Raw genomic sequence first — 286944 nt, forward strand, 5'->3', positions numbered from 1 at the left:
ATTGTTGCAAGAGAGAGGAATATGAATATTAATTCATACTGTCGAATGAGTTTAACTTAGCGGTAGAAGACTTTACGTTCTATTTTGATTTTGGCTTTAATGATTTGTCACCTAAATTGGAAACATTTCAAACAATAGTAATTAATATCTAACTTCATAGTATAAAAAAAGGGTTTTATGGATTTAATTGAATTGTATTATTCCTATAATTATGAATTATATGAATTAAATAAAAATAAAGACTGCGTTTTTCTTAAAGTGTCTAGATCGTTTAAGAACTTTTTGGGGAGGAATCTCTTAGAGATAGTTTAACAAATATGTGACTTTGTTTTAAACATTTTGCAACACGCATTTCGATATCATTTGATTTTCACAACTATTAATTTCACGTTGTTCAGCATTCCCACAACTTTGATGCATTTGGAAAATTAGCCTAAACTCTTTGACAGTTTTGCCCTAAGGAAACCTCATATTAATTCCCTAACTTTATACCGCCCGCTGTCAACTTATCACATTCAAGTTTATTGACTTTTGAACACAAGTATTTGGCTGATGTTTCTTTTTTTCTTGTTCTTTATTATTTTTGCTGTTTTGTTGTTGTTATTGTTGTTGTTGTTTAGCTGCTGGCAGTGTAAACGGCGCCAGATTTCGAGACAGTCACCAATTCCGAGCCTGTCCAGTCATGTACACAAGTCATTATTATTTGATAGGGTCAAGTGTCGGACAGTAGAAAAGCAAATCCAACAGCAACAACAAGAACAACAACAACAACAACAACAACAAACAACAAAAATAGCAAATTACACACATGAATATAAATAAATGTCTAAGACGTCGAAAGAACAAAAACAAAGAAAACAATGACAAATCGTTGGGTCAAGGCATTTGTTGAATAGCGTAGAACCTTCTAATTGATGGCATCTGTCCAATATTAGTTAGCTATCAAAATGCTAAGAGATGCAAAGAGCAGATGCAGAGCTGATTATTAGATTAGCTGGAAAAAAAGTTTAGAAAAAGATATTGGGTTGAGCTACATTAAGTTGTTTTCTCGAATACTATAGCAAGAGCAATTTAAGCTTTCAACCTAGTATAAAAGGAAGAACAGATTAGTTTATTGAAATGAATTTTTATATAATCTTTTACTCCACTATGAGAATTGCTCTTTGTATTTCTGGCCTAATAATGAATTTGCGAATATTTATCATACAAAACTGATTTATTGTTTTTCATAGTATACTCTAGCCAGATTTATATACTTTTGAATACACTCAAAGCAATTGTCGAAACACTTTTTCAACTCTGATTGAGGCACCTCCTAAACATGGTTTTTGAACATATTCGAACATATGTAATGTCTCTAAAAACTTCTAATTCGCTTGATTTATTTGACAAATGCCCCGAAGTAGTGGAGAAAGTACCCACATATCGTGTAAAATTCCTCAAATTTTTGGAGATAAAACTTTCGAATACCGTTAGCAGCTTGGACAGCAAATGCCACTGTTATTACCGATTTCAGTGTCGAATCCAATTCGTGGTTCCATACCAAGTCATCGTTTAGATTTAGCGATTACACTTGTTTAATGAGCTGCTCTTGCTCCCCTTGCCACCAAAAATGAGGACAGACGTCCAACAGCTCATCACCACGATGGAGACTCATCATCATGAGTGTCCAAAGGGTCGTGGCACGTGTAAACGACACCCAAATTAGAGACAGATTATTTTATTATACCCGATGTGGCATAGGCAAAAGTGTTTCTATCTCAGATGGCTGGCTGCCTTCCAAGAAATGAGTTAAGCTCTAGAGTTTTTTGTTTTTTTTTTGTTTTTTGTGGAGTATGGAGTGTCAGCTACCTTCTCGGTTGGCTGGTCATTTGATAAGCAGACGCGCCCTTATCACAAACCAAATCGCAATCTCAAGAGAACGATTGAGATAGAGGGAGTCCGAGTGTGGTGAGCGTGGAAGGGGGGGCGAAATAGGGTAGAGAGACATTGTCATGTAAATGTCGCGCTGCTAGCCAAAATCAATTTGAAACTTGGCGCCAGTTTAATGAGGCACAAGCCAAAAGCGCAGCATGCGCCACAGTCTCCGACTCCGTCTCCGATCTCAGTTGGGCCCCAGAGAGCTCAGTTAATTAAGTTATAAAAATTATATTTTATGCATACGATTTGCATTTTTATTAGCGTCAAATGTAACATGCGGTGCATTGATTTATTGGCCCCCCACCCTTCCTCTCTCTTCCTCTCTGATATCATTCTGTGGGCGATACTGAAAACTATGAAAAACTGACAAATGATCAGGTGTGACTTATGACATATTCAAACACGTCGATCTATGTGTGATATGGGATTCCATTATTTATTTGAATTTGCTCTTTTTTTTTTGGAGACTGCAACTAGCAAATCATCTCACACATCTACAATTTCAATAAAAAAGCATTCTTATTCTCATTCATTTTGTCACTTTTCCGTTGAGATTCACGATTCCTTTCTTGAGGTGCTGCAAAACCATAAAAACCGCAAGATCAGCAACGTATCAACCTGGCAACACTGCAAAAAAAAACAACAGCAAAACAGAAATACATTTTTTTATGTAGAAAATATCACAAAATTCGCAGACTCAGAGACTTAAGATGATACTCTGCAGTTTCAGTTAATTGTGACACAAATAGAAAATAATTCTAAAATGGAAGTAACTCTACGAAATGTTATTACAATTAAAGAAAATAAATAAAATATATGATTCTTGTTACTTTCCAAATTTAAAATATTTCATTTAATCCCAATTTTATTTAATTTATAGCACAGAAAGAAATCTTTAATCTCAATCTAATCTTAATTGCTAACACCAGTTGCAAACATCTTGGTGTAGTGGCAATTTTGTATATTGTATTACAATAATTTTTTTGAAACAAGTTTTTTGTGTCTATCGTAATGATTTATTCATTACAACATTTAAAGATTTAAAAGATATTTAATAATCAATCACTTTAGGCAAATTTATTTAAAAGTTACATTCCAAAAATAATTAAAAGATGAGTTTACTTTAAAGAAGCTTCTTTAATGCTTAACAAAATACGCTTCATTTAAATGCAGTTTGCAAGAAATCTTGAATCCCAATCTCATCTTAATTGCTAACACCAGTTGCAAACATCTTGGCTTAGTGTTAGTGCCCCAATCTGTGGCAGGGCCACAGGTATAGCAACAACTGTCATCGACTGCTCGACTGGTTTGTCGACGCTCGCAAAGCGTCACAAAAGTGTTTTTCTTTTTCATTTTTTTTTTATATCATTTTAATATATCTTCTTCTTTGTTGCTGTTGTAGTTGTTGTTGTTGTTGCTCTCGCTAGATTTCTTTATAATTCTTCTTTATTTGTTGCATGTTTTGACATTTTTATAGCTTCAGCAACGAGCGTTGACGACATTGCGCATTTCTGCTTTAATGCTTTGCTGCACAGCGCGAAAATGCGAAACATCACAAGCGCTGTGTGTGCGAAAGAGATGGCGCACACAGCTTTCAAAATGGCGACGTGCTGTTGCTAAAACACAACAAGAACAACAATAACAACTTTTGACATGCATATGTCAAAATTGATGGCACGAAACGAGATGACTTGGCCATCGCCTGCTCGTGCCTTGCGTGCTTATCGGGCCAACACGTTTTGTATTTAAACGTTTCGCAGCTTCCCATTTTAGGGGATCCTGATGCTGATGCTGCTGCTGTTGGCCGGGCTGGAACACCCATTTAACAAGTCAGTTGCGACGGACAAAACCATAAATATTGCCAATTTAACAGAGTCAACAGTATGGCACTCGACGCCAACAGTCGAGCAGCAAAGCAGCAACAGCAACAGAGACTTCGACTTCGACTTGGACTTGGACTGCGAACCGGGTCCATAATACACCTTGTCGTACACGATGCTTATCTCTTGGAATTTCTTGTGCGTGTCGCCGTGCCAAAAAACAAAAGCAACACCAAAGACTTTGCCTAAAAACTTATCGAACAAAATAATACTCTAAGCGGAAATTTGTATATTTCGTAAAGCTTATAATTTAGCTTATAACTTTTTAATCGTTTTAGCTTATAATCACATAATTTCTTAGCAAATATTTCGTATACATATTTATCAAAGAAATTAATATTTTGATAAAAATTAAAATAATAATATATAATAATATAATAATAATTTCTCTGAATTCTTTTGTTAAATACGTTAGCACTTTGCATGGGGAAACTTATTTCTCTTATCACCATCAACTAATTTGTTTTAAATAGATTAGTAGTTGCTTGTCCTAATATTTTAAAACAAATATATAATGTTTACTTAAAATAATAATAATTCTATTAAGCTATTAATTTTATTATCACTGTGAAATATGGTACCAATATATCATATGCATACAGAGAAAAATGATCTAATTTCTCTGAAATTATTAAATTTAAATTTGAACAAGAACAATCTTCGCACAATTCCAAAGATGCTTAGAAATATTATTTTAGAAAACTACAAGACTCGAGGACCCTTTATAAAAATAAAAGTTGTTAAGAGGGCGGTCAAAATTATGTTTATAGAATAAACGGACAACTATAATTTGTAACTCACAAAATGAGCTACTCAAATTTTGCTAAGCTATTTATCGAAATAAATACGTTTTCCTATACCTTTTAAACAAAATGTTGATATTTGTTACATGTTGAATTTAATTTTTGTTACGACAGAGTAATAATTTAAAATATCATTTTCAGTAAAGCGTATCGATTGCATTTACTGAAGCTAAAAAAACGTATTTTTTTATTTGATGTGTCGAGTTGTCTGCCACTCTTAATACACCCCTTCAACCATGATTGTTGTGCAGGGTATTTAAATGCTGAAGCGCTGGCCAGGAGCTGTCGCTCGCTGTCCGTTCCTTGGCGACGCGGAAGGGTAACGGGCTTGGAACGTGCGTGAAAAATTAGCCGTGGAAATGCATGTTGTGCTCGTTGTAGTTGTTGTTGTTGGTGTTGCTGTTGCTGGTGTTGTTGTTGGTGTTGTTGGTGTTGTGGCCTGTCGCCATTTCTCGTGCTGCAGCTAATAAGCGCAACATGCTCATAAAATTTCGAAAGCTGCCACAGTCTGATTTTATTTCATTTTAAATTGTACACGCGCTTTAAATATTTCCATTTTTTTTGTTGTTGAGGGGAGTTTAACTGTAACATCAACTTCAACATTGAGTTGCAGAGTCAACGCTTGTTGCATGCTTTGCATTTACATGCATCATTAGAGCGTGTTGTACAACGCAACCTTATGACAAATTATCAACAATGACAAAAGCATAAAAGACAAGCTTTCTATTTCAATAATGGTGGCATCTTCCAAATCTTCCCATAACCATGAAATAACAACAATAACAATAAAAGACGACAACGAAGCGTGCCAGACAGAGAGCGAAAAAATGAGACGCAGAGAGACAATCGCAGGTCAACAGTTTAAGCTTAACCCTCAGGTGAGCGTTTCTGCTAAAAGTTTTCAAGCGATAAACTAAACTTAAAGACAACTTTAATATAGTTCGAGTTTAGCTCAAATAACAGCACAATTAAATCTCTTGTACTTTAAATGAATTTCAAGAATAATTTCAGCTTAAAATTGTGCACAGTTATTATCAGCTGATTTATCAACAAAATGTAATTTTTATTATTTCTCAAAGTTTTTCCTCCATTTCCAAAGTACTCAACCTGAACCTCTCAGTGATCCTACTTTTAGCATATAATTTAATTCTAAGTTAAAAATAACTTTAAGTAAAATTATTCTCATACACTTTAACGGTAAGCTAAATATAATATTTAATACTTTTTAATCTCGAATTAATGACTTACAGTTATTTGAAGAAGTTACTAAATATTAATACTCTTTATTTAACACAAATTTTATTATTATACTTTAGATATTAATATTTAATTTAGTAAAACATTCGGCTTCAAGAAAAATTAAAAATAAAAGACCCTAAATAAAAGAGTAAAGAATTAAAATTCTTATTTAAAAACTCAAGCAATTTGCATTCAGATTTTTATATTAATTAAAATTAATTCTGTTAGTTTTAAATAACTACTAAATATCTATAAAATTTATTGACTATTTAACGTTAAATAGTTTGACATCAAAAAAAAACTTTTCCCATATTTCTACCCATAAAACACACAAGGGTTATGCTTATAAAATCTCTTAGCTCTAATATTCCAACTCTAAACCTTTTACCTGTTAATTGATTGTTACATTCTTCTCCCCCACTCCACTAGCTAAGTCTGCTAGTATGTGTGTGTTACACTATCTCTTTCGCTCCTGTGTTAGAGTGTGCGATGCAGACGTGTTGTTTTTTATGCTGTCCATTTTTTTGACAATGAAAATTATTGTGATGTCGCACGTTTTGGTCGTGTAATTTAATTAAAACGATGTCGCCAGAGACCCGCATCAACGACTAGCGACCATCGACCATCGACCACCGACCAACTCAGCTCAACTCGACTCGACGGCACGCTTTCCATGAGGGTTTTCCCGGAATTTTCAGGGCAGGTGACAAATGCACGATGTTTGGTATAAATTATGATGTGGTTAATGTAACGAGTGGGTGGCAGAAGGGGGTTGGATGACAAAGGATGATGAAGTGAGAGGTGAGGAGCGGGGAGCGAAGTGAACAATCACAGCTGCTAAAAGGATGCCACTAAAAGTCAAACAAACCTCTTGACTTTGATGATATTTGCACGGCGACACAAAGAGGACAACGTGACGGAAAGTAAGGAGAGGACGAGGACGAGACAGGACTGCGCAGGGCGGAAGTGCAGCAGCAACAAAAACAACAACAAACACAGCTGTTGTTGGTTTTGCTTAGTAAAGAAAACTGGGAAATGAAGTTCGGTTTTTTTCTCTCTCTATTTTGTTTGAAGAGCAAGAAACGGCAAATAGCGAGGTGATGGAGAACGAGGAGGAGGAGGTGAAGTTGCTGAAGAAGAAATGGAGAGGGGGGGGAAAGAAAACTTGTGCGGCTTCTGTTGAGCCTGTGAACCTGTTTGGCTTACTGAAACCATGAATGAACCGACGAAGTTGTGGACGCGGACGTCGAAGTCGATGTCGATGTGGATGTGGATGTGAATGTGGACAGCATTGTCACTGTCAATATAGAAATGCACTCAAGGTAACTTCCTACTTGCCACAGATCGTATTTCAACATAACCTCTTTTACTTTTTACTTGCAGATTATTGCCCCCCACACACTACACACACACACACTCATACACAGCTACGCTGCCATCCCTAGCGACATTTAGCGGTCAACAGCGCACACAAAATGGCGACAGCTGTCCAAGTCAGAAGCAACTGTTGTGGGAATTTTCAATATTGATTGATTGACCAGAGTCAAAGAGATAGTAGAGAGAGAGAGAAATAGAGAGTGCATGCAGTGTGAGAGACAAAGATGGAGTGCTTTGAACTATCCATTATTTATTATAGTAAATGGAAAGTTTTCTAAACTGTTTCCATATACTTAAGTCGAATATATTTTTCGCACTTAAATTAAACTTAAAAAGACCCTCATTATTAAGTCTTTATTTAGGAAATCATTTACACAAATAAAATTATTTTTCAAGGAAGTAAATACATACATCAATCCTAACATATTTTTTAAATATTTTCTAAAAATAAAAGATTTTTATTAAGTTAATTTTGCATCTGCTAGACTCATAAAATGTTATATTTTGTACTTGATTTATAATTCTAAAAAATAATCTTAATTTTACTTCAATAAACTATGCATACATTTTTTAATATTTAATATTATTGATTAAAATATATGTTGAGAGTTCGAAACTACAACTTTCTAATATACAATTTAATTAAACACTATTCGAAGAACTATGAATCCATTACTATCTATAATTAAAAATAAAAAAAATCTATATGTGCATTTATGTAAAACATTTTCATACTAAATTGTAAATTTTGTGCAATTTGCAGATTGGGGGATTTAAATTTTTAACGTCAAATAAATATTTCAATGAATTTAAAATTTCTACATTAATTTTTATTGAGTTAATTTTGCATCTGCTAGACTTATAAAATATTATATATTTTGTACTTGATTTCTAATTCTAAAATATAATCTTAATCTTACTTCAATAAACTATGCATATATTTTGTAATATTTAATATTATTGATTCAAACATATGTTGAAAGTTCGAAACTACAACTTTCTAATATACAATTTAATTAAACACTATCCGAAGAGCTATGAATCCATTACTATCTATAATTAAAAATAAAAAAAATCTATATGCGCATTTATGTAAAACATTTTCATACTAAATTGTACATTTTGTGCAATTTGCAGATTTGGGGATTTAAATTTTTAACGTCAAACATTTCAATGAATTTCAAATTTCTACATTAAAGTCAAGATCAGCAGCCAACAGCTGCAGCTGCTTTTAAGCTCCAGAGAATTCAGGTTAAACAGTTGTTTCCTTAAATGTTTCTCCTCTCTTTTGCACACTTCTCTACCTAAAGTGAGCGATAAAATTAAGAAGAAATTTACTGGCGTCAGTTGTTCGAATTTTTACAGGATATTCGACGCAGGCTGTTCTTGTTTTTTTAATTTGTATTTCTTTTTTAATGTTACAACTCTCTGGGGTATCGAGCTGCGATTGATGACAGCATTTGTTGTGACAAGCATTAACTAGCGGTTTCACACTCCATCTCCACTCAGCTCCCCTCGACCCCAAAATACATACCCCAAAAGATCCTACACAATTAGTCGCCCCTAGAAATGAGAAACAAATCGACAACATCCAAACCGAAGCATCCCCAAGAGAGATGAGATGTGTTTGTTGTCCCTCCTTGGGAGTAGGGAGAAATATTAATAAAATTAAATAATTGTGTGAAACGCATTTAAAAGTCAACAATTTTTTGGCCATAAATGTTCGTGTGCATATAGCTTTACTTCCCACAGGTTTTATGTTACCAACCAAATTTTATGCACCTTCTGTGTAATTGAAGTAAAGTTTTTTAACAAATTCTAGTTTGGACGTAGGGAGTCAAGCGTCGAGAGAATGCCGGCCATGTTTGAATACGAGTCGGCAACATGTTTACATAAAACGGACTTGGTTTACAATTAGCTCAAAAACCGTATAAATTTGCTGATTTCGCCAAAAAAAAAAACAAAAAAAAATCCAAGAAGGAATAATTATTTTGGATATGCCAAAGATTTGATACTCTTAAACTGTAGCATAACTAATAATTAATAATAGCAAAACTAATAATTGTTTCAATTGTTATGATTATTATATAAAAGTGAAACCTTAACAGACATTTTAACTTAAGACAAGAAAATTCATACCCTTATACAATTTTTAAAATTTAGTATAATTTTTCATCATTTTTTTTTATTGTACTCAAATTGAAATTTTCTTTTAAAGATTGAAATCTTTTTTTTTTTGTATATTGCTAGAATACTGTAATTATTATCATGATAAGTTCATAGATCTTCATAGAACTTTTCATCACATAAAATAAATTGCTTTTATTTTCATTTTAATTTATTTTTTTGAATTTCTCCATTTTTAACTGTCATTTAAAAATAAGAAATTTATAGATAGTTTCTAGTTTTAAGTAGTTTACAAAGATACAAAGTTTCCTTGTATCAAGATTACTATAGGCAGATTGAATCCAGATGCATATTAAATGACAAATCAAACATTCATGGCAGAAGAATCGAGTTCTTTATCCATTAGAGGCGCAACAAACTGCTCTACAAATGGAATGTACCTAGTGTGAAGGTTTGCAGAAATAGTGAATTGAAAACTTGGAATGCGCCGCGCTGGCTGGTAATTGGATCAGCTGTTGTCTAGTCCTCGGCATAGGGCTTGTAGCTGGTTATCTGACGCGCCACAATATTGAGTATTTCGCGAGCTGGCAGATCTTGCTGATCCCTGACAATTGCCGTAATGCGCGCACACTCCTTCACATAGTTCTCCAGCTCGCGGAGATTCAAGCCACGTCTCGCCGGCTCCTTGGACTGCATCGCCTGCAGACATTGACCCGTCAAATGCGCCAGCTGCGAGCGAGCCGGACTGAAGGTCTCGTCCAGATCGTAGAGCTCCAGCGGTGGAGCGGGTGGCTCACTGAAAATGGGTGGAAAGGTAGCCAATTGCAGCGGTGGCAATGGGATCTCGAATTGTGGTTTGATAATCTTCAGTGGTTCGTAATTCACATGCAACTGCTCGTAGGTATCGATGACATCCTTGAGCAAACGATTGCTGAGCGAACACAGAGACATGTCGAACATTTGCTTGAAATCCGCCGGCATCTCGGTGCCAATTGTGTCCACCAAGCAAGCCTTGGGCATGTCAGCGAGAAAAGCCAGATCCGTGAAATGTTTATTATCATTTAACTGTCGAGTTTGAATAGTTAATAACATTTCAACAGTCTATCGGAAGAGCAATTTACCTCCACATCATTAAAGTCCAGATGGGTGTAGCTAATTTCACTTGAGCCCAGCAGCTGCAGCACATACTCGAGCATGGCATCATTAGTCTTGTCCTGCAGGTACTTGTCATGCCAAATGTAGCCCGATCCCAAGGCCAATATCTTGCCACCCTTCACATTGCTATAGTAACCAGCCAGCGGTCTATTAAAGGGATAGACAACCGGCCCCGTTGTCAACAGCACATTTGCAGGCTCAGAGACATTTAAGGTGGCACCGTATGGATACTGAAAATGTATCTTGTACTTCTCATCGCTGAAATCATAATCCACCTTCTCAATGTCCAGTTTGAGCAGGTGACGCCACATCGCTTCGCAGACAACGCCGCCACCCACAATGCATTCTTTGGGATGGAAATTCTTATAGTAATGCGGTCGCACCACGTTGTCGTTGTTTATATAGATGCCATATTGTTCCAGAAAGAAGTTGACATTAGTGTTAAACTCCTGTTCGCCGCCCTCACCCAACAACACTAACAAACTGCCTCCCCATTGATCCACATACTCCTTAAGAACCTCGAACTCATCCTCGGTGAAACGATCTTGGGGACCGGCTAATACAAAGATTTTGGTGCGCATTAAGCGCTCCTGATTCAGCTCAACATCGCTTCTGCAACATTAATAAGAGTATTAAATAGTTTTTCTTGTATATTTTCCGGCTAAACTTACTGCTCCACTGTCCAGTGTGCCTTGAGTTTGCGATGCAGCATCTTGTAGTTATCCGTTATTTGAAATCGCTCATTTTTAGATATATCAAAGCAAATTATTGGTTTATTGCTCATGTTGGAAATGTGTTATTTTACTTTTTATTTTCTTTTATTTATTTTATTTTACTTTTCTTTATTTTTTGTAGCAGTGACGCGTTTTGGTTGTCAGGGAAACCTACAACCAAAACAAAGCGAGCGAGAGCTTATGTATTTTTGCCGATTATCATTCATTTATAAACTCTCAATTATTTTCAAATTATTGAGAATGTTCAAATTGTTAAAACAAATGAATTTCAATAAATGTTTAGGGTAAAGTTTTTTGAATAAAGCGCCGATACTTTTGTATTGAATACTCTATATTGAAGCATCGATAATAACATTTTCTGTCATCGATACTACATAGTAGTGTGACCACAAATCGTAGATAATATACCATATAATTGAACTTGTTGAGCATTCGGAATTTCATTGTGCAGTCCTACTTCAGCTGTTGCTCAATTGCAGAACCGATTTTTCTAAATAAAAGATCAACATAATAATTTAGGTGATAGTAAATAAAAGTTAATTGACTTGAAAAAAACTGCCGTTTGTCGCAATTAAAAATCGATGTTTAATCAATCGCAAAAATATCGATGCTACATCGATAGATAGTCTCATCGATGTGTGGCCACCTCTAAAACTCTCACACAGATTCATCCACATTTACATAGTATGTTTATTATTTTTATTGCAAAACGATTAAAAAATAACAAGTAGCCAGTAACGGCACAACAACTGCGAGCGCCAATTCATGTTCACATTAACAATTAGCTTATACACTGCACAATGATAACTTGCTGTTATCACTAACGATTCAGTTTTGTTATTTAAATTTCCGATTTCTATTGACTGTGAGAGTGATTTTTATGAATATTGAACTTCGACTTTGAAGCGAACTTTGTCTAGCTGAAGTATATGTATGTATATATGTTAAATAGTGAGTGTGAATCAATAGCAAAGAGCACTGCCAATAAACAAATAAAAAGTTACAGCGTCATTTCGTGTGTCTGCAATTGCACAAGATAATTAGGTAATTTGTAATCTGCTTGCGACAGCATCAACAAATGACGTTCACCATGATTATCATTAATAGAGCGGAGGGAGGGGGCGGAGTCACGATGGATTAAAGAGCTCTATACATTGATAATTTTTGGACTTTAACTACCGCGTATCTAATCGATAGTAATTTATGTTGATTGCTTATTCTAATGTTAATTCCAGTTCGATGGCCGGCATTGAGGAACGTTTCCAGGCGGCTGTCAACGTGATCAAAGGACTGCCTAAGAATGGTCCTTATCAGCCCAGCACGAGCATGATGCTCAAGTTCTACGGCCTCTTCAAGCAGGCCTCCGAGGGCAGTTGCAGCCAAAAGAAGCCCGCCTTCTGGGATGTCGTCGGACGTGCCAAATGGGATGCCTGGAACAATAATAGTCAGCTAAGCAAGGAGCAGGCCATGCAACGTTATGTTGAGAGTCTGCAGGAGATCATCGAGACGATGTCGTTTACAGAGAATGTCCAGAACTTTGTGGGCAGTCTCGATGGGCTGGGCAACATCAATCTGGATGAACTAGAGCTGGTGTCGCCGGGCATGCGGGAGCTCGCTGAATCGCATCCCAATTCACCGTTTCATTCGCGCACCAATAGTCCACAGCATGGCTCGAGCTCCAATGAGGATATCACGGCAACGGAGACGCCAGTGGCGTCCACAAATGGACATGCCACGCCCCTCAGCAATGGCTATGCTTCGAAGTTGAGCAATGGCTATGGGGAGCCAACGACGACGACGAGTCACAATTATACGCACAATAGCAGCGTAGCCATTGTGGATCCATCGGACGATGAGTACGATGATCCATATGATACAATGCTGCCACAGGAACTAACTCAAGCAATCACACACAACACGGATATGTTGCGACAAATTCAGAGCACAATTGCGAGCATGAACAATGATATGGCTGCAGTGCAGCAACGTGTGCGCGGCATGGAGCAAACGCTGCTCGAGTTGCGCAAGGTGACATCGGCGACGTCAAGTAGACGACAACAACCGGCGTGGTGGCCATTTAAGGATATATCGCCGCTGTGGTTTGCGGTGCTGGTGCTGTGGCCATTCTTGGTGCGACGTGTGGCACGTTTGGTGGAGAGCAAACGCCGCTGACGACGACGACGCCGAGTGCATTTTGAGCTTTAGCTTTAGCTTAATTGGTATGGTAGTTAAATTGTAAGTAAAACTAATTTATCTAATCGTTAAAGCATCTTATTGAACTTCTATTCAACTGACTTTCAGATACACTTTTGGTTATGGTCATTGGGTCAATGAGCTTCGTCTGGCTTCGCTTCACTACGCGTCATTCAACTATTTTTTCTTCATGTACAGAGTTGGCCTTATTTAGTTTCCTACGATTATCCAGTTGCAATATATACTAAATATCTACATCCTATCTAAATGTATATGTATATTTATGTTGTATGTTTTTGTAGTCACCACGCATAACACATTCCTCCCCTGCTATCCCCACAAAATGCATACATGCAATACAAATTTTGTTTAGTTGGTAAGAAACGAAAGTTTTGTCTTGGCCCTGGGAACGCTTTTGCCTTGGTCCAAAGCGTCATCCACTTTTGCAAATGCTGCAAACGGTTGTAAAACAATTCATTTGTTGTTAATTATATTTTTTTGTAATAAAACTTGTGTAAAATGAATACAAATCACATTTGTCTGTATGGAATCATTTGTGCTTTTCTTTAGTCTTTTGGCTGTGCAGTTATGCGTAAATAGCTCTTGCCTGATGGCACCTCGATGGTCTGAACTCCCTGCGGAAACAGTTTGGGCACATCCTCGGCCTTCACCGTGGGCAACACCATGCACTGGCCACCTTGCTTCCAGTCGGCAGGAGTGGCCACGCTCTTCGTTTGAGTTAGCTGCAGCGAGTCGATAACACGCAGAATTTCACTGCAATAACAACAGAAAAAGAAATTAATGTGTGACTAATATTACACTTCAATTTAGAATTAAAATTACCACTGTAGTTTTGTTTAATTCAATTCTGCTAAATTTTGAGTATAGGGGTACCATTTCCTGACTATTTTACAACGTAGTTTAAAAGCAATTATTATTAGGTTGAATCATATTTACCAAAAGCAGTTTAGCACAAATTATTTAAAACAAAACATCATTCCCATAAATTTTAATTTGCTGGAAATAGTGTTTGCTGGAAAATGTTTGAAAATTACAGAAATAAAATACTTTATCGCTTAGTTTAGAGACCGTTAACGTGTGTTATGCTACATTAAATTATAACCTCTTAAGCAGAGCTATTACCTTGAAGTATATGGTGGCAAAAACAATTACTATTAGCTTAAGTGCATTACTTTAACATTTGTACTTTTTTTTAATTATATGCTGTAGTCAATATTGTAATATGATAAAGGTTGTGGAAGCTGATAAAGGTTGTGAGAGAACTTAGTTTTGCAATAATTATCCTTGAAATAAAAAAGTTGTGTTGATTCGAATTAAATTCCTGACTATATTCCTCATACAAGTAAGTTCCATTTTATTTAATAAATTCTTAATTTAAAGTCAGGCTACGAGTAGATATTGATTTCCCTTTTAAAATATAGAATATCACAAAATTAGAAACACAAAAATAATCTCTTTAAATCATAAACTAATCAAATATTTATGAATCTTCCTTTTATATCTATATAATTATAATATAGCGTTTATCTACGATCAACTATAGAAGCAATAGATTTGAATAACAAATCGCTTAGCTATTTAATAGGATAGATGGCTTTACTCTGCAATGGAATCTTAGCTATTGCATTTAGATTAATAAATACAAATATAGACATTTCGACTATAAAATATCAGTTATCCCTTATAAGAAAAACATCACTCACAAATTGAGCGAATTGTGCTCCTATAATTTCGTGTCAATAGAACAACAGTCTTTCGATGACTGGACCACATCCCATGAATTGATCGGCTAACATAAATACTACATCAATGAAACTTACTCGAAATTGCGACCAGTTGTTGCTGGATACAAGATGGAGAGACGCAGCTTCTTTTTGTCGTCCACAACAAAGACGGCACGACAGGTTAATGGAATTCCCTCAGCACTCAGTTCGTCCTTATCTAGCATATTCAACTTCAAAGCCAATTCACGCTTGTTATCCGCAATGATCGGATAATCGAAGCTTGGCAGCTCTACAAGACAAACAGAAATGTTAAGCGCCACAGATAAACTAGTTATAAAATGAAGTAACTCACTGGCATAACTCTTGATATCCTCGATCCAACCCTTGTGAGATTCTGCGGTGTCGCAAGACAAGGCAATCGGCTTGACGCCACGCTTATTAAACTCCGGTATCAATTGTGCAACACGAGAAAGCTCTGTGGTGCACACTGGAGTGAAATCTGCCGGGTGCGAGAAAAGTATGGCCCATTTGTCAGTCATCCATTCGTAAAAGTCAATATTTCCCTCATTGGTCTGAGCCTGGAAATTTGGAAACTGATCACCAATGTTAAGAGCTTTGCCCGACATGATGGAATATTTGGGAAGTGAATGTGACTTGAAATACAAATATCAAAAAACAGGCGACAGCCAGAGCAATGTGACCGAATTGATAAATTTCGATACCAGTCAGTACATCACTATTACACTTCGATACCAATATAGTATAATTGGTATATTTCAATCTACAGCCTACGGTCACATAAAGTCAATAGCAAAACAAAATAAAGTTGGGGCAAGTTTTATATAAAGTAGTGAATAAAAAACTAGCCGAGCCATGTCCGAGCTTAGCATCAGTGGCAGTCAAGTGCAACTGCAACCGCCGCCGCAAGTGCAGCCGCAAACAGCATCACCGGTTGTCGAACCCTTTAGAATAACAACAAATGCACCACAGATGAGTGATGTCAACTTGACACCAGGACGTCGAAAGCTTCAAAAGTGGTTAGGACGCGTCCTTCGCATTGTGATAACCGATGGCCGAGTTTTGGTCGGTTTCTTCAACTGCACGGATCGGGATGCTAATATTGTCCTCTCCATGTGCGCCGAGTATCTGGTGGAGGGTCAAGAACCCCGTTTACTGGGAAACGTGATGGTGGCCAAGAAGCACATTGTATCATTAAATATTGACGAGCCGACGCCGTCATCGAGTCTGCTTGCTCAGTAAATAAGGATTTGCTAAATGTATTTAAATTAATACTTGTAAACAAGATCCATCTTCGGAACAGTGAGCGAGAAATGTTTGCATACACATGAGATATTTATCATAGTCATTGTAAGAATAAAAGTTTTAGAAAATGTTCGAAATGCGTAATCCTCTCTTAAAAAATTGTTTTTTTCAGTCAAAAAACTAAACATTATCTTTATTTGGAACCTTAATCCAGTTCAATCGCATTGCCAACTACTTTCAAAGAAGTAACTGCCTTTTTGTAAAGTAAAAAATTACATATGTATAATATTTAAATTATTGTTTATATAGACAGCTATTCGGTATTTGGTCGGTCAATAAATAACTAATGTTCGATAGTCAACTATTAATCATAATTCCAAACACGCCCAGATATTTGAAGTATAACCAAATCGCGTTGCCAACTATTTTTGAAAATAATGTAACTGACGCTCACGGAAAAGAAAATAAATTTCTTAAATAATTAATGTGCTCATTAGTCAAATGACAACTAAATATGATTAATAAAATATTAAATATTTTAATTTGTTGTTAATAAATGGAATTACAGCTAGAGTAAATAATTTTATAAAACAGCTGCTCGCTTTTGGTATTTTTAGGGCTCAAGATTATTTAGTGGTTTTTTACGCCGCAACACAGGAATTAATAATAATGTCAACTCAGCAGCAGCAACAGCAATAGTTAAACCACAATCAATTAATTGCTAAGAATCGTCAAAAACAACACTCGTTCTCAATTGAACACAATCAACGCAATGGATTTCACGACCTTCGTGAAGCCTTCAAATGGCGGCGCCTCAAACAACGAAAATGAAACGGAACCAGCAAAGAAATTGCAATTCTGGAAACATGTCGAGTACATTGAGAATCATGGTAAACAGGAGGATGACTTCGAGTATTGTATGACCGAGTTTCTGCGCATGTCCGGCATCTATTGGGGCGTCACAGCACTGGACATTATGGGCCAGCTGGATCGTTTGGATCGAAAGTCTATCATTGAGTTCGTCAAGCGTTGTCAGTGCCCCACGAGCGGTGGCTTCTCACCCTGCGAAGGTCACGATCCACACATGCTTTATACGTTGTCTGCGGTGCAAATCCTTTGCACCTATGATGCTCTCAACGAGATCGATTGTGACGCTGTGGTTCGTTATGTGGTGGGGCTACAGCAGCCCGATGGCAGCTTCTTTGGTGACAAGTGGGGCGAAGTCGATACAAGATTCAGTTTTTGTGCCGTGGCCACAATGACACTACTGCAGCGACTGGAGCAGAGTGTGGATGTCGAGAAGGCGGTTAAGTTTGTGATGTCGTGTTGCAATCAAACTGATGGAGGCTTCGGCTCCAAACCCGGTGCTGAGTCACATGCCGGTGAGTCACATTTTTATGCTTATTTTTTGAATGCTTAAAAATTGTCCTGACTGCCTGACTAACTAAACTAAAAACGGACAGTCCTGGTGAGACCTAAGATCTAGTTTTTATAAGGTACAATTTCAAACATTCGAATTGTAACTACTTAAAAATCTTGGATTACATTTTGTCAAAATATGAAGTATGTATTCCTCAGATAGCTTAAAATACAATCCATATCATGTATTTTCACCAGTGCTTATCGAAGAGATAACCCACTTGCACCACTACAGATTGTTAATTGGATTTTCTCATCTTGTTTGCAGGCCTTACCTATTGCTGCGTGGGTTTATTATCGTTGACACAGCGTTTGCATCTTCTGGACGTGGACAAACTAGGCTGGTGGCTCTGCGAGCGTCAGTTGCCTTCGGGTGGACTTAATGGACGACCAGAGAAGCTGCCCGATGTCTGCTATTCGTGGTGGGTGCTTTCATCGTTAACCATTATGGGTCGATTGCATTGGATTAGCTCGGAGAAGCTGCAGCAATTCATATTGTCATGCCAGGATTTGGAAACGGGAGGTTTCTCTGATCGCACTGGCAACATGCCTGATATATTCCATACGCTGTTTGGCATTGGCGGCCTCTCGTTGCTGGGCCATCCAGATCTGAAACTCATCAATCCCACGCTATGCATGCCACAGTACATCATCGATAGATTGGGCATCAAGCCGCAACGTCTGACGCTGGCGTAGACACAACACGATATTAGTACGAAAGCTAAAGCCAATGTTAAATATGATTAAAATATTTTAAAGAGCAGGCGCCTTTCCCAAAAACATCCTTTGTAATCTTCTCTTCTATATACTGCACATTTTTTGTTTGTTATGCATTTATAAAACTCGTATTAGCAATATGATAAATTCATATATTTATACATAACATATTAATAGAGCCTCTCTAAGTAAAGCGTGTACAATATTTCTTGTATTATGTAGAGAAAAAATGAAATAAAGACACTATTTTATTATTGCATGCGGATCAAAAGAATAAATATTCTACTGAGTTTCAATGGTTTATTTATTATTATTATTTTAGTTTTATTTTGAGTCGACAACATATTTGAATATTGCAAAAATAATTTAATTAAATGTTATAACAATTCCAGAGTTACATACAAAATTTAAAAGAAATTTAAACAAAAACGAAGAGTTTGTCTTCGACAAGCCGAAGTTAAAATATCTGACAGCATAGTTTAATAAATTTGTATTCCTTGATAACTTATAAACAAAATTGAATTCGTTTAGTTAATTATGCTTGAATTGGAAAAATATTCACTATTCTGATATTCAAATTAGATATGCTTGTATATATAGTGTATATATATCTTCTTGCACATATTTATATACATTAGGAAAGTATGGAGCATAAGACTAAGGATACAATATCGTGAATGAATTACATACAATAAACGAATCACACAAAAATTACATTGGAATTACGAACTAGAAACATCAGTGTTTAGAGTAAATTGTGTCTTTGTGTTTTGGTGTAGTCACAGTGCGTCCTCGGTTCAACAGACTAAATGAATTCGTATCAATTAATGGCAATTGAAATGAATTTATAGCGCATAAAAATCTATCAATTCTACGATTAAAGTGTGTGTATGTGACTGTGAGTGAGTGTGTGTGTGTGTGTAGTATACTTCGATGCACGTCTAAGGCACTCTAGAAACAATTTCAGCTATGATTTTCGTCTACAGTCTATTTAAACGAAGCACTAGGAATTATTGAATTTCTCATCGCTGGTCAGCACGTTGTAGGCACAGCCCAAGGCCCACGAGATTTCATGACCATCGATCTTCTTGTAAAGCTGCAATTTTAAAAAAGAGAAAACATCATTAGCATTCGTATTGACCGATTAAAGTACTACATAACATAGATTGCTCATTAATTTACTAAGAATTAAAATACTTATAAATTGCTTTGTTCTAAGCAAAACTTCAAAATATTAATTTTATATGAAAGTTAAATTTATCATTTTCTTATTGAGTGAAGCGAGTGACAAATAACCCACATAAATTACTTCTTGCCGAAATCTGTACAACTTTCCAGTGGAAAATTCAGCTGCCACGTCACAATCTGATTAATTTAAAGAGCAACCTGTCTATCGGACTTACCTTAATTTTCTTGTTGTCATTAAGGCCAAATCCTTCACGTAACAGCACCGAGATAAACGTCAAGTCGAAGCACATGAATGGCTGCTCATCATTGGGTATGGCACAGATCTCCTGAGCCTTCTTGCGATACGCCTCCACGGTGGTCTCGCCACCAGCTGTCGGATCCACCAAACCCGATTCGATGGCACGTTCAAAGTAATAACTAAATGCGGCGACAGCGTGTTGCTTAAGCGTAAATGGTTTCGGCTTCACCAGCGGCATAACTTTGCTCTTCACCAGCTCCAGGCAGGAATCAAAATCAACAACAGGCTGTTCAGCCGATGATTTGGCATTCTCTTTTCCACTGACTTGATACTTCACATTGCCATAAGTCCACGTACGATTGGCAATAATGGGATTGACACAGACGCTCTCCACCACAGTGTCCTCCGCACTGTAGCCCTTGGTAAAGACGGCGTGACGAGCGGCCATCAGGCCAAGACCCAAATAGCTGTGTGTGAACACATTGATCTTTTTGCTGGAGGTGACCACCTCATGCATATACTTGTCATACACGGGCACCTGTTCCGGATCTGTGGGCGAGAAAGTGACCTGCGTGCTGCCACCACCCAAATCCAAGGCAGCAGCCTGATTGGTTTTGGACAGACGACCCAAGAGGAAGTTGACGGTGAACCAACTGAAGATGCCCTCGTCGGTGCCATCCATAATCTCCACAGCATCGATGTCCACACTGAACTCCGACTTGGCGAACAAATCACGCACAGCATTCAGCAGATTCTCAGCCTTGCTCTGGGGCAGCAACCGCAATCCAGCTGTGGCTTTCAACACCAACGGCGTCGATGACCAATGTTCTTTTGGTATGAAGGCACGTGCCTCGTCCAACAGCAGTTTAATCGAATGCGCGCCATCCGCGGGATTGTCGGCAAACGAGCTGAGACCCGGTTTACGTTCACGGAAGAGTTCCTCGTATAGCACCAGTTTGTTGTCAATGAAGCTGCGATTGAACTTGTAGGCCAAGACACGACTACCCGTGGAGCCGGCATCAATGATGGCCGCATATTGCACCTTGCTGTAGCCCAGCTTGGAGGCAAGACGCGCTAGATAAGGACTCGCATTGTCCGAGACGAAGCCTGCATCAGATTGTTGTTGTCGTTGTGGCGGTTTCATTGTGTTGCGTGGGGCAGCAGTATGGGTATGATGGGGCGGTGCATGAAATGAAACAGTAACAGTGGCAAAATCAGTTAATTTTGTGGATTTAGTCACGCTTGGGGGAGAGACTTCTTCAACATAATACATTTGATACACACCAAAGACAAAGAGCAGCAGCACCACAGATATGATCAAACATAAAAATGATAATTTTAAGCCGCTGGTCACACCGCCACGTCCATTTCCATTGCCGTTGGTTCGTCGATTGCCGCCTCCCTGTGACGGTTTGTCATCGCTGGCCAGCTGCAGGATAAAATTAAAAGGATAATGATAAGTATTGTAAATAATGTTATTGGCAATTAGTTTTTATGGGTGGTTGGGTTGAACTCGACACTCTACCAACTTGTACTCGTATCTCATTTTCGTCTATAAATAACCAGCATACTCTTTAAAACACATGTTGGCACTTGCGTCGATTGTTTGCTCTCTCTTGTCTCCACACTCTTCTTCTGCTTCCTCACTAAATTCTAACAACGTAAACGCAGAATGTTGATTTTGTTATCTACATATATTTTCTGCTTTTAGTAGTCAATTGTATTCTAGGTTGCGTGACCGCAAAGCTAGAGGTGCAGAAACTTCGATAACTTTGAGCGATGTATCGATTTTTCCTCTGTTTGGCTTTAGTAAACATCGAAGTTTATCTAGCAGCCAACAGTACAGTAAAGCTCATAACGTCACGAAATAAAGATGTACACATAAATAAGAATCGTTTGAAAATATTACAATTTGCTGAAAACTACCATTTCTTGTTTTAGCATATCCTTACATATCTATTTATGACTAATCTAAAAGCTATTAGTAAATTTTCAAAATGTAACAAAAAGTAAACGTCGGACTATTATGAAAGTAAATTTGCATATTTGCAAGTATAACATAATTGAATTGAGTTATCTCTCTTGACGTGATTAATTCACAAATAGTAAACAAAAGACGCCCTTACAATGAGCTAATTATAGAAAAGAACACTCATGTGCGAATTTTACACATAAAATGCGTACATAATACATCTAGTACATGATGTAATGAATTATAATAAGCGATAATGTCTGGGTAGCAATTTAAATGCTGGTGGAACGCTATCAATAGTGACAAGTCATGCTAAGTAACACTTTTTTTGCGCTACGTAATGAGGATCGACACAAAATTATTTTGAAGGTTATCGCAACGTTAGACCCTATTGTTATGATAAGATACAACATTTAGACCATTTTGCCGGTCTGCATTTTTTTATTTTTGCTTTTAAGTGAACGGGTCTTTTAGCTTGATTAAATATTGTCGTTGAAACTGCAAACACAATTGACGAAATTCCCATTATTTAAACAAATGTTTCATCAGCACAAATAAACTAAACGTTAAACTATTTGCGACGAACTTTTTGCCAGCGGTAATTGTTTATATACAGTTTATACCTTACAGACAGTACTTAATTAGCATGTCAAACCCCATTGTAAACGCATTGAAGAAAAATCTGTTCATATTTTACGCTCGTGAGAATTTCAACAGCTGTTCTCAGTTGTTGGGCGGGCGCCTCATTTATCGATCGAACATTAATTCATTTGATAATTGAGACGTGCGTCCTTCCCAAAAAAATAAATACGTTGATAAGCTCGCTGAGTAACAGACACAATGGGGTTTCGTTTGGTGTTGGTTATCACTATATTTAACGAAATAAAATAGCTACTGGCTGAGTATTTCATCAGATTTACACAAACGCGTGCTTATCGTTATCGGTATGCAAATATCAGTCACCATTGAGGGTTAAGAAAACACGTTCCGACCTACGTTTAACCTGTTTTGCCCACACCGCATGTTACACTGACTCTGAAGAGAATACAATTGTATCTATCTAGTTAAACTCGTCGGCCAGACAATTGTCTAACAAAAAACAAAAAACAACTCGATTGCCAGAAATTTAATGACCTTGTTGTTTAGCCACAGAAAAAAACAGGGGAAACTGTTGCATTTGATGAAGATCTCAATGGCGGATACACATCTAAAAATTAAACCGGCCGGTCACACAATTGAATAATGTACAACAAGAATTTTCAATGAACTTTATGAACAAAATGGTTTGGTTTTCCGACTCTCTCCTACGTATACTTAATTTGCTTCTGTCAATTTAACTAAATCGAATGCTGATCCTTCCTCTGTAATCGATAATTTGTATCCTTCAATCCTGTTCATCTCTAGCTGATGAGTACAAAAGTCAAACGCGGGAAAACAATAACAACGCTTTCTGTTCTGTCGAATGCATTGAATCAATCAAGGCATGTAATTGAGCATTTAAATAAACTTGGCACATTAATTAATAGCATTGCAATTAATTTCCGCATTAAAGCAACAATTGTGTAGACGCCCGTGTGCCAAAATTAGCATTACAAAAGGTATTTGGTTTTGTCATTAGCCTTTAACCTTTTTATTTTTTTCCTACCTTTCTCTTTCGCACATCACTGGTGGACATTGTTAATACGTTTTTCTATGAATTACGCGTATACTCTACGAACTTTGAACTGTATGCACTAACACATTCGTATATGCATGAGTGTGTGTTTGGCAATCACTGAATGTTCATTTAAACGAAATAGTTAATTTATACGCTTTAAAACTAGACGCAACTGACCACGTCGCGCACGAAATGGCGTACTAAATTCAACTACCGATTGGCGAACAGCTGTTGCTGTTTTGAACTGACACCAGAGTTGTCAATGCACAATTAATAACATATGGTCACCCTATCAGTTGTGGTAGTTTTTGTCTAAATTATTTTTTGCCTGCTCCTTAAAGTTTAATAATAAAATTATATTATAGAAATTGGCACACATATTTAATTTAATTCAATTATTTACTATTTATGAAGATATACAAATTAATATTTTTAAGTGCTTGTGATTGCAGTATTTTAAACTAGACCTGGTCTCTTTACATATTTTTCTTGTTTTCTTTTCACATATTCTTCGATAGAACGAGAGGGATTTTCAGCTTACCCATCACGGTCACACTACAGTTAGTACCAAAACAAATGCCGATCGGAGAAGTCGCGCGCGTGTCTTTGTAGCGCCGCGAGCGTAGTAGAAAAAATAAATACTTGTAATTTTTCGTTTTATTGCGCAAAACCTGCTAAATAATCAAACAAACAACTACAGAGTCATTCACTTCAATTTATATATTAAATATAACAAATAGTTTCATTTTTCAACATATTAACAAGACGACGTGCCCAACAACAACAACAAATTATACGTGTATGTTTTTGCTACCAAAAAACGGCCGTCGCTCGAATGAGTGTGTGTTTGTGTAAGAGTGTAAGTGTAAAACGTAGTGGAAATTCAACAGAAAGAAATGCCAGCAATTGCATTTAAAATAAGCGTAAATGCATAAATTAAGTTCAAGCTGCACAAGAACTGAACCAAAGGCAAATGTTAATTCACGCAGCGTAAAAACAACAAAAGTTGTAAAGCCAACAACGTATGTGGGGCCGTATGTGTTAAGTGTACGTGTGTTATGTGTGTGTGTAACGACGGCGACGAGAGCGCAATAAGATAAAATTGAAGGTTATTCTCTACAAAAAAAAAACAAGTGTTTGTGTGTGTGAGCACCAGAGTGTATGTGAATGAGAGCGAGTGAGAGAAAGAGAGAGAGAGCACAATAGGGAGAGCGCACGCTCACTCAAAGAAAGCAGCGCACAAAAGCAAATGCTGAAAATGTCAATAAACTCTGCAAAGGTGAGGAAAAACGCAACGCAAGAGTAGCTGAGCAGAGCCAAAAGCAGTGGCAGCGACGTAGGCAGCGCTGCTTCTTTACTTCTGCTCTGCTGCCGTGTAAAATGAAACCCAGAGCAGCAAAAGCAACAGCGGCGGCAAAGAAAGCAGCCAACACAAGCAAGTGCAAAAAAGAACAACTCACACACACACACACACACACATGCAATTGCATACATAAAGAAAGCGCACGTACATGTGATTCTTATTGGATGTTGGAAATATATATATTTCTGGTTTTTTGCTTGCAGCTTCCGCGTTTGGCTGCGCGTTGCAACTTCTCTCAACAGTTGCCGTTTTGCAGGCATTTTGTTTATTTACTTTTTGTCAATTTGCTGCTTCGTCGCTCGTTAACCCACACACACACACACACGCATACACATAGACGCATACACATAGACGCATACACGCACACAAATTCGCGCAGACAACGACACTGAATGATTAATTTACCGTTAATAATTCACAGGTGGAAAAAAATTCAAAAGTTGCGGCATTCACATTGTGCAATAATAATATTATCGTAATCGTTATCGTTATGTGCAAATATTTTACACAAAAAAATAATTTACAACAACAAAAAGTCACCAAAACAAAATTAACAAAATAAATGAAAATCAATTCACAATTTTTTCAAAATAATAATTAAGTTAATAAACAATTTAAAAATCATATGCCAATAATTTTATAATCAATTAAATAAACACATTAAAAGAAAAACGTAAACACATCGCCACTGAGAATTTTGGACTTAGGGAATATCAAACGAAATCTTATTAGACTGAATACAAGGACAATTGGAATATTAATTTTAAGATTTTGAATGGTAAGTCAACTTTTTATAAATATGTATTATAGAAAGAATTTAAAAGCATAAAAACAATTTTAGTGATACTTCGGAGTGTCTAAAATTTAGACTCTAAATAATAATGTAAATAATAATTCGGAAAAGAAAATAATACAAAATAGAAAATATACTAACTGTAGATCCAAAGTAATAGAAAATAGAAAAATAAACGATCATTTTACAGAAGGTTTGTGGAAGGTAAAATTGTGGTTCTTTTTTGGATAAGAATATACAACCAATTTAAAATAGGAAAAATACAAAAGACAATCTATTAAAAAATAAAATAAATAAACATTATGTCATAGAAAAGATATTTTATTTCCTTGCAAAGGTTTCTTTATATATTTATAGAGGCGGCACCTATTAAAAATATGAACCTTTTCTGCAATTTAGGAAGTATAAATATGTTTGATCCAATCATATTGTACTTAAAAGAAGAAGGAATTAAAGTTAGATGTATATACACATATTATAGTTCAGACAAATGTAAATCTCATTGCCTCGATCTTGAACTTTACTGTGGCCCTTAACCAAGTTTCCGCCCACTTAGCGCACTCGGCGATAGCTCTTTGGCTACACCCACTTGAGTATTAACCACAAAAGCCTCTCCAGCAACCAAATCAAAACAATTTAATTAACGCCCAATTGCGAGGGAAATAATGTGCGCTAAAGAAGGAGGAGAAAAAAAATAAAATAAAATCAGAGCTAACTCAGGGCTACATCAGAGCATTATAGTGGAGCCACTTCACTTGAAGCAGTGAAATGTAACGGCGCCATTGGTCACTTGAACTACTTTCATATGGCGTTGGTTCTTTTTTTTTTGGTTTTTTGTTTTTGTTTGCGGCTGACTCATGGCCATGGACTCTGGAGCTGGGATTGGGATTGGGACCGAAACGGAGACGGAGATGGAGACTGGGAATGGGTAACTGCAATTGTGCAGCGGTTGTTGGGCCCGGAGGTCACCGGAAATTGTTTCCACAAAAGGGGGAGATGAAGTGCAGCAGTTAAGAGAAGCTTTTAACGATGCGGCCGGGGCACGTTTTGAACTCTACCACACATTTCTTCTTCTGGCTGGTAGTTGTTGGTTGTTGGTTTGTCGCACGGCTTTCGTTCGCGTCTTTCGCGTGTAGCTTGACCCAGAAAAGCAAAATCGAAGAGCGAAAGACCAAAAAGACGACGCAGCCCGATGTCTTTGGGTCTGGGTCTGGGTCTCGGCCGTGGGCCGTAGGTGTATTGTAATGATAATGTTAATGACGATCGCCATAATGATCATAATGCTGATAATGATGATGATGACGCTGCCATCTCATAAACCATTTTAAATGTTGGCTCATTATTATTTTGACTACGTCGGCGTGCGGTTTTTGTGTTTATTGGCTGCCTGTTGCACTTTTGCCGTTCGCTTATTATACCCTCTAGTATTTTAAGATGTTCAATGGGGTATAATAAAACGGAGAAAGAGATCAACTTATTTATGAAATTGCATTTTCTTTTGTTAAAATCTACTTGAAAATTTGTTGTTAATGAAAAAAAAAAATAAAACAATTCCCGTCTATAGAAAAATATAATTGTTCTCAATTAAGTTTCATTATAAAAATATTTTCTAGCTAATTAAGATAGACATTTATATACATATATTCTTGATTAGCTCAATAAGTTCGACAAGTTAACAAGATGTTTTAAACTATTTTATAGACACTGAAGTATTGAAAGTCATGAGGATATCAAATTGCTTTTTAATGCAATTTACATATATCCGAAAACTTTAAAATATTCGTTAAATATTCACAATTATTTAAATTTACTTTTGCTGACATTAGGCACAATAATCTTTGTTTCTGTATAATGTAGGGTATCCGCTAGTCGTGCAGAGTTTTTTTGCTTGTACATTTTTACTTGTTCGTAACTGGGTTTATGTGCGGTCTTTGCTTTTATCAGTCAGCAGCAGCTTCCTCCCTCAACCGCTGCTCACCGAAGGTTGTCGGCGAGTTTTGTAAGTTGATTGGCTCTGGTAAATGGTTGTTGTTATTTTATTTTTCTTTTTGGTTTACCCCATTGGACACGTCCATTGCTTTGTTTATGTTCTTGAACTCTTTTTAAATGTGTGGCTAAATGCGGCCTCAAATGTTAATTTACAGCTTTTGTTGTCATAACTTAAGCAGAAGCCAAAAGGGCAGCAGGTAAACGACGATGATTGCAGTTGGGATTATAACTTTTTTGGTGGACTACAGACTGCAGGGTGTAAAGTGGAAGGTTAACGATTTAGCTATCGATATATTGCTACAAACATGGAGAACAACTTTAAAGTTATCGATAGTAAAATTACAAAACAATCGATAGTAATTTAAACTATAAACCTGCTTTAACAATGTTTAACCATAAATTTAGTTTAGCATGTGTTCTATCCTCGTTGTTGAAGGTTAACAATTTAGCCTTCGATATATTGCTAAACATGGAGAACAACATTAAAGTTATCGATAGTAAAATTACAAAACAATCGATAGTAATTTAAACTATAAACCTGCTTTAACAATGTTTAGCCATAAATTAAGTTTAAGTAGCATGTGTTCTCTCATCGTTATCGATATATTGCTACAATTATGGAGAGCAACATTAAAACTATCGATAGTAAAATTACAAAACAATCGATAGTAATTTAAACTATAAACCTGCTTTAATAATGTTTAACCGTTTATTAAGTTTTAATCGCATGTGTTCTCTCATTATTATCGAAGGCAAACGATTTAGGTATCGATATATTGCTACAAACATAGAGAGCAACAAACTATCGATAGTAGAATTACAAAACAATCGATAGTAATTTAAACTATAAACCTGCTTTAACAATGTTTAACCATAAATTAAGTTTAGCATGTGTTCTCTCATCGTTATCGATATATTGCTACAAACATGGAGAGCAACATTAAAGTTATCGATAGTAAAATTACAAAACAATCGACTGTAATTTAAACTATAAACCTGCTTTAACAATGTTTAACCATAAATTAAGTTTAGCATGTGTTCTCTCATCGTTATCGATGCATTCTAAACACCAAGTGAAACTAATGCTAATTAAAATTTGTCTATGGATGCCATGTCAAATCACTAAATCGCCTGCTGCAACAACAAAAACAAGCAACTGTTGCTGGCGTAGCTAGCAGCAACATCTCTGGTAGAGTTTTTTTTTTTGTTTTGTTTTTTGTTGCTTCGCTCGCCCATCTGTTGTTAACCGGTTCTCGATATGTCCGCGAGCCACATATCGATTGTTACATGCTCTTTGGGCGCTCTGTGACTGCTAATTAGCAGTTAACAATTGCAACATTGACCTCCTCCCATAATTCTTGCCGCTGCTGTTGTTGCTGTTGTTGTTGTTGTCTTACGAGCAACAGCAACAACTTTTCGCTTTGTTCTATTGTCTGAGGCGAGAGATCAAAGCACAGATACAATAACATGGCAGCAGGTTTACCTTGTTGTAACCTCACCGACCAGAAGACGATCAAGACGCAGACGAAGACGAGGCAGAAGATGAAGATGAAGAAGCAGAAACTTGACTGAGTTGTTGCTGCTGCTGCTGGCTCAACATTCGCTTCAGTGTTGGCAACATTGTTGTTGAGCTGTTGTTGCTGCTGCTGCTGCTGCTGCCATTTGGCTGCAACAGTTGTGTTGCTGCTGTTGACTTTTGGCCAACATTGAATGGCTTTTTATCGTTTGTTGCCTGCCTTTTTGTTTGTGGCTTTTTGTTTGATTTTTGCAACTGCAACTGCAACTTTGGCAATTGCCATAACTGTTGCCGTTGTTGCTGCTGCTCAACGGCGCCGTGTCTATGGCCTATGTGTCTATATAAACATGATCGTTTTGGCCAATTTTTGTGCTACAACAACTGCTGCTGCCGTTCAGTTCTGCAGTTGCCCGTTAACAACTGCCAGTTGCTGTTGCAGTTGGCCAAATGCAATACTAGCAGCCTAAGAAAATGTTGTTGCTGTTGCTTCAGTTGCTGCTGCCGTGTTGTGTAACAATTGCGAGCAACTACAAAACTGCAACTGCAGCTGAACTTAGGCCTGCTGTAAGCTGCCTCGATCGAGGAAGTATAAAACAAAATTATTCATAAACTAGAGCAAATTTCCTGAATCGTCTCCTCTTATGATAGCACTCAATTGTGGAACAAATTACTTGGTCTAGGATTAAATTCTTATACTTGCATATAATGGTAATAGTTTTCCTCATTTTCTTCGTAAATAGTACAATAAATTACTTCGATAAAAACTATTTTTGACATAAATATAAACTTCATTTAATTTAGTATCTATATTTAAAAAGATTTCTGTTCAAGTGCCAGGTTAGATTTTACATTATTATTTAGAATTTATAATAACATTCACATAATTAAATTTACATTTTATGTCACATAAGAATTTTGCCAATTCTGTATTATTTTTATAGCGATTCTTAGGTTCATTGTTCATCCAAATAAAGAGCTTACAACATGTTATAAAATATCATATTTGACCTTTCAATTCAGTTCATAGAAAATCCAATATTATATATATATTGTTTGCCCATATTTACAACAGCTTTACAAGCACGCTTTCAAACTGTTGATAACATTTCAACAACTTAGAACAATTAATCGAAAATTGAATTTCGCAAATAACATTTTATCGTTTGATCTTTTGTTGAAGATCACAGCTAACAATATTTAGTAAGCTATGAACATTTTATTGTTTGTTCGCAGAACAAAAATTAAGCTCATTCTTTGTTCTTTTTATATCTGTGGGTTTTGTTGTAAGTTCATTTATTTTGAGCGCTGAAGGTCAGCTAATAAATCGCAGCAAATTTAAAGAAGGAGCCACAGCAACAACAAGAACTAAATTTATGGCCATTAGCCATTTAATTTATGCAAAAAAATATATATAAATATAAAGTAAAGGAAAGGGAAAAAAGATGGCAAGCGCAAAAGCATCGTTGCGGCGGTAGAACAACAAGAAATCGATAAAAATCTCATCAAATTAAGGCAAAACGATAAAAATTGATTGGCCCACGGTGCTGCTGTTGCTGTTGCTGTTGCTGCTCATGTTGCTGCAGACAAAAGACAACAACAATAACAACAACAAGAACTTACAGAAACTAGTTGAAAGTCGTTGCTCGCTAAAATACAACAAAAAAGAAGAACAAAAAAACGAGTCAATAAAAGCTTTTTTATTAGAAACTATTCTAATGCCCCAACAAAAGTTTTTGGAGTTACGAGTTAAAAGTTGTAAATTTCTGCCTGAAGTTTAGGGAAACTCTCGAACGCTTCGCAGACAGTGACACTCCCTCTCCCTCTCTCTGGCTCTCTCTCTCTCTCTCAATCTGTGTCTCTCTCTCTCTCTCTGTGGGTTCGCTCTAGTCTGTTGCTTCGTCTGATGACTAATCACTTGAAAATTGCCGCCAGGCCAACGAGTTGAGAGAGTTGGGACTACAGAGTTTGTTTGGCTTTTGTGATTTGGATTTTGCTTTTTTGCCTTTGCTTTGGTCCTCTTTTGCTTGCTGCTTTGCTTGATTGGTTCCACTCCCGCCCCAGCACACACACACACAAACACACACACACACTTGTAGCGAGCGAGCTGGCAAGAAGAAACGTGTTTCTTCCTGGTTTCCTTTCAGGTTTCTTTTGGGCTCTCAGTTTGAGTGACGCTTCACATGACGCATGGCTCCATCATGTTTGGCGCTTAGCTTTAACTATCGCTCAAGCCCAAACTGAAGTCGAAGCTCAAGCCCAAGCCTAATGTAGAAGAGAGCCGTTGCAATAGACCCATGACCAGCAGAAATGTATTTCGTACTTTAAATTACCAAAGCAAACACTTTCCACTCACTGATTTATGGCTCGTGCACTTCACTGAATTGCAGTTGGCAGTAGCTGCAATCTAAAGCAATAAACATAAATAATTTGAAATAACAGACTGACATTTTTCGTTGTCGATATCTGTAGCACAGTTAGCTGTGACAGCAGCAACCGTTATATGTTAATCAACAGCAGTTTGATCTACATTTAATTAACAGCTTTTGTTTAGAAAAACTGTTTCATCTATTATAATTAACATTCTTTTTAGTAATGTTTTAATTGTTGTTTCTTAATTTTTTTTTCAAAATTGAACTATAATTAATATAAAAATATAAAAACATGAATTCTATTTTAAAATTTCTTTATGTATTTAAGATAAGTTTTGTTTGCACTTCAACTGATAATAGATAGATTGATTATTAATTAATTTGAATACATATGTAATCTTAATATTAAAATAAAAATCAAATGACAGAAAAGTTTAAAAAATCCTTTTTTTCCAGTCATTTTAAAGTCTAAATTAATGATAATTTATTATCTAATTTCATTAATACTGCGGAAAAAACCATTTTAATTAAATATATAAGAGCATCGTTAAATTTCAAAAGAAATAAAAAGAAAGTTTTAATGGAAATATTCTTCTATAACTTTTGGATATAGAAGATATACATTTATATATAAATTAATAATATTTTATTATCCAATTTCATTAATACTCTATGCTTTATCAGCATATAACATTTCAATTATATATAAGAGCATCGTCAAGTTTCAAAAGAAATACGAAAAACTTTTAATGGAAATATTCTTATTTCGGTCTTCTTCGTTCTTCTATAACTCTTGGATATCACAGTTTAAGAAACTTTTCGCTCAGTGTATATTTATGCAAAGACACCTTTGAGGTATCGCTAAATTAATCTATGGTTCACAAAGCATCACTTACAATATTTACAATGTTCATTTGCTTGTCTAGCGTATTGGTTTTTGTCCAATTGTGAAGAGTCACTTGCTATTTATCTTATATAAACTAAGCCCACACAACACACAACAGGTGTTTATCAAATGCTGCTGTTGCTGCTGTTGACTTATCTGCCAAATATTTGGCCGATTAATTTTGTTTTGTGGCATATTCGCTGGCAGCCTTTTTCACAGCCAATTAGCGGGTACCAATGTTGGCTCTGTATCGCCCATCGGTCCCCATCACGCGACCGTTTCGCTACAGTCCGTACGTACATAAAGATAAATCGACCAGAATTATACCTATACATTATAATATATATTATATTATATACAAAACTATACAGAATGCTGCTGTCATGATTCATTTGTTAAACTCATTTGGCCAAAACGTGGCGAAATTTTTCATCAACTCAATCTGTATAAGTTATGCATCTACAGTTGATCATCAGGAAGTTAAAACGATTTATGCATCAAACAATTGTGGTATCTAAAGAATGTCATTGCAATTACCGACAATAAATCAAACGAATACTATCGATATTATTATCGATTGCATGTGAGAAGTGCCCATAAATTATACTATGATTGCACTTTGAGCTGACTATATCGAGGCTCTACCGTATTTGTCTGAGCATACAGTGCCCCGTCTGTCTATATGTATAATTACGTGTGTATACTTCAAATATCGCCTCAAGGTCGTTGCTTGGCTTTCTATAGAACCGCACACTCACACACACAGATAAACACACTGATAGAACGTTCTTCTGTGCTTGATTATTTCATGTATGTGTATTTCCTGTTTGAAATGTGCTAATTTATTTTATGTACATTATTATTATTATTATTATTTTGCTCGTTCGTTTCTTCTCCTTTTCGAAAGCGATATTCTATAGTATATACTATATAGATAGAGACAACATTGGAGTGGCCTGGTCAGATATGCATGCTAAAATACTCGTACATAGTATATAATAGATAGAGACCGGCATTGTCAACCTGTCGCTTGATTTGAATTGACAAATTGCCTTCCATATGGATGGATTTAACAAGAGTTGAAGTAGGTCAATTGCCCGTCTCTGGCACTCATTATGTTCTTATCTATTGAGGGCAGAATATGATGAAGCCGATCTCGGTTTGTTGCAGATGTGGGTAGGGCTATTCAAGGTCAACGAAGGTTGCTCCGAAGTTCAAAGAGAAACGAGTACAAAGCACTTTTATGTTTTATTCATAATTTGTTTTGTATAATCAGTCAAAAAAACAAACGAAAATAAAGTAGAATACAGTCCACACGTGCCATTAAATTTCAGATTGTTTTCTAGTTTTCTCTGTTGTCTGATTGTGACTCATAATAAGCTTATAATAAATGTATTCTGCTGATTATCAGCTAAACAATGTGAATGCTCTGAGGAAACGCATTAAAATTTTCGAATGAATATTGCGTGTGATTCGTACCGAATGTTAGAAATCATAAAAAATGGGGGAGGAGAGCTTTGAGATGAGTCGATGAGTATGAATAGTATGAATGTGCCGAATTTTCGGGCAATTATGAATTTTGAATTAATGAATTTCTTCGTTGCCCATCTTTAGGGCTATCCTTTAATTAAGTTATTCATATTCACAAAAACTACTTACTAAGCGTATATCAAGGTTATGCAATAATCGTATATTTTTAATAATCACTAAATTCGATAATTTATTTAAATTTTTTAATATTATTATACAGTTTGTATAATCTGTGATTTATGTATGTGAAGAGTAGAGTTATAATATTTTGAATCCTTTCCGAAAATGTCAAAGTATATTTAAATTTAATTAAATGTTAAATCTTTTAAGGAGTTATATAATCAGTGATTTATCGAAGAGTTTAATTGTAATTTGTATTCATTTCGATAATATCGAAATCTATTTACGTTTACAATTTATTTACTATTATTAATCTCAACTCATTACATTTAATGATATTTCATCACCGACCTTCAAAGATATTTCCTTCAGTCTGTAAAGCTTTATTTATCGAGAACCCTTGGCAAGTGTGCGAATAATGAAATCGATTCTAGTTGAAGATCGACCGCTTTCAGTTGCTCTTGAAGAAGGAATAAAAAAACAACAAAGATGCGCAGTCATAATAAGCAACGCCTGGAAATATATGTTTTCTCAGGTCCTAAATTAAACGAATGTCCTTCAAAACGGGGGCACTACATCACATTGGAAGCGACAAAAGACAAAAAAATAAAGAGAAGAAGGTGAAGAACAAAAAAAAAAAAAAAAAAAAACAACAAAACGCATTTTGGGGCTGCTTTAATCAAAACAAATCAAGTTTGCGGGGTATGGAAAGGGGTCTGCAGAACGAAACGTGGTCATAAAAGGGGCAACGAAAATATTTGTACAAAAGTGTGGCAACACACGACGAAGACGCAACTTAAGCAACGCTTCGAACATAATTTCAAGGATTTATGTCTTATTCAGCGGCTTTAAAGGAGGCAAATCCCAACGAATGGGACAAGTCGAACTTAAAGCGTCTTTAATGCGGGTTGTTTTGATGTTTTCGTATATATACGAATATATATCCCAGGTATCTGATTTCTACTTTGAGACGAGAACGTTTATTAAGCACTTTAATGAGCTATGTTAAAGTTAATGGGAGCTAAGAAACTGCTAAAAACTGAATGAAGAAGAGCGATATTTAGTTGTATAAGATTTTATTGGGGAACAACAAAATGGTAATGATGAAATAAGATATCTTCATTGTTTAAAAGTCTGTGCATTTAAAACCAAGTTTAGTTTTAACGACTAACTATCGTATTTTTATAGACTGAAATTCAATAGTCAATATATTTATTTTACTTTTTATTGCTATTGTTTTTCCAAGAAAATAACTTCGATGAATCCAATATAAAACATTTTCTTTTTGATAGTTTTCTAAACACATTTCCATTTTATAAAAAGAAATTTACGTTAAAAGACCAACTCAAAAAAAAAAAAGAAAAATTCGTGCATTTATTGAATATAGTGAATCTTTGTTTGCAGTTGATATTTATTATACGAATAATAATTACAGATAGTTTTAACTTTATCGTTGTATAGAAAATATTAATTTTCGACGCATCTTTATTTTATCATTTATTCCTAATTCTTTTCAAAAAATCTGTTAAAATGTTGGTACTTTTACCAAGCAAATATTATTTTGTATCTGGTTTAAAATTCGATTATTGATCATCGTAAAAATGAATATCCATAAATGTACCTGTAAAGCTGAGAGAGTTGTCAAAGGCTGCAAAGTGCCACTGGCGGCAACAATGACAACAACACTGACAGACAACAATTTATAGAGACACCATCATCATCGACAGTGGCACTTGAGGCCTTTTCGCCCGCAAGGAGGCTGAAAGAACGTGCAGCAACAAAACAAATGGCAATAAAATAAGTATAAAAAATAAAAAGATCATTGGACACATTTGCAAGAAGACAGACAATGGCAGACAAAGTAACTAACAACGAACTGAAAAACGAAACAGAAACAGAAGAAGACACCACAAAAAGCTAAACATAAAACAGAAATACGGCCAGACAAAAGAAAGGCCAAATACGTTCAAACATTGTCAGCACAAGTCGAAGTCGAAGCCAAAGCAGCGACGTCGATAGCGGCAGCGACAGCGACGTTAACTGAGACAGCAAACAGCAACGACTTGTTGCCAAGACATAAAAATACAAACAAAGCGACAGCGACAGCGACTGCGAAGAAGAGGAAACACAAGCAAAACTATGAAAAAAGAAATGCGAGGAAGAGAGCACACAGAACAACAAGAATAAAAGTAACACGTCATCATGAATGCCCCTTCAACGGCCGCCTCAGTCTCAGTCACAGTCGCAGTCGACGTCGCAGCAATGCCAAGAACAAGTTGTAAATGAGGCGGCTGGCAGAAGCAGGCAGGCACCAAGAACAAGCAAAGCAGAAGAAGAGGCACTAGCAAAAGCAACAGAAGACTGGCCAGAAGAAGAGGAAGAGGTCATTGGCGGCCATTGACTTTGTCTCGTTGATGACCTTGCCCCGAAAAATGGCGTAGCAAAGCAACCGACAACAACAGCAACAACATCAACAACAAAAAAAAAGAGAAAAAACCAAATGAAGAAGAAGCTGAAAAAAAAACTAAAGAACGAAGCAGCTGAAAGTTGAGCACTCTGTGGAAATGCACTCGCAAAGACACAAAAACTCATGCAGACAACGAGAGAGTTAGAGTTATAGCTGCAGAGAGTGCGAGAGGGAGCACCAGAGAGCTGATGGGGCGAGAGACAAAGATGAAACTTGACTGGTGAGGGAAGAAGAGGAGAGAGAGGCCCGATTTGGAGGTGCGCGCGTGCAGCTGGTGACACTGCTGACTGCAGTTGTGCCCTTTTACGATGGATAAACTAAAACGGAACAAAGGACGTACACCAACGAGCACAGCAGACGGACAGAAGAGGACAGACAGACAGACAGACTGAAAGTGGACTGTTGTGAGTGTGTATGAGTTCGTTGGGCACAGGGCCAAGGCAAATGGAGCAATGACATTGGATGGGCAGCTCACTACATGCGTCTCTGTCTGCACGGTAAATGTAAATGCTCATGTATGCATGTGTGCGTGTAAATGTAAATGCACGCATTTCTGTTCTTGTTGTACACACAATGAATCAAGAAAGTGTTTTGCTATCATTTGAAATGTGTTCAGCTCTTATCTTTTATTCTTACTAATTTTCAATCTATAACACACTTAAGAAATGTTATTAAAATTATTATCCAAAAATAAAATTAATACTAAAAAAATGATTATAATTGAGTAATATGCAGTTACTTTAAAAATTTTATTTGTTAAATTCGGTTTAAATAAAATTGAGAACTTTTTGTGACTAGTGCCAAGAAGTTTTAGGATAAAAATGAATAAAAGTTTAAGGAAATTGGTACTAGAAATTAGATTTAAAAAATAATTGCTTCTTTAAATTAAGGAGTAATTTTTTTTATGGTCTCCAATAATTGCTAACGTGCGATTACTTCTTATATGCCACCTCAATTTGTTTTAAATTGCGAACATGAAGTCAAAACAACTTATTACTGCAATAAAAGACAAGGAGCAGAAATTCTTTAAGCTTTCTACTCTTTTTCGCCCATAGCAATTTTTCTTGTTCACGCTTAATAGCATTTAAAAAAATAAATATAACAAAAAAAAAACTCGATTTTCGCCATTGTTGCAAGACATCTTTTGTGGCGCGAACAACAATTACGAAGCCAATTCATGTAATAAAAATGATAATAAAATAAAAATAAAAGCATTTTAAGTACTCGCATTGTCATCAAAATGAGGGCTTAAACCGCAAAAACGAGCCAAATAGCAAAAGGGTTAAAACATTCACTGGCTTTGGCTTCGGCTTTCCCATGACGAGCTGCACTAACTTGGCCAACTGATTGACTGACTGACGGCTGAACAAATGGACGAACGCGTTGTTGCACTCACCACGCATAAAGGAGGCAGCTTAAACAAAGTCATTAAGCGATAGACTGCCAAACAACTGCGACTGCAAGTGCCCAACGACGCATGCAAAGCAACGACAGTAGACAGTGGGTGCAAAAAGTTATATTTTACGTAAAAAAGTCGCAGATTTATATACGTATTTCTGTATAAATTATGAATTTACCATAATGACAATAAGACTTTGATAACAAAAACGAAAAATATATCTAAATTTTTACAAGTTCGAAAAGTTATTTCAAACTTCTGATGAATATAAATTATAAAATATAATATATAGAAAAAAATTAAAATCTTGTTAACTCCAACACTATTCAAATAGCTAAACTACATGAAAAGTTTTACTGTTGCAAATTTTATTTTTAATCCTAAATTTATGTGCTAGAAGTTTACAAAAATATATTTAATGTTAAAGCGAATATAAATTAGAAAATCTATCGATAAGATGTCATCAATTTTCTTTTTAATATTATGTGAATGCAGAAAGTGCAAACGTATTAAAAGTAACTTTGAATAAAAATTAGAAAACAACTAAAAAAAAATATAAAAAAAATACAAATATGATGATGATGATTTGAATAACTAAATTACTAAAAAAAAATGTATGTGGAAGACTAAAAGAAAATAATATTTATCTGAAATTTGTATAAATTCGTAGAAGTGTACAAATAATTATATAGCCGCTGTGTATCCAAAGCATAATCAAAGCCTTATACTTTCAGTGGCTTTAATTATTTTAATTACAATATTTGCTGAAATGAAAAGAACCAACCAAACGATCGCAGTTCTCATGCCACTTTTGAAGCTAATCTTCGGCCATTTGGCTGTGGTTTTGATTAGTGTGCTTTGTCTGAAATTAATTTCAGTTTTCAGCTGGGAGGCAGGCAGTAACTCGATTGTTAAGTGGACGGTTTCCCAGTTGAGGCCGCCCACCATCGACGCACTGCAGCCGTTGACTTCTTTTTTCTAAGCCAATGCGAAACGCTTTGGTTTTTTCTTGTTCTCTTGGAACTTGTTTCCTCAACGCTGGGTGGGCAGCAGCTTGCAGCTTGCAGCTTGCAACTTGCAGTTGCAGTTGCTGCTTTGGCTTCGACTTTGGCTTCGGCTCTCTGTGTGGACTGTGTTGAGGCAGTTGCAGTTGCCGCTGGCTGTTTGGAGCTTTTGCGTGCGTTTAATTAATATCAAGTCAAGTTGGTATAGACACAAATACACACACACATTCGCACACAGTTGCACATGTATTTATTTATGTACACAAGTTATAAAAAGGAAAAACGAATTACTCGCAAGTTGTTTTGGGACAAGGTTGTTGGCGTATCGCGTTCTGCTCTGAGTTTCTTGTTGTCGATGTCTTTGCCGCGCTTGTTGTTGCTGTTTGTTGGTTGCTGCATTTGGCTTAAGTGCAACTTTTAATGCAGCGTAGCGAGTGCGTGCTGGCATTCTTGATACCTCGTACCACTTGCGACTGCAACTGCAACTGTTAAGCAGCGAGTTAGTGAAACTGTTTGGCAGGTTGCACACTAAATTGTGTAATCGATAAACTGGAACGTTGTGTCATTGAAGCAGCCACACACACATCAAATTCGCGGTGCAAGCAAAAAGCCCCCCTATCATAGACATTTTAATTGATATTCACAAGAGCTCTTCGAAATTAAACTTGGAATGTTGTTACAAGACAAAACATAAGATTAGCAATAGCAAATGAAATTGGAAATTTCTGAAATTTAAATAAATAATATAATCTCCAATAATAAATCTAAAATAATTAAAAAGAAGAATAATAAGAATAATAATTAAATTAAAAAGAAGAATAATAGAATAACAAATTGCAAAGTGAAAACAAAACAAATTAAAAGAAATTCAATAAATGGCTAATTTAAAATTAAGAACAAATAAGTTATTACTATGGTTATTTATATTAAAACTAATGCATAGATATGATTAAAAATAAATAAACAACTTTGATTGCTGTATGTTTTAAAATATCAAAACTAACTGAAAGGAAAACAATTAAATTTAATTAAATTGTTGTTAATACAAAAAAAAATTATGTGCTTTATATTTACAAACATTTCTGCGCAGTAGTTATTAAACATAAATAAAAGGAATACGCTTTAATATACCCTATCAAATCAAAAAACCAAAATAATAAATTATAATAAGTAGAATAAATGACCCATAATAATGGGTGCGTAAGCTTTACTACACACAATTTATTTAAAAATAAGTAAAACAAGTTCTATAAAATTAAATAAAATAACCGAAGAAGCCCGAACATTTGATAGAATCGATGAGATATTGACATAAAGAAAGTCAGCAATTATTGATAGTGAAATAAAAAGGGGGAATTTCACTGAAAAAGTGATAATGAATGAATGACAAGATAATAAATTACGCAGAACATATAATAATGTATAATTAGAAATGTTTTTATTTTTGGAATAATTGAGTGATAACTACAAAATTATCGAAAGCAACCTTCAAACATACAATCGAAGTTGGAATAAACTAAATATAATTATAAAATCAAATATATCCATTTTCAAAACTTCCATAAAACGTTTTCAGTCTAAAATCGAATGATCTAGCAAAGTAATTAAATTAAGATTTCTAGTCTTTTGGATTAATTATATATATCATCGCTGAGGAGAAACGTCAATTGATTGATGTTTTTGTCGGCCGTTAGAAGTTTTATCTTTTATCTTTGAATATTTATACGAATTTGGCGTATTTTCTCTTTTGGTTTATTGCATTTATCACAAATTAGCTTTGCTTTAAAATTCAGCATATACAATAAAAAAAAAACCTGTATCTTAGCTCATTTAAATAAAACATAAATATTTGACAAAGAATTTTGGAAATTTTAAGGAAATCAAATGAATTCGAATTCTAAGGCACTGTAATCAAAATATTGAATGCAATAATTTATACATTTATTGTGTGTGTATGCGTTTCTTTAAACGATATAATTAATTTAATTAAAATTGAAACAAGTTTATTTTGGACAACAACAGAACAAAACTTTAAACCGACTGTCGAGGGAAAATGGAAGAGGAGTCGGGGAGACGGGGAGAAACGGCAACCGGGTCTTGTGTTGTGTGTTTTTGTTGTTATATAAAGCGCGAACGCACGATGTCGTTTTATTTATTTATAAAGAACATTCGGACGACCTTGAGCCGAAGACTTGTCAACAACAACAGCGACTGTCGCATTCTCATTCGCAGTCGCAGTCGCAGTGAAAGCGTCGAGTTAAAGTTGAAATAAATTATAAATAAAATCGCCATAGAGCTCTGAAACTGTGGTGGACGGTGGGGAATGGAGTATTCAACAACTGATAGCGAGCTTCAGTCTGCGACTCTCGACACGACTCGGTTATCTTTTGTTGATATTGATAGCGTCGTTTTGCTCTAAGAGAGAAGGGTGAAGGAAATGCCGGGAGGGGGGGGGGGGGGGGGGGGGGGGGGGGGGGGGGCAAAACTTGATAAAGAAAGCCAATGCCATTAACAATTTAGTCGAGAAAGCTATCTAGCTATCTTCACTGATTCCACAGGTTCTACTGTTTTGAGGCACTTTTTTGAGGGAGTGCCAAGTGTCGAGTGCAACTCTTCATCAACTCATAAAAAATGCAAAACGGCGCAAGAGCGTAACATTTCCTGTTTTTCTGTCTTACGGTAAATTGTAATTGTTATGCAGACGCGGCTGGCAGAACTCTTTACAATGCTACAACTCTGCAACAACATTGCAACGCCCCGAAAAAAATGCGGGTTCTTAAAGACCCCCAACTATCCCCACTTTTCTTAGGCCTCGCAGCAATTGTGACGCGTCTCTGCTGAGGCTTTAATTTGCACCACGATTCGCAACGTTGACAACGTTTTGCCGCATGAACTTTGTGGCAACAGTTGTTCAAGTCTGCGCCACAAACTGCGAGAAATTCTACCATAATTTCTGGTTATAAATAACTATTGATCATGATGAACAGTTTTCCACTCGAAATCTTTTAATACGGAGTAAAGAAAAACAAATTTCAGCAAAAACAGGAAATTCTAATTTATGGCAAACACTTTACAACTTAAAGATAAGCAAATTTTATAAAACAAGGTAAATCGTTTAAAGTGTTCTGCAATAGAGATGGAGAACTATCGATAGTCTGCGCCATCGATAGTTATTGATAGTTTCCATAAACTATCGACTATTGACGATAGCAAGGAAAATCTATCGTCGATAGTTGCCGATAGTGCAGTAAAAGAAAATAATTATAATTAGTTTTTAAAATAATCCATATTTGTTTAAAGTATGAGAGTTTGAAATTGGTTTTCCTATATTTATCTAAAATTAATAACAAATTATTTTTCAAATAATATGATTTTTTATTTAGTAAAAATTCAAGATAACTTCAGAAAGATGGTGATGACACCAACAAAATGAGGAGTCAAACTATGATTGTGCAAAAATATTGAATTTCAGTGTTAACAAAATTTACGAAGGGGAATTTCTACAAATAAATAGAAAATATTCCATCTATTTTATTATAAATAAATGCCTAAAACTTTTCCCTAATCATTTTATAAATCATTAACCTAAGAGCAAGACTATTCAAAAAATTAGAAAGCCATATTTTAGATATTTTAGTGTTATAATAATATTTATATATTTCAGATTTTTGGACTTTTCTGAATTGAATAATATACTTACATGGTTTTTTGTTTAATATGTTTTTTATTTTAAACACTCTCATAACCTTATTTTCATATTGTTTTAATAAAAACATTTTTTTCATCTTTATACTTATCATCGAAGTTGTTGCGTATATTTTAAAGAAACAAAAAAAAAAAAAACATTTAAATGTATCAACTTAGTCTTTTTTCTCAGTGCAGTTCTTACATTCGTACGGGTTTTTCTTGAGCTATTGCAAATCGTGGCCATAGCACTATCCATGTCGATAGTGTCGACTAGACGACGACGCACCTGTTGAAAATCAAGTTCTGCAGACGTCGCGTCGATTCGCATAGAAGTGTTTGGCTAACACACACACACATACATACACACGCAGACATAGTTGAATTTCTATAGCAAATGCTTTTGCAAATGGCAATAGGAAATTCTATGGACGACCACGCAGTATTCAATCGGACAAAACTGAACTCTTGTCTCAAGTCAAAGCGAGTCGAGTCTTGAGTCTTGAGTATGGGGATATTATATGGCCATGTTGCGCTTTGGCTTGTCTAACCTGTTGGCTTTAACTTACGTACATATATTTTGTGTGTGTGAGTGTGTGCTGTTTGTCTATTGCCTTTTTGCAATTTGTTTGCCATTTTCCATAGACAACTTCTGTTGCACATTATGCTAATGACGTGCTAGCCTGCAATGCTTGCGATTCGTAAAGCAAGCCGATCCGTAAAAACTGAAACAGAAACAGAAACACTTCATGGCATAGCACAGCTGCATGCTCCGATGATTAATCAAAAGCCAACACACACACACACAGTGAAAAATGTGGCCCGTTGCCAGGCAATGTAATTGCAATTTGCAATTGTTGCATGGCTCTTGGGTCTGGTCCGGACCCGAGTCTCGTTCGGGTTCGGGCTTTTGGCCTAAGCCTGTGCCTTTTGTTTGCCATTGGCGAAAGGTGTTGGAGGTATGCAACCGTATGTGTGTGTATCCATGGGGGGGCCTGCGATGTGTTAAAATACTAGACAACCACATTGCAATGCCACTCGCAATTGCACTTTTTGGCCAAAAGTTATGTAAGCTTTTGCCTCTGCCATGGATTATGATGCCACCTGACAGCCGGCAATTGCCTGGCTATCACATTGTATAATAATCCTTTTGATGTTTGAGCCTCCTTCTAATTGACATGTCAACGCAGATTGATGCCAGGCATTTGCAATTCCACTCTCAAAAGGTTGTCCGGAAAAGAGATTAACATAGAGCAAAAGATGCAAAACAAAATTTTAAAACTGTTCTCATGATATTTATCTGTGAACTGTTTTTTTGTCCAAGTAGGAATAGAAACAAAACCGAAAACAACGGATAAATTATTATAGTATTTATGCTAGGGATCTTTTGTTTATTTGTTATTCTACATATAATCTATTAAACGCTTTAATCTGTTTAAGCAAAAAGGTGAAAAAGGTCTCATTTTAAAATGATCCCAGTTGTCGAATAAAGTTATTCAAAAAAAAAAGGATTACCCTGTTTTCTAAAATTCTATTCTATATTTGTAGAATCAGTCTGTGACAAGTGAAATAGCTAAATAACTAATGAATTAGTTCATTAGTTAATGTAAAGAATTAAAACTAGAGCCAGAAGAAGAAGTAACACCATAGCTTAGATCATATTCCAAGCTAAAACCAAGTTTATATTTTGTTTCCTATTACGTTGTCGAATAAATTCCCCTCAACTCTTCCTCATCCATTAGATGATAACATTATCAACTTCCCTCGCCACCCATTATGTGTCATACCAGCATAAACAGCACTCTCTTCCTCGCATTCTACGCGTTTGCTCGCCCATTGTTTCAACCCTAAACAATTGCGCTATTTACTTTTGGGGAGCAGTAAGGAAAAGGGTCGCTTTCCCCAATTAGAACACCCTCTCCTACACCCTGGTCACGAATCAGGAACCCCCTAAAATCGCTTTACGCTTTCATGTTACGCATAATTGAAACCAACTTCCCATTCAGTGGGCACAGCTCCAGCGTAGAACCCAGGCCCAAGAATCCTCCAATAAACCTGAAAACAACAAAAAAAAGGAATACAAGTTGAATGAGCAACCACCACCAACAAAGTTTGCAGCTCCAACCCCCTAAGAACAGGGCGAAAAGCTGTGGGCTTTTTGGCCCACAAAGCATGTCAATGTCATGAATATTATTGACATGGATTTACCACAAAAAGAAAGGAAGAACGAACGACAAAAAAAAAAAAACGCAACGAAGAAGGGAAACGACACGACAACGTCGCCATTTTGTTAGGCTACGACATTTCCGGAGGGGGCAAAGCTCCGAGCGCTGAAATGTGAAGGTCAACCCCTTTTTTTTTTTTTTTTGCTGTCTGGGTGTCAGGAGTTGTTGTTGTTGCACAGTTGGAAGTTGAACGCTGCCAGTTGCAAGTTGCGCTGTTTCTCTTAGCCTGTCAAAGTCAAAAGCATTTTGTGATGATAAAAATCGATAAACGGCAGACAAGACAAGGCACCCGCAGCCTGTAGCTCAGGGGCAAACGTCAATCGTGGAGCGTAGACCAACCCGATTCTCGGTCAAAAGCAGCAGCTCCACTTCAATTCCCCCCTCCCCCCATTCATAATACATATCTACACATTCAAGCTGACTTTGGTATGCCATTTTGGCTTACAGTTTCATTCCAGGGGCTTGTCAAATTGTAAAAAGAAAAAAAAATAATGATTAAAAGTGAACAAGAACTCTTGGTATGCAGTTTTATGGTCGGTTTGAGAACTAGTACTATCAGCTTTGTTGCTGTCTAATTGCTATGCATTTTCAGTGTTGGATAATGACACGTATTTAATAAGCGTCATTAGATCATAGACTGAAAATATTCGACTGCAGCAGTTTGAAAGGTAGACAGAGACTGCCCCTTGGGGGCGTTTAACTGTACGAGGTGTGGAGCATAAAATTTGACCTCTATGCACATGTAATTGAATTGCTGGAATTTGGATTTAAAGATTACGGTAGAATGTGCTCAAAATGATGTAGAAATACTCGATTTTAAACTGCATATAAATATACATACATTATTTTATAATATTGTTTTAAATTCAGTACAAATTAAAGATATTAAAATCTTTTTTTTTTTTAAGAAAAATGTACAATTAAAACTCAAAGTTTGAAAACTTAAAAGTGAAACAGAAAAATTTCAATTGAATTCGAATTTCTACGGGTTTGTTGAGCATTATTAATGTTCCTCATAAATATAGAAATTTTAGTGAATTGAATAATATAATACTGCGCTGAAAATAATAAGAGGTAAAAAATAAATATTTTTTTTATCATTATTATTGAAAGAAGAGAGAACGAGAATTCTATTGCATTTGGTAATATTACAAATTTCTGTGCCCCCTATCAGATGTTTACCATTGATGTCTTTGTTCATAAGCATTGGATTATCTCATGTCTATCAATATGTACCTAATATGATTAATACATTATTAAATTCACCTCGTTGTGAATTCATATTCAGTCGCAAAGATCAACAAACCTTTAAGCAAAACACTTCCGCCTAATCGATGGCCTCTTCCCATAACAAGGTACAGTTCTATCAGAGAGCATGTACATACATACATACATGGAGACGTATAAACAACAACAAACCATCATCACATCGCTTGGCTGCATTTGTCGGCTCCACAGTATATTCATTCCTATACGAAATACTTACACACGAGCGTACCATACATACATATGCATAGTACGAGTATTTTTCCCTAAAAACTACATAAGAACATACGGACTTTATGCTGTTGACCAGTTCAAGCAATGCTCCCTTCGCTCTCTCTCTCTCTGGCTATCTGGTTGTGAGAAGCTCTCTCTGCTTGGTCAGCCCGCTCTCTGTGACCTCTCGTCACCCACACAACTTTACACAATGGAAATTATTCTTGATTGCCTACGCTGCTGCTCTCGCTGTCGCGCAACTCGCGAAGCAAATGCGATGCGACGCTTCGCTCTTGATATCAAACTTTTTGTTTATTTTCTTTTGTGCTGCTTACGGACGCACATACACACATATGTGCACATGTATGTATGAGCGGACAACACACCCCCGTCTGCTTTTGCTGCCTATGAATTATACGTTTTTTTTTGTTCTTTCTTTCGTCGCTTTTGCTTTGCGCTCTCACTGCTCGCGCATGTGTTGCGTCTTTTGTGTGAGTGCTGAGAGTGTGTGCGAGTGCGAGCAGTACGGCTGCCCTGCTTCGTTTTTGCTGCTTTCGTCGCCGACGACGTCGTTGCTGCGTCTTCTTCGTGGCTGCTTCGTTGTCTCGCGTTGTTGTTGTATGCAAGGTCGTTTGCGTACAAATTTCAACATTATTTGAAGGTCGTCCTTTGCCCATTCTGCGTTCGCGCTCGCTCTCTCGCTCTTGCTTGTGCGCTCGCGCTCTCTTTTAATTTAGTTGCCGGTTGGCGTCTTAGCCTCTGCTGCTGCTACTACTGATGCGCCTGGGTTGTTGTACCGGCTAAACTGAAGATGATTAGAGAGGGAGTGCGAGAGAGAGGAAGCGACAATTTATTGCAATTGCACTTAGCAAGCAGCTTGCCAAAAAGTGAAACGCATTTTGTAATTCATGTGCTTTCTCCCACTCCCCACGCCTGCCCCCTACAACAAACTATAATCAGCCACTGCCAATGCCCTTTGTGACGCTTGACGCGCCCTTCTCCAATAACGCTAAGCATTTTCAGCATGCGTTTTGGGTTAATGTACCTTAAATTTTATTATAATATTCCACATTGGGTTTTGCGCTTCTTTCGTTCTTTCTCATGCGCTCGGGTCGTTGACATTTTTCGTTGCTCGCGCTATTGTTGTATTGTTGTTTTAAGCTATTGTTCGTCGTGTGCTTCGCTTGCTGATAACAAGAAGTATTCGGAGTCGACGTTTCTCTCACTGGACAGTGTAATGGTTGCCAATGTATGTGTGTGTTCATGTGTGTCTGTGTGTGTGTGTGTGTAGGACACATGTTGGCACTCAATTAGCATAACTCGCCTCGTCTTTGTCGTGCTGAGGCCAAGGTCGTTGGCTTTGGTGAATATTGTAGGGGGCGTCTGTGGGGAGGGACAGCTGGGTAATATCTTATTAAATTATTGTTGCCAGGGGTAGCATTTTAACGGTTAAGTGTTTGCTTTATAAATTCGCACGCTGCGCGAATTGCTATTTTATTAATTTGTTTATTATGTACAAATGAAAATAATAGGAACATAAATTAATGAAGTTTAAAGTCATAATAATACGACCTGTCAAAATTTTTTAGAATCCATTATACTTACATACATATATATAATTAGTTGGAGATTTTAGCGTCCCAATAAAATATTTTCCGTCATAGTTTGAAGGTCATTGTGACTCAACAACATTTTTTTTATAGACTAAGAGCTAAAGGTTTCAATTTAAATAAACTTAATATGCTTAATATGGAAAAGCCTGATTTAACGTAGAAATAAATTTTCTATTACTCAAAAAAAATTTAAAGTTTAAAAGTTATTGCTTATCATGGTGAAAATTGCATTAAGTTAGAATAAAGCTGGAGGTACATCTTCAAGAAGTTATTTTCTTTAGAGTATAAACAATAAACACAAGATTTTAATCGCGCTTATTACAAGGGTCTCATTCAGTCTATGGTAACCATTTACTTTTATTTTTTAAGGTAAATATCATTAATATAGGAAAATATGGTTATTTGGAAGATTAAAGAAGGAGAAACAAAAATAGAATTCAGAGATTAATGGAAACTATTAATGACTGGATAAGATTGTAGCAGTACAATTAATATAATAATTACAAAATATATACATTTATAAAAAATGATACTTAAAATATTGTATCTTTTCATTAAATATAGGAAATTAAATTTAAGTTTGTGTATAATCAATTTGCTATAAGTACTTTTTAAAATATAAAAATAATACGCATTAATTAATGGTAATAACAAACAATACTGATCAATATGTATCTTCTTGTTCACTTCCAGATTTACAACACAAAATGGAACTGCATCAACGACATCTCTCCAACTTTTACAAATTGCACAAATAAATGTTAGACGAAATTGCAATAACTTGAGAACACATTGCATTGTGATTGCAATCGATTAATCCGATAGCGCGAGCGAGATTAATCATTAAGAAAGACACAAAAGCAAGATGCCCAACATGTCAAGCATCAAGACGGAGCAAAGTGTGTCGCCAGGTGCCAGCGGAGGTAGCTACCAGCTGCCCGTGAACATGTCCTCCACGTCATCCTCTTCCACCCGCCACAATGTCTCGGTGACGAACATCAAGTGCGAGCTGGACGAGCTGCCGACACCGAATGGCAATCTGGTGCCCGTTATAGCCAACTACAATAATCACAACAATCACAGCATCAATCACAGCATCAACAATCACAATCATGGCGGCAGTCTGCGCATTCCGCTCGGCCTGCAGTCGACCAAGGAGGATGAATCCGACTCCGAGCCGGAGCTGGCGAACATTGAGAATCTGCAAAAGGTGCGTCGTCGGGCAGCCGACAAAAATGGTCCGCGACCCATGTCCTGGGAGGGAGAGCTCAGTGAGCCGGAGACGGGTGCCGACGAGGAGCTGATGGAAACGGAAACGGTCATCAAAAGCGAATCGAGTGGCGGCCAAGTTGCAGCGATGATGCAGCCCATCAAAACAGAGCTGGAGCACATAGCTGGCGAGCTGCAGCTGCAGCAGCAGCAGCAACATCAACTGCAGCAGGAGCAACATCATCTGCATCATCATCAGCAACATCATCTGCTGCAACATCAACAGCAGCAACATCATCAACAGCATCTGCAGCCCATCAAGCAAAACTTTGGCCAACAGCAGCCCAACAAATTGAAGCTGGCACCCACGCAAAGCGATCCCATCAATCTGAAGTACGAGCCAACGACATCATCCTCGACATCGTCGCTCTGCGATCGCAGCAAGTCCAGCAGCGGCGGCCATCTGCCGCTGTTGCCTGCCAATCCCAGTCCAGACTCTGCCATACATTCCGTCTACACGCACAGCAGCCCATCGCAGTCGCCGCTGACGTCGCGCCACGCCCCCTACACGCCCTCGCTGAGTCGCAACAACAGCGACGCCTCACACAGCAGCTGCTACAGCTACAGCTCCGAGTTCAGTCCCACCCATTCACCCATCCAGGCGCGTCATGCGCCACCCGGAGGCGCCTCGCTGCTGCCCGCCGCCACGGCAAGCAGTTATGCCAATGGAGGAGGGGGAGGCGGAGGTGCTGCTGCTGCACTGCATCATCATAGCGTGCTGTATCGTCCGCTCAACGTGGAGCCAACGAACGCAGGCAACTCAGCAGAAGCACAAAATCTCAGCATGGATGCCACATTGGACGCCACGGCTGCGTTGCCTGCCTCGCCGGCGGGCATCTCACGGCAGCAGCTGATCAATTCGCCGTGTCCGATATGCGGCGACAAGATCAGCGGCTTCCACTACGGCATCTTCTCCTGCGAGTCATGCAAGGGCTTCTTCAAGCGCACCGTTCAGAATCGCAAGAACTACGTGTGTGTGCGTGGCGGTCCCTGCCAGGTGAGCATCTCGACGCGAAAAAAGTGTCCCGCCTGCCGGTTCGAGAAGTGCCTGCAGAAGGGCATGAAGCTGGAGGCCATACGCGAGGATCGCACACGCGGCGGTCGCTCCACTTATCAATGCTCCTACACGTTGCCCAACTCGATGCTCAGTCCGCTGCTCAGTCCAGATCAGGCAGCTGCCGCTGCAGCAGCGGCCGCCGTTGTCAACCAGCAACAGCAACATCAACAGCAGCACCAGCAGCAACATCACCAGCGTTTGCATCAGCAACAGCAGCAGCAGCAGACGGCACAGCAGCAGCACGGACCACTCAACGGGTTTGGCGGTGGTGCAGGAGGCGGTGGCTGCAGCGGTGGCAGCAGCGTTGGCTCCAACTCCCTCCCCGCCAGCCCCAGCCTGGGCACTTCCATCAAGACGGAGCAAACGGAGCCGCTTAATCATCATGCGACGCGAGCCTCAAGCATTCCATCCCTCTTGCAGGTAAGATAGCAACACAAAGTAAACAGTCCATAGTTCCTTTTTGTGACAGGAATTTCTTTTAAAATACAACCATAGAAATCTTAGGGAGGTTTTGGATTGCTTGAATTGTCCTTAAGGAATGTTAGGTTTCCGTATGAACAAAACTATATTTTTAGCAACGAAAAGTAATTTGTTTAGTCAGATCCACAATAATTCATATTTAATAAATTGGAAAATATTAGAAAAATTTTTTTTTTTTTTTTTTTTATTAAGTATTCATAAATTGGGTAGTTACAATATCTAATAGATTGGAAATATTAGGAAAATGTTGTATATTTTTTTATTTTTTGCTACTATGAATTATTCATAAATTAGATAGTAATAATTCGGTTCGATGGTTAAGATTTTCCATTTACAATTTTACATTTACATTTTGTTTACTTTCTTTTCAATTAACAAACATTATTTTTTTACAATTTTTGTTTTTTTTTTTGAACACTTAATATCTTGAGTCAACGGACATAACTAATTACTTAATTCAAATAAACTTAAAAACAAATAAATAAGTTGAAAGTTTGAAGTTTTGCTCCCTTATTGTATTGTCAACTTTTATTAAAGATTTTGCATTTCATATTCTTTAAAAATAAGTATTTCCTAATGACAAGATCTTTCGTTTGTCGTTTACTTGAAGTTAATTCTCACAACAGCATCCAACAAGCTCCAATTTACATTTATTATAGAGTTAAATGCTGCATATTATTCTAGGGTTCAAATTTCTAACAATAATTTATAATTAATATTAAAATTAGTTTATATTTGTGTCCTTAGAGAACAAGAAACTCTTTAATTCTAAATAATATGTATATTACAAATTTATCACTTTGTCATATTACCAATCATAACTTTTTGTTAATTGTACGTTTCAGGAAATCATGGATGTTGAACATCTCTGGCAATACACCGATGCTGAATTGGCACGCATCAATCAGCCGCTGTCTTCGTTCGCATCTGGCGGATCTTCGTCGAGCTCTGGCGGCGGATCGGGCACAGGCGGACATCACACTGCCAATGCACAACAGATGACCAATCCACTGCTGGCCAGTGCTGGTCTCTCATCCAATGGCGAGAACGCCAATCCCGATCTAATCGCCCATCTCTGCAATGTTGCCGATCATCGCCTCTACAAGATTGTCAAATGGTGCAAGAGTCTGCCGCTCTTCAAGAACATCTCGGTGCGTAATCAATCAATCAATCAATCATTGAGTTCATCTTAATTAATTGACATCTCTTTTGTGTAGATTGACGATCAGATCTGCCTGCTAATCAATTCGTGGTGCGAGCTTCTGCTCTTCTCCTGCTGCTTTCGGTCCATTGATACGCCCGGCGAGATCAAGATGTCACAGGGCAGAAAGATAACGCTGGCACAGGCAAAAACCAATGGCTTACAGGTGAGTCTACGAACAATGTAGAATAAAACTGTGTTAATAATGAATTGGATTAATAACTCGACAAAATACTTTTTTATGTTATTTAGCGATGATACCTGTAAAATATTTTTGTTTGCTTTGGTTTAGTTAATGTACTTAAAATTCAATCATAAATTCACATTTTATTTTTATTAAAACCGTAAAACAATTATACACTTTTGTAAAGAATTATTTTGTCACAAAATATGTATTACCTTTTTTTATAGATTTAACAATAACGTTATAAAATGTATAAATAGTTCCATACATCATTACTTTTTCACTTTTTAACTGGAACATTTTTGCTTATTTAATTCATCGGATTTTATATTTATATATTTTTAATTCTTGTATTAAAATTTTGTATTATATTTGTTTACAGGCTTGCATTGAGCGCATGTTGAATCTGACGGATCATTTGCGACGTCTACGCGTTGATCGCTATGAATATGTTGCCATGAAGGTAATCGTGCTGCTGCAGTCCGGTAAGTATAGAAATTACTTTACTCTTCTCATTTAAAACATTTTAAATTAATGTTATACATATTTTACAGATACCACGGAGCTGCATGAGGCGGTCAAGGTGCGCGAGTGCCAGGAGAAGGCGCTTCAAGGACTGCAGGCATATACGCTGGCCCATTATCCCGATACGCCGTCCAAATTTGGGGAGCTATTGCTGCGCATTCCCGATCTACAGCGCACATGTCAGGTGAGTGTAGAGTCTAAAGTATCTTACAAATACACAAACGAAGATAGTTTCAATGCGAATGACAATAAAGAGCTAAATAATAAGAGTAAAGTGTTAAATAAATCAATAAATTATATCGTTGATTTGATATTTACTGGTTAATTTTATTATTAAATAATAAAAAAGAAATTAAATTTACTAATTAAATTTACGTACAATACAAAGTAAGATCTATTAGTCTTAGTAAAAATGCACTTACGAGACTACATTCCGTTATTTACGTTTAAAGTTATCAATCCGAAAAATGTTTTATGTTTTTTAGTTGAATACATTTTTGCCTATTAAATTCTCAAAATAATAAATTGTAATTTTTTAAATTCGGTCTGAATGTAAGACATTTAATTGTACAGTAAAATATGGGATTAAAGTATTATTAATAATAATAATAAACCTTTCGGTAATGTTTATCCAGAAAATATTGTAATTGCCTTCAATAGTTGGCTTCCTCTTTGTGTTATTAATGCTCATTTACAACTAGAGCCAGAGCAACATCTTCTGTCTTTAAAACTTATTTTAAACGTAATCAGATTTACTAATATTTGTATTTTCCCTTCAATAGTTGGGCAAGGAGATGCTGACGATCAAGACCCGCGATGGTGCCGACTTCAACTTGTTGATGGAACTGCTGCGGGGAGAACATTGACAAATGGAAGGCAATCGTCGCCGTGCCAGGGGCTAAGGCGTACAAGTTTTATATGCTTAGTATTAGTATATCTATGCTTAGGGTTAAGTACTCGATGTGTAAGCTCTGAAAACATGTGCCTAAAAAATGGACCCACGTCCGCAGAAACAGCAGCAACAACTTCAACAACAAACAAGAACAATTGCCAACAGCAGCAGCAACGAAACTCGAGAACAAAACTGATAGCACTTAAAAAACGAAGATGGAGAATTTTTTTGAAAGCGCAAAAATTGCCAAATTTATACAAAAACCTAAAACGTAATACATCAATTGAAATGTATGTTCAATATGCTGTGAGAGCATTTTGTAGTTGTTGCTGTTGTTATGCGGATCGAGGAGTTTGTTTAAATTATATAAAGTTTTTGCTATGTATACATATACAGTATATACATTTATAGGGTATACATATATGTATATGTATATAGTAACTAAAGCACACATGGAAAATGAAAAGACTAAGAAATTTATTTAACTTTAATAATATTATAAATTACAAATTACAAATTGCAAAATCAAATTCTTATTTTTAGTTCAAACAAAAACATAAAAAAGGAGGAAGCGAAAATGAGCAGATTATGTTTTTTATATGCATATATACACATCTAGGATATATGAATAATATCAAACAAAACAAAACAGAACATTTAAGAATATATTTTAATGAAATGCCAAAACCGAAATTGGTTTAAATGAGAGCTGCTAGAATTTTCGAACTAATCATATAGAATATATATATGTATGTACATCATATGAGAAATCCATTTTTAAATGTTGTAGCATTTAGTTTTAGTGCAATTTCACATATGTCTACTTATCCGATAGATATAGTACTGCGTGTGTATATATCTGCAAATTATACAAGTAAAACAAGAAAAGAAAAGACCACTCGATTGAATTTGTGCCGCCTCTTAGTGGCGTGGGCGTGGCAACAACCTATTCCAGTGATGCTATTTGTTGCATATAAAACCATTAACAAATACAAACTACATAAATCAAATTTATTCTTTTGTCATTACACATTAAACATAAACAAAAAAAAAAACAATAAAATCATCAATCAATCAAACAACAACAAGAACAGATCGATCAGACCAGCATATGTAACTGTATTCGTATTCGTATTTGAATTGTATTTTTTAATTAATGTTATGCATATATATATTTATGTATATATATACATATATATATGGTAATTAAATAATAGATATATATTTTGTTTTATTGTAATTTTACTTAATAGCTGAAGCAAATCCTGTAACAGGATTTAAAACATTAAAATTACATACATTTATATTTTTTGTCAACGCATAAATCAACCTAGATCTACATACTATATATATACATATATGTCTATATATATCCGTGTATGTTAACTGTAAAACTTCCAGCCCCACCAGCAACACAAACGAAACAAACAAAAAACAATTTGTAATTCCAATAATTTAAAAAACAAAACGAAATACACAATAACAAAATACTTACTCCGCAAGTTGGCCAGCAAAAGAATAGAAAAGATTGACAGACAATTGATCTGGGCCGACGAGAAGTGCGATAAAAATAGTTGAATGTTAATTTAATAAATGCGCTAACTAAATATCAATATATATATCACAATTACCATAGTTAAATGCAATTGTAAAATGAAAATCAAAATTAATTTATAGTTTCTCCATAACAAAAATGATGAAAGTAGTAACTAAATTCGCAATTGCAGCAAGCAAATCAACAATTTGTTTTCACACATTTTTAACTTTTTAGCTTATTAGAACATATATTTGCAAATGGTGCGGATATTTTTCTACTTAAGTAATTAGCTTAAATAGTTTAAAGTTGCGCAACAAAATTGTATTCTTTCAAAATTTCCAAATTGATGCAATCTAAGTGCTTGCTGCGATTTGATTAGTGCTACTTTGTTATCATCTACTCATCCATAGAAAATATATAATTTCATTTTTTATGATAATTGTAATAACTGAAATTCAAATGAAACAATTAAACAATTAATTGTCAATGCAATATTTTGTAATAAACATTTTTCAAAAAAAAAAAAAACATTACATATATAATAATTTGTTCATTTTATTTTTTAATTTACTGGGAGAATTATTTCAGCCACAACGTTTTAAAAATTTTTTTTTCATCAAATTTTAAATGGTATTTTAAACCTTCACTTGACTCCTTTTTAGAAAAAGTCTTTCTCAACTTGTTCGGATTATATATTTTTCACATTTTTATCCCCAATCTAAATTTTCTGTCAGCTGTCTCCAAATAAAGCATTCTCATTCAGGCAAAATTTATGTTCGTGGGCAATAAAATGACAGCATAAAGTAGCCAAATCAAAGTTGAACGCGCCAAATAATTCAATAAAATCAGCATAAATTTATCCAAGAGATGCCCAAGATGCTTTTCCTTTTTATTGTTCTCAGCTGCATGAATTGAAAGAACCGGAAATGAGCAAGGATTCCATGTATGTTCATCTGCATCTGTCAGCGTCAATGAATTCCATTTGTCACGACTTGATTTATGGTTTTGCTCCACTAAAAAATACATTTTGCAAAGTAAGTTCTCTAATAAAATATTCTATTGATAATAATTTTGAGATTGATTTTATTCGAGCTACGAAAAATGTTTATTTTTTTGTTCTTAACCAAACAGAGTTAGTTCTCTAATAAAATTTTAATTTTAATTTTTAAAAATTTTATTACCTAAAGTGTTTTTTCAAAAGTGAGTATACTCAAAAATTCTCTTATCCGATATATGAAATATTATACTTTTTTTTATAAGTAACTAAGCAGTATAATATTCTCAAACATAAGAATTTGTAGATTGCTTCTGTTTTATATTAAGAATTTGTGGATTCATTGATTCGACTGATAAAATATTTATATTTATTGAATATTTAGTGGGTTTTCTGAAAATATTTTATTTCTGTTCAATTTTTTACACTCATCAAAGTTACAAAATAACTATATATATTTGTTTTTTCTATGCGACTTATGTTTTTAGGGATTTAAAGCTATGATACAGCTGCAAAGAGAATTTGTGAGATATAAGTGGAAACTTTAAAGGCTGAGTTTACTGTACTTACAGCCACACTGGGTTAGATTGCAGCTGGTTGCCTGTGATGTGCGTCCACAGCAGGAATCTGAAGCTGGCATCTCGCAAGGCATGGGACAGCTGGAGACGCAGGCGTCCGATTGGCTGCCAGGACATGGCGCCGAGCAGGGCGGTGCACAAGGCGGTGGACAGTCGGAGAGATAGGGCACGGAGCAGGGAGCAAGGCAGGGATGACAGCAAGTGGCTGGATAAGGCGCTGGGCATGGACATGGCATCGTGTACGTTGGTTGACAGCAACCACTTATTGGCATCTCACAGGGACAACAGCCTGCCTGCGGTTGAATATTGAAACCTCCTGCTGGCGGTCTGCAAGGTGGAGGACAGCTGAGCAGTTGATTGGATTAAAAGAAGATCAAAAACAGTTGCAAATGATGAACTTACCAGCCGCAGGAATTGGGAAAGTGATTGAAGCAGTTGCCAGGTCCACAGAATGGTCGATAATCCGCAGTGTAAACAGTGTGTGCTTGGATTCTATCATCGGGACAGCAATTTGCTATCGAGGCATAGTTCTGCTGTTGCTGCTGTTGTCGCATCTTCTGCAGGAAGCACTCAATATCGAGTCCGTTGCCAGAGCAAGCGCAGCACTCGGGCGTCGGCGAACAGCAGGCAGATTGTGGGCACGGCAGTGGACCGCAGGGCATGGGACAGCAGCCCGGCGGAGCTGGGCAGCAGCTAGGTGGAGCTGGACAGCAGTTAGGTGGACTGGGACAAGGAGCTGGGCAGCAGATAGGCGGGGCTAAGCATGGAGCTGGGCAGCAGGTAGGCGGGGCTAAGCATGAAGATGGACAGCAAGGTGGCGGTGGCAAGGGCGTACAACAGGGCATGACACTGCCGCATGGTGTCAATGGGCAATTGGGCGGTGGCATGCCGCAGCACTTTTTGCGGCAGGGATTGATGTCCAAGAAGTTGAACCTGCTTGCTGCTGGACCGCTTTGGCAACGTCCAACGCGGCACTGCGGAGAATTTCCCATACAATCGGGCATATCGAAGCTGCCGCCCGTGTCATAGCACGGTGGTGGAATTTCGTCAATCTCCGGACAAGGTCTTGATGGCATGGAACAGCAATTGTCGGCGCAAGCATCGGAGGGGTAACGTGGCGATGGTCTTGCACAACACTCCATGGAGTGCTTCGACTTTGCTTTGCTAGGAATGCAACAAACGCTTTCGCTGCTTCGCTCTGGCTGCTCGCAACTGGTGGATTCATCGCTGCTGCAAGGGTTGTCACAATCACAAGGCCTCCTTGTAATACCGCCGCCTTCCATGTTCGGGTATAGACTGTATTGATTAGAGTGTATTCCCGGCGATTGCCTTGATACGTTTCCCTGCATGCCTTGCATACCTTGCATTCCTTGCATCCCCAGCATTCCCTGCATACCCAGCATTCCCTGAATACCCTCCATTCCCTGCATTCCCGGCATTCCCTGATACTGTCCGAAACTATGCACGTTCTGCAGATGCTGTTGCAACTGCGCATAGTTGAAGTAATCCTCCGGCGATAGATAAAGACCCGGAATTCCTGGCTGAAACTGCGGCTGACCGCAACCTCCATAGCACGCCATTGGATTCGACATCTGCATAGCCATTTGCTGGGCATAGTAATCGCTGGCGGTCATCTCTTGTTGACCATTTTCGGGTTGCATAAACTGCTTATCATCTGTCGTTTCGTTAGGAGGCATTTTGCAAGTACCTAAGAAGAGATGATACAAGAGGATCATGAGGAGGCATGAAAACTAAAACGAATTCATTACAGGGAATGAATTTTCCCTAAATAACATTAGATGGGATCTTCATTACTCCTCTGACTTAAGTGTTATCTAAAACTGAAGTTGCTGAACTTTTCTTCAAGGAACTGAACTTCTTTGAAAGAGGAGTGTAAAAAAAGTAAAAGTGTAGAAGAGTTTTTTTCTTTCTTAAACTTACATTCCGCCTCCGTAGTATTATTAAGTTGATCCTCCTCAACGTTCTGCGGCGTTTCTTCTACCTCACCGGAAGCAATGCGCATTTGAGTGCTGTAAAGAGTTCAGTTTAGTTAGTGAAATCGCAACGATTAATAAAACTCACGCTTCCTCTTTATAAGAATCTGTGAAATGGTTTTCTTTTAACATTTCAATTGTAGCCTTGGGGTGCGAAGGACGATCAGGGCGAGGAGGAGGACGCGGAGGTGGACGTGGAGGAATAGCTTTGGTTTTAAGCTGCACATCATCAGCAGTTTCAACTTCAGATAGATTTGTTTTAGCAAGAGATTCTTGGAGATCATTGCATTCGACACTTTCTCCATTAGATGCATCTCCTTTCAGCGTCGTCGAACTGGACGATTCAAACCAGGTGATTTTTGGCGAGATCGGTTTATAGGTCTTATAGACATCATCGAGGCTTTCGATGGAATCCAAATTTCGTTCATTTTCTTCACGCTCTTCCTCAGTGAGCGAATCAATGTCATCTCTCGATGAGATGTTGAAAAACGCCATCGTGATGAGTTGAATTTGTGGCTTGAGAAATCAACCGAACCCGTTGATCTTTAGCTTACCCATAACATAACCTGAAATTTTGATGGTTTTGGTTGTAAAAGTAACATTGACGTTTTTTTTTCAATTATTTCATGTTAGTTTTGAAATTTACTAAAATTTCAAAAGCTTGCTAAGTACTTATACAATTTAATACACAAATTTATTTTCTTCTTTTCACATTTACTTAAAATTCGTTTTAAGAAAGCTTGTATTTCATCCAGCTTTATTGGTAAGGTAAAGAACGCAGTGTTGTGTAACGACATACGGAAATTCCATTTTTACGCACATTACCAAGGCCGGTAAATCTTCTGAAGTGACCAAAAGAGCAGAATGAAATTTAATTTCCGTTTCGACATAATACAATATGTCGCCTGTTCGTGTGGGGGTTGAATGTGAATGTGAATTGTCCGTGTGTCATTTCCTTACGATTTCTTTCAACTGTAAAACTGTTGCCTACTTTTAGGCGCTGCTTCTAAAAATAAACTCCTGCCTTCGAATTCTCTTGCTCAAGAACAGAAGAGCAAGAAAGAATCAAAGGAAGAGAGGTTGCATCTTTGGCAATCTGATTTTGAAGATACTCTTCATAAACAAGTTTATTTAATTTTAATTCATATTTTTAAAATGTAAATTTCAAATACTTATTACTTAAAAAAATGGAAATTAAAATATTACAAATTATATATTATTACATATATAATATATTTAAAATTCTATATTTACATTAATTATTTGCAATAGGTTAGGAATACAAATGAATTCAATTCAAAACAAATTTGTTTTAGACTCTTAACTTGTTGAATTAAAATCTTTTTAATTGAAAATACAGAAAATTAATTGAATTTCACTCAAATAATGCACAGCTTTATTTTGCAGCTCAATTTGTAATTTGTCAGTGAAGTAGGTCTTCGGCATGCCCTAAGCCAATTTTCCATCTTTGTTTTTTTTTTTTTTGTGTTGTTCCTCTGCTGGGCTTATTAATTGCCAGCAGGTGTCTGGAAATGCCAGGCAGAAAATGCCTTTAATTGAATTTCCGGAGCGTTTTTTGGTACTTGGAACCTTCTGGCGCTTAACACCAGATAATTGTTGTGTGCAATTGAAAACAATTGTTTTGCCATCAAGTCGAAGTCATATAAATTACCTAAGCTATCTTATTAGGCAACTGAACTCTTGCATTATGATCGGCCTGAAAGATGCTGACTAAATGGGACAAAAATATCTTAAAGTAGAAGCTTCTTGTCCAGCTGCAGATGCTATTAAATATGCATATCCACTTCCATCGCCATATCAATTTCGTTTTATGTGTTTCGATGTCTCGCTTTTCTGGCACTTTGCTAAACAGAACCAGTCATCATTATCGTCACCAGCTCTCACATCTTGGCATGAAATTTGCATGCCAGCAGCAGAAGCAACATTGGCATGCGATTGAAATGTTAAGTTGGAAAAAAGTTTGTTGAGCGATTGATTGATTGATTGATGGCTGGCTTGCAGGACGGACTGACCACAAAGGCGGTCGACTAATGATGCAAACATCAACATGAACTTGTAATCGAAATTAGAGTTGCAGTCTGCTGGTTAACTTGGCAACTTGGCCGTTTTGCCGCTGTTATTATGTTCAATTAGACTGTGTGGAATTTAAGGCCATTTGATTGATGTTATAATTGTTGGGTTAAGCATGGTATTTTATTCCTATTTTGCTGAATGAAGAAAACAAGTTGCTAAACTGTGAAGCATCTTTGGCAACCAGCTGTGGCAGTTAAGTCATTAAACATGTGTGTTTCATGATATGATTTGCATGCGGGTTAATTTAAATAAATTAAAACAAATTCAAATAACACATTGTGTGAATGGCAATTAGAAACAGAAAGGTGGCAACACTGCTGTTGCTCTTGACTTCACCCGGCATTTAAATTGGAATTTAAGCATGCATATTTGCCTAAATTATATACAACTTAAATGAAAGCTATAGTATTTTCTTTATCACTATAGAATTTAATAATAAAATCTGTTGTTTATAACAAGTTTGTGCGCTGCTTGGGTAGTCAGCTGTTAAGCTTGCTGGCTGTACGTTAACTAACAGAGGCACTAAAAAATACCAAAATACTGCACTGTTATTGGCATCAGCAGCTCTGTTAATGCAAAATGCGCTTGCTAACAGTTTGCTGTTAGCAGTCTATGAAGAAATTTCCAACCGTGCGGGTGGCTTGCGCGCGTGCCAATTAGACAAGTTCCAACTAGAAATTGGAAACCAACAATGAAATATTCGCAAAATAACACATAAAAGCATAATAAACCATAAGAAAGTGTGCCAAGCAGTGTCCAGTGCAAGGTGTGTGTAAACCTTTTAATTCCAAGAGGAAATTTGTAATTGTGCTGCCCACACAGAGTCAAACAAAAAATGCATAAGGCAAATCGCAATCACAGTAATAAAAACAAGTGTAACATTCGAGGCGTGCGGCCAGCCTATTGAACGTGTGTGTGTGAGTGTGCTTGTTGGTGTTTGCATGTGTGTTGCGTGCTTTTCGTTTGTATGTGTGCGCGTCACCTAAATAAAACAACAATTCTAAGTTGAGAGGCAGAAAGCAAGAAGCATTTTTTCGTACTGGCTGCCAAAAATCAGCTGTCTCTGCCCTGCATTTGTGTTAGCGCATATGAGTGAGCGTAAACATGCTGTGTGTGTGTGTTTTTGAGTGTAGCATTTGTTGTTGTTTTCCTATAGGCCCGTTTTAGCATTTTAGTGTTAAAATTGTAAAGCCTAAAACTTCGTTTCTTTTTCATTCGCCTACATTCTGCGCTTATCTATTTTTTTTTCAAAGCCAAAGCCACAAAACTCGTTTCGTTACGAAGTAGTTGTTGCTGTTGTCATTGTTGTTGTTGTTTTTGTTGCTGTACAACGCATCACGCCTTTTGTGTTTTTAATCGCGCAATTCATTCATGAGGCCCGCAGCAGCCTACAATAAAAACAACAACACTAACAACAACAGTAACAACAACAATAACAATAACAGTAGCGACAACGATCGTCTGCTCAATTTGGGCCGCGCGTTTTCTACACCGAATTTCTTTTATTTTCACCCAAAAAAAAAAACGAAAATAAGAAAAAAAGAAGAGGCACACACAAAATAAAAAGAAGGAAGCAAAATATCAAACAAAAGCAAAATCAAAAGAAATCAAATTTCAAGCTGCAGCAATAGCAACAACAACAACAACAACACGAAATATACTGTTACAGCAGCCGCTGCCAAATTGCATTCCCTGTTGTTGTTGCCTTCGATTGCCGCTGTTGTTGTCGCTGCTGCTGTTATTTTTGTAGTGAATGTGAATTGTGAATTGTCAATTGTGAATGTGATGTAAGTTTTATATATTTTGAAAGTATTTTAAACGTACTTTTTCATCGCATTAACGCGGCCATTTGTTAAGCTTGGCGTTGTTGTTGTTGTTGTTTGTGTTCGTAATTTGCGTCTTTCTTTTGATATTAATTTCCTTTTCATTTTTTTGCCCGTTGGCCGGCTTTTTATCGATATCCATTGCTGTGCGTGTGTGTGTGTGTGTTTGTGTATAAGTACTTACAGCAATAATAAGAGCAGCAGCAATTTAATTTACGGTTTTTGCCCACGCTATTGGTATTGGATTTAGGTTTGAAATACCCTTCACATTAAAAGTAGGCATAAAGTGGGTATATTGATTCCAATATATTGGAGTTGATTTGAATTGTTTCTGTTTTATGATAATTAATTATTACCGAATAATAGAAGAAAAACAATGAAATAATAATTAAAATACCCTGTATAAATACAGGTATACTAAGTGGGTATATTGATCAAAAGATTTGAATCGCTTAACAATGGTATTTAAAAGACGATTCTTATCTTGGCAATCAAATGAGATTTATACATCGCTAAAATTGGTTTTTCTGGTCTTATCAAATTCTGTATAAATTATAGATTTTTCAATTAAAAGAATTGATTTGGTAGTCACCATTTATTATCTTAACAACTAAACCTTGTTAATAAAAAGAGCAAAAACCAATTTTAATTCAAAAAAAAAAAGAAACCAAAAACTCCAATAATAATGTTAGATTAAGTTTTTTAATAGGCTATATAACTTGGTGAAAGTTCAAGGAATAATGTTATCCTGAGATATGTAGATTCTTGTTAATAAAATGAAACTTTTTGAATTGCTTAAATTTGATTTTTTGGGCTTATTATACCCTCAATAATGTTTATTTTGTAATATCCTAAAATGGATGTAGTGATTTCAATAGTTTAAAATTGATTAGAAGAATTTAAATAAGATTCCTTTTGTTGCAGAACAATCTTTACTTGAAATAGAATAATGAATTCTGAATATTGAATTTTTCCTTTTTTTTTTTAAATTTCAATAGTTCAAATCGATAAGGAAAGTAACAATCTTATTTAAACGAAATTTAACATAAATTAATTTGATACGAAATAGATTCATGTTAATAAAATGAGATCAATGAATTAAAAATTACCAACACTATTGACATTGACTTTGATCTTATCATGTTTGAATGTTCGAATTGATTAGAATAGCCACAAAGTTATTTAAATAAACACTTCAAAGAATGGAGTGTTTTTTAAAGAGATTCATTTTTATAAAATGAGATTAAGAGATCGAAGATCTTTTAAATGAAAGCGACGTTCGATTTGTATTGTTTGCAAATATATTATTGATTCCTATCGATCACATGCGACTGATAGTCTTTTATTCAAGAGCATTCACCCAGAAAAAGTCGGTAAAATGACCTTGCATATATTTTTTATTTTATTGCGTTAATCTAATCTCAATAATGATAAACAGTTTTTATGCTAGCATATTTATGATTCATTCAAAAATATGACGTGGTGTGAAATCAGCAGCTGCATAACATACATAAATAATTTATCACTACGCTGAATGAATTTTTGATTGCAATAACGTAGTTTTACTCAACTGCATACAATACAATTAGAATTTTCCTGTTTTCTGCAATCGATAGCACGCTGTGCTATGAACGTGGTCGTTATTATTAAGTTGTTTACGATAAACAACGCTGATTGAGAATATATGTAATAGCATCATAGACAAATTTTTTTGCACTTCTCCCATCGCCTTGTTTACTGCAGCGTTAACAAGTTCTTTACAATGGATTTTCTATGCTCGTAATCCAACTCCTGCTGGGTGGAAAACTCGTTGCGTTGATTAACATGGAAACGCAGCGCTTGCAAAAATTAAGCCGGCAACTTGGTAGCTTAACAATGATTATAAATTTCACAGTTTTTGTGCATAATATAATATATTTTCTAAGGCGCTAAAGCTTTTAATATCTATTCAATTTTACTTAAAATTAGATTGAGTTTGTTTTATATAGAGAATATTAGATTATAAACTAGCTTTGCTACATTTTGAATATAAAAAATTTATCTGTTTTTAATTATTCTGAATTATTGCTATTTTAATTCACTATTAGCACCCCCGAAATTGAATATTTTCCAATTCATATTTAATAGCCACTTATTTGTCGTTTTCGCCCATTTGTTAACAGATTGATTCGTATTTAATAAGTTGATTAATACCCATAAAGAAAACAACATAAAATTCGTATGTCAAACATTTAAAATTGTCAACAAAAATATTCGTCGCTTAGCTATAATTTAATTTTATGCGTGGGCACTTAAAAATAGAAACTGATGCTTGACGAAAGAAACAGAAAAATTTGAAATACAAATTTGTGTATGAAAAAAAAAACCATGTGTCAACATTTCAGCGTCGAAAAGAATGTTTATTTCTTGATGTTCGATTGTTTTAGCAATTTGTTTAGCAAGTAGTGTTAAAAGTATTTTTAAACTTTTAATTATCGCAATAGAAAGGCTATTTACTATGCTTATCATTTCTTGAAACCGTTAGCAAACCTGTTAATCACTTTGTATTCACCAAGGTATTAGCAAAAAGAATTATGCAGTTTTTTGTCTATCTCGAGGAACAGACACAATAATTAAAATTACTTAATGCATACGAATTATACATTTAGTGTGTTTGCTGAGTACGTAATAGATGCCGCCAATTGTATAATTGTTTTATCATGTATCTGCAACGACATGAAAATATTTGCGTTGCATGTGAATCTCAACGAGATGCGTCTCCACAGAGAAAAAGGCTCAACTGATAAGCTCAATCTCTGAATGGACAGTGGAGAAGGGATCGGGCGGAAGCTGGGGAAGGGCCGACTGCAGTGCGGTCGATAAGCCTGACATAATTCCACAGTTTGTTTGCTGATAAAAATGCAGCGAGTGGCCAACGGAAGCCAGCATTTAATAAAACCATGACGACGACGAGCATATGACTAAATATATATGTATTTAGTTGTAGTTATGAATAAAATTTTTGTGGCAAAAGTTTTGTGAAGCGTGTCACTTTGTTTCCGAAAAAAACTTTTAAATTCTTTGAGTTGTACAAAAGTTGAATACACATGCAAATTAGTCAGATCTAAAGTCTAAAAATAATATGGAATAAAGCTTTCGTTATGATATATTTAATATGAGTAGCTTACAAGTATTACAAAATAATTGTATAGGAGAATTAAAATTTTTCTTCTTATAAATTCGATCATATTATAGATCGAAAGAATGAAATAAAATAGATTTGAAGAGGTCCAAAATTTATGAAACTCATATTATTATATAATTTGGTTTGTAATTTCTTTGTTTCGTTATTTATTCTGCTTGAGTTTCGTTTGTTCTGTTATTTGCTGTATAACAATGAATATTGCGTATTTAAATATTTGTTGAATACTTGTATAGTTTATTTGCTCGATTTAATAGCACTAATTGTGAAGCAATTGTCTTTTTGTCGTCGTAACTGACTTGTTGTTTATCAGCGTCAAGTTAGAGGTGCGAATGAGATGGCAAATAAAAATGATTGTATTTAATATTCGAGAGGCAAGCATTCTCTGAGTGAATCAACGCTTTGCATAGTTTATTTAAATTAATTTGTTCAACTGCAAATGGCAAACGCGTTAGCGCTGCAATTAATTAAACAGACAGACGATCCATAGAGAGAAAACAAAAACGATTCTCCTGCCTGACCCAAAGACCAAAAGTTGCCTGGTTACTTTTGAAGGCAGACAGACAAATAGACAAACATTATTCTACATACTGAATATATATGTATGTATATATGTGTGCAACATATATACATAATTTGTTTGTGAAAAGGCGTCATGGCAACAACAAAAACAACATCTACTACTTTGCCGGCAAGTATCCAAAGGGGGACGCGTGCCATGTCAGGGTTCAGCAGGTCAAATGCTGAGTAACTTTTTTTTTTTTTTTTTTTACTCTTTTTCCCCTCCAGCTGTCTGAAAATTTTAACTGCCGCATTAATTTCAATTTTTTTTTATTTCAAGTTTTGCGTTGTCTGATGTCATGCTTTTTAACTTAGAAGGGTTTTTTTTTTTTTTATGTAACAGGTGGAAGGAGGCATCTCCGACCCTATAAAGTATATATATTCTTGATCTCTTTTTCTGTCCGTCCAGCTGTCTGAAAATTTTAACTGCCGCATTAATTTCAACTTTTTTTTAGTTGCGAATTTCAAGTTTTGCGTTGTCTGATGTTTTTTTCCGTCATTCTTTTTTTTACGAACGCTTTTGCAATGTTTGGAATTTGAAGCGGCTTATACAAAAAAAAAAAAGGTTCGTTTAAAAGAGTTTAAGCAATTAAAGAACTTTTGAAATTTACATTTGCATTATGCTGTGATTTCAAGTGCGTAAAAGTTCAAAGGTATTACTTGGAAGACCAAAGGAACTAAACATGTGTCTTCTGATGAGTTTTGATATCTCAGCTATTATTTACAGGGTATATTGGCATGTCATCTCACTAATTATGCTAAACGCCTCGTGAGCTAATTGGGCGTCAACTTTTCATTTCTTTAACAAATTTTCACTAGCTGCAAAACTTATGCCCTTTGATAATGAACTTCACTTTCAAACCAAACCAAACTCAAACTCAAACTCAAAATCAAAATCAAACGACATATAAAGCCTGCAATGTAATTAACGAGCCCAGGCACGTTCATCGATCAAAGTCGTGGCAAAATCCCAACCCACATAGTCAAGCCCAAAACTCAAAAACTGAAACCATCAATGGGAACTTAACCTTGGCACAATTAATTACCAGTTAAAAAATTCGGGAATTTAAAGCAAAAACGATACTACAATGCAATTTACACTTGAATTAATCAGTTTGTGACGTTGACCTCAAATGTAAACCAAGTCAGCTTCAAGAAGTTTTAAATCAGCTGTCAGCAAGGGTTGACAAACCCTCGCTCCCCCGATCCACCTTCTGCTATATACATAACATATATAGTATACCGCAAGTGCCTTCCTGCTGTTGGCCTTATGACAACAAGCTTCTGGCTTCGTCTGGTATTAGTTTACAGTTTTGTGGTTAACCGCAAATAAGCATTTTGTGCATTTTGTTTTTCTTTTCGTTACGTTACGTTTCGTCTCGATTCGTTTGGTTTCATTTCCTTTCCTTACACTTTCCTAACTCAAACTCGGCCATTTGTAAAAGTTAAACTCGGACAGCACTTTCCTTCTACGCTGTGTGTGTGTGTGTGTGTGTATTGTATAAATTGGGGTTGGAGTTGGGGGTTGTGGCTTATGGAAATGGCTGCTTAGCTGCTTCGATGGTCCTGCTTGGTCAGTCATCAATACAATTTATGTTGCCTTTTTCGCTTTTTTTCTATATTAAAAATATAAAATTATGTATACATACAGATATATATTTTTACACTTGCTGGCTTCTTAAGGCATTTCAAATGGATTTTATTTACTTACGTTTCAATGCGCAGAAATTGCGTTCAGATTTTTCTCAAGTTGAAGCTAAATGTATTTATTGCTTACTTTTTGACAAGCTCTTTAATATAAATAAAAATACGGGTGGTTTATTTATGGTAAATTCACACAAATTATTACGTGACAAATATCACAAAATCGTGATAAATTTGACAAGCACTTAAAAGTTTTTATTAAAACAATATTTTTGTATAGATTCTATACAATGTGTAGAATATGTTGAAAACTTTGTTTAGCAAACCTTGTTATCTTTATAGATAAGTTCCATAAATATATAGGATTAAGGCCGGAAAATTACTTATATTTTACCTATGCAAATAATAAACAGTATGAGATGGAGTTTTCTATTAGACGATGATTTAATCATGCATAAAAGATTAATAATTGACAGTGAAAACACATAAGCAAAACAAAGTTATAATTAAAGTTATTCACATTTTTTCAGCATTAATTAAATCCTTGTGTACGCAATTTGATATTTGAGCAATCTGATTTGTTCAAGAAATCTAAGTAAAATTTCTTTAGTAATAAAATCAAGTCTAAAACTATTTAAGGATTATAGAAAGTCTTAAGAAGTTTAAAAGTGCGCAACGCAATTTCAAATGTATCACTTCAAGTCAGCTGTTCTGTGGCGTTGCAAGATTTATCAACTTGTATTTAATTTGCTTAACATTATTTATTTTACCCAAAGGACTTTTAAGTCACACAAGCTTGGTTTGCGTTTGCCGTCTGTGGAACACCATCGTTGCCTTATGAGTGAGTTCTCTGGCCGGGTCTCGAAGTCGGCAACTGTCATGGTAACCACAAGGCAGGCAAAAATGTTTTCTTGTTGTCTAACAATTAGGCACGCAACCGTCCGTGGGTCGGGTCGTCACAGGTGGGTCGCAAGCTGGCAACGCTGGCAACGCGTGCGATGTGCTGACACCTTGCGGAGGGGGCGTGGTTATGAGGTGGCAAGTCCATGTTGTCCGCATGACAAGCACCTGAGGCGAGGGCTCCTGTTTATGGTTGATTGAATTGAAATGGGAAGCTTGTGAGAACACCAAGCTAGAGCCAGACTTAGAGAGGGTGTTTGTTTGTGTTCTAGGGTGATTCATATGGAGCGTTATGTGTGCACTTCAACGTTTCAACGGCGCATTAAAGCGACAACATTTTCGTCTATGTCTGACCTAATAATTATGCGGAACTCACCTCTTAAAGTTTGTTTTTGTCCTCTGGTTTTACTTCGTGACTGTTTGTATTCTATCAGATTCGGGAACGTTCTATACAAACTGAATAAATTTATTTCCACTTCAGGAAGAAATTCTGTAATTAATGAATATTTAAATGCCATTCGTTTTGAATAGGCTTAAAGCATAATATGAATATTTATCATGAGGAAACATCGATTTTTCAACTTTTCGCCACTGTTTTAAACTCAATGATTTATCTCATTTCTGGTGATTTCAAATGTCTTCTTAAATTTGACTAGACACGTTCTTGTGATAAACAAATCCTTCATTTGTCAGCTCTTCGTAAGCTTTCTATAAATAACGGCTTAGCTGCCGTAAATTCATCTGAATCTTGTCTTAAACTTCTGTCCATCGATTTTATGCCTCAAAATTAGCATAAATGAGTCGAATAAGTTATGTAGCTTGTACCTTTTGAATTCACGATCTTCAAAGCACACATCAAATGCCAATTCTTCTTAACTGTTCGTTTTCCCCGCTCTGTGTGTTTGTGTGGTTCAATAACCCAAGCGTATCGTCAATTAATGAAATCATGTTAAATATTCCCCACGCCGACTAATTTTTCTGAAATTTAAAAGCCACTTCCATTGTTCGAACCGCTTAACGATTTTTATCTGCCCTCTGGGGCATCGAGTTATTATTTAATACCCTGCGTTCTTTTTATATTTTTCGTTCGTTTTTCGTTCCTTTTTATTGTTATTACCCCGTCGGCTACTGTAAAAGCGCAACAGCAACAAATGCGTATTGTGAATACATATAATAATACGCTATAGATAAATCTGCTTTCATTTGCTCATTAGAACAATCGCCGGGGTATCGTTTGGTTCCGCTCAGCGCTTTCTGCATTTAAATTCCTAAATTCGTAAATTATAATGCCGCCTTCTATTGTGCTGTTAAGTTGCTGTCCAACAATGTTATTTGTAATATTGTTAACTAAATTGCGATATATTGTTAGATGTGTAACTAGATTTTGCATCTAATTTAATTATACCCGCTACACATAGGATAGAAGGGTATTATAGCTTTGTGGCTGCGATATAGACATGTCCTTCGGTCTGAATTAACACATAGATTTCAAGGACTATGAGATATATATTTATATAATTTTTCGACAGCACTTGAAATGTTTGAACGCAGATCGAGTTTATTTTTCAAATTTTTCCCACTCCCACTTCATCGCCAGCAAATTGAAAAAAAAAACAAATAACAATATTGTAAATCTTGTACTCTATGGTATATTAAGAATATACAATATCGATATACCAAAAACAGCCTTTCGGTATATTTTAGTATTTTTCAGTAAATTAAGTTGGAATATTTTAAGAATAAAATCGCAATGATTTGCTTTACTTCAAAGTGGGTAACAAATATCTAACAGTCGAGCACACCCGACTGTAGCTTTCTCACTTGTTTATATTAAGCAATTGTCGTGCTACACTTATTTTAGGAATATGTACATTATTTCATTATAGGCAACTGTTATCGTTTTATTGTTAATAAGTTTATGAGCGAAATAATTTTCAAATTTGGAGATAGTTTACGTAATTAGACCTTTGTGGGGTGACAGCTTAATTCATTGACCACATGGGAGAGAATTGTCATGCTAATTAGAAATTATGCAAAGGCTGACTGATATAATTGGAATATTTGAACAGACTAATATACGAAATATAAATGAAATATTTATACCAATTTATTTCATTCTACTATTCTTACTACAGTTGGCTAGTCTAAAGACTTAAATTATCTTATTGTGTAACTACTTATTTTCTAACATAATTATTTTTTTTTCAAAGCTTAAGCCAAAAAGTTCTCAGAGCTGTGAAAAATAATTGAAGTGTCTAAAATTTTTATTTTAACACTTTGGAGCAACGCGTCATACACCTTTTTCTACTTATCTGTCTCCATCTCTCTATTCTCTCTTGTTTTTTCTCTTCACTGTTTGCCAACTCATAACATCCTTCAAAGCTCATTCTAAATTGCAATATTCACACAAAAATCAACGAAACATACAAATTGACTTCCGTTGTCTTGCCTAGAGTTGGTTTTGGCTTTGGCCAGCTTACCAGTTTTGCCGGATTGCACTTGTTCTGCATCAGTTACTTGGCTCCACACAGTTTCACAGTTTCCCCCAGTTTAGTTTGAGTTCCTCCCACATCGACAGACCTTGCTAATTATGTTTATGGAGAATTCGTCGATAAAGTTTTCTATGTCACGTAGTTTGTTCAAAAGTCATTACGCTAATGGCAACAGAATATGCGGGTTTTCTTCTTCCTTCCTTCTTTTATTTTATTTTTGGGAGGAGGACTTAGCAACTTGGCTAATAGGCAATGCTTTCGTTTGTCGTACAAGTTGCGGTATTATGTTAATTACAATAGTTTCGCTCATCTCAAATTGAAAGCGAAATATAAAAAATGTCTACAAATTGTTTTTTGGGTAGTAGATTGAATTAGTTAAGTCTTTTGGGATTAAGGATTTTGAGAACAAAAAATGTAAAAGTGCTAATTTGAAAAAATTTACATAATATTCTCTAATAAAATGCAGCTTACTGGCTTTTATAGTTTTATCTGCTCTGTGAAATGATAACTAGTCTTACATTCCCTTAAGTTGTCACAACGTTTCTTCCTCAATTGAAAACGCTTCAGATTAAGCTTTGAGTTAAAGTTGATTGTGCATTTGAAGCTCTTGAATTCGATTGAATAAAGCAATTTGCCCAAGCGACGTTTACGCAAATGTCAATAGACATTTGCGAGAAATTTGTATTTTCTTTTATCATTCAATGTCTAAAATAATTCTTCTTTTTTATATATTGCAGACAAGGCTATAAAAGCAGACTAGCGAGGCCCATTGCATTACATTTTGGATAAGGTAAGCAAACTATTTGTTATACGAATTTATTATTATTATTTTATTTGTTATCAAATACAATTGTTGTTTATGGCGTAGCTTTGATAAATAGCGCAATTCTTTTGAATATTTATTATATATAATATAAAGAACTGAAGTGATAACAATATTTTACAGCCAAAATGGTTTCAGCGGAGTGTTAGTCACTATTTAAAAAATGTTTAAATATATTGCTAGGTGGTTTTAGGGATTTTCTGATAAACGAACCACAACCAGTCATGCAAAATGCAAAAAGTTAATTTAGCTTAACAACCAGAAAATGAGACAATTGTTTCTAATTTTCCCACGAAGTAAATATACGGCATAAAAAATATCGTTTCAATACATTGTATTGTATTATTGAGATAAAAACGTTATTAGTTTTAATAATTCATTCGCAAATCTGTCAATGAATAGCTTTTGATAACTAATTAAATCAATGAATTTTTATACAATACTTTGTTGAACAATGTAAAATAGTTGATATAGAAAACGGATGCAAGTTAATTGATAGAATTTTAAAGTATTTAAATGGGTTGCTGGTTAGCACTCGTTTAACGAAGCATATTATGGGCTCACTAATTGAACAATTTATCTTAGCCGCTATCAATCGACGTGTCAATCTATGTAGTCATCAATCTATGCCTACCTTGAGGACTGCGAAACAAGTCTTAAATTGCGAATTAGCAGTTAGTTAATTGAGCAACGTATTTTTCATGTGATGCATGCTCATCTGCCTATAGATTGAATCATTTATCTTACTTGTTATCTATCCATCTATCTAACTGTCCATGTAGCCTATTATCTAAGTATCTATCAATCTATGTGATAATTTGCAGCCACTCATTGGCATATTGATTAGCCACAAGCTGTCATTGATTACCGCATAGCCCGATTATAACAAAGCCAAAGCCAATTCGATGGCAGTCAACAAGCTGCTAGGCGAAACACTTAGCGAATGTCCTACACACACACACACACACACAGTACAGAAAAAGCGTAGTCTACTTTTAGGATTCGCGAGACACAATTAATCTTGCTGGCACTCACTCGGCTGGCTATAACAACAACAAGGCGAGCGAAAACAGCAAGAACAACAATGGCGTGCTTTGTTGTAATTAATATGTAAATGAACAAGTCGGAGACGGGACTTGAATGGTTAACTCACACAAAGCGCAGTGCCGACGTCAAAAGCATTTGCACAAATCATCGGTTAAAGTGTCTAAGAGAGTTAGGGAGCTCAGTCTCAGTCTCAGTCTCAGGTTCAGTCTCAGACTCAAGTGGCTAATTGTTATGCAAACGGGCAGACTCAGAATTTCCAGACGGTCATTTGTACACTTGTTGTTGTTGTTGTTGCTGCTATTGTAATTGCATTTCAACTTTGAAGACGGTCTAAAGTCCAGGCTCGTACTTATATAGGCCGAGTTGAGCTGAGCAAATTTAATTATAAATCGTTAGCTGCATTGGCCCAAAGCACGTGCTACTTGCTACTTGCCACGCTCACTACTGTTTTTGGCATCTATCCAACATCAATGCAGTCTCAGTCTCTCAGAGTATCTGGCCAAGAGGCACAGATGAGCAGCAGCAGCAGCAACACTAACAGACGCTCAAACTTGACATCGGCTCAGGCCGCTCAAACTATGGATGAGAAGAATGAGAGAGAGTGAGGAGGGACGGGGCGGGGCAGGGCGAGGCGAGGCTGGGCAGCCTCGACTGAGTGCTTCGTATGCTGAGGCGCAAGGCCAAGAAGCAAAGCCACAAGCAGCACTAGAGTAGCACACACTTGTTCTCTTACTCTGACAGGCTCTCTGTCACACACAAACACATACATGGACACACACACACGTACACTCTTAAACACATACATGTAACAGATGATTGCCTTGGCCAAGTTTGAGGCTAAGGCTGAGCATCCTTTTAAATGAATTAGTGCAAAATACATTATAATTTTCAGCTGCATGCGCGTTTTTCAGTTTGTTGATTACTTAAAAGCTTTTTACTTACATACACACAGCCATACACACACACATACACAATAGAGCACTCTCTAGATATTTATCGATAGGAACTGAGTGAGGTTTTTGTGGCTATTCAAATCGATAGTTCAGCCTGTGGCTTTGAACCGGATTGTGGCTTTTATTGATGAGTCTGTAAATTGCAATGCAATTTCTTAAGACTTGCTAGAAATATCCCCAGCTGTGGCCCATGAAATACTTGAGTTTACTAATTTGATAAACACTATGTGGCAGCATATTATTTATGCATAATTTAGACTAAATTAAATTGCAATCAAAATGAAATTCTTTGCAAATCGATTTCGTCGTGCAATAAGACTTATTTTGTCAAAATGCCAAATACAAATGCGTAAAATTCAAAATAATGTGCATATAAACAAGTAAGAAAGTTAGAGTTGTATGTACTGTGAGATACCCACTAACCATTTTTAATATAAGCAACTAAATGTGACATTGTCATTTAAATATAGTATATTAAATTAACATGGTGAAATGTACAAAAATGTAACAAATATATCAAAATACACATTTGGTATAATGCCAAGAAAAGAAAAACAAAATTTAACTCTAAGATATATTTATTTATCTGAGATATTATTTATTGATTTTGAATAATATGAAAAATATTTAAACGGAATTTTTAAAGTAAAATTCACTTGATTTGTATTGCAATTGCTCTGCTTTAGATTAAGTTCATAGATATTTTAAGGCCTACAAAAGAAATTGAAACGGTTTTTACGAAAAGTGCCTCGGAATTGGATTGCAGTCGTGATTTAACGAATTTTTTTGTTGGAATTAAGCATTTGTTTTCGAGTTGCAACTTCTTTACAGCGTTCCCATTCGCAAGGCTTTTTGTCGTATACATTTTGGTCAAGGACTCTCAGCCTGCTGCATGCTAATCCTTTTAAGCAGCTTTAGCAGCACCTACAATGCATATATGAAACAGTTTGTAGGTCTGTGGCTGTCGCCGTCGCCGTCGCCTGGCATCCTCTCTCATGGGCATAAATTAAAACAAGAACAACGAGGCGCGGCAACAACAACAACAGACTGGAGAATAAGTTTTTGCGCGCAGCTGAAAAGTTTTTCGTTTTTTTTTTTTTGTTTTGTTTATGGAGATGTTTTTGTTGTTTTCGCTGGGCACTGCAGTTTTCTTAACGATTCTCGTCGCGCAGGAAACAAAAGCTAGAACCAACTCATAACTTACACATGCACATTTATTTTCATTTCCGCATTGTCGACGAGTTTTCGAGCGTCTTTCACTTTCCGCTTTTCACTTTTCCCGTCCACTTCTTTTCATTTCGCTGAGTTTTGTTTTTGGTTTTTGTACCGCATTTTTAATTTGCTGTCATATTGTATCTATCCAAATCGCAGTAACTGCAGCATATGCTGAGGCGTACCAAAAATATGAATATACATATAACCATCAGAATATCCAGCGTTGCTTTGGGAACATTCTGGCTGACTTCGACTGCCCGCACACATGTGTCGACATCATTTGGGAGAGCGGAGAAGCTTTGTTCAACTTTTAATGAGTTTGCCAAAAGTGGCCAACGCATAATGAAAAGCGGTAGCTATGAGAACGATAACTACCAGAGATACGTCCACACTTTTTCACTACTTAGTGCGCCTCAACTAACTTAAAAATGCTGGCACATTTTACGAGTATATTGTACTCTCAAAAAAAAAAGAAAAACCATTGAGACCAATTCTAAAGCACGCACTTCCATCGACTTATCTACTTAGATTCTATTTTTATACCCGCTACCCATAGGGTAGAAGGGTATTATAACTTTGTGCCGACAGGAAATGTATGTAACAGGTAGAAGGAGGCATCTCCGACCCTATAAAGTATATATATTCTTGATCAGCGTCAACAGCCGAGACGATATAGCCATGTCCGTCTGTCCGTCTGTGTGTCTGTCCGTCTGTCCGTCCGTCCGTATGAACACCTAGATCTCAGAGACTATAAGAGATAGAGCTATAATTTTTTTTCGTAAGCATTTGTTATGTTTGCACGCAGATCAAGTTTGTTTCAAATTTTTGCCACGCCCACTTCCGCCCCCGCAAATCAAAAAAATCGAAAACCAAGCGTAATTTTAAAGATAAAGCTGCGAATTATAGTATATACAATAATTACCATAGTAGTTATGATTCCTGAAAATTTGGTTGCGATTAGATAAAAATTGTGGAAGTTATTAAAGAAATACTTTTGTATGGGCAAAAACGCCCACTTACTAGGGGTCTGAGTTGCTTTGGCCGACAATCTAGCAAATTGTGCCTTTTATGGTATATTTTGAATGGTGTACTATATCGATATACCAAACATACCATTTGGTATATTCTTAGTATTTTTTAGTATATAATATTTGCAGTATATTCGGTATATTTTGAGAATAATACCGCAAAATATATTGCTTTTAATCAAATTGGGTAGCGGGTATCTCACAGTCGTGTACACTCGACTGTAGCTTTCTTACTTGTTTATTTTGTTTAGCTTAAAAATAAACTTTTCGTTGGCTTCTTTGCCATTTAACTTTGTTCTATTTTATGCAGAGCAGCAGAGTATGAGCAATTGCTCTTTGGCTTAAATTAGATTGTGAAATATATTTTCATAAAATGCAGAAATACCAACAGACATTTTTAAATGAAAATATAGCTAAAATAAGTGTGTGGAAATAAATGTTAAAGAAAGAAAAAAATTAATAGATCACATGCGTGTTTAAATAGCCGAAGGAATTTAACAAACTCTTAGCAACTACTTTGACAAAAAAAACTTGAAGCTCTTTCTCGAATGCTGCTTAATTGAAATGTCCTTTAGTTTGACAATTCTATGAGGATTTGCACAAGCTTTTCTTTATCCCAACTTAGCTTCCACATTATCCTGCAACTCGCATTGTGTTGCTGCTGTTATTGTGGCTGCCTCTTAATCATTTCGTCCTTTTTGCGTGTTTGACTTCCCAGTTGTTCGGTTGTGTTGTATTTGTTTCTGGTCAAGTCATTTGGCCGAGGCTTTCATGAGCATGTTTCTTGTTTTGGTCCAAGCGTATTGTATTCTTTGGTTGTCCATTGTTATGCTTGTAGTTTTGTTGGGTTAGGTTTTTTCTTGATTTGATCCAGCTTTTCAGTTGCTTTCAACATTTTAGTAATCGACCGATTTTCTCTTGCTGTTGCTTCCTGTCGTTATTTTTTCCCTTTTCATTTTTGAGGTTTTTCGTCTTCTGCTTTTCAATAGTAATGATTGGAAATTGGTTGAAAGCAAATGCGGATTATTGTGTTTTGAAATGACTTGTGTATGAATTTATTGTTGCCGAAAAATGAAATAGAAATGGGGGAAAAACAGATACATGTATAAATTGATAAAAAGGGAGAAAAATTGCGAACAAATCCAATTATTGTATTTGTACACTTAAATTAATGTTTAAAATAGACAAACATTTGTACAAAAAGTGCAAATATAAATAAAATAAATATTGCCGAATTATTAAATACAATGAATACACTAATAAAATATGTATATAGTTATTTTCAGAACAATATTAATATTTTATTAGCTTTGTGTTGAATTTTATTGTGTAAATTTCATTGTAAAAAATGTTTGCTTAAAATTTAAGTATTACAAGTACAGCTGCTAATATATTCCAAAGTTGTGCGAGCATCATAGATTTATGGTCGTAGTTATTTATAACATCTTTGGAACATGCTTCATTATCAGATGTGTAAACACACACACACACACACAATGCCTCCAATTTAGCTAGAAACATATGCGCATATATTTTTGTTGGTGTATTTATACCTGGTGTCAGCTACTGCAAAATATTTACGAGCTCAAGCCCAACCGTAAATCAGTGCCCAGTCTGCAGCTGCTTAACACCATCCTCGTCTCTTTATCACGCAAAAGAAGAGAATCAAGTGGTGGGAGGACGGAGGCAGAGAGTGCAAAAGCTGCACATAATATCATTAAAAACAAATTGAGCACATTAATAAATATGAATTATGATTGTTAATAAAAAATGATGGCCATGGCATCGTAGGGCGTGACCGAAAACGATACCAACAAATTCCGACTCGGAAATGAGAGAGAAATTTCAGGTTCAGGAAGTTGACACATCCACTTGCCGCGTTGCATTTCACGCTGCTCGCCTTTGGGATGGGCCACGCCCACTGCGGGTCGGTCGCTTGGATGGTTGGTTGGTTGGTTGAAAATATGACAACATTTGCGGCCACTTGCCACACAATTTTGCAGCAGGCGACGGCAGCGGCAAAACATTTTCCCTTCGTTTTGTTGCATAACTTTTGGCGCTTAAAAATGCGGCAGACATCATAAATCAATTTATTGCTTCGGCACTCAGACAGCAGAGCCAGATAGAGAATGAGATTGCGAAACAGAGACAGAACGACAAAAAAAATCAAAGCAAGATGGGGAATAGACAAAACGATTTAATATGCTGCTATCTCATCTCTACACTGGATTATGGCCAGACAATTTGAGTGGTTTCTGTTGTTCGTCGGGGTGCCGTTGACAACAGTTACAGAAACAGAAATACAACTTCATATGTGGCTGCTACCATTTATTTTAAGGCCAGACAATGCAAAATTCATGCAGGTGCACAAAGGCGAGAAGTGATCCAAAGAGCATTCCCATTACACGCCTTTCCTCTTATAGTCAAGCGACCCTTTTATCTTGCCTGCATATAAAGTTTTTGGGTTGGGACTTCAAGTTTTCCATTTCATTGGGCAAGGCTTTTTGAATACTTTTCAAAGTTAGGCATAAACTTTGAGAGATTTTTATTAAAGAACTTCGAACTAATTAACTCAGCTCAATTGCGTAACATGAGATATTAACCAAGAATATTTGTTAAGAGATTGAGTTTAAAATTTAAAATTTTTCTTAAGATAACGAAAGAGATATTCTGTGTAAATATTTAAGCACTAAAATTAGCATTTTTTTACTACTACAGATTAAGAGCAGTAATTTCGGGCATCATTTTAAACAAATATACTGAAAGATACCTAATTTAAATAGATTTAATAAAACTGTCTTGAGGCCTGTCTGGTTTGTCAGTTTTATTAACAAGCGAGAACATTGCTTCAACAACAATGCACGTAAGAAGCCATCAGTTTTAACGCTAATCTGACATCGCGACGCCATTTTGTTTTTGTTTTTATATTAATTTTGCTATTTACCAACATTGTGTCGGCAATGTGACGACAATAATAAAAAACTGCTGTCTGTTGGCTTCGAAGGTTGTTTGCGTTACGCCCACTGTCGCAGATTAGCTGCAGATAAAAAAAAATTAGCGAAGAAACTCCCACGAAGGCGGAGCCACCCACTCAAATGTTATGTATACGACCCATATATAAAATAAAAATATATTTTCTCTTTTTTTTTTTGACTCATTTGCACTCGATTGCGCGCAGTGATAGCGTCAGCTTGTAATATTTCATACATTTTTTATAGGGGATACCCAATGTGAGTTCGACAAATTTGAGCCAAGCTGACTCACATTTTGATATATTTCACTGTGTGTGAAATGATTGAATTTCAGATATTTCCATTTAGTAACATTGTATTATAAAATATTGATGATGGAATCTAGTAAAGTTATTTGCAGGGTAACTCTACGTCGATTGCTCTGCATTGAATTGCTATTCTCCCCTGTGCTTTTCGAAGGAAAGTTGTTTTTCTCGGCTATTCTAAAGCGTATCCGAAGTCATCAATAAGCATTTTTTACGAAAGTGGGGGCACAATTGGAGGCTGCATCTGAGCGGAGCGAATCAACTCATCTCCATCTTCAATCCCAGGCCATTCCTTAAAGATTGTTCACATTTCTGCGTAGTCATTTTTTGACAGTTTGTAATTCGAGTTTCAAGTTGTGTGCGTGTGTGTGTGTGTGTCACCTTTGTATCATGGTTTTCTTTAGATGCTTCCTCATCATCAGTTTGTCATTATCATCATCATTGTCTATCGTTTTCCTTTTCATTGCGTTTGACATAACTCACAAGTGTCTTTGGCATTTCTTTGCTAACGTTTTTACTCTACTTTCATTGACTTTTTGTATTTTCTTTATTCTCTTCAATGGATCAATGTTTATGTGTGTGCGTTTGCATGGGCGATAGGTTTCAATCTTTTGATAAGACTTAATGTGCTTAACGTGACGTAAAATGTAGTTAATTAAGTGCTAAACACACACAGGTAGCTTCACCGATATAACATACATTTATGTAGCGTGTCTAGGAAAGTCGATAGACTTTGCAGCTTCACAGACGAAGCCGCAAGCAACATCTGTGGATGTTGTGAGGGGGAAATGAGCCTGAAAGTAGATGTGAAAATGCAACTACCGATTGATGCATGATACTCTAATTAAACAGCTGCTGCTGTAATTCGTGATGCCGACAGCTTTAATATATTCGACAACATATTTACACGAAATTTAACTTTCACTGAAAGCACTTTTAATTAATTTAACTTGACTGTGTATTAATTCTTGTCTGGCTGACTAAATTCTCACTGAATATTAATGTCGCAGTCAGTAGAAAATTCTCCAATTAAAAAAGATTGCCATTTCCCAGCATTCTTAGGTATCTAATTTTACTCGTTGCTTTGGCTATCTTTAGTGATTTGCCCATTTAGTGTCTTGCCTTTAATTAAAAATTCAGCCAAGTAATTTATGCAAAAATCTGAAAAACGTTTTTACCAGATACTTGGCTTATTTTTGGTCTTTGGCGAAATTATATGCTAATGAAATTGATAAAATTAGCTTTTTTTTGTATGTACGATATTTGAGAGACGTATGCAAATGATGATGCTACCCTCTTTGCTCATAGGTGAATAAATTTATGCATATCTTCGTAGATACTTGAGCGCCTACTTAAGGCGGTGTTTCCTTTGTATTCGTACTCAATTTGTCAAACAAAATGCTGGGCTGTGCCGTGCTATACATCAGTCTGTCTGTCTGTCTGACTGACTGACTGATTGTAAGTCTTTCCGTCTGTCTGTCATATTTATGGCCCTGTACTCGTTCGCTCGTTCGTTGAGGTTGTGTCTGTCGGCTTGTTGATCTTTGCCTCAGTAACTGTAAATGCTGTCGCCTTTGACTGATTGACGCCTCGGGCGCGTGCGTGAGTGCAATTTGTTTTGTCATTTAGTCAAATTTGCATACTTATACTTACGAGCCATAAGCGCGTATTATTTTTATTTTTCTATACCCTGTGATAAAAAATAGATAATTAGGATATATAAGATCATCTGTGAATTGTAAGCCATATATTAAGTACAATTATTTGATTTTAGTATCAATTAATCAAGCTAAAAATATATTATTATATCAAGCTAAACATAACAGAACTGATTTGCTGGAATTAAATTCAATTAATTCAGACCAATATTGCAGTTGTGTAATTAAAAATAGTGTCAGTTTTATATTTTTACTTTTTTTGTTGATTATAAAACTAACAATTTTTTTGTCAAATATTTATTTTTGTTATACTAGTATTATATATAATTTAGTTATTTTTTCATGTGGTATAATGAGATGTGAATATTAGGCTGATTTTTAATTTAATTTTCTTAGGACAAGAATCTTAAAATTTGCTTCAATTTTCTGTTTTGGTTTTGTATAACAATTTTTTGTAACTATATTTATATTTGAGCTTGAAAACTGTGCTCTTAATCTAATACTTCTCTTTACTTTTAGTTAAATATATTCCAAAATTGTATTAAAATAAAGAGTATATCTGCTAGTCGTTTACTGCACTCAAAAGGCAATCTTAGGTCGCTTTTACGAGTATTTACTTTCTTGTTGTTGCCATTATTTGCCAGTCATTCGATGCCTTTGCATGAATTACTCAGTGTGAGTTCTAACAATTCACTGAATCTCCGCTGAGAGCTGCACTTGAATACTCAAGTATTCATTTGACATATGTATCTTAACCTTTTTTGAGTACGTATGCTGTCGTTGTTTAACAACTTTATGCAGCATTCACATCGTGAATTTGTGCAAACAAAAAACTCTTTGCAATCATTTCACGCCAAATACTTGTCAATACAGTAGACACCAAATTAACTGCCAGCTAGAGAGAAGATCAAATTTGCAGTAAATCAGGTGTTTATAATCTATTATTAGTTTTAGTTTATTCATTACTGCGAATGACTACAAATATTTGAAAATCATGCATTGGATTTTGAGAGTATTTAAACGAGCTTCCACTGTAATTTATTTTATGCTGCTGCTGCTTTTTCGCTCTTGTTTGGAGTGCGCTCGTGCACTCCATAATTATAGCCAAGGTTATGAAGCTCAAACACAAACACACAGCAAATACCTAACTCACTTTATAAATATGCAATTCCACAAATGCATGAGACTGTTGCCAAAAATAGAGAATTAAATATAAATAAGCGCCAACAATAAATAACTATTAATAATTGCATACATATTTATAAATGAATATTTATTCATGCTTATCGAATTTTATAAAACAAATTTGATATCGAGCAAATTTATTATCATTGTCTGGCTTCTATTTATCAGCAGTGTAGCATAATCAAATATTGTTCTTCTGTTGACCCAGAAATTCGCGGGGTTTTCTATGGGAGCATTACCACATCGTTTGTCGTCTGTCTAATACTCTACTATATTATGGCATTGTTCGAGCAGTTGCTAGACTCATTGTGAGTCGGATTATTGTTATTATTTATAGCCGTTACTCTTATTTTTATTTTGTTGCAATTTTGTGTGCTTCGTTACGTTTTGCTCAACAAGGTGTCGCGTTATTTTGTATTATTCGTGACTTTTGTGCAAAGGTTTGTCTCTCTTTTCTTCGCTTGGATTTTAATTAAATATTTGTATGACAAGCGCGTTTGTTTTCGTTATTATTTACATTGGGAATCCATCTGCCGATACTTAGCCTGCAATGCTCAATGCGGGAAGTTGATTTAAACTTAAAAATAAACAGTCAATGTTGATAAATGTCATTATCAAATGAATGACCTCAAAAGGGAACTGTGAATCACAATAACGACTATCGTCATTATCTTAAGCCCATAAAATATATCTATATAAAGGGGCCACGTGAATGTTAATTGAAACTGTTGTGCTCCGGGTTTTCTCATTGCGTTTGGTTTTGTTTGTTTTTTTTTTATGACAGACATTGAGAACGCATTGTAGGAGCTATAAATCAAATGCCAGCCGAGTTACAAATGCGCTTTCACTGGCAAGGCGCATCTGTAAGATACATTGCGACACTGGCAATATTGGCTTAAATGTTGCTCGGCTTCATCTGGAAAATCGCCATGCTATGATTAATGCGAGCAATCATTTGATATGAATCACCTTTTCAGAACGTTTATCTCACATAGCAAGAGAGAATTTTAGCATGTTGTGGAAATCTACTCTAGTAATTTACTCTAGTAATTAAGTTCTAAACTTTAGTAGTACTTCTAATCTATGCAATATTTGCTTGTCTAGCTATGTTTTCGAATACACAAAGAAGTCGTAAAGTTAATCTCACATTGTGGAACAACAAGGAATTCTTAGAACACGCTACGGGAGATCTAAAGAACATTGTAACTGTTTAAGTGCAGTCAACTTAAGAACTTAACGCCATTCACAATCCCCACACAATTCCACGCACCTTCTATTGTAATTATAGCACTTTTCTGCTACGTTTTATCGACAGCACGCTGATACACAATTGTGCGGTCATTATCAGACAGCAGACATGATTATTACGCGACAATTCCCTACATTGCTATTATTTGCTACTTGCCACTTGAGAAGTTTCACTTTTCATTGAGCTGATTGTGCTTATAAGCTACTCAGATACTTATTTAATACTTAATCTATTACTCGATTCGTTATCAATGCTCGACAAACCTGTCAATTAAATGTCTACTGATTCATTTCTACCTATTGATAACGAGCACTCGAATAGCTTGCTTGAAACAATTGTTCAAAATTTGTTAACAACTTGTAGATGACAATCCGCTTCAGTCTTAATTGGTGCTTGGGGAAAATGTCAAAATGTCAGCATTTTAATTTAAAAACTGTAAGATACTTTCATTCATATTATCATTCACGAATTTTGGGGTATAAGAACGCGTGAGCTCTTTTTGGCTAAAAACAATGTCGTGTTGATGATTCGGAGAAGTGTTTGAAGTTGAGTTTTTGCACCGATGAAGGCTACGGCGTATGAATTTTGGGATGCACAAGGAATAACTTACCCTGAATAAGAAAGGTTTAAGGACCATCAACATCGACTTATACATAACGTCATTGGACCATTTTAAAAACGAAATCATCGAAAAAAAAGATCTGATTGCCAGTTCTCAGAACACTTGATGGAAAGAGATTTTAGTTAGGTGACTTACTTGCTTTTTTATTTATAACCTTTTTAAAGTTTAGTTTTTTATTTATAACTTATTTCAAGTTTACATTTTTTAATTTCTTAAAAAAAAATCACACACTGCTCATTGGATTTTCCGTCACGCTGTCTGGTTTTTCTTTGAAAAAGTGATTAATACAAAATGAGTGTCCGAAAAATTCCACTCAATTATTGTTTTGTTTGGCTAATGGTCTGCTTAATTTGTGAATTTCATTGTGCAAGGTTAGTTTGATATGAGGCGGAAATTTACGATTAGCGATTGATTGATAAGATTATTCAGTTCACTTTCGATTCTGATAAGGCCGTACAAATTGTATTCGTATCGTTTTTATGTAAGGGAATTCGTTTGAATTCTTTCCTCGTTTACATTTATACCTTTCACATAATGTGACCACTTGGATGCCAGCAGCGACAACTGCAATTAAAAATGCCACGCCCTGTGCCAAGGCCTCAACAAGCCACTTAATGAGTCGCTCAAATTGTCCTCAATTTCTTGCCAAGCTCCACCCAGCAGGAGCTTTTATTCCCTCCACTTCCATAGCTTCCCCCAAACGTACCAATATACGAACTCTTTTTCTCTTTTATGTGCACTTGGATTGCAGTGAAAAGTGAAACTTTTAATACTCTTAAAAAACAGTCATAAAGCACATTGACATGCCAAGAGTGACCTTAAATTCGTAGCATATTAAATGGTTAAATGATTTCACAACTCTGATTTTATATATGCATTTTTTAAAACAGTTTAAAATGAACAGTCAAGAAGTTATGACGGCGATCTTAATTAAAGCGGATATATAAACCTGAGCTAAATTAATTATTTCTATCTTTTTGTTTTATCCTTATGAATATGTGAATTGTGCGATTTGATTATTATTACATAATTATCTTTTATTATATTTAGTTGTATGTATTTATTTATCTACTTCTAATATACTTATCACGGAATCTCACAGCATCTAGAAGGTTACATTTAAGGATAATTCAATTGAATCGATGATTTTAAACCGTAGTCTAGTAGTTGGCAAATACTTTTTTAATTTAGTCTTCAAACAGAATTAATTTAACAATTAATTCCGAGCTTAAATCATCTTCTATGTTTTCAAGTATAGAGCATTTACTATAGTTCCTTTTAATATTTGTAGGGTATTCAGCTGACTAATGATTTTTTTCTCCTTAGCTTTTATTCACACATTAAACGTGTATCATGAACATGTTGATTGCATTGTGTGAAATCGCACGAAGCTTGAGCTCCCTGGAAGGAGTTTCAGAGTGTGATTGCTTCCTGCTGCGCTGCATTTTCTTCACAGTGTGAGGCTGTTTTTCCTATACTCTCCCTCTCACACACACACACACACACACTTAAACACATACACGCACACCCAGAGAGGATCTTATTAATATTGCAGCTGGCGTTGTCGTTGTGAGTCGCCTAGAGCCCGCTGGTTGAAAATTCAATTAATTTCAAATGCAATTTTAAGTGTACTTTTGTAAAGCGTTTCACTTAGTAGGCACTTCCGCTTTGGTGGCTTTCGGCTTCCGTTCAGCTCTGTTTTGATTCTCGTTTCTCAACTTTTTTTCTGTTTTTTTTTTTTTTTTTTGCCGACTCCCTCCCGAAAAAGTTGATTAATTATGCAAATTTTAATTAGCCCGGCCTGTTGCAAGTGGCGAGTGGCAAGCGGCAAGCGGTTGACCAGACAGTCAACCTCATTTGACAATTCAATTTCCTTTGGCGTTTTGCGTAAATGGAAGTTTATTTGCCCAAGTTATTTGTCCAATCGAGGCGTGGCATTATCTATGAGAGTCTCTGAGTGTGAGTTTCATTCAATTAGTTGAGCATACGCAGTGTTGGCCAGCCCGAGGGAACACTTTTGCTCGGTTTTGTGTGCTGTTGCCCAGATGGTGATTTATTGACGTATTTAATTAAAATGATGGTGTTATTTGCATTTGATCGAAGGCCACACACAAAAGCAGGCATTCATCAGACATGTACAAACATTGAATAAAAAAAGGATACCTTTTCATGTTTAAGCTATAAAAAGAATATTTTAGACATAGTTTATGCCATTTCTAAGCTGTAGACATTGTAATAAAATCACCATGATTTCCATTTTACTGCGAATTTCAAACTAAATATTTATCTACTTTCATTTTATTGCAGGTAAGCTGCTTGCCATCGAGCACCTGCAAATAAGTTTGTGCGTTCAACATCCTGTGAGTAATAAGCAAACACATCTGCCATGTGATGAGAATAGTTTGCCTAATCGATAGAGTACACAGTTTTGAAAGTTTGGGATCTGAAAAGTCTTTTTAATTAAGGTCGCAAACAATGTGGCATGAATTAGTTGAAATTGTGGCAAGGCTTTTACGCTCCACAGTAGCTGGCCACAGATCGTTTTGGTTTTATTGCCAACTGCTACTGCTGCTGTTGCAGTTGCAGTTGCCAAAACATAAGAGAAACCAACAAAAAAAAAAAAGAAAAAAAAAGAAAAGAGCTTGGAATGGCCGCGAGGTAAACAGTTGCATTGCGGTCGGTCTGGCATTTAAAGATACGAGAACGAGAATTGGACTCTTCGCTATCTGGCCACACAATGCTCTGCTCAATATATGCATGCTCAAATCTAGGCTGCCGTTTCTTTTTTATTGGGCTCAAGTCGTGCCACAATGCAACAAAAAAGTAGGCAACAGAATTGCGATTTGCCTGCAGTTGTTGGCTCTGTTTTGTTGTTGTTGTTGTTGTAGTTGTTGTTGCAGTTGTTATTGCTGTATGTTGCTCTCGCCCTTTTGCCAAAAACTAATAAATTTTGCATTGTGCACGGCGCTCACTTGAGCGCCACATTTACTATTTTACCTGTATTGCCTTTGGGGCATGCCACGTGCCCGAGCTGCAACGGCAACGGCAACGACAAGAGCGAGTGTCTGGGTTGCTATTCTCTACATGCACGTTATTTTATGCCAAATATTTTATGTGTTATTGGCAGCTACTGTCGATGTTGTCCACATAGCGATGCGCTAGTTTAAAGGTCCATGCTAAAATCCTTAAACTTGGCACTAAACATAACATCAGCTATTTAACTTAAATACCAAAGTTCACTCAAAGGTTTTACTACAGGAAATACTTTTAATTTGAGTTGGGTTTACTATTTTGTTATGTTTTATACCTTCCGTGTTTGCTGCTTAAAATCGTATTAAGGACAAATCCCTTATTTTCACACTGGGTTCATATTTTCTAATCAAAACCTTTTATGAGCAGTCGCACCTTCTTGTTGTGCTGCTGCTGTTGCTGCTGCTTCTTCTTCGACTTCCGCATCGTCTTACCGGATATTCGTATATTTATTCTCATGTACTTTACGTGTTTTTCATAAAGAGAAGCCGTGGGACAAAAGGAAATTGCGGAGAAGAAACTTTAAGGATTTACACATGATTACACCTGAATTTATTTAGACGTCGGGTTGATTTAGTTGTTGTTCGTTCAGTTCCCTTTGTTGGAGGTGTTATTGGCCGTGCTGTCTGAACAACTGTCGCACATAGTTCCTTTTTATGACACGACAACAAACTTTGTTAGTTCGACTTGTTTAGGGATGCAAAAAAATAAATAGTTACGACAGCAACAGCAACAACTATGCACAATAACAATAACGAAAGATGCTGAAAGTTTTGCTAACCAAAGGAGAAACAACAATTACCATAAAACTAACAACAACATCAGCAGCTGTCATAAACATCTTAAAGCTGACGGAAAACAAAATGAAAGGGAGAGATTTGAATGGAAAAAATGTAAAAAGCATGATGACAAGGGTTAGATAGATTGATGAGAAACAGAGAGTGAGAGAAAGAGAGATGACTTTCCATTCTAGCTACAAGCAACATTTAATAATTCAACACATTTTCTATGCTTTTCACATCCTTTTGTCAATTGCATTTTCCATTCTTTTTCACAGTTTGTTTTTCCCAATTTTTATGCATGTCAAAATAAATTGTTTATTTTTAATATTTTGTGTATGCTCTCTGGATATGAAATGCTGAATGCTGACAGCAAGCCAGAGTTTCAATTTTTATGGTAATTGGCACAGCTGTCGGTAGAAACTATATTTTTAGTTGATTTTCATTTTCATTCAGCCAACTAAAAGTGAAACAGATTAAAATGTGCAAAGTGAAAGTATGAAGTATTAAAATCTGTCAACTGACAAAGGATCAAAAGTAAATTGAGTATCTGTGCTTATTTGCTTTAGGCTACATAAATTTAACTATGGAAGGTTTAAATGATAAAATATAATGCCAATAAAATTAATGTTGCGAGCGACACACATATCATAGAAAGAGGGTAGAATGAAAAGTTACATAAAGATGAATATATTCTTTTAAAAACATAATCGATATTGAAAATGCGTTTAGTTTGAGGCAACCCACGTTTTGCAAATTCTTCTACGACAGTTTCAATAAATTTTGTGCACAATCCAAGTGGGAAACTGCAGGACAAGCAACTGGATACGCATATAAAGGAAATGTGATATAGTCGAAAGACCTCATTGAGTTTATATAAGAATGCATTCGAGTTTAAAAAGAATTTCATTGATAAATTCTATTATACTTTGAGCCTTCTTTAATAACACAACAAAAATAACTTTTTAATGTATAAGTTGTTGCAAACGTTCTTGCAACATTTCAAACATTGCTTAAACATTTAAAGACTGGTTAGAAGGGGAACGATATTACGGCTTGTTTTGGTTTGTAATTTATATTCCTGATTTATTATTGGACTGCCCTTTTCAAACATTTATACATATTTACCTAGAAATTTATGTCTTTGGCTCGCTCGACACAATACAAAACTCACCCATTTCAAAAATGCAACCCATGGGAACAGCTTGAAATATTCATGTAATTTCATGTTAAATATTTGTACAATGAAAACGAATAAACGTGAAACTAAATGAAAAGCAGGCCGAAGTGACAAAAGCAACAGAAACTGAAACTGAAGCTGAAGCTGAACTGACAGAGCATTCCATTCCATTACATATGTCCTGTCAGTTGCTGTGAATGTCCTTCAATTTGTCTTGTGTGTGTCACATTTCCTTCCCCTCTCTCATCTTGTTGACTTCGTTTTGGTCGCAATATACAAGACCGTTGATTGTTTGGCCTTTGGATTTATGCTTGTTTGCCCCGCTTGTAATTACATATTATTTTTAGTTTAATTGCCATGCATAAATTATAACTTGCAGCTTTCACAGTTGAGAGCTCTGCATGTTCTCCTCATAAATTTTAAATGTCAACGGATTGGATAATTAAATCGGCATATCTGCAATTTAATGAGTTCAGTATGCGAGCAAATTTAATTGATTTTTATTCTGGGTTTGAGTAGTTAAATTTGGTGAAAACCAAAAATTTAAATAAATTCACAGAAATATTTATTATTTTGAAAACAGAATTTTAGAAATTTTTATAAATTATTGCTGTAACCATTTTTAATTAAATATACCGAACAAGTACTAAGTACAATATAGTACGACACACTTGAAATATACCACAGAGTTAAAAATATATCAGATTGTCGTTTTTTGCCATATAAAATAATTTCTTAAACAACTTTTACAATTTTAAACTGATTTAAATTCAAATTTAAAATTATATAATGACTAGTTATTGTAGATTGCTATTCGAAGCACAAAGTTATAATGCCTTTTTACCTATGGGTAGCGGATATAAAAATTCTTTGTTATTACAAAGCATTTTGTTAAATGCCAGCGGGGACTATTTTAATTTCCTTTATTTTTTTTAAAATGTTTTTAAATTTATTAGTTAGACATATATGCTTTGCAGGCATTTTAAATGTAATTATATCAGTGGAGCCACAGAAAACACTTCCAGTAGAATTTCAATTGCACTTTTGGGCGTCGCAGACCCCGTTTTTAATGATTTGGAAATACCGACTATTTTGTCAGTATTATAAAACCTTACTTCAATATATAAAAAGCTAAAATCAGTGCTCACTTTATAATTAAACTTGTAAAATTAAATATTCGTAAAATCAGTTGCTAGAATTTTTAAGCAGATTTGATTTTTTTTTTTGTGTAAATTCAAAGTACAAGTTTCTAAAAAAAAAAAAAACTAATATGTACTGAATGTTTATTATTTTCGAAAATATGATTTCCAGTATCTATTGTGTATTTTGTCTTGTTTTGTTTAGACTCTGTGGCAGTCTAAAATGTGAAAAATAAAATGACAAGAAGCAATCGAGAGAATAATAATAACAACTCGAGCATCAGAAAAGATTTTGTTGACGCCATAATTGTAGTAGACGAAAATATAATAATTCAAATTTATGACTGTAGATATTAAATAAAACCTTAATTTGCTTGAAACTATTTCAATGCCTAACATGTTTAACATTGTCGCGCGAGAATTATAATATTTGTTTGTTCAGAAAGTACAAATTTGTTGCTCAATAATTATTATTGAATAATTTTGCTGGGGATAGTTCCAACTCAGCTGTTTTATACAAATATTATTGCGTTCCTGCTGTGCAATTTATGCGCTTTCAATTAGAATACATTTACTAATTAATTGGAAAGCCAAATAACAACGTCATTAGCTTGAGTATCAATTTTAGAATCAATAATGCTAATTGACTGGGCTCTGCAGGTCAATGAAATGAAATGCAAGCGATATTTGATATTTCAATTGTAATGCTGAAAATTCTTTAAGCACATTTAAGGCTTAACATTTTCGTTGTTGTTGTGCTGTCTTTAATTACGACATAAGGTTTACTTTGCAGCTGCTCGCAATTTCATTAGGTTCGGTAAGACGCAAATTCTGATAAAATTTAAGCACCACAGGACACGGAACCGGAAATGCTGCAAATGACTTTGTAAGCGCCCTCATGTTGGGCTCACACGTCGTATGAATAACATTTAATATCATTTACTTCAAACATTTGCCTCGTTTTACGCAGCAGCAAGAGCAACATCATGAACAGCTTGTGGCATTTCGAAACGTTGCTTGTATGCAGAACAAACAGAACAGAAACAGTCAACGTAATATGACACCACCCACACTCTCCTCCTCCTCCCTATCCATTTAATATGTAAGCCCTACCCAGACTTCCCTTTCCACTTGGCATTCGCATTCGCCAATGCCAATGGCAACGTCGTCGTGATGATGGCAATGCCAATCAACATTCCACAACCATTTAGATGTACTTTTAATTACGTTTTATTGACAGCATTTAAATGACAATCAACTTTATTAATAATTTCATAATTATACGCTCGTTTAGTTGCTAATATCCATGTCAAATTTAACAATCACTTTGGCAGGCTCTCAATTCAATTGCCCAATGCTTATTGCATATTAAATTAATCTCAAGACTTAATGATTTATCGAGAATCGTTCGACATTCTGCCACTGCAAATTCTATTCTACTTGGATTTGAATGCTCCTCAAAATGCATTTTCTCCCAAATGCATTTTCCTTGTTTCAAAGATAATCGCAAGTGTTTTAGCAAAAGCATATTTCACTCTCTGGTGGATTGAATTGACATTCACAACACACTTGCATATTTCACTTGGAAAATTGAGTCGGCATGGAGAATGCTGTGCACACATTTCATTTGACACCGAGTTGAGTTTGCTGTGAACCTGTGAACTACACAGACAGCAACGAATATCCCACAAAACTCGTTCGCTTAGCTCCCCATTTTGTTTGTAGAGTGTAGCACACATTTTGGGGGGACGACAAATGACAAATTTTGCCACCCACAGCTTGTTTGTTGCATGACATAACCGACAAACGCAAAATACTTTCAATGAGCACTTCCTGCAACCAAACTCGATTCATGTCGCACACTTCCTTGGCAAGTTCTTGCTGTACTTGCTGCTGTGTTGCTAATAGACGTCGAGGGCTTTGCCAAATTTTTAACAACATTTCGCGCCACACACATTCGTCGCTCTCATCTCTCTCTCTCTCTCTCTCTCTGTGGCCGCAAAGGAAGAGGAAGCACAAACCCCTTTCAAGTTTTGTTGCCGAAAACAAATACCGTGGCCATTAATTTAGTTTAGTCCTAATTAAATTGCATACGTTACCATAAACACCTCCCCATCCACTCTCGCACACACGCTCACACACTCACTGAGCACTGAGAGAGACACTGGCTCATTTATAAGCAGCTGACAGCCGAGCCACGCCCATTTGGGGGCGAGCGGCAGTCCTTGAGGCCTTTTTGTTGCTTAAAATTCCATGGCATGCACACAAAACTTCCTTTCTGGCCAAATGCAAACTTTTCTTTTTCGTTTTTGTTTTTTTTTTAGCTTTTCACTTTTTTCCCTGCTTTTGCTTTTCGCTTTTCCACACTCTCTTTGAATGTATGTGTTGGTTTATTTTTTGTTTTCATTTTTTTTTTGGGAGGAGGAAGGCTACGTGTTTTGTGAGCCGCTTGTTTTTGGCGGTACAAGAGTTTTAAATATTTAATGAGCTCGCCCATCAGCATGAATTTCTGGTGTGTGTGTGTGTTGAAGGTTGTTGCAGTTGTTTTTCTTATTATTGCAAAGCATTTGTTGGTGTGTTATTTGTGTTTGTCTGTCACATTTGGCATTCGTCTTCGGTCTCTGAGATACTTGTCCTTTGGGTGAACTAAATCCTGAAAGTTGAGTAATGTACACAGCATTTTAAAATTGCACCTATGAAAAAGTTTGTGGATATCACGTGGATTACGTTGAGTGCAGTTTACAAACAAAACTTGTATGACCAATGACACTTTTACCAAACAACTTTCCATCAAATATTGTTTCTTGTTTTGCATATTTGCAAAAGTTATGGATGACATTGGGAATTCCCTTCAAATATGCACTATTTTCTAACACAAGTAAGACTGATATTTAAATCCTAGACAACATTTTACTTCATTTGCAATAAATTCTTAATAAATTATATAATTTCGAGGGCTTACTCATAAGTTATGAGGCCATAAGCGCCTTGCGAAATTTGCTCTTGCATTAGGTGCAAAAACTACAAGTTGGCAGCACATTTTTATAGTGATTTTCCCACTGCATTTGTTGTGCTTAAGCACACAATGCTGTCACGCCCACTCTCACACACAAACGAACATATACACACACACATACACTACTTTGGCTGCTGTCACTCCGGCAGAATCTTATTATTCAACGTTATTGCTCTTGACCCTATAGAGCGCTCCTTGCTCCACACCCAGCCAAGTCCTGCCATATCCAAAACAAATGATTTTGTTTGCTTTTGCCAGGCACACACCTCGTGCCTCTTGCTTCCTGCCTCGTGCCCCGTGCTGTGGCACTTGAAAAGTCAAGTGGTAGCCAGGCCAGAGCAACTGCTGCCAAACTGTGCCGCCATCGTCGACGAATCGAGGGAGCTTTCCCTCCGGCTTCGGCTAAGGACTTCAACTTGTGTGTGTGTGTGTGCACAGTTTTTCAGTTGTTGTAGAGAAGAAAATGCTCATGAATGAATGAAATTGCTGCACAATTTAAAAACTTCCGCATCAAGCGGCAACAACAATAACCACAGCTAAAACAGCAACAACAACCAAATATAATAATGTGCTCCCCATCTGACATCGTGGGGTTTTCTCGATGCGCAGGTTGCCATTCCGTTTAGTATATATAGTTTGTACACACAAAGTTATTTTTGTTTTCTGCTCTTTTCTTGCTTGCGCAGTTTTTCCTTAATTCTTTTCCTCGTTTTCCTTCACATGCATTTGGCGTAGTTTTTCGGGTTGCGGATGTGTTTAGTACGCGCTTTATTTATATTGACAGCCACGGACAATTTGAAGTTTTGCGCTGCCGCACATAAAACGAAAAGTAAATTGATTGTAAGAAACAAAGATTTATACCAAATGCTACAGTTTATCTGTAAGTAATCTTTGCAGCTGCAATCCTTGATGAATGATTATGTTTCAGGCGAGAGGATGTCATAAAAACAGATAATAACTGGCAGCTCAGAAAATCTTATTGTGTTTGCTTCCAACTTTAGTTGTTGTCAATGAGAGGAAACTGTGTATTTTGTTATTTGATATCTACATTAATATTGAAGTGCTATACAAACAATCGTATCGCATTTTTAGAGAATGTGCTTTTGATGTGCTTTTTCATTTAGTTGAATTTATCCACGCACAAGTTTAAATGTTTTGGAAATTTGAATATTCTCTGCAAATGTGTATTTGCCTTAAATAATTTAAATTTCTTAATGCTGAGCAGTGCAATTGGTTGGAAAATTTGAATGCATTCTCTGTAATTCTAGATGAAAAATTCGGCATAACTGTGTAAAGGATAAACATATATTTTGCCATGCTTTTTAGCTCTTACGAATTCCTGCTCGGACTTTCTTTTGTACTCGACTCATTTGCTCGCCTTTGGCAAACTAGTATATATAGCCTACATTTTGCGAATGCAGCACAAAATTCTCTCTTTTTGCTATGCGTGTAGACGAGAAGGCGATGCGGGTAGAAGAGTGCAAGAGTAAGTAACACTAGGGGCATGTCCTGTGGGCATCATTTATGCAGGCACTCATCTCATCGCGAGTTTTTTTTTGTACTCTACTTTGCTTAGCTCTTCACGGGCTTTACGTTTCTTTTAGCGCATTAATTTTTGAATAGTGCAAATGCTGCTAAAAGAACGTTCACTCTGAAGTTGGGCTTTAGCGCACTTTCTACAATGTGCAATATGCGTGAATTGTGGCAGTCGTTGCTTATAGCATTTTATGGCATGTTTCGCATTCGCAATGTCAGAGTTGCAACAGTGGCAACAGCTGCTGCCAGCACTTGATAAGAAATGCTAAAGAGATTGTCATGATTTTAGCTTGATTCTTTATTAAAAAAGATTTTTCAAAAAGATTTTTTAAATAAATGTATAAGATACAAATGCTGAGAAAGCTTAAGATAAACCATTCGAATTTCTAGTTTGAAATTGAAATATCTCAATTGGAATTTTTAATAAATTTCCGTAAGTTTCTTTTAATAAAAAACTTTTTCTCTTTTAATCTCTTGCAGCAATTTGCTAATCAAATCAGGTAAGCTAATGACGACTCTATTTGGAATTCTGCAAAGCTAAACGGAAATATTCATCCTTCCCTTGAATGGCAAATATCTAATTGTCTTCAGCGATGCCTGACTCCTTCTGCTTTTGAATGTGCTCTAATTAGGCGTTGCAGCATTATTTAATTTTTGCCGGAAACTTCAAAGACAGACTTCTTCTTCTCTTTGACTCGCTTAGTTTGCACAACTTTCCCCCAATTGGCGCAGAAGGTAAATGACTCATTTAGTGCTGACAATGCGAGGCGCTTTGATTTATGAGAAGAGACAGACAGTGGCAAATGGAAGGAGTTGTGAGCTGAGAGCGGGTAGAGGGGGCTGCTGTGCGTGTAAAACTTCAGGCGCCGACAGTTTGACAGGCAACATGTGGTAAAGTCAACTGTCAGCGTCAACTCCTCATGCACCATCCCCGTTCTCCTCCCGCTGCTTCCTCAACTATGCAAATAAAACAACGCCGCAAAAGGCAACTTAAGTTAAGCCCACTAACACAAACACTAACATGTAAACATGTATTTGGTTATACAATTAGCTGATATGTTTAGCTAGTTAGTTGTTTGGCCAAATCCCGTCAGTTGCCGTTTTTGGTTTGGTTTTGTTTTGTTGGGGCTTTAGCAATATGTGTGCTGTGTGTGAGGCTCTGCTTGATGTCCTCGTTAATCTCTGTCTCGCGGGCATCGCATCGCTTGCACTTTATGACAATTCATTTTGTTGTTGTCATTTTGATTAACCTTAATTATCGTGCCGTTGACATTCGTTTCGTTTGCGCAAATGAATGAAAATGCCCCATGCAGCTGACCGAGAGTCGCGACTGTCCATTGTTGCCCCCAAGACTGCTTCACTGCTTTTCACCATTGCAGTTTGCAGTTTGCTGTTTGCCATTCTCCACTTGCCACTCGCCTCAATGCTGTTTAAATGAGAGTGACATTATGTGGCACACGTTTTCCAGTGGCTCTATCAGCGTATTGGACTGTAAACCTGACTATGTTGCTTATTGCCAACACCGACAATAACCCCCCGCCTCCTACAATCACCCTCTGGGCAAACTGCACATTGCCAAACTTGCCAACACGCATCCCTTCAGCTTGTTGGTGTCAATTGCAAATGAGTTTCTGCTGCACCAACCGAGTTCAAGATATAACCGATGAAATGGGTTCGTCATAGTCGAATTTAAAATGCTGTTCTCTATAAAAATATTACATAGCATTTAACATTGTTTAAATTTTCTAATATACATACATAGATAGAACTGTTTGTCCTTACCTATTGCGCAAATGGTAAGAGCTCGGAGGCTGTAAATTTCTACACAAGATAGTTTACCAATTTTGATAGTGCAATTAGGCTGGGTTAATAAAGTTTTAAGGGTAAGAGCTAACAGGGTTACATTTTTTATTTAATAGTACAACATTTAATCGTGATCCGTTGTTTTTTGTTTCTCTATATTTTCAATCAAACTATCTTAACTCAAGCACAAACCTTTCTCAGCAAATGTATACTGAAAAAACTATGACAATGATTACGTCTTACAAATATCGTTGCAAAAATTACATTGTGTTGCACCACAAAATAATAAAATAAAATGCAGTGCCAGAGAATTCGCAGAACTAGCTCGCAAAAAAATCAATAAGATTGCCTGTTAATGACACATTTGCAAAAAAATTAATGTGTAAAGAAGATAATTTTAAAAGATAACGTGTCAACCGAGATATAAACTTATTGCTTCACCTTCTATAGTCGCATATGCCCAACCGTAGGGCATGTGTGTGCTGAGCAAAGAGAAAGAGAGGCAGAGAGAGAGTGAGAGAGATACCAGAGCACAAACACTTTGACATGCAAAAACCAATTGCAGTTTTAGTTTGAAGCATTGCCAGAGTCTTCTCACACATTGCCTCTTTTTTTGCTGTCCTCCACTTCTCTTTTCTCTCTCTATATCTATCTTTCGTTTGCTCTCTTTGTGCAGTGCGTTTGCCTGTGGTAAGTGTACATTAATTATGCTCAATGTAAGCTGAACGTCAGCTTTATGAGTCTACAATTTATTTGTTGCTGTTTGCTTTGCTCTATTTACTTGCCAATGACAGTGACTGCGAAAAGTGTGTCGACCTCTCAGCTCTCTGCCCACACGAGCAAAAGCAAAACTAGTTCGCATTACTGAGCTAGGCGATTCACTTGACTTTGATCTCAATAAGTGCTAATTACTTGGTTTCGATTTTGCAACCGAACGTTGCACGTTACATGGCGTTCACAGTCAGTCAGACAGACAGACAGACAGACGAAGAGTAAAGTCAGTGTTGGGTGAGATCGAATGTCCACTTCGTCTGGGCAGTTGTGCAAAACTTTCACGTAGCTCATTTGTCAATGCAAAAATATTTTTCGTTTTTTTTTTTTTTTTTTTTGTCATCATGGATTGGTTGTCACTGCTGTTGTTGTTGTTTTTGTTGGGACTAGCCTAGCTTGCTGCCTGTCACGTTTTCAGTTTGTTTTGTTTTATTTGCTTTCCTCGGCTTCCTACATGGGCTCGGGTTTGACTGCGATATTGGGCTTTGGTTTGGCTTGGCTTGGGTTCCCTTCAACTTCAAGTTCTACTGCTGTTGCTGTTACTGCTGTTGCTGCTACTGCTGTTCTCTTGTTTTATTGTGTAAACTTTTTGCCAGCATTACGTTTTGTTTGCCAGTCAGCTTGAGGCTTGTCAATAAAGTTCTTGACACCTTTACTTCATTTGCCCAGATTTCTCTCGACATGACTTTAACTTTGCTTTCTGTCCGGGGCTTTTCCTTCTTTCGATTTTTTTTTTATTTTTTTGTATTACTTCTCTCTTAGCACATGCTATGCAAATTTCTTTTCTTTCCTTTTATGTTTATTTATTTTGTTTATTGAATGACTCTTTTTTTATGCTCTTGCGCTGATGGGTATCTGAATTTGAATAGCACATTTGGCAGAGTGCTAAAAGCTGATGTCGTTAATTGATTGCGATTGTAGATTAATTGTATTTTAATTGTACACATGCTAAGTAAGGGAAGTAAATTTGGTTGCTTTGAATTGAAATTGCATTTAAAGTGTATCTCAGCTTCGTTGTATGCGGTTTCACCAAGCTGTCTTTTGTTTTTCCTGTATAACTTTTTTTTTATCAAGTATACGTCATGCCAAAATTAAGAGCTGCCTGTGGGCGTGAACGTGGTAAACGCCCACATTTTTGCATAATGTCCATTCATTTCAAGTAGCAGCCGCAATCTTCAAGAACGCGCCAAAAAAAAGTAATGAAATATAAAGAAACCATGATTGCCACCAACATGTGTGGTAATTAAAGTCGTGATGTTGCTCTTTTTTTACACAGTTACTTATATGAGTGGTGAGCTTTTTTTTTTTTGGAAATTATTGTTGAAGATGTTATTAAAAAGATAATGGCCTAAAAGCTGCCAAGGTGCTGTCATAACCTTGAAAGATCAAAAGTTCAACCCAGCCATGACAAGGAAGCGGCGAAAAAAAAGTAACAAAAAACCAACAATTCAACAAGCCAAGCCAACGAGCCGACCGACCAGGTAACAGGCAAAACACGGCTAAAAGCAATTAACCGTATAACTATTATAACCAAAGAATCCAACGAGTTGTATAAATGGGCAGCTTGGCAGCTCAGCAGCTCGAAAGCCAGAGATGGCACTGGCCGACTTTTGTTTGCACAATTAAATTTCTGTATATTGCAGGGGAAATAGACACAAGACTGAAGAAGAAAATACAAGAGTCACAAAAAATAACGAAACTGAAATAAAAATAAGAAAATTAAAAAAGATTTTCGTTGTAAAGGTCGTTGCTGCTGCTTCTGCTTCTGCTACTGATGTTGCCTTTTGTTTGGCTAGGCATTTGCAATTAGTTGCAACAAATTGACGGCAATGATTTTTTTACCATTGTTATTTGTATTGTGCCTTTTTCTTTTGTGCGTCTGCAACTTATGTAACAATTACGAATATTAAATAATTTCAGTGGCCTTTGTCTTGATTGTCATTGAATTGGAATAAGAAATGCAGAAAAAAGAGTTTCTGCGACAAATTAAGAAATTCAAGTTAATGGAGTAGAAATGAGTTTCAATGAATTGCGGATTCAAATGAACCAGGTTTTTATTAACTTTCAAGTCAAATGGGATATTCTTAAGTGACATATAAAACAGACGAGTGTGCTCGACTGTGAGGTACCCGCGAATAAAAGCAAAACAGGACGATATTAATTTTAAAATATACCAAATATATACCGTCAAAATACAAAAAATACTACATTCAATATATATAGAGTGCAAAATTTACCAGATTGTCAGTTAAAGCAACTATGGTAAGACCTTCTCCCTGTTACATACATTTCCTGCTTTCCCTCAGGCACAAAGTTATAATACCTTCCTAGACTATGTGTAGTGGGTATAAAAATCTATATTGTTGGACCAACATTTAGTTCATTATTGATTTCTATAGATTTGTTTTATAATATTAATGACAAGAGTGTTGGAAAATAAATTGAATATAAATATTGAATGTAGCTTTGAATTACATATTTTGAATATAGAATATAAAAAATATATTTTACAATCGAGTCTTTTAATTGTGCGTCTGTAAGAACACTTAATTGAATACAGATGAAACTTTTACTTGTATGCATATTGAACGAAACTAATTCAATTTCAGTAGACCGAAATTCAATTTGCCGCCGGTTTCATCTCAGTAGTTTGCCGCATGCTTGCATATCAAGGATGTCGTGTCTTTCTCTCACAGTCTGTCTGTCTGTCTGTTTGCCCGTTGTATCTGCAAAGCTATATAGACTGTAGTAAATATATTTCTTGTTCTTTACGCTTCGCTCTGCTGAATGCTTCTATTGTCCCCAGTGACGTGCACTTATTTGCTGTTAAATCTCGTCTACCACAACGTGATGTTACACTTTTCAAACAAAAACTAAGCCAAAAATCTGTCTAAAAATAGCTCGCAATATCAAAATTGAAATGGAATTTCCTTTGCATTTGCTATGCTATATGTATTTATATTTATTTATTTGATACAAAACGATACGAAACGAAACGAAACGAAACGAGTAAAAGATCTCACAATCGCACACAAAGAAAAAACCACAAGAATGAAAGGCAAATAAAATGCTTTAAAGTGAATGAAATATTTGACAAGACATTTCGCAAATTACTTGATATAAATATAAACAATAAAGAAACGATATCACGGCATGAGTAAGAAATCATCAGACACACCCGTTGTGTGTAGTTTCTTTTCTTTAGCTTTTCAATGTTAATTGCAGTGAATTATTTTTTCTTTGGCTCTCTAGCAGTTTACAAATTGTGTGCTACTGGCTACTTGCGAGGCTCGTTTGCGGGACTCTATGGACGTCAAGAAAGGAATAGGAGAAGCCAAGAAGCCACCAAAAAAACTCGTTTGGTTTAGCTGTACATACATATATTTAAACCTCTTTTGTGGGCCACCAAGCGGCGCCATTAATGACAGCCTTGCCGAGTGACCCCCTTGGTCCGTCCGTCCAATGGATTTTCATTGTACTCATACCTGGCTATTTATAAGTATTTTTGCCCATGCCAGAGAGAGAGAGCACAGGGACGAAAACCAGGCCTGATCAAGCCACAGCTGGACAGCCTAATGAGTGTCCATTTAGGGTGTGCATTTTAAAAATACTTTTGCAGTCGACTGCTATCTGTTTGGTAATCGATAGCATTGCAACGCCTGTCACGCGCGACAATTTCATCAGATAATATGCCGCATTGCTGGCCAGCTATCCAGCCAGCCATCCAGCTAGCTAGCTCTGGCTGTGTTTAATCTATCATACTTTCCGTACCATCTAAATGTCGAATATCATCGCAAGAGATGCTACATTTTTGGCCTAAGTGGCCTTTTGCGTGTCGAAGCGAAGTGCCTATCTAAACGATCTTTAATATCGCAAGCTCCTTCATTGCCAACATCTGCGACTATCTTGCAACTCTTTCGCTCCTCACCTTGCAGATGTGACCCAAACCGCCTCTTTGCTGTTTAGCACACTTGACTGCCAGGCTCCGCCTGTTTGCCTTCTGCTCTTCTTCTGTATTATACCCCGTGGTATGTGCTGGGACAGTAGTTCAGTTATAGTGATTACTTGCTACACAAAAGTGTTTAAATTGCTTTATAATTTATATTAAAGATAATTACTAAATTATCATGTGGGTAAATATCACAAAATTGTCAAAGTACAAAGGGTATCTGAGCTTCGATCACTTGAAGTTATGTACACTTTTAATGCTCGTAAAAAGAGACGCGACTAAAGATGTATTTTCGCTGAAATGTGACAATTTCTGTGTTCGTTGCTTTCTCATTAAAGTTTATACTCATGTCACTTTATAAGCCCATTTTGGTGCGCTTATCTATCGCCGTAATGTACTTGCATGTTGCCTGTTGCCTAGACGTTGTGTTGCACCTTCTCCTCCCGTCTGTTTGAACACATTCTTAAGTTTGAGTGCGCCATATGTTTAACATGATTTGAACGCGTCTCGTGTCTATTTGACTGGCTGCCTGCCTGCTGGCAAGGTCTTTGCATTTGCGCCTCAATAAATCAAATTGCTGATATGAGAAATAATGTTTGGTGGCGTTCATCTATACTTAAGTACTTCTGGGAAATGCTTTTGGCATTAAAAACAAAGTTTTGAGGTCTGTTCTGCAGGTGTTCCCGGCTGCCGCGATGTGCTTTTATGACCATCAAATTGAGCACTGATTCATCTCTTCAACTTGATTGCGACTAATCGGGGAAAAAAGCACAGCTACACAGAATACGAAATTATATTAAATGTACATTTAATGGTTGCACTTCGTGATTCATTTTTATGGACTTTAATGAAATTAAAAGTTCTCTTTTAATTTATCGGAGAGCAAAGCACACTTAATAAAAAATATCGTAATAATGTTTTCAATACTATTTATATGATCCCTTGTAACTTATTCTGTACCTCAACCTCATTTATTGGGCTATTTCATAATTAGTTCTTTATAGTTTCCTTTAATTAACATTACGACAGTTTTTAGCGTACTTCTCAGTTTCCTTGTGTACTTTTTGATTAGCCCCACCTCAAAAGAATTTTACAACGCGCAATTAAATCTCAGGTGGCTCCACGTTCTCTGCGCACTTCAACTTGAACCCAACTATTTATGGCGCTAACATAACTCGCCTCGTACTCGTTGCTGTTTCAAGAGAGACAACAAGAAAAACGAAAAAAAAAAGAAAAACAACAAATAGCAATAACAACATCTACACAACATTACATTACACCAACCTTGGCTCTGGCTCTCTTTTGACATTGCGTGCTGCGCATGCGCATTGCGTTCAAGCTTTTTTCGTTTTTTTTTTCTGTCTTTTTCGATATTTTTGTTCAGTGTCGACGTCTGCGCCGCCGGCTGCTAATGTTGCCCACTTCAATTTGCCATATTTATTTTACCTTTTGCGTGTACGCTTATTGAAAATACTGTCGGAATGAATGACTGCCTACCTGACTCACTGACTGACTGACTGGCTGACCACTTGTTGCCCCCCTTTGACCAGCCAGCTAAGCAACTGTGCTTTGTTTGGCTTTCTTAATTGAAGTTTGGATCTCTTCACTTTACCATTAGGTTTGATACTTTGTAAAGTATTTAATTTATTATTTTGAATTTATTTTTTCTTTTTTTTTGTGGTTAGCCTTTGAATATTTTCTTAATTATATTTGAAGTAATTTTTTGATCTATTCAAATAAATAAATTTTATAGTCTCCAAGTTAGGGTATTTAAAATTTGTTTAACATGCATTAGTGTAAAGCTTTTCTTAGTTTTTTTTTATAATTTATGACTTGTGCGATTACTTATTTTAGGCAAATGGTTAATTTAGTTAGTGAGCCTTGAAGGTCTTTTTGGGGTCTTCGGTTAATGACAGCTTTGCAAGAGGAAGCCTCCTCAGTGCGACCTTCGGTTGATAAACTGTTGAACGGTTCGTTAATTGTTAATGCTCATTGAGAACTTTGGCTGCTCATTTGTTCAGTGTTTGTCATTATGCAAATCAGCTTCAACTTACATTTAGCTGCATGATGCAATTGGAAAATCATTTGGCCGATGTAATTTATGATAAATAAAATAAATAAAATATTGCCAGCGCCAGCGGTGTGTTAATCGTTTAATAGTACGGCAAACAATTGTTGGGCTCCATGCTTAATTGCAATGAAGTGTCATCTTCTTCTTCTTCTTTGACGCTTTGTTCTCAACCAGTTTTATGCTGTCTTAGCCCCTCCCTCCTATTACTTCTCTGTCTTCCCTTTTGCATGTGGCCCTCTACGTTAATTTATGCTCGTCGCTGTAGCATAAAACTAATTAAAAAGCCTTGCCGTTTCAATATTAAGAAAAAAGTATAAAAGAGTTAATCATTAAAATTTGATAAATTGTTTTCGGTTTTGTGTTTTTGTTTTTTTTTTTTGCGCGTGCGTCATAAATTCAGCAGTTGTTCTATAATCCAAAAGCGGCATAAGTATTGTTAATTAACTTAAAATTTATTGCCCATAAAGCTTTACAGTTTTATCTTAAAGCGTTTCTTAACAACTTGAACGACTACGTACTTTAATGAATTTTCTATTCTCAGCTTAAAATCCAATTGCAATTCTATCGTTCACTCTGACGGCATTTAAATAAAGTTCACTATTCAACTGCAGCATATGAGACTGGCGAAGACTATTTCATTAGCACAATTGACCAGTTGGCGGCATACGAGCTTGTACAACAAAGGCAACTGAATTGAAGTGGTGCCACAATTTGAGGTCTTATCACAGTTGCAACTCGCACATTTCACTTGGGGGAAATAGGCAAACACAATGCCAACTTATAAATGTTGGAAGGCAGCGGAGCTGATGCACTCGGCTGTGAAATGAAAGTTGCTGCTAGCTAGAAAAGGCAGACAGTCTGACTAACTGACTGGCTGACTGACTGAATGTCGGCAGCCTGAGTGAGAGACAGATAGACAGAAAACAATGCCATGAAGGCTGCGAGTCGAAAGTCAAGAAGTCTGCGGTTTATCATTGAATTCCATGCTGCAGAGTTAGACGGAGAGAAAGAGAATAGAACAGCAGCAGAGAAAAGAGTAGCAACGTGACGCGAAATGTTTTCAACAAATTTCAATTTAGAGAATTTCACTATCACATTTCCTGTTACACAGCTGCCTCTTTTGTCTAGAAATTTATTGCAACAAGTTAATTGTTTATTGTACTTACTTATGTAATTGCAAAAATGGCCAAAGAAACAGCCGCCGCATCGTCGGTTGTGTTTTTGCCTCAGGTTTCAAGGCGAAAGGCATCAGAACAAAAGGCTGCAGAAGGTGGAGTCGTCTACGTTAATGTCCGTGTTGGTTTTGTTTTTGTTTTCGGTGCTGGTGTCGGAGTCAAAGTCGGAAAGAGCCTACTAGACTAGCCACTCTCCTTGACTACAGTCTGATGCACACGCGGATTAGATGACAGATTAGTTAAATGCGCATGAAATGAGCAACCGTCTCGCCGTTGCTTCCTACTTGCTTTTATGGCCATATATAGGAGCACAGTGTTACACAGCTAAAGCAGGAGGTAGAGCTGGAGTTGGTGCTGAAGCTGAAGCTGGAGCGGTTCTCTCAAGGCGTTGCCATAATGTCTTCATTTAATAATCAGGCGCAGCAATTACTCTGCCCCAAGTGAGATGATGGCTTAAATACTTTTTAAACACGCGCAAATTGCTTCTATTAATAGGCGTTGTAATTGTCAGTTGCATGCAGCTGATTAGCTGCTGTCTATCTTCATGAGGTCAACTCTTAAACGGAGGTCACATCTGCATTTCCACATAATGAATCCACATCAAATAATTGCCTATGCCCATAAAACAAGCACTTTAATAATAACATTTCGCAGAAAAATGAAAATGTTAATTATTCTCGTTAATCTAATTAGATATTCCACAGAGAAACCGACTATTTACTGCCAGCATTTCGAGTACTATTTACTCCACTATATAACATATATGCTTACATATTTATTCATAGCCAACTTGGTATGAACTCGTTAAGAACTCTTTCCCATCTTTATTGTGCCACTCTTCTTAATGAGTTAATTTAGTCAACTCACTTTATGGCCATTAATTTAGGCACTTGCTTAAAGCACATTCTGTACATGTTGCAGTTCTTTAAGAGAAACCAAGCACACTAAAATTTAATCATCTGGGATTTTGTCTATTCAAGTCAAATGCATTCTACCGATAATTATTTTTAGAGCTTGAGACTTAGATTTTAGAAGTTTATTTAGGAAAGAATGCTAAATGGTAAAAGAATACTGCAGCTTTTGTTGACAATCGTTATATTCTATAGTATATTTTGAATGTAAAGGTATATCGATAGGTATATTTTATGTATTTTAAATTTGTAGATCGTAATTGGTGTAAAATGAGTAGCAGATAGCTTTGTGACTTGACTCTTTATAAATATTTCTTCAAAAATTTCAAACAATAAAAACTTTTTTGTGTAAGATTTCTAATTTATTTCAAAATACGTGGGCTAAGCCGAGGGAATAATGGAAATTCATTCACTATTCTCATAGAGAACTTGGTACGTACTCGTTAAAACTCTTTCCCATCTTTATTATGCCACTCTTAATGAGTTAATTTAGTCCAATCACTTTATAGCCATCGATTTAGGCAGTTGCCTTAATCACATGTTGGACATGTTTCCGTTCTTTTATATCAAGCATACACATTAAAAATTTAACCATCTGAGATTTTTATCTAATCAATTCAAATTACTTTTACTGATATCACATTGATTTGAGAAGTCTTTTATAGTTGCACAAAGTATTTAAAAAAGAATTATCAGCACTTTTATTTAAGGCGTGCAAAGTGTAATCAGAAAAATTGCACTACTTAAAACAATTTGACAAATCATTTGTAATACGTTGGCAATATTTTCTGAGGCACCACGGAATCGATTAATACTTAATCGTTTTTTATAAATTTGAAATATCTTGAGAGTGCTTATTATAATGACGCAACTATTATTGGTCAACTCGTTTTCACACTGCACCCACACTTTGAAGCAAGGCTGGAGTGTTTCGAGTAGACTTCTTCCGCATGAGGAAACTGTAAAGAACGCAGCTATGGGAAACCTGTGAAAGGCTAAAATTATAGGGAAAAATGCTCCAACTACCGCAATGTTTGTGAAACTGATCGAAGTGGCAATTTTGCTTCACGTTCCTCTTGCTGTTTACCAACTCGTACTTGGCCGAAGATGTTGCAAATGGAAGTGGCAACGAGATGCCATTATTTGCCACACAATCTCTGAATTCCCCGATGCATCTGATGAGGCTCACGCTTGGTCAGCGCCTTGGTATGATGATTGCGATGCTTGTAAATGAGATCTGTCTGATGATATTGGAGATCTGCTGCCTGCCATCATTATTGGCCTTAGTTATGAGCTACCCTATTACTGTAAATAGCAATTGCTGCGTGTGGTGTGGAAGCTGAACCTGTGGCAGCTTTGTTGCCCCACTTCAATTATTTATGTGCCTCTGTCGGATTCACAACTTGCCGTTACACTTCTTTTCTTTTCAATTGCCATTCGATAGGTTCATGTAATTCTCATCGTCGTGAGTTGGCAATTAAGGTCTCGATAATAGTAATTTAACTGAAGTTGATAGAGAGCTTGCATACGTATTAATGTGGTATGTAATTTATAAAATAATAAATCTGTGAAGTGCCCATAAATAGCTACGAAATAATTTATAATGAATGAGTGTTAATCCAAAAATGAATCTATTAGTCGTCTCTTTTGGCATTCAGTGAATCATCACTGAGATATAAGCGGCATAAAACTGGAAATTATGAATCCCAATTGACAGTATTTGGCAGTGAATACTCACATGGCAGGCAGCATCTTGTGTAATGCGATTCGTTAACATTTCATTGGGCTTAAGTGAATACAATAGAAGAAGCAAGAATGCGCATTCAAACAAATATTTATAGACATATTTGTATAACTCTTAGGTTGGTCTTGGCACTCTCTTCCACTTCATTGGGTTTTGCTACTATTTGTACCAATTTTATCTTTTCGCACAGTCAGATACGAACGCAATCCTTGCTGATAGGATTAACAACCCACACAAAAATACACAAATACACACACACACACACACATAGAAACATTTGAACACAATGGCATCACAAACCAAAACAAGATATGTCAAAAGAAAAGATAAATGAGAAACAAAAACAGAAACAAACCAATGCCAAAATACATAAAACTTGCCGCATTTGCTTTTTGCATGTTCCTTGTTATTCTGATTCTGTGTGTTTGTGGGTAGCACTCGAATTCACCGAACCGTTTCGTTCAAAAACCCTACACAACATAAGGATAAACAATGTGCACAAAATGTTGTACAAATATTGTACAACAATGCTCTTACACGAGAATGTGTTTTACTTACGACTGTATTTAGTTTTGTTCTCGCATTGATAAATACCAAATGTGTAGTACATATTTTTGGATCTGCTTTACTATAGTTTTTGATGGGCAACAGGATTAGATGCGGTGTTTGAGTGGCTGAAATGTAAACCTGGTTGAAATGCTTATATTTAATCATTCTATTTCAAATATGTGAAGAGATTAACAACAGGTAAAATTATGCGACAAATTAGATCTGATATGTCTTGATTATTACTGCGCACTTTAGTTTAAATAATTCTCATCTAGCAGACGAAAAGAAAAAGAATTTTCCTTTTTCTTTTGCAACCCAAATGCAATAAAAGCTTTGCTCTTTCCTTTGAATAATGAAATGCTTGTCGGCACATAAAATAATTCTTAAACATTGTTTTTACTTTGCTGTTGCCTTTCTCCTTTTTATTATTTATTTATTAGCCTTTTGAGGCAACCAACTGCTGTTAGGCAAAAGTTAACAGCTTGTAACGTGCATTGTCAATTGAGAAGTAGTCGAAAGTAATCGAATATTCATAAGCTATTCATTTGTACAGCATATTTCAAAGTAATTTTCCCTGTTTTTCATTACATTGAGCGTGTGGTGAAAAAGCGATTTTTCCTTCTGACCAACAAGTGATATTGAATGCGCTCGTTAAATGAAACGGTTGTTTGAACTGCCGTTTTATGCTCTGACGGTTAAAGCCAACTGCAGTCAGACTGACAGGATATATATACAAACATATACAAAGAGCATCAGCAAGGAAACTCTGAAGGAAGTTTGGCAAACGGCGAAATTTTGCGCGCATTTTGCACGTGTTGTTGCCATTTGCCTTTTGCATAAATAAATAAGTATAACTGCGTTGTCTGTAGTTATGTATGTGTGTGTGTGTGTGTTAAGGTGTGTGAGCTTGCGTGTCTGTGTGTTGTGTAGCATGTTGAGTGCTCGACGCTGTTAACTTTTAGCGCGTTTTCTTGTCTTTTGTTGCCTACCTGAAGGCGTTCTGCCATTCTCTTTTACTTCGTTCGCCTCGTCATCCCGGTGCAAACGCACTCAATTTATCTCTCATATTATATTCACATTGCGTGTGCGTACCTCAAATTGTTTTCAGCACTTTAAGAAAGTATTTTGGGGTAAACGTGCTCTAAGTCTTATTTAATGTCGATTGTTGAAGATATTGAAAGAAAAAACACAGTTTGTGATTGCCTTTGTGAGTTCCTTTCCAACGCTATAGGTTTGGGGAATCAACTGGTAGCGTCGAGTTTTTAATAGACTTTAATGTAGAAATGATTTTATTTATAAAGTTTACCGAGGAATAGTAAAGTTTATTTTGAAGACTACACTTAAAGTTATTCGTTTTTACTTTGTGAGTGATTTATAAATATTTGATGTGGTGTATAGTTTCGTGAGTTCAATCAAATGAATTAATAAGTACATAGCCAAACTTTTTTTCTGGATTGTAGAAACTAACATTGCATCTTAATATTTATCATAACATTCTCAATCATAAAGTTTAATACAAAATTTAAAGCAGATGGTAGATCACAATTAGTACCAACTTTATTTTACAAAGTTTTACAACTTTTAATGATCAATAATAAAAAGTAATTTTATGACTGACGTCACAATTTGTAATTGTATTATTATTATTATTGCTATTATTATTACCAATGAAGCATACTAACTGTTTTACTTCTCTTTTGCTCTCTTTCCTGTATTGCAGGTATGTAGACCGAGACCTTGACCAACGGCTTTGTAATTGACTACCTACCAGTAACTTGTATGTAAGTCAACACACGCGCGACAAATTTTCATTAGGCCGAAGTGTAACTTAAGTGCACGGGAAATGTTTATATTATGTATTGACATTCAGCGTTTATTGTCTGTTGTGCATTTGCATTCGCGTATCGATTGCGTCATTTGTAACGCTCCTCCCAAAGAGCTAACCAATCAATTAATGGCCAAATCACATAATGCATGTAAACGATAATGAAAATGACATTTGCGAGAGCAACACGCAAAACAACAACGTTGTCAACATTGCGCTGTCGTCGTTTGCCACAGATGCAGATACATTCTGCTCTTGGGTTGGAAAGCGAAAAAAACTTAATTAATGAAATTAAGCTCGCAAATTGCGAGTCAGCGTGGGTATGTGAGTTTTAAATTTGTCTCTCTGTAGGGTATACATATGTATATATATCTGAGTGTAGGGTATCTGCGTATTTGGAACGCATTTTCAGGTATCTGGGTTCTCTTCAGTTTCTGTTTCTGTCTGGTTGCGGTTGGTGTGCATGCTTATGGCACAAGATAATCGATTATAATCGCACCTGCTCTCCCCCTAGACGCCTTTCATTTGGCGCAGTGGGCGTGTCGCCTATGTACTATTCTATCATGTTGGTCGCGTCGGTCGACGACTGCCGCTCATTATGCGCATTAATGTCGCATTTTTGCCTTTAACGTGGCCCAGCTATCGCAAAGGGCTGGTTTTGTCCCCCCACACGTCCCACGTTGGGCGCCACGGTATCCAAATCATGCAATGCTCAGCCGTGAATTAGTCGTTAAATAACGTATACAAGTTGTACAAGCACAAAAAACGCCATTTGTTACTTTGGCTTTAGTTTATTTTTATCGTTATCGATATGTACTACTATTAGCAGCCCCACGTTGGGCGCATTTAACTAGTATTTGGGTTACTTTTGGTGGAGTCAGCGCTCCTGTGCTCATTTACCCCAAAAATTCATTCCAACTTTTGCTATATAGTAGTACTATCTGTGGGCTTTAATCATTTTGCTTTCCCTTTTTTTCCATGGGTGCTGTGCAAAATTTATTGGTTTTCGCGGGTATTACTTCATTTTGTTATTCGCTGCTACTGGGCTTAGTTCGCGTGTTACATTCGCCTGTAAATAGGCAGCAAATGCGAAAAAAATATACACCAAAAAAAAAAAAAAGAAAAAGAACAAGACGAGAGAATAAAATTAAAGCTGTCTGCCTGCTTTTGGCTCTGGGACTGGGAATAAACTAGACACCTACGACGACATCGACAACGACATGGCGTGTTTGTTTGCTTTTCGCTTTTGCCTTCTGGCGTGTTGTTTCGTTTCAGTTTCTCTCGCGTTTTCTCGTGTTTTTCTTTTCTTTTTTTTTATTTTGTGCTTCATTAGTGGCAATGCACCCGGCGGAGAATCAAGAATTGAGAAGCGAGAATTGAGAATCGCGAATACACAATACTATAGAGAATTGTTGGCCGACAGTCGCCTAATGCCCCAGCGCTCTAAATGTGTGCTATGCCCCTATGAGGTCAAAAACAATCGATTTTCATTTCATTTTCTTTTGTGACTTTTTCTTTTCTTTGGCCCGCTTCGCTTCGCTTTTTGGCTCACGTGCTGCAGCTAAGAACGAGTACGGGTAAAAAAGTTATGAGCATTTATGAAACCATTGCGAGCATTTTAAAAATATGCTTGTCACACGCTGCGTATGCTTGACTCTCGGTCTCTCTCTTTTGGGATTTTCTAATCAGACGCAATTCTAATTAGTTTTATGTTTTGATGCCCCATCCACTGCGACTGTGTTTTGACAACATAATTTTGACGATACCGTAAGAAAGTATATACAACGAATTGTGTAGACTCTTCACAAATTTTCAAATTATACTTTATTATGTTTAAGTATATTTAATTTTGGTCTCAACAACTTCAAGTTTCAAGTCAAATAACAAAATTTTTACAAAAACTTTACAACTTTTATTTGATTGCCAACCGTTGCGTTGTTTAGCATACCTCCCCATCAACAAGATGAAAACTTTGAATATTACATTTTTGTTGTTAGGTTTCTCTGGAGCTTGTTTTAATTTATGCAAAGGCAATTTTTAAACATTTCGCACACGTGCGTGTCACAAACTAAACATCAGAATATTTAAATAATAACCAAGTTTTGTCAGTGTTTCAAGCTCAAAGTGTAGAGAAGCTTCTTGTAGACTCTCTTAAAGCAAAAAAATCTATATTATACATAAAGCATAGACACGGACAACTTAATTCGATAATTCCGTGACGAATGTAATTATTTTTGTGGTCACAATAATTGCGATACTGTTTGGGCCCTGCTTTTAATATGAGCAAGTACGAGCTATGTATGTATTTTTGTGTCTGTGTGTCGTGTAAATATGCATATCTATGGCAAATAATTATAATTATAATAAAAATAAAAGTTAGTTTATTCAACTTCCTGGACTTCTGTCGCTAGCAGATAAATTATGAAAAGTTCTCATGGGATTAGACGAAAATCTGCTTAAAACGAATATGTTTTTGATATTAAAATAGCATTAGTTATTTATGTATACATTAGTAACAGCTTTAATTCAAACTGTTTTACTTAAATGTGTCTTGCTTTTTGAGTGTCCTTTAATGTTGCGTGTTGGGTCAACTTGCCCCAATTTCACGTTCTTGCCTTAAAATTAGTTTTCCCTGCATTATACATGTACATCATTGAACAATTCAATTGTGCGCGTTCTTTTTTTATATTCTTTGCTGCCCCAGTGAGTCATATTTACTGGTCACGTATTTACTTTAGCCCTCAATTACCCCAGTGAGTTACTTCTTTCCTAATCAGTCAGACAATTCTTTCATTTAAATATAAGCATGTCTGTTTAGTCCACTTTACCAACATGTCTTGCCGTATTTACCTTCGTTTGCGAGTCATTCTTTGATATTTAGGTATTATATTTTTGTGTAGCTTTCGGTCTTTAATTAAGGAAATGTAGTGCATACGACATTTTTTCGGCTTTTCTTTCTCAATCGAAAGTATGTTTAATAATTTCCCAAGTCATTCCGTTAAGTCTATATGAAATGCTCCTATATGAATACAATCTGACATTATAGCGGGTTATGGAAAATAAAAAATTTGCTTATAAACTTTTTTCGAAGAATTTTCTTATACCACTTATCAATCACCAAATTGCCTGACGCCTACCTCATTAATTTTGTAATTTGATATTACGCAGTCTTCAGAAAAGCAGTTAGCAGTAAAATGTGTAGAGAGGTTATAACATTTATAGATATCTGCACAGAATATCAATAAACTATTTTGTGGAAGTTTTACTACAGTTTTATTACTACTTAAAAGTTAAAAGTTTACAAATCATGTTGAAGATACATATAAAGCAAAAACTTTTTCGCTACGGGTCTTTCTATACATACTTTAGATACTTTTATTGGTATGTGAATTCGTGTTTGTTATACAGAGTGCTAAAGTATATTAGAGTATAGGTTTTAGAATAATATGTTCTTAATAAACATCACCAAAAAAAAGGCAATTAAGCTCTTTTTATTCCAATAATAATTAAAACAACAAAGTGCACCACAGATATGTCTACTAAGTATCTCGTAGTCGAGATTGAACGATGTTAAGTATCTAAACTTTGTATTCAGTTTGAAAATCAAGAACACTTTAACCACAATTTTGCGGTGGATATTTGGTTTTGGGTTTTTAGAGATGGAGACTGTTGCGGCCAGGTGAAGGAGTTTGGCGCAGACAGCGGTTAAGTCAATAGGTGAGTGCCGTTAACTGGCATAAATGGCAAGGAAAGGTGAACCCAGTTCTGGCCAGGATGGTATCGAATAAATAAAACTTTTATGATGCGGCATAAATCTTCCGGGCAGACATGTCAGGCCACCTCTGAAGCGACGAACTGTGACCACACCCATTCCCATTCTTATTCCCATTCCCTGTGGCAGCCCATTAAACAGTTGTAACTCATGTTGCTGCCATTTCCGCTGTCTAACCAAATGAACCAATATAAATTCAATATTTTATGAGTATGTTTTTCCGTTCAGGTTCAGGTTGTTCTACTTACTATTCGTTTGTTTTTTCCTTTAGCACACAACGCACACAATAGGCAAACAATGGACATTCATCAATTACTCTGTTGCCTTTTTGCTTTGAGCCATTAGTTGTTAGAAATGTGTCGCTAATGTGTCTATAAGGTGTCCAGTAACAGCGCCAACTCTAACACTCTCTCTCTCTCTCTTTTACCCCGTCTCCCGCCCGTCATCTCGCAGTCGGCCTATTTATAAAGGCCATTAGATGGCCAACGTGCTTAAGTATCATCATTAAAGGCACATAACGTGTCTCTGGTATCTTTCGTTGCCGCACGATTTGCGGTCATGTTGATATTTATTAATGTTCAATTATCGATAATTATCTGTTTATCTATTTAATATTGTCTGCCTGCAACGCAGCTTCGATCAAATAGTGTAATGTCTTGTTGTAGTAGTAGTTTACGTTTGTCGGAATATAAAAGGAAGCACTCCAAATCGCTTTATTTCTAAAATTTCAATTTACAACACAATAATTATGTCCAAGGACATGAACGTGTCGGAACAGGTTTGCAGTAACAGTTTTCCATGTAGTTATGAGATTCCAGATACGATTTAATGTCAGACAAGAAGTCTGGCATATACATCTCCGAATATCTATTTTGCAATGATTTGCCTAAACCTGTATTTTGAAGAGCTTTCCACTTTTTTATCTTCTCCATCATTTCACGGCAGAACATGCTCTGGTTATCGGGAAAACTATGCTCTGAAAATCTTCCCTTAACTATAGATGGCATAGGTAGAAAATAAATTCAGTAAATACGATCAATTTATCTCTCACCCTTCTCAATTGACTTTCGTTTGGTCTTATGAATCTTGTTGTTAGCTTCCAGAATACATTTCACCAAACCAATATCCTTAAAGTCCTCTGTGGAGGGTCCCATGTCAATGTAATGCATCGACGGATCACAGCTAATACCCATATAGGGCACCAAAGTATATAGCTGCGATTTTTTCCACATCTCCAAATCTTCCTTAAGACGAAATTGGCTCTCAACTGGCGTCTAGCTACAACTTCATTGTACATTCTATATGACAATGTCGAAAGCAGATTCTGCACTTTATCCATGCATCTAGTAATAATAATGTTATTAATAAAATAATTAAAAAATTTAATAGAATAATATAAAGACAGTGCAGAATGAACAGAAGATTTATAAAAAAAATAGTAAGAAAATTAAATGCAGAAAAAGAAAGCAACTGGTACTCACTCCTGATTATAAAATGTCGATATTCCTGGCAGCACGTTAGATCTTTTCATTGTGTGAAGGCTGCCTATCATTTCATATAAAATATACTGGACAGCATTTAATTGAAGAGTATGCAGATAGCTTGTATTATTCACATGCTTGCGTGTCCACCAACCACGAAATGAGGCTTGTATCTTGATAGAGCTCGAGTTGAACAAAATCACCATCGATTGCTGTACCTTTTCTTCTGCGATCATCTGGAGATTACGCCCCACAAGATATCGTCGCCACACTCTCTGAATAATTTCAGCTGCATTGCTTTGCTTTACCATGTGATTACGCACTCGCCAGCCCCGAAAAGTCTTTTGGATAATTCGAGCCGCTTTAAATTGCTTGTAATCGAGTAGAAGCAGTTGGGTGCTAAGCCATAGAATGTGATTAGCCATATTCTCGCTTTTTAATAACGGTAAAACCTTACCGCAGTGCATTGTTCAGATATGTCGAGGGTAATCCCTTGGACTCAGTAGTCTCGCTTTCATACTCGTCAGTACTTTTGAAATCATTTGAAATACTGGCCAACGTGTTGCGATATGTGAAAGTCCAATAGTTATTGGTCCACATGATTAATAGAAATCTATTTTGTGTAATGCTCTTTTGAATATTAGAATGTTTATGTATTTCTCAATTTAATGTGATTGTTTAGATTGATATATTGTTATTATGATATATATATATCAAAGGTAACCAGATGTGAGAACACTTCGACTTTTGAATCAAAGTATTTTTCATTAAGTATGTATATTTTATTGAAGTATATACAACTTGTGAATGTGAATGCAATTTTCAATAGTAAATTCAAAAAGCTATATTTTGTTTATTATTTAAATGTTTCTTCCCCTCAGGGATTAGTTTCATTAGATAAACATAACAACCAATCATTTGGCGTCTAAACAAATCAATTTTTACACAATGGCATAAAAGGCTTGTAGTTGATACTATCGACAGGCTTTAATTAAGTTGAATTGTTTATGGCGAAACTACTAATAGTTTGCTTTTGAAACTCGAGTTTAGCATCTTAACATTTTAATTAAGTCAAAACAAGGCTTTGTTATCCAATCTGAACAATTGAATAGATTGCTTTGCTACTAAATGAATTAATAGCAGCTACTGCTATTGTGGTTAATTTATTTCTATTTATAGCCAAAGTTACATTTTCATTTAGAATGCAATATTTTTGTCTGTCCGCCTATAGATTTATCTCTATACAAATACATGTGTGTGTGGACGTCTTGCTAGAAACTGAGTTGCATTGGTCAAGAGTTGGCTTGCTCCTTTTGCTGAGCTCAAAGTCATTTAGTATTGTGCAAACAATTTGCTGCGTTTCATGTTACGACTTTTCCAAGCTAACAACTAGTACAAGCCAGAAAAAGCAGAAAGCAGATGATGATGGCCACGACGAGAGATGACGTTGTGGCCGCAACTACAACAGCGACTTCGACTAAGGCTGTCCAAGAAAAATTCATCGAAGAAATGCCAAACTGCAATTGACTTGCATGACCATAAAAATTAAGTTATATACACCAAGCAGCCATAGAGCTATAGGGCGGCGACGGAGGATGCCAAAGGCAGGCAGGAGACGGGAGGCAGCAGTGGGAGCGAGTCGAAGTCGAAGTCGAAGGCACAGCTAAAGCGCAAAAATAAAGTCGAGTGAAATTGCTGCTGTAATATATTTTAATAGCGTAGAGCTAGCTCTAACGGAGGCCGGAAAAGCTCTGTGATCGAGGTTGCCTTTTGTTGTTGACTGTTGACTGTTCGCTGGTCGCTGGTCAGTGCTAGAGCCAACAAGCGAACTGTGCAAACTCAGTTGGTAACAGCGAAGAGCAAACATCTAACCGGCCAACAAGCCAAACAGCCAAACAACCAAGCAACAAAACAGCAAACGGCAAACAAATAGTTGACCAAACCAGACCTTTTGGCCAGCGAAATTTTCGACTCAACTCGCGCAGTCTTTGCTTGGCTGCCTGCTCTTTGCCTTATTATGTCTAATTAGATTGCGCTGTAGTTGTTGCTCGTTTTACGGAATGCTTTATTGTTACTTTGTCGATTTGATGTTTCGTTTCTGGATTGAGTTGGCCAGCTAAAATCGATGCTCAGCGTAGGGGTTAATTGATGTTGGCTCTGCGAAATAATCCCCTTCCTACCTAGATTTGGGGTTTGCTATGCCTAATTTTACGACACAATTCAATTATGAAACTTAAGATACCATTTAAACAAAAGTATTTATTTAATAACTTCCACAATTTTTATCTGTTTCCTTCATATGAACTCGTGGATGTTTTCACCATTTGCCCTGAAGACACAGTTAACCTGTTTTCATAAGCAGCCTCATTATAGATTCATGTTTCAATTGGACAAAAAAAAAAATAAAAACACATTCTAAACCCATTCCTCATCAGTCATTCTCTCTGTTGCTAGCCACATTTTTGACACACAACAAAATTGCGACACACTCGAGACAGAGAAAGAGAGGGAGAAGCAAAAAAAAAATAAATTAAAAAGAAATCATGGCAAACGTGTGTGTCGCACTTCAGGGGCAACTTTGGTCTGGGGCAATTGGCAAATTGAAATCTCATAAAAATTCTCACGTTTTGCTCCAAATTTTATTTTGTGAAGCGCGCTTTTGTGTTTTGCATAATCACCTGAGCCAAGTTGCGTAGGCTGAGCGTTGAGTGAGAGAGAGAGAGAGAGGGAAGGGGAAGGCAAGCATAAATGTGACGCCAGCTCTTAGAACCCGCCAAGCAACCCACTGAACGGACACTAGAAGTGCCCAGCCATTGAACTCTGCACACGATTATTATGATGGCAAATGTGACCATAAAAGAGACGAACTCAAACTTATACTGAAACCTCCAACTCCAATTCTAACTTCGACTTCAACTTCCAACTCGCAAATCCATCCCGAACTCGAAGTTGAAGTCGAAACAAACGAGTCGACTTGTTGCGCAAAAGATTTTTATCAAATTGGCCGTCGGGTTATACGAAGCTTGACGAGATTCTCATTCTCATTTCGATGTGGATTTCGATTGGATGGCGAGGAGAGTGCTATAGAGAGTCGCGAGTTTGAATCACAGATGCTGATTTCTTCTTCTTGTTGGTTTCCTGTGCGTGTGGCACTGTGTAGATTACTTGGGGCGATCTCTTGACTTCAATTGCCCGCTGGCTATGCAAATTTATCAGCACACTCCCAATCCCAGTCTCAGTCTTAGTCTCAGTCCATACAGAGAGCTCCGTGTCCCAGAAACACACAAAAACCGGTGGCACTTTTTTGCTGTTTTCGTTGTTGTTAAGTTGCCAAGAAGTTGTGCGATAAAAATCGCTTATACCCCTTGCCCTCCCACCACACTCTCCACAGACCACGGAGCGCCATTAGTCAAGCTGCTGGTGCATTGAACTTGAAACATCTCGCAGTTTTCACTTCAATCCATCAAACGACTCGACGGTGTTGGCGTTGGCGTCGGCGTCAACGTCGGAGGCGACCGCGAAATCTCTGTCGACGTCGACGGAAACGGGAGAGATTCCAATGACGCGTGTAAAATGATTGTACGCGTGTGCCCCCCAGGGGAGCTCCTAATGAATGGAGCAGCTCTTAAACTGAAAAGCAACTGTAGAATTTGTATTCCCCGTTCTTGCTTGCGTGGTTTGTGTTTCTGATGCTGATTCCGATTCTGACTCTGATTTGTATCTGCCCTCTAATGAGTACATAATAATAAATAAATAATGATTCATTTTAGTTCAGTCATGTGTACTATAGTTGATTCTCAATGCAATCTCATTAAATGTGCTCTCAGTACGTTTTCGAAAGTGGCGAAACTGTTTTGCAAATTTATGTGGTGTCATTTTTTCGAATGATTTATATTTCTGACACAGTTTCGTGTCGGATGAAGCTGTTGAAGTTTTGACAACAACTAAAGTGTCATGAGGAATTTTTAAGATAAAAATTGATGACATTTCTAGCTATGCTTCAGAGCTAGTAAAACGTATTCATAAAAATACTTTTTATCTTAAGCACTTGTTACTGCTGCTAAAGGTTGTATCTTATTTAAAACTGACAACTTATGGCTTACTTCTATTGTTTACCTTACAATTCTTATTTTATTTGCCAACACATTAAAATCCATGGTCATTTTATTTGCACAATTGTTGTCATGCAACCAAAACAAATTTGCCAGCTAATTAGATTCGAGTATTCTACTCACGTTCGCATGGTCAGCAGCCCAGCATTGTTTGCACTTCCCCAAACCTAATATAGTTGCTTACGGATATTGATGAATTCATTATCAGTAAACGTAATATTATTTATCATTTGCAAATTGTTATTCATTATGATTTTAATATCCTGATAAAAGAGACCACATTGTTGTGATAATATTGTAATGAGAACAAAAGTTGTTACACTAATTGCAAAACTTTGTCATTAGCAACATTGTAAAAAATTAAACACAAACATGTAATTAAATGTTGTCCTCCATTAAGTTTTAAAAAACAGCCGACGCCTTAAGGGGCCAAGAGTCCACAAGGGCGTTGCGTAATTTATGTGGGAAACCTAACTAATTGTGGCTGTTGATAATTAAATTTTCGCCGTCACTCTTAGCAAAAAAAAAAAAAACACAAAAAAGAATTTAAAACAAAAAATAATAGCAAGAGCAATAACAGGTAACTGCTAATTTCGCGCTTCCTGTTCTCTTAAATTCTTTTCGTCTTTCACACTGTGACTAATGTTAATGACATCTCATATCGTCAGTTCATTTCGACCTTAAAAGTCGTTGCACTCTCCATTTTGGGGACATAAACAAAACAAAACAATACCAGAATGCAAAACTCGTTTCGTACTTGACATGAAGCTCACTTTTTTTGGACTGTTCCAAATTGCGAAATCGTGCGAATTATTACAAGTTTAAGATTAACTAGAAATCAATATCTAATCTTCGACAAAACGCTTATCCGCTTGGCTGTTGAGAACGTAATAACAAAATTCATAGGCAGTTGTTTTAAATACGTAGAAACTAATTCAACTGTCGGAAGTTGATAAGCTATGCTAACACAAGGAGCCATTTTAATTGCCGGAGACAGCAACAAGTAGCGCAGTTCTCATGACGCACGATAAGGGAAAACAAGCGTCAGTTGAAAATACCGCAGCGTAGCCGACGCCAAAACATAAAGCAGCAGTTACTTTCCAGATAAAAAACAGTCTGAGAACGCCCATGCCAAGCATCGGTTGCCGCCTGAAGCAGGGTCTAACAATGGAAACGTCAAAGGGGCAAGTTCATGTGATAAAATAAATACAAATCCAGAAAACTAACGCATGGCATCGCTATTATTAATCATATCTGCAAAAAACTATTGTGCTTATCATGACTATAAGCTGAGAGAAGTTTATTCTAAATTATGTGAACAAATTTATTTGCTCTGGCTTAAAAATTGTTCACTTTTATGTTTGTTTAAATTAATATCAACTTGTGCTGTGCTAAAAATATTTAAAAAAATAATATGAAAATGATTCAACCTCGTGATAACATAGAAAATACAAATTCACAACGTATTTATATAAAATCAATGCAATGATTGAAATTCTATGAACATTTCATTAATATCAACTTGTGAATTATTAAATTAACAAAAACTAAGGCAAGTTTGTGATAAATAATGAAAGTAAACTTTCCCCTATAATATATGTGTATACATGAAATCAATCCTCTGAGGATTGCTGTTAGTATCTGAGTTCCAAGAAATTAAAAGACCTTCGCGCTTATCTTTTAAAAACAAGTCTGCAGGGTGGTTTAATTTTTATTGTAAACAAATTAAGAATTCGCCATGTTTACTCTCAGTCTGGAAAAGAATTTTTACTAACAACTTGTGTTGCGACAAAGAATTATGAAAACTATACAAAATTGAGGCAAGTTCGCTGTGTATTAAATTAACTACTCCATAAAGATTTAAATATGTATAGTGCCAAGAAAATATAATATTACAATTAAGTAACACAGGAAACAACTTAGAGATAAATAATAAAATTCAAATGAGTCCTCGACTCATTGATATTAAACTGCTGCTATGAACTTACTGTTACTATCTTAGTTTCACAGTTCCTAGAAATTATGAAGATTTTGTTCGTATTTAAAAACAAGTATGAAAGTCGCTTTGTTAATATTGTTAACAATTTTACAACTGTCTATGTGTGTTTTTCCCCTGGTTTACTACATTAACAATACTAGAAATATGTAATTGGGGACAAAGAAAATGAAGTGTAATCGAGCAACAATAATTTGAATAATTATAAAAAGTGTTTGCAATTTCAAATTTGGCTTATTCTAAGCGAGAAAATAATAGTAATACTAATACAAATCCACAAATCCGACTCGATCACTTTTTGGTAAAGAAGCTACTGATGTTGGATTGCTTTGTTTTAGGCGTCTCCTTTGCCATTTTACCAGCTTTACTCGCTGCTGCTGGCGGCGATTTTTTCTTTGTAGTAGGCGAAGTCTTTTTCTTGGCCGCTGTCGCCGCCTGCGCTTGTTTCTTGGGCCTTACAGTTATAACAAAGCCATCATCATCTAGAAATGTTTCGTTTGTGGCCACAGCAGCATCCACATCGATCGCTTCTTCCACCTCCGCCTCCTTCTTTGACTGTGACTCTGTTGACTTCTTTTGCGGCTGCTCTTCGTCCTCAGAGTCCGAAATGCGACGACGTTTGCTAGTTTTTGGCTTGCTGCCCGCGTCGTCGTCATCTGACTCATCGCCAGAGCCAACTACCTTGCGTCGCAGCTTATCCAATTTCTCCTCCTCGTCGGAGGAGGCTTCTTCTTCTTCATCAAACAGCTGCACGGAGGTGTTGGTTGCCGTTAATTCTTTTTTCACGCTTTCCGTGGGCGATTTCTTCGATTCGCTGGACGTGGACGTGGGTTGCTTCTTGAAGAAGTTGTCCATGCTGCCGCTGGCTGCTTTGCTGCCTGCCGCTGATTTCGTTTCCTTGGGCGGCTGCGCGGCTTTGGCCGCAGGAGCTGCACTAAAGAAGCTGTTAATGCTGCCCTTTTTCGATGGAGCTGCTGCTGCTTTGCCTTTGCCTTTCTGTGCGCTTGGTGGCGATTTCTTCTGTTCCTCTTTGCTTGCTGCTGCCTCCACCTTGCTGCCAGTTGCCTTTGTCGGCTCCACTTTGCTGCTTGTTGTCTTTGTTGGCTCCACCTTGACACTAGCGGGCTTAGCGGTCACTCCATTACCGTTCAAGGGCTTGTGGTCAGTACCGTTGGTCACTGGCTTACTTGTAGCTGCTCCTGCACGCTCCTCCAACTTGGCTAGTTTTACTTCGACATGCTGCATAGGCTTGAAAATGGGGGCAGCACTCTTGGAGCCGCCAGCAATCTCCACGGAATACAGATGCGATTGTGAGTTTTGCAATTTGCCCAGCCATTCCTTTAACTTGTCTTCACCTTGCACAATCGTATACAGCTCGCCGTCGCCATTCGCTTTCATGCCATGTACGAGAAAGCGTTTCTCGAACTTGTTGTTGGCGCGTTCCTGTTGTTTAATGTGCGCCTCGAGGGTTTCGTGAGCTTCTTTATACGTTAATTTGTACTTTTCTAGCAAATCAGTGACCAGCACTCGTCTATCAAAGTCAATTAGACAATCATCGAGTGCTTCTTGCAGCGACATCTTGTGCGCACACGTGAAAACAAGAGTTTTTCGTGAAATATAATTTGATAATAACACGACAACACAACGCGAAAATACGCAATGCGCAACAAAAAGGCGCTGAAATGCCGGCGCAAAACAGCTGGGCAATTATAGAGATGGGCGATAAGTATGCATTCGCATTAACATTATCGTATTGACTGTTATCGACTTAGCAGAGAGTTAACATGTTGCTGTAAAGTGGCAACGCTTCAAATGTGAATGGCAAAACAACTTATTGCGCAATTAAAAGCATAGATGGCGCTTTAAAGCAACAGTGCTGTTATTCCCGCGCTGTTAAGATTTTGAAATGTAACGTATTTTAACTAACAATTAATCTTGTATTTTGATTGCAGCTACAACATGCGCTTTGAGCCGCTGGGTCAGAAAATGTTCACACGCCGCAACTGGCTGCTGCGCTGCAGCATACTCATCAACGTGGCTGTGCTGCTCTATATTGGCAGCCATGTGATGATTGGTGGCGGCAACAATTTCACTAGCGGCGGCGGATTCCTGCTGCAGGAGCAACAACAACAACAGCCGGCGGCATCCGCCTTACAGGCTTCCTCCCTTTTGCCACAACAACAACAACCCACGCCCAAAAATGTAAGATTTCATTAATATTAATTATATTTTTAATACGAATAACTCTTTTATTTTTATTTTATGGCAGTCGGAGGCGTCTTTTGCGGAAGAGAAGCTGGTGGTGGCAGGCAGTGGGAATGCGAATTCGGAGCCAGCAGCAGCTGCGGCGCCACCATCGGCAACCATCGGCGACAGCGGAGGAGGCAATCTGCCTGAAGCTGGCCAAGTGGTGGGCAACATTGGCGTTGTCGGCAGCAGCAGTTCAGCCACAGAGCTGAATAACACACAGTCCGATGGCTACATAGTCACTGGCGATGAAAAGGAACTGGATGAACGAGTGCGCAGCCTACTTAATTGCTACGAACGCGATTATGACCAACAGACGCTACAGCGTGGCGACTTTTGGGTGCTGCAGAACTATGTGAGAGCGGAGCATGGTGAGCTCAAGTGCCACGAGTCCATCACATACACAACGCATGCGGATTACACATTTTTAGACAATCTAGTGCCGTTGCTGGAACGGTAAGCGAGAGTTTCCATCTTTTATACTTTTTACTAATTTTTTAAATCCATCAGCTGGAATGCACCTATTAGCATAGCAATGCATGCTCCAGGTACGGATTTCCAGCCTACACTGGACTCTATCAAGTATCTGCGAGACTGTGTGCCTGGAAACCAGCTGGTACGCTCATTTGCCACCTTCCACATCTACTTTGGCACCAAGCACATACCCAAGTCAGTCCCCAAGGCACAGGATGCCCTCAAGACGGGCTACAATTGTTCGCTGCCAGCGCCGTATTTCAATGTCAGCTCCGGACATTTGTATAAAGCGCAAAAGAAGCTGTTGTATCCAGTGAATGTGGGTCGCAACATCGCACGCGATTCGGCGCTCACTCACTTTATACTCGCCTCGGACATTGAACTGTATCCCAATCCGGGACTGGTTAAGAAATTTCTCGAGATGATAGCGCGCAACGAACAGTATCTGCGGCGGAAGGCGCCAAGGTGAGTCATCTAAAAAGTCCAAATTACAAATTTCACATATTTTCGTCTTAATTATAATTAGGATAAAGATAGAAGCTGTCGTTATCAAGTTTTAGATTATAAAATAACATCATTTAAAAAGAGTAAATAATGCGGTAAATTATAATTAATAGATTTGTAGATGGTTATAAGTAGAGATTGTTATTTTTATTCAAATATTTTTCAAAGATTGTCATTTCAAGCAGATTATTTTTTTGTATTAAATATTATAGGCGAAACATGTTTAACGAATAATAAGTTTAAATATATAGTATTTATTAATAGTAAGAAAGTAAGAAGTCGAAATCTCTTTGGGTATTTTGGAGACACGGTTGCCACTTTTAGTACAAATGTACCAAAACTGGTATTTTTATGCATTGGTACATTGGATCACTTTTTTTTCATTTTGGTACATTTTCAATATGCCTGGTCTAGAATTTAAATTTTTCATAAAATTTTATGTTCACACATATTATTTTAACAAATGGCTCTGTTCCACCAGACACAAATTTTGTATCAGTTAGAAATTGAACCATGTCTAACACTGGAAAATATCGCATACAGTCGATTTGCGACGAATTGTGACAATTGAGAAAATATATTTGCGCTATTCTAAGGTCTATCACTACGTAAACAGTTATATATTGTGAATCACAATTTATGAAATACAAAAAATCTTTCGTGAAAAAATTTGTGGTACATTTTTGCTAAAATTGGTACATTTTTTCAAAATTTTGGTACAACAATTTTTTTTGGAATGGCAACCGTGGTTGGAGACTTATTTTTAAATTATGCCAACAGTAGACAAGCTGAGAAAGCAAATAGGATTTCTTTATGATAGTATATTGACATATCATATTGTATATAGTATATGTATTTATGAGATGTCGAATAAAAGGAAAAGCTCTGCACATTTAAACAATGTTAAATGCTAGCAATCTAATGCCTATTTATCTATTCCGCAGGGTTTTCCCACTCAGTATTTTTGAGGTGGACGAGAATTCGCCAGTGCCGCACGACAAAACCGAGCTGCAGGAGTTTCTGCGGAATGGCAAAGCCATACCCTTCCATAAACGGGTGTGTGCAAGTTGTCATGGTGTGCCCAAGTCCAAGGAGTGGATGGCGGCCAATGAGACGGACGAGCTGAGTGTGTTTCACATAGGCAAACGCACTGGCTACTATGTGCACTGGGAGCCCATCTATATTGGCACCCATGCGGATCCCCACTACGACGAGCGGCTCAGCTGGGAAGGCAAGAGCGACAAGATGACGCAGGTAAGTAAATGCATATAATATTCAAATTACCTTAACTGAAATGTGTCTTCAATATTGAAGGGTTACTCACTGTGTGTGCTGGACTACGAGTTCCACATACTGGACAATGCGTTTCTGGTACACAAGCCGGGCATCAAAGTGCTGAAAAAGGACAATCGGCGAGCGATGCTGGCGGGCAAAACGAACCAGCTGATACGTAAGATCATCTATCCGGAATTGAAGATCATGTACGGCATGCGCAAGGGCTGCGCAATATAGTAACTAATTCTGCAGCGCAGCAGTTGAGCATCGACTTTGAGCGAGGCGTTTGTGAAAAGACTACGACAACAACCAGCCACTCTAATACTATTTGCAATGTTATAGAATCCGGATGCATCGGATGCCTAAACGCCCTGCCCCAAAATACCAATTAACAATTAATAGTAACCAATTACCAATTACGAACTACCAACTACCAATAACCAATATTATGCTAGAACCTTCCTTATGGCATTCGCTGCGCACTGGAAGTGTGTGGTGTTTTACGGTTAGTTAGCATTAGTTTAGTTAGTTAGCCTAGGATTAGGATCATTACTTAGGGTATACATAGAACGGACGGACGTTCAGAGCGGGTGTTTTTTCTACTCTACGCATAAGCAAAGCCTTAGGAGCACGGCTTAAGTACGTTAAACGTAGTTAGTTGTTGGTTTCCTCTTCGTTTTTCTGTGTCTATTATAATGCTGAATTATACATAGATTGTTAGCCAGGAGCTGCCATAAAAATAGATCAGAACAGACTAGATGATATAAATCCAGATTCACTTTTGTAAGGCAGCACAACAGCTATGAAATATCCATTGAGTCCTATTTGGAATTGACGATTAGTTGCATTGTTTTTGTATATTCATAGGCAAGTCATTAATCAATTATGATTTAGTTAGAGTCATGAACATCAATTTTTAATTTAAGCCATTTAATTTATGTCATTAAGTTAGCACCACATTCACAAAAGTACTTCATGTGGAATACTCAAAACTCCAAACATTTTGCCCTAAAACATACCAACTTTTGTATACCAAGAGCCATTGAAAATGGCTGATTGATTGATAGAGAGATTCCTAGAGAGACAGACACAGATACAGACACACAGAAGTCTTACCATTTTGAGTCTGCACTTGCCTAGTTTGTAGATAGAGAGTGGGCAACAAATAGGTTTAAAGTGGTTAAAACTCATTGAAACTAATGATAATATTATTATTAGACAGCAACAATTCAAAACTTAAACTAAACTATACAGCTAAAGCCGCTATAAAGTAAAACGTTTAAATGTTAGACTTGGGAAATTACATAATTAGAATGCTGAACACAATTGACAAGATGCATAAATACATACATATAAACTTTAGATAAACAAAAAATCGAGGAAAATAATTAAATAGCAATTACAATTATACACACCTTGAGGATGAAGTTCAAGTTAATGCCTAAAATTAAACAATTAATTGAAAATTACGTTTTTAATCGTAATGCGTAAATGCAAACCGTGATATTTGTACTAGTAAAGGCGAAGTTTGAAGCTGAGTTTGAGCATTAATTGTAATTGTAAAACTTAAGCTCTAAGTGGAATGAGAGGAAACAAATTAAAGATATGAGAATGATTAACAGAAACATAACTCTAAAATCAAATCATATGCATTCAACTAGTTTTGTATATGCTTTTTTTTTAGTGTTGAACTTAAAGTCAAACTTGTGCACATATAAATGTTTAAAACATAACGAAAATAATTCTTAAGGTACAAACACGTGCTATCAAAGAGCCGTGTTCAGCCTTGAGTTGTAGTGAGAAGAGAAAAGAATTGAAATTGAAATTTATATGGCGCTTTTTTCGAGCTAGAATTTGTTGGAATTGTTGTAAAATGTAGCTAGAGGACGATGATTCGAGAATTGTCTAGCTTAGTACGAGTATGTTGTTAAATCTAGGGTTTAAATGCAATTTCTAATTAGAGAGTGTCTTGGGAACAACATGCAACAATTGGTGTTTTGTATTTATTGTACTTGTCTATCTATAAGTCTACAACTCAAACTTTTCAATTCGCTAAAAAAGATAACAAACAAATTTAATTTCAAATCCAATTTCAATTAGCCAGACTAAAGATACACTCGGTAATTAAACAATATCATTAAAAACTAATAAACTGTTGAGGACTAAACAAAGCTAAAAATAGATCCAAAAAAAGAGTTATAAAGATATATATATTTAAACATAAAAGAAAGTAAAACACTTATTAATAATGTATTGAAGTGCCTTAGAAAATTATATAAAAAAAAAAATTAACAAAATATGAAAAATACCACAAATGGAATAAGAAATTTTTGTGTTTCAGTTTTTACATTTATAAACAATTCTCAGACACCTTTTGTTGTGTTGGCTTAGCGGCATTTTGTTTAGGCCAAATTGAATAAGAGAAATCATTATTTTTGTATGTAAATAATAAATAATATGCATACGATATGTGTATTGTGTAAAACAAATGTATTAAACTATTTGTATATGTATATATGAACGAGTATTTAAACAAATTATTTACTGATTTACTTAAACTAAACGTTTTTATATAGTTTTCACAACTGCAGTTAGTCGAAGTCATATCCTATTGAATGAGTCTTCTTATAGCTAGCCTGCCAATTTTATGTTTACATACTATTATTCTTATTATTATTAATATTACACCATAGTTACAATTACAATGTATTAATGTTTACCTTGTTTAGGCCATAAATATCATAAAAAACTACTCTAAGCTAAGGCCTCTTTAAGTTCATTTGAGCGCAGCATTTGATCTTTCCTTTATACTCCATAATTTACTGCGCAATAATTGCTGAGCAAGGACTATTAGCTGAAACAAATGGATGAGAAATATATCTATGCATAAGAATTGTAAAAATAAAGACAACAATTTCAAATGGAATAAAAATTCAATGTGTACTCTTTTCAGAGGATTTATATTTCCAAGAGAATGGATTAAAATTCACTTCAAATTTATTTTATACATCATGGTAAGTACTGTCAATATGCCAAAAATATTCAAATTTTTTCTTGTGTGTCTCGAGATATCCAGCAAATTGAAATTTCTTTTTCATTTAAACAGTGAATCTAAAAATTACAAGTGTTAGATTCATAGATAGCCCAATATCTTTTTTGATGCAGATCGATAGAGTTGATCCCTACTATCTTAGCTCTATGTGTTCTTTAAATGTGTAGCTAGATCCGTAAAGATAAAAAAGATATATTTCTTGGGAAGCGTATAGTAGAAGCATAACAGCATTAACTTCTTAGGCTCAATCTGATTTTTTGATCTTCTTCCTTTTGTTGATGACTCATTTTTTATGACAAATAATATTTTTTATCTTGAAGTAAAATATTTAAATTCCATTCTTATACAAAATAATATTAATAATTTACAATGAATTAAGGAACGTATAAAAAAAAATGTCTCTCCATTACTTTTAAATTCAACTCAATACAAATTTTCCTTACAGAGTTATTTGAGTTTCATTTAAATTTTGTATTTCTAATGGTTCAAGCGAAATCTTTAACATAATTGAAGCTATGACGACATAGTTCTAATAAAAAGACGATACAAATTTCGATTAATAGTCGTGCTCAACTTGTCTTTTATCTGATTGTGTAACATGATATTAATTTTGTGTGGTTTTTCTGTGAATTATGGTATGTCGAAGACAAAAATGCCTGTATGTTTGTATAAGCAGACTAGTTGTCTGAAATCGATGAAAAATCCCCAAATGCTGCTGACGCTGAGAGCTGATCGGCTTCAAGACCAGATCAGCCAAGAAGACGCAAGCAAGAGAAGACCGGAGCAGGTCGGAGACAATGGTGTAGCCCCGCACTTGGCACAGCCTTAGGCCTGTGCATGGGCGCAGCTTGTCCCCGTCCTTGACTTTAAGTTAAGTGAAGTTGTCTTAGCTGCTTTTCTGGTTTTTTGGAACGAAAATAAAAGTGCCAAAAATGATAATTCAATGGATGGCATTTTAGCATTTGTTTAACATAAATTAAGAAAAAACACATATAGATTTTTGATTAATACTAAGACAGTTGCTAGCCCAAAAAAAATAACTTGTTGTGCTCCAAAAAAATTGACTCATCTCATCTCGTCTTAACCCTGCTGCCAATGCTGCCTCAATCACTTACTAGAAGCTGCCAGTTCCCTCAGTCACTCGTTTACCTGCTGCTATCATTTGTTGGTGTTGTTATGGGATTTGGTTATTTATTAACATGTTTGCTTTTTATTGCAACAGCGCAAGTCGCGTCGCGTCAAGTCGACAAAAGCTGTAGCTGTCTCACACACATTCATATGTATGTACGTAACAAAAGTAGAAGAAGATCAGAGTGTAGTTGCGTCGCAGCGTCAGAGTCAGCTCTAGCAAACAGCTTCAGCTTCAGCCTCGGCTCAATGCTCATCAGTTGCTGTTGACGTCGTCGCTTGCCATTTTACCAGTTAAGATCTGCGTTTCGTTTCTATCGCAAAACAGTCAAAATTGTCAGCTCGTTGCATGCACATCGCGTTCGCTGCTCGCATCTGAACGCCATTCATACAGTGCCTAAAGGACTTATTGTGAAGGATTATTATCCTCCGACACTCACACACACACACACACACATCCATACGAAATGGCAAAAATAATAATCAGTGCTTTGTTGTGTCTAGCCATGTTTGGCTCATTGGGTTAGTAAATACAAAATATTTCATACATCTATAAAAACAAATGCAAATTTCATACAAAAAAATAACGAAAGACTTAGGCAACGAACTTGTGCATATTTGAAAATATTCAAATTGGTTGTGGGTACAGTTTAAGCGCATTCCGTACTCGTTCTGCTCATCACACAACAAACGCGTTGTACTTGTTTCTTATTTCCGAACCAGTGCAATTAAAATAAAATAGAAATAAGTGTCAGCATTTTGCTTGTTAAAAAAAACCAAAAGTAATAAGAAGCAAAAATAATGATTTCTGTTGGAATTTTTTTATTTTTGCAAATATTTCCGTTTAAGCAAATTATAATTTAAAATTGGTTTCCTCTTTATGATGTTATATAATTTTTAAGAACTTTTTAATTCTTTTAAGACACCTACTATTTTTTTAAATAAAAATGTGTGATAATATTTTTCTGTGAAGTAAAATATTTTGAAATTGAGTAATTAAATGAAATAACCTGAAATAAACCACTTTTTGTCATTAATAAATTAGGTATTATCTAGTTAATAATTAAACAAATTTGCAAATATTTCAAAAATTTACTTCTCAACAATTTTGATTTAATTAGCAAGTGCTATACGAAAAAAATTCTATTAGCAGACCTTCCGCAACCAGTCTTGAGTAAACGTTTAACTTAATTTCGATCCCACGATCTTTCAAACACGGCACAATAGTAATTACATCAATTAGTGGCGCCACAATTAAAATTTCAAGCTTAGTGCGCCCCAGTCTCAAGCAGTGTTGCCAGATTCTTCGGAGTAAAAGTTGCTAGATTTGAGAAAAAAAGTTGCTAAAAATTGCTAAAACTTATAAAAAAAATTGCCAAAAAAGTTGCTAAATCTTTTCAAGGTTAGTTTTGATAGATTATATTCATTTTATATTAATGTAGGAATAAAATATTGAAATTAGAAATAAATAATTAAAATAAATAGGATTTCGTATCTTCTTGTGTTAACACCTATTACAAAAATATCAGAGTACTTTTCATTTTAGTAAGTACTCATAGAGAAGTACATACAACAACAACATTTTCCATGCTTATGTAGTCCATACCTGTTTATATAAATATATAAAAATAATTTTTAATTTGTTTTATTTATATTAAAAATATTTAAATTCCAAACTAACCTTATAAATGTTGTTTATATACTTTTGTTATCTTCATTTAATTTAAAACAAATAATAATAAAACAAGTAAAAAAGCTACAGTCGATTGTGCTTAACTGTGAGATACCCTCTACCCTCTTTTGAATAAAAGCAAAATATTGGGGTTTTATTTTCAAAAAATTCCGAAAATTCTACAACATTCTAAAAATATACCAATTTGTATATTTGGTATATCGATATAGTACCACATTCAAAATATACCATAGGCAGCTCAGTATATCAGATTGTCAGCCAAAGCAACTAAGACCCCTAGTAAGTAGGCGTTTTTGGTCATACAAAATATTTTGCAACCAACTTTTCAGGAATCACTATTGTTATTATTGTCTTAACCAAAATTCGCAGCTGTAGCTTTAAAATTACGCTTTTTATTCTATTTTATTGATTTGCGAGGGCGGAAGTGGGTGTGGCAACAAATGCTGTCGAAAAAAATTATAGCTCTATCTCTTATAGTCTATGAGATCCAGTGTTTCATACGGACAGACGGTCAGACAGACAGACATGGCTGGATCGTCTCGGCTGTTGACACTGATTAAGAATACATATACTTTAGCATTCAGTTAAATAAAAATATCGATTTCATAGTGAACTATTAATCGCAACTTTTGCAGTGAATGGCAAAAATACAAAATAAAAAGGCTTTAAGTAAAATATAAATATAAAATTGCTAAAATAGCTAACAAAAAATAAAAAGTTGCTAGATTTGTAGCTAATAGCATTTTCAAAAAAAAAGTTGCAAATATTTTGAAAAGTTGCTAGATCTAGCAACTAAATTGCTAAACTGGCAACACTGGTCTCAAGTGCCAACTCTTAAGTCGCCAAGAGACCGCGACACCAGCAAATATTTCCCCATCGCCTGAATAGCTCCCGAAGATAATACAGTTGATAGAGCAGCGTCATCGCGCAATTAGGCAAGCGAGTGGAGGGACTCTGCAAGATATAAAAGATTTCCCAAACAATACCAGGAAATTGCACGACAAGCGAAAACTGAAAGAAAAGTGCAACTAATCAGCATAAATTTTTGAGCAAGAAATTTCCCTTTTGATTTCCTCATGGCAAAAATAAACTGCGGTTTAACGCTCACAACATTGGCGTGAATTCAGCGAGTATCTTCATTTTTCAAGGTCGAAGCGCTGCTCTTTCAAAATTAATTCACACATAAATTAATACTCCAAAATCAATATTACATAACACATGAGCGGCTGCCGTTGTCGTTGCCGCTACTTGGTTGTTGTTTATTGATATGCCAAGAAACTGAAAACTTGTTTTAAACTGGCCAACTGTCTATCCGATCCGATCCGTCTCTGGCTCAATCTTAGTCTCAATCTCGATGCGTGCCCAGCCGGTTAGTGTGACCTTTGAGCGCTTTTGCATTCAGCATCATGTTGCTTGGTTTTGTTTCTACTTTATTTATTTTTTGTCTACCTCATTTAATACGATGATAATGTCCATTTGTGGTGCACTTAAATGAAGGGGTAAATACTCGAAATCAAAATCGTACAAGCAGACTGAAGTGAATGTGAACTCAAATGTGTGGGAAAATTTAGCAAAAGGATTTTGGATCGTTGCTCAAATTTACAAAGAGTCACTTTCAGTTTCATTTTTAAAGTAAATAAAACATTTGACATATTATTTTCACATTTCTTTTGAGATTTCTAAAGAAATGCTTGAGTAACAACTGAAGTGATTTATTAAATCATTCGTCAATTAGCTAAAGTTCGCTTTGTTGTCTTTTTTTCTTGTGATGTTTGATAATTGAAATTCCAAGACACAATGAAAGCCCCCACGCGGGTTCAACAAACGGGGTGTGTATCCACACACGTAATAGCCATAAACTCATTAAAATTTCAAAGCATCGCAATGGTGCCGTTAAGTAGATAACATCCGCAGATGTTGTACATGCAAGCACCTCGACATAATTATAAGCAAAACAAGTATTGTCAATTAAACAATGCGGTTTGGGCTAGTTGTAATTTGTCGTCTCACACACGTAGTTTTTTGTACGTTTTGAATAAGAGTTTTAAGATTTTTGAAAAGCTTTGATTTTGAAATTATATTAAAAACGATTTACCACAAAGTTAGCTATTTATTATAACTTCAATAAATTTGTTTGTTGAATGAGAAATGTTGCACAATTGATAACTTGTATTTTAGTTTGAATATCTTTTAAATATATTTTGATTTATGTATATATTTATATTATTTTTGCATATTTAACATTCAAGATATTAGATCGTAGCCTTTTTTTATTTATGTTTTCAATTTGTTTATATCAACATATAAGATAAGATGCAAGTCGAGTTTTTGGCTGCTTATAATCTCTTGACCATAACGTTCACATGTGTGTGTGGTGCTGGTGGCTGAAAAACCACTTCACCCTGCTCATCTTTGTAGTCCGCGTAAGCAAAAGAGTAAGCACATTCCATGCCCAAGGCCTCCATCTGACGAGCTGCGTAGAAACTTGTGCAGTCGGCTATCAGCAGGGAAAACCCTTTGCCACGTGCCCTTTCTATTAACACATTTGTTAGGCGTGTGCCCAACCCGTTTCCTCTCATGTGAGAGGATACACAGACTATAAACAAATAAAGCGCCTTAGTTACTTTGTAGCGCTCAAAGATGTTCGCCTCGGTTTCGATTGCTGAGAGGAACTTAGTTATTTGTCCCGAGTTTTTGGCTCTTTGACGATTTTCTTCCACATCACTGGGCTCTTGATTGCAGGATAAGATGATGCCAACAATGCAATTTGAATTGCGCTCATCGATAGCAACAAAACAATTGCCTTCTTCAATCATTGTTATCAGGTGATCATCGTGTTTCTTTAAGTGACCTATTTGTTGTTTCTTCTGTAAACACAAACTCAATGGCTCTGCGGTGTAGAAACTGTCGAATAAAAGTTTCCTCACTTCCTCGTAGTCTTCCACTTTCATGTCACGAATGACGATTCCATCCGCTGATGCGCACGCCATAGCTAAACAATCACAACTAACTCGCTTATCGTTTTACGATTCGCTTTTGGTTTGCTTATCAGACTTTCATATCAACAAAAAGCTTTTGATAAGCTAGCTGGGCAAACATTGTAGAGTACGAAAAGATAGCTAATACACTTTACTACAAAGAGTAGTGTAATATTAAATGAAATCTAATTACTCTTCGTAAGAGAAAGTTCTTATAAAATACTATTTTAAGAAGTCTTAAGTAAATATTATTGACAAATAAATTTAAAATAATTGATAGTTTTTCTTTGTTAATAACGTGGTCTAAAACTAGTTTCTAAGCGTTTGTTTTTAACCTAAAGTTGAAATCATTATTGCATTCTCATTATTTTTATAAAAATTTGTATTCCATAAATTGGAATCAATTCAACGTTTTGTTGAATATTTTGGTGTTTAGTTAAATCATTTTGTTAAAAGTTTCGAGGCAAAGAAAACCGCGAGCATCAGTTCCCATCATAAATCATTAGAGGTAAGCGCGAATTATACCCAGTCCTTGCCCTATTAACCCCAACCTATCCGCCCTCTCTTGCAGCTCAAGCAGCTGGCCCTAGTCCCTGCCGTGAAGCCAATGGCACTGCACCAGTCTCTGGCTCCTGCGATGCCTACATCGAGTGCAGGAACGGCGTGGCCGAGGAGAAACTCTGCCCCGATGGTCTGCTGTACAACGAGAAGTCCACTGGCTACCCATGTGGCTATCCCATCGATGTGGAGTGCACACAGAAATCAGCGCGCCTGCAGGCTGCTCAGCCCACAGACGACTGTCCTCATCAGTTCGGCTACTACCGCATAGGTGACTCCTCGAGCTGTGGCCAGTTCATGAACTGCGCAGCGGGTCGCGGCTTTGTCTTTGACTGCCCTGAAGGATTGGCCTGGAATCCTGCCACATACAAATGCGACTGGCCCGATCAGGTTGAGGATTGCGATGCCGAGAAATTCTTGGGCTTCCGTTGTCCAGCTCCCGCACACAAATCGGAACTGTTGGGCGAGCAAGAGGAGGACTACACATTCCATCCATCGTCGGATAACTGCCAGGTGTACTTCATCTGCATTGAGGGACGTCCACGTCGCATTGGTTGTGGCGAGGATCAGGCCTTCAACCAGGAGTTGAAGCAGTGCGACGATATCGACAACGTGCCCAACTGCAGCGCCGATATCCAGGCCAAGGGTGCCGAGATTAAGGCAGCACGCGCCAAGGCAGCTGCTGCTCGCCCCAAGGCAACTGCACCTCGTTCCAAGTACTAAGAAAATTGGGTGAATTCTGATGAAGTTTACTGGGAAGATTTTGTATATGCAAAGCAGGCCAAGAGCTGCTCGAGTTTTCTAGTCTGTAGTTAAAAGGGTGCCAATTGATGTGCCAATCTAATGTATAATTTTTCCCTCTCACAATAAAAAAAAAATAATGACAACAAAAATTCAAGTTTGTGTCCTAAGTCTTTCGTTTTCAACAGATAAATTACGACTGTTTCCGATTATTAATACCTCTTTACGATTTGTGCTTACAGCTCTCGCTTCTCCTGAGTGTTTGATACCCAATGGACGTTTCGCAGTTGGCGATCAGTGCGATGCCTACATCGAGTGCCAGGACGACGTGCCCGTGCACAAGCTCTGCCCAGATGGTAAACATCAACTTAATCTAACTCTATTTTGAATGTATTAAGAGTTTTAATTTCTCTTTTAGGTCTGCTCTTCCATCAGCGCACCAAGGCAACAGGTGAGTGCACCTATGCCCCTTATGCCACCTGCAAGGAGCGCACTCTCCTCCAGCCTGCCAATGGCACCGATGAGTGTCCACGTCAGTTCGGTTTCTATCTGAATGGCGACTCGACCAAGTGCGGAGTCTATCGCAACTGTGCCCACGGAGTTGCAAGCTTGACCAAGTGCCCCGAAGGATTGGCCTTCAACGAGGAGACCTATCAGTGCGATTGGCCCGATCTTGTGGAGAGCTGCAATGCCGAGGCTTATCTGGGCTTTAACTGCCCTGAACCCGAACCCCTCGAGGGTGCTGCCCCCTCGGTCGATGCCAGTCCAGAAGGAGAGCTGCGCTATTACCGTCATCCCCAGACCTGCAAGAAATACTTCGTCTGCGTCAATGGACATCCACGTCTCTACAACTGCGGCAGGTATCTGGCCTTCAATGCTGAGACAAAGTTGTGCGACTTCTACAACAAGGTGCCCGAGTGCTATGCCCTGCTCAAGGAGAAGCAGAAGCTGAAGGCTGAGCGTAATAACTTGCCAACTCTGGAGAAGGCCCTCGAGTAAGTTCTGCGACTTTCGGGTTGAGCATTATCATAGAGGCTGGCCCAAAGCGGCTTTCCAATTGTGCAATTTGTTTTTGTAAATACCTAAGTATATGTGTATTCTGTAATAAATAAAGTTACTTAAATAAAAGAATATTTTATTGATGAATTGAAATTGAAAGATGTGTTTGTTCTGCTGTAGAAATCGTAAGAAAGAAAATCCCTGCTTTAGGTTTGCAAGATTTAAATTTTATTTTTTTTTATCATCTGTCCATTTTGGTTTATTAGTTAGTTTATATTTGTTGCTTACTCATATTATTATTATTTGTTAATAGTAGATTAATTAGAATTATATCAATTTTACATGTGACTGCCAACCGTTTCCACACATTAAACATTAAACCTGCTGTTCTATACAACGACTTTATCATCTTTTTCTTTCTTCTTCATTTCTTTTTGCACATTTTGTTTAAACAATTCCAGTTTACAGAACTTATGCGAAATTAATTTTTATTAGTGTGTTTTTTATTGTTTATCATTTTTATATGTTTAGCTTTTCTTTTCGAAATAAATGTAAGCTCGAATTTTTTTGTTAAAAACATTTCTCTGTTATCACTAAGTAACCAATTGATTTGATTTTTTCTTTTGTATTAAATTTATTGGAGTTGCTTAAACTAAACGATCCAAAGATCCCAGCTATTCCTCTTACTTCCCTCGCTTAGTATCGTTTTTTATTTGTTTTCATTTCATTTTCTTTTTTGGCTATAAAAATTAAGTTACATTTTTAGGTTTTCTTTTTGAACTTTTGCACTATTTTTCTGCATGTGTGTGTAGGTGTGAGTGTGTGTGTTTTTGGTTAAAGTTACAACAAATAATGAATATTTACGTTAAAGTATTTGCGTTTTTGTTTTTTTTTTTTTTTTTTTTTCGTTTTGTATGTTTATTATTTAGAGTTTGTTTTATTTGGTTTTACAAATTTTTGTTTACTTTTCTTTTCGTTTCGATTTGTTTGTGGTGCTTGGCTAAGGCGACTTTTGTTTGGTTGTTTCACTTTGTTTGTTTACTTTGTGTTTTACATTTGCAATATATTCAACATTTGTTGCTTTGTCTGTTGTCCATTGTCTGTTTGTCTATATCTTGTATCTTGTTACTTTCCTCTTGATTTTTTTTCTTGTTTTTCCCCATTTACAAAAACGAATAATTTGTATTTAAATACAAAGGAGAACATAAAAAGTTGAACAGAACAAATTGCAAAACTAAATGATAATCGTACACATTTAAATACTTCAAAGAATAATTTCATTTTTAGTGTTTAAAATTTGTGCTAGAAATTCGGCTATTAAAATTATTTAAGTTCATACCACGCCTCAAATTTTAGCTTGAGAAAAGTTTTACATATTCTGTTTCCGTATTCGTATGTTTTTTTTTTTTTTTTTGATTTAACATATTCAGTCTTTCAGCTTTTAACGTAAATAAATTAATTAAATTAATTTATTTAATTTGCATTACAAAATGTTCAAATATTCATTGCTGTTTGCTGCCTGTAAATAATTTCGTGTTCTATTGCATTTATGTGGTAATTTCCATTGTCTGCCTTACGTTGCTTGGTTGTATTCCATTTCATGTTTTGTTTTAAAGTTTATAGCCAAAAATTTGTTTTATCTCAAACGACGACGCGAATCGTGATTGATGAAAATTTGGAAAAAATTTTTATCCTTAGTCAAAGTTGGTTGTAAAAGCCAAAAGTTTGCTTGCTCCATTTTATAATAGTCATTATTTATGTACTTAACTTAACGCTAGATTCTTGGGTTTATCATTTATACATTTAATAGTAATAATTATGCATGCTCACACTACATATGAATGTAGTATTTGTCTTCTCCTCCCTCAATCGTACTTCGACTTCTCCTCCATTTCTTCGTCTCTTCATAAACTGCGTAGTTTCTTTTTGTTTTTGAAATTTTTGTTTTGGTTAAATTTAAAAACTTTTCAAGTGGACGTACAATTCAATCCTTTCGCTTTCCTTTTTGGTATATTCAAAATTGTTTGCTTAAATTTAGTTAATCATTATATAGTATAGTAAATATATAAAATTTTGTGTCTAAATTCAGTTGTTTTTAGGAGTTTCTTTTTTGCTTTCTTTTTGGCAAGTAAAACAAGATACGGCCGGAAACATAAAACTCTCCAGAGTTCCCATCAAAATGTGTGTTTCTTGTTTTTCTTTTCTTTTCCATTTCATATTTGTTCCGTTTTTGTTTTTTTTTAGTTTTTTATTTTTTTTTTTTTGGGTGGGGCTTACGTTTATCATATGCTATATATAATTTCTTGATCCTTCAATGCCAACATAAAAATTTGTTGTCAAATTACGTTCGTTTCGTTTTATTTTTTCCTTTTTTAAGGTTTGAATTGTTTTTCATTTTTCTTACTGTAAGTATAACCGGTCTCTTGTATCTTTTGATAAGGCAACTGCTTTTGTTACTGAATTTGTAATATTTTCTGTTGATTTATATATTTAGTTTTAATTTTGTGTTTTTGGTTTTATTTTTGAATTTATACATGGTGATTTGGAACTGCATTTTGAGTTTTGAATTTTGCTATTTCAACCGAAAATATGGCAATTTCTTAAAGCATATCATAAGCAGCCAGAATTTTTTCTCATTTTTGTTTAGACTCCTAAAAACAACGAAACATTTTACCTTTTGCTGTGCCTTAAATGTTAGTTTAATTTGAAATTTTGTTTATCAATACACTAGACAGTTTTCTTTTGTTTTGCTTTTGATTTATTTCATTTCATTTCTCATCCATAATACGTATAATTTTGAATTTACTTTTGTTTCTTTCCTTTGCCATTAAATTTTGCAATTTCTTAATTTAGTTTTGGTTTTTAGTCGTTAGTCGAAAGGAAATTATTATAATTAGAGCTTAATTTTGTGGCCTAAAGTTAATGCAGTTTACAATGCGTAAAATACATGACTTTCATATATTATTATTATTTGTTTTATATATTTTTATTTTACGCGTAGTTTTGGCATGTTGTTGTTGCCATCTTTAAGGGTTAATAATAAAAATATTAGTATTTTTATTCTTGCTGTAACAATAAATCGAATAAAATCAAATAACATAAAAGTAAATTTGTAAAATAGTAAAAAATTTATTGGATTTTCAGCTACAAATCTGAAGAAACTTAACCAACTCAGTAATAATTATGAAAATGTAATAAATTGAATAGAAAACATAATGGGAAAGTAAACTAGTTGTACGCACAATAATAATTGAAAATGTGATAAAGCAAGTGGAAAACTGAGATATCAACTAATTTGCTTGGCTTCCATTATTAATGGAACTTTCGCTTTTTGCCGCCACGTTTCTTTCCCTTGCCACGCGACTTGGCCAATTTGCGTTTTTTGCTAGCGCCATCACCACGCAGCGTCGATTCGCGGCTAATCTCGCCAAGAATTTCATCACCCAGAGTGCCTGTGAGAGGTTTAGAATTAGCACCTTGTATTGCCAATAAATTGAGTCAAGGACTTACCCAATGTGGTGAGCTTGCGCTGACGATGTTTCTCCGCCTTAGTGACTGGCAGACGCATCAAGTAGTCCTCCTCGTATTCCTGTTTCTCCTTCTGTGCCTGGGAGAGCAGTTGCTGAGCCCTTGAGCCCGACGACAGCTCAGTTGGCGCATCCAAGTACTCTTCCTTCAGATCTTGCAGCATCGATGAACTAAAGCAGCAGTTAAAACATTTATTAGAAAATGAAAGGAATGCTATTGCACATTTAACTCACGTGATGGCGCGCTTCTTGGCACGATCCAAAGCCTTCTTCTCCTTGTCTGCGTCACGCTCATCGCCATCGTAGTAGACAGGTTTAATGCGCGGTGGCACGTAAACTCCCGATTTGCCAGCTGTGGCTGCTTTGCGCGGCTTTTTCGCAGCTCCAGCCTCATCATTCTCATCCTCATCCTCATCCGCATCACTGTCACTGCCTGCCTCGGCATCATCGTCCTCTTCATTGTCAGCGCCTGCTGCACTCAGCATATCCTCCGGATTCGGCTTATAGAGTATGGGATCTGTGCTGCTTGAGACCCCTGTGGTGGCTGTCTTGACCAGCTTGTCAATCTGATAGCGCAACTTATAGTCTATGGGTCGTATCTTCTCCAGCACCGTGCGTATCTCAATCAGACGCTCAATTGATGGATCACCCTCAATGGTCTCGCCGGAGCATTTGCGCAGCACCACGTATGTCAGATTGATCAAGTAGTCGAGCAGCATGTGATACTTGACCTCCAGAAAGCTGAGGCCATACTCTGTGCTTAGTTCGCCGCGCTTCACACGCTGCAGCATCCCCTCGACGAGATCTGTCACCTGCTTCACATTGCTGTTCATCTCGCCCAGCAGCTGAATGGCCTGAGGTATGTCCTGCTGACCCTGAACCTCACAGTCGTAGTCGAGTGCCTGCCATAAAGAAAAATTTGGCATTCATAAGTAATTACATCAATGATTAAGTGTGCTTAGTTTAACATTATTATCAGTTAAGGTGAACAAACACTGTATTAAATATTATGTATACATTTTTAAGATATTTGCGCTTAATGATTATAGGAAATTGAAAATACATAAGTGACTTCAAAGTAAAAGACTGTTCAATTCTAGAATGCCGTAAAAAAGCTTGGCAAGATAAATGTTTTGGCATTCATTAGGAAATACATTCATATCAGGTTTAAGTTTGTTCAGCATTATTATTCTTTTGCAGCTAAAGAAATTTAGACAGCTCTCCTCACTAACACTGAAACTATTCCGTCTTACATTCACCAATACAATCTCACTTTATAGCCTTTGACAACTTTGTAAAAGTCGAAACACTTATACGCTTTAAATAAAGATCAATCCATAACTATCATAAACCTCAACCTCAACAAAAGCACATTTTCTCACTATTTTTTGAACACAACGATTATCACTCAGGGGGTAAATGGTATTTCATTTTATAATTCACTCATACCATAATTCACTCACTAAACGACCATAGTCATGATATAACTTAAGAAAATAGATTACAGCTTAAATCTAAAACGTCGAAAAATTAAGTTTCTTTATATTTATATTATGTTTACTTTGCCATATTTAAGTTTACACATTACTGAGTTTAATAAAATTCGATTTATAAGTATTTTAAATTATGTTTTTATATTGTTTGCAGTTAAAGAATTTATTGTTAAACTTGTAGATTGTAAACTCTTCAATTTCTATTTTAAGATTGTTTCTACTTGAATAATTCTGTATAAGTTTTTAGTCCGCCGCACCTGAGCAATCAGTCTCATTTTAAGCTGACTCTGCTAATAAATGGCGTGACATCAATTCGATACTTTCAGCAAATGCTGACCTTCCATGTAGGCTATATACGCGCTGTACTATGCCAATAATGAATACCATATACAATATGCTTTAGCCGCTGTACATAGGTCTACTATAGAATGGATATATTCTAGTTTGTGTGTGTGTAGTTGTGACCACAACTAATTATGCTGGCGTTTTCAAAACCAAAACTAAACAGTTAGCCAATAGCCAACATGTATACATATGGCATGCTGTCTCGCTCTCTCGCTCTCTTTGTTGTTGTTATTATATTGACCATCATCACCGTCATATTTAACAAATTCGCTGCAGAGGAAATTAAATTTGCTACGAAAATACACAAATAAGTTGTTTAGTATATGAAATGCCATAAACAGACAACCGAGTACAGTGGATGTTCCCTACAGCTGCCCCATCTGCCATCTCCCTCGCAAATGTCCAGCCGCAATTCTATATGCATCCCAGCCTATGTCATCCATTCTGCATCCTGCTGCACCCTCTGTGTGTGTGTGTGTGTGTGTTTCATGTGTGTGCGCGACACCGCACAACTCATTTACATATTTTATTGGTTGCCATTTAATTATTTGCATTTTACAGAATTTTCGGCCACGACCAAAACCAGCTACGCCTCCCACCTCCCCTCGCCCTTTCCCTTCGCTGTTACCCACACAACTCAGTTGACTGCCTTTTGACCGCCGCAGCTTATGCTGCATTTATTTTCAATTAATATTAATAAAGCAATGCACAGACAGCGGCAAATTGGGGGAAAAGAGAAGTTGGAGTAGGTAGTTTTCATGTATTTTTTTCTAGGATTAATTGCAAATTGTAAATTACATAGATACAATTTTTCTGGTTATTATTATTATATTCGCTATAATGGTTTGTTTGTTGTCAATTTTTTTGGTATGCACTGTGGATTCGAAACAGCAAAGTTCAGTGACTACTTCATTTCGTTTTAGGGAAGTGCAAATTATTATAAAATAAATGCATTTTGCATAATTTATATATGTATAATGCAAATTTTAGTGACTTTTTCACCCACTGTGCACAAGCACGTATTTTGCAATTTACAAAGCAATTTATCCAAATAATTATTTTGATAACAATTTTTAGAGTGCTTTTGTTTTGTTTCGACCACGTTAATTTTATGCATTTTTGGCAAATTTGCATATTATTATTGGAAAATTAATTTAATTGCATTTTGCGGCCAGACACGGAATAACAAAGTGCTTCGAAAGTTTGGCCAACATGGGGGAAATCGATCTAATTGAACTATTTGACATGTTGCCGGAATAAAATTAATTAAAATGCGTATAACATTGTCATTTCGCAAAATATTATAATGCAACAAAATTTTTTTTTCTATACATAAAATTACAGTACTATTTTGTGATTAAGGGAATTAACATTTGACAATGTCGTTTTTAGAGAAGTGTTGAAAATGTATCTGAGCTCACTACTATTAATCTATAATTCAAAAAAATATTTGAGCAAAATGAATTTACACTATTTTTCTAAGGTATTACAAGTGAGAAAGAATTTATAAGAAGATATATTTGCAATCAACATTAATATTCGTTTAAATTTATTGGTAGTTACTGTCTTAAAGCTATTGCTGTCTAGAATCTCATTCATGTATAACTGTTTAAAAACAAATCATTGCTAATTAAACCAATTGCTTTCAGAACTTGTTCTCAGTATTTAATAGCTATTGAACTGTTTTGCAGGTGTAAAGAAGCAACGCGTCAAATGAATAGCAAAAGCTAAAGAGCTTGCGTAATGTTGATGCGAAAATAGCTTATAAAGTATATTGTGTATCATAGTTCGATTGGAATGTCATTGACGCGTTATAAGCCGGGCAATATGAGTTTTGCAATTAAGCCTCTGACACGCACTTGACTAGCCAAGCGTTAAGTGCCATGGCCCAAGAGCGAGTCAAGGGTTGGGGGCAAAAAACGCGTTAAATAAAATGCGCGCATATTTTAGGCGACAGCCAATGCAAGAACTGGCAGCTCTTGGTAACAGCAAAATAAACAACAAAGGGAATAACAACAAGAACAACAACGATGGCTGCAATAAACATGCACATACACATGAACATGCAACATATGATGGCAGAGCTTTTGCAACTCGCCCCAAAACGAAACCGCAATGCCGCCTGCATGCGTATAACGAGGGCCGATTATAAATGTTGACTCGTTACAGCAGCAAAAAACATCAACAGCAACAACAACAACAGTCATCAGTACATGCAGCTGCCAAAGGCAATTTACAACAAAATGGCAAACTAACCAGTGCATACACATAAGAGACACATACGCGCATACACATGCAACCACACCCACTTTACAGGCTGCGTCCCGTCATTTAAAATTCGTGGGGTTTTTTGTTTAATTTTCAAATGCAACGACTGCAGCAATAACAACAACAAGAACAACAACATCCACAACAAGAACAAGAGTTGTTTCCATGATTGTTGTACAGTGTCGCTGCATTTGCATTAACCGTTATTTGGCAATGCATTTTATGTGCAACTCCCTCCCGGAGTCTGTGACCGCGCCCGTAAGTAGGCAACGAATTCAATTCAATTCAATGCAATGTTTTACCCGCCTCTTTCTATCCTCCTACCCACCTCCAACCCCTTTCACATTGGTCATTGCTATCGCTAGCTGTTTGTCTCGTTCTCGCTCTGTTTTAGTTTTGCCTGCAAATAAAATATAAATTGCAATTTCTGTTTGTCTGCAACGCAGGTTATGAAAATTGTTCACCAACCGCCCCGAACCCCGTCTCACCAACTTTTACCATCACCTCCCTCACGTATAGCTAAATTTAATGACAGCATTTGATGCTACTTCACAGTTCCATTTGCCTCCCTCAACGCGAATGCGAATGCGACTGCGGTCTGCAACATTTTCGCAGCATATCTGCAATTGCATTTATCATCAGTTGAAAATTTCAAATTTCGGTTTTTTCTTTTGATTTCCCCGGGATTTAACTACATAAATAAATACTGTGCAGCTCTGCGATAATTGCACAAAATACATTGCATATTTATAGAGGTTTCACATTTGATTTTATATACAACGCACAAACGCTGTCGAATGCATATTGCATGTTGTACATACACGGAAAGCAGCTAAAAATGGGCAAAATGTTAAACTGCCTCTAACTTTGGCAGCAGCTAACTTTTCCAATGTGTATTTAAATGTATGTTTAAATGTATTTATGATTTTAAGATATAACAAACAACTAAGAAAACTACAATCGATTTTGCGACTGTGAGATACCTGCTACCCATGTTCAATGAAAGCACAACACTGTTTGTTATTTTGTTATTTATTTGGTATATTTATGTAAATCTACGACATATAATGCAATATACATCATCCAATTAACTTCAAGGGTTTGTTATCAAAAATAAGATGTATATTTCATGCTTTTCGAAAATAATATTATTTTTTCAACAATTCCAAAATGTTTTTAGTTTTCTACCTTTACCATGGGATTTCAAAATATAATACTAACATTTGCAATTCGAAAGACTGATATTTGCTTCAAATATTAAATATATATATTGTTTGAACTGACTTTCAATTGTTTCAACGCTTTATTTTCTAAGTATTTATCTTTTTTCAAAATAACTTTTTTGGTATATTATATTATTATGGTATCATATGAGTAAAAGGAAAGAAACAAAAGAATTTATTATAATTTAACATCCAAGATTAGTTGTTCTAATTAATTAATAACCAAAATAATCATTCAATCAGCTTCAGTTGCAATCTAAGTTGCACTTAGTAGCTATAATTGAATGAAAAACTTAACAACTAATTTTTAAAATTCATCTAATTTTATCTTTTGTCTGTTTGAGCCTTTAGAAGATTAATCGGCTAATTCATATGTTAGAAAGAGACTTACGAATTGTTTTAGGCCAGCAAATTAGTTCGTTAGCTAACTGCCAGAGTAAATATGAACTAATACGGCGGGGGAGAGGTGGGTGGAAATGACAGCTCACTTTGATTTGCTACTGATATGGAAGGGAATATATCAAAGCAGTCAGTAGTCCGTTAGTCGATCGGTAATCCGAGTTACACTGTAAAACGTTTCACTTTTCCGGGCTGTCAAAGAGGCAGCATGCAGCGACCCAAAGGGACCACTTGTTTCAATTATAAAACTACAAATTGTGCGCCATTTGAGGGCAACTTGCTGTCGCAACCACAGCAATGCACATCAAGCAAAGCAAAGCAAAGCAGAGCAAAACAGAGCAGAGTGAGGAGGAGTCGTCAAAAGGATAAATTGGAGCTGGGGGTCTCACACAACAGCTACGCGACGCCCATTAGAAATCGATTGACATAACTCAAAAATTGTGCAAATTAACGTAAAACCAGCGAACCAGCGACAATATGGGCGGGGCAATTGTCGAGGATGGGGCACAGAGGGTGAAGTATAGCCGACAGCCTGTAAATAACGAGGCAACATCCCGCCAGAGTCCGAAATATGACCTGGCAACAGTTCGGTCGGTCTCTCTGCATGAGGAGAAGCAGAAGTGGGAGGCATGGCTACGCTGCATACATATGTAACTATGCAAAAGTGCGAGTGAGTGCGTGTGCAGCAGTGAGAGGAGGAACGAAGGGAAGGGAAGCCAACAACAAGCTACGACAATGTTTGGCGGCCGCGTCTCGTTCAGCGCCTGATGAAGAAATACGCGTGAATGTTGCAAACCGCAGCCAGACCAACTGTCCCACCCTCCGACCCCTTTTACCATCCGTTGAAAGCCTCCACAACTTCATCCACTTCAAAGTGAACCTCAAATTTATGCAGCGTTTCGTGCAACGTGTCGTTGTCTTCTCTGCTCCTCCTCGTTGTAGTTGTAGTTGTAGTTGTAGTTGTAAATGCAGTGCAGCTGGAGTTGCTGCTGCATTGCCAATAACCGAAATATTGATTAGAGTTTATAGGCAGCAGCAGCAACCAAACCGCCACAACGATGTTGACTCTGTAATAAAACGACACCACAGCCCAGCAAACAAGTGCTGCACTCAATTCTACAAACTGATTTCTTACCAAATTCTCTATAAATTTGTAGATAAGAATTTACAAGCTGGATTTATTTTCAATTCAAAGAATAAATATTTATATCGTACAAAAGTGCTCAAATATTTCAGTAAAATTATTAAAACATGTTGGGGAATTTATAATTTATGTTAAAGAATACATTTTTGTAGTATTTCAAAAGATTTCGAATATTGTCGAATATTTTATGATTATATTATATTAATATTTTGATGTGATTTGAATACAAATATAAAAATAAATCATTTTTCTTCAAAATTTGGTATGGATATATGTATATATGTAAATATTTGTATTTAAGGAATTTAACTTGTGAACATGATTTTCACAAATATAAATATTTATTAAAATATGCAAATATAATAATGTATTATACATAATGTATTACTATTTCATATTGATATTATGATATGGTATTGATAAGAATCAAAGTTTTTTTTTAAATATTATGATACCGTATAGATATAATATATATAATATCAATTCGAATTAATTAAACTTGGGAAACATTAAAAAACCTGATACAAATTTATATAAATAAATAATTATTCTGTCGTACCTAAAAATTCTATAAATATTGATTCATAATTATCAAAAGTACATTTCACGCAATTATTTATTGCAGCCTCCTTGCCCAGTCAGCAATGCAATTGACAAACTCAAAGCGATTCAAATTACTGGAATGTGTTTGCCACCAAACACCTCCCATAATTATAACTCCTCGTCGCTGTGGCAGCTGACAGAAATTGTTGACATTTGGCGCTGTTTATGTCATATTATTTGTTGTATTTGCTGTGTTGTCGAGGGGGTTTTTGTGTTGGCGGCGATCTTTTTTGGTGGTGTTTTTAGGTGCGCTGCAAACGGAAATGAAACTTTTGCGGTGCCGCGAAATGCAAATGGTAAAGAGAGGCGGCGGAGAGAGAGGGAAAGTTGGGGGGATATCCAATATTGTAGTACATATGTATTGGGGATTAAATTGAATATGCATGTGTTATTTGTCTATGTATTGTTGAGCACATAGAATTGCTTATGTAGAAGTTGCAAATATAATTGCATATTTCATGCAGCATTGCACAGAGCAAACATCGTACTTTCCCGCCTCAATGGGCATTTGGCATTTGGCAATTTTCAATTCGATGGTGAAGCGACTTTTTTGTTTGCTGAGTGTGTTGTTGCTGTTGTATTTTAGGTGTCCTCAAACTCAGTCCAACAAATGTGGAGCCAGCCGTCGTCCATTATTTATTTAAATAATTGGCTTACCATAAAAAATAATTATAAAATACCAAAAATTGTTCGGGCAGATAAAAGCGCATGTACAATGAAGGGATGAATAAAACGTTATGCGCGGCTGCGGGGAATGAGAATTGGCAGGTTGCAGAAATGGATTTGAATAAATGAATAGCGAATGCGGGCATATTGAGAGATTAGAACCGCAGTTCTATTCAAAAAGGCGCCGCTCAAAACGAACAAAAATAAAAACACTTTGCAATATTTATTATCATCTGTATAAAATAGAATCTAAAAATAACAATTCTAATATACAAATGTTATCTTGTTTTAAGATTTTTGAACATAAAAATCTTGTTTCAAGATTTTTTTAAGATCAAAAAATTCTTAAATCAAGATTTGCAATCTTGAGTCTATAATAAAACATTCTTAAAGCAAGATTTAAATTTTAAAATAATATGTTCTTAATCCTAAAATGAAAATTGAACATAAAAATAATGAATTGAGATTTTTTTAAACTAAAAAACTTATTTCAAGATTTCTTATTAAGATTAAAAACATCTTAAATCAAGATTTCCAAGATACTTCTTTAATCTAGATTTCTTTTAATAAAATCAACCAAAGATTAATTAATAGACATGATCTACACGTCTTTTAGTTCAATTTTAATAATTCAACGATTTTAAATATAAATTAAATTCCGTGACATTTATTTAGATATTGAAGATATTAAACATTCATAAATATCGAGATAAAACTTGCCCAATTGCCCAATATGCATTTAGAAAAAATTTGTTTATTCAATATATAAAAATATATTGACAATTTAAAGATTGCTGGATTTAATGTGCAAATAATATTGTCCACTAAATTTCAGAAAATCAATTAGTAATTTAAAATTAAATTCATTTTTAAAGGAAGTGTTGGATTCAAAGGTAAATTTATAAAATTCTTTTCAGATATTGAATAGTCATAAACCTTTAGCGAAAATTTTTAAATATTTCCCCCAAATTGCCTGAAACCAATTTTGAAAATAAGTTGCTAAGATTAATTTTTAAAGATATTGACAATCAAAAACAATATATTTTGAAATAAATTGCAGAAAATAAATATTTAGAAAGGCTCAGAAAAAATTAAAAAGATTTAAAAATGCATAAATTATTAGTAAATAATTACAAATAATAATTTCAATTAATTTTCAGGAAATTAATTTGAAAAGGTTGTTTGGTGAATAATACATATTAATAAATTGCAATTGACTAGCGGTACTTTTTATTAATTTGCCTGAAATCAATTGAAAAATGTTATGAATATGCGATTCGACTGAAGCACCGAAAATCTAATCATATTTTTTGAGCTATAGCGAATTTTGAAAAGCCCTTCTGCCTCCCTCTACTCAAGAGTTGATGGGCGAGCAAACAAACAGTCAAGTTTAGCAAACATATAGTAACAACAACAACGCTAGAACAAAAAAAAAAAAAAAAAAAAGAGATGAGACATACATGAAACATACAAAGTGAACGTCGCTAGAAAAAAATGAAGGAAAAAGGATATAGTAAAGTTGTGGAAGCATGGGAAACGAGTCGAGGAATGAAAATATTGTGCATGGCGAAAAATGAGAAGAGAAGACGAATTCGTCGGCAGACCAGCAGATAAAGTGACAGAGCGACAGTTATTCCGTTAGACACACACAAACACACATACACTCTTGCCAACACTTTGCAATTGTTTATACATATGGGTATGCAACGCTTTGGGTTGAGTGGTTGCGCATACGCCGCGTAGTCGCTGTTATTTTTTTTCTCCGCTCCCCTTTTTATTTATTCCGCTACAAAGCAGCTAACAACAACAGCAACATGAACAAAGTGTCAAAGCGACGCACATATTTGTAGGCGTCAACGGGCGTCGCTTTTGTAAAAGCAATTTTCATTAACAAAAGAGGCGCGGTTGAGTGGTGGGCGTCAACGGGTTAAGGACGTGTGAATACAAATGAAAAGAGCAAGTGAATGTTACGAATCAAAGCTTGCAAAAAACGTGAATCCTAAATAAGTACAATTTCATAAGCAAATTGAATAAAGCAAGCGACAGATTTTTAATGGAATTTCAATAATTTCATTTCGTCATAATTTGATCAAACAATATTTTGTATGTTTTCATATATTTACTTAGCTGTAAATTCTGTTAAAATGTATTTTCCCACAACAAACATTTTTTTATATACACAACCGTTCTTTTACCATCATTTTTATTTTGACGCCCATTTTTTTTGATGCACATTGAAATATATTTTTTCAATGTGCTGCCATGCACAAACATGTTTTTTTTCATTATTGTGCATACAATTTTTTCATTTATTAAAAATACTTCTGTTTGTGAAGCGGATATAATGACGGCGTATATTTTAAGTGTTTTCCAATGTATTTCAAGCTGGGATTTAATTGGCAATTTACTTTAATTTAAAGTAAAAAAATGGCTTAAAATTTGTAGTTCGTTGATCTCAATTGCTTAAAAAATTATAACAAGAAATTTATTTTTTCAATAGACTCGTAAAATCTGAAAGGGTTCAGCTAACAAGTAAATGCGGCTTTCAAGTCTGGTTTAAAACAAAAGCTGGATTGAAAATAGTAATTCCAATAGAGTTTTCGATTAGAATGTCAACGAAAAATCGATGAAAAGGAAAAACTCATCAAATCTACAGACAGTTCGATACCACTGGATGTCTTTCTCTTCTGTTTTCGTATATGTCAGAGTTCTGTAATATTTAAAAATGCAAACGGGCCACACACTCGTCAACTAACAACAAACAAACAAGCACAAAAAATCAGATACATATCGCCTCTGTACCCCTTCAAAGAGATACTCAAAAAACAGAAAAAGAAAAGAATACAAAAGAGAAGAGCAGAGCAGAGAAGAGAAGAGAGTAGAAAAACACATCGGTATGAAATATTGCCAATCAGAAATGAAACCGAAAATAAATCGATTGTTTCAACAAAACGCACAGAGAACAGAACAGAGCTGAAAAACACGAGCCACGGCGACAGAGTTGCAGCCAAAATAACAGCAACAAGGATAACGAGGACATGGACATTGCCACGATGATGATGTTGTTGCTGTAGTGGGAAAGAGCTAGCCAGATGCGATGGAGTTGGATTTGGCCAGGACTCGGCTCGGTTCGCCGAAAATGTTGCGTTACGCGAAAAAAGAGGCGAGCGATGAACGCGGCAACCGGCGGCAATTGGGGATAGCGAGCGGATGGTGGGCCAGCGGATAGGCGTGGCAGAGCAGGACATGAGGACGATTTGGTTGAGTCTCTGGATTCAGGGAGGGGGCTGGGTGGCTTGTTGCACGCTGAGTGATTGCCTGCGTCTGTGTGGGTGCAAAATTGAAACAGAGTTGAGAGTCGAGAGCTGAGCCTAGTTGACCAGACCAAAGCAGAGCAGTCGAGACGAGAGCAGACCAGACCAGACCAGAGCAGAGCAGTTCAGTTCATGGCAGGCCTTCTCGTGTCGCATTGCCGCTGCTGGCAGGCCTCGCGGGCACAACAAGCGCGCTGAGTGGTTGCCAGGGGGATGCAGACACTGGAGCTTGTAAGGGAGGCTGGCAGCAGGCAGCAGCCACCAGGCACACACACGGCGAGCGAATACACGTTGCATTTGCATGTGCGGGGCATAATTGGACAGTGCCCAGTATGTCGCCCTGTGTATATGTATGTTATGTGGAGCTGCATGTGTGTGTGTGTGTGTGTGTGCGGCATCTCCAGCAGTCGCATTGAATGGCAGCTACAATTCCGGTTTCCTCTTTTTTTTCTCCACATTTTTTTGTTGCTCCTCGTGTGGAGGCCTTTGCATATTGATGACGATGATGACGATGTGCTTCTCTGTCTATCCTTACCTGTCTCTGTTTGTCTCTTTCATTTTCTCTTTCCCTTTTAGACCTCTTCTCCTGGCTCTCAACCTCCCCCCTTCCTACACCGATTTTACTAGTTATTGTTAAGCCTTGCCTGGTTTCTGGCTCAGTCAAAGGTGCCATGAGAAATGTGTATGCCAATGATGTAAACGGCGCTTTAATGCTTCGACCATGGAACTGGGGCACATCGAGAAGACAATAGAGCTCAGCTTTAAGTAGCTATACACACACACATATATAATTGACTAAGTTGAGTTCGTTTTCTATGGGAGAAACAATCCTAAAAACTCCCTCGACATATACATCTTATTTTAAAGCATACTTTTGGGCGCAAAATAGGATGACATTGTTTCAAAGCTATCTAAATGGTAAAAAAGAGTATAAACACCTAGTTAGTCAGGTTGCTTTTGTTCCCAAGCAATTAATTTGTGAATTAAGAACATTTAAAAGATGTGAAGTGAAGAACAATTTAAACAAGATTGAAAACTACAGTCGAATGTGCTAGACTGTCAGAAAACCATTTTTAATAAAAGCAAAACAGTATACCAAATTAATATACTGATAAAATACTAGAATATACCGTAGGCTATATTTGGTATATTGATATACTATTACATTTACGAAATGCATAAAATAGAAGAGTAATACTCTTCTCTTCAACGTAGATTTTTTTTATAACTATATCACTCTAAATTCTTCCTTCATCCCACATTCAATAAAGACAATCTCTATGATTACTGATATTTGTTAAATGTTATTTTTCGCATAATGAGTTTTTGTCGCATAAATGAATAATTAAGTTATAATTGCAAAGCAAATTAATTTGTGTTTCTTTTATGTTAAAGTATACATAATACATTAATATGCAGATTATGCAACGAATCGTTTTATTTTTGTATTTATATTAGTCCGCTTTGTTATATACAATAGTACATAGGTGTGTTTATATACATACAGATATGCAAATGCACCTGGAGCAACAAAACAGTACAATTGGTATCTAAAAACAATTCACATATCCAATTACTCAACAGTTGTGCGCAGTTGTCTAACTCAAACTCTAGGACTACACAACGCGACTTTTCCTCTTCGTTATCCTTGTTGTTGCTGCTATTGTTGATTGTTGTTGGTTGTTTGTTGTTGTTCTATTTTGCTGTTGTTTTGCGGGAAGGCTCAATAGCAAATTGTATTTAAAATTTATATAAAATGCTCGTCGTCGCATTTGTTGCTTTTGTGACAATGTGTCTGCTCCAACGCGATGGTGGCACATGCCTCATACTCAACCCCTTCTCTCCCCCGTTCAGCCACCCACACTCAACTGGCTGCAACAACAAACAGCCACCAAACGCGGTTATTTTTGCCATACAATCAACGCGGCCAACGTGAAAAATTCGCGCGATTTATGCATGCATGAAGTACCAATGTGTCTGAGCGTATGAGTCTGTGTGTGTGCGAGTTTATGTGTGTGAGTGTGTCTGTCCCTGACTCTGGCAAACTCCACATCCAATGCAAGCCCTCAGTTATGTGTCCTGCCTCGTTGTTTGGCATTTCAACTGGCGAGTCACCAAAAACTCGACGCTTGTTTATTTTATTGGCACGTAAATTTATGTGGAGCTCTCTTTCTCCCTCTCTTTTCTGTACTCTCCATCTCCTTCGCTCGCGTATCTCTTTCCCGCTTCCACTTATTGTTGAACAGGTTTTTCATTTTTGCATTTATTGTATTGTATATATATTGTGTTTTTCTGTGTATTTTATAAATAATTTTTGAACACGGCAAAATGGACACACCCAAAATGCAAAGGGGAAAAAATATCAGCGGGTCGGTCAGTTATTCAGATATATGTATGTATAAATTCAGACAGAAAATAGTCCAGGGTTGGGCCAACCGATATCATCGCGAAATGGAGTTGATAGCGACAGCAGCACAGAAAGGGTTTAAAGGTTGGTCAGAGGGGAGTGGAGGAGGGAAGCTTGTAGGCAGGTGAACTGTCGCGGCAATAGATGTGAATAGCGAGTGGCAACTGAATCTGATGGGCACTTCATTTGGATTATGGAAAAACGAAGTACAGAAAGCGACACATTCAGGTATAATAAAAAATATGGCCACGCGGAACCGGAAATTCTACTCGTATCGAATAGTTTGCTGACAGGCTGAAGAGCATTTTCAAATTTTTAGCTTGACTTTTTCTATCTCTAGACAGTTTTGAATTGCGACATTTTATTATTATTTTCTACATACATTTTAATTTAATTCAGGCAATTCATTTCTGAACTCTACTTAAAAAACGAATTTGTTTTTGAATTTTGATTGGTAACTGTTATGGAAAAAATATGAAATTTTACATAAAGCTATGAACACCATCTTAAAACGAGTAAAAATAAGAAAGCGAAGAAACAAATGAACTTAATTCGAAGACGATATTTAATATTTTAAAATAAAACAAGTAAGAAAGCTACAGTCGAGTGTGCTCGACTGTGAGATACCCGCTACCCATTTTAAATAAAAGCAAAATATTGCGGTATCATTTTTAAAATATACCGAATATACTGCAAAAATACTAAAAATATACCAAATGGTATATTTGGTATATCGATATAGTTCACCATTCAAAATATACCATAGACGGCACAATGTACCAGATTGTCGGCCAAAGCAACTCAGACCCTAGTAAGTAGGCGCTTTTGCCCATACAAAAGTATTTCTTTAATAACTTCCACAATTTTTATCTGATCGTAACCAAATTTTCAGGAATCATAACTACTATAGTTATTATTGTATATACCAAAATTCGCAGCTCTAGCTCTAAAGTTACGCTTGTTATTCGATTTTTTTGATTTGCAGGGGCGGAAGTGGGCGTGGCAAAAATTTGAAACAAACTTGATCTGCGTGCAAACATAAGAAATGCTATCGAAAAAAAATTATAGCTCTATCTCTTATAGTCTCTGAGATCCAGTGTTTCATACGGACAGACGGACAGACACACAGACATACAGACACACAGACACACAGACACACAGACGGACAGACGGACATGGCTAGATCGTCTCGGCTATTGATGCTGATCAAGAATATATATACTTTATAGGGTCGGAGATGCCTCCTTCTACCTGTTACATACATTTCCTGCCGGCACAAAGTTATAATACCCTTCTACCCTATGGGTAGCGGGTATAAAAAAAATTATTTTAATTTGAACTAATAATATTTATTTCAGTCGATTGAAAATTTATTTTCTGAGAATTGTTATCCTAATCAAATAACATTTTGAAATGTATTTTTTTCTAATTTGTTGGTTGATTTTAATTGCTAGTAACACAACATCCTTTGAGACATCAACTGATTAGTACATTTGCAGTTAATTAAAATATTGTATCTGGCATGAGTTTAGCGTTAGCACAATCTATCAACGTTTAACCCTCTTCACAGCACATCAATCAGACATCTGCAACATGTTAAATGTTGCGTAAAACCACTCAGGCATGCAAAGTCTAAGCCCTTATTATGAAGTGCCCATTCATAAGGCATTTTCCCCATACAGGACATTTCTCAGACCATTCAAAGTGGCGACGCGTCTAATCTATTAAAAGCCACATGAGGAAAATTAAGCAAAAAAAACCTAGATGAAAACAATGGTTAACCAAAGAGATGGAGAAATACTCCGCACAACTTTCGTTTATTAGTGATGAATGCATTTGAACATTTCTACATATCCACACTTTCACAAAAGGAATAATGCGGACCGTAAACGCCTCGATGCGAGCCGCAGATAAATTTCATAAATTAAATAGACGGGTCCTTGGCCATATTACCGTAAAATTGCAGACAAAACCCTTTGCAGCTGAAATCTCATTACAATTTCAACGCGATCAGACAAAGCAGCAGCTCATGAGGATGATAATGATGATGGAGAAGAAGAAGAAGACGGCAAACGGAAACCCCACTGATGAAATGGATTTTTATCCAAAAACAGGACACAGCGAACAAGCAGAGACAGCGACTCACAAAACCAAGCAGAGCGAGAAATATAGAGAAACTGAGAGATAGAGCGAGCGAATGGAGAATTATGAAAAGAATAAAAAAAAAAACAGGAAAACCCGTAGCAAAAGCGTCAACAGCCCAAAAAAAAAGAAAGGAAAAATGAAATGGGAAGTAGCAAAAAAAATCACAACATCAGCAAAAGTGGATTCCCTTCCCCCACTTCACCTCGCCTTGGATGAGGGTGACGGTCCACGGCGCGTAAAAAATGCAAATCCCAAGTCAAAGCTTAGAGCCGTAGCCCTGCACGTGGCAACCAGGCAACATACGAGCCAACTGCTTCCCCCTCAATCCCCCCAATCCCTTCCACCCAACCAACCATCAGCCATACATATATGAGTAATGGTAAAAAAAGAATAAAAGGAGAGAAAAAGAAAAGACAAAAAAAAATCTACGCAGGAATGGAATTTGAAAACGTATGTCCCGGCATAATGCAACGAGCCCCGGCTAGGAACCAGTTGGCCTGGTCAGTTGTGTGTTGGCAGGAGGTAAATTCAATAAAAACCACGCTGAAGCAGCACGAGATAGACACGACTCTCTCTCTTTCTCGCTCGTTCACTCTAGCGTTAGAAAAAATGCTGCAATTGGGGTTTGAGCTGAGTCGAGTGAGTGTGTGTTTGCATGCGTGAATGTGTGTGTGTGTGTGTGTGTGTGGGCAACAGCGGATCAATGACGAAAGTGCGTTGAAGTGTAGTGCAAACAATGGCAAAAAGGCATAAGCAAATGGAAATACATATGTGGAACATATTTGAAATCTGTATAGCACTACTCATACTCCTATTGCTATTCCTATTCCTATTCCTATTCCGATTCCGACTCTTTCGTTTCATCTGCATATCTGCTGTCGTTTCTACTGCCATTCCAATTTATTCGCATGAATGCATTCAACATTCTGCAGAATTCTAAAAAACTTTAGAGCTGCTGTTTTTCAGAATTTTTCTACATACACGTTTTCAATTTGAAACGTAATCATGTTAGAAACGGAATAAAATCTAAATTGAATTGAAATATTAGACATTTTAGATTGATAAAATGTATATTAAATTGTTGTATTCATTTTGGCATTGTACAAATGCCAATATTATAAGCAAAAATATTTTAAATTATGACTCATACATAAGTAATTCAGAGATTAAAAGAATTTTAATAGGCTGCTTTTAAAATAAACTTTTAATTTCTTCTGCTATTAGGCTTTCAATCTTGCTCTTAGTTCAGTTCTTCTGTCGCCTCACTTTAATTGCAATTAAATAATGAAATTATTTATCTTGCAACCTAAAACTGTCCTCGTTAAATCTAGCAAGTGATAGGGCTACTGTCGAGTGTTTTCGACTAAGAAATGAAATGAATATACCGAAAAATACTAGAATATACAGAAGGCTATTTTTAGTATATAAATATAGTACTACATTCTAAATATACCATAGAGCACAAAATATAATATACCATATTTTCTCCTTCAGTAGCGGGTATAAAACCTCTACTCGAAGTTAATTAACGATATTGTCCAAGATTATGCCAACTTATTAGTAACAAGCTCCCATTAGAATGCACTATGAGTACTCATACATAGTCATGCACTCACATTGTGAGGCAATTGAGTGTATTGCTGGAGTGAGCTGATACCTATAGCAGATGTCAGCTTTCATTGCCATTACTGGCTGATTAAAAGACGCTGTCTTCCCTCGTGGCGTGGGGTTTTGGTCTCATAACGCCGAGCAGCGACGGCAGCACCTGCAATTGGATGCACGGATGCTGGGGAATCACTCGAGTGGCCACTAAAAACGACAACGACAAGAACAACACGTAGCCATTAGCCTTAGTGACGGGGCAAAAGCAAAAGGTTCGTACCAGTTAAAGTAGTAGGAGCAGCAGAAGGAGGAGCCGCAGGAGCTGAACCAACAGCAGCAGAAGCAGAAGCAGCTGCAAGGACCACTAAACAGCCGTCAAAATCATTGCCATTAAGCTGGGAATGGGCAACAGGCGACACCAGCAACAGCAGCAGCAGCAACAACAACAATGGAAAGACGACACAGAGTCATCGTCTCCTGTCCAACTGTGGTGGTCAACTGTCCGCCTTAACCCGTCAACCACATAGCCAGAGAGTTGAGCGCGGAAAAAAGAAACCGTTGTTGTCGTCGTCGTCGTTGTTGCTGTTGTTGTTGTTACAGCCTGGGAATGACTGTTGGAGAGTGCCTGACGCTGAGCTCAAGTAGCTTGTGTGCCATTTTTAGTATTTTTCTCTTGTTTTTTTTTTTTGTTTTGTTCAGTCTCCTCCCTGCTCGTTTTCAGTGTTGTCTTTTGTACGTTGGTCGCCTGGTGAAACTTTGCTCTATTTCCGCCATCGTCTGGCTGATGTTTTAGCGGTTCGTTAGCGGCGGGTGGGAAATGGAGATGGAGCTGGAGCTGAAGCTGGCGAAGCCGGATCAGATGATGGCCAAGAGAGAAGCCACCGATTGCGAGTGCGGTTGTCAGTTGCTTTATGCGAATCGCGCCCGCCATCCTGTGCGCCTTTGTGCCCGGCATTTTGCATGCAGAGCGAAAATGTTGTCGCTGTTTAATGTCAAACGTTGACTTTTTCTTCTACGCTTTTTTGCTCTCTTGTTCTTGTTGTCGTTGTTGTTGTTGGCGACCAAGCACCATTGTTGATGACCCGCGGACCCGGACACGGACTTGGACGCTAACTTCCAGTTGACTACTTTCCTTGTTTGCCAGCTAACTGCAGACATTTTCATGCCCATTGCGTATTGGCCATTTCCACGCCAACATTTCTCCTCCTCATCCTCCTCCATCCCCCCTCTCCCCACTTTGCAGTGTCTGTCTCAGTTGATGCGCTGTCTTGATGGATTTGTCTAGCTAAGTGTCGGTTCGTTGGCTTACGGCAATTGCTCCGAGTGTGGGATTCGCAGTCTTAACTGGCGCGGAAATTCTGAGTTTCACACAAGAAGGCAGCGAAATCTCACTGACACTTGAATTAGGATTGTTTGAGCAATACATATGGCTGATTTTAATAGGCAAGAGATAGCGATACTAAATGTCAATCAGCATACCAAATCGTATTTTAGTATACTAGGTGTATAAGTAGTTATTCAGTATTTGATTACGAAATTTCGATTTTTGCATTACACATATTTAATGAAGCTGGAATTATTACATTTTTATTAGGAATTTGGTGGTTTTGAAGTAGAATTTAAGATGTACATATATTTTAATAATATGATCAACCTAGAACGTGAGCAAAATCTCTAAGAATTGTGAAGTTTTAAACTGAAAGTTTTATAGAATGCTTCCATTTATTTTTTTTAACCAAAATCTGCACATCGGTTCATTTGTATTTAGTTTTGAATATGTGATTGTATTAAGTATTTAGGTTTACTTATAGTATATTGTAAACTATTTTAAAACTTGTGGTATAAATAAATGTATGGTATGGTAATATATATAATATATGTATGGATGAAACATGAAGTTTTAAAGTGATTGATAGATGTGTATTCTGTATTCAATGATGTCTGTTCGGCTTCTATTCTGCATATTATTTTATTGTAATCTAAAGCGGGTAGTTGAAGGGTTTTAGCCAAAGTCTACCATAGTCGATGGCTACACGCTCCCATTGTTACCCTCTGAAGCATATATTTGGCAAACTGTGAGGGTCGCTGGCAGTGAAATGAAAAAAGGAAAGAAAAAAGTAGAAAAAAGCTTGGTACAAATGACAAGCTCAAATGGCTCAAATGTTTTTGTTTGCAATCATATTATATTTATGCAATGTTTGCCTCGCATTCTGCTCTGTTTCATCAGCTTCCTCTCTCTCTCGCACCAAAATCTGAGCCCGTCTGTATGCTGCGATATTTTCGCATCGTCCCCCAATTTTCATCTGCAATTTTTCTTCTCGTTTTTTTTTTTTTGCTAACTACGCAAACAAAGCGAGGGGTATTTTTATGGGGGGCTGTAGATGGAATTTGTGACCACTCTTGGCGGTACTAATGCTCGTTTGGGTTAATCAAGGCTCGAGATTTTAAATTTTATTTATCATTTGGGGTTTTGCCACCTCTTCTCTTCTCTTCTCTTCTCTACTTTCCCACTCCCACTATACAATTTTCTCACTCTCGCGATGCAAATGGCGTTTGACTGTTTATTTGGTTTATTTACTTTGCTTCGCAATATATTGCATATTTTGCAACGGGACACTTTTTCTTTTTCCGTTGTTTTCTGCAAATGTTTAAATATGTAATATATATAGAGAGGTGTGTGAGTGAGTGTTTCATATACACACACATATACTATATCAACCAGGGTCCGGCCCCATTCTCAGCCAAGCGCTTCAACTTTATTATTACATTTTTTTTATTTATTTTGTTTTCGTTTCTTTTTCATTTTTTTGGCGGGCAAGGGTTTAAAAGCTTGTCAGAGTATGTGTGTGTGCGAGTGAGTGTGTATATGTTACGCCCTTTTTTCGGACAGTGCATTTTTAATATAATTTTTACAGCCCCTGCCCACACACTTGCAGCTGCCTCAGCTGCTGCGGCCGCAATTTTTTCAGATTTTTTATTTTGGTTGCGTTGCTTTTTGCCCGTCCCACATTCGCCACCCACCCACAATACAACCTTGTTTGCAATGGGCGTGTATATATGTTTTCTTTTTTTTTACCATATATGCAAAGTCCTGGGGGTTGGTCGCCGCCCATTGGCAACTGTCCGGTTTGCAGGTGGCCTCGTCGCTCGTTGCATATGCGAAATGCTGCTCTCAACGCTTTGTTTTTATTTTCCTGGCTGGGCGTGAGGTTAAATGGGGCAGCTGCGGAGCATGGGCGTAATAAGCGGGCGGCATTGTCACGCGTACGTACAAGTCGCAATGATGATGGGTCGGGTTCGGTTGAGTTCCGCAACAAACAGGAAAAATACTTTCTGCCATATAAGCAAAAAGTATTTTTAATGAATTTTTATGCTGGGCGGAGTATTGTTTTTTAGTGTTTTTTAATTAATTAAAAATATATTTAAAATTGCATAATATTTTAATTGAAATGGAGTAGTCCGAGGACAGGTAAGAGTGGCAGAACACTAAGAGCGCTTACAGAAGATAAGTCTGCGAATACTGGACAACAAACAAGTAAGCCCGTTTAATCAGATGCAGCATTTCACAGTTGCCAGGCAACTAACATATTATGTTCAGTAATGGCTTCGAGTACTTTCATGATTACGATTTAAAGTAGCGAAATCATTTCAACATTTCTTTAGTAAGCCTTAGTAGTCAGAAAAGAATTTATGAAGAGAACAATTGTACGGTATTTATATAATTCTGATAAAGTGAAGGCTGATGACAATAATAACTACATTATAAAGATTTGGTTGGAATCAGATGAAACTTGTAAAAGTTATTTAAGAAATAATATTAAAAAAAAAATAATCTAATATATTTTGTAGCGTATGCTGTATTTAGAAAGTAATATTATATCATTATATATACCTTTGGTATAATTAGGTATTCTTTATGGTATATTTTGAGAATTTTATTGAAAATGGATAGTCAAAACCACTCGCCATGTAACTTTCTTAGTTGTATTATAGTTGTATTATTTATTTAATTACTTTTATTAATATAAGATCTAACTATTATTACTAATTACATCGATTTATAATTTACAATAATTACTTTCTGAAGCATGTATGTTTTTGTTTACAGAACTAAGAAAGCTAATAGGTAACATGTATTTAATTGTTATATTTCTGGCAAGCAGAAAAGCATAAATCACAATAAAGCACCTTCGAAACAAATGATTAAACTAATTTTACAACTCAGCTGGGACGAACCACAAGGAAGGGCTGCTCTTCGGTGGGACAACGAAACTGCTGAAAGGGTTTAGGAAAAACATTCGGTCTTGGCTTTAGCTCATCCGGCAGAAGCATGCTGTTCCACAGCTGATTCGATACCATTGCGTGGGTGCGTTGACTAAAGTGAAAGCAATCGTGGGAGAACAGACGCCAATCTGTGCTGCCATCGGGCATCAGAGGAGTCGTCATATTGCTGACAATGGGATGAGCAATGATTGCGAAATCCTTGCGCTGAAATTCAGGCAGACGAGCAACAGCTAAATCCACTTGCTGCCAGCGTTGAATTGTCTCCTGACGTTGCTTTCGTTGAGCCGCTGTGATGCGATCGCTCATCAGGCAATTGCAGGCGATGCGATGCACTATGAAGCACTGCGTGGGAACTCCCGAGATGTGACGCATACTCTGCTGAATGTTGGGCACAACAATCAGATTGATAAGCAGACGTGGCACATTGTCGCGCAGCAAGCGAAACGCTTTGAGCAAATCACGTTCATGCTGATCGACCGCCAACAGCGGATCCCTCCAAAAGCAAATGTCCGAGCAGAGATCGTTGTTGCCCACAAAGACGGTGACGAGTTTCCAGTGTCGCTGCATATCCACATGTGGATCACGTTGCAGCAGATCAATGAGCACTCGCGCCTGATAGAAGAGATCGCGTGACATGATCATGGGCTCCGCGATGCTCAGATGCGAGGTGCGGTGATCCACTACCAAACTGTTGCCCGTCGCATAGCCATAGAGCTGAGGATTGAATACCTTTAGTATATTGGGCAGAGTCAAGAAGGTGCGCCAATCCTCGAGACCGCCTCCCGAGAAGGCAAGTCCCCGAAACTCGTTGAGCATGTCGAAGGCATTCTTCGATATTATCCCATTGCCAGCTGAGAGTGAATCACCAATGGCGGCAATCACATCGATATCTCCTGGACGCAGTCTTTCAATCGATGTGGGCGTTATGGCTGATCGCGTGTTATTCAATGGACACGGAAATGGCACTCGACTAGGAATCACTGTTTGCATTTTTCCCTCTCTTACATTTAGGGCATGGAGCGATTCGATATTCTGCAGCGCCCAATTCAGAGTTGTGCCACGAGTGTTGAGCAGAATTTGCCGCAGATCGCGATCTATATTCGTGTACAGTGGACTATCGTGTGTGTTGATCTGCCTCGCGTGGTAAGGATGTGGTTTGACACCTAGGCTGGCCAGAAAACAATTCGAGCGGTTCTTCTCGGGAATAATGCGACGTGTAGCAGCATCGGCAGATGCAAAAAGCATCGCCACAAACAATGCAAATAAGCTAAGCGGCATATTTGATATTGTGGCTGTTGTTAATTTGCAATCTGCGCATCACATTTAAATACGTGGAAAGTCAGTTATTTCTTTTTTAGTTTGAATCACTCGCGCACTTCCAACGACTTCTTAACGCGTTCTCATTCGAATGGCAAATGAGTTGATCGCTTAAATGTCGCTATGAATGGAACCTCAAACATCACACAATTTGTTGTCGGAGCTTCGCAATGAGCACTCTCATAACCACTCATTCCTTCCATTAAAATCAACAACAACGACAACAACACTAAACCGGCAGTATTCTACAGAACTTGACTCAATTGCGTTGACCGAGACATTAACTATCACGAAATAACAAACTCGACAGACTGACAAAATGACAAGCCATGCCCTGCTTGGACCCAAAACATGACTGTGGATATACACAAGTGGTGTTGGGTTCAAAGATATTTTCGAAAACTCAAACACTACAATATTAGCAGAAACCCAAAACAAAATAATTACCTTGGAGCGACCGCAAAAAAAAAAAAACATTGATGCTACTGCAACATGTCAGACTACGCATAATGCTTTTTTATATATAAATAAAAACAATGTACTTATAAATAAATTGGAGCTACAGTGGCGTAGACTTTGTACAAACTTAATTGAGTTAAAAGCAAAAACATTATTTTAAGGGGCACTTTGAAGTGTGATTCAAATTTTTATAGGGGGATTCCAGTTTTACATTATACGAAACAATTTTTAGCTGTTTAAATTTAACAATGAAATGATTACAATTGTTATTTATCAACAATATCAACAAATGCTTAATTAATAATGGGAATTTGATTGTAATTGTTAAATCACTAAAACAAAACCAGTTTGCATTTTTCGCAGAGCAAAGTCTATAAAGTTATGCAATAAAGTTAGTCAAGAGTGCGAAAATGAGTTCCTAATCTTTAGAACCAGGAAACTAGCAAAAATTGTTTTCTTAATTTAATGGAGCACTTTAAGTGCTAAAGTCGAGAAGAAAAAGGAGCAAATAAGACTTTCAAAATGTAATTTACAAAAAAAAAAATCTCAATTCGTTTACCCCATTTAGCATTACGTTCCGACGCCCCTGTCGATAGGTTACTGGAGCTTAGATCTCATTCAGAGAGTTTCGTCTAATTGTCAGGCTGAGAGCACAGCGACAACGGATCAACAAATAGTTGCACATTAAGCTCAAGTGAGTTTGCTTTGAGTTGTTTTGAGCCACTTGAAATGTTAATAGCTAATTGTTTGCTCGGTTATTTGTTAAAGGAATTGAAATCTTTAGACCTAAAGTGGATAGATATGCAAAAAGTGCAAAAAAAAAAAAAAAAAAAAAAAAAATTGTTTTATTTTCAGTTTGAATTTATTGCTATTCGTTTTGTACTTGACGCCGGTTGTTGCCCACAAAATGATATTATATATAAAATATTTTCAATAATACAAAGTGAAGTTATCTAAAAATACGTCAAGTTGACTCACAACACAGGTGTGTCACGAAGGTTGCCAAGAGGCTGGAACTGAAGCTGGATGCTTAAGCTGGGCTTTGCGTTAATTCATTGAGCCTACATGTCCCCAGTGTTTGACTTCCGCTTTACTGATTTATTGAAATAAACTGTGATCACTGGGCAGATTCACAGGAAAGATTCCCGCTAACCACGTGCTTGCCCCATTTATAATCAAACAAGGCGTTTTGAATTTTTTTCTATTTCTATTTTAAAGTTTATTTTGCCGCGGTAGCTTAAAGGGGCGTCGAATAAATATTTTTCGTTTAATCTACGACACTTCTCTATGTACGTAATAATTTTAAGTTTGCCGAAAATATTAAAATAAACGTTATTCATTTTCGTTTTCAAATTTATTCCCTTTTTTATTACTATTACTATTTCATGTATTTAATTCATATTTAAATTAAATATTAAAGAGTCTTTATTGACAAATAAATTTTTGAATAATATCTTTCTTTGTCTTTAGTTGTATATTTATATTTCTTATAAACAAATATAACAATGTAAAAACTGCAATAATATCCGTAGTCTAAGAACTGAGTTAACTTTTTCAGTTTTTTAACATTATAATCCAATTAATATTGATCACCTTTTGTTCTCAGAAACAGATTCTCTGCATTGGGACACAAAAAATGCTCAAAGGGATGACTCCAAGCTTCTGTAAATCTAAAATCAGTTGGCGCAAACATGCTATTCCACAATAGTTTGGCCAACACCGCTTGACCCTTCTGACTGAAGTGTATACAATCGTTGGCCATAAAAGTATGGTCGAGTACCCCATTCTTTGACCAAAAATCGCTAATATTCCTGAGAATGCCATGATTCACAATGGCAAAGTCATCGCGTTGAAACTCGGGCATCGAAGCAATTTCCTTCTGCATTCTCACAAATCGTTCAGCAGCATTGTAAAAATGCGAATTGTCATATTTGGGGTAACAGTGGCAGAAGAAAATGGCTTTTCCCTTACAGTCCTGTGGCATTTTGTGTATTGTATTGAGCATATCATGAATCTCCGGTTGTATTACAAAGTTAATCAGCAGCCTCGGCACATTGTCTCTGAGCACTCGAAAGGTTTCGTACATCACACTTTTCGCCGTGCGCAGAAAGGCCTCCAAGTCATCTCTGTGGCATAGCTCGGCGCACACGTCATTGGGACCCACATGAATGTTGATCATTTTCCAATGCTTCGCCATATCCACCTTAGGATCCTTCCGCAGGCGATCGATAAGAACGTGCGCTTGAAATGGCAAATCCAACAAGTACAACGCTGGTTCAGCAACATTGAATCGTGAATTGGGATCGACAGCCAGACAATGAGCCACGGCATAGCCATAAAGATTCGGATTGTATAGCTTCAGTATGTTGGGCACGGTGAGCACAGTGCGCCAGGATTCAATGCCGCCGCCTCCATATGAGAAGCCCCGATATTCTGTCATCAAATCACGCCATCCCAAAGCCAAGATGCCAGTACCAGCATGGGTAGAATCCCCAAAGGCAGCTACAATATCGATATCACCGGGACGCAATCGAGTTATATGACTTGGCGGTTCAGGAGATCTTCCTTTGCTCAAGTCGCATGGAAAACTATAATCTTCTGCGACCGGCTGCTGAAGTCTGCCAATCTTGACATTATGTTCCAGCAGAGAATCGATCTTGGAGAGCACCGTCACTTGTGTCCGATTGCGAACATCGAGCAGGATTTGACGTAGCCTGTCATCTAGCTTTGTGTAGTAGACGCCTTCGTTGTAGGGCTTAAGTCGAAAGGGCAATTGCTTGAAGCCACTTTGATCGAGAAGCTGCGTCGATAAATTCACAATTTCCACACCAGACTCAGGCCTGCTCCTGGTCGAAGACAATAATGTAAGTATCAGCAACAGAAGCATGTTGCTTAAATATTTGTTTAACAGTCTATTGTCTAGTTGACTCTGATGTTGTTTTGTTACTGCGCTACGATTTTTAAAAACTTTAACTCTTTTTATTCTATGTAATTGTACCAGGTTAATTGCTGGGGGTCTTGAGCTTTAGGCGATTCCGCATAAAGCAAACTATCATTCTTTATATGGTACTTCCCACTGTTTCAAAGATTTATATATTTTGTATACAGACTGAAAGCCGTCCAAAAAAAAATTCTTTAAAATTATGTTCATTTAGACATTTGCTTATAATAATTCAGTAGTTTTATATTAATGACATAAAACATTTCCAAGTTCCATTGGTTTTATTAAAAATACAAAACTGTATACAATTTTATTACTATCCAAAAAAAAGTACATATCATATACACATATGATCACTGTATAGGCCGGAGAATGGTAAAAAAAATTATATTAATAGGCTTTGTTAATTTAATGGTCAATGGAAACAAATCAAGTTTTTATTATAACATTTTTGAAGAATGAATTCTTGTTTCGATGTTTATATAGCATATTTTTAGGATGTGCAAATAAAGCAATTTAGAGGGTTTGTTATAGTCAATAAAATGATTTACATTTTAAAATCTTCTTTCAATCATTTTTTGTGTTAAAACCTATTGCAGTAATTTTAATTTTTTAATTTAACTTTTTTCAGGGTCAAGGCAGGTCAGTTTCGAGAATGAAATACATCTAAAACATTTCCCATCACATTCCTAATACTCGTAGTTTGCCGCTAAATGAAACTCAATTAAATAAACGATTTTGCAGATGAAGTTGTTGCTGCTGTGTCTGCAAACTCTATAAAATACCACAGCTTCATTTCATTTAAACTAATTGAAGCTCATTAAGTTGTGGAGTCACATACAGTTTTTTACTGTCAACTTTGTTGCCAAGTTTTGGCTGCAAAGCTTTTTGAGAAATGTTGCCGCATCGATTAACGCAACATGCTCCAGTCCAATTGGAATTTACATGTGTACTCTAATTGAATTTTATTAGCTGCGACCTGTTGCTAGGCTAGCTTAAGAGAGTTTGTAAACAAACTGTAACTTGGAGAGATGAAAACTTACTTCAAGCTGAGCTTTGAGATATGAGAGAAGTAAATAAAAGAAGAGTCAGTAAAAAGCTCGTAAAGCCGAAAATAAATAAAGCTTCTATAGGGTTGTCAAGATGTTGATTTTTAATAAAAATGCTTTGTTTGACAATCGATTAAAGGTGTGAATATAGTTTTTGCTAATAAATTAGCAGATAGGCAAATATGATAATGCATCTTAATTTGCAGAAAATGTTAATTGATTTGAAGGGTGAAGCCTTGTCGTTTATCTCAAATGGGAGTGTTGAGTGTTAATATTCGAATGTCAATATATTGAGTTTATTGTCAATACGTTTAATTGCTCACTCTTAAAACACTATCAACAAATTTGCACAAAAATATGTTAGACCCTCCATATAAAGATAATAAAAAGACATCACTCGAAACGGCTATTAAAATGTTATTTCGCAACCAATTATAATTGCCGTTTAATTATATTATTCATATCAATTGCAAAACAAGGTAAAAAAGACACGAAAAGAATCTGTCCAGCAAATTTGATAAGTAAACAGAGATAGGAAAAAATTCCATTGAAACATGAACGTATTGTTTTACAATAGTACTTAAAATAAAACATGTTCGTATTTTCTAAATACTAGATGGCAAATTAAAAGTCTGCGACAGCACAATAAACCCATCAACTATTACAAAACTTCATAACCTCGCAGCAATTGCTGAGAGAGTGAGCCCAATAAAGAGCACAAGGGAACGATTAGTTCAAAGAGCGCGTGAGAGGAGAGGGAGAGAGACAGAGAGAGACTCTATTGATGTTGGAGAGCGCAGAGCACAAAGCACAGTTGCATTTTCATTAGTTCATATTTTGTTTATGCTTATATTTCAGCAATTTAACATGAATGAAAATCTGAGAAAAAGCTTGTGGACGATAAAATACTCTGCAAAAGAATTACCTTAAACTTAGTTGATAATTTTTTTATATTTTAGAAATCAGAATTGGAAATAAATTGTTTTTATTTGTTATTACAAATAGTAAATCTTGAACTTTAATTCTGACATGACATGACATTATTATTATTATTATTATTTATTTATTTTTATTATATTTAGTTATTATATGTAACTGCCAATAGCAACCAAGAGTATGATAAGGCGAAAGTATATCAGGGCAAGGGCATTGAAGAGACCCTAAAGAGCGCGAGAGTCGCGCAAAGGCGGGCTAGTTAATCATTGCACAACTCGCAACAACAGCAACAACAAGAAAATAATAATAAAAAAATATATATGTATGTATGTATATACTTTGCGACATTTCTGTTTTCGGCGCCTAACCAAAAATTACAAGTCCGTCAGTCTAAACGTTACTATTTGCTGGGCTGCTGATCAATAAGACAGACAAACAGTCGGTTGAGCCGACGCGTTCAACAGACTTTAAGTGGGTTAACCGGGTTGTTGTTGCTGCTTCTGCTGCCGTCGGCAGCGTTGTTGTTGGCACTCTGATAACAGCGTGCAAACTTAAGCAGCGATGCGAGAGCGACGCGGCACTCGACAAGCTAAACACAACAGCTAAATGGCTGAACGTTGACGCTTGCGCAGTCGCAAGTAAGCGCGTCAAGGTCGACGCTATTGTAAAAGAAAGCGCCAGCGTTGGCCTTGAACACGAAACAATATGTTGAAGCGAAGCTGCAGATAAAGATGACGATGAAGACGTCGAAGAAGAAGAAACTGAAGCTGAACACATGCGCCGTTTAAGAAATGAATGCAGAAATCATTCGACTCTTCAGCTCGGCGAGTGTAGCTCTCTTTTTCTGTGCTTTTTTTTGTTGTGGTCGTCTCTAAGTGTTTTGCCTCGTTTTGCATAGAAATTAATGTTTAAACTATCGCAACAATCGGGCTTCAACATGTCATAAACTTTATGCTTGAGTAAGACAATGAGCTCGGGCGAAATATATCCATCTGTTTTCAGTTGTCTGTCTGTGTGTGTTTCTTCGAACCAATTTATTTTGCACACTTGTGCAACAAATGAAAAAAGAAAGAAAGAAACAAGCCGAAGCCGAAGCAAGAGGGACGGACAGAAAGGCTACTCGACGGACTGACAAAATAGCCGCAAGCATCTCGAAATGTTTGCAAACAAAATATAAAAAAGAGTAAAAATATCACAAAAAAGAAGGCGAATTCAAAGCGAACAAAGTTGTGAAAAATTGGGGTTAAATGGAAAACAAATGGGTTAATTGAGATGCGCATATGAAACACGAAAGCAAATTGGGGCAAAGTGCAACCGAGAGTGTGACATCAAGAGTGTGTCTCAGGTGACTTGGTCAATAAAGAGAATGCCGATGAACGTCAAGTAAATAAATTCAAATGCAAATTCAGGCGGCAGTTACATATGAGAAAACAAAATATGTATACTGATAATATAGAAGTCAGATCAAAGGTGACGTACTTCATAACGAAATAAATATATTATAAATTATTAGCAAGTGTAAGTCAAAATCTTTAATAAACCAAAGTAGCAACTTATTTCATATTGCCGAATAACATTAATGTTCAGTATGTAAAATACACAAAATATTTTCACTTAGTGAATATGAATAACAAATTCTATAACAATTCCTACAAATTACCAGGTAAATTTGGAATTTATAACTCAAACCCACTCGGAATCTACACACTTGAAAACATTCAAAGATTGCTGAGGGCAAAACCTCAAGTTAAAATTGCTCAATGGGGCTTATTATACTGCGATATTTAAATGACAATTAGCAATTCGTGGAATAACTTTGCCTAATTATAGTAAAAGCAATTATGACTACACTTCTAACTAAAGTGATCCTTAACATTTAAGGGGGATCATTAAACTAATTTGGAGTAGAAAAGTCAATGTTAGGTGAAACTACTGGCGTCTCTCTAATATCAAATTTTTGAAATCTCTAATAAATTGTTTTCAAGACAAAGTTTTTTGCATGCTAATAATTGAAATGAAAATAGTAGGGACAATTTATTTAATAGATATTGCGTGACATTTCAATTTAATAAACGGTAATCTCATATAATGAGAACTATTTCCTTCCGGAGTTCCTTGCGTTTGCTTGGGTGTTTGGCTGTCGTGCTTACCCTGTTGAACATAGAGTTCAATTAAGAAGTACAATAAAACAATTGTCTATGCCTGACTTCCATATACAAGTTATGCGAATGATATCAATTGATGATTATTCTGTTTGGGGCTTGTTACCCCAGCAATGAGTCCTTATTTATTCAGCTTAATGCGCACTTAAGCCGTCAATCAATCAAACACTCACCATAGAATAATAATTGTTATAAAGCGTTTACATACCTGCAAAGAAATAGATTGAAAAGTTTGATCAGTAAAATACGTGCACAAATTTAAGGGCATTATGTGACTTGATATTCAATGCTTCTAATTGTATAATTTAATGAAAAACATATGCTTAATCACAAGCATGTGAAATTAAATATTGTTGTCTACAATTTTCTTAACAATTTATCTAAATTAGCTTGCACGTGTTATTTTTAAATATTTTTATTAAGCTATTTGACGTTTATGCCAAAAATAAAGACCCACATTATGCTTGACACGAGAGATTACAACTTGAACATTTCTACGTACAAATTGTTGTCCAAATCGAGTGAGGAAAAAAGTCAAATTTAGCTAAACGAAGTAGAAAAAGTTTGACATGTGTCGAGTGCGACGGCATAAAAAAAAAAACAAACAAAATTTGCTGTGTTGTAGCGCATTAATAATTTTTATATATATTACGATCTATCTTGTAGGTTTTTTCTCTTTATTTTTGGTTTAAAAGGAAGCAACAAAAAATTCGCATTTTAATGAACTTTTCGTTTTTCGTGTGTGTGAGTATTCGCTGCAAAAGCGTCGTCAAAGCGCTGCGAAAGCTGTGCGGCCACAAGTCGAAGTCGAATGTGAAGTTGCTTTACTTTGTCCGATCGACGAGCCCCGGCGAGCTTGCGAGCGGGCCAGCGTCGCTTTTGAGTGTTCAGTCGACAAACGTAGCTTGGCCGCGACACTTGGGGTAAGCGGAACGGTTGAGAGATAGCTGAAAAACGGTGCGCGGAGCCGCCAAACTTGGTAGTCAGTCGCTAGTCGGCGAAAAGCAAAGAAAAATACAAGTAAAAAAAGCAAAGGAAAATTGCAACACACTACCAAGCGCTCGCTCTCAAGGAGAAGTTGTTTAGAAGAGCCGTTGAATGGTACGAAACAAACTACAACAGTAATTATAATAACTAAGCAAAGTGTGAAAAGCAAAAACTATCATGAAATGAGTGTACTATATAAAAGTGAATTGAAGCCACTTGAAAAGTGATTTGACAGTGTAAAATAAAAAAAAATGCATGATACAAAAAAAGTAGATTTAGGTTATAAACAAATTTCCGCCTTTTCAAAATTAGTCAGCGGTTTTTCATTGGACAAAACAAATGCTTTTCTTTTGGAAGCTAAAAATAAAAATATGTATAAAAAAACGAAAGACTTAAGACACAAACTTGTGCGGGCTGGCGCGTGTGCGCAAATGCATGAAGCAGATGTAGCATGTGAAGTATGTGAATGTATGCGAGTGTGTGCATATGTGTATATGTGTTTTATTGACCAAAACAAATAAAGAAACGCAAGTAAAGACAATCACAAAGACAGCACGAAAGAAGCTACCAAAAATAAAGTTATTCGAAAATGTTTCGTTTTCGTTTCGGTTTGTTATATGCTTGGAAAAAAAAAAACAAGAAAATAGTGCAATAAAAACACATAGTAAGCCAAAGACAAATAAAAGCTGAACTTCATAAGCGAGCAGCAGCCACAACAACAACAACAACAGCGACCAACATTCATATCCAAAACAACGACAACAACTCTTTCGGGTGCCCCTGCTACTGTTAACTGTCTTCTGTCGACTGTTAACTGTCTTTCTGTTTGTTTTTCCTCATAATATTTCGAAAAAAGAGCGTACAGCACAAGTAGTAGTATACATATGCATGTATGTATGGGAAATGGCATGTTGGAGGTGCCCAAGCCAAGCAGCCAGCAGAGGGGATTGGGCAATGCAAAATATTGCAACAGACAATGACTGCCATATATAAATTTCGTGTTGAGCTTCAACTACTGCGATAGCTGGGATCCCAGAAATTCATGTGTAGCCAATTGAATTGATTCAGATCGCTTAAGAGGAGATCAATTAAAATGCCGGTCGGGTCCATGGGGGGGGAAAAACCCATGTAGCTCTCATGTAAATGAAAATATCTGTCATAAATAATCGAGTTTTCTTAGCTAATCGCTTCCCATTGCACATTTTTCTTGCGTCGCGTCGCGTAGCGTTGCCTTATGGTACACTCACAATTTGAAAGTGTTTGGTGTAACCCACTTTAGCAACACAGTAAGATGATCATCATCCAGCTAGCTACCCACAAATCTTTTGCATTGTCATTTACCTCACCTCTTATACTCGTACTCATGCATACATAAGTACTTTTGTCTGCAAAAAGTAAATGGGGTAAAAAGTGTGCAAAATTGTTACATGTTCATAATGCACTGGTGCGAAATGACACAGAAAAAACAAAACACAGCAAAGCGAATAGTCGCTATAATAATAATAGTTTAAAGGAAAGATAATGGAATAAACGAAATCAAACAGATATTCGAATAACATAAATAAAACATTGGCGAAAATCAAAGAAAGAAAATAACATGTTCATAGTCAAAATAAGTTAAAAGAAATGGATAAGCTTCAACATTCCAAATCATTTACAGTGGAATTAGAAATGTGTATTAATTGATAATTCATTAACATGAAGTAGGCAAATATTCGAGAAAGTTCAAATCATTAATAGTGTAATAATAAAAGCAAATGATTTAATTAGGATCTTGGACTAAATTTAAAAATTTCATTGCAAAAAATAAAAATTTAATTACGAGGAAAGAAGGGAAGTTAATTTGGTGAACTATTCGTGATTTTCCTTGGATATAATTTATTGAATATATTTATTATTTTTATAATCAACCTATTATAATTGGAGAAATTCGTTAGAGTTCTATTGGGACTAGTTTTTAATTATAACTGATTTTATTTGTTGTAATAAATAAAATAAATATTATATTACGAAATAAAGGAGAAAAGTTTTGCGAAATATTCCTGAATTTAATTTGGGTTTATTTATTTAATTACATTTATTATTCCCATGGTTTACTATAAATTATTTTGAAAATTTAGCTAAGCTTTTTAAGTGTGGCAAGTGGCACTTTGAAAAGTTAAATGCGGCATTTGTATTAAATGTAAATGATGTAAACAGTGCACACAACTAACTCAGACAGCTGTTGCTGTTGCTGATTGCTGTGGCGGTTGTTGCTGTTGCTGTTACTGCTGCTGTTGTTGTTGCTGATGTTGCAGCTTGGCCGAAATGATTGTTGCTGGATTATATAAGAAGTGGCCATGCCACAAAACCGAAACTGCAGTCAGAGCGAGAGAAAAGTGCGGCCAGTTGGCAACGCTCAACTCAACTCAACTGTTTGCAACTTGCAACTGGCTACAGGCAACGGGCAACGGGCAGCTGGTGACAAGCGAGAAGGAAGCAACTGTCGAGCAATTGAACAATCCACGATCTTTGCTGCAGCATTGGCTGTAGCCTTAACTGTGACTGTTGTTGCTGCTGCATGTTGCACGAACTAAATACCCACTAACACTGCAGCCAAGCAAAGCAAACTTGTAGTTGCTTTAGACTTGATGAAAAGCCGTTCAACTGCATCAAGGTGGCAATTTTTTGGCTGGGGGGCGTGTCAGTGTCTTTAATGATATAACCAAGTTCTTGCTGCTGAGAAAGCAAGTGCGTGGAGGGAAGCAGAGGGGGGTTCTAGCTGTGTGTGTGCTGCTCAGGGCCTCTCTCGACCTCAGTGCAAGCATTGCAAAAGATTTGCAAATGTGCAAATTAAATTCGTTGCATATGAACAACAACAACAACAACAGCAGTAATAACAACATTAATACACACATAGCTTAGACCAAACAAAAATTTTGGAACAACCGCGACGGCAATTGACGTTACGACGTTTACGTTTAAGTTGGCTGCGACGTCGAAGTCGAAGTCGACTGCGACTGCGACTGCGGCTGCTAACCAGTTGGCAACCTTGGCGTTGTTTTGTTTTTGGCGCTGCGCTTTACGTTTTTTTGTTTTAGTTTTTTTTTGTTGATTATTTGGGTTTTTTTTTTTTTTAATTTTGTCTTTACACTTGCATGGGGTATAATCAGTTTGGCATGCAGTTTGAGGTGCACAATATGTCACAAGTTGCACCTAATAATAATAAATTTAACTATCAATCGAATCGGTAGCAAATGTAGCTTTGATGTCGTGTTTCATTTATCTTAGTAAATCTTTGATTTTACGAAATTGCTAGCTTGAAGGCTAGCTTCAAGCTTTTAAATTGTAATGCCATCACAAGAGGAATAACCTGATTATAAAATTGGCAAACCTATTTAAGATTATAACTCATTAATTATGCAAATTTCTTTAAAATGCTTTCTTTATGCTTTCCTAATTTGCATAAGAACCGCAAAAGATTGAACACGCGCAAGTAATTAACATGTTTTTTTTTAGTATTTCAACTGTAAGCGTTAATAGGATTTAAAAAAAATGCAACAAAATAAAGTAGAACAGATCCCTAATTAAAATGTTCGTTTTAATTTTAACTTCATTATTTAACAGGGTATTAAAAAAGGCGACTACACAAAGTCCAATAGATCCTTCTTGCTTCTATTTGCTTGGAACTCAGAAAATTCCCAAGATTTTGTTTTACATCTGACTCACATGCTTTACAAACTTAATGCTTAAGCAATGCAATGAAATTCCACACAAAAGAGGTGCAACTTTTTTTTTTGCGCACCTGTCTTTTGGGTTAAAAACATATCAAGTCTGAAATTGTTGTCCTTTGCGTCATCTGGCGTAATGTTAAGCAAACAACAAAAGCAGCAACGCGATAATAATAACAGCAGATACGTCAATTTATGACCACGAATTCATGTTACTAACCTTACTCAAGTTTTTTTGGGTAAGCTTTTATTTTTTATGTTTTTTTTTTCGAGTTTGACTTTCGAACGCTTTTATGGTCTTTTTTGTGTATGCGTTGTTGTTATTATTACTGTGGTTGTTGTGATTGTTGTTTTTTCTAGTTAGCCGGCTCATTTGATTATGTATCTAAGAGATGCCAAGATACGAGGGAGCCAGCTCTACGTCTCCGTCTCGGTCTCCGTCTCCGGCACATGTGCAGTGTGATTGTCTGTCTGTGTGTGTGTGTGAGTTTACGGATTTCAAACTGAACATGAGCTGGCAACGTAAGTGGGTCAAAGTCTGTGCGACGAGGTCATTGATTTTTAAACAGGAGTTGCCAATAGACTTGACACAACAGCAAATTAAAATTAATTGCACAGCAGCAAGGATGTCAAAAATAATGATTACTGGGCTTGCCACTCAAGGAAAAACCTAATCCATTTGAACTTCATCTCTCAGGCATTTCGCAATTGTCGTGAAGTTAGCAACACTAAATTTAAATATTGCAATTAGAAGGTAGAGATGAGCTTAGGTCATTTAAATAGCCAATTCATTTGCGCCATTTTATTGGGTAATTTATAATAACAGTCTCTAAAATATGCATGGGATAGTAAAATATTTTATCTACTGATTGCCTGCTAATGATTCATATGCCAGGCATACAAATGAGTAAGCGAATATCTCGAAATATTTCTACGTATTTCGATTATAGTTTTCTTCAACTAAACTTCGAGTACACTTTATTTTATTAATTGAGAGTAATTCGCAAGTGTCACAAAATTCCATTAGTCTTAAAGCCTTTTACTTCCATCGGAATAATTTGGAATCTTTGTTCTCTTTACCTGTGACGCCTTTCACAGTTCATTTCACACACGCGACACATTTTGTTTGCTTATTCTGAATGCATTTTCTGAACGCTGAAATATTACATTTACATATATAGATATATTTGTATGTCTGTATTCGTGTATTGTTATTCAAGACGCTTTGTCTTTTCTCATTTGATTTTTCCGTGTTGTCATTGCCCGAGTGGCCCACGTTCTGAGTGCTTTTGTAATTTGCATTTACAGACATGCATAAATAATGTAAGTAAAGTGAAATTCAGTTGTTCAACAAAACAACTTTGCCCACATTGCCCACACAGAAAATATCTGTAACTTTTGTCAATATTTGCTGTATCAGTGCGACTTTGAGTTTTAAGTTTTGTCATATCGTTAATTTTACATTTGTTCAGCACAATTTCAATGACCCAACACGCCAGAAGGTTCTTCTGAGAAATCTAGTGTTGTGTTGTGTTGTTTATTTCACGATTTTAACAGCTAATTCTTATTGGTAAACATTGCAATACTAAAAACAAGACCTTCTACCTCGCTATTCAGGTTAACAATTAGCCAAGAACGTATACTATAAATATTTATATTGTTCCATAATAAGCATTTCAATCGCTATAAACGTCATTACATTGGTTTATTATACAGGTTTTTTTTTTTAAATCCAAACAAATATGCTCTTTAATTTAAATACAAATATTAAACATTCAATCGATGTCATCTGCTGATTGCGATAATGTTTTTGTTTAAACAGTTATTAAACTTCCTCATGTTTACCTCATAATTATGCTCGTAATTGTATTTCTCCCTAACCAAAGCGGGTGCAAAGCTCTTCATAAAATTCTATAGAAATATTTGAATGATGAATGTAAAACTCTTAAGTGAAGTGCGGTTTAAATTGCAAAGAGGATCATGAAATCACTCAACCTAATGACTTCTGTCAGCCATTCGATTCCATTAATTAAAAAGCAACCGCCCTTTTCATCATCGTCAGTCACGGAACATCAAGTGTAAGTTCTTAATTGACAGATCAGCTTAAAATGCAATTAAATGTACAAAACCAAAGGTTAATGAAACGCTCAACACTTGCGATTATAAGCAATTACATAAAACTTAAGAGTGACTATTGAGTAATGTGATTGACAGTTGATAAAATTGAAATTGTATGCTGTTGTAGTGACATGGCAAAGTAGGTGACCTAATGCGTGGCATTTTTGAGAAGTGAAGGGCCAGTGAACTCTGCTGCGGATTTAACAAGTTGTTAGATTAATTTTCACTTTCCGAAAAAAACGCAACTTGTGAATGGAAGCTAAGCGAATGCCTAGAATTCACGACAAGCATAAAGCATCGATTTATTCATATAAATATATTTTTTATCAGTTTTTTTTTGGCATCTTTGAGGCTTTGTGTGCCTTGGCACGTGTCTGTCATAAAGCAGCGCCAATCAATAAAATACATAACCGTATAAAGATTTATTGACGCAAGTGATTACTCGATACTCATCATATTCTTCTTTCGATCGCACACAGCACATTAGCAACGTCAGACAGAACGAGAGAGCGGAGCTTTAAAGAGAGCGAACACACACACACGTACACGCACACGCACACACATATCTAGCAAGATGGCGGCCGTTGAAGTGCGCAATGGTTATAAGTATTATGGCTCCAAATCGAATCCCAAGATTGTGCTCAACCAGCTCAATATGAACGTCATGCGTGGCTCCATGTGAGTTGCATTCATAATGAGCCTTCGATCAATTGAATGATCAATCGATTCTCCCTCCTCTAGCTACGGCCTGTTGGGTGCCTCGGGCTGCGGCAAGACCACGTTGCTCTCCTGCATTGTTGGCCAGCGGCGCCTAAATGGCGGCGAAGTCTCGGTGCTTGGCGTGAAACCAGGCGAACCTGGGAGCGGAGTGCCTGGGAGTCGAGTGGGTTTCATGCCACAGGAAATTGCACTGGTCGAGGAGATGACGGTGAAGGAAACGATCTTTTACTTTGGTCGCATCTATGGACTCACAGATGAGAAAATACGCGAAAAGTATAAGCTGCTCAAGGAACTGCTTCAGTTGCCGCCACCTCGACAAATGATCAAGGAATGCAGCGGAGGACAACAGCGACGTTTGTCCTTCGCCTGCGCCATGATCCACGATCCCGAGCTGTTGATCCTCGACGAACCAACTGTCGGACTCGATCCCATGTTGCGTGAAAAGTAAGTAAATTATTTTATTAGAAATTTAAATAATTTATTAACGTACTCTTCATAGAATCTGGGACTTTCTGGTCGAGACAACTAGAAATAGCAAATTGGCTGTGATTATTACCACACATTACATTGAGGAGGCCAAGCAGGCGAATTGCGTGAGTAAATTTGAAAGAATAAGTTAGTCAAAATATATTATTTACATTTATGTAAGAATAAAATAATACATCCAATGTTCGTGGTAACTAAGTTTTGTAAAATTTAACTTAAATTACATTTTTGAAATTAAAGATATTAACCTAATCAATCAATCAACCTAATCAATATTTTCAGAAGATCTAAATAGATCTATACTCAAACGTAATTAGCTTGCAATAATATTTTTAAGACATCAAGTTGGAAGTACAATTTAAATTACTACAAATATATATTGAGATAGTAATTCAAATTGAAATGTAAAAGATTATAATTAAATTTTTGAAGATCTTGGAATATAAATCATGATATAAGAATTCATTTTTGAATTTTTTTACAATTATATTTTTTTGAAAATATGAATTGGAAACAAACCATTAATTATTCACTACATGTAGATATTTTTGATAATTATCTAAATTTTAAAATCGAAGTAAAATATTACTTATATAATTATGTAATCATAATATTTTCAAACTGTATGGTAATGCTACATCCTCTTTTTCTAGATTGGACTTATGCGCAATGGTGTTCTGCTGGCCGAGGACACGCCCACCAATATTATGATCAAATTCGGCACACAGTCCATTGAGGACGCCTTTCTCATACTCAGCCAGCGGCAGGGCAACGAGGATGAGCTGCCACAGCTAATGGACATCAATAGGAATCAAGCAGTGCCCACAGCAATGCTTCCCACTGAAGTCATCGATTCGCATGAACCAACAGCGGCTGAGAAGTCCCCGATACCATTCGAGGAGCCAATGAACGAGAATCGCAAAAAGGTTTTCTTTACGACCAAAGGACGCATAAAGGCGCTGATGACAAAGAATTTTGTGCAATTGTTTAGGCAACCCTCGTGAGTGCAAGTTTCGCATAAGCTATTAGCAAAATAACGACCAAGAATATCTACTTCATTATTTCAGTGGCATCATTTTCATGTTGCTGTTTCCCATCATTCAACTGACCTGTTTTTATTTGGCCATTGGCAAGACACCCAGAAATCTCGGCCTGGGCGTCTACTCGGGTGAAGTGGACAGCTATGCTGAGTGTTTCGATGACAATCTAAGGACACTTTATCAAGCCAATGATACCTGCCATTTCAATAAGCTCTCCTGTCGCTACATAAGAGAACTTGGCGATGATATTGCTATACGAAAATATTACGACACTGAAGACGCTGCCTTGGCGGATGCTAAGCGCACTGTCACCGTGGGCTACATTCATTTTGCAAAGAACTTCAGCGAATCTGTGTCCGAACTAATTGAGGATGGCATCCATGCCAGCGACGGATCGGTGGATAATGCCGAGCTAACTGTGCACATCGATATGACGGGTAAATTTATTGATAAACTACATTTTGACACTTTTCTTTATATTTGCATAACTTTGATTGCAGATCAACAAGTTGCCTACTTTATGCAGCGCAAGTTGCGCGATAAATTCAGCAGCTTCATGAATAAAGTCGTCGAGGAATGCAATGTGAGTGCAGCTTTGGTTCGATTGCCTGTTCAGTTCCAGGATCCCATCTATGGCAGCACAGAAATTGAGTTTCAGCAGTATTGCGCACCAGGCGTTGTAATGACGTGAGTATCGCGTGTATATCGATAGCTATCGATAGTATTTATGATTGCCTACTCCCTCGCAGCATGGTCTTCTTCTTGGCCACTTTGATGACCGCTGCTGTGTTCATCTCGGAGCGCATGGATGGCATTTGGGATCGTACTTTGTTGGCGGGTGTTTCAGCCACCGAAATGCTCTGGGCTCATCTCTTAACCCAATTGATTATCATGTCACTGCAATCGTTTGAGGTCATCATGTACATTGGTCTCGTCTTCGATACGTACAACAATGGAGATACGACAACATTGATTGGTTTACTAACGCTTACAGCCTTCTGTGGCATGTTGTTTGGTAAAACAACTGAGTAGCATTTTTTGGCAAATGCATAAATTACAATTTATTTACTCCTTAAACAGGTCTCTTCATCTCAGTTTTCTGCAAATCCCACACGGAAGCAAACTTTGTGGCAACGGGCGCATTCTACCCCATGATTATACTCTGCGGTAAGTCATCGAGAAGCATAAGAACTGCACCCTACGATTTTTACTGCTCTCTCTTGCAGGTCTGCTGTGGCCCCTCGAGAGCATGCCAGGATTCCTGCAGGATCTGGTCATGGTTCTGCCCTTCACCATACCCTCCATATCGGCGCGAAATGTCATCGAGAAGGGCTGGAGCATTACCAACGAGAAGGTCTACAACGGATTCCTCGTGATGAGCGCCTGGACCATAATCTTCTTTGTGCTATGTCTGATAGGCATTAGGCGCAAGTCGTAGTGATCTTCACATCAGCAGATTACTAGGAATCGTAGTGTATTAGAATTTCCCAATAGGCGATTTTATCTATGTATATTTGTCATAGTATCTATATAATTTAATTATTATCGGAAGCATATCACTCGCATGTCGCAGACTCTCTCATCAATCGCATCAATACATTATGTTAGCCAGACTGCATTCAGTTGATATCCGCGTGATCCTTAACAGGTTGTAATAAAATGTCCTCGGTTCTCAACTTGATGTTAGGCTGCACTAAAAATCACATAAGGTCTAAAGGGTGTCTCACAGATATTTATAATACACACAGCAATAAGCATTCGCATTCATCGAACGATAAACAATTCGTTTAAATTTTAAATTTACATAATAAAGACTTTCCCAGATCGTGTACTATATTACCTAGTGCATTTTATATTTCTAATGACATTCAGAACCCATGTAAATAGCCCAACATAAAATAAAAACAAAAACGATTGAGTGTTGTTATAAAACGTTTGTTTAAGAATATAATGTGCTAAACTGTTGTTCTAAAATACAAATACTTGTAACACAAAAAATTTGAAATCAACCAAAAACAATCTAAATAAATGTCTTTTATGGAGTATCGAAATAAAAGCAAGTGTTTTGTATACAAGCTACCCATAGGGTAAAAGTGTATTACAACTTTGTGTCTACAGGAAATGTATGTAACAGGCAGAAGGACGCATTTCCTAGGCATTTATAGAAAATATTTTAAGTAAAAAACAATGTTGAAGATAGTAAATACAATTTATGTTACAGATTATAACGCACTTTCAATTTAACAAATTGGAACTAAATAAATTTTGAAGTACAGTAAAGAGAAACGCTATTCTATTGCAAGTCATGTTGAAAGTTAGTCATGAGCTTTTCTGCTGCAGTTTAATAAATGGCAACGAAAATATCTTTAACGAGAAAAGTGAAACGATGAAAGCTAATCAAAAGTAAACAAAATTTAAATAACTGTCAACAAAGTTTTGCCTGCTCTCGACTTAATATAAAATGCAAACCAGCGCAAAACTAAAGCGAAAGTTGTTGCCTCCAACTCGCCTCCCTTCTAGCCACCACGAATGTATATAAATATCTGAGAGTGTGTGCGTGAGTGGGGGCCAAGGACAAGGACACGTTCACGACGATGATGACGACGATGAAGAGGAAGTCGAGGACGCTGCAAAGTTGCTGACACACTTCGGGCTTGAAATAGCTAGACAGAATGTCTGCCCGGTTGGTTACCCCAAACCCCCTCATCCTCATCACCATCCTCGTCCTCCCCCTGCTCCGTTAAGCTGCCTTGCCGGGCTTGCTGGCTGGCAGACAGTCTGCCGGTGTCTACCAACAGACATTTTTATTACAAAACTTTATCTTTGCCAAATACGAAAACGACGACGACGACGCCGACGATGACGAAGAGAGAAATACAAAAAGGCCAACGCTCGGCACTTGTGGGTGGAAAAGGGGCGACCCTAGAGCAACAGTGAGTAGGTTGCCAGGCCAGCCAAGCCATTGCAGTCTAAAGTGTCGCTTGCCATTTATATAAGTTGCATAAAATGTGCAAAAAAAAAAAATAATGGAAAAGGAAAAGAAAAGTTTTCCACTGAATCTGTGACTAGAGTGTATGTTTGTGTGTGTCAGAATTGCTTTGGAACTTGTTGCTTGTGGCACGTAGGAAAATGGGAAAAAACATTGTCACTGTTGAATAATCTTAAAGAAAGAAAATGAATGAATTTGAAATGGACAAAAGTATCTTAAAGTCATCAGACTAGTTAAGTTTGCAATGTTGGAAATAAAATGAATCGAAAAAGTTGTTGGAAGAGTTAGTTGAGGTAAACAACGAAATTTAAGTATTTCATTATATGTATTTGCTTACTTTAAAGAACTAAATTCTCCACTTTCTTAAGAAAAAGTTAAAATAAACCTTTCAACAAATATTTCATTTCAATGCTATATAAATTTATGATTTATTTTGAAACTTAAAATTTCGTTTAGTCCACGATTTTTAGACGTTGGTTTCAAAGAAAAGTAATTTTATAAGGAACTAATTGTAGGTCTTCATAAAAAGTAAAATAAATACGCAACTAAAGACAGATTTTGCATCTACATCAGCTCAAATTGTTCACTTAAATAATACTGATTTTTCATTCATTCTTCTTCACAATTGTTGAATATTTGCTAGTAAATTGAACTTGAAATATGTTATGCAATACTCAATTTAAATAAATTGCTAACGCTTAGTTGCACAACACATATTCCAAGACACACCCACATATGTACATCACAACAAAAAGTAGTCACATTATTCGTATTCAACACAGAAATATTGCACATACGCCTAGTTGACCAGAGTCTGAGTAGGAAATGCTTTTGTTGAGCAGTGTGAAATTTAAATCGAGTAAAAAACAAAAAATATTATTCACATCAACAAACAAATTCACACACCCAGGCAGAAAAACACTCGTACCGAAAGTTGAGAGTAGGTCAAGTCGCCTGGGTGTAGGCCACAAAAGTTTTTGAGTGTCTACAATAAAAACACTTTTCAACCGGTCGGTCTCGTGTCCTTCACACCCAACGCTCTGCTTCCTTCCCCACACACTCGATGTGTGTGTGTGTGTCTCGCATGGCTGTGGGCAAAGTTTTGTTACAACTTTTGGTCCATTTAATATACACATAGTATAGTATAAAATGTTATCCAGGGTGCTCTCAAATTGCACAGTTTGACCTTCAAAACAATTGCGAAAACCAAAAAACAAACTCGCACACTCAGAAATTATGCACACACTCACACACACACACACACATGTGCTCAAGTATAGGTATTTGAAGAGCAGGTCTTATATTTATATGTAAATTTAATGAAGGTAAAACTGTTTTGTTTACGTTTCGTCTTTACTTTGCGGTCGAGATTGCTGCCAGAGTTTGCATGTGTGTGTGTGTATCTATGTCTGTGTTTGCATGTGTGTGTTTGTCTGTGTATTCCTGTGTGTATCCGTTGCCTATTTTGCAGCCTTATTGTTTGCCATTGCCATGTCTGGTTGCTGCCACTTTTTGGGGCAGCTTTAAGTAAATTCTGTCGAGTAAAGTTCATGAGACTAAAGCTGTGTGCCTCAGACAAAGGCATGTCAGGAAGTTAGTCAAACTTGGAACAATCGAAACAAAGGCAAACAAAATATGTTGTCTTTCATTGAATGGTAGCATTTAAGCAGCAAGCGAGCAAGTGAGCAAGGGATTTGTTCTTTAAGAAATGACAAGCGTCTATTGTGACTGCAATAATCTGGGTTCTAAGAAAAAAAATGAGTCACATAAGACTTTTTTAACAGCATCATTTCCATGTACTAATCAACATAAAACATAATTTCCAATTCTATCTTATCGGTTGACCGATGTCTGCAATGAATACAGTTAACTGCTAATATCTTTATTCAACTTCATCAAACAGCATCCATAAATTTTACTTGTAGCACAGTAAAAATCGAATGAAATGCCCTCGATTAACAACCTTGCTCAACACATTGGTAACAGAACAGAGAATATGTGAAATGAAATGAAATGTGCCCACAGCTGAACAGGTCAATAAAGCGGCAGCAACTGTCGAATGACCAACAGCAAATATATTTTGGCAACTAAATCAAAACCAATATAAGAGCATAGGCTTCCCAAGGAATGCCGCAATAAATATGAGCAAAACTGGGTCCAGGGCAAAAAAAAAAAAAACTAAATTGAGAAGAAACAAAACGAGAATTGATTTGAAAGGAGCTCATCCAAAACGGCCAAGCAATCAATGAAGGACGAGGATATGGACTCGAACCCGGATTGAATTGCGGGGTATGAGAATCGAACTCGGACATGCACACAGGCATGGATGAGAAGCGGGCATAGCTTTTGCATTTCATTGACCCTTTAAATGGCAAAGATGGACACACACACAAACACATACATAGAAACACATACACATAAAGCCAGCCACTCATACATACATACTCTTACGTAGAAGAACAAGCAGTTGGCTGTCATGTCAGTTGAGCAAAAGTGGTGAAAAATTTGATTTGGGGGTTTATTCAATTTGCTGCTGGTTTGCATGTGTGTGTGTATGAGCCTTTGCTTGTGTTGTTGCAGCATGTAGCTCAAAGGGGGTCCAAGCATTTAAGTGCATGTTCTGCAGCAAGAGTGACAGAGAGAGAGAGAGAGAGAGTCGGAACAAAGTAGGCTGAGATGGAGAGACTCCTCTTCCAATATAATACAATCAACATTGGACTTCGACTCGATACGCATTCAATGCGTTTGCGTTTGCATTTGAGGTGAAGCCGAAGCAGCAAACGACAGCAGCATCAGCTACCGTTAGCATACACGTACACACGCACACACACTCGCACACGCAGAGAGATGGTTACTCATACAGCTGCATTTGGTTTTCTACTCATATGCAGCGCCATTTTATGTATAGGCTCGTCATTCACTCATTCTCTCTTGCGCTTCCCATCCTGCTCGCTCACTCTGCTGCTGCACATATCTCTGTTCTCTTCGCTCTCCGTTGCTATGTACAGTGAACAACATGCAATCCATGTGTCTGTGTATGCGTGCGGTGGGGGAGAGCAAGGAGGCGGGAGGCTAGCTGACAGGGTCGACTGAGCACACATGCGTTTGGCCTTTTGCCTGGCACACATAACTACCGACTGCGCCAGTTGCGACTGCGACTGCAGCGACAGCAACGGCATCGGCAACAGCGGCAGAGTCGCGTTTCGTTCGCTTATGCTGATTGGACTCGCACAGTGGACTAAAATAGATTTCTTACTCAGACTTAAAAAAATAAAAAATTATCATTTGAGACAAAAATTAATAAAATAAAATAATATTGATATAGGTATTAGAAAATCAATTAAAATTTTAATTTAAATTTATTATAAATAACTTTCAATTTGTATTTAAAAAAAATTGCGCTTTTTGCTTTTATAAATAAATATTATAATTTAGTTGGTGCTTCACAATTTATTTAAGTAATAAGTTACTTTGTTACTACAAAATAATTGGTAAACAATTTTTATAAAAATACAACCATATAAATTTACATCCCCTCAATAATGTGTATTAGAAAATTAGTTACCTCAACCTTATTAATATAATCATTAGTTAGGATTATACTTTTCTGTCACTTTTCGAATCCAAATCAAACATAAACTATTAAATATATTTGTGAAATTAAAATATTTGAAGAACGATACAATAACTGTCAAGTGTCAGTGCTTCGATTAAATATTATTTTTCACTTAGCCATGAAAATAATAACCTATATAGACAAAATGAGTTCCTCTTCATAAACAACTAAACAAAGAATTATACAATTAAACAAGTAAGAAAGCTACAGTCGAGTGTACTCGACTGTGAGATACCCGCTACCCAATTTGATTAAAAGCAATATATTTTGCGGTATTATTCTCAAAATATACCGAATATACTGCAAATATACTAAAAAAATACTAAGAATATACCAAATGGTATGTTTGGTATATCGATATAGTACACCATTCAAAATATACCATAGACGGCACAATGTACCAGATTGTCGGCCAAAGCAACTCAGACCCTAGGAAGTAGGCGTTTTTGCCCATACGAAAGTATTTCTTTAATAACTTCCACAATTTTTATTTGATCGCAACCAAATTTTCAGGAATCATAACTACTATAGTAATTATTGTATATACCAAAATTCGCAGCTTTAGCTTTAAAATTACGCTTGTTATTAGATTTTTTTGATTTGCGGGGGCGGAAGTGGGCGTGGCAAAAATTTGAAACAAACTTGATCTGCGTGCAAACATAACAAATGCTGTAAAAAAATTATAGCTCTATCTCTTATATTCTCTGAGATCTAGGTGTTCATACGGACGGACGGACAGACGGACAGACACACAGACGGACAGACGGACATGGCTAGATCGTCTCGGCTGTTGACGCTGATCAAGAATATATATACTTTATAGGGTCGGAGATGCCTCCTTCTACCTGTTACATACATTTCCTGTCGGCACAAAGTTATAATACCCTTCTACCCTATGGGTAGCGGGTATAAAAATACATGTAGTCAATTAAGAATATTCAGTGCTCATAACCAATTTTATTCCAATTAGCATTTTTATTATTTAATTTTTTTGACTACCATTTTTCGACACATTGCGCCACTGTGCACAAAAGCAATGCAAAAATTGCGCCTCCAATGCAGCAGCCGAAAAACAACAACAGAAATAAGAGCAACAACAACAGCAACAATCAAAACAGGAGAGGCGTGGGTCAGTCGCTGCTTTGCTGCGTGTTGGAAGAGTCGCGACGACTACGTGGAAAAAAGCCGTGGCAGAGACAGAGGCCGCCGAGGAGAGAGGGAAACATAGAGAGAGAGGTCCACGCAATGCATGTGTGAGCCACGCACAATATGCGGTACATGGGGGATACATGCACTGTATGGGGTGGGCAATCGTTGCTAGGGGAATTGGGAGAATTGTGAGGTTGCGAGGAGAGAGTGGGAGACGAACCTCCCCAAAAACAATGGACAGGCACTAAAATGCAGCCAGAATGAAATGTGCCCAACACATACACGCAGGCATACACAAACGCACACACGTACACAGGCATACAGGCACACGAATACGAGGCTCTATGTACGAGAATCGGAAGACCCATGTATTGCCATTGACCAGGCACCTCTTAATGCTCTCTCCCCACAGTATTCGCTTGCTCTGTCTCGCTCTCGCACTCTGGCTGTGTCTGATGCTCGCATGCAAATGGCAGCTGTCCTTGTCGGCCACATATGGGAGGCCTCTGGGCCAACGCTGCGCTCCTCTCCTCTGGCCTAGCCTTGCATTGCTTGTTTACCAATTTATTTTGCGCACAAAACGAAACACGGAAAATGCATGAGGCCCAAAAAGAGCGTGGAGAAAAGCAAAGCAAGCAACGACGCAATGGATAGCCACAGTCACAGGATAGTCACAGGACCCAGGCACAGCCATAACTACATGCAACAACAACAACTACAACAACAAGCACAACTACAAACAACAGCAACGGCAACAGCAAAAAAAAATTGCACAAATTTCAGTTCGATTTTTGGTCCATAACGCCGAAAAGGCTGCAGCACATTTCAGTTGCTATCTGCTGCTGCCTCTCGCTCCCACACTCTGCCTCATTCGTTCTCTCTCTTGCTCACACTATGCAACTCTCTCTATCTGTAGCTTGCGCTCTCTTTCTCTCTCTCGCTCTCTCTCTGTTTATCTGTTATTCGTTCGTTTTCATTTTGCGGCTGTTGCAGTTGTTTTTTCTTCCTGTTTTGCCACTTTGTGCGTAAATTTTCTTTTGCCTTGCCTCTTATTTTTTCACAGTTTTCTCTTCAATCTTTTTTTTTTGTATTATCGCGACTTGCGCTTTGATAGAATGACCGGGAAATTCATCTTCTTTTTCTTTCTCTTCTCTTTCAACTCTTTTTTAGTTAGCCCTGACTTGTAGTCGAAATTGATGAGAAGTGCAGCAAGGGAAGGGGAAGAGGAAGTTTCGTAGTACTACGCTAGACACATTGTTAGTCAAGTTTCGTAGTATGCAGCTGAAAAAAGACAGCATGGAATGAAGCACCTACGAATTCAGCGTAAAAATGTGGCACAAAGGACATGCGATGTCCAAAAGCCAACAAGGAAACAGTGTGAAGAGCAAAATTGAGAAAACGAATACACTCGCCGAAATAGTCTTCTTCTCTAGTTTAAAGTCCAAGGAAAATATATATCACCGGTTACCTGATCTATATATAAAAGAATTTCGAAGAGTTTGAGTTCTGAATATTCATTATTACAATAACAGATATAAAAAAATAATTGGTTTTATAAGAATCTTAAGATTGATTTCCAGAATTTCCTGAAAATCTGTCAATTATGATGTATAGAATGAATGATACTGAAATCAAAATACATTATTACAGATCTATAGGCATTAATAGCTGTATAGTAATTGAAAAAAAAAAAGAGATCAATTTCAGTATCTATATTATCAGAACATATTTATAGAAATGAATTCAAGAACTCAATTGAAGTTCAAACAACTTAATTGTCATGCAAATTAATTGTCTTTCAATTTTTTGTTTGAATAATAATGTGCAAACAGAGCAAACTCAATTATTTGCAAAATGTTTCTCCGATGGACAAAAATGTGGCACAATTTGCGTTTCTAGTTGGTTTTTGTGAGACGCACGCCTAAAAGACGACTACAAAATGCAAACTCCGACTACATTTGGATTGCATTTTATATCGGAGTGTGTACAAAGAGTTGGTTTTCATTGAGGTAAGAGAAACTCAGCTGCTTTGCAGAACAGGTTGATTACCCTTTAAATAAGGTGAAAGAATATTATTTATTCAATCAAAATGTATTACGAATTGATTTTTGAAATGATATTCCCAGTTTCCATATAGTTTTCTATCCAATTGAGTTGCCTTTGACTATGTTCGAGAGATTCAAACCTCGAAAAATTCAAGAGCTATATAAATATTTGAAGCGAATCGAATAGTATATAAAATAGTATTGCTTAAATTACTAACTCAAATAATATGTTGAAACTAATTGTCTTACAGTTGCTGCTGGCAAGCTGCAGCCTTGGATTATTCCACGATCAACCCATTGAGCAAATGGTCATCTATCTGCAACCTGATGAAATTCACGTTCAGGATGCACTCTCGATGATCCAATCGATCTATACCAAAAATGGTGTGCATATTTATTGTCACAACGAGGATTCCTTGAAGATTGGCAACATCTTTCAGACCATAATTTTGCAGCTGATAACAAAGGAGCCTAATGCCAAGTACGCGCAATACAAGGCTGCCACGCCTCTGGGCGTACGCCAAGCTCATCTCGAGGGTCGCGAATGTCACGAGGGGAAATTAATGTCTGGCAGAACAAAGACTGTGCATTACATCGGTCTGCCAGCCCATGCTGCCGCCTGCTATGGCATCTACACCGATGAGGCATACAACCTGACCATGTTGAAGTATCCCGACGATGGCGAACGTTCCACTTGGTTCGTGCTAGGTTTGATGCTCTGGCTCTCGGCATCGCTGATGGGACAAAGCTTCAGCTCTTGCTATGTCGTTGCTGTCGCTTTGGGATTGCATTTCACTGGCTGGGGCATCGTTTGTGGGGCACTGATCTTGGCTGGAGATTATGGCATGAAGAGCCTGCAACCTGTGAGCACCAATTTCAAATTAGTGCTGGAGCGCTACCCAACATCGGTGGCACTAATTTTGGTCTTTGCCGCCTGGCTAATGTACAGACTGTGTGAGGCACATCAATCGCTTTGGCGTTTTAAATATGTGCAGCAAGCGTATTTCCGACTGCTGCGTGGCATCGCTATTACCTCATTTTGAATGCTTCGGATCACAAGTATTTCGGCTGGATTTGTGTGGCAATGTTGCTGCCTCAGCCAGAGCTTTACAGGTTCGTGAAACGGCTGCGGGACGAGACCATTAGAGCCAGACGCACCTGGTTTCCGCCCCGAGCGCGAACATTGCTTACCGAAGAAGAGTTCGAGGCTCAGACGCGCCTGGAGACCAGGCGAGCGCTGTCACAACTCCGTCAGCAGGTGCACGAAACTTCGCCGAGTTGGGAGCAAATGGCACATTTGCAAACCCCTTGTCGCTTTGTGCGCTTCATGGGCAGTGGCGATCAACGGCCTGATGAGAATACTGTGAACGAGGAGATGCCAGAGAACTGCAGGACAACGCAACCAAATGTTGAACTGCTGGAGCATCTAACAACGGCTATTAACAACAGTTGCTCCACTCCATCCGTCTCCTCAACTGGTGCACACAACCAAAATCGACACTACTCGAGAACGATGCGCAGCCTCCGGGCGGAGCCACGCTAAAACTATATGCATTTGATAATTGAAACCCAATGCGAGCAACGTGACATTTAAGGAAGCGACAAAGGCAGAGAAAGAGTCACACACAATATGAGGGAAATTGCCTTGAGGCCAACAACACGAAAAACGAATTCGATTTGCTGCAGCAACAAACGAAACGTGACACGACACACACAATTGAAGGAGGCCTAATAGTTAAGTCCACACTGCCTCACAAGGAAGCCGAGCGAAACACTTTCTCTAATCAAAACAATTATTACAGTTTCAATATTTTTGTTAGTTCTAAGAGTTAAATTCAATTGTTTGAAAATAAATGTTTTACACTTACACCTACAATTTAAGGAGTTTATTTATTATTACTGAAAAGCTTCATAAATCGATTAAATCGGACAATAATTTATTTCACGCCTTTAGGATAATTTATTAAGTATTTTCATTTCTGTTCGAAGAAAAATAATTCTACATGTTTACCTAAAATTTAAAGAGAATTTAGTACTCAGCATTTACAAGAACACAATACTCTATTAAATCCTTAAAATCTTAATTTACTTTTGAAAAATTCATTTCACTCCACTTCCATTCCAATTTCATTTTTGAAGTTCACGATATTTCAATAATATTGTTTGCTATTGCACTGTTACCTACTATTTATGACTCTAGATTTTTTTTAAGTTTAAGACGAATTTAATTATTTATTATGTACTTTCTAACCTTCTAAATTTATTAGTTGTTTAAGAATAAGATTCTTTAAGTTTATTTGGTGACATAATTAAAATATATCTATCTACCAAGCTAATAAAAAATACTTCTCAACACTCAATTGAGAAATGTTCAACATTGTCGTAAATATTTAATAGCGACACTTTCAAACCTGAAGCGAGTTCATTGTTAATGGTAACTTTGTTGTTGACTTAAGAGTAGCTTCTTTTGCGTAAATGCAGCAGGAGCAATCAAATTATGGTCCTATTAACTTAGCCCAGCCATAACTCAGATAATAATGGCAAAGTTCCTTTGCCTTGCTGGCACAGGAAACTGGTTAGAAGTGCGTGAACAGCGTAACAAATAAGGGACTCGAACATAGGCAGCTACAGCTATAGCTACAGCTGTGTTGCAGGACTCGCATCGAGAACTGACTCACACACACACATATGCACATACATATATATAGAGGACCCTGCAATCGCACACACATACTGCATATGAGGGTCGCCATTAACAACATTCAGCAATAGCAACAAAGTTCAGTCAAACATCAGTAACGTTCGAGAGCAGCCGCATTGCTAGCTCCCCTCCCACCCTCCCCTCTTCCACTACTCCCCTGATAAGGCCGGCCTAGCCAAAATGCAAATGTGGAAAATGTGCTTTGACATAACTGTATACGTGTGTGCGTGTGTGTGTGCGTATGCGAATGTGTGTGTCTGTGTATGTGGACAGTTGCAAAACGCATTTCAAATCGAAAAGTGTAACTTCAATCATTTGGCGGGGCAGGTAGACGATTTGACAGTCTTTTAGTTTTTTTAATACCCTGTACACAATGGCTTGAGGGGTTTATAGAATCTTTCAAGTAGTTGCAGTTCAGTGGTAAATTATATTTACCACTATAGAAGATGATCTCTTTAAACTGCAATTATTATTTGTTATATTGAAATACACAATTTGTACTACAATTTCAGAAAATATTCAAAAAGTTTTCGATTCACACTCTGTGGTGGCAGCCTAACTGTGGATCATATACTTGATGCCTGTCCAAATTTAAAGAGCATCCTTCAAATGATAATATAATGCAAATGTACAATTTTATAATGAAAACTAAACTTAAGGTATAATAAGTAAAGATACTTTTTTCGAGTCGAAGGCCTCAGCAGCCAGTACTCTCTTTTCTTTTAAATGTAGTATTAAATATAACAAAATTAAAATAAAAAATAAATATAAGAACATTCTTAGCTTTCTGTTCATTATAAAATAATGATTTCCTTTTCTCTTATTCTTCTTATGCAGTTTTTAGTTCTTTAAATTAATTTATAACTTCCAAATAATAAATCATTCAAATATGGTGAAGTTTTCAAAAGAAGATTTGATAAAAGGAGATCCAACTTTTTAAATTTCAATATTTCGACTTCTCCTAAACGTGATATTAAGAAATATTTGATGTCAAGGGTATTTATATGGTATATCCCGTTTCGAGTTCAACGATTTGATTCATTTTTTGCTGGCTGCAGTTTGCAGCTCAATGATGGTGGTTGGAAAATTGACTAAATGCAACGTTCAACGTCGAGTTCATTACGGGGGGAAGCTCTCTCTTTGAATTTCCCGCTCTCGTACTCTCGAAACAGGGCGAAGGCGACTCGGCCAAATGGGCCAATTTTCCCAGTCCCAGTTGTCAGTTGAAATGCGATGTCCTGCTGTATACTATGTCGAACCGTCGAATGTTTCCAATTGGGTTTTTCTATGCGAACCAATTTTTTGGTGTCGCTGCCTCGTCGAAACTTTGCTTTGGTGGTAGTTGTTGTTGTTGTAGATTCCCGTTTGGGACACTCGAGCAGGAGGGGAAAGGATATGAAAGGACAGCGGGGTGGTTGCCCAGAAACTGCATAGGCAGTACATTTTTCTATTTTTCTTGTTTTCTCGGCTCTTTTTTTTTTGATGTTGATGTCCCGCGCAAGGATTTTTCACTGTGGGGTTGCAAGTTGTTGTTGTTGTTGTGTTGCACAAAGTTACGTCAAAGGTCAGGAAACGGGCCTACTTTGTTTTTTCGTAGCGGGGTGGAAAAAGTGAAAAGTTTTCAAGTCTGATTGTGAACGAAGAGTTTGCTTTTTGTTGTTGTCTTCTTCTGCTTGACTTTTGAGGGTTTTATAGCGCATATCCTTTATCCCAATTTAGCAGGTTTAGCTCAGCAAAGTAATGCTTTAAAACTTAGCTTTGATTCTTGAGACTATCATATGTTGGGTTTTGTTAAGATTTAATTTTCTTAACAGTCTTTCAATCAGCATAAAACTACTGTTTTAGAGTTTACCTCTTTTAATTATTGATTTTCATTATGGGAACGTTTATTAGATTTATTTTAAAATCTCTTAAATTGCTCGGAATTTTTCAAATCTTTCAAAAGAATTTTCTAAATTTTCATATATTATTTGAAAGTGAATGTGTCAATAATTTTAGGTATATAAAATTCTAATAGACTCATTTCAAGATTAATGAAAGGAAATACAATCGTCTTCTAATAATTTTCTAAAATTCTCAAGTGATAAACGTTATTAAATTTAATATTAAATATCATATATCTTGTATCCGCTTAATTAATATTCTACATCTCTCGAGAACTCCATATTTTTTAGCATTTGGAGATAAAAATTAAAGAAACTAATAGATATAAATTATCTCATAATAATTTCTCTAATATTGGAAAATTTCTAATACATCTAGATATTAAATAATTGGAAATAAATATTAAATATAATCGATTTTAATCCTCAATAATAAACTTTACTACGTATGTCAAGTATTTAAGATGCCCTAGCTTACCAAGGCAATATTATAATTCATCTAGAATCACTAACAATGAATTCAAGATGTATCAAAATATGAAATATAAAATAATAATTTAAAATAATTACTGACCTGCACCATTTTTGTATTTAGTTTATTGTTCTGGTTATTGTTGTTGTTAATCCAAAGGCGAGCAAATACTTAAGATGCCGGCAGCGACGTTGCAGCGGTAGCTGAGACTCAAAACAAAAAGTAAAAGCAGCTGCAACAACAAATTTACAAGAGTCGAATGCGAATGCGAATCAGAAAAAGAGAAGCCAACAACGAAGAGCGATTTTTTTTATGTTTTTTGAACGCACGTGTTTTAATTTCACTTTTTTGTTTTGTGCTTTGGTTTTATTTACGATTGTGTTTCTTTCAATTCATTCGGCAGCCGGAGATTTGCATTTATTTATGCAATTTGTGTTGAATATTTAAATTTCCAAATGCAGTTCACAGAAACAACAAGAAAAGCAACGAAGAAACGCGAGCGGTGGGCGGCGCAATTGTTATTGTTGTTGCAGTTGTATTAATATTGGTTTGCTTTGCTTTACTGGGTGTGCACTTAAGGTTGTTTTAATTTGTGCGTGGGACGCGTTGTTGTTAGAATTTCCATCCGCAATTACCGAACAGTGAACCGCACGCAACAAGAACATCGAGAACAATGTTATGTTATCGCTATCTGGCGATGCACGTGTATGCCTAGCTCTAGGGTGACCAAAACGAACACAAAAATGTACTAAAAATAGCCATAAACTAGCAACTGATTTGAAAGAACGAACTAATAGATCGTAACATGCGCGCATTTGTTTGAATTTGCATACCAAATTGTGTATTTTATATTACTTTAGTTCTCACTGTGATATATAATATTCACTTTCGTTTTAAAAACTATCTTTCTAAGAGTACTGTTTGTGCAATATCGAAGAAAATCCTTAGCAGTCAGCAGCAGCTGTTCTGTTAAACTCAGATTGGCACTGTAAGCAGCTATAAAGGGTACTCACACAGTATATATTTTAGGTAACTTGAGTAACAGTTTTAAAGTTTTTTTCATTTTATTTTTATTAAATTGATTAAATTATTTTACTTACCTTTTGTGAAGTAAATAAATTGGCCAACGTACTTCTGCAGTTTGAAATACCGCTGTTAAGCAGCAGTTACTGTTAACATAACTTTTTGGTTTGTTTTACAACACTTCCGTAAAACGTTCCCAAACGTTTTGTTTACTTACAAAAGTTGTGTTTTAATTTATTTTTATGGCAGTTAAAAATGTCGGATAATGAATACGAACGCTTCGAAATCACTGACTATGATCTGGACAATGAGTTCAACATAAATCGACCTCGCCGACGCACCACGAAGCATCAGCAAATCTATGGTAAGATCAATTGTACTGCAAATTATAAACAAATTAAATTATCGAATTTTTTAGGTATTTGGGCGGATGACAGTGACAATGAAAGCGAGGGGGAAGCAGGCGGACGACGAGGACGACGCGGCCTCGGAGGCGGCTCAACTGGCAAGTCAAAAGATTACACGGCACCCGTAAGTTTTGTTGCTGGCGGAATTCAACAGTCCGGCAAAAAGCAAAAGAAGAAACCGGAAGAGAAGGGGTCGGAAGAGGCGGAGAACGATGGCGAGGGTGAAGAAAGTGAAGGGGAGGAAGTACGTCCATCATTCGGACGCCAGCTCAGTGATGACAACAGCAACAACAGCTCAACAGACGAGGATGAGAAGTCGCGCCAAGCGGCTAGGAATTCATCGAAGAATTCAATCGCAGGAATGCGGCATAACTCGCATCTGCCCAGCAGTCGCAATGTGGGTGCCTGGGAGCAGCATACACGCGGCATTGGCGCCAAGCTGCTGCTGCAGATGGGATACGAGCCGGGCAAAGGATTGGGCAAGGATTTGCAGGGTATTTCGCAGCCAGTGCAAGCCCATGTCCGCAAAGGACGCGGCGCCATTGGCGCCTATGGACCCGAGGTGGCAGCCAGCATTGGCGGCCAAGGTCCAGGGAAACAAGGAAGAATCGAAGATGAAGCCAGAGAGTCAAAGGAGTCTAAGGAACAGCAAAACAAGTGGAGGAAAGGCGGCGGTGAGACGCGCGAGAAGCACGGAAAGCGTTACTACTACAAGTCCGTGGAGGAAGTGATAGCCAAGGGCAAGAAATCCGATCATCTGCTTGGCGAGAAGCTGAGCAAGCGTCTCGGCAATGTGCCCGTGATTGATATGACGGGACCAGAGCGTCGTGTGCTGAGCGGTTATCACGCCTTGGCCCAGAACAAGATCACGCCCGAGGAGACGCTTTACGAGGCACAAGAGGGCGAGCAGAAGAGCGCTCCAGCTTCGGTGTTTAGCATGCCCGAGTTGACGCACAACGTTCAGCTGTTGGTGAGTCAATGCGAGCAGGAAATCATTGCCATAGACAAGACGGAGCGCGAGTGCGCCGACCGACAGGCTGCATTGCAGCACGAACAGTTTCAGCTGCAGGAGCTGGTGCAGTTGGAGCGCAATCACATGACAACATTGCAGGAAGCTTTGGCGCGACTCGATCAACTTAGTGAGAATCCCGAGTTGAGCTTGGTGCAGGCGGAGCAGCTGTTTCTGGAGCTGCAGCAGGATTATGCGGCAGAGTACAAGGAGTTTGGCATGGCGGATCTGGCAGCGGGAGTCATTGCGCCGCTACTGAAACGAGAGCTGAGCGATTGGCAACCGTTGGAGCAGCCCACGCAGCCGCTGCAGCTGATCAAGCGTTGGCGCGGCATTCTGCAGCGTGGCGAAAGCGAGGAGCTATCACGTAATGTCTTCGATCCGTACTCTTCGCTCATCTGGGCAGGAGTAATGCCCTCGTTTCGCTCATGCGCCGCCAGCTGGCAGCCCAAGGAGCATGCACCGATGGCCGCGCTGCTCGATGCTTGGGCACCACTGTTGCCCACCTGGGTGCTTGACTCGGTATTAGAGCAGCTAGTGTTGCCGCGTCTAACACTCGGCGTGCAGGAATGGGATCCTCTGACCGACACGGTGCCCATACACAGCTGGATTCTCCCCTGGCATGGCATCCTGGGCAGCAAGTTGGCCGAGTCGATTTATCCGCAGATTCGCAGCAAGTTGGGTGTCGCCTTACAGGCCTGGTCACCGCAGGATCGCTCGGCACGCGCTATGCTCACGCCTTGGCGAGAAGCCTTTGCTCCCGATGAACAGCTGCTGCAGTTTCTGCTGCGCCACATCATACCCAAGTTGCAGGCGGTGCTGGCAGAGTTTGTCATCAATCCGCTGCAGCAGAACTTGGAGCTGTGGCATCAGGTCTGGGAGTGGCATGAACTCATTCCAGCTCCGCACATGGCGCAGTTGCTGGACAAGCATTTCTTTCCACGCTGGATGCAGGTGTTGGTCATGTGGCTCAATCAATCACCCGACTACGCTGAGATCTCGCGTTGGTATGCGGGCTGGAAAAATATGTTCAGCGAAGACATCTTACGGGAGCCTTGCATCAAGGAGCACCTACGTCGCGCCCTCGAGATGCTGCATCGTGCCACGGATGCGGTGCTTCAGACCACTTCGGCTCCTCCGCCTCCCATGCCACCTGCTCCCGCTCCTGTGCTGCTCACTCCTGTTATGCTCGTGGATGTAGTTCAGCCTGCGCAGCTGGAGTTCAAGGAGCTCGTCTCGCAGAAATGCGCCGAGATGGGCATCATCTTTGCCCCGCTTCCGGGCAGAAGAGAACTTGGCAAGCAGGTGAGTCTCCGTAAGGACATAATTCTTATTATTGCCTATAACAATTACTTTGCAAATCGTTATGATAATTGTAGAGTTTGGAGTTATAGTTTATCTCACTTTATATCAGGGTATGGATTTTTGGTTAACAAACTTACGTCCAAATTAAAACTATAGAGTTGCTAAATATTTTCGAAACTAGTTTGTATTAACTAGTTGGCAATATTTATTTCACACCAATATTTTTGATACATATATCTATATCATAACTAACATATTTTTAATATTTTCTTTAAAATTGTATTATAAAAGTTCTTAAAATTAAAATTCGAACAGTAACTAGATTTGTAAATTTTAAATTTTCAAAATGAATAGTACCATATTATCATTATTTCTTCAAACAAATATATATACATGTATTTTATGCACTTATTCACTGTGCAACAGTTAATAGAATTGGTCAAAGTCTTTATGTAGACTATTAATTTTTCATATTTTAAAATCTATTTATTTCAATTTTAAAACGTTAGCATTATAATAACGACATTCTTCTTTAAAACAAGTATTGAGCAATTCAATTATATTATATTTTGAGCCATAATTTTTTACTTATTATCCATCATTAGATTTTTTTAAATAGTTGTCACATGTCTGTATATACAGCTCAAATCAACCATACCTACGCGATTAATTAATATAATCTTTCATTTAATTTCTTCTTGTCTTCTTTCTTTTAATCACGTAAAAGACCCAACAAGTTATATTCAATTACCTTACTTAATGATGCTTTGTCAAAGTCACCATTTGTCATTTTGAACTTGAACTTAATACATTGTCACTTATTTGCCTTGTTCTCCATTTTTAAAAGCATTTTATATCACAGATGGGTTCTTTAAATCTGCTCTTTAATAAACGATATCTTTTTTCTTCTTTCCAGATCTATCGCGTGGGCAAACTCTTCTGCTATATTGATCGTAACGTCTGCATGCTAAGCGACAGCAGCTTTACAAACTGGCAACCCGTGGGACTTACTCAATTATTGGAACGAGCACAGACTGGCATTATTTAGAGAAATACTAATTATACTCAAAAAAAAAAAAGTAATATCTATAATACCAAAATAAATTAAAAATTTACATTAAAAAAAACCCAGAAACAAAATATAAATAAAGTTAAACTTATGATCCTAACTTGGAAATATAAAAGCATCGTTGTTGGGTATGAAATAGTTCGCCAAACTTTTCTATTTTTCTATTTCTGTAATAAGTAACAATATTTTATCGACATTTTCGTGGCTTATGTTAATTTATGGTTGGTTTGTCTGACACGCTGAATGCTGATAATAATATATAAAATTATGCTTCGTTTATGTGTTCACATGGTATACAAAAATATGAGTGGTAATGTGATAAGGCAATTTTTTGGAATTTATCAGCTCAACAGGAAGCTCAGACGTGATGCTGAAGTTCAGTTTTAACAATGGATCAAAATAAAAATTTAAAATATTAAAATTAAAAGACTTATAAACATTTTCGTCAGTGGATAATCTCTGGACACAATACGCACGTCATCGAATTTATTGGGTTTCCCTAGATAAGTGCTTTTAAGTTAATAACTTCACAACAAATAAATGTAATATAGGAAATAAAATAATCGTTGTTGATTAAAAATATGTTGGTCAAGATCGTTTGGATTGAATATCGAACCTTATCAGTTAACCAAAAAACTTTCCAAATTATATGCAAATATTAAATATATATAAGAGAAAAATAACATAATCATTATTCGCCCGAAATAATAATAATATCTTAGTTTATTTCATGATTTACGGCATTGTCGCAATCAAACAAAAGGAAGCTTATCTGATTCTGTTAGCTTATCAAGGGAGTTTTATTTTATAGCCACTGTGTGGATCGACGCATGGACTATCCCAAGTTCTCATATCACCATCTCTCGCTGACAGCTTATCACCAAAAAAAGGGAATTTCTGCGCTCTCTTTGGCGTGGAGTGTTTTGTTTCGAGCTCTTCAGTTGGTCACCATCATTTGTCGACTGCGGTTAGGTTGTCGAACGGAATTTTCGAGTATTTGTGGACTAAACAATAGGCGCAATAAACAAAGCATCTGTCGATAAGATAATTAAGAAAATTGTCTGGATTGCGTAAAAATGAAGTATACAAGTAGTTATGAGAAGTGAATGTCAAGAATTGCGAGGCAATTGATAGTGAAATTTGAAGTGAATACCAAGAATTGGAAAGTGTTTTTTGTTATCTTCCAAGTGCTGCAATCGGAAATAATTTGAGCAATTATAACGAATGAATTTGACTTAAATTTCTCATACATTTCTCATTGAAAATTCTCTGTATTTAAAAGTAATCTAATCACACAAAACAATCTGATTTTAATCTAAACACTACGCACTTTAGTATTGCCAAAAAATTAATGTGAAAAGTTTTGTTGACCGATGGACCCATGACGATAAATTGACCTCATAACGAAATTGTGACAATGGTCAACACGTAATTAGGATAGTTTTACTCGTGCAATTGGATAGCATTTTCATTCGAACTTATCATCGAGAGCAACATTATGTTAATAGTGTCATAACAGCTGAGAACTGAGAACATTTATATTGACTTTTTTGTTGGTCAAAACTCAGAGTTCCATTGGCAGTTTGACGCTCGGATCGAATAGAATTAACTGCAATGGCTGCAAAGTTCAATATTCGTAACTTGCGCGTATTTTTGCTACTTTTGCTGATGACTATAGCCGCTTTCCTGCTGCTCTCAAATGTGGAGCAAGTGCATCAATTGGCAGTCACTCAACCGCCACACCGCATCGAGAAGATCGAACTGGAATCTTTGGAGCTAGTGGAAGACACTTACGAAGATATTCCACTCGAACATAAGATGACCACAGAATCGCCCAGATTAGTCACCCAACGAACTTTAGAACTGAAAAAGCTTCTCAAGTGCCGCGATCGCCAATTGAAACTTGAGAAAGTTCAACATGGCGATTACTGGGTAATCAAGAACTTGGTCATTGGCAGAGAAAGTCAACGCATGGGGTGCGCAGAGTCCATTACATATACCACAAACGGAGACTTCACGTTCTTCGACAATCTCGAGACGGTGGCACAACGGTAAGTTACAAATAATATATTGAATAGTCTTAATAACTTGTTAGGTGTTTGGTTGTTGAAGGAACGTTTATTTCGTTAATAGCAATGAACTTTATCTAAAACATACCAAACTACAAAATAAGTTTTCAAATAGATTTCTGTTTTTACTAATTTTGAGACCAGTATAAATTAATTCTCTTTCTCGATTTAAGTATTAAAATAATGAAGTAAGGTAAATATTATTTTGCAGAAATTATAAGGGTTCATTTGAAAATGATTTTTTTCTGTTTTGCAAAGTGTTAGGGGAATTATATAGCTCGTCTATGACGGATACGATAAGAGAGGACCATAAATGGAAGTAATATAAAACCCAATGATTGCCCAAAATGATGTGGTTTGCAATTCCAAGAAATGTTGATAGCATTTAGCTAGCTAAAGTTGATAAATTTACAGTCATAAACAAAACAAGTAAGAAAGTTACAGTCGAGTGCGCTCGACTGTAAGATACCCGCTACCCATTTTGAATAAAGGCAAAATATTGCGGTATCATATTGAAAAAATACCGAAAATACTAAAAATATAACAAATGGTATGTTTGGTATATCGATATAGTACACCATTCAAAATATACCATAGACGGCACAATGTACCAGATTGTCGGCCAAAACAACTCAGACCCTAGTAAGTAGGCGCTTTTGCCCATACAAAAGTATTTCATTAATAACTTCCACAATTTTTATCTGGTCGCAACCAAATTTTCAGGAATCATAACTACTATAGTAATTATTGTAAATACCAAAATTCGTAGCTCTAGCTTTAAAATTACGCTTGTTATTCGATTTTTTTGATTTGCGGGGGCGGAAGTGGGTGTGGCAAAAATTTGAAGCAAACTTGATCTGCGTGCAAACATAACAAATGCTGTCGAAATAGCTCTATCTCTTATAGTCTCTGAGATCCAGTGTTTCATACGGACGGACAGACGGACAGACGGACATATCGTCTCGGCTGTTGACGCTGATCAAGAATATATATACTTTATAGGGTCGGAGATGCCTCCTTCTACCTGTTACATACATTACCTGCCGGCACAAAGTTATAATACCCTTCTACCCTATGGGTAGCAGGTATAAAAATATACAAAATGAAATGGTATAAAGAAATTACCATACAAAATTACTGACTCAACAAAATAATAAAATAATAATAAATCTCCAAAATTATAAGTCAATTTCAAATTTTACAGAAATAAAGTAAATATTTATAAACAGGTCTAAGCGAACCAATATTTTTGCGAAAAGATGTTTACTTAGTTCTGATAAGGCAGAAATTTCTCTTTCAATATTCTTGGCAATATTGAAATTGGACTGTCGTGTATTTTTGCTAATTGTAGTTGCCTTTCTTGTGTCGCTAATTAACCAACATTCCAACAGATACAGACGGGTAATATAGATTGCAAAGAACTATTCAGCGTTAATTTAAAGAGGAATTTCAAAGTGCTCAGTAAAAATGTTTTACATTTTTAGAGATTCGTCATATTTACATATTCACATAAAGGTTTTGTTGTGTTTGTTAGTGAATAAACGAAACGGAAACGTATGTATGTACATACAAGTACATTTTTTTGTTTATCAAAATCCGTATACGATTTTGGTTTTCGAGAAACAATGAATTTGTTTTTATTTACTTCAGATAATGCGTTTTTTATATAATAGAGAATGTCCATACATTTCATTCTAATTAGAACTTTTCCGAAAGAGAAACAGTATTATTGTAAAACGTTTTCATAAAGTAAACATCAATACGGCTCAGTGCACTGGCATACTTTCTTTTTTTTTTATCAACATCCCATTTTATTAATCTTACTTCTTTTTATACTCTTGGTACTTGGTATATTTTGAGAAAATACCGCAAAATATATTTCTCTTATTCAAAATGGTTAGCGGGTATCTCACAGTCGAGTACACTCGACTGTAGCTTTCTTACTTGTTTAAATACTAACTTTAAAATAAACCCGAATATTTACTTCAACTTTCAGCTGGCTGGGACCCATCAGCTTTGCCATACACTCTCCGGGTTATGATCTGAACTCTACGCTGGACGCCATACAGTATGTGAGAAACTGTTTGCCGGGCAGTCAATTGATCAGCGACTACGTGAGCTTCCACGTCTTTTTTGCCCATGCACATATGCCTGAATATGTGCCCTACGATGAGAGCGAAACACTAAACTGGCCCTACAATTGCGTGGCAGAGGACGGAGATCTATTGATGCCACCTTATTACCAGAATCGGAGCCAGATGTACAAAGTGCAGGCGAATATGACGTATCCGATCAATGTGGGACGAAATATTGCCAGACAAGCGGCCAACACTCACTTCATATTCGCCTGCGACATTGAGCTGTATCCAAGTCTGGGATTTGTGGATCAATTTCTCAATATGGTCTATCACAACAATAGTGTGCTGCAATTGAATCCTAAGCTGCCGCCGAGGGTTTATCCGCTGCCAGTCTTTGAGATCCATGAGGATGTGATGGTGCCCAACGACAAGAACGAACTCATGCAGTTGTTTCACAAGAAGAAGGCTCAACTCTTTCATGCCCACTTGTGTCAGAATTGTCATAAGGTTCCCGGCTATCAGAACTGGCTAAACCAAAAGTTCAACTCATCAGATCAACTTAAATTGTTTAGCAAGACATTGAGACAGGACACCTTTAAGTACTGGGAACCTTTTTATGTCAGCGACAATCGAGAGCCATTCTTCGATGAGCGAGTCACCTGGGAAGGACAGTCCAATAAGCGCATTCAGGTGGGTTATCGAAATATCCTTTAGTTAGCCTGACTAATTCTTTTAAATTTACAGGGCTACGCCATGTGCTTGCTGGGCTATGAGTATCATGTGCTGCATCCTGCCTTCTTAGTTCATAGTCCTGGCATCAAGATCCCAAGTGGGAACTCTACCCGCGCAATTTACGCCAAAGAGATGACCAAGTTTATCAAGTCCAAGATTCAACCCGAGTATCGAGTGCTCTATGGCAAAAATAAGAAATGTTTCACATGATTGAAAGTTAATTATTAAAAAGTCGAAAGATCAATAATGTTTGCTCTGCATTCAAGTATTATTCCGAATTTGTAGGTCTACGCAGTATAAATAATTTATTTAGTGTTATACCTTTTTAGAAAGTAATTACAAATTATTAGTAATTAAAGGTTTAGAACAATTTTTAGGTCTAGACACAATGTGTATTTTATTTTAAATGCTTTAGCCGAGTCGTAGTGCAATGTTCAGATATATTTTAACGAATTTTCACAATAATTACATTTGTATTACTTAATAACCTATTTACAACTATTTCCACTGTAATTGACCCATTACTTTTAAATCATTCATGGTTATAATTTTGTTAGGAAAAATATAATAATAAAATAGAAAATATAATAATAAAATAGAAAATATATTTTTTAATAAAAAATAGTTGTATTATTACTGGAATACAAATACAATATGATCCTGACAAAAGCAGTTTCAATTTTTATACCCGCTACCCATAAGGTAGAAGGGTATTATAACTTTGTGCCGGCAGGAAATGTATGTAACAGGTAGAAGGAGGCATCTCCGACCCTATAAAGTATATATATTCTTGATCAGCGTCAACAGCCGAGACGATCTAGCCATGTCCGTCTGTCCGTCTGTGTGTCTGTCCGTCCGTCCGTATGAACACCTAGATCTCAGAGACTATAAGAGATAGAGCTATAATTTTTTTTCGACAGCATTTGTTATGTTTGCACGCAGATCAAGTTTGTTTCAAATTTTTGCCACGCCCACTTCCGCCCCCGCAAATCAAAAAAATCGAATAACAAGCGTAGTTGTAAAGGTAGAATTTTGGTATATATAATAACTACTATAGTAGTTATGATTCCTGAAAATTTGGTTGCGATCAGATAAAAATTGTCGAAGTTATTAAAGAAATACATTTGTATGGGCAAAACGCCTACTTACTAGGGGTCTAATTTGCTTTGGCCGACAATCTGGTATATTGTGCCGTCTATGGTATATTTTGAATGCGGTACTATATCGATATACCAAATATACCATTTGGTATATTTTTAGTATATTTGGTATATTTTTTATAATAATACCCCAAAATATATTTTTAGTATTTTTGTAGTATAATTGGTATGTTTTGAGAATAATACCGCAAAATATAATGCTTTTATTCAAAATGGGTAGCGGGTATCTCACAGTCGAGCACACTCGACTGTAGCTTTCTTACTTGTTTCTTATCAATGAAGTGGGAGCTTAATGAGAATCCTTCGGATACTGAGATCCAAAGACAAGGCCTAAAAAATAACGCGATTTGAATTCGTCGCTCGTTCTGTATTATTTAGGTTTAATTTAATTAAAACTAATTAAATTTCAACTGTTCCCAGAAGGTTTGCCAAGGATGCCTATAAGAAAATGTCCGTCAAGTACTTTCTTGAATTGAGCAATGCTTTGCAACGCAACGTCAACGTTTCTTTGTCCGTTCGTTCGTCCATTTACATAGTATGTAGGTAAATGGATTTCAGAAACTAAGAAACCAAACTCCACGTTTCTGTACGTATTACTTAGATCAAGTGGGCTATTAATTTTCAATGTCATACTTCTTGCGATCATAAACTGCAATAATTCGCTCTTTGTGACATATCTTATCAAATTGTTTATTAAGTACCCAAAAATAACAGTATAATAATTAAGTGATAATATTCCTGTCGAAAGTACTCAATTCTAACTAAGAATGAGAGTTTTACTTAGTCCGTCGTTATTTGCTTTGGGATTGATAAAAATGAAATATTTTAACTTATATGTGGTTTCTTATAAAATATCTTGTTGTGATCTATGTTGTGAACTGAGGGATTAAGATAAGGACCATTAGTTGAAAAATGACTATGTCAAGGTGTTTAGCAGACAAATATGTTAGTATGACTAGAGGCATACCGTTAGTTAAGTCTTTTTCAAACGACTAAAATATAGAACTAATAATATGAATTAAAATTTTTATTAAAGTATCATTCAGTCGAGCACTCTTCATTAAAACGTTTTTATTTGTTACTTTTCCAAGAACTAATTTCGGGATTAAGATAAGTACATTTAATTACTCTAAAGATAAGTGTGCCAAGGTGAATGTTTTGGCTACTAAAGATTTCATATAAAATCGCGCTGAAACTAGCTTCATTCAGTTTTATGTTTCTGTGCGAAGATGTCGAATTTCTCATTTTATGTGGTAAGTATTCTTCATATTTTTATTGTTATTATACTAATTTCGATTCTAAAGCTTGCAGTGCTAGCTGCATTGGGATGTCAACTGTGTCTGGTGAACAGCGTATGCAACGAATGTCAGCCTCTGAATGATGCGGCATGCATCAACGAAACATCATTTCATTTGTGTTTTGGTAGCTCCACGCCGAATACTGATCAGACTTTTACGTGCCCCGATGGCTTGGTCTGCTCCCAACAACCGAATATTTGCTTTCAACGCTCCGAAACTCCAGCTAGCTGTGGTGATACTGACAGTTGTGGCCTATGCAACTCCAATTATGTGTTTGCTTGCACCTCTCTCACCACATTTTCCCTCTGCTATGGGGCAACAACGCCTTCGACTACAAATGGAACCTGTCCCGACGGTCGCTTTTGCGACGCCTCCAGTTCCAACATATGCGTTACAACTGTGACTGACGAATCGATTATTTGCCATCTGAATTAGAATTAAATATTGGTTTCAAATAAAATATAAACAAAAACAAGGAAAGTTACAAGTGCTGCCTGCCAGAAACCAGTTCACAAATTTAGATATGTAATTAATAAATAATACAAATAATAAATTCATAAACAAACATTTTTTTTCGCTTTACATACCAAAATGCATGAAAAAAGTAAATTTGTATCGGGTTGATTACAGTTAAACTACAAACTCTTCCCGCGAATTGTGGTTAAGTAAAATTGACATCCACTTTTTGTACCATATTGGAAAGCTTCTAATCCTTCAAAGGCGAAGCTCGGGTTTTCACAAGGGATTGCCATTGCCCCAGAGGTGTTTTTTTTTGGATTCTTCGAAGAAACTCTGCAATGTGATGCGTCTTCAGAATGCTTAGTCTGCAATTATTGCTTTCCATTGCGGCTTAATTTCTCGTTGTGCTTTATTTTGCATAAAGTTTATAATTATAATTTTATTATTTCATAGGGTTCTTTTCTTACAGCACAGACAAAATGATTATCGTAATGTAAGCGCGTTGAAAATCTAAATGTAAAGAATAAAGATAATTTTAGAATTTCTCTCTTTTGTTACTATCTTATCAAATATAATATCATATTTTTGAATATAAATTATTTTTGTTATTGTTAGAGGGCACGATTATTTGTTGCAGCCTATGTATATAAAAAATGCGGTCGAAGTTGAGGCTGAAGCTAAAAATTATTGGAGAATTTATGTAAGTCAATTACAATTAAATATTTCGGCTTGACTTTTCCAGATTTACGAATTCATTTTTATAAATTGCCTTGAGGTTCCAAGTTCACAAAATTATTATAGAATTTATGCCAATTTAGCGACATTTTTAAAGTACTCTTTCGAGTAAACTTTGCTAGTTTTATGGACCTCCAACTGTCGAAAGCATGACGAATCAAAAAAGCTTCATTCAATATAAGGAAAGTATATTTCAGATCCATGAGTACTTTGCCCTGGTGAAGTTACATTATTTTAGTCACATTTTTATTATATTTACAAACCTTTAAAATGAAACCCCCATCATATATAGATTCCATGTCGCATCGCTCGTCGTAGAGCGGTTCCAATTCGTTAATGCTCACATAACCAACACACATGTTCATTTTGGTTGAACTATGAAATATAGTGAATACATTTAAAGAGTTTTTAGAAGCCAGCCATTGGTTTTGCATTTCAATGTTATTATAGATGGGACTGCTAATGTTATATTCCTGTAGAATCTCCTTTAATTGAACCTTGGATTGAGCTATGGGAGCATGAGGTTTGTGGGGAAATGTTGGCAAGCAATATACGCTAATAAAAAGGAATATTTAATGTAAAAACTAATGTATATTAAACTAGAATGAATACCTTCTAAATGGTTCTTGTACTTCAGTTGTGCTTCGTACAAAGCTCAGAAAACTCTTTACAAAGTTTGGAGGTGGCAAAAGTTGTAAGTCTAGCGCCATTATATAAAAAGTCTCGGAATTATAACGAGCCACATTTCGCATCAGATTAACTGGATAGATCAATCCAGTCTTATGCCAATATGTCAAATCATGACGCATCTTTTCAAAAGGCGCATGTTTCGCACATACATAAGGTGATATTTTGAAGCGAGCCATGTTCTTTGGTATATGCTGACTGTGAAAGACCAGATGAATGCTAACAAAGTGATGAATAAGATTGCCTTGCTTCTGACAGCCAATAAGATGTCTTAGAGAACGAATAGTCATGACAAAGTCTGACCCACTGGCAAAGATTGAAAGGCTGATAGGCGCTTGCCACCTGTAAGGTAAATTGAAGAATTTTTTTCTTGAAATATAACATAGAAGTAGTTACTTTTACCTCTCCAGCAGCGTGGGCATCATGCCCAGATCCATGAAGGTGCCGTGAGTGGTAAGTGTGATGCTCTCATTGTCCTTCACATTATCGTGTCTGCGAATATAATCATGCCAGACCCAATAATCACCATGCTGTCGCACTATTCCATGTGATTCAGCGTCATCGTTTTGCCACTCCCAATCCTCCTTCAGTGAGTGAATGTTATACAGTATGAGCAAAAGTGAACCAATGAATGACACTGCACATAAAACTAACGCAATTTTGCCTAAAAATGGCGACATTACTAAGTAATGTTGTGTACATATATTGCAATAAAGAAGTTTGTATTTAAGCCTACTACAATTGACAGTTATTTTCTTTGGCTTATAAATTTACCAAGAAGAGCATTATTAGGAGCTTATAGTAGCGATTTGAGCCCTAGAAGATTTGTTAATTTCAAATTTCGATCATTGAAATCAGTGAACGACATCTTATGGGTAATATTTGACCTAGAATCCGCAATGCACCCATTTTTGTCTTATAAAAATATCTATGTGAAATATCTACAGCCAATAACATCACTAATAAATTATAGCTTATTGTCTATAGAAAATATATGAAAGTATCATTGCAATTCAATAGATTTCCTAGAAATCATAGCTCTAGATACTGATGTTCTATGTTGTTTGCATAGACATGCGCTGATTCCGATGTTTGAAATTCAAAATCGGCCAAATGTTTTGGGGTTCAAACCGTTGCTTGTAAATTGCGAAAACTCTTCTAAAATAAGTTTAGGCGGGGAGCTTTCGCGCACTAGTGCACCTAAAACGCTAGATGGCGCCACTAAACTGCGAAAGCCTTGCCAAAGCAGAGCTTTTCATATTAGTGAATCTAGTGAACGCTAGATGGCGCCGTATATACTAAAAAATTAATGCTATGAACTTATTTATTATTTGTACATTTTGTATATATTGACATTTATTTGAATTGCCCATTGAGTACAGCGCATTAATTTGACTCTTTTATAGCCTAAAACTTGATATCGATTCAATATCGACATTAATATTTATACTTCTGGTTCTTTCTTATGTTTGTCGCATTATGAAGCATTATCTCAGGCACAAGCTCTTGACTTTGAAAATACTTATGGCTGTCATCTGCTTGTGGAGTTTCCTTAAAGCTTTTACGATCCAAAGCCTCCATTTGCCACCATTTGAATGGCATCACATAGACAATTATGGGATGGTCCAAATTTTGTTCTTCTGTGCTGATAAATATCTTTTGCTTAGGTGTTATTATGGGATTTAAAGGATCTGTGCCGTAAATTTCCTGATATCGCTTGCTCTTCACCAGTCTAACAATTTGCTCAAAGGCGACGATGGCCAAAAAATCATATGCCACCAGCACTGTAAAAACAGTTTTAGTATTAAATACTTTTAGTAATTTAAATAGCATGTAACTTACTACAATAAAAAGTAGCTGTGATTGTTAACAGAGTCAAGTGAGTTATGCTTAGAAAATGCCGAAGGATTCTTAGAAACAATGTAAAAAGCGTAGCAGTTTCCACAATATAAATAAATTCAAATACAGCTAGAGGTATAACAAATCGCTGTTTGATCTGAAATGCCGTAAAATTAATACCATGAAAAAATGTTTAAATAAATTAAATACCATATAGGCGCCATAAGCTGCGAAGGCGCAGGACATAACGTGACCAATGCTGTATAATTGAAGAAATACAGAAACTGCCTGAGGATCTGTAAAATACATATTTGATATTATTTGCCAAGTATATATTTCTTTTTATAGCAATGTATTTACATTGCTCTAGCCAGTAGATTGTATCCCTGACTAAATAGTAACTGGCTCTATAGCTCGCGTTGATTTCAAAGTATGAAATAACATTTAGCATAAATCTCAGGCCGTTTGTTGATACTATATAGATGATCATCACGCTCTTAAGCTGTAAAAAAAATTAACAAAATTAGTTGTAAAATATTATTTAGCATATAATTCGAGATAATAGGTAGCGCATCGCTAAATTATTTATCCTTATAACAATGAAGGTTTTACTTATAAGACCGTAATTAATTAATTTAATTTTTTTTTAGAAATAATATTTTTGTAAACATAGCAAAGCATCCTCTTACAACTTTTATTGCAATTGTCAAATTGTGCCACTATAAATTTCTAAACTGAACTAAAATGAATAAAGTTTGTTTGGCCTAAAATTAACTGGTATAATTCAATTTCCTAATAACTTTATTAAAAAACAAAGTAAAAAATATTTAGATTTTTTCACAGATGTTAAATTAAAATTTACACAACATTTTTTAATGAATTTCTTGAAATATCTTAAATTATTTTAATAATCCAACCAAAGCAAATGCACTGATAACAAGAACGCCAAGTCGAACCGAAGCACAAAAGAAATAAGGATTCCATCAGAACCATGTTCACCGTTTAACTGAAGAATCCTGGCAGACCGCAGGACTTTGTTGGCGTTGCGAGCTCCATGACATTCAGCTGGCGAATGAATAATGTTGGCCATTTACGTTGCATTATGACAACATATGACGAAAATCAGAGCAGAGTATGAAACGCAGATGGAGATATCATTGAAACAAGTTTTTGTCATTTAGCCGCACTTCATCACTTTTCCCCCCTTTCGTCCGTGTGTGCGACAATCGTTTGTTGTTGTCGTGTTTGACATTCAACTGAGTTTAGTTGTCGTCGTGGGTCCTGCCGAACCAGATAGTTTATTCTTTTGAGTTATGCCAGGCGATTAAAATAATCGAGCATTAAATATGTTGTTTATGGAAAGTTATTTGTGCTATTGTTCAGTTCGCTTGGGCGTTATGTTGGTCGCCGCTTTAAGCATTGTGTGTATCGGAAATTTCCTATATATACATGTACTTATTTATTACTATTGCATTTCATAGATCATGAATATTACATTGAGCGTTATATTCTTTATACATGGAGTGAATATATTCGATGGCCTCATCGATTTGTTGGAGAATGACTCACAGTACAAGAACAGCAATTCGGTGCGAAAAGCTATTCATTGGGTACATCATTGTGAGTATATTCATAGCACACTCCTCCACACAGAACTGATGATTCGACTTACTGTCTCTTCCAGCACCCGACAATGTTTTAGTTTTCTTGCAGTGCATGTGCTACGCCCACATAGCCACAGCTCTTTTGGGTATCTACGGTGCTATAAGGGTTTGTTCTTTAAGCTTAGCTGTAATAGTCTGCTGTCTGTATAATACTTCACATTCCGATTAGCACATATTTTTATAAAGTTTTTTTATTTCTTCCCCTACTTTTATTTCATAATATATTGTGGTACTCGACAGAGTTCTTTATAATTACGTTGAAAAGTTTGCAGCACATGAAGCATAGCAATTTTTATCTACTTTATATATGTTTATGTATGTGTAATAACATAACACTAATCCCTACAGTAATTATTTATGTGTATAATAAACTTATAATTGTGTTTAAAAGTGTGCAAAACTTTAAGCTTAGTAACTGTTACCTTTTTGGTTAAAACGTTTTATACCTATGCATTTAAATTATTTAATGATTATATTTATAGCATTATATGATAGACTAATCTTTATATTAAATTATCTAAACTTATTTGTGGCTCTTAATAAGACGATATTTATGCTCGCTTCATTATATTATAATTATATTCTGAAGCCTGCAACGCTTCAAGAACTGTAGAAATAAAATAGGTAATACATTTTAGATTAGACCGTTTAACAGAGTCAATTTATAGTTATTTTTATTGGTATATTGTTGTAATAATTTCACTTTTTGTCATTAAATACTATAGAAATCAATGATTAAATATTCCTTTGTTACATTTTATTTATTATTGTAATGTGTCTACAAACTTTGCATTTTTGCATTACGCTGCTTTAAATTACTTAATTTTAATAAAATATCGATTTTTTATCAGTTAAAAATGTATTTAATATTTTTATGACTACTTCCACTTTTCACTGTTCTTATTCCCGCTACTCAGAAGAAGTCATCTCCGATCCGAATGTAATAGTATATCGATATATCAAATATATATATAGTATAGTTTAGTATACTTTATAACATTGTTTGGTATATTTTAAGAATAATGTGGCAATATTTTGCTTTTATGGAAGATGAATAGAAGGCATCTCACAATCAACAACTAAAGCTTTTTACTTGTTTTTATTGGCGTGTAGCTAATCAATTGAATAACTAAATTGTAACCATTTCAATTTAAAATTCTTGATAAATTTACTTGCGTATTTACTGTTAACTAAAATATATAAAAGCAAATGTCATTATCTACGCATATTCTTATAATTAAAAGCTGCATAAATGGATGGTTATTCCCTTGGCTTTATTTGAGTTCATCTACTTTCTGGGAATCACTATTGGACACATTGTGCTAATGATTATGCTCAAGAAGCAGATCAATTTGGGACTGCTGATTGTGCTCACTCTGGTTGGCAGCTTCTATTGTCGTAAGTAATGAAATGAAATAATTTAACTATTATAAACAGCTACTCCATAATTTGTGTTGTAGTTTTTGCTGGTTATAACTGCGTTACTTGCATTGCCATGTTCCAAATCATAAAACTGGTTAGAAGCGCCAAATATCGTCAACTCTATGGCGAAGACCCCTTTCATCCGATTCCCCTAAAGCGTTCGCATGGCAGCAATGGAAGCATCCAACAGCTTCGCATGGGACTGCCCGAGGATACGGATATCGATGAGCAGAAGCGTTTGGCTAAATTGGGCCTCTGGCCAAGTCGTCAGCCTCAGGTTATTTCCGTGATTCCTGTGCAGACGCCAGCCATCGGGTTGAAATGGTGGCAACAGCAGGCTCTTGATAGGGATGATCAGCTTCAGGACTCAGCTGTCCTCCGCAATTGGCAACATGGTGAATTGCTGAAAGGAGCTGCTGGCAATGCTGAGCGCAAAAATGCTCTAAATCGGCGATATGCTGAGGCCCAACACTATCGATGGAATTAGAATAAAAATCATTATGGTATTTTGAATAATTGCAATTACAGCTGAAGAACATTATAAATGAATTTGTTAATCAATACAATCTTAACAACGGATAATCAATTTATACATTTTATTAAGTACATTAAACTAAATACTGAGAATTTTATAATCTTGTTCTAAATATAAATGTAAAATATTTTTTAATAATTGAAATTATGTACTATATACCTAACTTATGAATACTCTGTGTGTTTCAAATAATATGAATTCGAATTTTTTTTTATAATAAAAAGTACAGAGGCAAAAACTCAATCAAATAACGTAAGGAAGGAATCTTTTCAATATTAGCTACTCATCTTTAATAACATAAAAACATATTCTACAAATATACCAAAAATATACCCCAAAAACACTAAAGCAACCCGAAGTCTACATATATTTGATATATTGATATTTTTTTAAATGATGGGTAGTGAGTATAATTAGTTAAGTATTGTGATTTATTATATTTTACCAGTATTTTGTTTGAAACTTCGCTTGTCAAAAATAAAACTTGTAGTTTGCTGATGCAATTTGTGTCCGCTGTTAAATCGTGATTGAAGTTCAATAAATATGAAAATAAGTAAAACTTAAGTCCAATTGTAGCAGCAAAAGATAAACAAGTTACCAATTTTGTTGACCATTTATTGGCCATTCGGCAAGCAGTAGAAAGGAGTCGTAAAAATTCTGAATACTGCGGTGAATATAATAAAAGTATAAAGAACTTTCAAGTTATTCAATAAAAGTTCGATTTCTCTTTTGTGCTGTATAGCAACAGAGAAAGAGAGAGAGAGGGAAAGAGAGAAAGAGAGAAAGATAAAAAATGCTTAACAACTGTGGACACCTCTTAACATTATCCGTAGACATCCCTAGATATTTGCCCATTCCTTATTTCCTGGTGGACTTATTTTTTTCGGGAGCACTTTGCATAAACGGCAGTACAGATTATGCAACTGTCTGGGATTGTCAAGCGTCGACTCGACAACACGCTGCACACTTTGCATACTCTGGCTGCTAGAGGGGAGCTGGCGGGGGGAAGACTTGCAAATGCTTTTTGCCTTTTTGCCTTTGCAGTCAAATGCACAGCGTTCAGATAAAAAGCAACTGGGAAGAGGAAACTTTCTGGACTATTGTGAGATGCCAAAGGAAAAATCAAAGTGTCTAACAATTGTCCCGGCCACTTGGCGACGGGTGCAATGATGCGGAATAGAGACAGATAGAGAGCGAAAGAGTGAGTGAGAGAGAGAGAGAGAGAGGGAGAGATAGCCAGACTATACAGTCAATTTCAATGTCTGAATACATTCGCCATTTTCCCCAGTGCATTTGATTCACATACTTCGTCTCAAGAGAGATTTGGACGCTATGTTGACAGTTGCAGTGCTGCCAACTTGTGCAATAATTTAATTAAAACTTTTTGACCAAAAATAAAACACAATCAGTCGGTCGGTTAGTTGGTCAATCATTAGGGAATTCGAAACTAGGCCAACGCATAATTGTATTGTGTTTGTGGCTCTCAAGGAGATTTTATAATTCAATTTGTTATGCATAATGGAATTTAAAATAAAACCGAATTGACTTCTTAATGAAATAATTAAATGCATTGCCATTTTATTTATTTATAGTTATTAAGACACTTTGCAGCACTAGACGAATTCAATAACCATATCGTATAACGTAATCACTGCAATCAAAAAGCATTAGTGCATAGCATCGTCAGTTTGTAAGCGTTTACTTTTTCTTTCTTGTTTATTGTTGTTCTTGTTGTTGGACATAGATAGGATACACGTAAGAGCTCTACGTGTCGTTGATTATCTGTCGGGTGCTTAGCAGCGGATTAGGTTGCCAAAAAACGAGTCGAGCCTTGGCAACATCGACGTCGTCGGCGTTGGCAAGTGGCGAACTGTGACGCACACTCTTTGAGCCAACAAGTGGATGGCAATGGAGATGTTCGGATATAGTACTCGTATGTTCTGTGTGTATATTCTACTTGGGCACGCTGAAGTCAAGTGTAAGACACCTGACAGTAGTGTGAAGTGGATGGCCCAAAAATACTGTGTATGCATGCAAGTGTCGGAGGCGTAGGTGTAGGAGGAGTTTATTAAGTTCAAGTCTGAATTTTAATTCAATGTGCGTGTGTGTGCATACTTCGAATAGATTTAACAAGTTTAAAGTCATCGCATATAAATTTCAAGTTATTACTTCAGCTTACATTTCATTTAAGGTGCGATGACATTAGATTTATTGTTCTGGAAGAATTGAAATTACTTTTAAAGGCATTCAATTCTAGTTAAATTGTCAGGAAAGTTGATTGGCAACATATGAAATGGTTGAACAAATGCAGGCATGAAATGTAATTAGACAATGATTGGCAACCATATAATTAAAATCATATTAATTTGAATACATACATCATACATATGTATGATTTCAATGAATTTTGATATTTGAAATAGTTAAAAATGAGGGAGTGAAAAGCTTTAAATTTATAATTCTATAATATTAGGTCAAAGCTGTATAATACAGAAACAAATTTTAAGTAATGAAACTGACAACTAAAACTTACTTAGCAGATGAAAAAAATCAATTCTGAAATAAGAGAATTTTAAGTTTTAGTTTAATTGTCACTAAACTAATGATTGAAAAATTGTAAATGATATAATAATATATAATTATATTATAATGTGTTTATATTATTCACTTTAGTCATGATTGAAATAATAATAATGATAAATTAAAGAAACCTTCTGATATTCCGATCATATCAGTCAGGTCTTTAATAGTCAATCGATGATTTTTGAGCACTAATTCCTTCACTTCATTGACGTGTTTGACATCTTTTAACGTCGATGGTCATCCGGAGCGCTTAAAGTCAGCTTCCCTCTCTTGTTGAACTCATTGTATCTCTTATAAACATTTTTCTGCAACATGATAGATTCACTAAAGCCCTTCCGCAACATCCTCAACCCTTCCACAGTTGAAAATTTGATGCCACTTCTCTGCTCAATTAAATCAGACATTGTAACAATCGGAAAATGCTCTCTTGATTTACAAGCGTAATTATATTACTGATAATGACAATGACATGAAATTTTGTCCAGATGTCATTAACTGCTCAGTCAACTCAAGAAAAAAAGAGCCAGCCCGAAATGTTAAGCCCGCAAACTTTACTCCTTACTGTTTGGTTACAGAAGTATATCTAACAATAATATCTCACTATTATAAATAAAAAAAAACAAATTAGTAAACACTTACCAGAGATACTAAAATGCGTAATACTTTAGCTTTACTAGATAGTCTTGTCAATTAATTTTCATACACAATGCGTTGTACAGTAAATATTAGAGAATATTAAGAGTATTTTATTTATACACACTTTACATATATTTTTTGAAATTAACAATACAATTGTTGCAACGTTTGTTCTCACATTCATCGCGTATCTAATTGAACCCAATCCCAAACGGATGAAATAAAGAATTTGAATTGAGTGCAGTCCGAACGAGTTTGGAGAGAGTTCCCTCTTCAAATGGTGGGCAGATGATGCTCGGTGCGATGCAGCATCGCTGCATTCTTGTTCAGTGGCTGAAGCTTCACATAATCCTGATGGGTGTGATGATGATGCTGGTTGCTTGGCAGCAGCGGCAACGAGGTGTTTGAAGTCTGTGCAAGGCAAAAGCTGATTAATAAACAATAATATTGTGAGAGGAATGCGAATTGAGTTTCACCTTTGATTTATCACGCGCTGCGGCAATAGCAGCCGCTTGTGCCGCTCCAGTTTGCAGCTGCTGCGCTGCTGTGGCAAGCATGAACTGCTGTGAGGCCAATTGCTGTTGCCGGAGTGTTGCTGCCTCGAGACTATTGATGTGCTCCTGCTCCCGCTGTTTGGCTATGTAGTCATCGAAGTACGAGTGCTTGATGAGTTTGTCACATGACCAACGCTTGGCTGGATCCTTGTCCAGACACTTCTTCAGCACATCGATGGTTAGCGGATTTTGCAATGCCTTCGCTGGCATTTTATCCTCCAGCGGCTCAAGCGTGGGGGGCACTGGCAACGTTATGCCCTTGAAGTATTCGTTCTGGCCAAAGATCTGTATGTGTCTTGGCAGCAAATCGCCAAGTGTCTTGCGTATCAAATACAGTTGATCTACATCGCTGCGTCCCGGCCACAGCGCCTCGCCTCGCACCAGTTCCGCAAAGAGGCAACCAATGGCCCATACATCTACCGGAGTGCCGTATTGTGTATCACCTACAAGCAGCTCTGGTGCTCGATACCAGCGTGTTGCCACGTAATCTGTGTAGTTCTCGCCTGGGCTCAGCATTCGAGCGAATCCAAAGTCACAAAGCTTCACTTGACCCTGTGCCGTTAGAAGTATATTCTCCGGCTTGATGTCCCGATGCAGACAGCCCTGTTTGTGGCAATAGGCCACGCCCAGCAGTGTCTGGTAGCAGATCTGTTTGGTGAGTGGCTCCGGGCAGCCCTGTGGATGACGCTCCAGCTCGTGGAGCACTGTGAGCTCACAGAATTCGAAGACCAGATGCAGACGACGCTTGCGACGAAAGACCTCTAGAAGTGACACCAGATTCGGGTGCTTGAGATTCTAAATGAAATATTTAAGAAATCATTGAAATTTTTATAAATAATTTCAATATTATAAGTGTATTGTTTTATTCTAGTAAATTAGAGAAACGAAGAAAATTAAATAAAAATTCAAATTAATCAAAGAAAATTTGAATTTATTAAAGCTTGTAAACCAATTTATAAAATTATACAGATTTAACTAAGTAAATATAATTCTGAAACACAAAATAGACGCATAATTGAGTAAATATTGCTACACAAGTTATTACATTAATTAATTATTACATACTAATTAATTAATAAATTATTTATAGAAAAATAATTGAATTATATAAAAATTAATAAAAATTTAATAAATGATGAAATTCTTAATCGAATATTCAAATAATTTATTACGACTTTTAAAACAATTTCGAAAATTGTAAAAAATTACGTATACGTATTCGCATGGGTAGCGGTTATAACTATATTCTTGCTCACCTTGAGCAGCCTTATTTCGCGCAATGCTATTTTGCGTATGGCCGGATCATCTTCAGACTCGACGAATCTTTTCACTGCAACCAGGGCTCCAGTCTCGCGATCTCGACACTTGTAGACAACGCCGTAGGATCCCTCGCCCAATCGGCTGAGCTTCTCATACCGATCCATTTTGCTGCTACCTTGTGGTCTGAAATGGTTGTTAAATGTGGTTAGCATAATTCCAAATAATATTCACAAACAATTAACATTGAATTCGAGTTTGAATTAGAAGTTTGCGAAAGTTGTTGTTAAATTAGTTTACCTTAGACTCAAACATTGACCACGTTTGATGTTTGCACGACGCATTGCTTTGCATTGAGCACATAGAATGTTAATGATGTTATTTGATTGACACGAACACATGAGAGAGAACACAATCACATACGATATATGTATGTGCACTACATTATACAGACAGTAGTTGTAGTAGTACGATTGAATGAGCGGTGATCTTTTCTTGGACAATTTATTTACAGATTTGAGTTTTGGTTCTTGATAATTTAGCTTGATATCCAAAAGTTGATTTTTGATTTGCGAATCGTATTAGTTGTGTTAGTTTTTGTATGGGTTTCTTTTTTTATTATTTTTGGTTTTTTGTTGCAACGAAAACAAATGAGATTGGAAAAGTTTTCATGAGTTATTTGAATGCCAGTGAATTAAAATTTTGTTATACTATGATGATGAAATGATAAGATGTGAACATGTTCGCTTAGAATTTAGAAATGTAAATTAAATTTATTACGAAACTAAAAATATTATTAATTAATTATATATTTATATAATGATAATATTTCGTAGAATGTAAACTTAATAGAAGCAAAAACTATCTAGCTTATAAATATATACTTAACTACTCTTAGTTCCGCCTCTTTAGGCAATAAAAAACTTTCCTAAATTATAATCTACATCTGAGGTCAATATCCGCCTGACACAAATTGTTTTGTTCCCTAACATAGCATAACGCATATCTCTAGCTTCATTAGAATCATATAAAATCGATACTACTAAAATACTTAATAGAACTTAGCCAGCACCCCACAAAGTAGACCCTTGGGTCCGTGAAAACAAGGCTGTAATCGATTTTCTAGCTTTAGCTTTAATGCGTGTCCTTTTCAGTCAAAATGGCGTTTTCTGGTCGAGTGTATATGAAATTCGAGAATATTTTAGCTGATTTCACATAAATGATAAGCTTAAAAGCAACATTTGTTCATAATGTTTCAATGTCAGGCCGAGGTAACTGAACTTTGAGAGGGTTTCTCTGGACCCGCAATCGAAATCGAAACAAAAAAAAAACACACAAAACGAGTGGGAAACCTCATAACATGTGTGCGGTACATTAACATGGAAAATGCAATTAAATTAAATATTCATGTGCGGATACAAGGTCTAAGTGCCAAATGGAACGGGAGAAAACGAACAAATGCAATGCGAATAAGAACGAATATAAATAGCGAAAACAAGAACTGTGGCGAAGCTGTCGAGCTGAGCAGGAAAGCACTTACCTAGTAGGTATCCATCTGGCTAGAATTTGACGTATTTGCCACTAGTGAGAAATATGTCGAAATGTTTTAATGATTTAATATACATATGAGTATCTGCAGAATGAGCATCTAGTATTGGGAATTTAACTAATAGAATTAATACACACCATGCGCTAGACAATCGTGAACTTTGTGGCGAATACTTAGCGATCAATATGATGATGGGTTTTGCTTTTTCTCTTCTATTTATTTTGTATATTTCTTGAAAGGTCGACCAGTACAGGAGCCGCTTGTTTGACTGACAACCAACGACTGATTTCCCGGACTTTTAGCCCGACTCTGTCAGCGTATCACCCCCCCGAGTGTGTTGCTGTCTGGTCGTCTGGTCGAGAGACCCGAGAGCCAATGTCATAGCAATGCGACCAAAGTTAACAAAGCAAAAACCACAACAAAAGCAAACCATGCGCAGTGCTCTGAAGTTTTTCAAGAAGTTTCATGTTCCATGTAGTAGCTTCCTCGACCCCACAACCAACTCAACCCCTCTTAACCCCCCGCATTTCTCAACCCCTACAGTTGAGGTGGGTTTGTTGTATTTGTTTTTGTTAGGCAACGCGTCGACTACGTCGACTACCGGAAAACATTTGAGGCGAGCTGTTTCTTTTCCTTATTTTTGGCTTTTCTTTTCTGTTTCCTCTTTTCTTTTTCTTTTTTGAGGTTACCTGGTAGTTTCTGGTTAACGGGAATTGTAGGCGTGCGACCCCATCGTCTTTTAAACTGTGCTACAAAGGAACTTCTTCACTCGGAGAAAGGGTAAACCAACAATAAAGAACGCAACAAAACTGGGGAAGATAGTCAAACTGGTGCAGCAGTGCAATAAGCATGCCGAATGGGGGGGAAATGGGGGAATGGGAAATGGAATGGAATGGTGTTGGGGTTACGACTCGTAACGTTGTTATATCAAATTCATTATGGGTTATTAACGATTGGTATTCCGTGGTGCAATTACGCCATGTTATGCTCAGGTATTATGGCTTTGAAACTTGAATTAATTATGACAAAAGTTCTTCTTTTTTACTGCCTTAATTGATAAATAAATATTTAATGAAGTCCAATTAAAAATGAATTCAACTGTAGACAAACGTATGTAATTTAATTAAAGATAGTTTGCATTCATAAAGGGGAGAAAATAATTATAATATTGTGTAATTTTTTATTACGATTGATGTTATAAAATCATTTTGGTGTTTCGGTATTTAATTCTTTTCAATTCAATTAAATATATGCAATTTCGTTAAACATTAATCACTAAGAATAAGTGAAGTGCAAAATACTTAAGCACCAACATTAAAATATGATCTTATTTTTATTGCTTTGAATAATGAATAAATTAAACTAATAATTTATTTTGACAAATTAAGAAACTTTATATATCAAGTAGAAATATATTTAGCAGTATTTTTTTTAGATTTTTGTGTAATTACTTATTTGGATATAATGAAATAATAAATGTAAATATTTTAATAAAAAAGGATGGAAAAATAAATTGCAAAAATATGATTTTTATATGAATATAATTTTTATATGTCTACGAAACCGTTTTCAGAAATGTCTTAATCTATTAAGCAATTAAGGACAAAGTTACAGCAAAATTAAAACATTTTAAGCAAGTACATTAATTTTTAAGATATGAATTTTTTACTCTATGCTAATCTAGAATCTAGACGAATCTAGAGAATTTGTGTCTTTAGCTCACCTTCGCAGCGAAAACAACTTGGATATCTCAAACATTTTCATGGTGAACGTTGTAATATTTTATTTTTTATTGCTTTATCACCTTTGCAACTTTAATGGCAATAACAACAAATGGTGAAAGACAGCGGCAATGGCAACGACGACAACGAACTAACACTACAATGGCAACGGTAAAATCGTCGCCCGCAACGATGCCAACGAATGAATTGGAGCACGAGGCGATTGCGATGTCGAAACGCCAACAGCCGGGAAACGACTGAAGTTTGTTCTGGCCAGAACTTCAGTTGGTAAGCCAGCTAAATGGCCAACAAGCCAGTATCGCAAACAAGCCGCACTTACAAGCAAGCAAGCAAGCAAAAAAAGAAATGAAAACAAAAATGGCCGCTCGACTCGATTGCATCTGCGGACATTGCACATACGCCATGTTGGACACTGGCTCTTCCGTTTTATTTCGTTTCGTTTCGTTTGGCTTCATTTCGCTTGTGGTTGCGTGTTGCATTAAATATGCATTAAAAATACTCAAAAATGCATTGAAATCCAAGCAAGCAGTAACTTTGAAATGAATTACGAACCATTGTCACGCATACGCAGTGTTGTACTCGACCAAACAGACTGACAGACAGGGAAAACATACTAAGCTCTAATGAAAAGCACGTGCAACACCTTTTATCTGTTCTCGCCTCGAGGGAGGGCAATTAGTGGCTCGCTCCAATTTGGTCAATACATGGACGGCTTTTGACCTTTTGTTTTTGCCCAACTCGAGTTGACTCGCTAGCTTTTCGCGCAATTCAATTTGCATAATAATCCAGTGGCAGTGGTCGAAGGGTCTCTGTGTTTGTTTTTTTTGTGCCTCTGCTATTTTTACAACCTTTTGTTTACGAAGGCATTTGCTTTGATTATTCGACATTCTTCATGTAATTGTAGTTGTTTTCATGCCTCTTAATTACATTCTTTGCCGCTTGAAGACTAAAGTGGAGGCCTTCTCTGACATGTAGTTATTCATTTCATTGTTCGGTCAGTTTGTTGGCTCTATTTTTTATTTTCTTTATATTTTTGTTTGCCTTCCGCTGGGGTTCAATAGTCGACACTTGGCAGGGGCTGTTCAACTTTTGGTCAAGTGACTATGCGAACCCCATTGTACTATATTGATTGCACTGATTGCTCTGAAATGCGCGGAAATTGGCAGCTTGTTCGAGTGTGAAGTCTGCCAAACGGACTTTGGTAACAAAATGGGGGAAAAAAAAAACTAAAGTTGTGCATTGATCGGGCACTTTTACATAGAACTTTGAAGTAGCCATTGCAAAGTTTAAAACGATTTAATTTAATTATTTAATATTTAATATTATGTATGCAACCATCACATAATATGATGAATTTTGAAAGAAGTTAAGCGAATCTCATAGAAAATAACTAAAAACTGTTATTTCAACGCATGAGCATCTTAGTTGGCTGTATTGAAAATAAATGAGTCTGTACAGAATAATTATTAAATTTTGCAAATAATATAATTTAGTTATAATTTAATTAATGATTTTGAAAGAAACTTTACAACGATATATTATTTAACTAGTTTTCTTATTACTTATTGAATTTATTGAAGACCTTTGAACTACCTATTTCAGCGTTTAAGATTATTAAATTCAATTATAATTTATTAATCGAACTTACACAAATCAAGATGAATTCATGATTGTAAGCATTAAAAATAAATGTGCCACTACCAAATATGCATATTAAATAAATAAATATTACTTATTAAACTGGCCACATTTAATGCAATCAATAAATGCTTTAGAAGTATTATGAATTTAATTTCAATGTTAAATATTGATTTCAAAGATAATTCAACTTTGGTGTTTAAGTCTTGATCCTTATTGAATTTATTTCAAGAACTATCTAATGAAAATTGATACCAGACAACAAGCAAGTCCGAAGCGAATTGACCTTTTGCAGCAGCTAAAGAGCACACGTTTGTTAGTGCTCTTGGCTTAAAAATAATCGCAACTAGAACTTTAGCACAAGCCAAGTGGTGAATGTTGTGCAAAAATAGAATGCGAGAAGTTTTTGCAGTTTAATCGTGCAAAAGGGCAACATGGCAAAGTGAAGTGCGGCAACTTGGCGTTTCTGGAAACTTTAGGGATTGTTAAGGCTGAGTTGTGCTGACGCTGACTTCGCCAATGGTGAATCGTGGCGGTTGCGGTGTTGACTTGGCCTTGTTGGGCGTTGTGTGCAATAAATAACAAGCTATTAATGCCAAATGTGCAGCGCGCACACACACACACTCGCACACGCACAGGTGCAAGAGAAAGCATTGCATACTTACGGGCTGCGGCTGCAGACAATATGGCATGCGTAGTTGTGGCAAAGGCCAAGGCCGTTGCAGTGAACTAAATGTCATTGGGCGATTGGGTGATTATTTGGTGTAAACTTTTGCACATTTTTCACTTTCCGTTTGCTGTGTTGCCACAAAAAGTTAACGTGGCTAATTACGGCACAGCGAAAGTTTATTCGATTCAATGTCGACATCGACTTTGGTTTCGACTTTGGCTTCGCCTTCGACCTACCTGCGATGCCTGTCATCTAGAGCGGGCTCATTGCAGACTTGGATCCTTTGTATGAGGCGATAGAGAAAGGATTCTTGAAACGCTTGCGGCAGATAATAATTCTGAAACATTTCACACGGCGGCCAACAAACACGTTTGCACCGCTTCAGTGCAGAATTTAGACTACGGGCACTTTGCCCCGTATCTATTTTATCGATAAACGCTTTAAAATGCATTGGACATGATGCATATTTAATGCACGACTTGCAATACTTTCAGACGCCCCACAACTAACCCCCCGTAAATCCCCAAAGGTGTTTGGGCGCTTTGACTGTGATGTGTTTCGTGTGTTTCGTTGCCAGCGTCGCCCATTTCTCTTCTCGTCGATGTTTTTTCTTCTTCTGTTTCATATTATTTTTTACTTTTGGGGTCAGTAAACAGGTGCTACATAGGAATAAACGGAAAGCGAAAGACGACGAGGACGTGAACGGAGAGAGGAAAGAGGAGAAGGAGGCGCATGCAAATGAATCAGGCAGCAAAAGTCGCTGCACCTGCTGCGAGAGCGAGAGTTGTGATGGCAGTCAAAAAGATTCAAGGAAAACACGGCACATGCAATATGAAGCTCATGAATGTCCAAAGCAAAGCCAGGCAATGCTGATGCAGGCAACAGGAGAATGAGGTGATATGGAGGGGGAACTACATAAGGTGAGAAGAGACGTGATGATGGAGCCAATAGAAGGTTCTACCTTCAGCAGATTTTAAATTGCTTTGCATGCCGTGCAGACCTGACGGAATGGCAAAATAACTGCGCCGAGGGGCACAAGTTAATTCTATGTAATTTCTAGCGAACAAATTTCGATTTATGCTGTGTGCTCTTTTTTTAAATTATGCTAAACTTAAACAAACACTGATAATTTAGTTAAATTTTGAATAGATAAATTGTTACTTAATTAGTATAATTTAATTCTTGGTGCGTGATTTGATTAATTTAAAAAATATCATTAATGATTCAATCATTTTCTAACAAAGAAAACTGGAGTGAATTCCTCTATTAATAACATTGCTTGTTCGACTTTATTATAATAAATCAACAATGCAATTAATTTTGGTATTTTTTTGCATTGTAAATCGAACTTTTTTAATGGCCTTAGTATATAAAAAATTAAACCTCTAAAAAGGTTAGTAATTGCTATTTCATATCACAAACATTGTTTGAATAATTGCTTTGGTTTGGCTAAATAAATTTAACAAAAAATTGAAATATTTATAAACATAAGAATATTAATTGTAAATCTATTTATTGCGGTAATAAACAACAAAGCATTGCTTTCAATTATTGAATATCAGTTTAATTGAAATATTACATGTTGTCAATAATTAAATAGAAATTAACCGCAACAAAAATACAATTTACCATTGGACTAATTCATCAGTTTGGCAGTCCATCAATAAAAACAATTCCATCACCGATGACTCACACCAAATACTAAAATGATGCATGTTTTTTTGTATATTTGTTTTTTTTTTTTTTGTATATATTCAATTTGTTTTCTGACAACAAAATGAGCCGCATGAAAACCAACAAACTAAACTATTAACCAACCAACTATCGACGAAAAAGGGGCCCAAAAAAATATAAAGAAAAAACTATCTTGAAACTGCAATCAAATTGAAATTCAATCAAAAGGAATATGTGCAAAAAAGTACACAGACATCAAATTGCATTGATATGCGACCATCGCTTTGTTAGAATTTTTTGTTTGGTTTCTTTCGTCCGGATCTGTCAGGAAAGAGAAGAGAGAAGAAAGCAAAGGAAAGGGAATCGGAATAGGGGAACCGGAGACCCAAACCTGGGAACCGGCAACGAGTGACAGCCAGACAAACAGCTCAAAAGGAATATTGCATACTTATTGGCAGCGGCAGCGGATGATTTAGCGGTTTTTAATGCTTCTTCCTTTTTGGCTGGGAGGAACATTTCGCTCTTGCTTTTGCTTCTGCTTTTGCGCACATGTCAACGCCATTTGCGCGTCTGCATGGAAAATGGAAAATGCGGGCGAAAATATGGAAAATATTTCTCTAGTTTTGTGGTTTTTTTCTTCCTGCAATTGTCTGATTGAAATCATCTGAAGCGTTCTCCTTAACGAGCGAACTAGCTGCCGTCTACCAAATATTTGCTTTATTTTCGTTTTTTGCGACTGTTTAGTGGATACTTTTCGCTGTAAGCAAAGATAATCTCTGTAGCCTTAAATGATGACGCACATTAAAGGATTACTTCGTAAACTGAATGATAGAGTACATAAATTGAAGGTTTTGCAGTATCGTTGTGTAAGTAGAGGGCTGACCAAATCAATATGTTTGTGTTCTATTTATATTGAGAGCAACAAAATCTTTAATTCCAATTAACACAACTCGAAACGAAAATTTAAATATAAACATTTATTTTGTTTTTATTTATATTTCATTTAATAAATATTCCGATCTTAAACATTTCATTGATCTCGTTTTATGAGTTAATTAATTCGTTTCCCAATATACCAAATATTTCGTGTTTTGAGAATATTTTATTTGCTCCAGAGTCATATTGTATAATTATATTTATCTTAAGAGAATTGAAATTATCTTTCATTTCGGTTGACATTCGAATGTGTCCTCAAAAAATAATTTATTACAAATTATTATTTTTTATTTTTAATGCTGTTTAATTTATTCAAAAATACACAATTTTAAATAAGGTTATTCCGCTTAATTATATAACTTCTTCATTTTGATCAAAGTCATATATAACAAATATATATTTAATACATATATAACAAACATTTATTTTATTACCTTAATTTGAAAATGTACTATTCTGAAATACTTCTATCTGACAAAAAGTTATTTGAATTTAGATTAAACACCTAGATTATCACAATAATTGATAATTTTTACTTCTTCCCCGACAATAAGTAATAAAATCACGATATAAGATTAAACTTTACATGTTGCGAAAATTTTTTAGAAAAAAGTACTTTCATTTTATAAAAATTAATCACACTTTTGAAGTGCATATGAGGAAAATATAATATATGCTGTAATATACTAACCGTGGATAAACAAAATTATCAAAATTAAACTCGTGACAATGCACACAAATAATTTATTAAAAATATCAATAAATTGAATTGAATTAAATTAAAGGAATGTTAATATGCATGAATATGCGACTGACACAATAATTCAAATGTATTATACTAGTTGCGGTAAGATTACTACAATAAATAAAAATGGAATAACAAGTTTAATATGCAACGTTAAATTCAGTGAATTTGTATCAACAGTTTATTAAAGAATGTCTTGTGCCATCTAACACACACAGTTTGAAGTCATGTTCTTCTGTAGATGTAATAGATATACATATGCATATAGCTTTACCTCAATAAAACGCTGCAGTGTCAAAGAACCTTATAACAAGGCAAAAACCCTAAGGTTAGAGCCAAACAAAATCAGGGTCAGGTAAGCCGCATTGGCAATTATCTACGCGCCAATCTTGAACTTGCTTTAGACAACAAGTTCAAGCCGAAAAACAAAGAAACAATGCAGGTTCAATATGTGTGCAGAGCAATGCGTTGTACTTTAAAATTCTCGGAAAAACCCGAAATTGATTTAATTATAAGAATACAACTTACCTTCTGGGCAGAAGTGGAAGATGGTTACCAAACAGCCATAGACGTTTCTCTCCAAACCATTTGTCCATAGACCTTTTGCTTTGAATATATTTTGAAATGTTTTTAGTTTTGCTATCACTTGCATCTAGTTGTACACCATTTTATTGTATTTAAGTTTTGGATTACTTCAATATTTTCTTTATTACTTTCACACGCGTTTTTCCATTACTATTTATATGATTTTTTCTTTGAGCTAATTACGCGGCAAAACGATGCGTCCGCTCGGTGAGCAATGTTAATAAAGTTTGTTTATATTACGCCGGAGTCATAACCGTAGCCGGAATTTTTGTGCGGCATTGAAAACGCCGCACAACAACAACAACAACAAAAACGAGGAGAAGAGTTGGGTTTGTTGGGGTGTCGGCGTCGGTTGACATTGGCAACGTTTTAGCCTGTCTTTGGGGTTGTAGTTGTTGCTGTTGCTGTATTTAAGTTATTAATAGTGTTGTTATAGCTGTAGTTCTGCATGTTTGTGTTTTGCGTTGTCAATCTATTGTCATTAAAAACAAACAAAAAATTTACCAAACATGTTCACAGAAAGTTCATGCATTGATTTCGCGTTGCCCAGAGTCAAAATCATTTTTCGAATATTCATAATAATAATTTTATGACCAACACACAGAGTTGAGGTGAGGCGTGGCGTTCCCATCTCACACTCTCAAATGTCATAGAAATGGGTATTGTGCTGTAGTAATGTCCTTTAAATGGACACCCACGCACACATGCCGCAATTATCCCCATCTTTATTGGGTTATTAATATAACATTTGTTTTGGCTATCATCTGTCTGATTGCGTTTTGTCGCAACCAGATTAGACAACTGACATAATTAACTTGTCATAATATCCGCTATTACACTACGTTCGAGATGAAATCAACAAGGTCAAAAAGGTGGTATTACACACAAGGTCGAATTTAATATTTCTAATTTATTAATGAGAAGTAGAGCACACGTGTTTCACACAGATTTCGGAATCGCCCTCAATAGATTCAATTTGTATTATGCATTTAGTCGTACAATGCATTTGCCAATGCCATAATTGCCCTGATTTAAAATCCGCTTCCAATTGCAATTAAATTTATTGGAGTGCAATTGATTTTGAAAGTGATTTTAGTAGTGGAACATTATTAAATATTAAATAATAATGAGATATGACTACAGCTTTAAATATCTGATTGTTTTACCATTAATAAAATAATATTTAACTCTACTTATAAATATTATTAATTGTTCTAATTAAGTTATCATTAATTTAAAAATAAATTTCTTGTAATAATTAAATTTGTTGTTTTTTATATTGAAAAGTATTTATATAGTATTATATCCATTATATTTTTAATTTCAATCTTGAAGAATCTTCCATCCTCTTCGAGAATTTTGCCGCTAAAAGCTTATGTGTGACAATCGTCAATCCTCGAAAGTTCTGCTTGCTAAGTTCGAGCTTTGCATTTTTTTTTAAGCCTGGCAATGCCGTTTACAGGGCTGTTAACTGTAATGCTTGATGCTAATGGCAACGTGCAACTTTACCGGCTAAAGCGCGTGTCACCAACACAACAACAGATAAACAAACACACACACACACACGCACACATACATATGGTAAGGTGTAGTAAGGCACTTAGAGGAAATGCCGGTGTCACCATATGCGAAGGCAAAAAATAGATGCAAAAACTTTGCTCGAGCTGCAACACAAACAACAACAAGAACAACAACACCAACATTTAACTTTCCGTCTCAGCCGATTTGCCGTTTATTTTTTTGTTTCTTTCTTTTTTTCGTTTACTTCGCTTTTTTTTTTGTTTTTTTTTCTTTGTTTTTAGCTGCTGCACTTTGGCTTTGCATTTAAAGCTTGCTTCACTTTATGCTTTGTTCCATTTCGAATAGGTGAGAAAGAGGAGCACACAAGAAATGGCGCATGTGAGATAACCTTTAAAAGCTGCTCGTATGCTAAAACTAAATGATGACAGCCAAAAGGAGCTAAAGCAACCAAATAGGAGCTGCATATGCGAGGCGAGCTGCATATGCAAAGCGTTGCAAGTTGCTTAGACAACAACAGCGACAATAATAATACCAGTAGCTGCTGCTATCTCGCTCTCGCATTGCGGCAAGTGGTTGCCACGACAACTGACAAACGACGACAACTTGTAACCAAAACAAATGCAAATTCCGGATGCTTCCTCTCTCTCACTCTCACTCTTGCGCTCGCTCTCTTTGTGTTTTGAAGTATTCCAATCCCTTTCGAGCTACAAATGAGCACTATTGTTTACATAAGCAACAAATTTTTAAATACCCTGTGGTAATTTTAATTACCCTAAATCGGCATTGTTTTTGGTTTCGTAAGGAAGAATAAAGTAGAATTAAAGTGATTCTAAAAAATATTGAATTATTAACTGACTGACGTGCTAGATAACAGAGAGAATGATGAATGAATGGAATCATTTATGAGTATTTTAACCATCTCTTAATAAGTTTAAATTCAAAAATTTCCTTAAAAAAATTTATTATAAAAAGTCAAAATATCAATATATTTTTGCATAAATGTTAGTTTCACGTTATTTTATAGCAAAATTTTTAAAGCATATTTTTACTGTGTTCTCGACAAACAGATATTTATACATTCCTTTTAATTATTAAAAAGCTATAAGCTATTGATTTGTTACGCCTAAGTTTCAATTCAGAAATTGTATTAAATAAAATATGAATAAATTGTTGCATAAATATTATTTTAAATCACCATACGAGTATCGCAATATTGTTAAAGCCTATTTGCATTGCGGTTGTCTCTCGACAAAAAAAAAAAAACAAACTAATATAATGATACAATGAAATCAAAAGTATAATTATACATTCTTTTTAATTATTGTGGAAGTTTGATGAAGTTCGATGCTTAAGAAGCTACAAAATATTGATGTGCCACGTCTATAGCGTATCTGTTAGTCGAATTAATTTCTGTCTAACCTGTTATGATTATCTCTTTACGTTCACTTCTTGTACACACTCATACAAATGTACATGCCACACAGTGGTGCAAGCAGCTTAAAGTTTTCCTTTTTGTGCTGTTCCTTGCTGCTGCATGCTTTTGCGGCATTGACTGGCTCTGTTTTTTGGCCAGGGAGGATTAACACCTGTTTGTGCTGGCTGCTGCACATTTCTACGTTAAATTTTCCAAGCCCTCAATTTATTGTATTTGTTTACAAGGTTTTTGCGTGCACAATTGTGCGTTGCTTCAACTTATAGCCACGGGACTTGGGGACATCGTTGCTGTTACATCGGTTGAGCAGGCGGCGGGGCAACTGGATGAGGGTGCTGAAAATTTGGCTCTGGGGCTTAAGTGAAAATAATGTCATGGAGATAATGCGAAAAAGGAAAGTGCACGTTAGTTTAAACGTGGCTTAGCATTCAACTATTTTCAGCATCCTGCTTCTAGCATTGCATTTCATTTGCATTAAAGTTGCCACTTGAATATGACCAAAAAAAAAAACACTTAGTTCAACATATTGTGGGAATTCTACGGCTGCATAGCTTGAATCATAAACAAGCTTATAAAGAGTTAAGAATGGATTTACTTTCGCTTGCTTTCTCTCTTCAGACTTTCTTTGCGGCCATAAATATATTCCGTTTGACATTATTATTCGGCAAGTGAAACTTCTTTCTACACAAAAGTAAACCACTTAAAAGTTGTATAATCAACAAAAATGCTAAAATGTGAAATGGATAATTTTCTTGTTTTTATTTTTAGAGTTTACTACTTTATAAGTGATATAAAAAACAATCGGTTTATGTTAAAATAATCCTTAATGAATTAGTTAATATTTTTTTTTTTTTATAAATTAACCCTTTATAGGCTTTTAGAAAGTATGAAAAATATAGCGAAATTGCTTTAGATTCTTCGATTAAACCTTTTCATAAAAATGGGTATTTTTCTGGTTATATTTAACTTTTACTTATATTATTATAATCCTATAAATGGTTACTATTATACACTCCTAATGATTAAGATTCGAAATCACTTTTTGATAATTAATTTTGTTTACCATTTTATTAAAGAGCTCTTGCCACTCTTTACAAAAGTTTAAAGTTTCATAGTACCACAATTTTATTAAATAAATTGTTGACGTGCTTCACATTGCCGTTCAGTTTGTAATCAATGACTTTGTGTCGGGGCACAGGTAACATAATCTAACTAAAGTTTACATGCCTTTATTGTGCCACCTCAACAATAACACCGCAAGCAACTAAAGAAAACCAATGGAGCCTTGGCGCAGCACCAACAACAGCAACACTAACAAAAGCAGCAGCAACAAAAATGGCGTCAAAACTTTCACTGGTGCCACAAGGTGGCGTACTCTGCGTACTCCTCGTGCTACTTGTGGTGCATACAACAACCTTGCTAAAAGTTCCATAACAAAATTTATGCGTGTAACTGGGCGTATGAAAATGCTGCTGCCAACAAACACAACACAACAACAGTAACAACAACAACAACAACAACAGCAGCGGTAAGGAGGCTGCACGAATGCTGCTGCAACTTTTAAATAAATTTCTAAATACTCGTACTCGACTCGAGGTGCGCTCTCAGACGATCGCAGCTAAACGAGCTAAAGTTGTAAGGGCTGAGCGAACGAAGTAAAAAACGTAAAATAGAAAAGTCGAGAGAAATGCTCAACTTTGAGGCGTGGCAATGAGATGGACCCAGTGTTGGGGCAGCAACACTTTTGACTTTTGTGGTGGCAAAGTTTTTGGCCCGGCCAAGTTCTTGAGTCAACTCGATGCCGTGTTCGTGGCGTAAGAATTTATGTTAATAACTTTTTGCTCTGTGTCATTATGTTGTGTGCACTTGTGCCTGTGTTTGTGTTCTTTTTTACCTCAAGTTATGCTTGCTGATAATAACATTGATAGCGCAGTAAATATTGCATATAAATTATTGCCATATATTTGTCTTTTTGCCTGTTTGTCGTGGCTTCAAAACTTTTGGATAATGCATACTTGGCAATCTCGCGTTTCTTAAGTTTGGAATATTATTTATTGTGTATACACTGGCTGAAGCTTCGAAAGCTCGTTTACGTCTGTTACCAACTTAGCAAGACGGGAACTTTATGTTTTTAAGCTCTTTAGGGTTGTTGGCAAGTAGGATAATAAGTGAGCTTTTCTATAGTTGGTAAATATTTTGGTAGAACATTTTAGCTAGTAAAAAAGCCAAAGGGAAATTTTTAGAGATAACAGTGGTAAATCCATTAAAGAAAGGTTTTAAGAAATTTGGAAATAAATTAATGAATTGTCTTAATAAAAATTAAATAAAAAAAAGTAGAAAAAATATTTTGCTTTGCATTTGAATACAAGGTTATTGATGAGAGAGTTGCATTTAATTATAGATTTATTTTTTTAAAATTCAATGTAAATTTTATTAAATTATTGCATATACACTAACATAAATTTATTTGGAAAATTTAGAGCATTGTTTCTTATAGTTGCTTTTTATAGTTAATTTACATAAAAGTTTCTTATTGTGGCATAATCATTTAATATTTGCTTCTTTAAAATCATTACACATTGATTTCTTTCAGTTACTAAGCAACCTTTTGTTATGCATTTAAATACAATTTTCAAACCGAGTTAGTTAGCATCCAAATATTCAATGACTCCGGAGAATAATTGGTTAAATTAATTAGCTTCCTTAAGATGGATTTTCCACATAGCATATATACATGCTCATGCATTCGCAAATCGAATTCCCTTTGTTGTTATATTTCAAGTGAAGGGAAATCCTTTTATTCAATTACAATTCAATTGAGAAGCTTAAATATTTATGCAATACAAACACAAGCTGCTTAAGTGCTACCTTAATGCACACTCTTCACACTCTTGCATCAACAGTTTTGGCTTTTGGCATTAACAACATCCTTGGGAATATATTCGGTTTCACATACACACACACACACACACACACACACTTGACTCTGGACTCTGGCCGATGCATTTCATGGCCGTTGACCGAGGCAATTAATGCAAAATGCTGCATACGCCCAGTGGGCTCAGTTGCTGCAACGTTCATTGTTCTGTCTGTTCGGTTGTCTACTGTCTACTGACTGCTGTCTGCTGTGGGGCATTTGTCGGGCTGGAGTACGCACTTGTTAGCATGCACAATGACCACAGAGGCATTTGCATAGCCATCGGCAGTGCTGTAGGCACTGTGCAGCCAGTCATGGGCATAGGCATAGGCACAGGCATTGGGATCACCATCGGCATAGTAACTGGTGCAACAGCAGTCAACTGGCGCTTATGTTTTGATAGTCATGTAATTTCCGCCCATAAACAAAGCCTGCTGCAGATTTCGACTGCATGTGGTAAAGAGATTCATGGCCATTCTCAAATCAAGTGCAACTATGAAAGTTCTGGCTAAGAACTGCCTAATGAGCTCCATAATTTAAGCATTGGCTTATTGTTGATAGAAATAATTGATTAGTTAGTATTTAGTACATAATAGCAAAATTTGAATATCAATGTTAAAGCAAGGCTACATTACTGCTTATTTATATTGCTATATTTATTGTTTATTATATTTAAAATGCCAAATATTGTTTAAGAATTAACTTTAGTGAGTAATGAATAATGTGCATAAAAAGATGCTTTAAAATCGTATATAAACTATTTTTAAGTCTCTTATTTTATTGCAGACTTGTACGTTAAATTTCACAAATCATTTTATATTTACGAAAAACTAAAATAGTTATTCTATGTCGGGAAAATGTAACATATTGTTAGGATTTTAATATTAGCCCACTTTTCTAATTTTCTTGTTAATGAGCAGTCCGTTGTTTCAAGCTCAATTAAGTTATTATGTTCTCTTAATGCTCACAGCATTTTTAAACTACTTGAAGCAACGTTTGCCGCTATTTGACTGCCTCGCTTAGCTCTCATTCCCGCCAGTTTGCCACCTCCTGCCGTGGCTCACTTATAACATTTTGGCAAATAATTTTCTACACATATGCCGCATTTTGTAGGAGTTGTCGTACTGCGAGTATTTGCGCAAAAGTTTCAACAGCCTGCCAAAGCAATGCCTAAACCTAAACTCTGCTCCGGTTTTTAGTTTTGCAAATTGCTTAACGCAGTCCGCAGCCCGCTCCTCGAACCCTTATGATACTCCGTATGGTAACTAAGGCTCAGTTGACTATGGCCCAAACTACTTTTGATTACTACTGCCGCAACTACAATGCAACTACAACTAAAGCGAAACTCCACTCATTGCAGGCGGCCCAAAACACAGGCAGCAGCAGTAACAGGAGCTGGAGCAGGAGCAGGAGCAGAAGCAGTGCAGCTGAAGCATTCAGCCAGTCAGCCATTCAGCCAGGCAGTCAGGCATAACTTTTACTCTATTGACTCTGCAGTCCCCTGGCTCCTGCCGCGTGTTCCTACCAGCTCTCTATTCTTCATGTCTGCAGCTCGATTGGTTCAAACATGCTGAAAGTTGGGTTCGTTTAGTTTCTTTGGTGGGTCGCTTATGCTATGCATTGATTAAATTTGACTTAAATTGCATTAAGTGTGTATGCACACACATACACACACACACATCGTTGTAATTCTTATTGTTTGAAATTGGATTTTGTTACTCATTGTAGTAACTGTATCCGCCTCTAGAAACTGAAACAGAAATCTTCCTCTGCTCAGCTTCTCGCATCTCCACTTCGGCAAACACTTGTTGACATTCACAATAGCCAAGAAAACTAACGGAATTGTATTGCCAAACCTATTTGCTTATTTATTGGGCTAATTGAGAACTCTGTGCATTGTGAAATGCTTTCCCAATTGCTTCTGCCATCGATGCACATGTTCATCGACAATTGTTGCAATTGCCAGGCGTTTTCAGAGTTCTCACATTTTTGATTGATTGCTAAGATATACGTCATAGTAAGAAAGAGGAATTGAACAAGTATATATACTATGTATGTATATGTATATAAATTATGTGTCAGTTAGAAATTAACTTCTGTTAAAATTATTTTTTTATGAATAATTTACTTAACTTAAATGTATGTAAATGTAAATGTCAATTGAATAATTTAAACAAAAATTATGTGAAATTCGAGACTATAAAATAATGGTTTTAACCGCCATTAAAAATTTATTTTCTGTACATTTTTGCTATAAAGTTTTATTCGTAAGTTCAGAGAGAAATTAGTGAAATAATTAGTAGCCAAAATAAACACTTCATAAATAAATAATTTTAAAAACTTTTAATTTTCCAATATATAAATTTATTATATTCCTAAAAAAATCATCAAGACACTTTTGTTCGTCATTCGTTTTATTATTGTAATAGATTTTAATATAAAATTCAATCTATTTGCTACTCTCACTGTTATCTTAAATAAAGAACAAACATAAGAATATTTTATTGTATTTGCCTGAGTTAAGTCGTGAAAATTGCATCCATAGATAATGTTGGCCTAGTGAATCTAGCCCAGCTTCTGCACAGTCATCAAATAGCATTAAATTTGTTTGTGGCAACCACTCAAAACATAACATAAACCACAAAAACTTAGTTGAGAGAGAGCATAGTTTGTATGTGAGTGCTTTGTAATGTCGGTCGTAATGGAAGCGAATATGCCTCAATCTTTTTGCTTAAAACTTTTGTCTACGATATTTCGACTGTTGGAAAGATCTCCCTGTTGTTGTTGTTGTTGTTATTGCTGCAGTCATATAGAAGTTTTGTTGTTGTATTGTGGTTTTGGTTGCATAACATGCCACACACATTAGGAAATGTTAAAATGACATAAAAACAGTGCAACAGACAGCGACAACAATGTGACACCTGTTTTTTCCAACGTATATGTCTGTGTCATTTTCTTCTCTACTACACTAGTATTCTCGCGACTGTGTGTGTGTTTGAGTGTGTGTGTTTATGTTGCAAGCGCATTTAGTGACATTTATGTGCAGCGTGGCGTTTTATTTGCAGCTCAATGCACAGCAAAAATTGCTTACGAAGTGTGCCATGAGTTGCACTTGTTGTTACTTTATATATATACTATAGCCAATACACTGAAAAAAATTTTGAATACATGTATTTGACTTAAATTGATTGATTATCAATGACTGTAATGGATATAAGACTATATCCAATATGATTTAAAATACATTTCGAAATTCTATTATTTAATTTAAAAATTTATTATTTATTTGGTAATTATTAAAAAGTTTTCGTTTAAGCACATATTTTGCAATATTGCATATATTATCTGCAAATATTATTAAAGTAAAAAATGTAAATAAAAACAATATAAGCTTGATCAACACTAATAATAAAATAATTCAGCAAGCAAACTTACAATACTTGTCAATTATATTAAGATTTAAAATTTTGATTCTAAAAGAAAATTAGTTTAGATGAAAACAAATATTTAATTTTTATAAGAGTTATGTTTATTTTTCATTAAGATAACTTTTTTTAATCAATGTCTGTGTTTCATTAACATTTTGAAATCAATCGCAACGCGTCTCCAATTTGTATCTGTGCATTATTGCAGATCTTGAACTCTGCTCCAACTCTATCGGATATGCACGTATGTATGTATGTATATGTATGTTACATATGGTAGTACTTAAATATAGTCCACTGTTGGTTTTGTGCTGCGTTCATTTTTATGCAACTGCCAACTTCATTTTGTGCTGCCTGCTCAGTGTGTGGTGTTTATATATAGAATTTCAGAGTGTGTGTGTGTGTGCAATGCTGCGAAGTCGCATAAAATTTTACAGGTTTTTATTAAAATGTGTCATTGTGGGAGAGAGAGTGAGGGGGAAACTCATGAAGTCGCATGCTGGCTAACTATGGGATATTACTTGCACTTTTGAGCATAGAGTGTTTGCTTAAAGTTTCCGCAAAAGGAAAATCGCCATGAAAAATGCATAGAAAAGTTTGCACATTACGTGGCCCTTAAACACTCCCTCTCTCCAGCTAATGAAACATAATCATTATGCAATAATTAGCACGTACTAAGCCACAAATACCCTCCGACAGCTGAGGGACTGAAACAAGTTGAACAGTTGTCCCCTCAGCTTGGCTCAGCTCATCGCAGTTCCCCCATGCTGTGTCAGGCTGAGATGCTCGTAAGCTGCTTCGAATCAAGTTGTAAGCAGTTTACGGGGCGTGGCCCGGAAATCTCGGTCAGGCGAGCGTAAAAGCAGCTAATAATGTAAACAACTTACTGGGGACGGGGCGTCAAAAACGAGAAGAAAGCTCACAGAGTTCTCAGACCTGTGACTAAGGCCTGTGCCAAGGATGTTTACTTGTTAAGTCCTCCATTATGTTGCTTGTTTTTGTTTTTGTTTTGTTATTGCTGGTCATTCGCAGCTGCTCAGGCGTATAATTATGACAATTGCTGTTGTGTTTATGCGCTTCGTTGATTTCTGAGGTGGCAACCGAAGGCGACAACTGATGAGCTTTGAGCACTTGTGATCAGCGTTGATTGCAAATAACAATACCTAATTTACTCAGCATGACTCGAGTACTTTATTTATATTAAACATTAAATTATACTAACATTTTGAGTTTCATTTATGTTTATATTACACAGCAAAGTTATTCATCGCAGTTAATTAATTTCGACAATTATAATTGCGTATACTCGTTTAAAATGGATTTTTCAATTTAAACTCGACATTTAACTCGCTCAACTTTCTGTTAGTAAGCTACTAATTTTGTATTCGCATTACAAAACTATTCGCGGCAGACTTTTAATCAGTTTTGAATGGCTGTACATGGCGTATACTTAATATATGCACGGCATATTGCGCATACGCCACCGCATTCAAATGCCATCGGACCGCGAGCAATTTGTGGCGCAGACTAAGTGCAATTTAGTTAATTTAGCACTTGATTAACTTTGGAAACGAAGTAAAAAAAAAAAAAAAATAAAAAACAAAGCAGAGGAAAAATAAAAACCCATCCGCAGAGCAATTGAAATGTGCATTGAGGCCAGTGCCTGTCGGAAAAACTCAAACTCAACTAGAATTTTTATATTTTTTTCTTGTTGTTCTGTTTAGTGGTATTTTTTTAACTGGCTGGAAAAAGTTTTAAGCAGCGCTCGTGTTTGTTAAATGTTGGCTGTTTGTTTGTTGTTGGTGTTGGTGATGGCGATGGCGTTAGCGATGGCGTTGGCGTTAGAGTTGTTTATATGTGGTCAACATAGCGAGGCAGACAGAGAGTAAGGCATGGCTTCTGAGAAATGGGGGAGTGACTGAAGAAACGAATTACGAGGCTAGAGTACTAAAATTTGATAATAACACGTTAAGCTCTTGTTGGGTAAGTATCTACGGAGCTACGACTATTATCGACAAACTGCACAATATATTGATTAAATAGGCTCAGAAATTTTAACTTTTTTTAAATTAATTTGATAATAATTAATTTGAAATCTGCATTCTGGGTATTCAGTACTTAAATAAAGTAGAGTTGTGGTTGTATTTTATTAAATTATTGTATTTAACTTTGGTGTAATTTATGAATATTCATTTGTAATCTGTGTTGTAGATATTTAGCACTTAATGAATATAGAGTTGTGATTACATTTTGAATTAAAATATATGGTATAAATACACACATACATATAGTTTCTTCATGGCTGGCGACATGTTTGGCAGCTCTCAAGTTCTTTCCTGTTCCCCTATGCCAAAACAAATTTCCGTAGTTGTTTGCCAAGTTTTTGCTTTGCGAAGAAGAACCCAGAGGAGGCTTCTCCAACTCTTCTCAATAATTGTGTGCAGCACTCAAGAAATAAATACAAATTCATAAATAAAATGTCGACGCGCCGCCCCACACTTGGCTCGTTCAACGAAATACAATATAAAATATGGTAAATAAATGGCAAATACTTTCTGGTTTGCGGCTTCTTGACACATTTAACGATAGGCCAAAGGGCGGCAGAGGCGCCTTGGATTTGCATTTAGTAATTGAATTTTGTTTTGCAATTTATTTGTCGCTTCTTTCATGCCAAGAGCACAAAGGAGTATATGTATTTTTATAAACAAAACATACCTTGAGTCAGCAAACACACACACACTTACATAAAGGCGGTCAAGTATTTTCTTTGCGAGAAGCTCTACAAAAATGCTAGACTCTAAGTGCCGGTTGCTTTCAAGGTTTTTGATTTATTTTTATAAATCAAAGTAAGTATAAATATATGTCCACAAATATGGAATTTATGATGAAGTACTTACTCTTAAGTTGAATACAAGTTTGATTTTTTGTTTAATGTGACAAGCTTTTCCTTCTAAATGAACGGAAAATAATAATAATATTAGTGAGAAATAATAAAACTGAAATAGAGCATTGAAGCACTTCTTAAAAATCATTTCGTAATAGTTATCTTTCTGGCGAATTTCTGTTATGTATTAACGACTTAAGCTATGAAGTTTGCTCGATTCACAAGATTTTTAGTATGGCCAGCAGAGCAAGACATAAAAGTAAACACGCTCTTACGACTCTTATGGTGAGGACATACTCGGATATACAAGTTGAGGCGTCGCTTCGCTTCTTTAAGTGTCTGTAACTCATCCTGGACACGCAGTGCAGGCCGCTCGTTTTGTTAGCTCGTTGCACTTTTCAAAACGTGTTGCAATTTGTGTTAAAAGCAGTCCATTTTTATGGTATTTCCCTCGCACACGGAGAAAGAGAGAAACACACACGTGGGATATTGAAAGTTGATTTTTACGATAATGTGAGAAAACTTGACGTGGGTCAAGTGAATGCTGGGCAGCTCGTTAAACGAGTTCTAGGAGTGGCCGGACGACTACTTTAAACTCCATTAAGTCATATTTACGGCGCAAGTTGCTAAGGATAGCTGCGAAAAGTGTTAAAGCCATCCTTAGAGTAGAGTAGAGAAACAGCAAAGCCAAAAGAAACCAAATGAAACGAAAGCAAAGCGAACAGAACAGAGCAGAGCAGAACAGAACACCAGAGCTGAAAGATAATAAAAAGTTGCCGCAGCTCATGATAATAAAACGTACAATGCTCGCGGCACGTGCTGCCTCAAATGGACACGCAACGCAGCCTGGACACGAACCAAGGACTCTCGCACCACGCTTAGCTGTTGCCTGTTGACATTCCTCTTATTGTCTTCCAAATAGATTTCAAGCAATGTCCAAGCTATGTGAAACGCCCGCAGCAATTTGTTGCTGAATGATGTGTGAAGGGCATAAAAATGCTCAGCATGCAGCAACGACTGGCGGAGTCCGGAGATGGAGATAGAGATGGAGAGATGATGGCAACTACTATGAGCTGGCCAAAGGGATGCTGATAAAGTAGACAACGGGGTACAACAAATAGCCAGCGACGTCGCTGATAAACGTGTTGATAGTTGATAATAAGCAGACACTGTCGTTGACAGCAAAGCAGTTGATTGGCATCTGGGGAAACCTTAAGAGATGCTTTAAAATTTTAAATTTGATATAGGATGAAGTGGGAAAATGTAAAAATAATATCCAAGCAGACTAATTTTGCAACGAATAAAATCGGTAAGTTAATAAGCGACGAATAGAAATTGGCATCTGACAAACGCAAAATATAAAGAGAAAAGAAAAATTAAAAGTTACGCCATTTAAAATACAACGTCCAATGCAGCAATGTAGAATAAAAAATAAATTAGATGTTGCAGAAAATAATAGAAACGTTGAATTTTATACGAAAATATAACTTTTGTGAATTTCAATGAATTGGCTAAGATTTCTAAAATATCATTTTAAAATTCAAGAAAATAGCTCACTTTCTGAATTTGATTAAAATAAATTTCATTTATACTACATTTTAAAACATAATATGAAGAATGAAAACAAAATTAAAAAAAAATAATATGTACATAAATCTATTTTTTCCTGATTACAATCAGAATATTCAAATACTGAAAAATATTTAAATCAAATTTATACCTAGAAAAATATTTGCATATTTTTATGTTGAGCCTCACAGTAAAGGAAGAAAAATATCGGTTTCAGAAATGCTTGTGAAAACTGAAAGCCACAATTGGAATATTTTAGCAATTTGATTTTCAATTATTTGTTGACACTTTGCAAGGCAAATGGTAAAACAAAAGTTAATTTTATTATGCCTGAAACTTCATATTTGTTTCCCACTACTTTCCAATTTCCCCCCGAACTGCGATGGCATACCACCAAGCGGCAGCCGAGTGCTGCTGCAGCGTCTTGTTTACAAGCAGCAAAACTTTCGCCTTCTCGTAGCTTCGTAGCTGTCTTCATCGGCGTCGGCTGTGTCTTCATGCATTTTTGCACTTTGTGGGCAGACAGGGCGTATGAATAATTAAATATGTGAATACACACACACACACACACTCACACTGACTGCACGCCCTCACACAGACAATGCGAAACAGAGACGCTGCACACACGCACGCACTCACATACTTGAGGCTGCACTTTGTTTATATGCTCAACTACTTTTTGTTTTAATGCCTGCGCTGCAGCGCGCTGCCTGTGGGCTTTGTTTGGTTTTTGGGAAAGGCTTTTTCATTATTTCATCATTTGCATTTCTCATTTTCCGCATATCCCTTCACACTTATGCATGTGCAGTCTTTAATGAGTGCGACTTTGAGCTGAACTCTTGCAGCCCTTCAAGCCATGTTAACCTTCAGAAGCTGAGGTAACACAAAGAGAAGCTAAATTTTGGATTAATTTTTAAATCCACTTTTCATCTAACACTTCTTGTTAGTCTCAAAAATGTGCAACACCCAAAAAGTTTGGCACAGTTAATATCAGATTAGTAATTTATTAATGTAGGCTTTAATAAAAAGACTTTATAAACGAAAATGTAAATTATTGGATTGCACAAAAAAGTAAATACAAATACCACTTTTATTTCTATTTTTAGGTGATCAGAATTGAACCTTATTGCTACTGGTAATATCTTTATTTACAGCCACGCATGTAAATCTATAAAAATAAAGCTCTTTTATAGACTTAAATGTGTGAGTAAAGCACGAGAATGGCATTCAAATCGCTGTATTCACCTTTAGGAAAACTCATCTAATTGTGGGCATTGTGCATTCGAATCCTTTTGTTGTTAACGTGTGTGCCGATTGCTTTGTATGCTGAACGCAGCGTTGAAAATTTGCACAACAAAATCTTCGTAATATAAATGGAAAAGCAAAGAAAGCGGGTGAAAAAATGAAAATAAACGATTTTGAAGAGTATATGCAAATAAAGCTCAGCACAAAAAAAAAAAAAAATAACGAACCCCTAACAAGATCTTGCCCAACAAAGCAAAGGGCAAACCAAGAAACAAGGCTACGTGTTTGGCGTCAAAATGGCCGAAACAATGAAATACAAAAAAAAAAAACACCAATAACAGTAACAACAACAGCATGAAGGTATTGCAAGAAAAGGGCGAGACGGTGAGATTGGGAAAAATTAAGGCGAAATGCGTCGCTCAGCGTTAATATTAACTTTTCTGCTCAGTTTCCTTTGCTCTAAACTTTTAGCAAAGTTACGCGCCGCCCATTTTTTATGCTTTGCATTCTTTTCCCCTTCCTTCATTTCCCCGTTCTGAAAAGAAAGATAAAGTAACGGTAGAGACAATGCGCTGCTAAGAACGAGTAAATGGGCAAATGTTTTCATTTTGTTCTGTTACCAATTTTCTGTTTATTTTGCTGGTCATGCATAAAATATTAAATTATTAGTTGTAAAGAGCAGTCGACTTTGGGCTCTGATACCCTGTAAACGAAGTATTGGCTAAGAATGGAAGAATTTAATTTTCAGATAACATATTTTAAATTTGCTGAGAAAGAAACTTTAGAATACATTTTTAGAAATATTATTATTCTTCTGATTAATCCATATTTTTGTTTAACTTATTCCTATAATTTATAAATAATGAGTATTTATTAGTCACACATTCGAATGTAGACCAACTCGAGTTGTTTTTACAAAGTTCATTTTGTTGTTGAACAAAATTCGCTTTGTATGCAACCGCAAATAAATTAATGGAATTTCGTGGTATTTTTTAAAGAGGCTCTGCGGTAAATATTCAAAAGCTTTTGTAAATAATAATGCAAAACACAAAAGTGGAATATAATTTAAGCTGCTTATAACTGTAAATGATGTGTCAAACTGTTGATTATTTACTTAGTAAGTGGCTAATTACAGAGGTTGAAAGTTGTTGAATAATATATAATATGTGAACATAATTACGTACAATCGAAATATTCGTTTCAAAGCAGCTGAAAATATATTTTATTAATATGAAATCCACATGAATTTTATAAAATAGTAATAAAATTTAAAAAATCAATTGAGACAACTATTAAATTATTTAATGCTTTTAATATACTATAGAGAAAAGCGACTATCTGATCTATTTTTAATATATAGATTGGCTACTTATCACGCTCCTTTTGGCTGTTCGCAATGCCAAGCAAAATGAAAAATGACGCCAAAAATAAGACTAAAATAGTGCGCCGCTAATGGCATTAAAAAGGGGATAAGAAACGAAAAAAAGGCGAATAATAAAATGCACTGCCAAAAGCGAGAGGCGTCAAGAAGCAGCCAGACAATTTGATTAAGTGGCATCTAATGGAGTTCGACTCTGACTCGGTATCTACGACTTATAGCTTTATCTTCAAGTTTATGCCACTAAAAAAGGAGTTCTCTATGCCAAGACATTCATTTTGATTACTTCGCGAATGTGTTTTTGTTCTACGGTAGACAGAATTCTATCAGCGACATCTGTAGAGACTTCAGTTTGCCAATTCGATTGGCGGCGAATGATAAAAGAGCCGTCGAGGACAACAAAGTCAAAGCCAAGGCCAGCGAGAACTTGCATCTGCAAAGAAGAATAGAAAATAGTTGAGAAATAGTTCAAAATTTAAAAAATGTATACTTACCTGCATGAAATTTGAACCGCTTGTAGAATTTCCATAGCGCTGATCATAAAGTGGCTCATACGCATTGCTGCTTATGTAGACAGGACAAAGCTGAGGTTGGTCAGTGACAGAGTATCTTACTATATCACCATCTCTGACTGGATTGTCTAGCCAAGCTCTGAAGTTGTTTAACTGCTCTGTTTCAGATTGAGATAATGTAATACTTCCATTGAGATATGGCTTCAAGCGTATCTTAAGATCGGATTTGTGTTTTGGGAGCGTAACATCCTCACCCATTGGTGGAAAATCAGGCAGGCAATATACACTATAACGAGAATTGAATTGCATTAAAAAATAGTTAGATCGATTTGCTACTGACCTTTTTTGTGTCTTGAAGGTCGGTTGTAAGTGCACAAATTGCAGAAATTTCACAGCAAGATTTCGCGTAGGCAACATTCCAGGCTCCAGAGCAAGCACATAATAAGTTTGAGCATTGAGACGAGCTACGTTTCTTAGAAGATTTAATGGATACTTAGTGGTTAAGCGATGTTTGGCCAATGTTGTGCCATATTTGGTTTCTTCGTTACTGGATCGCCGACAACTAAATCCCTGAGGACGTTCCGAGCTCATGCGATATAACAATTGTGGCATATGCTTATCGTGGAAGACCAACTGCATGGAGATCCAATGGGGCCAACTTAATGAAAAGACCGTGCAGTACTTTATATAATACAGACTCTCCACTAGCTGTTCATAATCATTCTCGCCCACATAAACAGCTATGCTGATCGGAGCACTCCAGCGAACAAGCAGCCACTTCATATGATTAAAGTCCCGATAGGTGCCGTGTGTGGTAAGTGTGAGACTCATGTTTCCTTTCAAATTTGTCTTGGATCGCATAAAATTATTGTAAATCCAATAATCTCCATTCTGTTCTAGCTGTAAATGTGGCCTTTTGAAGTAAATCGAAGGAGCTGACCTCTTAGTTTTGTGCAGCTGAGAGCGTGTTATGAACAATATCAAAACTAATCCAATGGTTGTAATAAACAGTATTTTCAGAAAACCCCTTCTATAAACAGGCAGCATTTTCTAATTAGTTTTCCTTATTTTCAATCGAATTTTCCATGTGTAAAGTATGACATTATTCCAAAGGCAGTTGTGTATCGTTTGTATGAATAGAGTTGAGATAGTGTCATTAACTTTTAAAGAATATAAAAAGTATTATATTAATTAATTTGTCAATAAATTATGATGTATTATTTGTAGTAAAGATCACATTTTGTTAAAGGTCGATATCGCTCAAAAGCCTCAAATAATAGTATCAGAAATAATCACAGATTTATGTTTGAATAGGATATTGATTACTATGTAAACTATTTTAATTAATTAGTCCACTCATTTCAATTGACAGATGAACTTTTGATTTTCTTTCAGAATTACAGATTTTAAAAGTCGCTGTTATAATAATATGAAGACTAATTATTTACTATCAGCAAAGCTATTTTTATTGATAAAATGCATGGCAAATTTTTGGAATATCCCATTACATTAGTGCATTTACTTCAATTTTTGAAATAGTTTTAGGTTAACAGAGTTTAAAGCTCCCAAATATAATAATATTGAATAATGATAGATTATGATTAAGGCAAAACACTGTGTTTAATTTTCAAAATGCGACACTTTTGAATCCCATTTATTTTAATTTTCAAGAGAATCTTTTTATTGTGTTTTAGGTTGACAGAGTTTAAATCCAATTGTAATATTATAATATGATAAATAATCATAGTCTAGAATTTATGGCATAGAGTTGCCAATTATGTGCAGCAATGGTGGCGTCTAGATAGATAACATTTACCTTGAAATGACTCAAATAAATCATCAGTTCGACTAAAACTCTGTATGCCCGCTTGGAATCACATTGCATGCCTTTCTGTCATCATCCTGGTGGCCATTAATCATGTGGCTACAATCTTTCCATTAGCAAAGCCGTCGCCGTTGAACGCTCAAATAGCTGCCACACTTTATTCGAAGCGTTGTAAAGCGAACATTTTGCAAAAGGCGAAGGTAATTGCAATTTTTGCACGGCGGACTTTTATCACTGGCTCGCTTTCACTTTGCATACTTTACGAGTGCTTGGAATGCAGAAGTGTTTGGCATCCAAGTGCAGCAGCATAGCTAACGCTGGCATCTTTTTTTAATTAGACCAATATGAGATGTCCACATAAATTTGTCCATGGAATTTAGATGGCATTCCAGTTTTCGTTTGACGGGGGCTTGAGGATTTTTTATGCTACGCTTCCCCAAACTTAGCGACCATTTATGATTAACATTGGGCAAACATGCAATGCTCGCTGCCTGTCATTAGGGCTGCAGGACTTGTCAAGATTCGCCTCCCTACCTTAAGCTTCTCTTGGCCCGCAGCTCCTGCTTAGACTGGGGCATGGCACTGCTACTCTGGGTAGTTTTCCACACCGTTTTCCGGCCTGCCTGTCTAGCGAACATTTGTCATTTTCTCGACTGACAAGCCAAGCCATGCACATTGGCAAATAGTTAGCCTATTTTCTCTTTTTTCCACTTTTTCTATTTTTTTCTATTTTTTTTTTTTTTTCTTTTGCTTAGCTCGTTATGGTTGTAGGTGTGAAATTATAAATTTGCTGAGAATTTATGAGGCTATTTTGCAGTTACCACTAGGCAGCTGGTTATTGCTTTTGGCATGACAAGCAGCTGCCTCTGTGCTGCTTCTATCAGCAAATTATTAATATACATGTATGTATATATTTATCTAACAGTTGGTAATGGAAGTGCTAAAAATACTTTGAACAATTCAAATGAACGCAGAAATTGGCGATTTTATTAAAACTTTTGTTTGAATTTAGTATTTTTATATCTGCTATCCATAGCTTATTATAACTCTGTGCCCACCGAAAATATAATAAAAGACTGAAGGAGGCACCTGTGATACCATAAAGTATATACTTTTATATAAGTTTTTTAGGGAAAACTTTTGTATGGCTAAGAACACCTACTGAAAACGGGTCTTACCGGCTTCGGCTGACAATGTGGTAGATTCTGAATGCAGTATTACATTTACATTTATTTTGTTTTTTTTGCGGTATATTAATGTGGTATAATTTTAGAATATAGTTTTGCTTAAAATCGGTAACAACTATCTTACAGTCGATCAAACTCTACTTGCTTTGATATCTCTACCCGCTACCCATTTTGAATAAAACCATAATATTGGGGTAATATTCTCAAAATATACCAAAATAATATACCACAAAAATACTAAAAATACTTCAAATTGTATATGTGGTACTTCATTCAAAATATTCTATAGAGTGCAAAATATACCAGATTGTCATCCAGTAACTAAGCGTTTTCCCATCCAGAAGTATATCTTTAATAACTTCAACAATTTTTATCTGATCGCAACCAAATTTTCAGGAATCACAACAAATATAGTTATTATTATATATACCATGGCAACAAATAATAGCTCTATCTCTTATAGTCTCTGAGATCCAGTGATTCATACGGACAGACGGACATGGCTAGATCGTCTTGGCTTATGACGCTGATCAAGAATATATATACTTTATAGTGTCGGAGATGCCGCCTTCTGCCTGTTACATACATTTCCTGTTTGAACAAAGTTATAACATAATACTCTTCTTTCTACCCTATGGATAGCGGGTATAAAAGTTGTTGTGAAATCGAGAACAAAATCATGAATCAAGTTCATATGATGAACAAAATTTAACCTTGAAGATTTTAAGATCGAAAAGCTCTTAAATTAATAATTAAAACCTGTTTTTCAATCCAAATTTTTTTCTCTTTGCGTAGTCATCAATTAATTGTCATACATTTCTTAATTGTCATATATAACATAAGCATAATTGTCAATAAATTTAAATGCAAATTATTTTTCCATTACGAAGGAAATCAATAAAATCTTTTAAGAATCAATTCATTTTTTTAAATAAGTATTAATTTTTACTTATTTGCTTGTACCTTGATTGTTTTAAATTAACTTTATTTTTCCAAAATTCACGCAAAGAATATTCGCGTTTTTTCCATCTGTTAATTGTGAAAGTTATATGCCAACTTTCAGGTGAAATGCGAACAAAAAAAGGGGAAAAGTGAATGAAAATGAAACTCAGGTGCCTTGTAAAGCCGCAAAAGCTGAAGGCCGTGTGAAAAATAGTGAGAAAAAAAATTTAATAAAATGCGCAAAATGTTGAAATACAATAAGAACGAATAAAGCGAGTTAAATTTTTGGCAAACAATAGTTGAAATTTGTGTTGCTTTAATATTCATTTAATTATGGCAGTAAAAATGATCGCATTTGTTGTACATTTTTGTGTGCTTCACTGGAAATTAGTTAGTTAGTCTAATTAATGACCAACCAAATGGGTTTTTATCATGCACAAATTAGTTGCCTCTCATAATAATGAACTATATGCAGGATAATGCATTTCCGTGCCAAAGCAAAAAATACAAACAGAAAAATAGACAACAATTCAATAAATGCCTCTGGCTGAAAATCATTTCGTTTATATGAAATTACACAAATTTGCATAAATATTGTGTAATCAGAATTCTAACACAAAACGTTTGTCAGTAATTGGGATTTCACAGGCAATTGAAAACAATTACTTAACATCCTCTGATAGCTATCGCATTTCCAACCCTCACTATGAGAACCGTCCAAACCTCAGAGACGTGAAGAACAACAATGAAAGTTGAGGTCAAAGCTGACATAATTGGCCTGTTAGCTGTCGGTGTCGGAGCGTGTTAAAGTTTCACCTGGTCGACACGTACATAGGCAACGCTCTTGAGACGTTCTTAATTAATTAATGTTCATTAACAACTGTAACTGTAACTCGAGGCAACGCTTTGGACACTTTGGACACAAATCAAATGCTCTGATTGGCCCCAACAAACGGACAAGCGGAGCCAACTTTTGCTCAGTGGAATCTTTTCCAAACTCATTAGGTAACAGCCTCCCAAGAAATCCCAACTGAAATCAGACGTTGTTAATAATGGTTAATTACGTGTTTAATTATGCATGAGCACCGCTCACCACACCGCTGCCATCTTCATTCGAATCCCATCTAGAAGTCGTCCTTTTTTCGCCTCCTTTTCTTCATGAGCCTCTGGCCGAGGGCCTCAACGGAAGTTGACGCTCAAACTCTCGTTAATAAATTATGTAAATTGTAGGCGCAACAATCTCTCTTTCTGGCAAAAATGGAAATTTATGCATGGAACTTATCAGAGAGAGGGACTAATGGTTTGGCAAGTGTCTTAAGCTCAAGCGGAAGTCAAGCTCGAGACAGTTATGATTGTCCCCTAGTTGTTTTTATTGAATTAAATGCAAATTAACATTCATTATTAAATGGCGCTGCTTGAAGTTTGGCATTTAAAAGTGTCTTATTAATAAAATCATAAATAAATTATGCTTCTATCCAAGGAACTTTATTTTTAACTTTAACTTGAGAATCTTTTTTGTGAAGCTTTGAAGTCTTGTTTTCATTTCCTTCGAATTTCCCACAACTTTCAACACTTCAGTAACGTGGCTAAACTCAACTGGTCAACTTTTACTTTCGCAGATAAACAAGTTGACCTTCAACTTTGTCAGCAACTGTTTAAGTTCTCGTACAACTTTCCATTCTCGCATTGTTTTCATTACACCTTGAATATGAAATAAAAACATACAAAAGGAAAATAGCAAAATAAATATCACAATGTATGAAAAAACAAACTGCAAATACAAATCAAAAACTTCGGTAAGAGTAAGAGTAAGAAGTTTCTATTTAATTTTAATTAGAAAAGTTTCCAACTTAAATTCAACTTGCATGATGCATTTTCTTCGCTACGCTTTTCTTTTCCATCTCCATTTTTTCTTTTATGATTTTTGGCGAAATGAAAGTAAAACAAAAGTTCAGGAAATGTCTAAAAGCGAAAGTAAAATGAATTTTAAATCTCTGGCTTCAGCATGGATAAAACTGTAACCAAATGAAAGAAAACTGCAACAAAGAAGCAAGAAAAGTTCTTTACATAAATTGAGGCTAAATAGCTTCATCGGCACTTGCAATAATTTCACAACAAACTGAAGATTATTCAGTTTCCAACAAATAATAAAGCATATAATTTACATAGCCAACGTTTACATTTCCAAGGTTGTTTTCTGGGGCTTCAAATTTGTTGGCGTTGTCACTGATTTGACTCTCACAGCTCCATTTAAAGGTAAATCCAGTTTGCGCTTGACTGACTCCGGCGCTAAGTTGACCACTCGCATCAACACCTCATCAGGATCAGGAGAGCAATCAGAGTCATCAGTGCAGTGCTTTTGCTTGTTTATGTCCGACAATGGATGATGCTGCCGTTGGTCTTCTCAAGTGACAGCACAGTAAAATTGTGCTACCAAAATTGACAATACGTTTGCCGAGTTGCAGCTAGATCTGCTGGCTGCTGACTGTTGGTTGCTGGATAAACGCGGTGGCAAAAAGTGAAGCTGTCCCGGGGCCAACTGTCAACGATAACCGGCAATCGTCCTGGTAAATTGGAACGTCCGACATTCGCAGGGACTCGCCAGTGTCCGTTGGGCAAATCAAATAACAAATGATTGTCCCCAGCCGGACTGAGAACTCGGACTGTGATTGGGTAGCGACTGATGAGTGCCAGCCACGCGAGAAAATCAAATGAAAACCAAGTTTCATTGTTTTGTTTTTTTTTTCTTTTTTGTTTTTTGGTGCGCTCCGACATTGAAAAGATTTATTATGTGGACGAATGTTTGCATTGCATTTCCATTTTCCATACGGCACAAGTGAAATATATAAAAAAAACATATTGATCCTTTCATTGTGATTTCACTTAAGTTAAATTAGCTTAACGCTCAGTTGGGTATTGTGTGAAGAATTATGAATTTCAATTTCAATTTCAGTTTTTCGAGTGCCAGATGTGATAAGACTGCTTTTGTTTCAAGCTCCCAGTGAGACACACAAAATTTCTGAGAAATATAAAGCATACCTTTCAGCTGGCCGCTCTTAAATCCAGAAAATTATCTGCGCAAAACAAACAACAGCGACATGAAAAATGGTAAAAGCAAAGCCATAAGCGAGAGCCCACCACATAAAATGGAGATAAAAATGCAATAAAACTGCGATGAGGACGCTAAGGAAAGCGAATTGCAGGGGGCTTTCCATGGCTGAGGGCTCCTTCCAAATGCCACCACTGGGTATTGTAATCACTCAGTTGACTTCGCTTTGTCGGGCTGCTCGCTATATGCATGATATGCCACGTTTTATCTAAAGTGTTTGGCTGAAGGGTTTCCGCAACACTTTGCCAGCGAATGCAATAGACGGAGCAGAAGGGCACGGAGCTGGAAGTAGACTTAAAAATGACTTAAAGATTTGGAATTAGTTGAAAGTTGTTGATGGATAATCGAAGTGTATTATTTACTTAATTAGTCGAGTAAGTAGTGTCAATTAATGAACAACAAATAAAAAGCTAACAATCAATAAATTAATTTTATTTTAATATGCTTACAATAGAAGCATTAATATTAGAACCATAAAAAATGTAAATTAAGGTAATTATGAAGAGTTTTCAGAATTCAGAATTCCACTTTGCTCGACAGTGATAACTCTTACAATAAACCAAATGCATTTACGAGAAAATAAATAAATATATATACCAAAGACTATACTTGATATATGAATATTCTATTACTTAAAAAATGTTTAAAATGCACCATTTATTTAGTAATAAAAGTTTAACGAAGAAAATTAACAATATAAAATTATTCAATTTATATACATGAAAAATGTAACTTCACAATTTATATACAATTCGAAACGTATTATCCTTTTTTATTTATAAAATTTATGACTCATTTTAAATATTAAAAAGTTTTATTCAATTAGTCTCAAAGATTATTTATATTGTGGTATCAATGTTAATAATTTCCGTTTTTACTTGTTTAAAGAGAACAATAAAGCCATAAGAATATTAGCTCCCAGTTTAGTAAGGTTATAAGTGCGGTGAGCAATGGCAGTTCAACCCTTTGCTGGTTTGGTTGTGAGAGAAACAGCTCTACAGTTATACAGTTTAGTCAGCAGCTAACTCTGTTTAGAATGCTTTGGAGCATGCAGTGGTCTCATCCATATCACTGACATGTGCTGCGCTCTTGCTAATTTAATTAAAATCAACTTAAAGCAGCCAGTGGCAGGCGATGCCAACGGGCTGCAGACACCAGACAGTAGACAAAAAGCAGCGGGCTGCGAGCGGCGAGCAGCGTGCAACATGCAGCATGCAGCAGGCAGCATGCAACATTCGTTTGCCTTTTCCCCAGGCCAATTTGTTACGCTTTTAATTTGTTAATTCATTTGCTACAGCTGCATAGTGAAGCGACGATATGGGAAGGACGTGAATTGTTTCACTATACACGGCACCATGGCATAAATTACTATTTTGGTTGACAATTTAATATTAAATTAGAAACTATTTCTTATTATTATTTTTCTAAATAACCTTAAAAGTGTTTTCAGAACATTTTATGCAATATAATTAATAATAATTATATATACAGATTTGATGTCAATATTAAAATCATCAGCCGTGAAGTCCTGAATGCTAATTTATTTTTCTTAAATATACAATTATTATATTATATCTTTATAATTAGAAAAAACAAACATTTCTAAATCGTAAAATATTGAATCTTTTGAAATAGTTTGATTGACAATTAAATGCGTAGATATAATATTAGGTTGGCCAAAAAGTCTTGCGGTATTTTTATTGAATTTTCAATTGTTCATAAAATTGGTTAGAATAATGCGATTTAAGTCAAATATGCGCCGTTTTGTTCGATGACGAGTTCCCAACGAGATGCCAACTTCATAATGCCCCTCTTATAGAAGCTCGCTTTTCTATTGGCAAAAAACTCGGAGAGCCAATTTTCACAGGACTCTCTTGTGGCAATTTCCGACTACCAAGGTCGTTCGCCATGGACAGAAATAGATGGTAATCACTTGGTGCGAGATCCGGACTATACGGTGGATGCAATAGAACCTCCCATCCGAACTCCCGGATTCTGGCGCGTCACCAAAGATGTGTGTGGCCTGGCGTTGTCCTGATGGAAGACAATTCGGCCTTTGTTGACCAAAGATGGCCTCTTCTGCTTGAGTGCTGCATTCAAGCGGTCCAGTTGTTGGCAGTACAGGTCCGAATTGAGCGTTTGGCCATAGGAGAGCAGCTCATAGTGGATGATTCCCTGCCAATCCCACCAAACACACAGAAGAACCTTCCTGGCCGTCAATCCAAGCTTGGCCACCGTCTGGGCAGCTTCACCGCTTTTCGACCACGACCGTCGCTTCACGTTATCGTAAGTGATCCACTTTTCATCGCCAGTCACCATCCGCTTCAAAAACGGGTCGATTTTGTTGCGATTCAGAAGCGATTCGCATGCATCCATACGGCCAAAAATGTTTTTTTGCGTCAAGTCGTGTGGCACCCATACATCTAGCTTTTTTTTTAATCCAAGCTTCTTCAAATGGTTTAAAACGGTTTGATGACTCATGCCAAGCTCTTGGCCGATGCTACGGGTGCTACTATGCCGATCTCTTTCGATCAATCGGCGATTTTATCGCAATTTCGACGACAGGCCTTCCGGACCGTGGCGCATCTTCGACCACCTCCGCACCAGAACGAAACGTTGAAACCATCGTTGTGCGGTGGAAATGGAAACTGTATCGGGTCCATAAAACTGCACAAATTTTATTGGCAGCATGAGTTGCATTTTTGCCTTTATCGTAGTAGTACTGTAAAATATGCCGTATTTTCTCTTTATTTTGCTCCATGTTTGTGACGCTATAACTCACGAACGACTCAAGACAAACAACAATAAATCAAACACGTGTTAGCGCGGGAAAAGAGCTTTCCAAAAAGGTATCGCATGAACCGATTCGATAAATAGAACTAGAACTACGCGCTTGCAAAGACACCTATCGGAAATACCGCAAGACTTTTTGGCCAACCTAATATATTATTATCATAAAATATAGTGTTGTAATGTGTTGTCGTATACTTAATATTTCAAGTCAAAAATATTTGTATGAGCTTTAAAGTTGTATGTTGAGATACTACTGAACAATATCAATACTGGTATGCAATAGTAATACATAAGTTATAAAATAGTGTTTTTATGATAAAAAGTAAATATTTATTAATGGCAAACAAAATGATTTGTTTTGCTTTAAAATTGGTAAATTAGTCCACAGTGCATTGCAGAAGATCTGCAACAAGTGTAGCAAGCCGACATAGAGTTGCCACACACCCACACATACATACATAAGCATCCAGAGAGCGAGTCAGATATACACACTCGCATACAAACATACATGCTGTCGCTTATCCCGTATTTGATTTCGTTTGTTTTAACTGCTTTCACTTTTCTATTTACTCCTTTTCTGCGCACTCTGAAATGAAAAATGGCAAAATGTTGTTTATTTGCTCAGCTAATAGCACCTCACACACATACACACACATATACACACACATATATATTTTCACATACATCTCACTCACGTATTCACATACTTTCACACCTGTAAGAGCTTTAAATTTAATACAAACATGCCTACTTTCAGCCGCCTCGTGTGCTAATAAAAACATTTCACTACATTTCTTCATATTTTTGTTCGTATATTTTTCTTGTTTCTTATTTTTTATGTGGCTGCACAATACGCGTAATAAATTTTATATTTTTTGATAGTCGCATATTTGATATATTAAGCGTGTAAACTGCCAGGGCACATAATCAGCACAGCCAGCAATGAGACTGCCTTGTGTTTTAAAGCAAGCTGAGTAGCAAATGCTTTGCTTCTCTTCTCTTCCCTTTCCCCTTTTGCTCAGTTTCTTCACAGTTGCACAGTTGCCATAAATTGCTTGGAAACCTTTTGCAATCTTCTCGACTACTGAGACGTTCTCTCGTTTCTTTTCTACTTTATGCATATGGAAATTTTCAGATGCTTGGAAATTTTGCAAATATATTAGACGAAAAGTTGAGAGTGGCTTTAAGTTACTTAAAATATGAATTAATGAAAGTTTATTTATACTATTAAAAAATATAATATAAAAATATTTTAAACTCATTTAATATTTTTAAAATTTTTTTAGAGCATTTGCAGGTTGTTCTGCCTTTTAAGCATTCTCAATATTAAATTAAATTTTATTTGCTGCATACGGAAGCAAGGGCCCAGAGCTTAGACAGCATGTGGTATGCAACATAATTTTTTATTTGTCTCAAGCAGACAGCAGCGCAGCCCACACAGCAGGCGTTAACCTTTGGTTTTAACACCCTGTACAAAAGTGAAACAAATAAAAGGGGATTTTGAAGAATTGACGTGATTATGCTGCAGTCTTTAATACACATGATCTCTAAATTGTTTTCAACAGGTTTTGGCTTTAACATCTTAATTCAGTCTTTAGCCGGGTTACAAAACTCCAATCCTTGCATTTGGTAGTGGAAATGCCAGAAATGCTTCGCACTGCAAATCAAATTCCGGCTAATGGATAAGCAGTCTTATGTGTGGTAAAGATGGAAGGGAGGTAAAGAGGAATCGAGGTGTAGTGTCTCCTACATATTGAATGGGAATGACATGGCAGCAATGTGCACAAAAGCCACAAACAATTGACCCGTTGCAGACAATTTCTCAAATGGAGCTGTGCAACGTATTTATAAGAACTTTTGTCCGAGTGTGTTCAATATTTTTCGCATTTTCCTCTCGTTTTTATTTTGCTCTGCCATTTTATTTTTCTTTATTTGCTAGATTTGTTTTTGGTCTACAGACAAAAATGTTGTGATTTCTTTTGGGTTTTGCTGGAATCAAAGCGTTAGCTATTTCTTTAATATTTACAATGTTTTTTGTCTGAGCTTTTTATAAAACCTGAATCTTTAGAATGCTTGATTAAGTTGTTACAACATTTTAGTTGAGTTTGATCAACAAATTTTATTTTACAAGCTTTATTCTTGCCCATAATTTGAATCATTTACTTTCGATTGGAAATCAAATGGTCTTTTGTTGAATATTACGCAAATATTTACTGCTATTAGAAACATCTTAATAAACAAACAGTTTAGTATTGTTCTGTCGACATACTCCAGTATTTTCTCGTTCACTTTAATCGGCTTACTTTTCATTCAGATGTTTTCTCCACCTCAAACGAGAGCAGCCCAGAAATTGACTTGTTTACCCCAATGAAAGGCAAAAAACCAATACAAATGATTAATGCGCGCTGTGTCAGCTCGAAAATATGTGCGTTGTCTGCGGATGGAACAGGCCAAGAGCCAGGGCCAGAGGCGTGGATGGAGGGCTGAAGGGATGGTGGGGAAAGGGCAACTGCAGTATGGGGCTGGCTGGTAATATGAAAGAAAAGTTGGCTAACTTATGCTGATTATAGTCAACATTGGCCGCAAGTTATTATCAAATGTCTCCCTGGAGTAATATATATCTACGACTATACAAAAAGAAACAACAACAACAACAACAACGGCTCCAGGAGCAAAGGACCTGTCCAGGGCTGGGCAGCGAGGCAGTTGCCAGGGGCGTTGCAGCGTTTAATATAATAATCGAATTTTCATAGAGCTATGGGAGGCTCTGGGAGGCGACCCTGTTTAAGCCTTTGCGGGACTAATGTTCTCTTGGAACACGCCCACTTTTGTTTTTGTTTCTGTTGTCCCAAACCGGATGAGGAGCCGAAACAAGTGCCGTTAAATGACCTTGTTAATCATGTTCATGTTCATGTTTGCTCGTGTGCGTGATTTATGCTTATTTATATTTTATTTACTGAAGCATTGGAAGCAGGAGGAGGAAGTGTTCAGATGGTTCGGCCAATAACTAGCTGTGGTTGCTGCTGCCCTTTTTGAGTTATGGCCTGGTCAAGAGGGCATGACAATATTTATACATATTACTTCCAGTGGGCACGTTTTCCCTTTCACTTTGCTCTGACTGTTGAGACCAGAGAGGCGACGACGATAATTATGTCTCTTAGCATAAGTAATTTGTCCCATTAATGCACACTACATAGAACAAATGTGGCATGTAGTATTACTTAATAATACGTTTAATTAGTCTGACTCCCCATCCGAAAGATGATATATTCATTTCAGATTTTAATAATGTATATACGAAATGACGTATTAATACTATAAAACTAAGTTATAATTATATTGCAGAACATTTTCGGCTTATAGAAATAACACATTATTAGTAAAAATTTCATGGTACTATTCCAAATAGAATAATTTATACTTATATATGACATAATGATTTTAAAAGTAAAATGAAATGGATTTTAAATTTATGTTTTTAATTAATGAATTCTATATATATATTTTTAAAAATTGTATATTAAAATATAAAAGTTACAACTCAAGAAATTATTTAAAATACTACTTTAAGCAAATTTATTATTATAAATTAATTTGTAAAAAATAAATTATTGAACTTATATTAAGTTCTTATATAAAATTAAGTAACTTGGTTTGATATTTTTTAAATTTAAAAGTATTTTTGTGACAATCACATGCGCACATGTTTTTAGCCATCAATTAACTTGTTTATACACAATTATTATTACAAAAATGACAAATTGCTTAAATATACAAATTTACATTTTGAGAAATTATTACTTAATATTACCACTCTTAAAATAATAAAAAAAAAATTATTTCTTTTCAAAGTAAAATTTTACTTAAACTGATATCGATCAATATATTTGTAACTCTAATTTATTTTTGCTTTATTTTATTTGAATCAAAAAAGCCTTATATGATTATCAAATGTACACGTGTTTTTAGATGGCAAAGGCGAACACAATAAAATTAAAATACCAACTTACTCAAATATTAAGATTAGTTATTGAATTATTTTTTAATATACGAAAAAATCAATTAAATCTAAACTTACATATGTACACAAGTCTTAATTTTGTATAATCACAAGTACTTATAATAAATAACTATTATAAATTCTTCCATTGATTTATTTGCTTTTAATTCTTTTAGTTAAAAAGTATTTGTATGACTATTAAGTACACACATGTTTAGCTGTCAATTATGTACATGCATCTCAATATAATTTAGCAATCAACACATCAATCAAACACGTGATTAAGTTGCTTCCACTCCATCAGAGCATTGTTCAAGGCCCTTTGAATGGCACTAAATTTACAATTTACAATTGGTGTTGCTTTGTAGCCGACTGAAGAGTCCTCTGCGGTCTGTTCAATTGGAGGGGGATAGTCCTTGATTTCTGCTGACCGAGTCGAGAGAGAACTCAATCAGATTTGAGCTTTCAACTTACAGCTGTCGGATGTCGTCCGCCGGCTGTCGTCAGTCGGCTTTTGGATTTTGGCTTTTGGCTTTCTGCTTGTAGCTTGCAGCTTTTCGCTGTCGCCGCGGCACTTAATAAATGCAATTAATCCAATTAAAATGTCATGTCTCATTAATGCGCATTAAACGCGTGAATGTTGTGCAATTAAATAAATGCACTTAAATCGACATATCAATGCCAATGTAAACCCAAATAGAGCCAGCATAATGAGATGAGAATCGCAATGGGAATGGAAATGACAATGGCCTGCCAGAGGGAAGGGGAATGGGAAGGCCAATGAGCTTGCAAATTTACACGCCGCGATGAACATCAATGAACAATTAAACAACATTACACATTGTTCAAGCAGTTTCTCTCACTCACGGTTGCTCTCTCTCCCTCTCTCCTTTCATTCTCCTATGCTTTGCCTCTCTCTCACTAGAGTCCATTTGGCACTTCTTGGGCTTATTAACATAATCGCCTGTGTCAACGCATTGGCATTTCCCCTTTGGCAACGACTAATTAAATGTGGCAATAATGCGGATCAGCACACACACATTCGCACTCACACACACACACACATGTTTCGGAGTCGAGTTGCAGATGCCACAGAGTACCGTTGCCGTTAATGAATATTGTTCATATTTTATCATCATCAAATTGCAAGTGAGCTGAAAAATATGCAACGTTCAATTAATAAGCGTCATTTACATGCAACCTATTGGCCGTAAATATTAATTGCTCTCCGCTTGTTTATTGCCTCTTGCCAATTGGCGATGGCTTGCTGCAGCATAACGTGCAACAAGCCGCAGCTCCGTCGCTTCTCAACATCAACATTTCAGTTATTTTTTCCAATTAAATGAACTGATTTCAGTAAGGTTAATATCAGAGTTTATTAAGTGTTTTTTAATATATTTCTTTCTGCCTGACAGAAAACTTTAATATTCGTAGATTACCTTGTTCTCATGTCAAAGTAAGCATTAAACTTGAAATGATATTTAAATGACTATCCGGCAAATTGCCGCACATGTTTTATTTACATGTTAATATTACGTTTTCTTATGCGTAAAACATTTAAATTAAATCGCGCATATGTGAAAATGCCAACATCAACTTTTTCATGTTGAAGAAAGTTAAGTAAATACGACGCGATTCGTAAATACAATTTTCAAAGGTTGAAATTGCGATAGCATAAAATTAAACGCATCATTTAATTTGATGATATATTTTTATCACGCTGTCAACTAATTATAAATCGTATTAAATAATATGTTTGATGTTATTAATTACTATTCTACTGTTGTTATTAATTACTATAAGTTGCGCGACTAGTATTGTGACATATATGATCTGAGTTTTTAGAACGCCTAAATAGGCCATTACTATCTAAAAAGATCTAAGGTTATGTCTGCTACATGCATAAAAGGCTTTTCAAATAAATTATAACTTATATGAGTAACAACTATGGATGTTGCCAGGATGTTATCACGTTCTTTCCAGAAACTTCAGATAACATATTTTATAAGGTTCAATTTGATGAGGTGTTTTTAAAGCAAACAATATCTGGTAATAGTCATTTGATTACTTTGACTGATTTTTTTTTTATCTTTTAATGATTTCTTCATTTTTTTGCCAGTGACGTTACACCTGAAGCGTCTGCACTCGTTTCTATCTTTTCTTAATCATCATAATAATAATTGAATTACTTGATGAACCGAGTTTCATTCCTTGCCAAAATACTTTCTTATTACCATAGTATTTCTTATACAACTATCTTACCTTCTTATCTCTTAATGAACTTAAATGTCTAGCACTTAGAAATCTATACACAGTTTATCTAAAAATATTGTATATTGTAGCTTAATAACGAATAGTTCGTAAGTCAGCGAGCTCGGAACGTGACCAAGTTCATTAGTGGAAAAGTTCATTCCGGTTAGTTCATAAATTTGTGAATAACCGTAAATGATAGCATACTTTGTTAGCCAAGATGCTCTTTTGCTCTGCCTTGCCTTTTGCTTGGCTTGTTTATGCTTTTGTGGCCAAGACTGCGGCCTCATCAACAACGTCCTGCCTCTTGCTGGCATTCCATTGGCACCTCCTCCATCCTTCGCATCGCGGTTTCGACTGTCTTGCATCCTTGCCAGCGGCTGTGGTCGCTTGTCTGTCAAATTATTGCACTACAAATTGTCAATTTCCAAGTGGCAGGCGAAAATCATACAATTTTACGTTGTCACCTCAAAAAGCTGAATTCCCCTTTTCCTTTTTGGTCTCCGTTCCTCGTTGCCACCTTTCTCTCTACACACTCTCTCTCTCTCTTCCTCTCTTCTGTTCTCTTCGGCCTTTCCTTACTTGATTCTCCAGCTGTATAAAATTATATGGGAGCCACAAGTTTTTTAATTAGGTGCCGCACATTTTCTTGGCATTTCCACTTGCTGCCATTGTCATCGTCATCGTCATCGTTGCCGTCATCATCATCATAGTCATGACTGTTAATTTTTGGGGGCGTGGCACGCGGCAAGCCTCTTTTTGTAGGCGTCTCGTTCTGGCGCTTCGAGTGCTAATTGCATTTTCTGCTCTGTTTTTGGTACTGATTTTGAACTTTGAGGTTTTTGTGCCATAAATGCAATTAGCACAAAGTTTTTCCATGAAAATGTTAATGGGGTTTTGTTGTTATTGTACTGCCTGTGACATTGCATTTCCCCCTGCATTCCTCTCTCTCCGTCTCTATCACCATGCACCTCTCCCTGACCTTTTCTCGGCATGGCAGTCACTTTTGAAGGCAAAACTGACCGAGTCTCTTAATTGAATTAAATTTATATCACGGCCAGTCCTTTCTGGCTAGAAGCAAGGCTCATCCTACGTAGCCAAAATAAATATTGAATGTGTGTATCATATACACACACACACACACACTTACTCATATGCTGGCACACCCAGACAAGTTGTGCGTAAATATTTGCAAAACGTGTTCATCATCCTGTTGACAAGGTCGTTTACAAAATAAATTCACTAAACAAAATGTTTTTATTGGATTTAACTTGTTTATGCCCAACGCAAGGTCAAAGGGGAAACGGATATGCCTGTCTGCATACGTGTATGTGTGAGAGTATGTGTCCGTGTTGTGTTTGCCGTTGTTCAACATTCATGGGATTTAATTTGTAAGCCAGAGACTGTTAGTTACTGTTGCCAAACAAACTGTCAATAGAATTTATTAAATTAAAACAACATTATTTGTGTCTATATTTGCATGTTGTATAATTTAAGGTTATTGCACAATTCACAGTCAATATGCGCACAAGATTACATTTAATTTGTGTTCTTTTTAATCACAAGAATCAATTAAATAAATCATTGCATAACGAGTAAATAATAGAGTTTTAAGATATTTTCCACAATATTTGTTATCATAATATTTATTTAATTATTTCAAATATTTTTGCATAAAATATCTAAATTAGAGAAATTGTTATAAAATATATGCAAATTATTCCCAATAAAAATTCAACTTACAAACAATTTTATTATTTTACCGTTAACCTTTAATTATCAATTAAGAAGCTTACTTGGACTCTCTTGAAATTACGTAACATTAAAATACTCAATACTTAATTGTGTCTATACAGAAATGATGTTTATAAAAGATATTCTTGTGTGCAAAAAATATGCATACACTCGGAGGATGTTGATAATTTATTGATAGTAACAGAATAGAAGAAACAAGTAATTAATTACCGGATTATCGTTGCATTCAATACTGTGAAGCTTGGAGCAAGGAGCAACAGATAATAAGTGAGAGAGGTATTGAAAACACTGTGAACAAGGTATTGAGCTCATTCACCTTTCAGGTGGGATTCAGCACTCAATCGAGCAGAGCCACAAGTTTATTTGCTCATTGAGCTCAATCACAGATCAAATAGCCAGGAAAAAGAAAGCAAAAAAAAGTGGAGTTGCTGTGAAACAGCTGGCAAACAATTTGAACTACGCTTCAACCTTTGAACGGAACACAAACAGTCGCTGCAGGAGCCGGAATCGCAGCCAGACACAATTGCTACAGCGAAGCGAAGAAAGAGGAAAAAAGGAGGAGCAGGAGCAGGAGTAAAAAAGAAGGAGGAGGAGGAGTCAAAGTGCCTGGCAATATAAATTGCGCCGTAGGTAAAGTGTGTGGAGAAGTTGTTGGCTTGTTGGATTGTTGGGGCTAAGCTGGATCGTCTTCGCCTTTTGTTTTTCCTCCAAACAATTTGCCAAATCAGAGCCGCAGCAAATTGCAAATTGAACTAGCACTCAGAGTTTTTGCAGTGCAAGTAGAAAAAGTTGAAAGTGGAGAATGGAGATTGGAGAATGGCAAAGGCAAATAAAAAAGTGAAATGGTAAATGCATATGCATAACTTTGGCCTTGCCCCGTTATGGGGCACGTGCCACACTCAAGCGATAGAACTAGAGAACGAAGCCACAGCTCACACAGCTAATGCAATTTTATGCGCGCCTTTGATTTCCCAATTGGATTTGCCACATAATTCAAAGGCTCTCTATCTCTCTCCGTCCCAATTGAGATGTATATCCGCAGTCAAAGTAAGAGGAGGCAATCGAGTTGATAAACCATTCAATGAACTCTACGCTAGGTGTTTCCATTTCAACTTCGACACCAACTTAATATTATTTGCGAAATGGCATCGATGTCCCTGCCATCAATTTGCCCAAATAAATGTATATAGCACATATAAAATTTATATATGATTTAAACAACTGTCAGACTGACTGACAGCTAAACAAAGCGCAGTCAGGCGAACTGACAACATGTGGCATGTGCCACGCATTGCCAGACATGAATAAATTACTAAATAAATACCATAAATACATGTGTATATGTGTTTCTATCAACGGGCCATATATGTGAGTAAGTATATATTTTTAGTTGTTGACACTCGTTGCCTGGCACAAGGCGATAAATTGTCGATTTTATCGATGGGCATTTGTAACAGATGCTACAGCCGTCTACTCGCCTAGTCACCTATATTCACCTATTCGCTCTGCTTGCCCCATACTCAAGCTAATTAACTTCATCTTTGAGTTCAATCAACTTTCTTTGCTCTGCTCTCTGCGTTCTGCGATGGCAGCTGTGAAAATGCTCAACTTTGGCCCTTTTCACACCTGCACTACCTTTTGATAAATTAAAGTCCTTGGCAGACAGCAAAAAAGTCCTGAGAAGATACTCTTACCTTACATGCAATTTGCACAATTGGCAAATGTAATTAGTTTCGCATCTCACGAGCCAAAGTAATTTGCATGTCTGAGAGCACTTTATCACGATATCGTGTAAAATGCACTTTGAAAGCGTTTACAAAGTAAAGTAACTGCTTAATTTACTGTAAAACTGTTTCCCAATTTAAGTAGACATTTATATTAGTTATCAAATATACATTTAAGCCCTCCACAGTTGAATCTTTGTAAATGAGTATTATTTTTAGGCACATATAAAATATTTTTTGTGCAACAGAATTATTAGAAAAAACATGCATTTTATATTATTATAATATAATGAGGTCGCTTTTTTAGTTCTGCTTTATAATTTGGATAATCTCAGAAACAATAACATGTACAAATTAAATTAATAGTGTTTGTCAGTTTCCATATGAAAATAATAAAATTTATGTTATTTCATTTTGTAATAATTATTCTTTACAATAATAAGAGTTTTCCCTCTATATATTTTTTGTATTAGAGTACATTTTAATTAAATCAAATAATTTAAAAGAAGAAAAGCTATGTGTACAAAATGTATTTTAAAATAATATCATTAAAAAGATTTGATTATCCATTTCATATGTATTCCTTGATTAGAGGTTAAACTTACGACAAACCATGTAAAAACTATTGAATACTTTAAGGTTGCTAAAAAATTTTCATGTAAATTCACATAGTTGAATTGTTAATTTAATTAATTTCTTATAAATAACCAAGTTTCAATGCAAATCTCAATTATTTTATATGATTACTAAGCATGAAATTGCTCATCGAATTATTAAATTATTCGCTGATAAAGAAAAAATCATTACTTAACTTTGAGATTTATATACAGTAGAATCCGGCTATAGCAACTTTCAAGGGACCATCGTTATATCCGGAAGACCCACTAACCAAAACGAAAAAAATAAAATTTTGTTTGTTTTTTTTTATGGTTGCCATAGGTTTTTAAAATACAACTAATTAAGTTTTTAATCAATTTAATTTGTATGGACCCACCAAGTCATCGAGTTTTCGTCACAATAACCCGACGAACGCTATAAGCGGCGTCGTTATAAACGGATTCTACTGAAGCTGCAATTGAAACTTGTAGATTTTTCTTATGAAAATGGATATTCATAAATAAATATGCATTTATGTTGACTTATACTATTTTGAATTAGTTTATTTTTGTATTTAAACGTATTTTGTCCATTGTAGCCAGATAGCTGAAAACGTGCCCCCAATTTGATAACAAAATAACAACCAGCTTATCATTGTGCGTAAATGTGGCCCATTCATTGTTGTTTTATCTAATCTGCACAATCTGCTCCTATAAAGCTTCATTACTCTATTGACGAGCCTTAAAGTCCAAATAGATACCGCCTTCCAGCGAAGTGAGAAAGGATGAGGGTTCGAACATGTTGTCCTTGCGAGTCTTGGGATTGACGCGTACATCGAACTTGGAGATCAATTCAACAACAGCTGCCTTGATCTGTGCGAGACCAAAGCGCATGCCTAATTAACATATATAAAGATGAATTATACATAAAAAATTTGTTAGGAAGAATAAGAATTTGCAAGCTCACCTAGACAAATGCGAGGACCATCACCAAAGCCCATGTAGACGCCACGTTCGCGAAATGTTTTCAACGCATCAGGCTGCATAAACCGATCGGGTTGGAATGCCTCGGGATTGGGGAAATTATCCTCATCCATCATATAGCAGTAGTGTGGCACAATCACAGTTGTGCCACGTTCCACAGTAAAGTTCTCTCCAGTGTTATTCGGCAGTTCGATTGACTCAGTGCACACTTTATTCGATACGAAACCGGGTGGAAAGATTCGAATGCTCTCTGTTGAATAGAAATGAATTTAGTTTAGAGCATAAAAAGTAATTGAACTTCTACTCACCCTGAACACATGCATCCAAAAAGGGCAGTTCGTTCAACTTGTCAAACTCGATAACGCCCTCAGCATTAAGATGAGCCACAAGCTCCTCTCGCAGGCGTTGCTGCACCTGTTCATCACGTCCGAGCAGCAACAGCAAATGACTCAAGACGCCAGCTGTTGTCTCGAAGCCATCCAACAGAAAGGTCATTGTGTGGGCGGTCAGATGACGTGTGTCCATATTCTTTTTCTTGCCCAGCTGTATGAGATAGTCAAGGAAGTCTGCTGTGCACGGCGAGCATCAATAGCAGCCTGCATTAGGTCCTCAAAGAAACGTTCGGTTTTCACGGCTATGAAGCGCAACTTGAAAAAGGGCCGCAGCATTGGGAACGCGGTGATTAGCAAAAAGTACACCAGGAAAGTCCAGGGCTGCAGAAAGAGATCTTTGATGTGGCCCATGATGGGCGTGGGATTGTCCGAGAAGCTTTCCGCCTTCAGACCCAACACACAGTCTGTTACCATTTCGGAAGTAAAGTTTAGGCACATCTGCGAGTATGTAAAAAACTGAGTTTAGTTCCAATGTGCTAAAGCTTGACATTGAAGCACTTACATCCTTGGCGTTGATGCCTTCAGGTGCTCCGAGACGCAGCTGCTTGGTCAGCCAATGAGTTAGCTTCCAGCAAACCTCCTTGGTAACTGGGTAGACAGCCTTGATCTGTAAATGGGATGTTTAGCACAATAATCTTACTTGCAGGAAAATCTTTTAAAACTCACTCTACTTGGTGCTAGTCCAGGCGTAATGTCAGCTCGACGCTGCTTCCACACATCGCCGGCAAGCGAGAAAGGATTGTTGGCAAACATAAAGTCATCCTTTTCTTTGACCAAAACAGACACATCGTTGTCATGGAAGTACTTAAAGTCTGATACAAAGACACGCCTTGCTAAGCCCGGATTAATAATCAACAACTGTGGGGTTCTTGCTCCATAAATGCCAACAGCATCATACTTTTCCTTATATTCACTGTGATTTAAAGTCCAGTATTTAGACAGTCTTTTAAAAGCAGTTAAATGAATTATTTCCTTACCGATAAATATTATCGATATCACAGATCATATGTTTCTTCATATTATACATGTGCGGATAGTTTCCAGTAAATAGTTGAGGCTTGGCCCAAAGTTATCTCCCACATTGCGAATAATTCACTGCTCCGCGACGTCGTTCACCAGGTATATATTTTTAACTGATCGGAGACCGGCAATTGGTAAACAACTTATAGCAGCATGAAGTGCTATAGAGAGAAAGCTTTGAGAGAGCAAAGTTTTCGCTCTTTAGATAAGATTTCAACAATTTCACAATCTCGTAATAATATCTAATGGTTAATTTCGATTGATAATACTTATCGCGGCTAAGCGACAACCTTAATAATAATCGTGAAGGTAATACTACTAATTTATTGATTTCTTTATAATCTCTCTCGTTTGCTTTCATGCAAATGTGAAATTTGTTATTTTGTTATGTTTTTGTTTATGCTCAAAAAGCTAGCGCGAAAGCTCTTGATCAAGCGTTATAGCGCATGACTAGTGTATACTCTCTATAGCAAATCTCGAGGCTTACGTTCTGTAAATAAAGCTCTCTAGTGGTAGTTTGAACTAGTTTATTGTGTAATATTACATTTACCATGGCAATTTGATCGTAATATTCGATAAGATTAGCAGTTTGTTTATTACGTACTACATATATCGGGGTTTATTGATTTATTTAAGGAAAGTTGGCAGAAGAAAATATATTTCAAAATCGTTAAAATACTTCATCAAAAAATAGAAATTAAACTTTTAAAATAATTTAAACATTTTTCATCACTATCATTTTGTGTTTTACATTCATTACTTTCCATCCATTAAAATAGGGTATAAACTGGTTTCCCAATTAGAATAAAATCAAAACAATGCCAAGTGTAGAATGTAAACTGAGACAGAGAAACACGAACGAGATAGACAGAGACTCAGAAAGAGAGGAGGAATACGGTCAAGCAAAGAATGTATCTCTGCTCTTCTCTCGAATGAGTAATACAGCTCATCAAATTAGAACCACTTGAATTTTAAGTACTTTATAGAAAATACAAATTTTGGGACAATTTTTAAATGTATACTGTTAATTTTACTACTTATATAAAATACAAGAAAATAAACTTAAAAAATGTACTTGAATTTATATAGAACACAAACCTTATTTTTATTATTATGATTTCCAAAAACTTTAATCGAAATTTCTAAAAATTGAAAGTTTCTTCTTAAATATTGAAAATATGATTTTCAATTGTATTACTTAGTTAACACATTATAACAGAACACCTAAATGTTACACAAAATATAATCCAATCTAATTTAAGTACTAATTATTTAATTGTTCTAAAGAAGACTCGAAATTTTGATTAGCGATCTTGTTTTAAAGAAACAAAAAGCATTACATACTTTAAAGCAGATTTAAAAGTGCCAAAAATTAGAATCACTTAAAACGCTGCCGAAACTATAGTCTAATTTTAGGACGCCCCACTTTATACATGGAAGAAGAGTATTTTATTAATTTCTAACAATAATTGAATTGTTATTTAAATGAGCATATATGTCAACATTATTTTATGTTAATTGAACTCATACTCATTTGCTTGCCAGATGAGTCAGCAATGTAGATGCGCCATACAGTTACAAGGGAGCGGCATCAATTCGATATTGATGTATAGATAATGATCTAATTGATATGCATTGTGGTACTTTCAGTATATTTATTTGCTCATTAAATGAATAAGCACTCATATATAATAAGATGCTGTTAGTTGTTTTATTGTCGTTGCTTGAAATCCAACCAAATGCCACCCTCAAGAGTCGTAATCAAAGATGTGGGCTCGAACGAATTGTCTTTGCGAGTCTTCGGATTGACATGAACATCGAATTTGGTTAGTAACTCGACGGTGGCTGCCTTGATTTGAGCTAAAGCAAAGCGCATACCTATATAAGGAATGAAATAAATTATTATTAAAGATTTTGTATATGATAAAAGAACTTACCAATGCAGATGCGTGGACCATCGCCGAATCCCATGAAGACGCCACGCTCTCGATACATTTTGGCAGCATCTGGTTGCATGAAGCGATCAGGCTGGAATTCCTGTGGATTGGGAAAGTGCTCTTCGTCCACCATGAAACAATAATGGGGCACAATTACAGTGGTGCCAGGCTCCACTGTAAAGTTATCACCGTTCTTGTTGGGTAATTCAATGGTCTCAGTGCAAAGTTTATTGGACATGAAGGCAGGTGGGAAAAGGCGAATGCATTCTAAAGAAAAAACGTATTGGTTAAAAAAGATATTTTACATTTGATGTCCGATCTTCTTACCCTGAACACAAGCATCCAGGAAGGGCAACTCATTGAGCTTGTCAAACTCAACGACACCTTGAGTGTTCAGATGAGCCTTAATCTCTTCCCGTAAACGCTGTTGTGCCTGTTGATCCCGTCCCAGCAGCATCAGGAGATGACTCAACACGCCAGCTGTTGTTTCGAAACCATCCAAGAGGAATGTCATGGTGTGAGCAGTCAAACGGCGTGTGTCCAGATTCCTTTTCTCGGCCAATTGTAGAATATAGTCAAGGAAGTCCACGCGTTCAAATTGCTTTCCAGCAGACAGCTGAGCACGTCGGGCATCAATTGCTCCTTGCATGAGACTAACAAAAAATTTTTCGGTGGCTAGCGGTATGAAGCGTAGCTTGATCAATGCCCGCAGTGCTGGAAAGGTGCTAATTAAGACAAAGTATAATAAGAAGGTCCAAGGCTGTGTGAAGAGATCCTTGATGTGACCCATAATAGGTGTAGGCTTATCCGTGAAACTTTCCGCCTTCAAACCCAAAACACAATCAGTGACCATTTCAGTGGTGAAGCGCAGACACAACTATATAAGAGTATACTAATAAATATTGAGTATACGTCGAATCTTCTTTAAAGTACTTACATCTTTGGCATTGATTCCGTCTGGAGGAGCTACTTGTATTTGCTTCTCCAGCCAGTTGGACATTTTCGAACAAACTTCATTAGTAACCGGATAGACAGTCTTTATCTGTAATGATGTTAGACTAAAGTTTATTTAAAATTTTACATTGAATGGTTTTTGGTTACTTACTCGACCTGGTGTTAGTCCAGGAGTGACGTCAGCTCTCCGGCTTTTCCACTCTTCACCCACCAGGGAGAATGGATTGTTCGCAAATATAAAGTCGGTCTTTTCATTGATCATGAGGGAAATTTCATTGTCATGAAAACTCTTAAAATCTGAGACGAAAACACGTCGGGCTAACTCAGGGCTAATGACCATCAACTGAGGACTCCTTGCACCATAAACGCCGACGGCATCATATTGCTGTTTGTAGTCACTGTAAAGTGCCCATAAGTAATAAATAAATACAGGTTTATCATGAAAAAATAATCTTACCGATATATTTTATCAATGTCGTAGATTACATGCTTCTTCATTGTGTACATATTGGGATAGTTTCCAGTAAAGATCTTCGGTTTCGGACCGGGAACATTTCGCTTCTGCCAGTAGCCAAAGTTCCATGTCATAAATACATAGACGACGCCCACAAGCACCAGCACCAGGGTCAAAGTAATTTCAAGCATCTCTGTTCTGCGGCGATGTTGATTGCTTGAATATTGCTATATAACTGCGATCGGAGAGCGTTTCATTCTATTTAAGTAGACAGCACAGAGCGCTTTCAGAGAGCAATTTGCGCTCTCTCTAGTTTAATTTCAATTAATTTCACAATCTCACAGACGGTTTGCAACAATCATTCTTCTTTCGGTTATAAACATATAGTATTGATAAAGGCTATCGGTTTGAATCGGCTGCTCAATTGGGGAATACTCTTGAGAATGGCTATTTTAATTCATTTATTTGTTTGTTTACAATCTTCTCATTCACTCCCTAACAACTGCTTGAAATTATCGTACGTAAAAATAAAATGAATTTATCTCGCCGTGTTTTATTCGCTGCTGCTCAACAAAAAAAGCGTAGATTAACTCTATTAGATATGACGACAAGCAAATACTCTGACAAATGCGATTGTTTAATCTAAGTCTATTCCTAAATCAATGTAAATATAATGTTCTCAAAATTAACATGTACATCATATCTTATCAGTTTTACTATCAATTAAATTTGCTCCGTAGTCAAAATACGTGATGCATTGATTAAAGAGAGAAATCGAGGGTAATGAGAGAACTTGAGTGAGATAGGTCAAAAGGAAAATAATATCAGCTATTTAATATAATGCTTTTGGGGGTTTTCTTCATTAATATAATTTGATCTTAATGATCAATATTTCAAAAGCATAATTAAATTAACCAATGAAAATTTAATTGCAATAGTGAAACTTTGTTTATAAAAATAAAGTTATTTGCACTTTGTAATAAAAACCAGGTTTATTTAATAATTTGACTTTAAAATTAATATTTATTAATACATAAAGAGTATATAACAATAAAATTATAAATATTTAAAAAATGGAATGTTGTGAACATTTACATATATTTACGAAATTACGTTTACACTATAATTTGGCTTTTTTTTTATTATTCGTAATTGGTAATAAATAAATATAAGTCGCATAATGTCGAGAAAACTGTTAAAAGGCCTCATATGTGAAAAAACAACAGTTGATTTGAAACCTAACCATAGACAACTATTTCGTTAAAAATTTGAAAATACTTCGAAAGTTCTTCATTCTGCTTTTCACTTTATTTTGGATTATACATGCAAACAATAAACTATGGAATACATATTCGCTCACCGCTGGGACATTGTAGCTAAATACTTGAATGCGAATAGTTTAATTCGTTGTTTATAAAAAAATATTCCTCAAATTGCATTGCTTACGGTATATTCTACATATTTACTTTTAAACATTCAGAGAAAAGGCAAAAGACAAAAGGTTGATTTTATGATTACTGGCGTGCTTTGATGTCCAACCAAATGCCACCTTTTAGTGAGGTAATAAGATTTGCCTGATCGAGCAAATTGTCTTTGCGAGTCTTGGGATTGACGCGGATATCGAAGTTGGTAATGACCTCGATGAGAGCTGCCTTGATCTGCGCCATAGCAAAGCGCATACCTAGTACATTAAAAATATATTGTTAAGTGAAGAACATATTTGTTTCACCGAATGCCATGAAGACGCCACGTTCCCGATACATTTTGGCAGCATCTGGTTGCATGAAGCGATCCGGCTGGAATTCCTGTGGATTGGGAAAGTGCTCTTCGTCCACCATGAAACAATAATGGGGAACAAGGACAGTGGTGCCTCGCTCCACTGTAAAGTTGCTACCGTTTTTGTTTGGCAACTCAATGGTCTCAGTGCACAGTCTAGTGGACATAAAGGCAGGTGGGAAAAGACGAATGCATTCTGCAAGAATATCAAATTATGAAGCATGTTATGATTAGTTCAATTTACTTCTTTCTTACCCTGAATACAAGCATCCAGGAAGGGCAACTCATTGAGCTTATCAAACTCAACGACACCTTGAGTGTTCAGATGAGCCTTAATCTCTTCCCTTAGACGCTGTTGTGCTTGTTGATTCCGTCCCAGCAGCAACAGGGTATGACTTAAAACACTTGCTGTTGTTTCGAAGCCATCCAAGAGGAATGTCATGGTGTGAGCAGTCAGACGGCGTGTGTCCAGATTCCTTTTCTCGGCCAATTGTAGAATATAGTCAAGGAAGTCTACGCGCTCAAATTGCTTGCCTGTAGACAGCTGAGCACGTCGGGCATCAATTGCACCCTGCATTAGATTTATAAAGAATTTTTCGGTGGCGAGAGGTACAAAGCGAAGTCTGATTAATGTTCGCAGTGCTGGAAAGGTGCTGATCAGCACAAAGTATATCACAAATGTCCAGGGCTGTGAGAAGAGATCCTTGATGTGATCCATGATGGGTGTCGGCTTGTCCGTGAAACTTTCTGCCTTAAGACCGAGCACACAATCTGTCACCATTTCAGTGGTGTAGCGCAGACATAACTATGAAAGTATATATTAATAAATATCACCTATACGTTAGTTACTTTTTGAAATACTCACATCCTTGGCATTGATTCCCTCTGGAGGAGCTACTTGTAGTTGCTTTTTCAGCCAGGTGGACATTTTCGTACAGACTTCATTGGTAACTGGATAGACAGTCTTGATCTGCGAAGGAATTGAACATGACTTACTATGATGCAACTAATTATATTAGGGTTACTTACTCGACCCTGTGTCAGACCAGGAGTAACGTCGGCCCTTCGTTTTTTCCACTGTTCGCCCGCAAGAGTAAATGGGTTGTTGGCAAATAAGAAGTCGGTCTTCTCGTCGATCATGGTCGTAACTTCGTTATCGTGGAAGCTTTTAAAGTCCGAGACGAATACACGCCTCGCCAGCTCTGGACTAATCACCAACAACTGAGGTCGTCTTGCACCATAGATACCCACAGCATCGTATTGATGTTTGTAGTCACTGCAGATCGCGCATAAGTAACAAATAAACACAGCGGTATCTGAGAAAGTAGCTTACCGATATATTGCATCGATATCGTAGATGGTATGCTTCTTCATTGTGTACATATTGGGATAGTTTCCAGTAAAGATTTTGGGCTTGGGACCCGGAACATTTCGTTTCTGCCAGTAATCAAAGCTCCATGTCATAAACACATAAGTGACACCCACAAGCACCAGCAGCAGGGTTAAAGTAATCTCGAGCATTTTAGTTTTGTAGTTCAAATTCTAGTTCTACTTGATGTTGATCGCTTGAATGTTGCGATATAACTGCGATTCAACAAACGCTCAATGTGTTTAAGTAGACAACAGAGAGCGCTTTTTAGAGAGCAATGTTCACTCTCTTTAGATTAAATTGAATTCATTTCACAATCTCATTAAGGGTTTGCAACAATTTTATATCTTATGGTTATTCTTGTCAACATATTGATAAGGGGTATCAGTTGAAGACGGCTACTCAAAAATGAGCAGCACTCTTGAACACCGGTATTTTAATTCAATGTTTTATTTGTTTACAATCTCTTCATTCATTCCCTAATAACTGTTTGTCGGACGTAAAAATAAAATGAAAATATCTCGATTAGTTTTATTCACTGCAGCGCAACGAAAAAGTGTAGATTAAAAGTCGACAAGCAAATACTCTTGTAAATCTATTAATAAGCAAATGTGAGTATAATAAATTTAGAAGTTGCATAGTATATACAAACAAGCAAGCCAGTTATATAGTCAATTAAGTGTTCGTAATAGGCATGAGGGGAGTTCAAAACAAAGCTCAACTTATGAGAGTATTCAAGTTATTCTCTTTTTGTATATAGTTAAACAAAAAAATGTAATTGACGAGAGAGTTCACGAGATAAATAAGAGAAATTGAGTGAGAGACTCATAGGTGAAAATAAAATATAGTATTGACTATATACGCTACTGGGGGCAGTCTCCATTAAAAAAATACATAGATTGACCTTGACGGCCAAACTTAAATTAAATTAACCTATGAGTATGTAAATGTACTCACTAAGCCTATAATGAACAAGAATAACATTTTTTGTTTTATAAATTATTGAACAAGAATTCTTCAATTTACATTATTTAAATAAAATATTAATATCTTTGTGTAAATTTATATACTTGACATAATATGAATTAAGTAAGAAAGCTACAGTCGATTGTGCTCGATTGTGAGATACCCGCTACCAATTATGAATAAAATCATCTGTGCAGTATAATACTTAAAATATTCCGAATTAATGTACCTCAAAAATACCAAAATATACACAAATCTACATTTGGTATATTGATATACTCCATTTATAAATTTTCCATAGAGTGCAAAATATAACATATTGTCAGCCAAAGCAATTTAAATTAAGTAAGCTTATGTATGTACATGCAATATTATAGTTCAAGATTTTACCAATACATTTTTCAAAATGTTTACTTTATTGCATGAAAGAAAGTTTCGTTTTGCAAAGAGGCTTCGCTTAAAAATCCTCTTTGATGCGATGGCCTCATTTCACTCACGACAATTTATTGAAAATTATGCGACAAAGTATCTGTGCCACGTCAACCACTCAATGGCTAAGCCATAAAATTTATGGCCATTGCAGCAGCAGCTCCAATCGACTGGAGACTGCCGACTGTCGACTGTCGACAAGCTAGTAAACTGGGCAAGGTCCAAACTGCAGTTCTTGGGCGGCGGCACATTTGTCATGTGTTTGTTGGCGGACTTATTAAACGGCTTTTAAGCGCACAGGAAGCACAATAACTAAGTATTTTCTATAGACGGTAGATTTATGTGACCAAAACCGGTTTGTGGCCAAATGAGACTTAGCAAATTATGCGGCTTTTTAAGATGCGATCAAAGAAATACGTTTTTTCTCTTTTACAAACCAAAATATAGAGAACGACTTTAGAATTAAAACTTGCAAAAGATTTAAGAAAATTAAAGTATTAGTAAAATGTCTTCCAACTTTTAATTACTTGGTAAGTGAGTTATGGTTAGTTCCTTAAGCCTTTCTGGTTAAAAATTATAGTTTATTCGATTGACCCACAGTAGAAGTATGGTGGTTGTAGTCATGTTAACACAGCCATAGTTGAACCCTTGGGTGGAAAATTCGAAATTTATGAGCCAGCTCACTTAACTTGGTCAGAATAGAAATGGGGTTTGGGGTGGGAACAGAAAAAAAAACAAGCAAGCAACAGAGGACTAAAAGCTGTTTATGTGTTTTGAACGTGTTCGGCTGCTTACACGCAGCTACCCCATTTGTAACTCTCCATGTGTGTGTGAAAAGGATGAGTGTTAGGTGTGTGTGTGTGAGGTTTGTGGAAGCGTGTTAGGTATGTTGCCCAAATTAAGTTGTTGTCTATGCTAAATTGTCATTGTTGCTGTAAGAGGACAAAGAAAATTCCAAAAAGGGAGAAACATAGAACGAACATAGAATGCAAAAAAAAAAGAAGTCAGAAAGTTATGCGAGTCCCTGAAACGACCTTGGTTAAGCCGCTTTAAAGGACTGCAATGGCCGATAACAAACAAGAGTAATTAGAAGGGCAAAGCCACTGGAAAGTGGCCACAGAAATATTCTATGCATAATTAAACAGCAAATTAAGCATTATCTCCTGCTACAACGCCGAGCAGCAGGCGCAACCAACAGACAACGGACAGCAGACAGCTGACAGCAGACAGCATAACAACCTCTATAGCACACAAAGGACACATGGTAAAATATTAATAACAATTAATAGGAAACAAGTGTGAGAAGTGTGTGTTGCATTATCTTTTGGGGGCATTTCATCATCCAAATGCTGCAGACCACTTTTTGACAGCGACAAGAACCTCAGCTGGTTGTAGGGCGCAATGGGTTCTGTCAATAAGCCGCTTGCTTCTTGTCACCTTGGTTGCCACACTCAAGCTGTTCATGCCACAAATGACACTTGATTAGTAAGAAACTTGTCCATGCATTAAGTCACTTCTTGCGATTGTACAGATACACAACTCAGCCACACAATAGTGCCCCAGGTGTTTGGTTTGTCTTTTAATGCCGTCAAGTGCTCAAATACATTTGAGTTGGAGTTTGTGGACACTGATTGAGAGCGCTCAACTTGAACATTCGCCCGCCACATGAGCGCAACAGTTTACAACTGTTACAAGCGTTGAAAGTGGAATACGAGATAGGTTATCATTAGCATGGGAAACTTTCAATACCCTTGCTTAAGGCTGATGCAATAATGGTATGAAAACTAGAAGACCATAAGATAAGGTTTAAAATAACAAATCTATATTATAGTCTAATCTGATGAATGGCTAGATTGATAGACTTGTCTGTTCCTAATATTATAATTTATTAGTGTCGCGTCAACTAAATTTAGAGTACCACAATCAATCTGAAGTGCCTTGCTGATTACGTTTATTTGGTAATTACTTCTTTTGTTGTTTTCAAACACAGTGCCGGCATCTAGTAGGACACAGAAGACTTTCTCAGCAAACCTAAGTCAGCTAAACTGCACTTATGCTATTCAGTCATAATTATTATGATAAATTTATTTTAGAATTCCCACCTCTACAGTATTATTGGCCAACCCTTTTAGCCTTACTACATTGCTATATTTCCAACTCAACGATTTCCTCGCCTTCCCTCCATAATCACAGCAATTAGCAATTATGGCTTCCCCTCTTGTTCTGTGTGTACCTTTTGCTTTCACACCTGTCTGGGCATCGTCCCAGCTCTTATCCCTTTTAATTAGATGCCGCCAAAAGGCAAATTCCAAGCTCAAGCTGCGAGTCAAGTGTGGACCATCTCCTCGCCTATCTTTCCCCAAGTTTCCCTCTTTCTCTTTGCTTCGCACATTTTCCTGTCGCCTGTTTGCCTTTTGAGTTGGCAGCTGGTTCAGTTAGCTGCGAGCTAGCTGAATTCTCTGCCCATTTCTAATTTTCATTTTAATTATTACCAGTATTATTCTGAAATTCAAGCAAGCGGCAACTTTGGGCACCAAACCAAACCAAACCAGCTTTCAATACTGGGCGGGCATGGCATCAGACAATGCCAGCTGTTACAATTTTTTCTTGTCGTCGCCAATTGCCACCTGCCGCTTGCCACTTGCCACTTGCCACTTTTCACCTGTCTTTAACACGTTCAACCCTTTGCTCTGCTTCCCCTTAGTTTCTGTCTCTGATTTAAACTGTGTGAGTGTGTGTTTGAGTGTTATCATATTTCACGCCTATTAGCATTTTAATTTAATTAACATTTATGGCGACAATTTGTGCGTTGGCAGCCGTGGAAATGTGCGATAACTCGAAGGACAAACTTGTGTAGCTCTGATTAGGATATTCCCGAGGTAAAAGAGACATCTTTTGATATGCTTTATTTTTGAATGTATTTTATTTGGAAATGTGTTGAATACTTCTTATCTTTTACAAAAAGGATGATAATCAAGAATGTATAAAAAGACAATCAATAAATTAATACAAAATTAAAATGGTTACAAAATTTTTAAATTTTTTTTTGGCTTGCAAATGAGTTCAACAAAATTTGGTTTGAATATTTTTATCTAAACTTCAGATTCTAATTTCTGATGTTAGCATTTCTCAATTGAGTCAAATATTTACATATATGTATTTAATTTAATTTCTTCACAGCGATTAAAAACTGATTACGTGCGTTTGCAAAAACTGTTGAATAATTTAAGACACCTTAAGCTAACTGTAATGCAGTAAACTTCAATTGCTCAACAACAACTACAATATATTTGAGACTTCAAATAAAAAAAATGTTGAATGCAACTTCCTTGCAAGTCTATTCAAAAGAAATTCCAAGAGAGAATGATATTAGTAACTGACGGCGGAAATAATTTCACGTAACTTTTTGCACGTAATGCCAACTAGACAGACAGATAGACGGCATAGTCTGGCAAACAGCCGTCTTGATACTCAGGGCCAGTTAACGCCCACTCCGTTTTAGATTTATAGGCGCGCCCTTACAGTCAGCCAAACATGTGCCTGGCCTGGCAATTTGAGCTGGAAATTACATCCGCCTGGCCTGCTCCTGCCTCTTGTCTAACACGCTTTGTTCGGGCTCGATTCCGCTTTAATGTGATACTTGGCAGCCACTTTAATTTTCCAATTGTTGTTCATTGACATCTCGTTAAAACTGTTTGCTGCTTACAATTTAAACCAGATCATTAAAGTTTTATGCTTTAACGCATCAATAGACCTCTTCAAATTGTTGTCATAGCTCCAATCAAACTATCAATCAATTTCAATGCCATTGTTATTGATATTATTGTTGAGTTTCACTATGTGATTTGTATTTAAATTGAATACGGACCAAAATAATTCAGACGATGAATAAATTCATAAAATATAGATAATAACAATGTATTAACAAATATAAAATCAGTCAATTATTTAATGCAATAACAGTGGACATAAGTTGTGAATAAAAATTAAGTAAATGTTACAATTAAAACAGGGTTTGTTAATAGAGTTTCAATTTAATTATAATGGATTAATTAAGAATACATCAACATTATGTATTGTTAATAAATCTAATTAAAATGTATCTTTGTACACAGTTCTCGTAAGTTAATAAATTCTTGAACAAAATTAAAATTTGAAAATTTTCCTTGATGAAAGCCAAGTCCTAATCAAGCTTTTGAGTATGCTTTAATTTCGAAATAAAATTGTTTAATTGTTGTTGTCTTTTAAAACCTCAAGAGACTGAAAATGCTACTGGGCACTTCAAGAGTGGTCAAGAGTGTCAGATTCGGACAACCATTTGAAATGCGCACAACAATTTGAAATAAAGTTAGAACAGTACGAGTGCATGCAGATAAGGGAAATAGAGTTTTGGGCAAAACCAAAAATAAATAACAAGTAGTCAAGGCTGTCTATTTGTTGTCTACTCATTCTGTCTGGATGAGAAAAACAAATTTACGAATTAAAATCGAAACTTGCTAGACACAAGAACACTAGAAATGCATTATCAGGGCAACAGGACGTATGAGTAATGCAATTGTCAGTATAAAATATTTTCTTTTGCGGTAAATCAAAATAAATTTTCCCAGACAGCTACAAAAAGCCACAAGCAACAGCTATTGCTAAAGCCAATTCAATTTCGACATTTTAATTATGCAAATACCCAAAGCCAAATAATAGTATAGTAGATAAGTCCAATTAGCTTTTGGCCAGTTTGAATTAATTGAACTTGCAGTAAGGTAAAAAGCCAAGGACGGAGAAGATGAATGCTTGGTGATTAGCTTGTTGAGTGATTGACTTAATGGCTTTTTTAATTTTAAAAGAAATGAAAGAGTTGAAGAATTTAGATTTATTTAATTTGATAAAATGTTTTACATCCGTCTGGTGATTATCTTTTTTTTTGTAATTTGCCTTCTTACCTAATTTCATATCCACAATTCGCCAACCAAATGAACACATATAATGATTAGTTCGAAATTAAATGCAGTTGCATAAGCCGTCGTAATTTCTTATGTAAAGCGAATATTTACAATGCAAAAGCAAATTGCAATGGCCAAACAATAAATGCCGATAATTGTTTATAGAACAAAGCAAACTGGAGGTAAACCCAATCAAAACTCTGCGCTCAACGCAATTGTGTAATATGTTTGACCAAAACTAAATTTGAACAAAACCGCAAATGGAAAATGAAAATAATTGCGGAACGATTTTCGGTTCGATTGCTCTGTATTGTTTTTATTTAAAATTGTTTGCGCATTACAAGGGGAAATTTATATGTGTACACACATCTATTTGATATTTGATGTGATATCTATTTCCTATAACACAGTCCATGCCAATAACCCGATTAAAACCTAAACTGCACAAAACAGCATAGAACTCTAACTGCAATTGCAATGCCCCAACACACTGCTCATTAAATTCTCATGCTTGCCTGCAGTTCAAGCTAAAAATACTGGAATCCCATGTGAATCTTCCTCGATTCTCACTCTTCCATGCTCCTCTCTACCAACATCTCTCACCACATGAGCCTTGCAGTGTGCACAGGGTTCTTCAGTCGGAACTTTTAGCCTCAGACTCAGGCTCTACCTCTGCCTCTTCATTTGCTGTTGCCGCTTTTGTAGTAAACATGAAAGAAAGCTACCAGTAAAAAAGAAAAATAAAATGAAATGAAAAAGAACAAGCTGAAAACGAAATAATACAAGACCCAACCAACCGAGGAGCCAGGCCATTCACCACAGGGGTGACCCGCGGCGGTGACAAAGTGAAGAAAATAAAACTATTTAAGCGCAAAAGTGCTTTAATTTAAATAATAAATACAACAAATGAGAGTGCAGTGGCAGGCATATTTAAATGCACCTGCTGCTAAAAGGTTAGTTCAAAGGCTTTACTTGTCTGCTCGTAAAACAATCTGCATTCAACAATATACAAAAATACAATTGACTGTCGCTTCAATGTGAGTTTTGCGTAAATTAAATTAAATGTAAAAAGTTGAATTTCACACTCGCATAAAATAAAACATTTTAAAAATGAAAATTTAATGGAATTTCACATAGGTTTCTATTTTTGGCTATTTAAATATACGAGTGAAAAAATATATTGGAAATTAAACACTAAAGTAAATTGAAAAGTTAAATAAATTTTTCTTAGTTTGAAACTTTACAGAGGATTAGTTTACGATCTAGTATATCTTGTGTCGATTATTAAATTCCATTTTATTAACTGATAATTAGCTGAGCAACTCAAGTTTAAAGTATTTTCTAAATTACATAAGAGTAGTATGTTGTTTTAGTTGATGCTTATATATATGCATTTTTGTTTTTCTTTTGCCTGTTACGTTGAAATGATGACGATAAATGTGACACTTGGTTAACACATGCCACATGCCACCCAGAGCACCTTTTCCGGATGCTGCCCCAGAATCCCTAGCCTAGCCTTGGTTGTGAAAAACTTTGCTTATGCATAAATTTACGTGGGTGGAAAATTGAAATGTTTAAAAGCGCATGAAAATGTTGTTACAACTTTCAAGTTATGCCTGGAAACTTTTAGAGAAACAGAAAACACAGAGAAAGAGAAAGTGGATGTGGATCTGGAGTACATTTCTATTACATTTCCGAAGGATTTATTTTTTTTTTTTCTTTTTCAATTTTTGTTTGATGTGTGTACATATGTTTAATTATATAATATGTTTTAGGAGACTCCCATGCCGATAAAGAATCCACCAAGAAAAGCAAAACTCAAGCGAGCACTGTTCATTATTGCCTTTCTAATATTCGAAAATGGAGTTAAAAATCGTTGCTCTGGTTGCGGAGTTCGATCTGGAATTCGTGGTCTCTCAGGTAGTTGGGACTGCTCTTCTTCCTGTAGACTTCTAAGGTAGACTGAACTTCTCCAATTTATAGTGATGATGCCAGTTTGAATACATAGTTCAACCGCTAGGATAGTGGTTCCAGTTATAATAGATGCAACTTTGAAAACTTTAAAAAAGACATAGCCAGCAACGAAGCCACTGCCGGCTCCTACTACAATTTGTACATAAGGCGACTGTTTGCCTAGGCAAGAGTCTGCTGAGACCAGAAAAGCCATGAAGTTGCACGTTCTCTGTTTGTTAATTTAGCTGCTACGTACTTAATTTGATCACTTGATTGTCAGCCATCTCACTATCGGAGTTGGAAGTTCTTACTTTCGCAATTTGAATAGAATGCTCCATTGAAAATAAACTCAATGCTCACTTCTCAGATTCATACACCTCATACTCCAATTTGAAGCGCCTTTTACAAAGTGTTTTGTTCTGCTAATTGACTGCCAGACCGTAAAATGTCTGGTCCACCCCAAGTAAGAGCGCAGCCTTTGAAAGACGTGATGGAAATATGCTCAGTAAGTGATGTATTAGATTATTATAAATGTTTAACTAATTAAATACGACCTTTCAGTAATATCATGTCACTACAAAATGATGCATTCATTTTCAGTCACAAAGATTAAGGAGATTTATAAAATGATGTTACATTTAATGTCACGTCAAATAAAGTAAAATACCCACAAATGCACATTTCATTGCAAAGAGGGTATTAAAAACATCAAAGTTAATTTGCCCATTGTTACTTTATAAATTCTGTCGAGTGCCTGACATTTATGAGTTTTAAATAAATGATAATCTCTTTTTAATTGCAAAAATTATATATAATAAAAACAAGTAAGAAAGCTACAGTCGAGTGTACTCGACTGTGAAATACCCGCTACCCATTTTGAATAAAAGAAATGTATTTTGCGGTATTTTTCTCAAAAATACCGAATATACTGCGAAAATACTAAAAATATACCAAATGGTATATTTGGTATATCGGTATAGTACCGCATTCAAAATATACCATAGAAGCTACAATATACCAGATTGTCAGCCTTCTACCTATTACATACATTTCCTGCCGGCACAAAGTTATAATACCCTTCTACCCTATGGGTAGCGGGTATAAAAACATCGAAAACTGTCAAAGAACAATCACTGTAGCAGTTTATTTTTAAAACATAATACTAATTATATAATTAAAAACTGTTTAAAAATACAAGTGATAAAATATTTTCATAAGGTGCAGCTTAAAGATTCCAAATCAATAATAAAAGTAAAACGAAAATTCAATAGTTGTAAAACACTTTGATGTCTGCGTATAAAATTCGAATAATCGAAATATAAATATCTTTTCCAATATTGATTATTAAATTGAGAAATATCTGACGTTTATTTTCAGAAAAATTTGCAATTGCGTTTACTGTCAGTTTGGCTTCGTAAATTTGGTTATTAAATATTTTATGCAATTGTCGCCATAATTAATGCGCAGCTGTGAATTGAATACATTAATGCCTTAATTTAATTTGAAAGCGAACACATAATAATCGAAATTATTATTATTGCACATTTAAACCTTGTTCACTGAGCAAATTATCTGATAGTTCATGCATTTCCTTATTCACAATTTCTATTTTCAGTGAATTCATTGGAGCAAGCATTATTGATGTGAACCGTTGAGATATCGGAGGACTCCAAAGGGGGTTTAAGGGAGATCAGAGTATACAGTTCAATTGACCCGCAAATCGAAATTGCAGCTAAAAATGGTTCGAGGGCAATTCCAATTTTGGTGCTGCACTCCGCTGGCGTCCCAACCTCTTTCATTTAATTTATTGTTCAATTATGCGCTAGGTACGCCCACAAACACACGCACACATATACACTCTATGTCTGAGTTGAGGTGTTTGGCCTTTATCGCGAGTTTACAATCAAATTAACCAAAAGCACGCAAATGGTCGCAAATGAGCGGACGAAAGGCGACGCCAATTCTGGCTCGAAATAGAACAACTACTTTTCAGATAATCAGAGTTCGTTTTGTCTGCTCCCAGAGAAAACAAACGTTTAAGCACTTCCATTGACAACTTAAATGTGAACTTTTTAAATTGTTTCGTTTCGATATAAGTTCTCGCTCCCCTGCATGAAATATTCATGCTCCAAATGCCATCCAAGTTGACCATAAAAGACGTGGTCAGAGTTGTTCAGTTTGTAGAGTTGCATCAGGGTGAAAGGCAAAAGGGATGAAAGGGATGGCTCAACATCCATGCAATACGTGTTTTGCCCTATGGCAAGTTCCAACTGTAGATTTTGCAGTTTCACATTGATTTTATGGCCATAGTTTAATGGAACATTTTTGAAGTACGTGCGCAACCAAGGACTCATCAGGATTTTGCATTTGTAGCTCTTGAACAACACTTACAATTTGTTAGATTTAAGCATCCATCTTATGTGGCTGTAAAGAAAAGAATGGGTCATTGCACTATTATACGATATTTATAGTAAAATTTACTACTTAAAAATTAAGATTATTGAACATATGGAAGAAGATAATTTATTTATAATCAAGAAAAACGACAGCGCTTTTGAAAAGCCACAAAATTTTGCAAGTCTGTATATTAAATAGTAAAAGAAAACGATGAGAAAATGATCTTATTATTTTAATGATTATTAATTTTGATTTTAGGAAATTCCTGTTGAAGCAGTCCAAAAAATTTGCCAATTCTTATGACTGATTCAAACTCAATAAGTCCAATAAAAGTAGTCTTTAAACTCGAAAATTCAGTGTAATTATATAATATCTGACACTATACCTTTAAAGTCACACAGCTTTTTTGCTTTCCAAAACGCATTTTAAATTGATTTCTGTTCTGCTTGTTAAAATACGTTAGATTTAGCATGCGACTGCAATTCTTTGACAAATTAGTTTTCCACAGAAATAACATTGAAATATTTGTCATTCAATTAATTTGTTGCAATGTGTTTGTGAAACCTTTGAAGGAATATCAAAAGCAGCAGAATCAAACTCAACTTAAATGATTGCCACAAAATGACATTAACATGACTTTCAGTCTTTTAATTTCAGTCATAAACAAATACAAACATATAGAAGACTTTACATGTGCAAATCATATAAGACTGCTGCATCAACTGGCAACAAAATTAATGTTCCGAAACAGACAAACCATTTAACCCAACATAACAGTACAGAATATAGCAGAACAGAATAGAACATAGAAGAAAGATATGGTTTTGAGTACCCAAACAAACCGCAAAACTCTGTTCATCACTTGCAGCTAACAACGTCGCCAACCTTGCTTCTTCTGCCCCCTGTGTTCATTCCTTGGCTGTCCACAACTCTGTTATTTGACTGACTGGCATTGGGTGCAGCAGCAGCAGCAGCAGCAGCTTCAGAACTTACCGCAGTTAATTTGTTGTACAAACCCGCACACAAATAAAGCAGTC

At 36.2% G+C, this 286944-nt stretch overlaps 28 protein-coding genes across 43 annotated transcripts; 12 read left to right on the plus strand and 16 right to left on the minus strand.

Moving 5' to 3' along the window:
- Window positions 1-9644: 9644 nt before the first annotated feature.
- On the minus strand, window positions 9645-11378 carry LOC117564665 (intraflagellar transport protein 52 homolog). Its single transcript, XM_034243528.2, has 3 exons — window positions 11173-11378; window positions 10468-11113; window positions 9645-10411 (listed from the first exon to the last, which is right to left on the minus strand). Exons 1-3 carry the CDS (start codon window positions 11283-11285, stop codon window positions 9866-9868), a joined length of 1305 nt encoding a protein of 434 aa, XP_034099419.2. The 5' UTR covers window positions 11286-11378; the 3' UTR covers window positions 9645-9865.
- Window positions 11379-11848: 470 nt separating this feature from the next.
- LOC117564105 (acyl-CoA-binding domain-containing protein 5) lies at window positions 11849-13961 on the plus strand. Of its 4 annotated transcripts, XM_034242752.2 has the most exons (4): window positions 11941-12166; window positions 12236-12279; window positions 12471-13470; window positions 13537-13961. In XM_034242752.2, the coding sequence occupies exon 3, from the start codon at window positions 12475-12477 to the stop codon at window positions 13405-13407; it is 933 nt and encodes a 310-aa protein (XP_034098643.1). In that variant the 5' UTR covers window positions 11941-12166; window positions 12236-12279; window positions 12471-12474; the 3' UTR covers window positions 13408-13470; window positions 13537-13961. The 4 variants fall into 4 exon arrangements, with proteins under 4 accessions (XP_034098646.1, XP_034098643.1, XP_034098642.1 ...); XM_034242755.2 differs by lacking the exons at window positions 11941-12166; window positions 12236-12279 and adding an exon at window positions 11849-11919; XM_034242751.2 differs by having other exon boundaries at window positions 11941-12279.
- On the minus strand, window positions 13906-15864 carry LOC117564106 (1-Cys peroxiredoxin). Its single transcript, XM_034242756.2, has 3 exons — window positions 15526-15864; window positions 15270-15462; window positions 13906-14202 (listed from the first exon to the last, which is right to left on the minus strand). Exons 1-3 carry the CDS (start codon window positions 15797-15799, stop codon window positions 13995-13997), a joined length of 675 nt encoding a protein of 224 aa, XP_034098647.1. The 5' UTR covers window positions 15800-15864; the 3' UTR covers window positions 13906-13994.
- An 84-nt stretch (window positions 15865-15948) lies between these two features.
- Window positions 15949-16922, plus strand: LOC117564107 (N-alpha-acetyltransferase 38-B, NatC auxiliary subunit). The gene is made up of 2 exons (XM_034242757.2): window positions 15949-16541; window positions 16609-16922. Exon 1 carries the CDS (start codon window positions 16047-16049, stop codon window positions 16431-16433), a length of 387 nt encoding a protein of 128 aa, XP_034098648.1. The 5' UTR covers window positions 15949-16046; the 3' UTR covers window positions 16434-16541; window positions 16609-16922.
- Window positions 16923-17079: 157 nt separating this feature from the next.
- On the plus strand, window positions 17080-18868 carry LOC117564104 (geranylgeranyl transferase type-2 subunit beta). Its single transcript, XM_034242750.2, has 2 exons — window positions 17080-17818; window positions 18124-18868. Exons 1-2 carry the CDS (start codon window positions 17209-17211, stop codon window positions 18549-18551), a joined length of 1038 nt encoding a protein of 345 aa, XP_034098641.1. The 5' UTR covers window positions 17080-17208; the 3' UTR covers window positions 18552-18868.
- LOC117564753 (ectonucleoside triphosphate diphosphohydrolase 5) lies at window positions 18860-23837 on the minus strand. Of its 3 annotated transcripts, none has more exons than XM_034243644.2 (4): window positions 23616-23834; window positions 21283-21427; window positions 19976-21105; window positions 18860-19668 (listed from the first exon to the last, which is right to left on the minus strand). In XM_034243644.2, the coding sequence occupies exons 1-4, from the start codon at window positions 23643-23645 to the stop codon at window positions 19576-19578; spliced, it is 1398 nt and encodes a 465-aa protein (XP_034099535.1). In that variant the 5' UTR covers window positions 23646-23834; the 3' UTR covers window positions 18860-19575. The 3 variants fall into 3 exon arrangements, with proteins under 3 accessions (XP_034099535.1, XP_034099537.1, XP_034099534.1); XM_034243646.2 differs by lacking the exon at window positions 23616-23834 and adding an exon at window positions 21524-21728; XM_034243643.2 differs by having other exon boundaries at window positions 19976-21427; window positions 23616-23837.
- A 1583-nt stretch (window positions 23838-25420) lies between these two features.
- Window positions 25421-53821, plus strand: LOC117564543 (nuclear hormone receptor FTZ-F1 beta). The gene is made up of 7 exons (XM_034243366.2): window positions 25421-25768; window positions 48758-50810; window positions 51716-52021; window positions 52088-52237; window positions 52638-52740; window positions 52810-52964; window positions 53563-53821. The coding sequence occupies exons 2-7, from the start codon at window positions 48930-48932 to the stop codon at window positions 53644-53646; spliced, it is 2679 nt and encodes an 892-aa protein (XP_034099257.1). The 5' UTR covers window positions 25421-25768; window positions 48758-48929; the 3' UTR covers window positions 53647-53821.
- A 2839-nt stretch (window positions 53822-56660) lies between these two features.
- LOC117563720 (uncharacterized) lies at window positions 56661-59413 on the minus strand. Its single transcript, XM_034242180.2, has 5 exons — window positions 58864-59413; window positions 58723-58811; window positions 57184-58489; window positions 56774-57126; window positions 56661-56712 (listed from the first exon to the last, which is right to left on the minus strand). Exons 1-5 carry the CDS (start codon window positions 59268-59270, stop codon window positions 56702-56704), a joined length of 2166 nt encoding a protein of 721 aa, XP_034098071.2. The 5' UTR covers window positions 59271-59413; the 3' UTR covers window positions 56661-56701.
- Window positions 59414-61488: 2075 nt separating this feature from the next.
- On the plus strand, window positions 61489-128801 carry LOC117566054 (beta-1,4-glucuronyltransferase 1). Of its 3 annotated transcripts, XM_034245510.2 has the most exons (8): window positions 61489-61635; window positions 72208-72260; window positions 95688-95707; window positions 123319-123568; window positions 123636-124069; window positions 124124-124552; window positions 125536-125845; window positions 125906-128801. In XM_034245510.2, exons 4-8 carry the CDS (start codon window positions 123326-123328, stop codon window positions 126101-126103), a joined length of 1614 nt encoding a protein of 537 aa, XP_034101401.2. In that variant the 5' UTR covers window positions 61489-61635; window positions 72208-72260; window positions 95688-95707; window positions 123319-123325; the 3' UTR covers window positions 126104-128801. The 3 variants fall into 3 exon arrangements, with proteins under 3 accessions (XP_034101401.2, XP_051858996.1, XP_034101400.2); XM_052003036.1 differs by lacking the exon at window positions 95688-95707; XM_034245509.2 differs by lacking the exons at window positions 61489-61635; window positions 72208-72260; window positions 95688-95707 and adding an exon at window positions 120495-120554.
- On the minus strand, window positions 114455-115961 carry LOC127565270 (abnormal spindle-like microcephaly-associated protein homolog). Its single transcript, XM_052003041.1, has 4 exons — window positions 115716-115961; window positions 115259-115657; window positions 114829-115120; window positions 114455-114771 (listed from the first exon to the last, which is right to left on the minus strand). The coding sequence occupies exons 1-3, from the start codon at window positions 115856-115858 to the stop codon at window positions 114889-114891; spliced, it is 774 nt and encodes a 257-aa protein (XP_051859001.1). The 5' UTR covers window positions 115859-115961; the 3' UTR covers window positions 114455-114771; window positions 114829-114888.
- LOC117566056 (DNA polymerase delta subunit 3) lies at window positions 121502-123085 on the minus strand. Its single transcript, XM_034245511.2, has one exon. It carries the CDS (start codon window positions 122942-122944, stop codon window positions 121658-121660), a length of 1287 nt encoding a protein of 428 aa, XP_034101402.2. The 5' UTR covers window positions 122945-123085; the 3' UTR covers window positions 121502-121657.
- Window positions 128802-130273: 1472 nt separating the features above from the next.
- Window positions 130274-137168, plus strand: LOC117565271 (protein obstructor-E). Of its 2 annotated transcripts, XM_034244299.2 has the most exons (3): window positions 130274-130568; window positions 136259-136372; window positions 136435-137168. In XM_034244299.2, the coding sequence occupies exons 1-3, from the start codon at window positions 130514-130516 to the stop codon at window positions 137013-137015; spliced, it is 750 nt and encodes a 249-aa protein (XP_034100190.1). In that variant the 5' UTR covers window positions 130274-130513; the 3' UTR covers window positions 137016-137168. The 2 variants fall into 2 exon arrangements, with proteins under 2 accessions (XP_034100190.1, XP_034100189.1); XM_034244298.2 differs by lacking the exons at window positions 136259-136372; window positions 136435-137168 and adding an exon at window positions 135289-136180 and having other exon boundaries at window positions 130344-130568.
- LOC127565271 (arylalkylamine N-acetyltransferase-like 2) lies at window positions 134035-134729 on the minus strand. Its single transcript, XM_052003042.1, has one exon. The coding sequence runs from the start codon at window positions 134727-134729 to the stop codon at window positions 134076-134078; it is 654 nt and encodes a 217-aa protein (XP_051859002.1). The 3' UTR covers window positions 134035-134075.
- Window positions 137169-137894: 726 nt separating the features above from the next.
- Window positions 137895-195914, minus strand: LOC117563414 (neuroguidin). 3 transcript variants are annotated; one of them, XM_034241749.2, is made up of 4 exons: window positions 195318-195914; window positions 140777-141444; window positions 140526-140713; window positions 137895-140467 (listed from the first exon to the last, which is right to left on the minus strand). In XM_034241749.2, exons 1-4 carry the CDS (start codon window positions 195324-195326, stop codon window positions 140328-140330), a joined length of 1005 nt encoding a protein of 334 aa, XP_034097640.1. In that variant the 5' UTR covers window positions 195327-195914; the 3' UTR covers window positions 137895-140327. The 3 variants fall into 3 exon arrangements, with proteins under 3 accessions (XP_034097640.1, XP_034097639.1, XP_051858999.1); XM_034241748.2 differs by lacking the exon at window positions 195318-195914 and adding an exon at window positions 142293-142325; XM_052003039.1 differs by lacking the exon at window positions 195318-195914 and adding an exon at window positions 142104-142142.
- LOC117563413 (phospholipase B1, membrane-associated) lies at window positions 162211-164062 on the minus strand. The gene has a single exon (XM_034241747.2). The coding sequence runs from the start codon at window positions 163711-163713 to the stop codon at window positions 162373-162375; it is 1341 nt and encodes a 446-aa protein (XP_034097638.2). The 5' UTR covers window positions 163714-164062; the 3' UTR covers window positions 162211-162372.
- On the plus strand, window positions 172183-182199 carry LOC117563412 (ABC transporter G family member 23). Of its 2 annotated transcripts, none has more exons than XM_034241745.2 (10): window positions 172183-172400; window positions 178594-178792; window positions 178856-179278; window positions 179334-179427; window positions 179974-180320; window positions 180388-180797; window positions 180861-181047; window positions 181110-181375; window positions 181441-181527; window positions 181587-182199. In XM_034241745.2, the coding sequence occupies exons 2-10, from the start codon at window positions 178689-178691 to the stop codon at window positions 181796-181798; spliced, it is 2130 nt and encodes a 709-aa protein (XP_034097636.2). In that variant the 5' UTR covers window positions 172183-172400; window positions 178594-178688; the 3' UTR covers window positions 181799-182199. The 2 variants fall into 2 exon arrangements, with proteins under 2 accessions (XP_034097636.2, XP_034097637.2); XM_034241746.2 differs by having other exon boundaries at window positions 172207-172222.
- Window positions 190327-192024, plus strand: LOC127565269 (uncharacterized). Its single transcript, XM_052003038.1, is given in 2 exon segments — window positions 190327-191179; window positions 191182-192024. Coding segments are annotated over 2 exon segments (1314 nt in total). The 5' UTR covers window positions 190327-190386; the 3' UTR covers window positions 191703-192024.
- A 499-nt stretch (window positions 195915-196413) lies between the features above and the next one.
- LOC117565177 (septin-interacting protein 1) lies at window positions 196414-200115 on the plus strand. Its single transcript, XM_034244175.2, has 3 exons — window positions 196414-196602; window positions 196657-198959; window positions 199876-200115. Exons 1-3 carry the CDS (start codon window positions 196494-196496, stop codon window positions 200005-200007), a joined length of 2544 nt encoding a protein of 847 aa, XP_034100066.2. The 5' UTR covers window positions 196414-196493; the 3' UTR covers window positions 200008-200115.
- A 939-nt stretch (window positions 200116-201054) lies between these two features.
- On the plus strand, window positions 201055-205447 carry LOC117565441 (beta-1,4-glucuronyltransferase 1). The gene is made up of 3 exons (XM_034244532.2): window positions 201055-202079; window positions 204094-204865; window positions 204920-205447. Exons 1-3 carry the CDS (start codon window positions 201643-201645, stop codon window positions 205115-205117), a joined length of 1407 nt encoding a protein of 468 aa, XP_034100423.2. The 5' UTR covers window positions 201055-201642; the 3' UTR covers window positions 205118-205447.
- A 1759-nt stretch (window positions 205448-207206) lies between these two features.
- Window positions 207207-207865, plus strand: LOC117564738 (uncharacterized). The gene is made up of 2 exons (XM_034243626.2): window positions 207207-207320; window positions 207372-207865. The coding sequence occupies exons 1-2, from the start codon at window positions 207297-207299 to the stop codon at window positions 207798-207800; spliced, it is 453 nt and encodes a 150-aa protein (XP_034099517.1). The 5' UTR covers window positions 207207-207296; the 3' UTR covers window positions 207801-207865.
- Window positions 207866-208558: 693 nt separating this feature from the next.
- Window positions 208559-209986, minus strand: LOC117564326 (beta-1,4-glucuronyltransferase 1-like). Its single transcript, XM_034243032.2, has 4 exons — window positions 209649-209986; window positions 209172-209588; window positions 208823-209114; window positions 208559-208774 (listed from the first exon to the last, which is right to left on the minus strand). The coding sequence occupies exons 1-4, from the start codon at window positions 209924-209926 to the stop codon at window positions 208583-208585; spliced, it is 1179 nt and encodes a 392-aa protein (XP_034098923.2). The 5' UTR covers window positions 209927-209986; the 3' UTR covers window positions 208559-208582.
- Window positions 209987-210660: 674 nt separating this feature from the next.
- LOC117563724 (uncharacterized) lies at window positions 210661-212078 on the minus strand. Its single transcript, XM_034242186.2, is given in 6 exon segments — window positions 210661-211030; window positions 211089-211242; window positions 211296-211381; window positions 211446-211587; window positions 212003-212059; window positions 212061-212078. Coding segments are annotated over 6 exon segments (804 nt in total). The 3' UTR covers window positions 210661-210683.
- LOC117564469 (uncharacterized) lies at window positions 211820-214658 on the plus strand. Its single transcript, XM_034243266.2, has 6 exons — window positions 211820-211901; window positions 212008-212506; window positions 212567-212705; window positions 212770-212855; window positions 213994-214147; window positions 214210-214658. Exons 2-6 carry the CDS (start codon window positions 212432-212434, stop codon window positions 214656-214658), a joined length of 903 nt encoding a protein of 300 aa, XP_034099157.2. The 5' UTR covers window positions 211820-211901; window positions 212008-212431.
- A 3371-nt stretch (window positions 214659-218029) lies between these two features.
- LOC117564495 (cyclin-dependent kinase-like 1) lies at window positions 218030-229352 on the minus strand. Of its 5 annotated transcripts, none has more exons than XM_034243310.2 (5): window positions 223009-223228; window positions 220037-220345; window positions 219736-219922; window positions 218402-219274; window positions 218030-218336 (listed from the first exon to the last, which is right to left on the minus strand). In XM_034243310.2, exons 2-5 carry the CDS (start codon window positions 220135-220137, stop codon window positions 218199-218201), a joined length of 1299 nt encoding a protein of 432 aa, XP_034099201.1. In that variant the 5' UTR covers window positions 220138-220345; window positions 223009-223228; the 3' UTR covers window positions 218030-218198. The 5 variants fall into 5 exon arrangements, with proteins under 5 accessions (XP_034099201.1, XP_051858110.1, XP_051858109.1 ...); XM_052002150.1 differs by lacking the exons at window positions 220037-220345; window positions 223009-223228 and adding exons at window positions 221277-221317; window positions 221423-221663; XM_052002149.1 differs by lacking the exons at window positions 220037-220345; window positions 223009-223228 and adding an exon at window positions 229219-229352.
- A 16231-nt stretch (window positions 229353-245583) lies between these two features.
- On the minus strand, window positions 245584-247292 carry LOC117564179 (beta-1,4-glucuronyltransferase 1-like). The gene is made up of 3 exons (XM_034242847.2): window positions 246499-247292; window positions 246141-246444; window positions 245584-246079 (listed from the first exon to the last, which is right to left on the minus strand). The coding sequence occupies exons 1-3, from the start codon at window positions 247203-247205 to the stop codon at window positions 245906-245908; spliced, it is 1185 nt and encodes a 394-aa protein (XP_034098738.2). The 5' UTR covers window positions 247206-247292; the 3' UTR covers window positions 245584-245905.
- Window positions 247293-266934: 19642 nt separating this feature from the next.
- On the minus strand, window positions 266935-272325 carry LOC117564804 (probable cytochrome P450 28a5). The gene is given in 13 exon segments (XM_034243724.2): window positions 266935-267235; window positions 267307-267573; window positions 267632-267892; window positions 267895-268153; window positions 268218-268322; window positions 268382-268628; window positions 268693-268772; window positions 270450-270613; window positions 270673-270939; window positions 271000-271549; window positions 271610-271714; window positions 271778-272024; window positions 272084-272325. Coding segments are annotated over 13 exon segments (2907 nt in total). The 5' UTR covers window positions 272272-272325; the 3' UTR covers window positions 266935-267068.
- A 1081-nt stretch (window positions 272326-273406) lies between these two features.
- On the minus strand, window positions 273407-275449 carry LOC117564802 (probable cytochrome P450 28a5). The gene is given in 5 exon segments (XM_034243721.2): window positions 273407-274052; window positions 274112-274661; window positions 274722-274826; window positions 274886-275132; window positions 275190-275449. Coding segments are annotated over 5 exon segments (1548 nt in total). The 5' UTR covers window positions 275378-275449; the 3' UTR covers window positions 273407-273594.
- A 7784-nt stretch (window positions 275450-283233) lies between these two features.
- LOC117564569 (FUN14 domain-containing protein 1) lies at window positions 283234-283872 on the minus strand. Its single transcript, XM_034243404.2, has 2 exons — window positions 283767-283872; window positions 283234-283702 (listed from the first exon to the last, which is right to left on the minus strand). The coding sequence occupies exons 1-2, from the start codon at window positions 283846-283848 to the stop codon at window positions 283329-283331; spliced, it is 456 nt and encodes a 151-aa protein (XP_034099295.1). The 5' UTR covers window positions 283849-283872; the 3' UTR covers window positions 283234-283328.
- Between the last annotated feature and the right edge of the window lie 3072 nt (window positions 283873-286944).

The sequence above is a fragment of the Drosophila albomicans genome, chromosome 2L (genome assembly GCF_009650485.2).
Source record: "Drosophila albomicans strain 15112-1751.03 chromosome 2L, ASM965048v2, whole genome shotgun sequence".
NCBI lineage: Eukaryota > Metazoa > Arthropoda > Insecta > Diptera > Drosophilidae > Drosophila > Drosophila albomicans.

Bases quoted from the DNA above. Each gene is read 5' to 3' on its own strand.
- LOC117565271 (XM_034244298.2), top strand. From the start codon at position 130,514: ATGGCAAAAATAATAATCAGTGCTTTGTTGTGTCTAGCCATGTTTGGC. The intron at 130,569-135,288 runs GTTAGTAAATAC...CCTCTCTTGCAG, and splicing joins AGCCATGTTTGGCTCATTGG to CTCAAGCAGCTGGCCCTAGT.
- LOC117564106 (XM_034242756.2), bottom strand. From the start codon at position 15,799: ATGTCGGGCAAAGCTCTTAACATTGGTGATCAGTTTCCAAATTTCCAG. The intron at 15,463-15,525 runs GTGAGTTACTTC...TTTGTCTTGTAG, and splicing joins GGATATCAAGAGTTATGCCA to AGCTGCCAAGCTTCGATTAT. The intron at 14,203-15,269 runs GTAAGTTTCATT...TTGTTATTGCAG, and splicing joins ACAACTGGTCGCAATTTCGA to TGAAATTCTGCGTGTTATCG.
- LOC117566054 (XM_034245509.2), top strand. From the start codon at position 120,499: ATGCCAAGCATCGGTTGCCGCCTGAAGCAGGGTCTAACAATGGAAACG. The intron at 120,555-123,318 runs GCAAGTTCATGT...TTTTGATTGCAG, and splicing joins ACAATGGAAACGTCAAAGGG to CTACAACATGCGCTTTGAGC. The intron at 123,569-123,635 runs GTAAGATTTCAT...ATTTTATGGCAG, and splicing joins AACAACCCACGCCCAAAAAT to TCGGAGGCGTCTTTTGCGGA.
- LOC117564753 (XM_034243643.2), bottom strand. From the start codon at position 23,645: ATGTCCACCAGTGATGTGCGAAAGAGAAAG. The intron at 21,428-23,615 runs GTAGGAAAAAAA...TTTATCCTGCAG, and splicing joins GTGATGTGCGAAAGAGAAAG to CTGGCCAGCGATGACAAACC. The intron at 19,669-19,975 runs GTAAGTCCGATA...TTAAAATTGCAG, and splicing joins ATGACAACAAGAAAATTAAG to CTTTACAAGAAGATCGATGG.
- LOC117563413 (XM_034241747.2), bottom strand. From the start codon at position 163,713: ATGCCGCTTAGCTTATTTGCATTGTTTGTGGCGATGCTTTTTGCATCT.
- LOC117564104 (XM_034242750.2), top strand. From the start codon at position 17,209: ATGGATTTCACGACCTTCGTGAAGCCTTCAAATGGCGGCGCCTCAAAC. The intron at 17,819-18,123 runs GTGAGTCACATT...TCTTGTTTGCAG, and splicing joins CGGTGCTGAGTCACATGCCG to GCCTTACCTATTGCTGCGTG.
- LOC127565271 (XM_052003042.1), bottom strand. From the start codon at position 134,729: ATGGCGTGCGCATCAGCGGATGGAATCGTCATTCGTGACATGAAAGTG.
- LOC117564105 (XM_034242755.2), top strand. From the start codon at position 12,475: ATGGCCGGCATTGAGGAACGTTTCCAGGCGGCTGTCAACGTGATCAAA.
- LOC117565441 (XM_034244532.2), top strand. From the start codon at position 201,643: ATGGCTGCAAAGTTCAATATTCGTAACTTGCGCGTATTTTTGCTACTT. The intron at 202,080-204,093 runs GTAAGTTACAAA...TTCAACTTTCAG, and splicing joins CTCGAGACGGTGGCACAACG to CTGGCTGGGACCCATCAGCT. The intron at 204,866-204,919 runs GTGGGTTATCGA...TTAAATTTACAG, and splicing joins AGTCCAATAAGCGCATTCAG to GGCTACGCCATGTGCTTGCT.
- LOC117564495 (XM_034243310.2), bottom strand. From the start codon at position 220,137: ATGTGTTCGTGTCAATCAAATAACATCATTAACATTCTATGTGCTCAA. The intron at 219,923-220,036 runs GTAAACTAATTT...CAACCATTTCAG, and splicing joins GGTCAATGTTTGAGTCTAAG to ACCACAAGGTAGCAGCAAAA. The intron at 219,275-219,735 runs GTGAGCAAGAAT...TATTTCATTTAG, and splicing joins GCGAAATAAGGCTGCTCAAG to AATCTCAAGCACCCGAATCT.
- LOC117564738 (XM_034243626.2), top strand. From the start codon at position 207,297: ATGTCGAATTTCTCATTTTATGTG. The intron at 207,321-207,371 runs GTAAGTATTCTT...TCGATTCTAAAG, and splicing joins CGAATTTCTCATTTTATGTG to CTTGCAGTGCTAGCTGCATT.
- LOC117564179 (XM_034242847.2), bottom strand. From the start codon at position 247,205: ATGCTGCCTGTTTATAGAAGGGGTTTTCTGAAAATACTGTTTATTACA. The intron at 246,445-246,498 runs GTCAGTAGCAAA...TTCTCGTTATAG, and splicing joins ACCTTCAAGACACAAAAAAG to TGTATATTGCCTGCCTGATT. The intron at 246,080-246,140 runs GTAAGTATACAT...TCTTCTTTGCAG, and splicing joins GCGGTTCAAATTTCATGCAG to ATGCAAGTTCTCGCTGGCCT.
- LOC117564569 (XM_034243404.2), bottom strand. From the start codon at position 283,848: ATGGAGCATTCTATTCAAATTGCGAAAGTAAGAACTTCCAACTCCGAT. The intron at 283,703-283,766 runs GTACGTAGCAGC...TGGTCTCAGCAG, and splicing joins CAATCAAGTGATCAAATTAA to ACTCTTGCCTAGGCAAACAG.
- LOC117563412 (XM_034241745.2), top strand. From the start codon at position 178,689: ATGGCGGCCGTTGAAGTGCGCAATGGTTATAAGTATTATGGCTCCAAA. The intron at 179,428-179,973 runs GTGAGTAAATTT...CTCTTTTTCTAG, and splicing joins AGGCCAAGCAGGCGAATTGC to ATTGGACTTATGCGCAATGG. The intron at 181,048-181,109 runs GTGAGTATCGCG...ACTCCCTCGCAG, and splicing joins GCACCAGGCGTTGTAATGAC to CATGGTCTTCTTCTTGGCCA.
- LOC117564543 (XM_034243366.2), top strand. From the start codon at position 48,930: ATGCCCAACATGTCAAGCATCAAGACGGAGCAAAGTGTGTCGCCAGGT. The intron at 52,022-52,087 runs GTGCGTAATCAA...TCTTTTGTGTAG, and splicing joins CGCTCTTCAAGAACATCTCG to ATTGACGATCAGATCTGCCT. The intron at 52,741-52,809 runs GTAAGTATAGAA...CATATTTTACAG, and splicing joins AATCGTGCTGCTGCAGTCCG to ATACCACGGAGCTGCATGAG.
- LOC117563414 (XM_052003039.1), bottom strand. From the start codon at position 142,127: ATGTGTAAACTTAAATATGGCAAA. The intron at 141,445-142,103 runs GTAAACATAATA...TCTTTATGGCAG, and splicing joins GTAAACTTAAATATGGCAAA to GCACTCGACTACGACTGTGA. The intron at 140,714-140,776 runs GTGAGTTAAATG...CTGCTGCTTTAG, and splicing joins GCCAAGAAGCGCGCCATCAC to TTCATCGATGCTGCAAGATC.
- LOC117564107 (XM_034242757.2), top strand. From the start codon at position 16,047: ATGTCCGAGCTTAGCATCAGTGGCAGTCAAGTGCAACTGCAACCGCCG.
- LOC117564326 (XM_034243032.2), bottom strand. From the start codon at position 209,926: ATGTCGCCATTTTTAGGCAAAATTGCGTTAGTTTTATGTGCAGTGTCA. The intron at 209,115-209,171 runs GTATTCATTCTA...CCTTTTTATTAG, and splicing joins GTACAAGAACCATTTAGAAG to CGTATATTGCTTGCCAACAT. The intron at 208,775-208,822 runs GTTTGTAAATAT...TAACTTCACCAG, and splicing joins ATGGGGGTTTCATTTTAAAG to GGCAAAGTACTCATGGATCT.
- LOC127565270 (XM_052003041.1), bottom strand. From the start codon at position 115,858: ATGTGGACCAATAACTATTGGACTTTCACATATCGCAACACGTTGGCC. The intron at 115,658-115,715 runs GTAAGGTTTTAC...TCTATGGCTTAG, and splicing joins TATCTGAACAATGCACTGCG to CACCCAACTGCTTCTACTCG. The intron at 115,121-115,258 runs GTGAGTACCAGT...TATTATTACTAG, and splicing joins TCGACATTTTATAATCAGGA to ATGCATGGATAAAGTGCAGA.
- LOC117566056 (XM_034245511.2), bottom strand. From the start codon at position 122,944: ATGTCGCTGCAAGAAGCACTCGATGATTGTCTAATTGACTTTGATAGA.
- LOC117563720 (XM_034242180.2), bottom strand. From the start codon at position 59,270: ATGGCGTTTTTCAACATCTCATCGAGAGATGACATTGATTCGCTCACT. The intron at 58,490-58,722 runs GTAAGTTTAAGA...ATCTCTTCTTAG, and splicing joins TAATACTACGGAGGCGGAAT to GTACTTGCAAAATGCCTCCT. The intron at 57,127-57,183 runs GTAAGTTCATCA...TCAACTGCTCAG, and splicing joins TTTCCCAATTCCTGCGGCTG to CTGTCCTCCACCTTGCAGAC.
- LOC117565177 (XM_034244175.2), top strand. From the start codon at position 196,494: ATGTCGGATAATGAATACGAACGCTTCGAAATCACTGACTATGATCTG. The intron at 196,603-196,656 runs GTAAGATCAATT...CGAATTTTTTAG, and splicing joins GAAGCATCAGCAAATCTATG to GTATTTGGGCGGATGACAGT. The intron at 198,960-199,875 runs GTGAGTCTCCGT...TCTTCTTTCCAG, and splicing joins GAAGAGAACTTGGCAAGCAG to ATCTATCGCGTGGGCAAACT.
- LOC117564469 (XM_034243266.2), top strand. From the start codon at position 212,432: ATGTTGTTTATGGAAAGTTATTTGTGCTATTGTTCAGTTCGCTTGGGC. The intron at 212,856-213,993 runs GTTTGTTCTTTA...TATAATTAAAAG, and splicing joins GTATCTACGGTGCTATAAGG to CTGCATAAATGGATGGTTAT. The intron at 214,148-214,209 runs GTAAGTAATGAA...TTTGTGTTGTAG, and splicing joins GGTTGGCAGCTTCTATTGTC to TTTTTGCTGGTTATAACTGC.
- LOC117564665 (XM_034243528.2), bottom strand. From the start codon at position 11,285: ATGAGCAATAAACCAATAATTTGCTTTGATATATCTAAAAATGAGCGA. The intron at 11,114-11,172 runs GTAAGTTTAGCC...TTAATGTTGCAG, and splicing joins GCACACTGGACAGTGGAGCA to AAGCGATGTTGAGCTGAATC. The intron at 10,412-10,467 runs GTAAATTGCTCT...CAAACTCGACAG, and splicing joins TGGACTTTAATGATGTGGAG to TTAAATGATAATAAACATTT.